At 41.3% G+C, this 247,500-nt stretch overlaps 2 protein-coding genes across 5 annotated transcripts; both read left to right on the top strand.

The window, feature by feature from the left end:
- Window positions 1-26,375: 26,375 nt before the first annotated feature.
- On the top strand, window positions 26,376-194,490 carry foxp4 (forkhead box P4). Its single transcript, XM_042405824.1, has 22 exons — window positions 26,376-26,572; window positions 45,172-47,121; window positions 47,487-47,578; window positions 48,121-48,239; window positions 63,183-63,243; window positions 133,276-133,455; window positions 151,277-151,366; window positions 162,449-162,571; window positions 164,785-164,916; window positions 168,526-168,661; window positions 171,494-171,695; window positions 172,383-172,481; window positions 173,937-174,035; window positions 177,193-177,280; window positions 178,521-178,604; window positions 181,190-181,415; window positions 182,120-182,196; window positions 182,289-182,390; window positions 185,778-185,899; window positions 186,518-186,584; window positions 187,779-187,948; window positions 188,728-194,490. The coding sequence occupies exons 6-22, from the start codon at window positions 133,285-133,287 to the stop codon at window positions 188,873-188,875; spliced, it is 2,136 nt and encodes a 711-aa protein (XP_042261758.1). The 5' UTR covers window positions 26,376-26,572; window positions 45,172-47,121; window positions 47,487-47,578; window positions 48,121-48,239; window positions 63,183-63,243; window positions 133,276-133,284; the 3' UTR covers window positions 188,876-194,490.
- A 4,799-nt stretch (window positions 194,491-199,289) lies between these two features.
- On the top strand, window positions 199,290-230,894 carry mdfi (MyoD family inhibitor). Of its 4 annotated transcripts, XM_042405827.1 has the most exons (6): window positions 199,290-199,567; window positions 200,657-200,738; window positions 205,905-206,106; window positions 216,917-217,054; window positions 227,313-227,684; window positions 228,769-230,894. In XM_042405827.1, the coding sequence occupies exons 3-6, from the start codon at window positions 205,956-205,958 to the stop codon at window positions 229,020-229,022; spliced, it is 915 nt and encodes a 304-aa protein (XP_042261761.1). In that variant the 5' UTR covers window positions 199,290-199,567; window positions 200,657-200,738; window positions 205,905-205,955; the 3' UTR covers window positions 229,023-230,894. The 4 variants fall into 4 exon arrangements, with proteins under 4 accessions (XP_042261761.1, XP_042261759.1, XP_042261760.1 ...); XM_042405825.1 differs by lacking the exons at window positions 199,290-199,567; window positions 200,657-200,738 and adding an exon at window positions 203,786-204,291; XM_042405826.1 differs by lacking the exons at window positions 199,290-199,567; window positions 200,657-200,738 and adding an exon at window positions 204,298-204,446.
- The last annotated feature ends 16,606 nt before the right edge of the window (window positions 230,895-247,500 follow it).

The raw sequence follows: 247,500 nt of genomic DNA, 5'->3' as shown, positions 1-247,500 counted from the left end.
CTTTCACAACCAGCATCTTAGATAAATATGACATAAAATGAACTCTCACACTCACATATTGCAAAGTTTGTTGTATACACTATAATATTCCTTTTGCTCCAACTCAGCCTCTGCCGCACACACACACACACACACACACACACACACACACACACAAATAGGTGTCCTAACCTACACTGTCTCTCTGCCTAAGTTCCTTATTTAATGTGCTTTGGATGGTTCCACTTGTGGCGCTGAATGAACCAGCTCACTCTTCTAGTTCTAATTGCCTGCTTTCGTCAGCCCTTCCCTGACACACACATCTACACACACACACACATGCACACACACACACACACACACATACACACACACACACACACACACACACACTTATGCACTTACACACCCCCTATGAGGTGCTAGCGCCCAGTGTGGCTAACGATGCACAGCTACAAAGGCAGTGCTGGGCCCCTGTTACTCCGTTAGCCAGTCTCTGTGCAAGTGCTCCCAGCAAGCGTGCTGGATTTTAGGGTTTAGTGTCCCACTGAGACAGAATAATGAGTGTATGTTTCTAATCTGCGTTCACGGCTGTGTATGTGTGTGCATGTGTGTTTGTGTGCAACAGCAATGCTGGAGAATAATGAGTGTGTGTTGCTAATCTGGGCCCTAGGAGACTACCTCTCCCTGCTCCTCTCACACTGTCTCAAATCAGCGGCCTCTCTCTCACTCTGTCTCTTCTCTCCTCTCACTCTCTGTATGTAGGCTAATTTAGCGTTGGCTTTGATGCGTTCTCCTGCGGGCCTGCGTTTCTCATATCCAAATGCAGGGATTAGCCGGCTTTTATTCTCCAAAGCCCATCTCATCCTGTTCTCCCTCTTTCTGTCTGCTTGCCGTCTCCCCGACCCTTGGAAACAGTGGCAGGGACTTAACAACCTGACAACAACTGCTTTGTTGTTGTGTTTTTGTGTATCGGTTGTTAGCTTAGGCGCTTAGCCCTTTGTGGGCCTTGTGTTTGCTTGTGCGTTCTGGGGATACGTGTCAATAGGGAGTGGGATGGAGGGGAGATTTTCCAGGGATGACAGGAAATAAAGATGAGGAGGGGTTAGGAGAGCAGAGAAGAGAAGATGGAAGAGGAGAGTAATTTAACAGCCTCTATCTTGTTTTAAGATTCATTAGGAGGAATAATGGGAAATTATGTGGAACTAAGTTACGTCTCTGGGTGACATCCTGAATCCCTTTGTAGCGAGTTTTGTGTGGGTATTTCTGCATGTTTGTGTGTGAATGTATGTGTGTGTGTGTGTATGTGTGTGTGTGAGAGAGAGAGATGGCAGGTCTCTTGGTGATATTCTAAATCCCTTTGTAGAGACAGGGACTGTCACTTCTGAGCGTGTGCGTGATGAAAGTGAGTGTTAAGCAGCAGACGCAGCCAGCATGCTCCCACAGAGACAACACACACACGCACGCACACACACACACACACACACACACACACACACACACACACACACACACACACATAGGCACACCCACACACCCATACATTGAGAAAAAAGTCTCTTGATGATCTTTCAAGAGATCTGCAGAAGTGGCTTAGGCAGCAGCTATGGCACCTCTGGGACTCTTCACAGACTTAGACACACATGTATATAGCACATATACACACACACACATACACACACACACATACACACACACCTTCTAAACTTGCAGCACTCTGTCATACAGATAGTGCTTAATTTGTAAATGAGGATCACAGAGTGAGTGTTGACCAGATGTGTCAGGCGAGAGAAAAAGCTCATGGGGTGCATCAAACACACAGACTGACACACACTGGACAACACTTACTGTAGCTCCTCCGATAAACAACCATCATAAACAATTCTATGCTGAGCACACCTTTTAATGGGTTTACGGTTTTATAAACTGTACTCATTTCACCATATAGCGCAAGTCTTAAAGTAATAAGCCATGAAATGAAGAAAAAAAGCCAGAAAAATTCTTGTGAATTTTGCGTGATGGAGGTTTGAGAACAGAAAAGTGTTGATGGGGGGGGGGGATCTTTAGGGGGAGATAGCAGGTGAGCAGTATGTGTCACATAGCAGTGGTATGTATCATCTGAAAGGTGGGAACTTGAAGATTGTCAAATTCTTCATAAATCTGTAATGAACATTGTGCTTTGGTTCAAATTTTGAGAGTTTAGAGTGTATAAGGGCTTAGAACATTATGATGGAAGTATATGGTGGCCATTCCCAAGCTCAACTTTGTCTCATAAGTTGTTTTTCTGAGTTGATACCATTTGTTACACAGATTTGGTGCCATACTGAACCATTTTTGACCACTTGAGAATTGATAAAAATGGTCAAAAATCCCTCCAAAATACCACATTAAGACACCAAGATCTTGAGGAACAACACTGAAAAATTCATGATGTGATTTGGTATCAAAAACTTTTGACATTTGGAGATGTCTGTAAGAATTGCATTTTTTGGTGATTGGATGGTGAACGCTTCTGCTCTGGAAATTGCTCAGAAACCCTCAATGTGTGTTGTCAATATACCTAGGAAAGGAGACTAACATCATCTCACATAAATACAATTGGGCTCATTGCATCCACAAGAGTTTCAGCTTTCCAGTCATACCAAATGTATGCAGTTCCAAGACTGTTTAGGGACTCCAGTATGCAGAAATACTCCATTTTTAGAATAGGTGAAAATAACTCATTTATACTGCATGCAAAAAACAGCATGGTTTTTGCCCAAAACTGCATGGGAGCATAAAGTGGGCATGTCTGTGAAGGGGAGACTTGTGGGTACCCATAGAAAACATTTTCATCCAGATATCCTGGGGTGAGAGGTCAAGGGACCCCTTTGAAAACGGCCATGCCAGTTTTTCCCTCGCCAAAATTTAGTCTAACTTTGGAGCGCTATTTAGCCAACTTCCCGAGCTATCATGACATGGTTGGTACCAATGGATGCCTTAGATCTTCTACTTTCATATGATACCAGAATCTTCACTGTATCTTTGAAACTGAGCCTGCTACAGCCTCTGAAAGACAGTAATCTAGGCCGAGGACGCCAGTGTTTTTGGGGAGTTTACGAGGTTAAACAGAAGCTTTGAAAGTCCGACTCTGGGTGAGTCCTGGAGCAAGAGAGAGCGGCAGGTGATAACTGTCAATCAACGCCCACACGGCAGACAACAAAGCTAATATAAGTCAAATCCTATTAATGGAGCAATAATTTCCAAAATGAACACCAACACACTAATTATATGGTCCGAATTTAAAGATTGAGACCATAATGACTGATTAAAAAAAAATATTGACTTAGTATTTCAAGAGAGAAGTTGACACTTTTTGAATGGGAGTCAATTGGAGGCAGGGATTTTTGGAGCCAGCATGTAGCTGCCGTCAGTGAATTTGCACTTTAATGTACTTCTGCAACAGCTTCAGCCTCAAGCCTTGTTTTAAAATTCTTTCAAACAGCCAGTCTACTAGGGCCTCAGCATATTCTCCCTCTTGATACCTGTATCTGCTAGCGGATACCACTGAGCTAGTATCAGTGCTAATGTTTTAAGCAGTGTTTTGGCTATAGGAGCAACTGAGTGTCACTTGTTTTTTTTCCCCTAGGATGGCAATGGAAGCACTGTATTATACTACACAAAGGTGAGCTTGTGTTCTGTCCAAGTGTGCAAACTAAAATGTGTGCTGGGAGCGATGTCTCAAAAAGTTTTATTGATTTCTTCACTCTAGTTTAATTCAAATTACACAAATACTTACCGTTCATCAGGGACACTAACCGAGAAAGACCTGAGAGGATATCACCTGTTCAGCTGGCTTATTGTCTAACTGATTGACCGACTACTTTGCCAACATTAGTGTTTTATGAGTAAAAGAATAAAAGATAATAAATAATAAAAGAAGGTCAGAACAAATACTGAAATATAACAGAAAATTTGAAAGATTTTGATCATGTTTTGTGCCAGATCCCACAAAATGGGCAGTGGTCCTATTCTGGGAGATTCCACATCCTATCAGACTAATGCAGACACTACACTCTAACAATGTATCAGTGCATCATCGGCTCTATCATCATCAGCTCTTTTAATCATTCACCCCGCCGTATCTTTTTCTCCCTGTCATTGTTGTGTTGTGGCTGGAGGAGGCTCCTGATTCTTTGCTCTGTGTTGACTGTGATTGAAAGTGACCTCTGACCTTTCTGGCTCTATGGAATTCCATACATAGTGCGTCTGTGACCCTCTGACCTCCAGCTGCGCTCTTATTCTATTGGCTGAAAGGCTCCCTGTGCCTTGTAGCAAAGTGCCACCAGTCAGAATCAAGGGGTCAAAGGTCAAGACTTGTGGAAATGAGGCAATCGAGTAGTGTTCTGCCTTTTACAGTGCAGCTAAAATACGATCTTTCTGTACACACAGTTGTGCACATGAGAAAGAGAGAGAAAGAAAGAGAAGAGACCACATCAAAGTATTTTATCTAAATGTATTTTTTTGCAGTGTGAAACTGCAGTGACATAACTGAGTTGTGACCAAGTCAGCTTTATAGGCGTTCCAAGTTAGTCTTGGGTCTAAAATGATCATTTTAGGTCTCATTTTTGGTCATTTGCTATCATCCATATCAGTTATGATAACATTGTACTCACCAAGTTAATTTCAGTCAATTATCTAAACTACTTCATATTACACACTGGTACTGTTGGTGCACCGGTAATGTTGGTAATAACCCCTCATTTTACAGGAAAACTGTCTTGTCAACTGTGATGAATATCTACAGCAGACAGTTGAGGTATTAATTTTACTGTTCTCCTTTGTCCCCTACTATCAAATTAATTAAAGGATAGGTTCACAATTTTGCAAGTCTGTCTTAAAACAATAGTCATGTGCCCAAATGAACACTGAAACAGGTTTTGCTTGCTGTAATCATTCCTCCTGTTCATACTGACCATTAAAAAACATCCCTTCATAATGCACTTTCAGTGTAAGTGATGGGGAAAAAATCCATAGTCCTCCTTCCATGCTGTCCAAATTAGTCAAATCTAGTGGATATTACTGTCTTTTTACTACTATTACTCAGTCTGCTGAAGCCTCATATTAGCTTCAGATAAACTTTTAAATGCATTTTGTGTGGAAGAAGGACTGTGGATTTTGGCACCCAATGCACATTGAAAGTGCATTTTGAGGGGATCTTTTAATGGTCAGTATGTACAGGAGGAATGATTACAGCGAGCAAAACCTGTCTCAGTGTTCATATGAGCACCTGAAGAATTCCAGACAGACTTTAAAAATCGGTCAACCTATCCCTTAACTTATTTGTCATAAATGTAATAAGTGAGTGTCTAAGGGATTTGATTGACACCCCTATAATCTTCTCATCGCTGATGTGTCTTGTCCCATTTGACTTCTTTTTAGCAATGTTGCTGCCTTTTGAGATTTCAGCAATTAACTTTAGCAATTAACAATTTTATCAAAACTGATGGAAATGGTGGCTCAACCTACAAGAATATTATCTTTTATGACACAAGTCTCACACAGCAAATCAAGGTCAAGTCAAATCCAGATCATTAGTGTTAAGTCAGAACGAGTACAAATTATATCTCACAGAAACATTTACACATTTCCTAGCAATGTAAAAATCTGGTTTGACTCGATAAATGTATTTTAAAAAGTCATTATCTTGCAAACATCTTCAAATCTGAGTCAATCTAAGTCATGTGACTTTATCTCACATTTACTCCAGGTTCAACAAAACTGTAACCTTAAAGCTCAGCTTTTGAAGTTAAGGGAACTTCAAAGATCGGATAACTTAGCGCACACTCAACAACGTCAATGTCCAAGCTGTCCAAAACTTCCTCTGATGCCTCTGTAGTTGAACTTTACTTCAAGTATTCTCCTACAACCCCATCTAGACCCCCAAACTTCTGTCTTTGTCAAAATGAAATGCCCTCCATCTTCCAGACAGAGGGGAGGTGGGGGTGGAGGTGAGGCTGTCAGCAGTGGCAGCACCTGGCTGTGGAGCAGCCTTGATCAAGGCCCTGAATTGGACATGAACATGGAACGCTCATCTCCCTGCACTGCTCAGCCCATGACACTGTTACAGGACAGGCTGACAGACAACGCCTTTACTGTCTCTGAGCTCTGGCTTTGAATGTCCTTTAAGACAGGCAGGTACAGGAGAGTGGAAGAGAAGGAGAGTGGTGTTCCTTCTTTTTGTCTCCATGCTGACAGGTCAAAGACAGGTTCATCTTTGCTTGGTCTTTACTCCATTTCAGTGATAACTTCCTTCACCTTTATCTGTCACCATACGTCTTTTAACCTGCTCAAGCAATCCATGCAAGTTTTCCACACAACTACCTATGCACTCCTTGCAAAAATGAATCTGCCTCCAACTCCCTCTGTCCCTCCATCCCTAAACCCGGCCATAGCATGCTGTTTTCTGTTGCTTCTCTTGTGGGATTATACTTTTCACAGAGGGAGGGAGAGAGGTGGAGAGCTGGAGAGAGCAGAGGAAGGTCCAGAAAAGAGCCCTAAAATAACTGTCATGCACGTGGACAGGCAGTGATTAAGGATTTAACTGATCATCCTGGGGCTGACAGTGAACCAGCTATTATCTAGCAGGAATCAAACGCTGCTCAAAGCCCTGGGAGGCTCTCTGCGCCTCTCAGCATCTCTCAGCTCCTCTCAGAGGCCTGGCCAACATGAAAGGAGACGTCAGGGTCTGGCAGCTGACAAGCCACGGAGAGAGAGAAGGGGGATAGAGAGAGAGAGAGAGAGAGAGAGAGAGAGAGAGAGAGAGTAAAGTAATGAGATCTTTATTTTGGCCGTTACCGCAGGGACTGTTGATCTGTGTTGTAGTGATGTGCAGCGGAATACAAAGACCCACTCTGTTTGTTTATGTGGGAACTCTGGCTATGTGTGCGTGTTCGTGCGTGTGCGTGCGCGTTGCATGTCACTCAAAATTAGAGGAGAAAAAGTTATTCATTAATCTTGCAACGCCTCACAAATGACAGGAAACTAGACACTACCAGATGAATAAAAGTAAATCTTATTGAGACTGCGGTGAGAGCATAATTACAGTTACTGTAGGAGGAAATTAGTGAATTGGTCTGTGTGTGTGTGTGTGTGTGTGTGTGTGTGTGTGTGTGTCTTATGTTGGTGTGGTTACACTGTTTGTGTTCTTCTTCATCAAAGGCCTTTCCATGACACAAGAGACTTTACACTTGATCCTCCTGCTGATCTCCCCACTGAAGTATGTGCTTCTGTGTGTATGTGTGTGTGTGTGTGTATGTTGTACGCCATGCTGCACCATGTTGTGGTGGACTAAAGTGGTTAAGCTTTACTTCCTGCATGTGTTGAACAATACCAGCGTAGAGTTTCCTTGCTTTTGAGATAATGCATTAGAAACCCACAGTTGGTGCTTTAATTACTATGGAAGTCTTGACAGTACATTTTTGATAAATTACTTTTGTCCAAATATGTCCGTACATGAAAAGAAAAAGAAAAATTATATTACATTTATTATCATTTGAATTATTACATTTTTACACAGCAGAAAAAATGTGTAGTTCAGTTGCAACTTACATTTTTTATGCCAGCTATCACTTTGTCAGTTAGATTTTTCCACTGGTCATTTGGTTTGGATGGTTTGTTTAGTTGCACATTGCTTATGGATCAATAAACATCATCATAGGGTTTGAAGAAAAATTTAAATGTGGTTGAGAAAAAGGATTTTAATGTTAGAAAGATGATTTCATATCTTAAATCTTAAAATATCTTCAGAATTGTTACAGGTTTTATATTCTGATTCAGTTAGTTAAATTCAAATCGGATTTACAACCGACTTCATCCTCAAATAATCTTGAATATTTTTTTCCTCAAAAACAACAACAAAGAGGTACTTAAGTAATGACATTTCTCAAAATAAAACTAGTTCAAAAGCTGGTCACAATACTTCAAAATACAAGAAGTTGCTTTAAATCTGCAATAATTGATTTTTTTGGCCATTTGTGGGCAAAGGAAACAAGCTGTAAACACAACACTGACATGTTATCATCTTATAAACTTGATATGGTGAACTCGCAGCAAACAGTTGACTATTTACAGTACACAGCCAGCAGATACAGAGCAACATTAGTGTTCGTTTGGAGTCGTGTGTGTGTCCACCTGACAAATGAAAGTCCAATATTCATTCCGTTTTTGGTTTTCACCAACTCCCAAGAGGAATATCTGATCTGACTCTTTATCTTCGACAGTAAATGCCCCAATATGTCACCTACCAGCTAGTCGCTTTGTGGTTAATAACAGAAAATAAAAATTAGTTCTGACATTGTATGTGATCACATTATTTGAAAAAAAAAGTAGGACAAATATTAGTTGTGTGGTAGCTGTGTATGAACTGAATGACATCATAATGGTCTTTTGTGTGCCACATTTTCTCAACATGCCTGGCCCCATGGTGGCCAAGGTGTGAGCATCCTTCACATAAGATTCCACTTTTCTTCTGTATCAGTTTATCCTGTGTTGTTCACACTACAGCAGGACTATGTTCCTGTGTAGCAGCCTTGAACTTGGTGCTTCTAATTTCTCATGGTCTTCAAGGACCACTGCATTTTCTGTGCTTTTGTTGCAAGAGTACACACACACACACACACAAGCATGCACATACCCATACACACAGGCTCACTCGCTCATGCAGAGATGAGTGCTGTGTTCCTTCCTGAGGTCCCTTCACACATTAGACCAGCTCTAATAATAAAAGGGAGAGGAGTCAGAGTGGATCCTTTGAGTGTTCAGTTGAGGGCGGGTGACCCACTTATCCATTCCTCAGGCTTTGTCTGGGCCTCTGGGTTAACCCACTTACCCACTCCCCAGGCTTCTGCAGGGCCCTGGAGTGAAGGCCGGCTCCTTTTCTCATCAAACAACTGCTCTTAATAAAGGCCAGGGGCTGGGGAGCCTGAAGCCCACAGAGTCGTGTGTGTGTATGTATGCACATACACACACATACAGACATACACAACAGTACACTCAGAGGATCAGAACAAAAACCCACTTACACGCTCCTCAATCGTTTTCTGCTCAAACAGCAAATTTGTTCTAAACCTTTATCATCGTTTGCTATATCGACACGCAGGGTTTCTGCTTGTGTGTGTTTTCTGTATGGTTTTATGTGTGTTTCTTCTTCTGCGCGCCTGTATCTGTGTGCATATCAGCTTAGAGATCTCTCTCCGTCTCCTCCACCACCAAACTGCATTTGCATTTTAATTATGTCAATGTTTGTTCAAAAGCATGACAGGCGCTCAGACATGACAAAATGGAAATAAGGGACTTAAACTGGGGAATTACAGCCCATTCGCTCATGTTTTGTGCGACGCTAACATAATGTACACCCCTGTGTCCCGCATGTAAAACCCTTCTTTTTCACGCCTCTTAATCCAGCTGTGGGGGTTACAGAGGAGGCTCACTCAGGGGAACCTGAGCGGTATCAGGAGCATAGGGAAGAATTCATTATATGTCAATAAATTTGCTATGTTCCATCATTTCATAGCTTTGTTTCATCTGTTTTTCCTTTTGTGTAACCATTTGTAAGTCCAGTAATGAATGTTTGTATCTCTATGAAGTTCAGTCTTGAGTCTCCCTTGTTAGACATTGTAACTTTTCTGAAAAGCATGGCAATCATAGGAAAATGGCATTTTCAATTTTCCTTCATTTTCCAAGATTTTCAGTCCTTTAACTGAATAATTCAACATTTTGGGAAATGTTCTTATTTACTTTCTTTCTGAGAGTGAGATGAAAAGAAAAGTTGGAGTCAGGACATGTTTAGCCAAGTTTAGCATAAAGACTGCAGTCATCCCTAAATCTTGACATCACAGGTTGGCAGGTTTTTTACTATAGTGCCTGGGGACCAAAATCCTAAATCGTGCTTACTGATTTTATCTGGCAACCTGTGCTATAGCTGGAGATGGAGCTCAGAAATACTGGGCATGGTGCATCAGCAAGAAACACATAAGTCCCCCCAAAAATGTTTTTTTTAAAAAAAAAATCCATTTATATTTTTGTTTTCTTTGTTGACAGGTCAGACAAATAAGATACATTGTGTATATGAAAAAAAAAACAAATTAGATTTATTGGCTCTGACCATTGGCTGGAGGCTAAACATGTTCTCCCCCTGCTTCGTACTTAACACACAGACAGGATCAATCCCTTGTTTTACTACATTTTCCAAAATGCTGAACTATTCCTTTTTTCATTATTAGATGACCTGAGTGAGAGAAAGTAGGATGGGAGCACAAGAAGGAAATAACAAATGTGTTTCCTGGTGAGGTATGTTGTGTTTACCTCAGTTTTTTTTGTTTTTTTGTGTTTTTTTGTTTTTACTTTTGTCATAAAGCCATTGAAATGTTTTCAACATGCTTAAAAGTGCAACAGTAGCATAAATAGAAGAGACTCAAAAAGTCAGCAAACAGACTTGGTAATGTCAGTTCGGCAGAAAGATCAATCTGATGTTTGCTAACATTAGCCACTGTAAGATACTGGTCATACCACAGCAAGTAAGGTGTACTGAATAAGCCTTTTTCACAGAAGACATTTCGACAAGACACAGCAGGAAAAACATAGGTGTAAATAATAAAATGAATGATGGCTGAATTCCATTTAGACACTTTGGTTTCAGGGTCCTATTGTGCATGCTGGCTCACTGTCACACTGTCATGGCTTACTAAAATACAGCTGAATAGAACAGAGCCATCGTTAACGTTATTAGTAACACCTGTGCTTTTACTACTGTGACAAGTCAAAAATGTGTGCTATTAAAAAGAAAGGCTCTTGAGCAAGAGAACATTTTATTGCTTAAGAATAAACTTTTTGTTGTTATTTCTTCTGTCAAAAGTTACATTGTCTTGCTTTAAACTCACAAGCAGCAGCCAGACACAGATAAATGGCTAAACAAGATGGCACACAAAGTTCCCCTGAACTCCTGACATGCTACCTATCCTCAGTCCTTCCTCACCTTTATCGCTGCCTGTTTTCCCTCCCTCCCTCCCTCCTCCTCCGTCTCTCCAGTGAGTGGCAGGGCCAGGATGGTGCTTCTGTTGTGTGTAATAAATGCTGTTGTATTGAGCCCACAGGGAAACCCTACTCTCCTCTCCCAGCCATTACTGTCTAATGGCCAGATGATGGGAGAGACACACACAGAGCCTGTCACGGAGACACTGATATACTGCCCTGCTATGTGTGTGCACATGCATGTGTATGTGTGTGCATGTGTGCATGTGTCATATAGAGGCTGATATACCACCCTGGCCCCTGGGCAGAGGGGGAGGAGGGTGGGGGTGTGGGGGGGTAACAGCAGTAACTCACTCGCAACCTGATCAAGCAGTGATAAATCTTCTGAAGCCATCCTGTTTCCTGACACTCACACACACACACGCATGCACACACACACATATAGCTCCACCCTCTCACTCCCTCTTACCCACTGAACCCTTTGGGCGACATTGAAAAGGATATGCGCATCACTTAAACTGTCCCCTATGTGCGTTATATTACAGGAGAGATGTTATGGTTCTGACTCACTGAGAGTAGTTCAGTTCAGTTTTTTTTTTTTTTTTTGCCATATTAAAAGTTCTTAGTAGAGATATAAACCTCACTCTCACCATTATCTTTCCCTCCTAATCAATAGGTTTTAATTGCATAATGACCGCTCTTGGTTAGGTAAAACATGTTGTCACTTTATGTAATTTAAAACTGTTAAAAAATAGCTTTGCTTCTGCTTCCAGAGCACCAGACACTCTGTCAGCATTGTGGTCATTGAAAGGAGGTTAGATGTATTATCAGTGACTTTTTCTTTGACATGCAATAATGATACAAATATTAATATTAGTTATAATGACAATAATGAGGATACTACTATGATAAAAATAGTCATCTTGATAATAATAACACCGGGGAGGTTTAACAAGTCAGATGTTAATAATTCTACCAAACAACAGGAATACTACCGCAATTCCCCCTATTCCCTGTCCTCAAGTTTCCTCTGCTTACCCTTAACTTTCCCAAAACTTTCCTTTTCCCTTACTCTCTCTCCTCCCCTTAAACCCCTCACCCTCCTCATGCACAGACTCATATATTGTATAATTTTATATTAAATTATATTGCATTATATTGTATTATTATATTATATTATTTTATATCATCATATTATAATAGATTACATATATTATATTATTTATAATCTCTTTCCCCCTCTTTATCCATCCAATGATCCCATTTCAGTGCCATCTTAGCTCATCTCCAACCTCATCCCCAGTACCTCTTTTTCCTTTTTCCTTTTGTTGTTGTTGTTGTTGTCATTGTTGTGCTTATTCAATAATTTTTTTTCTTTTGTTTCTTCTGCATTATTAGGTTAGCCCTGCCTTATCAAAGGACCTATGCATCACGGTTGATATACATATCTACATAAATTGTTAACTGTAACCAAATGTATGGTGTACTCCATGCCTCCCTCCCTTTCACCCACACTAACATGAACTTGCGGATCTCCCAACATCCTCCCTCTACCAACATTTACATTACAACTACCCATTACTGTACCTTTCACCACCCTCAACCATTACTCTACCCTCCGCCCCCAACAGCCAAATACAATCACTTAATGTATGTATATATATATATATGTCCTGATTTCTCCACACTACATTGCCCAGTCCCATCCACACCACCTTGGAACAAGCACATTGTGCAGCACAACCTTTTTCTCATTATCAATGTTATTATCAATGTTGTGTTGTTTTTTTGTTGTTTTTTTGGCTTTGATTTGATCAATAAAGTATAAAAAAAGGGGTAGGAGTTAAAAAAGTTCTTTACTTCATCCTACGCCCTTTTCGAACATTGAAAGGTTATTATTTGTGTTGCTTACTGAAAGTTTGCTGTTATTTTTGTTTTCTGTTTTGTTTTGTTTTGCTGCCTATATATTTTATTTTGTTATTTTAACATCTAATTCATTAATCAATCTAATCTAAAAAAAAATCTAATCTAATCAATACCAGTAGCATCATGACATTGCCACTGAATATAAGAGGAATCAGCTCCCCTGCAAAAAGGACCAAAGTATTGAACCATCTACACAAACTGAAATAAGACATCTGTCTAGTACAAGAAACCCATCTCACAGCCCAGATGGATTGGCCAGACCTACCACTCAACTAACAATTCCAAAAAACGTGGTGCTTCCATTCTGATTAGCAAAAATACACCATATTCCCATAAATCAACTGTAACTGAACCATCTCACAGCCCAGATGGATTGGCCAGACCTAACACTCAACTTACAATTCCAAAAAATGTGGTGCTTCCATTCTGATTATCAGAAACACACCATATTCCCATTAATCAACTGTAACTGATCTGGAAGCACGTTTAATTATCATCAATGGCAACATTGAGAAAGACAGTATAACAATAGCTAATATCTAAGGCTCCAAAACTGACTACCCCACTTTCTTTTGCTCCCTATTTTCAGAATTAGCCAACTTTTCCCGATTCCCATATTATTCTAGGAGATGATTTTGACTCTGTATTGAACCCACATCTTGATCGCTGCTCCCATAAGCCCTTTCACTCCTAATCTACAATTAAACAATATATGTCAGAATGTGGACTGATATCTGAAGACTACACAACCCAGACAATAGAGAATATTACTACTACTCTTCATACCACAAAACATACTCCCGCATTCACTATTTTCTGGTTACCAACTCACTCACACATAGAGCAATAGAATCCAACATCCACAGTATTATTATTTTGGACCATGCTCCTATCACCCTCTAATTACTAACAGAAATTCACCCATATCACCCACCTAGATAGCACTTCAATACCTCACTCCTGAAACACCTAGATTTTATCAAATACTTTGAACAAAAATGGGCATCCTTTCTAGAAACCAACAGCACCCCAAGAAGTCTCTGGGAAACAGCAAAAGCAGTTCTAAGAGGTAAAATAGTAGCATATCCCACAAAAAACCAAAGAAACTGCAAGATAATATTTTCTACAGAGGGAGGTGAAGAGACTGGTCACCGTGGCCTCTCAAATGCCTACAGACATAATCAGCAAATAATTATTTAAAACCAAACACAAACTTAATAGTCTTCTTAACAAAAAACAGAATATAATATAGAATATATATAGACTCTGTCAACAACATTTTAATTGAAACAACAAACAGAAAAACCTAACATTACATCAATAAAAGACATCTCTGGAAACACTACACAAGACCACATTGCAATAAATGAAACATTCAGACAGTACTACTCCAAACTATACAACCTTGATCATGACACCATGTCTATAGAAGCTGATGCTTTTTAAGGAATGTCTCCGTCCCAAAACTCTCCACAACCTGGACAGAGAATATGGATAAACCACTCTCCCTAGATGAACTGAGGAAAGCACTACTTCTCATGCCCAACAACAAGTCCTCATGTTTATGGATACCCAGTAGAATTTTGTTAACATTTCTGGTCCCTTCTTTCACCCTTATTTTTTTTTAAAAATGATCTCCAAAATCCTTCATAGTTTTTAAATTCCCTATCATATGAATGCTGCCCTGATTACACTTATCCACACTGCTCCAACAACAGCCCTATATCTTTAATAAACACTTATGTTAAAATTATAAGCAAAGCTTTGGCATTAAGACTGGAATCTGTAATTTCATCACTTGTGCACCTGGATGAGACTTTCAAAGATTATTAAACACAATTCATCTATATAAAACCAAAACCTTTTTTCTTCATCTCCTTGAACCATTTTGGCTTTGGTTCCCACTTCATCAATTCGATTAAGATTCTATATAACACACCTTCAGCATTTGTTATCACCGATGGACAAATATCTAGATCATTCAACCTAAACAGAGCTACTAGACAGGGATACCCATTATCACCATTACTTTTTGCACTTTTCATAGAACCACTCGCCTTAGCCATAAGACAGAATGACGGCATTTCAGGCATTAAAACCAATTTACAACATCATAAAATCAGTCTATGTGCTGATGACATCTTGTTATATCTAACAAATCCCTCAACTTTCCTCCTGTCAGTCCACAATCTGATTAACAGCTTTGGCAAGGTTTCTGGGTACTCCATTAACTGGTCTAAGTCTGAGATTCTGCTTCTAAGCCATTTTGACTGGGAGGTTGGGGACCTACCCTTTAACCACACAACTCAACCCATTAAATACCTTGGAATCCATGTCTCAACAAACCCAAATGATATATTCAAACTCACTTACCACAGTACTACATAGCATCAAAAAAGACCTGGATAGATGGAATAAACTCTCTCTCTCTTTAATTGGCTGCACTTCCACCATCATGAAAATTCTCCTGAAATTCTATTTGCCATGACCCCTGTTAATCCACCCCTGGACTGGTTCTCCTCCCTCAATTCAACAGTCAATACATGTTACTGGAAAGGCAAAAGGCCCAGGATCAAAGTAACTACTCTCCAAAAACCAAAACAATATGGTGGGCTTGATGCACCAAAGTTTAGCCACTACTTTTTCTCCCACCAGCTTTGCCACCAGTATATCTGACACTGGACAAACAACTCCAATTCTGCCTGGCTTAATATTGAAAAGACCATCTGTAAGGATCTCCCCATTCAGCATATTGCATTCATAGATAAATCAGTCAAAACCCACAGCTGCTTCAAATTTAACACCATAAATACCACTCTCACTGCCTGATGGAAAGCAAATGACATACTTAACCTCAAACTATCTCTTTTTACTCTCACCACTATCTGGCATAACTCTATGTTTAAAATCAATAAGGAACCCATCAACTTCCCTGCATGGAAACAGAGAGGAGTAAGCAGCCTGGGGCACCTTGTCAGTAGCAGCTCTCTTCTGACCTTTGACCTTCTTAAACAAACATACAACTTACCCCACCACTGTCACTACCAGTACATACAGTTGAAAGAGACCATAAAAAAGAAAATTGATATCTATAACTTCCACTACTCCCTTCACTCCTCCTGTACTACTAAAATTTTTCAACCCAAAATGTTTCTATCACAGATTTACAAACCCTTTCTCACCATGACAATACTGTTTCAATAGCAATAGACAAATGGACATCAGACTTGAATATACATCAATCAGACATCAACTGGCAAATCATATGAAACAACACGTTTTCCATCTCATACAACTCAGAAATTCAGCAAATTCAATAAAATTTGCTGAATTTCTACACAGAGCACACATCACCACTCACAAAATGTACCATATGGGCTTCACAGACAGTAACATCTGCACTCATGTCCCACTGCAATAGACAACCATGCATTCTGACTCTTCACACCAATTGGGCAGTTTTGGTTGGAGGTCATGGCAAAACTGTCCGAGATCCTCAACCTCAGCATCCCTCTCTCCCCTTCCATCTCTCTGTTAGACAATCTCTTCTCACTTACAATCTCAGAATATCTCCAAACATTTATCTTAATAGCATTAACTGTGGCCAAGAAAACCATATTACTCAACTGGAGAGACAGGATGAAATTATCAATCAACCATTGGCTCAATCTGTTAACAGAGCACTTAAACCTGGAAACGCTCACATCAACCCTAAAGGACAATCTGATCCCATTCCATAACACCTGGTCTCCTTTCCTGCAGTTCATCCAGAGCTGATTCCTCTCTACACCACCTCACTCACTCAGATCTTCCCAACCCCAGTATGACAACTCAAAATAACCCACAATATGCTTGCTCAACACTGCCCATCATGACTGGTGCCCCCCCCCCCCCCCCCCCCCCCCCTCACACTTCACCCCTTTTTTATGTTTTAACATCTTTGTGTTTGTGTTGTTGTTTTGTAAATACTTTTGTCTTGAACATCTGTTATCCACCCCTGTGGTAAAGACTCATGGCTGTATTTTTGAGGGAATGTATCATGGGAATGTTATTTTGTACTCCAATAATGCTCAAGGACAAACAATTTAAGATGTTTTACCAGTTGTATTCTTTGTCAACAGTTTTCTTTTGTGCTTGTGAAAAATGTTTTTGAATAATGTTGCAGAAATGTTCTCGGTATGCAGTGATAATTTGTGCTCATGACATTTGATGTGAGACAATGGCAGCCTCTTTTAATTAGGAGTTATTTGTGTTGGCTTGAACATTTTACTTTGTGCATAACCTGAGTTTACGTGAGTAAAACTGTAAAATTTTCAAGCCTGCAACCTGTATAAAGTATTTGATCTTGTTGTCTTGCTGAATGCTACAGTGTCCTTAATGAATTCCAGACTTGGAATTCAGACTTATTTTGTATTGGGAGCACAGTGACTGTCAATAAAAATATTTTTTTTATTAATGTGTACATGCATAAAAGTACTTGCATGGGCATGTACACACACACACACACACACACACACACACACACACACACACACACACACACACACACACACACACACACATCACACACCCCCACACACACATACAGCTTCACAAACACTAGAGAGAATACAAGGACTGGACAGTGCAAGGACACCAACCCACTTCAACTACAATCAGACTAACCTTGAGAGGCACTGGTCCTTTCTCCTCCCCGGAGCTTAAAAAATAATTTGAATACCTATATAACTCTGAAAATTTGCTTGCTTTGAATGGCAAAACTCATAAATACCCAAACATTTTTGATTGCGCTCCTTTAAAACCTTGTCTCTAAAGATAAACATTGAAAAGGCTTTTTTAAAATTCAGCTTTGACTTATTTTACAGCGCCAATTGAAGCTGTTTAAACCAACCCCTTGAAGAAACCAATTGTGCAACCTGACAAAGGACTCACTGCTTTTTATTACTCAAATTGTGGATGTGTGTGCATGTATACAGGCACATACACACACTAATAAACTGACAATAACCCAGCATCCTCTTTTATTGAACATTCAAAATGGACACAAAAAGTCAATATCTGACTTCTGTACACATACAGTAGATGTCTTTGTTGTTCTTTACCGGTATGTGTGCATTTTTGTGCACCTTTTATAATTCACGTATTGCGGTATTGCATGTAACATTTAGTTTGGCTGCTATGTGACAGAAACCTTGAATAGCTGCAAACCACTATACCTATCGTCACTGACACATGAAATCAATTCAGACTGTAAAAAAAGATGTGAGTCGCTGTGTAGGGTCAGATGCTCGTGTGTGTGTGTGTGTGAGTGTGTTTTACTCTGTCTGGCCTGCGACAGTCTTCCATTGTAAAGCTCTTGTCTTACCTGAGGATTAGGTGGATCAGACATTGATTGACAGATCCTCCTTTTTCCTCCTCCCCCTCCTGCCTCCTCCTCGAGCAACACCGTGTTTGGGGTTACGGGAGAACACAGGCGGGAAACCGTGACTACAACACACCCGAGAGGGACCGCTGAAAGATGAGGTCTCCTTGAATTTGTGTACTGCGTGTGTTTGCACGTGCACATACAAATGAGTAGACTGTGTGTATATGCTTGCGTGTGCCGATGTGTATTTATATGTGCTACAGTGTATGTATGTGGAAGCGTGTATGTGAGAGCCTGTGTGTTGGTAAAGGAAGATGAAAGGTGCGTGTGTTGAGCCCTGCTGTCATTCCCTGCCATGTTTTACAGCCCGTCCGCTCTGCACAGTGATTAGAGCTGTCGACTCTGATGTGATGACATGGGCTGAAACCACAGCAGGGGAGTGAGAGAGTGGGAGAGGGAGAGAAAGGCAGACAGCAAGAGGCAGTTTGAGGGTCAGGTAGAGATCAGAGAGAAAGTTTGAGAGAGAGGGTTTAAGAGAGAGACTTGACCTTGACAACAGCTGCAGCAGCAGCTCATAAAAGTGCGGGCCGGCACTGGACCGCAGCTACAGCCCTGATGGTTCAACATACAAGCCACTACCTGCCACTGTAAAGCTCTCAGCCCACCCATTGCTTACTGAAAGTGAGCATACAGAAAAACCTTGTATGGCAGGGGAGCAGACAAAACTGATGATATACAGGCTTTGTACTATGTAAGTGCATTAGCCTTTTAGAGAATACATTCCATGACAGCTATAAGAGAGAAGAAACACAGATTTTTTTTAGATTCACAAAGCTCTACTTTAGAGCCTCAAGGAAGGCCTATACATAGTTGCTGACACTTCTTCACATACGTACACTTCACAGGCGTTCGCAATCCCTCTCTTTCACCTTTAGTTTGCCCCATTTCCATATGTTCTTAATCGGGCCAGAGGGAGGGAAGAAAGAATTGACGGGGGGGAGGCACTACTCCGGGCCTGTTTGGGTTTAACGTCTGCTCCTGCTCTAATAGAGGATAAATAAACACTGCTCTGTTGTGGGGTGCACAGTTCCTATAGACACACACACACACACAACCTACCTTCTGGTTGCGTGGCCAGTCAAAGCTAATACAGCAGAAAATGGCTTGCTCCCCTGTCCTCCCTGTGTGCTGGCGCTGTTATTACTGGAGCCTAATAAAGCCCAGATGCCTAATATTAGACGTAATCTGTCAGAATAGTTTTGTTTATGTAATTTAATTTTTCCAGGCAGTTGTTTCCAATTAGGTTGTTTAAAAGTTTTAATTGAATTAAATGGGAGATATCTACATGAAGAGAAATGGCAAAAAAAAAAAAAAATCAGGGCCAGGGCCAGGGTAGACATGTGGGAACAATGCTGTTTTGGCCTGTGCATGTGTGTGTCTACGTGTGTGTGAGTGTACACACGCGCCATGATACACACCTATCATTACAGCTTTCCCATTATTGTCAAGCCTCTCAGAAGTGAGTGCTGTAGCGTCTATGGTAATTATGACGTTATGAGGTGGCAATTACATTGAAATGTGTTTGACTGTCAAACGCCCACTACAATGACATGTCAGCCTGCTGAGATGAGCATAGAATGGTTGAAATGGAGAGAATGAAAGAAATAATGTTGAGTGACTGCTTTGCTAAGAAAGTGACACAGAGAAAATTCTAGGCAAGGTACTTGACCATTTAATAACTTTTGGTTATGAAAACCTAAAATAAGGCTTACTTGTAAGTTGTAACTTTTTGTTGAAATTGCCAAAGTTGGAGTTGGTACTATTAATAGTATGATTATATTTTTGGGCTGAAAACTGGCCACCTCTTTAAAGACATTGAATTGTGAGAATTTGGAGAATATCTTGACCTGAACTTAATCTCATTTCCTCTCAGTACACATTATTTATAGCTGTTCTGCTTTGTAACCACAAGGGGCACAAATGAGCAGATAAGAACAAGTCTTCCTTCCCTGCAGTTCATGCCTTGGGCCTGAGGGCAGAGCCAGAACCAGTGCAGTGCATGAGTTATACTGGAGGATGTGTTAGTGAATGTGCCCATCTCTGTTTATTTGGCACCTACCCACTGAAAGTATGAAAGAGTTGCCAGGTTATAGCTCAAGGCCTTTGGAAGTGGGGGTGGGTAGGTATTGGTATGGTGTGGAGTGGGGTAGGGTGGTGTGCAGGGGCAACCTGTCAAATATCCCGAAGAAAGAATAGGCGAGTGCGTGTTAGAGAGCATTCCAGAGGAAAAAAAAAAACAGGGAAGAGAGAAAAAAGAGAGACAAGGATCCCTTCAGAAGGCAGGGAAGTGTTGCGTGACTGGCGTTTCATAAACACACACACACACACACACACACACACACACACACACACACACACACACACGCACTAAACACAGACATCGCCCAGCTATGAATTGTGCCCCAATGTGTTTTCTCTGCTGGTAACTTTAGTATGGATGATTTAACGCTTAACTGCAATCAGTGTTAAAGCGTTCCACAAGGCTCACTCAGACATAGCTGCTGTGTGTGTGTGTGTGTATGTGTGTGTGTGTGTGTGTGTGTGTGTGTGTGCCTCCCCCAGCCATAGCAGACTCCTGGGCTGTTTAGAGAGGCTGGCTACAATGCGGAGGACAGATGTGGAAAACCCCTGGCTCTCCAGACAAGGGCCTCCTTCATCCCTCCTTCTCCTGTCCTTTACTAAGACGGAGGGACGGAGGGATGGAGTTACTGAACTAACTTCCTGGATTACATCAAACACCCCTCTGCAAGCAGGGCTGCCGAACCTCCCACCTCCTCCTTCTCTCTCTATCGCTCTCTCTTTCTATCTCTTCCTCTGCAGGGAGTCTATCTCTCCATCTTTCCATCCAGACGCATGCACAAACACAGCAATGTCCGGCTCTGTCTACTCCACTAAAACACAGGCCTGTATGGCCTTTTTCTGCCCCCTTGGTGCTGAGTTCTGTGCATGTATACATCTTTATGTCAATGTATAAGAGTTTGTATATTCTGTATGTACATTCATGTACTTGTCAATGTGAATATGTATTAGGTTATGCTGCATGTCAGGAAAATGTCATCATGACATTATCACAAACTGGATAAATGACAATGACATTATACAACTGTAAAACATGGACACAAATTTTAAAAAACAACAACTACAAAATATAGAAAAAGCCACGATTGGAGAAAAGTTTCAGAAGACAGGAGAATGGAAACTTTGGTGTTTGACAAGGGATGCTATAGTTGAGTGAGTTGAAGCATTAAGCAGCAGGTGTTTGTGCTGTGTAGAAGGCATGGCCAAGGCAACAAGCTGCAGAGGGCAGTCAGTAGCCACTGAGCCACGGAACAAGTTGGGGATAGGGATTGGCTGTTATCTGCCCAGCCGTCTGCAGCTGTATTTACCGCCTTTGTTTGTTGTTCCCTAAGCAGTCGGAGATATGTGTATGTGTGTGTGTGTGTTTGCTGTTCCCTGTGCAGCCCGGGGAGGACTGGGAATTTTCTGTGTCAGTGCGTCGGAGGATTTTGGCTGGAGCTTTGTTGATCCTGTCTTTGTTGATCCCGTGTTGTTGTAGCGAGGGGGGCAAGAAGATTGAAGCATTAGCCATGGCAGCCAGGACTTAACCCTCTCCCTGCCCCCTCTCTGCCTTTACCCCACCCCTGAGCCTGGCCACTGGACAGGGCCAGACAGCCCCTCTGACCTATCCCAAGTACCAACTAACTCCCGCATACAAACAGTGCGAAAATGCTCTTGGTTCCCCTCTTGGTTTTGTGTCATGCTCTCTGAAGCGAGCCAACTTTCAATTATTGCCCCTCCGGTTCACCCAGGCACCAGTGACCAGAGGTGTGTAATGTTCAATGTGTGTGTTAACACTCAGTTTGTTTGTGGCTTTGAGCCAAGTGATCCAGACACCTTTTTGCTTGTCTGACCAGTTCAGAGATAGTGAGTCTTGTGGGTGTATGTTTGTATGATGTGAGATAAAGCCTCTGCTTTCATTAAACTGCGCTTCTTCACATCTGATGGGTGCTGAGGTCTTGGCACTGTGTTTTTGGCATCGTAAATAGACATACATACAGTGACTTGTTTCAAATTGACTAGTTCTCAGCCCTCTGTGAGCTGTGACCTATCCCTCTCTGAGCATCCTGAAGGTCAGGATAAAAAGTAGCCAATCTAAAGAGTAAAGTGGAGTGGAGGCAGGCTGGAGGCTTTAGCTTTCCAGTGTGACCCTGCAGTTCCAACCCAGCAGTGGAAGACACACTGCTCTGCTCTACAGGAAATCCTAATAACACTGGAGAAAGAGGAGAGGAGGAGGAGAAACTTCAGCACCTTGCAGTTCAGGTTGCATGATTTAGCATGTTACTGTGCGTGTGTGTGTGTAAGAGAGAGAGCGACATAACAGAAAGAAAGCCAGAGAATACATAAAGCCAGAGAAAAAAAGGAGTTAGTGAATGTAAAGAAGAAAAAGAGGAGTGAGAGCGATAAAGGCCTTTTTATAGAGAGAGAGGAGAGATAGACAAATAACTAGAGAGAAACACATTTTTTCTTTGCTGTATTGTACCATGCGTGCAACATAGTGATGTGCGCTTTAATTAAACTGTGACCAGAGGCCAAAGCACATCAATCCACTCGGGTTGTCCAGACAGGTGCAAGCATATGTGCATATTTGTGTTTTTCCTCCCCGTCTTTTAATGTTTCCAATGTTGCCCAGACTTGCCAAAAGTGTGTTAACATACAGTCTATACAGCCATGTATAAACAGTGTTGTAAAGAGTTACAGACCAACCAACACTGCATTTAGCTTTGCTTTGACTTCAATACAGCAGGGGAATACATATTTGTTGCCTCTTGTACACTTTTTTTCTCTTCATTTTTTGGTTATAGGTCTCTTCCTTCTGTTTTATAAATTTGATGCCTTTTGCCAGAACTGAAACTATTTAAAAAGAAGACCCAAGAACACAGACTAGGTGTTAGATATTCTTTACATTGAAAATAGCAATCATAAAGGTGTTGCACATTCCTCAGCCAAAACCAAATCAAAAGGAGTTGTCATTTTAATTGATAAATCTTTGATATTATAAATAAAGGTAATGAGGGCAGAATTGCATACTTACAAGGATCACATGCTATGCATCTAGTGTACAGTATGTGCTTTCTTTGCTATTTCTGTCAGATTTAATGGCTAAATTATTTGAATATCATGTAATTATTGGGGGTGATATGAATGCTCTAATTAATCCTCATACTGATAGATCTACTAATGCAGTGGCCTGCTCAGCACTCATCAATTTCTTAAGTAACTATGCACTTGTAGATATATGGAGATTTAAGAATTCTAAATAAAAAGAGTTTACTTTTTTGCTCTCTTTTCTAGACATCAAACTTATTCAAGAATAAATCATATATTAATATATTCACAATTTTCACATTTAGTACAAATTGTACTCAGATTGTATTCATGTTTTCTTGTCTTCATGTCTTTCTTTTTCCAACTCAACTGCTTCAAAACGGAGACTTAATTTGACATTATTACAGAACCCACAAATTTTGTAAGCTGTTCAAATCTTGTTTAAATGAGTTTCTCATCCTTAATAGAGTCAGTTAAAGATAATAGTCACTTAATAATACAATTGCTTTTTAAAAATTTGTTTTCCTGTATTCTTTTTTTCCTGCAAATATCCGTCAGTTAATTGTATTATGCTTCTGTCGCTCTGTGTGAATGGAATAAATGAATCAAAAAAATAATTACAAGTTGGTCACAAAAAAGAAAGACATTGGGCTACCGAGAAGATGAAGATGAGATCAAGAAAAAGCAAAGAGTAAAGATGTCTTCTGCTGTGAGATGTGAAGAGCTACAGTATCCATCAGACTGTACTGTACAGACTGCGGGGCAACTATACTAATACCTATTGTGTTTAGTGAAATTACACATTTTGTGAGTGTAAATTGGACAGAGAAACAAAACACTACATTTACAATGTAGTGTAAATGTAGTGATGCATACATATAATTTTTAAGCTAAACTAGAAACATTCTTGAAACAACAAAATCAGTCAGCTTCTGCATATTCTGTTTCCCCTTACAAAACTTTCTCACCCTCTCTTGTTTCAAACAAGCTTCCTTCCTAAGGCTCTTCCTCCCTACCCAGCAGACACAGCAGTCACCTGCAAAGGATTAAGGGGGTGTGGAGGTGGTGGGTAGTTGGTTATTGTGTGTGTTATGGTTGTTTGTGTGCTTGGCGGGTGGTTGGGTGGTTTCAGAGTCTGGTGGGTGTTCAGCATCCTACATAGTAAGTCCCTATTGAAACCTTGACCTGGCTAACTCCTGGCTGACATATTGGTTGATCTCTCTTGTGTGCTCAGACGAGTTGGTTATATGCTCATATTTTAAAAGACATCATCTTCAGCTGTCTTCAGCTGTGCCTCATTTTAGCATTAGACACATTGCATTGGGCACACTTAGGTCTACATGCACTTTGATATTGTAATTAGAATTAGATTAAAGTCAGACTTCATTTTTTGCAACTGTCACATAAGCTGTCTTGCTTGGGAACAGGTTTCTTCTTTCTTTGAAATTACTTTTGCCATGACATATACAGTATAATTTGACGTATACAATCAGCGTTGTACTGGCCATTGCACAAGTAAGGTACATACCTATGGCCAAGGTGAAAACACTGTTAAGGGCACAGCAGCCACCAACCATTATGTGTCCATATGAAGTTCAATTTTACAGTGGTACTGGTCATTGTATAAACAGTATTTAAATACTACCATAGCATTATGATACAGATTTGTTGTATTACATTGGACTATACATCCATGAATATAACTACTGTATGAGTACAAGTGTAAGTAGTCATGAGGACAATCTGGCAGCATGGGATCTTGTGGGGCAATAGGCCAACAGGTAGGTGTACCAGGCAAACAATGACTAATTCTCAATGAGTCATTCGTCTGTTCCATTTTACTTTGAGCTTTTGTGCAAATGGATTTGGGCCATTTTTTGGTATCAATGTTATTATTTTTTATTATCTCAAATGTACATATAAAAAAACAATTCAGACTGATAGATTTAGTCTAAGATACTATAGTGTGAATAAAATCAGTGACAGCAACAAACAAGGCAAATATACTCAACAATGGATAGTATGAGTACAGATCTAAGCTACACCTGAGTGCTGTAACAAGCTTGAAGGGGACAAAAACAATCATCAATAGGCCTATTTGTTTCGTAGTCATACTACAATACAGGTGACACTGAATTAGTACATTACAAAAAGATGCACGGAATATATGAAATCAAAAATGCAGTTCTACACAGTAGTGCATAATGCCTACTAATAGATATGAGGCGCATCATTAGGCTATTTGTGCTGTTTTAAAACAAAATAGCCCCTCTATGCCCCCTCCCAAATCATTGCTATTAATCAAATTCCTGTGTTTGTGTGCCTCCAGAGACGTTTGAAGTATGATAAATGACCTGCTTTCAGGCTGATCTGACATTCTGGCCAGCCAATCTACTACCGCCACTCTGCCAGCAGCTGCAGCAGGCAATAAAATAATGATTTAGCGAATGCTAGTCTAGAATGAGCGTGCATCCATACATATTTTGATGTTAGTCAGGAAACATCAATGTTGCTTAAAAGCAAGCCAACTACCAAAAAAAAAAAAAGCAGAACCAACTTTTATGTTTACAAAAACATAATATAATAAAAACACAATTAGCTAAGCTACTGCTAACGTTAAAACGTTAGCTTAATGTTAGCTATAAACTAATAAAGCTCACAAACATTAGGTTAATGTTGGTTAAAAGTTAGTTAGCTAGTTAACTGCTTGCTATAAGGTATTATCTAGGTTTTATATTTGTATCACTATAACTAACTTTAAGAGCAATATTAGCAAGTAAAACTTAATTTTGTTACTACCAGGATCTACCAAAGGTGCAATATTTTTATTTGTTATTTGTGTGAGGTTAAGGTTTTACACCACAGAAGTTAATACAAGCCTAAATTAATAACCTAGCCCACTCAGCCGCAACACACACAGAGACACACACACATACACACACACACACACACACACACACACACTGCTAAGTACCAGGAGCTCTGGAGGAGAGAGCTGGGAGCAGAGCCCAAGCTTAGGGACAAATAACACTGGCGAGTCACACCGGACTCTACTCTGATCCGGAGCCATTTACTGGCAGGAAGAGAGCTCAGAGTTTATTTTTGAAACTTTGAGCAGCAGCAACAGTGAGTGCTCCGTCTGTGTATGTGTGTCTGTTAGCATGTTAAGCAGAGCAGCAGCAACAGTGAGTGCTCCGTCTGTGTATGTGTGTCTGTTAGCATGTTTAGCGGAGCAGCACCAACAGTGAGTACTCCATCTGTGTGTGTGTGTGTTTGTGTGTCAGTTAGCACGTTTAGCAGAGAAGCAGCAACAGTGACTGCTCAGTCTGTCTCATTGGCTACTGGCTAGGCGAGCTAAGGGGTTTATATTGTTTTATACGTAGAAATGTCATCATGCAGAAACCTACATCAGGTCACATGGGGAAAAGTTTTTAGAAGGGCTTGGGAAAGTAGAATTTTGACGCTAAAACATACGAGTGGAATCAATTTTGCTGAATGTATGGCCAGGATGATGTTATCCAAATATCCTTAATATCATATAATCAAAATTTTACACTCAGTCACAAAACAAAAACTCAAAAAAACTTTACATTGCAATGAATAAAACTCTTTTGTAAGGCATGTTACAATTAATATTGCAAGGGGTTCTGTAAATGTATAACATTATTGGCCTGTAGGCCTCTACACATTCTTTTGGACATAAACTTTATCAAACAATTAACTGAAGTTTGCTGGAGAAATTGGTAACTATTTTGTTTTCTGCTCATTCACAGAAATTGAGTTATTTTTGTGACTTTAAATACTGACCTGTGTCACTGATTTCTGTCTCTATCTGTGATATTTATGTATGTAATTACTCAGTCAGTCAATTTATTCATTTAATTTTGTGAAATTCATGTTCAGCAGGGAACCAAACAAAAGACCCAGTTGTCATGGTCTTCTTCTTTTTCGTGCATCTTCGGTCTCAGCAGATATTATATGGCGGAACTGTTCAAGGTTCCTGTTTTGATCGACTCTGCTTTTGTTGCGAGGCACAGTAAAAATCACCTCAATAAAGTTTACTTAACAAACCTGTGGAGCACAGAGGGAGAGAGGTAGAGCAAGAGAAAGAGAGAGATCATGTAAAGTGAAAACTGAGATAGTGAGAGAAAACCAGATATTAAAACAGAGACTGAAAGATAAAGGAGGGCATGAATGAAAGAGAGGGAATGAGAGAGGTGTACACTTTGTCGGTGTGTGTGCTGAGGTCCAACATGTTGGTTAGGTGACAGTGGCGCATGTGCATTTACGTGCGTGTCACAGTATATGTGTGTGTGTATATGTGAACTGTGTGGACCAGCAATCACACAAACAAATTAATTAGTCTCCCCCAGCAAAGGGGGTTTGATAAATTGAGCTGCTCATCTCTTCCACCACCTCTCTCCTCCCTCCCTCTTTCTCTCTTTCCCCCTCTCATCGTTTATCCCACTCTCACGTTCCCTTTTTTTCATGCACTGGTCTTTTCCACGCAATAAACATCTCATTACATTGTCCCACTTTTAATTGTATTTGTTCTTTGTCGTTTTCCTGCTTTCCTGTTTTGCATCGTCTGTCTCACCGCTTGTTTTGTTTACATCAGCACATGTTCCCACACACACACACACACACACATATGCAGTCGAGTGTTTAAGCCTACAGGAAGCCCTGTAAAACTCCCAGAACGTGCTGGCTTTTTTTTTCACTCAGCCAGAGTGGCTTATTTAGGCCTTTATGCCACAGAGCTAAACTCCACCTGCATTTATATTAAGTAATATGTTTTAATTATTCATATTTCTCATTTTTATTAGACCACTTAACTGCAATATTATTCCCCCAGTTTGTCAATGGGCACTCTATATACCCATCGCCAGGAACAGAAGAGAGCAACTTGAACAACAGAAATGTGTGACGGATACACGAAATGTATTCATGAATTATTTTCCCTGTGCGGGCGCTGGGGGCTGGAATGAAGACTGTGTCTCTATTCAATTATCACACTCAGCCACATGCACGCACACATACATGCAGACACACACACACACACAAAAACGCTCACACATGGAGGCGTTAAGCAGTGTGCACTCATTAAACACTCTCATTATACACAGGAGGAGATCCCTGCAGGTGCAGTTTACCAGAGTTTAGTTCATTTCCTGCTCCTCCTCCTCCTCCTCCTCCTCCTCTCTCACATCTCTTTCTCTTTCCTCCTCTGTCTTCTTCAGGCATTATTTACCTCACAAACCAAAAACTTAACCCAGTGGGGGTGTGTCATTGTATGTCCAGTGAGAGGAGTGGGGCTTTCCGACCTCTGTACTTACGGAAAGAAACATGTTCCATATTCAAGACTATTTGTTAAATTTGTCTGAGATCAACGACTTCGCAGCAGCGAACTTGCTGCCTCAAAACTTCACCGGACATAATAAAAACCTTGCAAATACCTGAACACAGCAACATCAGATCTTTATCGTGACTCATTTATTCTGTTTTGCACCTAGCAATGCTGCTGCCATCTCATTTAAAGGCCTTTCCCCCGGTAGAGACTTGATTATTCACTATGATTCATATGCTAAAGTGAGAGAGTCTCTGAATGGCTGTTGAGCGGTATTATTTTAGGCGGCTGAATGTTTCTTTGTGGCAAACCTCTCATTTTCTCTGCATGCTCATAGGCTTTCATACTTCTCTGATTGACATGCACACAAAAAAGCCCTTTATACCTGACCTATTACAACTTCAGATGAGCCTGTTCAGAAAGCGTTAGGCTGTTCTCTGTGTGCGAACGCGTGTACGTGTGTGTCCGTTCGTGTGCGTACATTTGAGGATGTGATAATAAGGAAAGAGAGCACTCTCAGCTGGCGGTGCTGTTCAAATAGTTTCACTGGACTGTGGCTACCTGAGCACAGACAGTTCTATTGTCTGTGCCCTGGCAAAAACCCTGCAACCCCCAAATTTGCCCTTTATGGTTTATAATCTTTCTGACAACTTTGTCCCTCCTGAGGAGAGCATATTGTATGACCTTCAGAATTAGGAAATTAAATTTGCTAAAAGTTATAAATGTATAAAGCAGTGGGAGGCAAATAGCGGCCCATGAACTAAATCCAGCCTGATGAAAGTTTTGATTTTCATATTTTTACATCAAAACTTTTACATAATTTTTCACAAATCTACTATAGATAAGAAAATAAACACAAGGTTCCTATAAATCCAAATTATTGTAATATAACCTTAGTACATCTAATACTGCCCCCACACCAGGAGAGCCATTAAAACTAAACTATGGTTGAACAGCGCACGGTGCTGAAATTAAGTCTAATAAACCTACCAGAAATTACATTTTAATACATGAATTCCAACACTGTTTTTATTCCAAAACTTAAGCCTATGCGACCATGCGAACAGATTTGTTCTTCACAAACACAAGTGGTTGGCAGAAATGGTGTGTGGGGGCCATTTTTTTCTAAGGTAACAATACCAATACTTTCAATCAACCATAAATGAAGGAGGCCACTGTTGATCATGCGTGGATAACCAATAAAGCCTCTTGGCTCGAAGTGCAACACAGAAAATTCATACACCTATGGGTAATTTTAGCCAAATGAGTAAATGAGCTGTTAGCCCTCACTCACTAATTGGAAAAATACCGTATTTTCTCTAATAATGGCCAGGGCCTTTATTTACCTCAACTGCAGATGGTAGTAGGCCTTTATTGGAAGCATGCTTATACTAGAGAGAGGCCTTTATTTCTAATTTCCCCTTGTTTGATAAGAGTATTTGCTCATATTTAAGTATGAAGCCTCCTTGTTTTCTGATCTGCTTTTGTTTGCTCTAAATTTTTGTTATTGCATTACCGGTAATCTACTTACTCTGACTTACGGAACAATAATTCTGGTGCTTAAGTTCCACCCGAAACGTTTTGGCAATGCACCACTTAGCTGTAACATGCGGGTAGCATGCTCATGAATGTATGCTCATATTAAAATATGGGCGTTATCTCCATGATATCACGTCTCCTCCATCCCCCTCCCCTCTCTGTGATGGTCGGCTTTGAGTGAAAATAGTACAATGTACAATGTTGAATTTATTAAATTAAAACAGTGGAAATGTAGCCTACATTAGAGGGCTCTGCATGTACTCATAGAACTGGAGTTACATCCAGGTAACTACTGTTTAACTGGCATGCACATTATATAACAGGAGCCAGGAGTTGATCCCCCCTTGTTTTTTCCTCAGCCTGTTTTTGGGCAGGCCTTTATTTGTTTGTGTCGACCGTGCCATTATCGGAGACCTGATAGAAAAAGAAATAAACAAAACACATAGGCCTGGCATTTCTACTCCACCAGTTAACAGCCCCCTAGTGAACAATCTTGAAAAAACTGGCACATGGTTGAACCTAATTGCTGACCCATGATATAAAGTATATGTGAGGTCAACAGTGTTGGCTTTGTTTACCTACAGAAATTCAATAAAAGGAGCATTATGAGTGATCGACAATCTTAAGTGAGGTTTCTATTTTCAGGATCTAGCTCTACATTTATCCCATGTGTACTATGCAGCCCTCCATGAAGTTAAAAAAAGGAGTGAGTGTCTGAAACATCTTTGTACTCTACAGAGAAAAAAAGAAAACAGTCTCTGTCACATTTTAAAATTTAGAGGAGAGTCCATGCCAGATGTTTTAATTAATTTACTGTAATTCATTCATCACTGTCCTGGCTTTTTTCCTTTGCAAAGTGAAGAAATAATCCATTTGTCTCTGGTGTGCAGCACTGCAGTCCTTCTGACCTACTTTCCTTTTCTTTTTCCGCTCCCTGCTGCCATCTTCTTTCTTCAGCAATGATGGAATAAGTTTGGCATTGTTTTTGCCCGATGGCCTCACTTTCACCAGGTCGGTAAAACTGAACCAAACTTCCTGGGGGTGTTTGTTACATTGTGCAGGTGTATTTACTTTAGTTGTGGGTAGCCATAAATACATCTTCACTCCAAATAAATTGCCTGTTGGACTCAGATAAGCCAATGTGTTTAAAGTACTTGTAAGAGTAACATTTCTAAAGTTTAACTACATCTTTTCTCCTTAAAGTAGAATGTTTTGTCTCTTCTGCATGCCGCTGACATCTTATTTCCAAAGTTGACTGGATTTCAGAAAGAAAGAAAAGACAAGAAAGAATTATAGGTATTGTACAATCTGTCAGTCACTTGGTCTTGTGTGACCATAAGAGTTAGACATGTACAGTTAAGTGCACAAGTGCAGGTGCCTGTTTGCATCCTCAAGTATAACAGGAAATCAAACAGATAACACAGTAAGAAGTAGTCTAACAAAATAGCTTTTTTGGTGAGAAATTTTGCACCCCACTCTCTCTGTCTTAGTTTGTCAAATCCTCCCTCCCCCCCTGAGCTTGTTGTCACCTATAACTCATTCCTCACCTCACCTGTCTTCCTTGTCTTTGTATCATCTAATTCAGCAAAACTGGAACGAAACTTCTCCGCTGGAAGGCTCAGGATGTCAGATGGCATAAAACCCCCGTTCCACAAAAGCTAAACCCACCAACCCTTTCAGTTCAAAGCAACAGACGTGCTTCACATGACGCAATCATTTTACATTGATTGTTCCAATTCTCACTTGCATTCAGCTGTTTTTGTTCAGTGAGAGATAACATTCAGGGAGTGGGTGATTGTGTATGTGTGTGTAGGAGTGTTTGCAGAGAGATGGGAGTTGAGGAGGCAGCGTCCCACCAGGGTTTGGATTCTTAAATATGCCTCACTGTCTTTTGTTAAATGTGATGCAATAGTGATGCAGGGCTGTCAGTGTATGTATGTGTGTGTGTGTGTGTGTGTGTGTGTGTGTGTCAGACAATGAATGAGTGAGTAGTTGGGAGTCAGCGCTGATCTGAGTCTGTGTTTAAGGCTGTTTTTCAACCCAAAGGAAATTATAGGTTCTCTATTGATGAGAGAGGGAAACCCCTCCCCTCTCAACCTTGCCATCTCTCAGTGTGTGTGTGTGTGTGTGTGTGTGTGTGTGAATAAGAGTGTGTGTGTCTGTGTACATGCACATAGATGTGTTTGCACATGTGCGTGTGTGTATGAGTGGCAGGGCTGCTATCTGTGCCATCACACGTGGATGTGTGTGTTAATAGAGAATGCCCCACGCTGCCACTGCCTTTGTTTGCCAAGGACATACATATGCATGAGGCCCGTGTGCGTGTGTGTATGTGTGTGCATGGAAAGGGGGGGGGGGGGGGTTACTAATTACTAGATTTCTATCATGAATATGTATGGCCGCATCCTTTATTATGGGATTGGCTTAAACACATCACACAGACGGACGAGTGGCAGAGAGAGGAAAAGTGGGGGTAAGGGCTTGAGAGGGGAGACGCCTCTTCAGAAAAAAAAAAAAATAGGAGACAGAAAAAAGATTTTCTGCTGCCACTGGCTTGAACCTTCAACCTCCACTGTGCATGTTTTTATTTAGTAAAAATAATATTCATTGACAGAAATGTAACCCTACAATGTCCACTTATTAGTGTCAACATTTATTAGCAACCAAATGAAAAAACAAAATAGATTTGTGGTGGACAAATATTTTTATTTCCACTCATCCCACACAACTGTGCTATGATCTTGTCTGTCTTAATAAAGACAGGAATAAAGAGGAATACAAGCACTAAGTTTGTGTTGGAGAGTTGTGACATCTTGGGTTGCGGCCCTGTGTAGTGTGTCTGCGTAAGTGTTTCCTTGTTATTTATTTCAATTGCTGCTGCTATTAGAAGCATAAAACAAATGACTTCCTGCATGGCAAAGACCTGCTGTAAAAGCTAATACAAACTTAGAGTGAATCTTTTATTATCAACTGACAATAAATAAAGCAAAGTAAACAGATAAAACAGTCACAGATAGTCTTCGGTTTGGTGCTTATACATAGTCTCAAACACATTTTTCAACACTCACTGTTGATAAAACTGAAGAAGTTTTCCATTTCCATGTGTAGAGCATTTACTGTAAGCACCGTGCCTCTCCATTTCCTCTCCTTTCCTCTCTACCCTGCTCTTCTACCTCTTTTTTTTTTTTTTTTTTTTTTTTACACACAATGCACTAACGGTCCCAATTTAAACTTACACTCATGCGATCTGACATGTATACAAAATACCAGGCATTAAGTATTTTTCTGGCTTGTATTGTTTTTCCACATGGACAAACTCAATTACAAGAGCTGTGTCTTTTGTTGTGGAAATCTTTCCATGAGAGAGGTGGGAGACAGAAAGAAAAGAGCAGAGGAAGTCATGAGAGATGTAAACAATGTACACAGAAGCTAACAGCAGGTGGGGGAAAAGAACAATTTTGGGTTTTTTTTGCACTCTTACTGTCACTGATATTCAGCATCTGTATTTGTTAGTAAGATATGTGTCGTAAGAAGAAGTCTTGAATGAATGAATGAATGAAAGCAAGTGACACCGCCAGTATTGTATTATCTACCTCCTCTCTCACATACTTTTTGTCTCTTTTATTCTTTCCATACACTTTCTGCTTTCACTTTTGCTCTACCTTCTTTTCTGCTCACCCCAATCCCTGAAATCACACAATCAGAAGACTATGGAAGCTGCTATCTCTCCCTCCCTCCACTCCCTCCTCCCCCTCTTTCCCTTCCTGCCCCCCCCCCCCCCCCCCCCCCCCCCCCCACCCCAGTGCTATACCTTTGACAATAGTCTGGCAATCTGAGCAGAGCGAGGGAAATAAAGGAGCAGGACAGGTTTTTAAAGAAGAGAGAATGTCAACTGTCAGTCTGGCTGTGATGTTGGAATCAGTGCAAGCCATCAAACTTGTATCCAGGGAGAGAGGAGAAAGAGAAAAGGAAAGGGAAACAGAGGGTGGCATGTATTTAGCTAGCCTGTAAAAGGAATGAGGGTGTAGGAAAAAAGGAAAGGCCAGCTGGAGTGCATGGTAGGTACAGAGAGTGGTCATCCTTAGTTTTGGAGGGCTTGATTCGTCATTTTATTCCAAAGCTGCTCTCAGCATCTCTCCACCTCGTGCAGGGGCTGGTGCGAGGGGTTCGAGTGTGTGAGAGGGCAAGCTTTTTTTTTTTTTTTTTTTTTTTTTTTTTTTTTTAGCATGGGAACAGTACTGACGCGAGGTAGAGAGACAGAGAGAATAAGAGAACGAGGCCGCCAGTGTTTGTGAGCGTTAACACAGACATCACAAGTTCCCAAAGTGAGAGAGGGCAGCGGGGTGCAGCAGGGCACTGAGCTGGAGAGAAAGAGAGGTTGCAGAAGAGAGGAGAAGAGGAGGAGAGGAAGAGAGGCGGCCGTGTTTGAAGAGAGCTGTTGAGATAAATCAGTATGTTTACGTTCTGGAGGAACAAAGTGTTCCGTTGGCAGAAGAGCACTCGAATGTCCGTTTCCCCTTGGACTGTTTTTACCGGACCCTTTTGTGTGTGTGTGTGAGTGTGTGTGCGTGTATTTTGGGACAGCGTCAAGGCCAGTTCTTGTGCCATTAAAGTCTAAGCATCTCAATATTTAGGGGATCTTCCCCTGCCGACAGTGAGTTTATATTACTGTAATATTAAGACTTAGTGAGAGTGGAATGAAGGTAGACAGTAACATAAAGATTGCTGTGATTCCTGGCTTTGCAGACTGGACTGGAACCATCATAAATGATAAGGTCACTGACTGACAGTTCTTCTTTGACTACGTTGTAATTGTGGGCTCAGTATGTGTGTGTGTGTGTGTGTGTGTGTGTGTAGAGATAGGTACAGGTATGTGCCTACTAGGAAGAAGAAGTGAGAAATAAAAAACTATTGTTGGGACAGAAAGAGAATTACTGTATATTTTATGGTTTGTGAATAGTGAAATTCAAGAGGTCCTCATACTCAGAAGTCAGTTGTCTGTATTTGTTATATAAAACCCACTTTACAAAGTGTTCATTTTCATCTAATATGGTAAATACAGAGGCTTCTTTTAGCAGTGTTCACTGCAGCATAACACTAATACCAAGAACTGCTTGTCAAAACTTTTTTGTTTCCAATCAAAATGTGTCCGTTGCACAGAACTGAAGTCCTGAAAGCTTACTCAGATTTGTAGTCTTGTACACACTTCTTTGCTCATTCTTTGATCAGAGTTTCTGTTTTAAATTATATTTTTGCCAATTTTATTCAGGCAAAGTTCTTCAATAAAACAAAGAGAAACAAATAAAATACATCTGAGAACTCTGGCTTCTTTTAGTTAAATAAAAAGGTGTTCTGTAGAAAAACATATTCCTCAACTCAGGTTATGAAAGCAGGATGATGTGAGACAGAACGGAGCTTCATGTGTGAGAGTTGTTTCTGTAATTTCACATGCGACACTGTTACAAGTGTTATTGTCCTAATTGGCACCTTTTTTCACCCTTAAAAGCCTGTTTGAGTTCACAGTCAGCACAGTGTCAACAAGGCACTTATTTACACCCAAGGGGCTGGAATAAACGCTGCTGCTGTCAATAATGCACACAGTCATGTTAGCGGTGGCATCAATTTGAGAATTGAGAAATTCACATGGACAAAAAAAAATGCATTACACAGACAGCTTGTGGTGCAGAATAGGGACTAAAAGCAGAGAATAAAAAAGGCAGGAGGACAGACAGACGCTTTAGCTGATAGGAGGACTTGAGCGTATCTCCTGCTGACTCTAACATGTGTGACACCGCCAAGTGGAAACGTAATGCATGATATCAAGCAAAGAGAGGAGAAGGAACCCGTCTGTACATATCTAGGCGATTCCCTCTCATCTTTGCACTGTCTCCCATCCATTGTCCTTACATATGGTTCGTCTATCAGTGTCCAAACTGCCCACAGCAGAGAGAGAAGGGGGCGTGCGGGGTGGGGCGGAGGGGCTGAAGCTCTCTTGCGTACAAGAGAGAGAAGAGAATGATAGCCATTCTGCTTTTATTATCTAGAATGTATCAACTTAATCACAGCTCCATTCTCCCCCAGTCCTCCCCTGGGCTCAGTGGGAGACACTGAAGGAAAATTGGAAAAGTATCACTGGGCTGGAGGTAGAGACGGGTGGAGATGGACAGAACAGGGGGATGGGGGTGTACAAAGAGTAACTACCATAAAGAGAGGGGCAGAGAGACACAGAGTATAGAGAGACAGAGAGAGAGAGAGAGAGGGGAAAGAGATAAACCTGTTAATTTTTCATGGCCAACTGGTCGTAATCACAATGTTCGGTGCCTTTGGAGCCTCAAGAGTTAGCCAATTTGAGTGTGTGCATATGTGTGTGTGTGTGTGTGTGAGGGAAGAGAGATGGATTGAGCTTCATTACCAAGACTTAGGGGATCCCCCCCCCCCACCCCCCACCCCCCCATCCCCTCCCGCTCCCAACCCCTCACACTCCCCTGTGTCCCTGTCTGACTGCCCAAAGTTATAATAGTCACTATCATAAAGACACATTATCCTCTGATAGGAGACTGCACTGTCTTAAGGCTATAAAAACACTCAAACTTCATTTATTTGCCATATATGGCCACAGATAGAACTAATGAACTAACGGTGAAAGTGTCAGAGCAATCAAAAAGAATCCCGGATAAAGTTTTTTAAAGTCACCAATTTTGAAAATTATTTGACCACTGGCGCAGAGTGTATGAGAGAGCCAGAAGATATTGTCCCACAAAAATGACGAGCTCCCCGCAGCTCAGAAGTTGTTGCACTTAAACGTACCATTTACTCTTCGCTGCTTTTGCCAAATGGATTTTTTTTTGGGTGCGAATAAACCCGAACCGCAGAGCGCTTACAGCAGTGTGTGTGTGTGTGTGTGTGTGTGTGAGATGAGAGATACGCCCTGTAAAAGGGTACAGTGTCGATGACATAAAATACCTGGCACTGTATAAACAACATTGTTCTTGAACATGAGCTCCCTCCAGTACACACACACAAACACTGAGCAGGTTAATAATGACCATAATCACCCATCCTCAACACACACACACACACACACACACACACACACACACACACACACACACACAAACACAGTTTGGCAGCACATGGCCATGTAAGGGGAAAACCACTGTGTGTGTTTACACTAAAACACTGCTTGTCTGAGTGGCTTTAGAGCCCAGGCAGAGCGGGCAGCCGTTTTAACAAGCCTTTTAAAAAAAAACAGGCAAACACACACAGCCTTTCCTTTCCTCTTCTTCTATTTCTTCTGTGAAAAGAACCCTCTACACACTCTAATTTATCTGATCAGGTTAAAGTTAGACAAGTGGCTATTAATTAATGAAATTTGATCATACAACATACATCATCTGTATGTTTTTATGTAAAACTGTTTATTATGTCAGTGACACTAAGCTGTGGTCCCATCCTCTGTGCCTGCCTTCCTCTTTCATGGCGTGTGTCTTCATTACAAGCGCTTGCATCTGTTTCTTCCGCTGGGGGGAGTGTGTGTGTGTATATTTGCATGCTTGTGTGTAAGAGTGTGTGTGTGTGTGTGTGTATCTGCAGGTCAGAAAGGCAGCATTTGTTCTGTGAAGCCCTATAAACATCTGCAATCCCTTTTAAGGGATTGTTTAGATTGACGGAACGGGAAAATAAACGTTCTCAAGGAGGCCGGTGCTCTTTACTGACAGAGAGATCTCCGCTACCAGCATAAAATGTGTGCGTGTGCGTAGGTGTGTATTTGTGTGAGTTGAGCCTGAAATGACAGGTTCTTTTTTTGGTCACAGTTTTGCTGATCAGAGGGCGCTTTTTACGTGAACCTTCCGCGACCTTTCCTCATTTGCTTCTACGCCTTCCTCCTCTTTACACCCTCCACCCCCCCCCCCCACCCCCCCTCCTCATCTCAACACACTTAAAACCTACGCAGCTCACACTTTTTCCTCCTTTTTTCTCTCCTAAAAGCCTGGGTGTTGTTCCTTCCCCACCCCCACCGGCTCATACCCTCGATAACTCCCTCCACTCACCAGCAGAAACTTCTCCCAGCCTCCTCTCTTTTTCATAACACTCCTCCTAATGCCGAGGAGTTGTTGTGTCTGGGTTGTGAGCAACATGTGGAATATATCAACCCTCAACCCTCACTGCCTCTCTTTCTTGCTCGCCCTTTCCAGTTATTCACAGATACACATATACACACACACACACATACACACACAGAGCTCTGGTAGCGGAGCCCTGGTCTCCTTGAGAACGTCCAGCGTGAGGAAGTGGGGTGTCCGTCCAGCCGTGATTTAGGTCAGAGGGAAGCAGGGATGGGAGGCTTCTCTGCTCTCTGTTTATTTGAAGCAGGAGCCATTACTGCTGTCTCTTGGCTGTATTTATACACAGACACAGAACAGACGCATGCCGATACAACTGGACTGTGTGCACGTTTCTGTCTTTGTGTGTGAGAGTAAGAAAGAGAGGGCACACATATTATTTGACTGGGGGGGGGGGGGGGGGGGGTGTGTCTGTGTACAATGTACAGTAAAAATAAACTGCTGTGATTTGTGGTCTGGGCCTAATAGAGGAAGGGCCGGCACTTTTAGCGGGAACAGTGTAGAGCGGTGGGCCTCAATGCGGCAACATTAGGAGTCTACTGGGACTGCTGGCTTCACTCCAGTCCAGTCCCAACATACTTGATTCACCTAATGAAAGACATCTAATCACTGCACTGGTCTAAAATAAGCAAGCAAGTCCATCTGCTGTGTGGAGTATGAGTCAAGGGTTTGCAGCAGAGTAATTTAAAGTGTGTGTGTGTGTGTGTGTGTCTGTGTGTGTGTGTGTGTGCTTGTGTTCCAGGATGGTGTGCCAGCAGCCTGGTTGTGCAGAATATGTGTGGTGTAAACTAGTCCCATGGCATCTATTGCCTGTCTGCCATTACTGCAGGGTTGCCACAGCTTGTAAAAGCCTCGTTAACACAAAGACCTGCTCACATGTTAATTGGCTAATTGACTAATTAATTTTTGCATAAAGGCGTGCACGGGGAGAAAGGCTAGCTAATTGAAAGTGACTATAGGTTTAATTACGTGAAGAAGGAACGAGGAGGAGGAAGTTACGAAGGTGGGAGGCCCAGATTTGTGCTCTGTTGTTCTTTTTCACTGCATTTGTCTGATGTGTTTTTCTGTCTCCCCCTTAATGTCTCCTTACTTTGCATCTTCACATCTCACCTGTCACATCCATCTGTTTACCGCTCTTTCGCTGCCAAACAATTACCTCGCAGTGGAAAAAGTCAGCAACACAAAACTCTGATATGTGAGCGTCAGATAGAGAGACAGATAGTGATGTTTGAGTCACAGGGATGCCAAATAAAAGATCAAGGCATCAACCAAAGGTGCTCTTTGTTTTCATAAAAATTCCTTGCACATTTACAAGTGTCCTGTTTCTCTGCTTGTTGCTCAGTCATAATTTAGGTATGAATGCCAAGCTGTTAGAGAAATCACGTCAGGCAACTAACCATCTCCGGACGTCTGTTGCAGAGAGGCATCAGTGTGATCATGCATTCACATCAACTGTAATCTAAGTCCAATTATTGAAGAGTATGTAGACCTGACACACACACAACGGAACGGAGACAGAGGAATGCACGAGCAAACGAATGTCTGTTAATTCAATTCCTAACCACCGCTCACTAAAACACCACCACAAATTAAATCGACCAGGGGAGCAGACAGCTAACAAAGGAAATTAACAATGATGCTGCCTCTGTATTAGGGCATATGGATTCGCTGCATGTTTGCTGCATGTGTGTAGCCGCAGCCACACGCCTCTGTACGCAGAGAGAGGGGGAAAAAGGCCAGTTTTAATCAAGAAATCCATTCCACTTTTCTAACCCCTCTTCGCTTCTTCCTCCCCTCCCTCCATGGCAGGCTTGTGTGGAAACAGAAGTGCTAAATTACCCTGGAGCAGTCAGACAAAAACATCTTGTTGGGTTCTAAATTGCTTTGCATGCATGTTAATTGGACTGAAATCCCTGCAGTGTATTTGGGTTTGTGCGAGCGTTCGTGTGTGATTTCGCAAGTGTGTACATCTGTACTGTATCTGTATATGTACAGTATGTGTGTGCGTGTACGTACAGTGTTTGTGTGTGTGTGTGTGTGTGTGTGTGTGTGTGTTGGGCAAGACTGGTGAGCTATTATAGCTGCAACGGCTTGCAGAGATTTGGAGGTTATCTGTTTTTGTTGGTTAATTGTGAAGCTGATAGTATCGAGGGTCTGGGCCAATTCAAGTGGGCTTTCAGCCAAATTACCTCAGTAATCGTCCGTGTTCAAGTCCCTGGATACTCTCACCAAGACAGAGCCTGGGAAGCCCTGAAGTTCAATGGAGAGGAGCAGATCTGACCCCAGCTTTAGACAGCTTACACTGTAATTGAAATGATATTTTTTTCACACCATTATTGGATTGCTGACAAGATTTCACCCAAAATTCCATTTGTGGTCAATTTATCCTGTTTGTTTTTAATTAATGCAGGCAGCTAATGAACTCAGAGGGGATCTTAGCCAAATGATCAGAATTTCCTCCATGTTTCCTTGTTATCTTTGAAGCAGTAGGCTTTGGAATTGGAGCATGAAATTGTTTGAAAGTAGGAAAGGAATTCACTTGGATGGAGTGCATAAACACTGAAGCCAATACAAGCAGAGGGGACATTGGATTTGTAAATCTGCTATTCATTCCCAATGACTAGAAATTTCACTGACTATGATTAAAGATTATTTTCATCTATCACTAGTTTATTATGGCACAGACATGAAGGACTAATGAAATGCACATAGTGTTATCAGACTTTTTTATTATAGCATGTTGATTAAATTAATTCAAAAGTGGAGGACATTGCATACAAGCAGTTAGCATTTTGCGGGTGCAGATTCTCTGTGTCTTCCTCTCTCTTTCTCTAAGTTAAGTCATCCCACAGCTGTCCTTGTCAAACTAGAAAGTATTCCAGTCACTGAAAGGGGTTTGAAAATAAATTAATAGAGTGTGGTTGATGTCTTGAAGCAGTGTGTTTTTGAATATGAAATTCTGAGAACATGGCAGACAGAGTCCTCAAATGATTCTCATCTTGGCTTTTATTATTCATTACAGAATACACATTTATATATCTTAGATCTAATAGGAAAAAAAGATGAAGCATAACCTTGACAGATGATCCCTCGTTGTCCTTGTGACCCTTCTGAACACACAGTATTTAACTTTTTCTTTTCATCCTCCTTCACTATGTATGAAGGCTCACAATTATCGTACCAAGGGTGTAGGTTTGGTTTTAACTTTGGTAAGGACAGTTTTTGTTGCACGGCTAAAATAATTGCGTATGTATACTCGCTCTCTACCACTCTTTTCTCTTTCATAGGCACAGATGTGCGCACACGCATACACACATAAAGAGCCTGACTCTGCAAAATACTTTATATGCAAAATAACCTGAATATGCATTTGCTGACATGCCTGAAACTGGACTTGTGATTGATGATTTTTTTTCTCTGATTTTTATATTTTATTTTATTGATAAACTAATTAACTAAAAATCTGAGACCAAAAGTGATATTAAAAAATAACATATACTGTCATAATAAAATAAATGTATAGAAACCTGTAGGTAATGTGCTGCTCTGTAACTCGCTGCTGGAAGGTTTTCAAACCTCACCTGAGATTCTGTCCTTCTTTCAGTTTGTGTATTTAGGCGACACAACTCAAGAGTTTCATGACAGAGCCACAGTGATGCTCAAACTTACCTTTAAATCATCTTAAAAACCTCTATTTGTATTATATTTCTCCTGACCTCATGGCTAGATCTTTCACTATGACATCAGACTTCACCTGAGAGGCTGCAGCTCACCTGTCTGTGTGTCTGTGTGCTGCTCAGGCTGCTGCCGACAGGATTATCATAAAAAAAAAAAAAAAGCCCGACTGTCACAAACAAAACAGTTGACAAGCTGTGGCTAATTTAGCCTATAAATAATGTTCATATCTTAATGACTGATATGCAGTAATAACCCTGTTCCTGATCCACTCGTAGAAAAGCGGAGATATAGTATTAATAGTAAATATTTCTACCACTAATTTCAAAGATGAATATTTGGATTGATTACAGAGCATTCTTATTAACTAAGCTCAACTGTTACTGACACTTTGGTTCCTCTTTAAAACAGACCAGATGTCTTAACTTGCTTTGGGGAGGAATTTTCACCAACAGTAATAAAGTTGTTTAATTAAACTGCATGTCTGAGTGACAATCACAAATTAGCTAACAACACCTAATGCCTGAAATTAAATATAATATCAAATGATCTGAGTTTTGTCAGTGGAGTCGTTTTCAATTCTGTGACGTTTGGAACATTTAAACTATAAATAGTAACTGCTGCTAATAAATACCAACTACTACTTCTGCTGCTGCCGAGCTGCTGCTAGTCAGCTTGAAGTTGAGGGTTGCCAGATCATCAGGTTGAGTATCCCCCATATCCTGCTCTTTCACTCTTTATCATAATAGCATACTTTTTTTGCAGAAGACACACAGAGATCTTAGCATTAACATTACGTGGAGTTAAAGCAGCTAGATTGTTTGAGATCACCTGACAACACCTTTATATTGGTAGAGATATGTCCCTACCGTCCATACCCAAATCTACTGTATGCTCATGTGTTGTACATTCTGTGGTGATGCATAATGTCTGAATTTACTATTCAGTTCGACATCCTCATAACTTACTTACCCACGCAGAACTACTGCAGCAGCTTTTCTGTGTTCGTGATTATATTTGTGTCAGTGTGATAGAAAGAAGGAGAGGAACAGAGGCAGAGAATGTCAAAAAAGCTGCAAAGCGGATTGAGAGGGGCAGCACAGGACACGAGGTGTATCAGAAAGGTGACGTCTTAACCTCCACTTAAACCACCTCTAGAAAGGAATTAGAGTGTTAGAGCGGACAAGGTGGAATGAAAATCTGCTTGTTAAGACTTTGCTATATCGCCACCAGCGGGCTTCACAGGAAGTGGCATGATGCTTTACACGATCTTCTCAGGCAAAGAATGAGTTGTTGTCATCGTCTTCATTGTGTGTGCTATGCAAGACTGCGGGCCATGAATCCCCAGACAGTGACCTCATATCTACCCCCCCAACCCTCAAACACACACACACACACGCACACACACACAAATAGTGACACCACCCACACACATAAGCAATGCTTCATTTTAAGTCAGTTTTCTGCTGGTTAGTGAAACTTGTGTCTTTTCATTTCTTCTTCAAGCCCTCTGTTTCAACATCTCAGTCAGTAAACTGCTTAGTGTGCGATGGAAAGACACATTAAAATGCATGCACTCACACACACTTCAGGGCTCTGTAGAGACGAGAGACAAGACGTCACTGTTTTTTTAGCAGTCATTTAGTTTCTGCCATTTCACTTTGCTGTTGAAGGTTGAAGGAATATTCTGCTGAACACACAAACAAAATGCACAAAAGAGACACACATGCACACACGCAGAGCGTGGTGAGAAGCTGTGAACATAAACACTTAACCCTGGAAAGATTCAATGATGGCGGATAAAAGAGTGATTTGTGTTCTGCTAAGGGGAAAATGAGTAATCCTATCATTCGGCGTGACATGCAACACAACACGCCGCATCAGTCACAGACACACACACACACGACACTAAACACTGCCTATCAGGATGATAAAAGCATGCCTCACCCACACAATAAAGCGTTTGATTTTTCTATTTTCCGTGTCATTCATTTTCTCTTTATGCTGTCGTAAACTTCCTCCATTCTCTCTCTCTTTCCCCCACCGGCATTGCTCCTGACACAACAGCACATATTTGTGTATTCATGTAAATATCTCATCTAATCTCTATAAATATATTTATGAGATTTAATACCTTTGTACTGTAATATTATGCATGCTGAGCATCAGGTTTTACACTCTCATGAAGACAAGCACACACACATAACCTCATGCAGGCACACACATCTACACGTCTTGCATTGGGTGCATACCAATCCCTTGGTCTTTCTTTCTTCCTGCCGGGGCATTAATTCCTGCCCATATTTCCATCTGATTATGGTCCGGTTATACCCGCAACTAATTGAACATTAAATATAAAGAAAGTTAATGAAAATGTCCTTTATCCCCTCCAAACTAGGCCTGAGAACGCATCTATTAACGCAAATTAATCTGGCCCTGGTGCGTGTTGCAGGGGAGAAGATATATGCACAGTTTGCTGCTCTCCTCTCCGACCCGAATTATGGTCCTTCTCTCAGAGCAGGACAGTTAAATAACAAAAGAAGCGTTGTTCTCCTCTTTCTGAGTATTCTGGTAAGCCATTCCCAGAGCTTCATATCTGGCTGAAAACAACGTGACGCTGATGCCTTGGCTCTCAGCTTGGAGGTTTCTGCCCTGGGGTTCTCCTCTTACTCCTGCTGGCCCATACACGGACCACCAGCGCCTTCCTTTCACTGATTTGCACAGAAAACACTGTGCGGACCAGAGCCTCTTCTATTTTATCACCAGAGAATGGACAGGTGTCAGAACTGTAGTACCAATATACAAAACCTTAACCTAACAATGGGACTGCTAAATGTGTCGTTTAGACTTCACATGATGAGTTCGGGCAAAAAAAAAAAAAAAGAAATCACTATATATCACTGCATCTTACTGTGGTTGTGGAATAAAATCACATTTTGGCAAAATGTATTGGCAGCATGAAGTGTGAATCTGCTACGAATTGTCTTGTTTTCAAACAGGCTTGTTAGCTTTACTCCTTCTGTGCTTTTTCCCTTCACCAGAGCTTCCTGTGCAACTGGCTCCAACAGCGCTAAAGACACCCACTGAGAGCAGGGCCAACAGACAGACTGACGCACAAGGAAAAAGGAGGAAACAATGAATGGATGGATGCTTTCATTCTGATGAAAGGAATAAACGCTAAGGCATTTATTTTGTCTATTATCCCACTAAAAAGCCCTCTCCATTCCTGCCCTCCTCCCCTCTCGCTCCCCCAGGCCCCTTCATATTAGCATCTCTCCTGGACAGTGAGGGGTTAACTAACCCGTTTAAGGGGAACCACAGAAAACAATACTTGGACCCCAAAAAGACAATGGCAGTGCCTTTCTCCTCCGTATTTGTAATTTAACATCAAAAGGCTTCTCTCCCAGCGACCTCTGAGAGCCAGCGTCTCTTTAATGAAGCGCCCCACCCCCCTTAATCACATTCAAATTGGTTAGTGTTCAGAAAATAGAAATATGTATTAGATAGCAATAAATTTTCATCATTGGCTAAGCCTGCTTCTTAATTGTCCTGTCCCAAGGCTTGGGAATTTCATTGTTCGTTAGGTGCTTAAGTCCCCCATCTCATTCAGTCTCTCTGACATTACTGCTGAGGGCTCTAATGCCCAACTAATTTGAATGGGGATTTACATGATAGAGCAGGGAGCATTAAAATGTGGAGGGAAGGGAAAAAAGGAAAAAGGGGGAAACGGCTTCTTTCACTTCAAAAGTCACTTTGTTCAAAGTCAAATGACAGTGTTTAAAGATGCTCTATCTCTCTCTCCTCAGGATTTTGGACAGCGGTGCCAAGTTTAATGGTTCGTTATCTTAGCCCCTCTCTGTCTTCCTCTCTCTCTCTTTACCTCTTTTTCTCTTTCTGCCGCCAACCATACGCTTTTGTTTAGCGGCACCATACTGTTTCGGAATATACATTGTTTTTTTGAGTGACTTTGAATTGCAAAACACTTCTGTCACTCTCGATTATTTTTTTTCCCCTCATATTTCTGTTTCTCTGCATGTCACTCAATAGTATGCCATCAGGGGTTTAGGAAGCTTATTGAATAGGCATGAATGTCCATATTTGTGTGTGCACATGCAGTGTGTAAGTGGTGTACGTGTGCTTCTGTGTGTGTGTTCAGTGTGGTTGTAATAAATCGTTAGGCCTATTGCTGTTACTTTCTCTCCATGCTAGCATGTAAACCATTTCTCCACGCGCTTCTGGCTGGCGGCTGACAGAAAGAAATGCCTGGAATTGTTTTCTGTTTGTTCTAGAGGTATTTTGGATCAGAGGTAGATCGTGTGTGTGTGCCTGTGTGCGCCTGCAAGTATGTCTATTTTGGATCAGTGTGAAATAGAAGCAGCGGTGATAAAGAGAATCAGATGTTTTCTGATGTGCGCTGTTGGACTCTTTGTGTGAGTCTGGCCATATAAATGTCCATAAGGCTGACACAGGGCAAACAGTTTGCATGGGGAATTTGAATTTTGGCAGTGCATGCATGTGTGTGTATGTGTGTCTGTGTGTACAGATGTGTACAAGAGTGCCATGAATGTCCATTTGGTGTTCTTCATGTGAATAAAGACAATCAAAGTTTTGGCTACCTGTTGTCAGGTAGCCAAATAATCCAGAGTGTCTACTTCCTGATAGAGTCTCTCATAGCATCCAACATTATGGTAAAGAGTAGGTGAGAAAAACTGAATTATGAGACAGTGTCATAACCCACTGTTTACCCCAGCTTTAATTATTATTTGCCTCTTTTTAGCTTATAAACATTGACACTCTCCACCTCGAATTCCCATAATTAGTGTGTTTCGTTTGACCCACGTGTCACCGGAGATGAGAGGAGGTTGCAGAGGGTCAGAACTAATGAGAGAGAGGGGTTGACCTTAGACATAGAGTCAACCTGGGGCAAGAGGGGCATCATCATACAAAACACACAATACCACACTCAAATGTTGTGGAGGAGGGCCCAAAAGGTGAGGAATAACTCATTATTTCATTACTTTCTCTGCTGACAATGACATTATGCCAGATTCTTACCATAAAAGTGCAGCAGCACTGAACTGAAATCAATTTCAGAGAGGGTCATTGTGGGACTTTGTCTCAGTTGGAAAAGTATTTTCAATTTGTTTCCATCATTCCACTCCTCATGAGTACAGTATCAAACCAACATCTTTTAGCTGTAATGTCAATACTTTTTGCTAACCTGTATGTGTTTTAATCTTCAGCTTGTTATCTAAGGATATCGAGCTAAATGTCTTGCTGTCTGGAGAAAAAAGATCAGAGTCGGAGACTGAAGGGTTAACCCTGATAATCACCTGTATTGATCTGTGTGCGTTAGAGGAAAAACTGCTGGTTCCAGAGCAGCCAACCATGAATGGTTATTGATCCCTTCATAAAGGCCGGCTGTCTCCTGAGTCCATGGCTCTTTAGGTAATCACTGATGCCTTTTTTTTTTCCTTCTGGCACTCAGACAAGTTCATATCTTACACCTGTCCTCCTCATCCATCCCATGGCACTTTTCAAACTCAGCGCACTTGCTTACTTTTACTCAACACTGACACTCGGACTCATCTCCTCTTTACCTCATGTCTCATCTTCCTCACGCTCAATCCCTCATCCACTCTTGATTCTTGGCTTCTGCTGCTGATTTCTCACACTTTCCCCTTTACGCATCCCTCAGAAACCTTCCTTCCAAAAGCCTCATTGTGCACAGATAGACAGACAAGCAAACAGACAGAGAGGCGACAAACGAGGAAGTGCTCCATAATCAGGCTTATGATGCTAGTGGGCTAATAGAGCCGTGTGTCCGGGTTCGACCGCTACTGTAAATGATTAGACTGGCTCAGGCTGAGCTGTATTAGCTGGCCTGCCATCACTGATAGCTCCCGGCTCCCAACTTTATCGCAGTGATAAAGCCCTGCTAGAGCCTGCATGAGAAACAATCAACCAATCTCCTCTGGTCTTGTGTCTAGGTGGGAACGGCGGTAGACGGCTTCTCTACGCTGAGACAAGACTGAGAACTGAACGAGGATGCTCTCCCACGATGCCGGCTTTCGATAACCAGGACAAAATGATGGAGAAGAGAGAGAAGGTGAGAGATGCTGCCTGTCTGGTATGGTTAGATGGACAAAATTAAACACATTCTTCATCAGTAAGTGATCAAAATCCCTCTTGTACATTTTCTTCTCCCTCTTAGTCTGATTTATGAGTGATTTATAGCCCAATGGTTGAAATAAATGTCATCTAAGACTCACTCTAAGAATCACCATCACTGATAATTTACCCTTAAAAATATGTGTGTGTGTGTGTGTGTCCTTGTGTCAGTGTTTGTATTTGTGGACACATTTGTATCCTACAGCACCCCCAATGGCCTTTTGCTGAAGTGGAGAGCCCTCATTTTGAGCAGTTACACACCAATGTCGCACCGCCAGCGCCCACTCATCACCCATGGAAGCACATGCACAAACACACATATGCACACGCACACACATCCCAACCCTTGGACTGGCATGCAAGGTATATTTTTATTTTGCGCTGGTCACAGAGAGGTGGGTGTGATACACTGTGCGTGCCAACATAGAAACAAAAATTACACAAGGAACACACACAGGCTTAGACAAATAACATGCCCACACACACACACACACACACACACACATACACATCATGCCCTCACACACAAGATGCACGCACACAAAGACACAGACAAATGAGACCTTAGTGAAATATCTGGTGGGTTTTCTGCTATGGTCATGATTTCCTTCAGGGCTGTGAAAACACTCTGCATATGGAGTCCATCTCCTCTATGGCTTAGCGCTGAGACTAACATACACACACACACACACACACACACACACACACACACACAGCATCAACACGTGCACACTCACATAAGGAATAATATTTCCTTCCTAGCACTAGTAGGCGTGCTACTGTAAAAGTAAAGTTTCTTGCTTGGTACAGAAAAAAAGTTCCTGTTTCAAGAAAACAGTGCAATATATAGGTAGAAATACAAGAAATGTAAATGACAAACAGGGAACACTATAGGTATTTATTACAGGAATTCATCTCACAAGCAGGAATTGCCTTGATTGAGTAACCCTAGACGTAGGCTAATGCGTGTGTATGCGGTGTTGTTTGTAGTGTGAGTGAAAATAGTTTGTAAAAATATGTTAGCAGCAGAAGGTATTCTGGCAGGGCAGGAAAATCAATAGGAATGGTCATGTTTTTTTCATAAGAGCAGCTTTCTATTGAGTTACCACAGCTCTGCTAACAGGTTATCAACTCAGGGCAAAGTGTGTGTGTGTATGTGACTATGTATATATTCATTAACATCCTTATCGCAAAACAGGCACAGAGAAACTCCACCCGGCTCTGTCTCCCTCTCTCTCTGCTTTGACTGGGTTGGGGTGTGGAAGTATTGACCAGTTGCCAGGGGATAGGAGCTATTGATTGTGACTTATCCAGCTGTTTATATTTGAACCCTGGGTTTAACCTCCATCGATCGACACACACCTCGCAGTCTGCAAGGTGTTCAACTCTGCTTTCTACTAATGGGGCTAAATGGTTTTGAAGCAATGTGGGTGTATGTGTGTGTGTGTGTGTAGGTGTGTGTGTGTGTGTGTGTAGGTGTGTGTGTGTGTGTGATTTATTATTGTGTGTGTTATTATTTTATTATAAACATGAACATGAGAGCACATATATCAAGCAGCACTGAGCCTATACACAAACAGATGAAAGTACAAGTGCAAAATAAAAGAAATGAGTTCATATTTAAATAAGTAAAATACAGATAAAAGAAATGAGCTCATATAAAGCAAGTGAAATTGAAGTAAAAGAAATAACCACATACGATAAGATGTAAATAAAAGAGATGACCTCTTGTAAAGCAGATAGAATGCCAATAAAAGAACAAACTCTTGAATATGAAACAGATAAAAGTGCAAAATATATGGAAGTGCATATAAAAATACTAAAATGATGATAATGAAAACAAGCACAGTTAAAATAGTAATAACAATAAATTAAATAAAACACCATAAAATAGTAATATAGAGAGGAAATATGTGATATGCAATAATAGAAAAAGAAAACATTATTAAGTGTAGGCCATCTTGTAAAAGTGAGTTTTAAGGGGGCACTTAAAAGCTGCAGTGGAGTCCGAGATCGGCAGACTCTACTGACCAGACTGAAAACCAAGGGTGACAATGCGTTTTTGGTTATCGCCCCTAGGCTTTGGAACAGCTAAACATTTTTGATCGGCTGATCTTAGAGGCCTGGCTGGACTGTAAGGGGTTAAAATTTCTTTAATATAATCTGGAGCCATACCAAGCGACCACCTCCAGGGTTTAAAAATGAATCCAACGCAGAAGTGCCAAAGACTGCAGTTCCTCAAATAGCCACTTGAGGCTGGCTCCAAAAGCGGGTCAGTCCCATAGACTGTATAAAAATATGGACATAGTTACCGTGACGTCACCTGTTGGTTTCTGAAGAGTGGTATTGAAGCTCAAAGCGAGCTGCTCCGGCCGTCGAGATCTTGGCAGTGCGTGATGCTGCCTAACTCCCAGCCAGTGGAGGCTGGTCCATAGAGGCAGAGGAAGTTGCTCCTCCTCTATTTTTTGAGAGGCAAGAGGAAGATCGAAATATAAAAAATAATATTTGGTTGAAATAAACCATTACCAAATCTCAGTATTATTTATAAAAAAAATGTTTTCTCGTCTTTGGAAAAAATCCATTGTTGAAATTTTGGTTAAAATGCTTCAACAGCGACACCTGCAGGGTAGAAGGAGAAAGAGCAGTCTGTGTGGTGGTGGTGGTTGGCAGTGGGAGAGAGTGAGGGGGAGTGGGAGACAGAGGAGGATGGGTGCCTGCTGTCCTCTGCAGGGCGGGATCTCTAACCCCTGGGACACACTGGATGCCTGAGCAGCGCGTGTGCGTCGCGGAACCTCTTGCTTTTCATTTCGGCGCCCATGTTAACAAGTTAGAGTGGCCACACTGCCCGCGTGGCTGCTGCGTTGCTTCATCTAGAGATTCGAGGTCTCGCCTATTTTCTCTGCATGACGCGCGCGGTCCTCAGCAGAAATGGACAGGGAAAATGAGAAAGATAGGGCTACCAGTGGCAGAAGCGCCGCAGCAGACACGCTTTCAGTGTGGACGCTGCAAGCGTGAGAGACGCAGCAGTTCAGCGACACACACGCACACGCGCTGCTCGCACATCCAGTGTGTCCCAGGCGTTACATCGATTTAATGTACTTCATTTTTTTCATGCTAATCTATGATTGGCCAAGACAAGTAAAATGACGCTCCAAGGGAGGACGTCCTCCCTAACCAATCAACAACCAGAATGCAATATTGACATCGCGTTGGTCCAATTATTGTTTCCAGATTTCATCTTCAGTTCTCTCCACTGTAAGGCAGAGTAGCAGCAGTAGATAACGAGCAGTAGTTAGCTCCTTGCGTTAGCCAATGCAACAGTTAGCTTGTTGTAGCAGCTTGAAGGACTCTTTATACATCCATGGAAGGACTGTTAGGTACTGTTCTTAAACTAACCAGAGAATAGATTTGGACTGTTCAGCAGCAACAGCAGGACGTTGCCGGGGAGGCTGGAGAGAGAAGCAACCGGAGAATCAACCAGGAGAGTTAGCTTGTTTGTCACTGTTGCCAATGATATCAGACTGTTTAACCAGCAGCCACAAAGTTCTGTTAACTAACAAACAAGATGACCAACAGCCACAAATGGATGTTATGACATGAATACTTCATCTCTATGAAAGAAAGAAGAAGACATCAGATAACGCGAGTCAGATACAGCTTCTCTCTCTCTGTCTCTTTGGTCCCTAATTTTTTCTCTGATGGTTAAAATGTCTCTGTGGCTGTTGTGTGAATTTATCTCCTTAACAAGAATGCAGCAGAAATCATATAATGTGCTGTGGGTCGTTTGCTTGTTGAAGTTACAGTGAGGTTTCTGGACTCATTCATTCATTTGGAATTGATCCAGTTTTTAATTGAGTGGTTGTTTAGTCACCTTTAGATGTTGTGCGATTAGTGAATGAGTGCAGGAGGTCTGGCTGCTTGCTTGTGACAATTTCCTCAGTTGGTTTTTAAGCTGAGTCATATATTGAGTAATAGCTTAAAGTAACTAGAATAACAGGTATTAACATGTCAGCTTTGTGGATTATATTTTGTATGTGGTGCATATAGATAAGAGTGTGTAAGTCATGTATTTGATACATGCATTAATACTTTCTGATGTGAACCTACACTTTTAGATCTGTGAATGTTTTTAGTGTTCAGTCTCTCTAGTATTCAGCACTGATCTGAACCTGTATCAGATTATAAGCTTTGTGGTACTTTATATATTTCTGTATACTAAGAAAATACATAGGAAACACGTGTAATTCATGTGATATCTTGTTTGTTCTTGATGTGAACATAAATCTGTTGTCACAATAGAAAAATACTATAAATTTGAATTTCACTTTGTTGGTAAAATCACACATCCTGAACCACTCCACGGCTAAAATGAGCACTTTGTTTAGAAACAATATGTATATGCTGAATGTATTTAAAGAAGCAGCTGTCTCACCACTCAGGGGTTTTTGTTTTTAAAAGCAAATTGTTTTATTGGCATATAACATTACCCCCACCCCTCCGATTAGTTATGCGGTTTGTTGTAAGATTCCATGTTGGTTTTCCCCCTGTCCTCCCCAATTTTTTGAGTCACTAGCCACCACTGCTCCCAGCCAATCAAAAATGGGCAAAGAGGTGGGCCGAATGGCTGCCACAAGCCACCTAGCGGCTGGCGGACCTGTCACTCAAAGCAGCCATGTCCTTCATTATGCATAACTTTACGGCTTAATAAAATTTAAACGGGTGAAAATTCACCCCCCCCCCCACCCCATACAGCTGTCATGAAAGGAGAAATTAGTTTATTTCTGCTGTAAAGTTGGGCATTTTAACATGGGGGTCTATGGGGATTGACTCGCTTTTGGAGCCAGCCTCAAGTGGCCATTCAAGGAACTGCAGTTTTTGGCACTCCCGCATTGGCTTCATTTTACAGCCCCAGAGGTTGCCGCTTGGTCAGTCCCTATAGACCTCCATGTTAAAATGTCCAACTTTACAGCAGAAATAAACATGTTTACATCCTAGTACAAACAAAGGTTTTGGTCTCTATAGCTAATTTCCCTGTTAATGACAACTTTTTATATAACTCACTTGTTTAAATTCTATTAAGGCTTAAAGTTATGCATAGGGCATAGGTTGCTTTGAGTGACAGGCAGGTGCCGTCACAGGGAAGTCGCTATTTCACTATTTCAGTGTGTCTTCAGTTCATGAAAGTTAGCTGAGTTCTGGATAAATTGCAGTTGTGAGACTGAGTGGGAGTTTAAACAGGTAAAAAAAGAATTACAGTAGTCCAGGCATGATGATATAAAAGTATGTATGACTTTTTCTTTGGCATTAAAATTAAGCATGTGTATTATCTTGGAGATGTTTCTTAATTGATAAAAACCAGCTTGGATGACATATGCTGCTTAAAGGATAAATGGCTATCAAAAGTGACCCCAAGGTTCTTTGCCATGGGCTTAACATTGGTAGTAAGTGAACCAAGGGAGGACTGTATCTGTAGTTTGTGATGTTCTGGACCGAAGATCAAAACCTCTGTTTTATTGCTATGAAATTATAGGAAGTTAGCTGCCATCCAGTCCTTGACGTTGGATAAACAGGAATGCAGTATGGTTAGATTGTTCAGTTCATGCGGTTTAAATGAGAGGTATAATCATCAGCGTAATAGTGAAAAGAGATGTGTTGTTGAATGATATGTCCAAGGGGTAACATGTACAGTGCAAATAAAATTGGTCCCAAAATAGGTCCTTGGGGCAGTCCACAGGTGATGTTAGCTGTTGATGATTTAAAATTCTGGATGGAGACAAAAAACTTCCCGTTTTCCAGGTAAGAGGAGAACCACTCCAGTGATTCCTGCCCATTTCCTCAGTCTCTCAATAAGAATTATGTACTCTGTGGTGTCAAAGGCTACACTTAGGTCCATCGGCAGTAGGACAGAGCAGTGTCCAGAGTCTGCAGCCAGTCATTTGTCACACAAAGGAGAGCTGTTTCCGTACTGTGTAGCTTCTGAAAACCGCTCTGGAACTTTTCAAAGATGTTATATTTATTGTTCCTTAGTGCCTCCAGAAGTTGTGTCAAAGCTACTTTCTCCTATATTTTTGAAATAAATGGAAACTTAGAAATTGTCCGAAAGTTTTGCATGTCAGCCGGATCCAATATGGGCCCTTTCAGAAGCGGCTGAACACATGCCGTCTTAAAGAGGTCAGGCACACATCCAGGGGAAAGGGAACTGTTTATAATAGTGAGCAGATGAGGTGTGATGGCATCTATTATCTCTTTCAAAAGTTTAGTGGGGAGAGTGTACACGATAACATGCCCATATGTAACAAAAAAGCATGGCCTGCCCTGCATAGCTTTTCTTTTTAGGGAGCATGATCTAGTAAAATAACGTCTTTATTAAAGGAAAATAAAGGAATATTTTAGTTTTGTTCTTATTGTCATTGTCATTAGGTGATGTGCGTCAGTGTGGACAGGCACACATATACAACCAATACTCAATGAGTTTACCTTGACACTCTCAAGATGTCACCCTCATACATTACATGCGCACATACAAACCTGCTCTCACTGATACAATGAAGTCAGTTTCTTATTTTTTTGTTTTCACTCCAGAGGGGAAGGTTAAATTTTAAGCACTCTACTTCCACTTTTGTGAAAAGATTCCTTCAAAGGCATTTAATAATTCTGCTCCAGTCAATTTATAATTTCTCTCCATTTCACTGTGCCACAGCCCTCACACCAACACCCCAACCTTAACTAGTTCAAATAAGTAATTATTATGTGTGAATTTACACGTGTGTTCATGTTTGTCTGTGGCTCAATATCAAACTTTTAAATGGAAGTTAAAAAAAAGAAAACTTTTGTCTGGATAATACCTTCATGAATGTGTGTTTGTGTGTGTGTGTGTGTGTGTGTGTGTGTGTGTTTGAGTGTGTGTGTGCTTTCATATTGTCTTGTGTGTATGCCTATCTCCCTCTCCCTCCTTCTCCATTTGAAGGGTTGTAATGAGTCATCAGGGAGAGCTGATGTGAATTATTAATATTCAATCATGATGCTGTTCATGAATTAACTGAAGCCGGAGGAGGAGGGGTGAACAGGAGAGAGAGTGAAGGATCGAGAGACACACACAGAAAGAGATGGTGAAGATTCAGCTTAAAATAAATATGTAGGAAGAGGAAGAGGTAAAGCAGCAGGGTGTAAAACAGTAAGATAGGCAGTGTTTTAAAACAAGTGAAGGCCAAGCAGAGTGTTGGTTATAGTTAGCTATAACACATGGGAGATTATTTGTGAATAATGCAGTTATATCATTGTGTTTTTTCATTCAATTTGTTGTTATGGTTAAAGGGAAACAGACACTATCAGGAAAAGGAAACCTAAATAGGACAGATTTGTTCAAGTTAGGAGTTAGCAGGGCCAACAATTTCAAAGAGATAAAACAGATAGAGATGAAAAATATCAACAAGAAAAGATCAGTACACTGTTGCCAACAGCAGGACTCTCCTTTCTTCTTCCCCCATTGCATATGTTAGTCATGCTGCAAGTTAAATGTATGAACTAATGTGATGTATACCTAACCCTTGCATTAATGACAGTAACTGTTACTTGATTACATTAATTACAAAATTGTTTTTATTATCAGTGATATTGTTTTAGCCATACAAAATACATAGCAGCCTCATAAATGCTGATATTTACTTGCTTTTTGGTTTCATTTATTGATAAAACTGAATGACTCAGACTGATCAGACTGGCCATTGATTTCATTTGGTACCACAGTAAGGTGTAATGGATGTTTGTCATTTTATACATATGGCTAATAAATGGTTGACAGAATGAAAACAAAAATATTAATTGGTAATGCAAACATTTGCTTCTCCTCCATGATGGATTAAAAGCTTTCTTCTTCTCGCTGGCATTGTTGCTTAATTGCTTGTAGGTACTTTCATACAAATCATGTGAAAATGTGTTAAATGACAAAGGAATGGATACAGTGATACAGTACATGCTGTCCACTCACAGATGGTGCTCTGCTCACCTAGGATGGAAGTGGCGTAACTAAAATTGTGCACATAGAAACATTTACCACAAAGCCCCTCAAGGCCACTGAATGGAAAAGTAAAAGTCAGTAGATAGATTTATTTTTTCAGGTTTGTTAAACTATGCTTACAATTGAACAAAAAGTGATCTCAAATTCAAAACCTAAGCCCACAGTCTAACAATCTACTGTTATGCAAACTGTTTACAGTTTTGCAGTGTGTGCGTGTTCAAATACTTTTCTTGCATAAAGAGGCTGAATATACAAAGTTAAGCAATGACGCATTTATTAAATTGTGACACGATTTGTAGAACTTGTGACTCTATGGACAGTTACATTTATCAGTAAGTCTAAATAAATTCACACAGACTGGTTAAAGCTCCTTAATCTTATGATCCGAAAAACTTTTTTATATTCTTTTCCTAAACTCTTCTTTCTTTTTCCAGTTAGGCTTGTTTTAACGAGTGTTCCTATGTGGATTACTACAACTCTCTTATCTGCCCAGGAGAGTGCAGTGTAAATTGCTCGTTTTAGCCTGATGAACGCCACCTGTTAATAAGGAGGTGCAGGTTCATGAGATTTGATAATTAGCATAATTGATGACCGTAAAATCAAACCCTGCTTTCGGAAATCATCGTATTGAGACAGAAATAAAGAGGGAATGGGTTGATATGAAGTTAGGCAGCTGTCAGCAAATATAGCAATAAGAATAATAAAATCTAAAACACCTCTCAGTAAAATGGTAAACCATGATGATGACAATTTTGTCAACAGAATATATACATTTTGCATTAAGTTTGTATTGGTTATATATTTTATTTTAGTTGATTTAAGTATCACATTTAAACTCAAAATCTGGTCTGGACCATTTGTAAATTTCTTTCATAACTAAGAGAAAATTCTCAGTATGAAGAAAGAGAAGCGTGAGAAAATTGAAGAATGCCACAAATTTCCTTAAATCACTCGTACGTGCCACTTAAGAACGAATCTGTTCGTTGGCGTTTCATTTTCATTCTTGTCATTGATGTTGAGTTTTTTCTTGACATCTGCCACTATAGTGGCGAGCTTTAAACAGTCAGAAGGCACATTTGAATTGAAGACTATAATTTGATGTATGTCCCCAAGCATCACCTTCTATTGACATAAATGCAGTGGTTCAGTGTAAGTCATTGATACAAGATGTCATCTTTTAGTTCTTCATGGTGTGGCCTCTGGTTAGGGTTATTGATATTCTCTCTAATCCTGTGCGTGTGTGTGTGTGTGTGTGTGTGTGTGTGTGTGTGTGTGTGTGTCTGATTGGAGGCTTGTGGTGCATATAAACAGCTGTCAGTGAGCTTTGGTTTTGATGTGCTTCTGTGTTCTACTGTCACTACAAAGCTGGATTGAGTTTGCAGGTTATAGGTTATCAGATGCTCACAGAGACAAAACACACACACACACACACACACACACACACACACACACACACACACACACACACACACACACACACACATCTCTTTTGTGAGTGAAAACCTGACCAAGCTTGACAGTTCCTATCTGTGTAAGCAGACTCTCTGTTGTCTATCTCTCTCTCTCTCTCTCTTTCTCCCTGTGTACCTTAATATTTGTGTGTGCATTTGTGCAGCTTGAGATGATCACTTTTGCCTTTATTGATCATCATTTTATTTTATACTGCATACAGTCCTGTAGGTGGCAAAAAAGGAGGGAAAATGATTAGTGTGTAAGATAACAAAAGGATTAGAAACAAAACCACAACACACCTCCAGGTCTGTCATGGAATGTAAGTGTAGTTCAAGGTTCACAGGTTTCATTCATTATCACCTACAGGAGAGTGGAAATGTGAAATTTTTAATATGTGATTTTTCTGACAAAGAAACAATGACACTGAAAATTATGTTTAATGTTATTAGCTACATTTCTAAGCTATTCTAAACATAGAATTAGCAATAAATACAAGCACGATTTTTTGGGGAAATGTATGTTTCATTAATCTAACAACTGTCTTAAGACTGCACCCTGTTCACCTCAAACCCATTCCCTACTCCTCATTTTACTCTAATGGATGTCCCATTTGCTTATACTATAACCACTTTGTATCGAGTTGCAACCGTATGTACTGGTATATCACATTACAGATGCCTTCTTGATCGATTTATTTGCTAATTTTTCTCTCCTCCGCCTCCTGTGATCTGGAAAGGATGCATAACGTCTGACTGAAAGACAGATCAGAAGGTGTGACTGCACAGACCTCTGCTCATTTGAACATATCTGATTTCGTCTTTTACTGTAAACACATCACGCACTGATGTTACTCTTAATTGTCCTCTTATGTAGCACTAAACTGAGAAAATATACAGCTTCACTCTGTTCAATGCACATATATACTGTATATTATAATTGTTTCATTGAAATGATATATACATATATATATGTGTGTATATGTGTGTGTATATATATATATATATATATATATATATATATATATATATATATATATGCCAGATTTTATAGCTGCATGATAAACTTTTCTCTTCCTGTTGCATCATTTTATACCCCCGACAGTGTCTCTGTATCTTTAGAAACTTTTGGATCTTGACTAGATTTTATAATGAGGTTCTATAGTTTTACACAATGCTCGGCTGCACACCGTGCATTTGTAATGATGAACCCAGTGGAAGACATGTGGAGCTGAAGAGGTTAATGTGTTTTTATGAGAATGGTCCACAGTCTTGGCAGAAGTGCAGTACCCAGTGGTTTGCTGTGCCTGGCACCCTCTACCTGGCCTGGGTATGAATCAAACCCACAACTTACACAGCTCTTAGCCTGCTCTTCAGCTCAGACAGCTACTGCCAGCCTGGCCGACAGTAGCAGAGAATGATGACCCACACACAAACATGTAGAAACACACTTAAGAATGCCTTTAATGATTGCATTCACCTCATAAACCAAACCTAAACTAATCTTTATCTTAACTCTAAACCAAAGTCCTAACCCTACATTAATAAGATGTGGAAAAAAAAATCTCTGTAAGGACATTTGATACTTTCAAGTAAAGAAAAATAAGCACCATCGTGCACACATACACTCTGTTTCTCCTTTTTCTCTCTGGCCTCTCTCCTTTATAGGTATGTTCCCAACCAAATGTGCAAATTTTGAACGAATTTCCAAAAAGTCTATCAACTAGTGCCATTTGAATATTCTCAAGAGGGTATAACAAGGGCACATACTTAAAAGAGCACCAGAAGCTCTTCTGTACCTCTGGTATGTCAGGGCATTTCATTGCCGCTTTCCACCATTTATGTTATTTTCATGAATTAATTTGTCTGCTCTGCCACTATTTTTCATCTTTTGAGCTCTCTGTTAGAGCAGAGTAATATAAAGTTGGGTGGCAGCAATACACTGATGCTGCTGATGAAAGTAAAGAAGATATTGTTCATTTGAAAGATGTTCTTCTTCTCTTTGTGGATCCACCACTGTTTCACCTCAGCCAAGTGTAAAAACATTTTTGACATATTTGTCTGAACAGGTGGATATAAACTTTAACTTTTCTTTCCCTCTCTCTCCCTATATTGTTTCTAAATACCTCAGGTCTTTTACTCTAAATATTCAAGTGCATTATGATCAAAGAGGGTAAATGGTAAAATGGGTGCATTTAAATAGCGCCTTTCTTCCGACCACTCAAAGCGCTTTACAGTACATGCCAACATTCACCCATTCACACACACATTCACACACTGATGGCAGAGGCTGCCATGCCAACTTGCTCATCAGGAGTTCTAATGCTCATTCACACACACATTCACCGATGGCACAGCCTTTGGGAGCAATTTGGGGTTCAATATCTTGCCCAAGGACACTTTGACTTACAGACTGGAGGAGCCGAGGATCGGACCACCGACCTTCTGATTAGTCGACGATCTGCTCTGCCTCCTGAGCCACAGCTGCCCTTAGGGTGCTTTTATAAAACTGTGCAGACATGGAGGAGATCTAGTTTAAACTCCATATTCATGCATGTATTTGCAGTCTACCGCTCTGTATACAGTAGGTGTGCTTATATGACAAAGAATGTGTGTGAATGCGCTTGAATTTGAGTGAATGTGTGTGTCAGTGAGTGAGACAGGCCAGAGGTAGAATGGTAGAATGCAGTATTCAGGGCAGATTAAATGAGGGTTTTGTTCAGTTTGCTCCAGATGTTGAGTCTATGTGTTTTATTTTTACATTCTTGGCCTGCGGCCCGTATATATTTTGGATTGGGCAGGGAGTATATAATATCAGTGGAAAATGCTGCGGTCTGGTACCTTTTAAATAACATTTCCTCCTTTTTCTGCTGCTGTCCTGTTTTTCTTTCCATGTTGTCTTTTATTCGGGAATGAGCTTTGAGAGGTGATGTTTAGAAAAGCGCTGAAATGAGACTGGCTGTGGGGTTCAGGGAATCACTGGAGACCCCTACACACACACACACACACACACACACACACACACACACACACACAGAACACACAGAAACCATACACACCAACTGAAATGAGGAAGAAGTTAAGGTCTTAAATGAAGAAGGTCAGTCGGGCAGCCCTGCGTCTTGGGGTGGCCCTGCTTGGGCTGTGGATGCAGTCGTACTAATATTTAGCTCCCTCCCCTCGGCCAGTGGAAGGAATTATACCAAAGGTGCTCAGGGACCCACATTTTGGACTTTCCTTTCCTCCATTTCTGATTTATTTCAGAACAAATCCGGGCCGAAGCGGGCTAAAATCTGCACTAGAGCAGTTAATGGAGTTGTAAAGCTGGGGTAGGCTCCAGGGAAATATAACCACAGGGCTTAAAAAGTTCTCTCTCTCTCTGTCTGTCTGTATGTCTCTCTCTCTCTCTGTCCTGTGGTGGCCCCACTCCTGTTTGAAAAGCCACAGTTCTTGGTCCGAAAAGAAAGTTAGATCCCTCACATCTACCCTCATGGTGGGCCCTGTCATCACTAATCCTGCATGTGTGCATGCAGTATTTATGTGTGGCCTTTTCATACTAGAATATGTCTGTCTAGCATGATTTGTCGGTATGTGATCCAAAATTACTTAGGTCATATTTATGTGAGTCTTGTTATCAGTGTCTGACTCCTGAAGATATTTTAAAAACATACAAAGGCTTCTTTGCATTCTCAAGTGACATAAAGCATTTCATTGAAGTGATTAAAGGCAGAAGGATGGGAGAGGTGTGCCAGCCTGACAGGGTCCCTCTTAGCTTAAGTTACTCCCTAATTCATTGTCCTGCTTTCTTTCACAGAGGTTTTGTAAAAACAGAGTGACAACAGAGTTATCAAAATTGTGCAGTGGTTAAGCAATGACCAGCCCCTTAAAGAGAAGAGTGTATTGAACAGAGAAGAAGAGCAACTCTCAACTTCCATGGGGGGATGAATGAGTGCTGTTGAATGAGAGAGGGGAGAGGTGCTGCTACTCTCCTAGTCTGCCAGACACAGAGAGGGTGGGAGGGCGGCGGGGCAAAGGTCAGGAAAAGGAGGGAGGTAGAAGGGTGTGCGGGACGGGTAGTGAAGGATGAGGGAGTGAGAGAGAGACAGCATCTGGATCCAGAGCTGTTTCCCAGCCAAGTTACATTTGTTTAGTCTGAAAGACAAGAGTGTAGGGGAGCAGAGGGGGCAGAAAAAATGTAAGGCCAAGAGAATAAAAGCAGTTTAATAATAGATGAGAGGAAGGGGGAGAGCAGGTGTGAATGTATATGTGTGAGTGTGTTTGTGCCTGCATGACATACATTATCTGTGAAGGCTGTATGTTTAGAGAGTTGTTTTTGTCTTATTTGAGCAGTCTGGTCATCACACCTATCAGTTATGATAACTTCCCTTTTTCATCGCTAAGATCTGAAGATGCAGTGATAACTTTTACAAATGACTTCATTAGAGCAAGGGACAGGTCAGACAGTCAGCTATTTTAAACAATTTCCTATTTTGACTGAAAAACTCATTTGGAAATTAAAGGATAAGTCTGACAATTTTCTATATTTTCCTTATTTTCAACAAATCTCATGTGCAGAGCCAAACCAACATTAACATTAATCCTACTTACAAGTATTGTTTGTGTATCCAAAGCCTGATATACTGTAGTCCTCTGTGCTAAAGACCTCAGTTATTGTCCAAAAACAATTAAAAACACATCAGTGAGCCACGCCATTGCTTTGGGCGACATGTTCCTTGGCCCCAAAGAGTTTGGGCATGGTAGTTTGTTTAGAAACATCTCCAAAGACTAATAATGCAATCACATTTTCAGTCTCTGGAGAGTAGTTCTGTGTACGGCAAACACCACTGCTAATGCGTGGGAACACAGTTCCATTTACAGAGCTTCGCTAGCTTGTTGTGCTACATATCACAACCTCTTGACTTTGTACTATATTGTAAATTTCTCAATGAACTTACAATAACATACATCAGGCTCTGTATGCACATACAATACTTGTAAATAAAGAAGAATAAAGATGATCATGCACAAAATGTTTTTTATAATTGTCTGTTACATTGTAAAATTATGTGTACTGACACTGTAGGTCACAGTTGAAAACGGATGTAGTTCTGCAAAATGCAGTCAATGCACATATACAGTGGACAGTTTGGCTGATGATTTTATGAAGTGAAAATAAATGGATAGATAACTTGGTTAAACTTGAGCCTGTCAGCATCCAGAAGAGTTACTGTTCCCTGTAACTTCACTTATTATCTCAGTAAAATGTTGTCATAACCAGTAGTAATGATGGTCTAAACTACAAAAATAAGATCCAGGTTGTAGAAAACAAAACCCCTCTAATACTTGAATGTGTGTTTGCGTGTTTGTTTATATGTGTGTCTAAGAATCTCACCTCTCTTCTCCCCCTTCTCACCAGATTCAGACCTCAGGGGAGGTCAGCTCCTCTTGACCTCTGCGTTCCACAGCCCGGCACCACAGTAAGGCCACACACACATGGACCCAAACACTTCACACACACAGAAACACCCATACATACGAGTGCATGCAGAGGCAAAAATGTGTGTGCATTCAGATGCACGCATGCACATACACACACATACGCAAACAGCATCCCAGCTCATAAACACCCTCCCATAGGCAGGTACACAGACAGAGAACTGAAGTGGAAGGTTAAATCTCTCCAGTGAAAGAGGGGAGGAAAAAACTGTTTTTGGAACAACAGTATGCCAAGAAACATTTCTTACTGTAAAGGAAAAGAGCAGTCAAGAGAAAGAGAGAGAGGAACATGCATCCGACATGCAGTCACATAGACAGAGGCCAGTGTTTTCACCTTTCAGTGTGTCCCAAAGCCTTTGTATTGTAGAATGTACAGATGGCACTTTGTTTTGCTGGAATTTGGTTGTGTGCTCCGTGAACACTCCCCAGCCCCTCGCTCAGTGACCTCTGACCCCTAGATGCATGCACACAAACACATACACACAGACATTAATATGCGGGGATTTCTAAGATACAGTATACAACATTATGCACTGTCAGACAGGACATTGTGCTGTGAAACTAGGCTCAATGCCAGCATTTTTTTTCCTTATAGCTACTTCTGTGTGTGTACATGCTGGCAGTATGTGCTGTAAGTGTCTGCATGTCTCTGTATAGATGCCTGTATGTAAGTGTGTTCGACCACATATGTGAGTAAATTAGAGTTTATGTTAAGGTTGACATGGTTGGTGGCAACAATTTATAGGTAATTGCAGCTGAAGACCTATTGAACAAGGTAAAGTGAGTTTTTTGTGTTTTTCTGATGTCAATCTATACGGCTCCACGACCTGTGACCCAGTGTCTTGTCTGTGACCTCATCAAAGAGAGACGAGAAAACAAGCATCCCTCTTGAGGACAGCAGCCATTCATCACTCCATCTTTGTCCCCTTTTAGAACCTTCTGTCCGTCGTAAGGAGAAATCAATGTAAAAGGATAGAGGGAGACACGAATATAGAGACACAAAGAGCACAGTCTCACACACATGCTGCCATAACGAAGTACAAAGAGAGAGAATCTGTGCACAGCCCTACTTTATGAGTTTGCTGTGAGGCTGTAGCCATTGTTTGTATTTAAAGTTCTTGACCTTGTGATGAAAGAAATTGAACAATTTTGCAGTGCTGCATCTAGAAACTCAAAAATGGATAGGTTGCATTGTCCCCAATGGATGGCAGTGTCGGCTGGTTGGTCAGTCCAGTTGATTTCGATTTGGTAACTTGTTATACCTGAATATAATAACCCTTTGTCGCTTCTAACTTCTGCACTCATGTAATGTAAATATCAGTACAGCCAATCTCACAGCATAGCTGCTATCATTAATCCATATTTTTGTTTATTTTGTCAGCTGATGTGATTATAAAATGGGCCTAATAACTTGATCTTCAGCTCTGTTGGTACTCAGTTGGACTGCTGATCAACAGGTTATTTATGAGTTGCAATCAAATTTCATATTGTTTCCATTATCTAACAACAGAAACAGAAAAATATTGAAATAAAAAAAAACTACACAGTCTCTCTCTCACTAACTACCAACAGAAAAACAGTTTTTCTGGGTACTGTATGTGTGAAAACAAAGTCAAACAAATGTAATGTATAATTAAAAATCAATTTCTATTCAATTGCCAATAAATACAGATATACAATACAAGTGAATTTCACTCTTCAGAGATGCAAGCTACTATGGCAAAAATAGACCTGGCGCAAAAGATAACGAAGAAGTTTAAAGAGCCACAAGGGAGACGTTTTTTGCACTGACCCATTGGACACACACACACCTGTTAGAATGGCAGTGGATCATCTCAGGCAGCCTGCTGCATCCATTAATGCTGTTGTTTGAGGGGTTCAGGACGACTGAAAGTAACTGAGGCAATTAAATGGCATTAATTCACTGTGTGAGAAACATCTCTGTGATCAAGATCATCCACAAACAAGTTGAGTCTAAACTAATCTGCATCTTTAGAGAAAGAATAAATAAAGGTCCTCCTTCTTACTCTTAACAGCTCTTCAACTTACGAGCTCTCTGAAAGATAAGATGCTTTGTGGTCACCTTTGATGTAATTTTAGGGTCTCACTCTAAAAACATTCTTAGAAATTCACCTATAGGATAGATTCTTGGTGAGGGCAGCTGCTAATGTCACATGTGCACTGACAGCTTTAGAATAGGAGAGATGCATAAAGAGCTCTAATACTAAGCTCCAGTATAGTGGTACAGTACAGCAGCAAAATGTGAAAAAAGTGCTTCCTTAGTCTTTTACCTGTTGAGTCTACTGATGACTTTGGTGAACATTGGTGTAAAGTCACCAGAAGTTGCTATGCTAACCTGTGAGTTTTTCCTTTTTGTTGATTCAAGAATAAGAAGCAAACATAGTTCAGCAGTATTACGGAGAAGACACAGGCACATGTCTGGTATTCAGTGTGATGTGTGCAGACATTACGATGCCTCCTATTGGCCACAAGGGGCAGAGTGGCTGTTAGTGAAGGAGTGAATTTAAAAAAAAAAAAAGATTTTAAGCCTTTTACTCGCTTGACAGATAATGTGTTTTGCATCTAAAAATGGCAGATTTATGCTAATATTTTGTGTATGTGGCTTTCAATTCTCATTTTCAGTTATATATTTTTAAAATCTATTATACATTAATGTTTCAAATTGCTTTATGGTGTAGGTGTGGAATGGTGTAGAGTGACAGCTACGGCAGCATATGGCATTGTTTAAATTTGCCGCACATTAGACTAAGTTTTTGCCTTGGTATTGCTGTAAGAACATCATTTATGGATGGGTTTAATATTGTGTGTGTGTGTGTGTGTGTGTGTGTTTGTGTGTGTGTGTGTGCGTGTGGTACTCTGTAATGGATCAGTATGAATGCCTCGTTAGCAAACGCCACTAAAACCCTGTAGGCCCTTCAGAATATGAGTACCATTTTAGAGAGCAGCTTTTGCTGTCGCATTCTAACTACCACTTACACAATACGTTCTGCTCACACACACACACACACACACACACACAGTAGCCCACGCACATACACTCAACAAGCACTTGTGTGTGTGGGCAGCTGGCTGAATTGATGAAACAGGATTCTGCATCCTCTGGGGAGCAGAAACACACCACTCTATTTAGCATCAGAAAGGCTACATTCACTCTTTTCATCTGAGAGGTGAACTGAGGAATGCCCTCAAGGTGTGGACCGAGGGATGAAGATGGTTACAGGGGTGTGTGGTGTCGGGTTTAGGTGGCCAACATATTCTCACTTTGGTGCTGTCTTTCTTGCTCGCCCCATTTCTCTTTCCTCTTTTCTACAGTAAATGTTTCCATCCTCTGTCAGGCAGAGAACAGAGGTTACAACTGTAAACAGTAGGGGCTCTTTTCATATTCTCCATTTCCCCTCTCCTCGTGTCTGTCATGTCCCTGTTTTGTTTGGTCTCTCCTGTTTCTCCCCTCTACCCTCCTCCTCCCCCTCCCCATTTTCTTATCAAACAAAATTGCACTGAGGGGAGAACACACATACACGCACACACACACACACACGAGCACAGGTAGCAAAGTTTCTCCTGGAGTTTTCACAGCAAAACCAAACAAAACATAAAACGGCACTAACGTAAAAGAGTGAGGGTGGTAAGGAGGAGGAGGAGGAGGAGAGAAGAGAGGGAAGTTATTTTCTCTGGTTTTTGAGGCTGTGCCGCATGTACTTCTGACAGGTGGGAGGGGAGATGAAGCGTGCATTGTGTTCGCTTGCTAATTAGCATCGTTAGCGGGGCCCATCCGCTGTGAATGGCAGAGATAGTATTAGTGAGGTTTATGCACAGTGAGTGGTAGAGATAGGGAGAATAGAGTGTGGTACAGGCAAAAGCTGTATATGCTAAAGCTACATTAGGTCTGATAAACTTGCAGGTCTTTAATGGACTCAGCAGGGGAGGGAGGGAAGGAAGGGAGGGTAGAGAAGAAGTGTAAAGAACTGTACACCAGTCTGCTTCAGGCTTTCCTTTCAGTACTCTGAATACGACCTCTATGGAGCTCATAAAACCACAGTGACACACGTATAAGATAATGAGCCATTGTGTGTGTGTGTGTGTATACGCGTGTGTGTCTTTTACAAAAGTCTGGGTGTAGTGATTTTTAGATCAGACTTCTCCTCTTTCAACTTACTCCTTGAAGGTCAGGTTACACACAAGGTGTAGGTTACAAGCCACTGGCCATATGAATAGTCCTCTAAGCACAGGAATCATATTATACACACAAGCGCAGATACAAATACACACACTTTTTGACTTTTTTGGGGGAAAAAAACAAAAGATTTCCGAGCAGCAAGTGCTCTGGATCATATCTGATGCTTTTATGTGTATCATAGTAATAATATGTGTGTATGCGTGAGTGTGCGTGCATGCGTGTGTGTGCGCTACACAGACCCAGGAGGTCACATAAAACTGTCAGCATCATCCAATCACCCAGTTTTTTTCATACTGCCCTTTACCCCCTCCCTTCACTCCTTTCCACTCTCTTTCTTTCATTCTCTTCATTTCATCCCCTCCAGTGTCAAGAAAAGGCCCTTGAGACTGTATTGCACTCTCTCTCTAGGTAAAACACATGCACACACGCAGACACACACACACACACATCCTTTCTAAAGGACCCCTAAAGGCAGAAGACCATCAGAGCAGTTGGAAGGGATGGGAGGCATATTGTAAGGGGTGGAGTTTTCAAACAGAAACATCTCAATAGAACCTCTTTCCGTCTCCTGAATGGGCGGATGGGTGTGAGTGAAGGGGGTGATGAATTTTAAGTGAGGTCTAATGGCCGACACCCATCTTTCCTCTTCCCCAGGAGGCTTGAGGGATCACTATGACATGCAAGACAAGGGTCACATGATCACAGAGGGAGGCGAAGGCATTTGTAAGCTACTGCTTGTCAGGATACTGAGAGAAAGACAAGTAAATTATCCCTGTAAGATAAAAATGAGTAATATATAGTAGTATAATGTTTTTACTTTAATTTAGTTTTGAAAAACTACTAAATACTTTATTTATGAGATTTGAATGTAGTTATTTTTGATGTATTTTGATGTGTGAAGTGAATTATGACAGAAACTAACTGCAAACTTGTAGCAACAACCTCCGAAAATTTACGTTACACACATGAATATTGATCCAAATATTCCCTTCTCTTTAATCCTGTTTTGAAAGTAACTGCTGGGTGTTTGAGTATTCATTCAAGTTACTTCATGTCTATTAGGGGTGTGCCCGAATACAAATACGTTATTTGGCAAAGCACAAATAGTGGGGCTTTTACCAATATTTGTTTCATACAAATATTTTAAAAATGATTTGTTTTCGGGAAGAAAAAAAAAACATGTTAAATACCAGCGCACAGGTCGGTAACATCGCTATCTCAGTCTCTCTCCTCTGCTCCGCTGTTAGGTCTATCAGCAGGTCTCAACGAGGAGAGTTTCATCCACCTGCCACATGACGCACATTTCCTAATTTGGACATCACTCCCGGAGGTGGGGGTGTTCCCGAGAGATAAAGCTGAGCTACTGACACACACAAAGTGCTCCCAAGGGACTCTTCATAACCTGTTGTTTCCCTTCTCCTTTCCACAAAGTTAGGTTATAAAAAATAGGCAATAAATGACTCAAAGGTGACACTAATCACCTTTGAAGTTCTTCCCTACATGTTACACGGTGTACTGTCTCTTTGTTATGGGTGTACAAATAGGTAGAGGTCTGTCTACAGTGAGACAATGAGTAAAGTTTTAGCTCAGTAGTCAGCACAGTCGTCTATGATCTGAGAGACTCCAGTTCAAGACCTGGTGTGGGGACCTTCTTCATAAGGTTGTTTATTTATGAACACTTATTGTAACACTTTAATTTTCTAAAATTAAAAGCGTAATAAAAACAAAAACAGGATTTTTAAGCCTCTTTCCACTTTTATTCGAATGTAAATACAAATACAAATTGTTTTGCAAGTACAGATACAAATACAAATACTGGGCCCTCTGCACATCCCTAATGTCTATATTGCAATAGTATCACAGAATAACCTCTCAAATTGTATAATGGCTGTGGCAAAACAACAAACTTCATTTTTAATCATCATTTCATGCCAAAATGTGGCAATGACATATAAGTGTGTATTTGCATATGTGTGGCAAACACAGGGTTCATGGAGTTATATTGTTTTCAGAGGAGACATAAGTATATTTGGGACACTTTTATAAAGTAGATTGAACAGGTGAATCCAGATAAACATCAGTATGCCTTTGCCTCTCTTTGCCTCTCTCTTAATAAATCTATACTGCTCAAAATAATTGAGATGCAGATAAACTAAAGCAGAGAAAAGTTTCAGAAGGATTTCTTAACTGAGGAGAGAAGACTCAGATAATTTGTACATCAGATAACGGATAGAAAATGTGTGGTGTCTCTATAAAACACACCTTTTTGTCTCACATCTAGCTGATGTTCTCCTGCAGTGTATAGATTAGCTGTCGTCTCTGGCTCCCTGATCATTTATTTTGTGTTTCGATATAGCATATGACATGGCACAGGTGTTGCCATTGACATGTCCTTGTGTTTGGTTTTGTCAGACAACTGCACAACAATAGAACTGTTTTCTGAATTATTTTCTATTTCTGCTGGCTGGCTAAGGCTGTTTTCAGACAACAGCACTGTGTGAAATCCCCGTCATTCATTTCATTGCAGCCACTATGCTGGCCCAGTTGGGGGATTTTAGATGCAGAGGGTTTTGATAGAAAAACACAGGGTTAAAGATGTTGCAAAATGTGCACATTCCTGGTAGACTACTTTGTAATGTAAATGTTGTAATTTTACTGTTTTCCTGGCAATTGTCATACACAGTCAATGGGATTTTCTCCTTCAAGTCTTCTAAGTCATGAACTACAGTGATCTGGTGGTTAGAGAAACCTGACTGTTTACTGAAAATGTTATACAGTTGAATAAATACAACAAACATTTTCCACAACTCAAGCCCATATCAACAGTGACATTCTCAAACATCTCAGTATTGTGATAGAAATAGAATTCACTCCAGAGTAACTCTGAACAGTGATCATACGATCCATTACAATGTGCCTCCCACCAAGGCTCCAAAAAACCTTTTACTGTTCTGTTTATTCCATTAACAGATGTTAAAGTTGAAAAACATCAATAGTAGAATACAGAGCAACTTTGAACCAAACGCACTCACTCATACATTTTCTTTTGATAACCAAAATCCCAAATCAGTTTTTGTTTTGGTTTCTATCCAAATTGAATGTCAATTTTAACCGAATTTCCAGAATATTGGCAGAAGAAAATCCAAATTATGCATATTTCCATCCACTGTGAATATTTGGAGTTGGTTCATCAAGATAAAAAGCTAGTGATGCAATTTTTCCAGTCAGGGCCATTAAACTGTTTCAGAAGAAGCAGAAACAACAAGATGACGTAATTAAAAGAACACCAGTCAAACTTCAAACAGTGGAAAAACAACATAGAAAACATAATGGAAATATGACATTTCATGACATCATGTATCAATCTGAGAAGCGTTACAGTCTTATCACTCTGCACAGATCTGATGCATTTGCTCGTTGCTATTTGTCTGTCTCTATGGTGGAGCGGAAACATAAGTGGACATTTAAGTCACATGTTCATGTACATCATGATTTAATGTTGCACTTGTTGCATTTTGCTTTCATCGATGCGCCTAATTTTTCCACTTTGTAAAGTGTAAAAACTTTTTTGCAAAATTGAAAATGTGAATAAAAAAAGGTGGTTGCAAACACATCTGTTGTGGCACCAGTATGCTGCCATACATTGGTTCTGCTGTTCCTCAGAAAGCTAAAGCCATGCTTTATATACTTTACTTTTCATTCCCTCTAATTGACTATTGTGTCAAGCTGCCCATTTAACCATTAAACCGGTCTAAGATTATTCAGTGGTTCATTTATATTTTTATAGAAAAGAAATCTATTTATATGTCATTAGAAAAAATCAGGGTCCTTTGAAAAGCTGATCAGGCTTCACTGGGCTTTATGTCTGGCCAACTGGCTAAGTGAGCAATTTTATTGAGAAATCAAGAGGACTGCATCAAGAAATTGCTTTATAGGAATGGTGCATGTATGAGATTACAGTTTACAGTGGCTTTTTGGCTCTGATGAGCACTTCCCTCATTATCCCTAACTTCAGTGCATTACAAATCCCTTCAGATAACAACATGTTGCAGGCCTCTATCATCCTTATACAGTACGGCAGAAGAGCATTTCATCACACTGTCACCAGTCATAATCCTCCGACCAGCATGGCCCCCATGGAGCATCAAACAGATCACTCGGAAACAGAGGAGAAGAGGAAGATGAGGGAGCACGGGACGGGGAGGAGGGGGTGGCGTAATGGCGCGTGTTTGTAAATAATCTCTCTGTCACGGTGGTAAATAGCAGTTTATTTAACAAGCATCATCACAGGAGCGCTTTCACCCTCCGCCGCCCCGTCTCTTCTTCTTCCTTCCCTTCATCCCTCTCTCCTTCCCTCCTCTCTGCTGCTCTCGTCTTGGGCTCTGCGGTTACAGCAGAGCATTAATAATAATAACAATGATAAACAGAGAGGAGAGATAACCACAGTAGTGTGTGTATAAGAGGCCCTCGCGCTCAGCCAGCTTACAGCGCTTAGCCCCCATTAAAGATGGGATGCGGAGGGGTGGGTGGGTGGGTGTTAGCAGGAAAATAAGAAGCTGTTATTTTGCATGATATTAACCACATGAAAGCGTGTCGCTGCCGAGGACAGTAAAAGTCGCTGAAGAAGACAGAGGGAGGGTGCGAGAGAGGGAGGCTCGGTGGAGGAATAATGTAAATAGCGGCTGGCTGAGTTATCGGGCATAACACTGTCAGACGTGTGTGCATGCGTGTGTGTATGTGTGTGTGTGTGTGTGTGTGTGTGTTATCATACGCAACGCTGTCAGGCGGCCCATTGTTTGGGAAGCGATAAAAGGCAATTTCCCAGAGTCCCTTGTAGAACCATACGCTCGGCTTAATTTGAGGGCCATTTTCCATGACAGTGTTGACAGTTTATACATCTCTCTCCTTCTTTCCCTTTCCTTTTTTCTATGTCTCTCTCTCTCTCTCTCCCCTACGTTCCCTTGCTTCCTATGCTCATCCTTCCCGTGTGTGCCTTTTTCACTTTGTAGTAAAGAGGCTTGTATTCACGTCTGTGTTTATTAGTATCTCACCCCCGTGTTTGGCATGTTCCCTTTGAGGAGGCAACAATACCTGATACTCTAATGCCTGTCAGTACACACACACAGACACACACACACACACACACACACACACACACACACACACATACAGAACCCTCCACATCTGATGGGAATGTTTTTTCCCTCTGCCCTGTCTTAATCTTGCCCTGACACAGAGCATTGTGAGCTGTGCTGCGCTGCCATCAGAGGAGAGCATGTCCTCTCATCATCCTGAGAGAGGGCCTATTAGAGGAGCTGAGGATGATGGGAGGCAGGGAGGAGAGAGGGGGAAAAGAGAAGAGATCGCAGGTTCAGGGCAGGATAATTGACACGGAGGCTCCTATTGCCTGCGGAGGAGGTTTTTCTCTACAGTGCCTTTAGTGAGAGAGCAAACAAGACATTGTACACACACACACATACACACACGCACACACACACACACACACACACACACTCACAAACACATGTACAGTACATTCATGTGCGCGCACAGAGTATGTTTGCAAAGAGCTTACTGTTCTGTTTGTGTGTTGTATAGTGTGATTTACACTGGTTGCTTTACTTTAATGCTTTACGCCTTGAAAATGAAACTGATGCCAAACATCCAAGTTAGTGAGCTTTTTTTTTTTTTTTAAACATTTTGATCTTTCTTGCTTGATTATTTAGATAGATAATAGATTTTAAACATACACTTTTTCAGTTCTAATGGGAAATTGCAGTGTTGCAGCAGCGACATAGAAACAAAAGAGCGAGGTAAGAAACAAGATACGTTAAGAAAAGCCAAATAATATAAGATAACAAAACAAATGAAATAGAAGCTGAGAAGATTGCAAACACCTTTGTGTATGAGAAATTCACTTGGCACTAATTATGCCACTGTTGCACAAACAGTACATTCTTATGTATATCTAAACTGTATTCATAGCAAATGTGCACTAGGTCACCCTTGGTCACTGCTTCTTGACAGCAGAGCTGTAACGTTGCTTGGCCTGCATCTACACATAATAAGTATCTTTGCTTTTTTTTCCTTCTTTTTAGTATCCAGGCCTAGACAAAGGCAGGATGAGACTATACAGGAGCTGTTGCGTTTCTTCTTTTAAGCTCCCAACTCGAGTAGCAACAGAGTAGCTCAGACAAAGATAAAGCTGTGCGGCTATCTGCTTACCATAATCTATAACCTATAAAAAGAAGAGAAAAGACTCCTGGCCATTCTATGCCTTAACTCTGTTATCATTCTTCAAAGCTGAGCTCTCCTGCTTTCTCACCTGCTCCAAGTCTGTTTTATTGTATTGTCGACGAGGAAGTATTCTTATTGTATGTATTTTTTTTATTATTATATTTCATTGTCTGTGGAGAATTCTCCTGCACTGGTGGTCTGGTGAACAAAGCCAATGAGGTGTGTTTGATAAAGACACATTTTGAATTTTATGGGGCACTATCTGCCCTTTCTGTGTGATAAGTCAGTCTTCAGTCAAAAGTGGATTTAAAGAAACTGTATATGCCACAATCTATTCAGTCTCACGAAGTTGCAGACAGCAGAATAAAGGCCAAATACCATAAAGTCTTTAAAAAGTAACATAAAAGGTTTTCCTTATTATCTAAAGCCAACAAGTTCAAATGTAACAGACTTATGGTAAAACTCAATAGACACAATACGTTCTCTGTGTGTTGTTTTGAAGGGCAGGCCTGTGTACAGACTCCTCTCCTCTCCTCTCCTCTCCTCTCCTCTCCTCTCCTCTCCTCTCCTCTCCTCTCCTCTCCTCTCCTCTGCACTCTCTGTTACAAATGGCCCCACGTAGGAAATGAGAGGATTGTTATTTCAAACTTAATAATGTTACACGACTCCATCAAGACAACGCTGCTCTATCAAACTCCCACAATCTCCAGAGATAATTTAATCACCAAATGCCAAACTGCCACGCCACATTTAGGTGTAATTTTCATCCATGCAAAGGTAATTTGTTTCAGTATTATGAATTAATTAAAGCCTAACGAAGATGGAGAAGGCTATAGAATGTCTAATCAACAGGCCCTTGAAGACTGATTGATTCTCTCTCCTCCACACTCTGGCCTATCATGCTTTGTCCTCCTTGTTGTCACATCTTTTGTTGGCATTGCTCATCTTTTTTTCCTCTTCACGACTGTCTCTATTTTCTTCTTTATTGTATCGTCCTCTGTTTTTGTGAGCGTGATGATCTAGACGTTATGAAAGCAGAGGCGAGGTCTCATGCTTTCAGTAATCTGGCCTCTGTTTGAATGTCTCTGTATGCACCTGTCTGTCTAAAAGATTTTTCCATCAAAAAAGGTCTTTGCTTAAACAAGTAGTGCAGTCTGTCTGAACATTGTACACAGATAAAGACATAAAACATTATATGTACATGCTCCTCTGATGTAAGCTGTAACTGTCCAAGTTGAGTGTGTATTTATAAGGGTTTGTAATGAGTGAGTGAGCGAGTGAGAAAGTGACTGAGTGAATGACAGTCATTATGAGTGCATGACTGAGTGAGTTGGTTAGTGAATATCAGTGAGTGAGAATGACTCAGTAAGTAAATGAAAAGTGTGACTAAGAGACTGATTGTGTGGGTGGGTGAGTGGGTTCACTGACTTACACGAAGTCCCACTCAAAGGTTCATTAGTTTCTTTAGTAGACTCAATACACAAGGGTTGAATGATGTCATCTTTTTCTGGGTGACTTTCTCTGTCGTCTGTGACAGGACTTAGTCCTGTCCTGCCGGGATGCCCCTCTCAGAGTTTAATCCCGAACCGCCTGAAAAACAAAAAAGTGTGATCAGAGAGGGTGTAAAAAATGATCATAGTTGTTATTGTCCTTCAATGTAGTTCCAATCCAGGGATGCTGTATATTGCTGATGTGTTTCATATAGGCCTCTATAGTACTAAATCCACTAGTACTGAGGCATGAAAGAAAACAATTTCATCAGTTAAGTGGTACACACTACTAAACAGGCAGCAATGCATTATCTAAATAAAAGTATATATATTATAAAACAAAGTGAATTCAAACTCACTGTGTAATTTGGAGCATCAGAATCACAAGTCCAGCTCCACTCTCTGAAATGTTGACCTGCCACTTAAGCAAGAGATAATTTAGCAGCAGTACAGATGTAGCTCGTTAGCAAGACTCTGATTTCAAAAGTGAATTGAGTGCTGTACTGGAATAAAATTCGGAATAAAATTCACTTCAAGAAAACAATTTGAGCAAAAACTCCAAAATATCAAGGTCAGTTAATAAGTCAGAAAGAATCTCAAAGAATAGATCTCAGGCTTAACGAAAAAAACATATACTAGTAAAATAGTATTGACAAATATATAATATATACCAGTAAAATAGTATGGACAAATTGCATTTTTGATTCTTTGATAACATTATTCTCAAACATTGTTCTTTAATGCCAATAAAGCTCATTGAACTGGTAATTAGTAATTATTTTGTTGTATGTTGTAATCAGATGGCAAAGTACCAAATCATTATCATGACAGTAGTAAGGGTATATAGTACAATTCAAACTGATTGGACATGTAGCTAATGTATTTTGCCTGTGATACCAAGCAAAGCAAAAAGAGTGAACAATCATCCTCCACTGTCCATGCAGACATGTGCTAACTCTCTACTGTTGTTTGTGTTCCCAAAATGCAATTTCAAACTACTGTTTTCTTTCCTCCAAGCAATCAGTACTGTAAAATACACAGAGACAGGTGAGCTGCAGCCTCTCAGGTGAGCTCTGACGTCACAGTGAAAGATCCAGCCATAAGTTCAAGAGTTAAATGAAAAATAACACAAATAGAGGTTTTTGAGATGATTTAAAGATAAGTTTGAGCATCACTGTGACTCTGTCATGAAACTCTTGAGTTCTGTCGCCCAAACTGAAAGAAGGACAGAATCTCAGGTGAGGGTTGAAAACCTTCCAGCAGTGAGTTACAGAGCAGCACATTACCCACAGGTTTCTATACATTTATTTTATTCTAATATTTATTATGACAGTCTATGAGTTACTTTTAAATATTAATTTTGATCTCAGATTTATAGTTAAGTAGTCTATCAATAAAATAAAATGTAAAAATCTGAGAAAAGATGATACAAGTCCAGTTTCAGGCAAGTCAACAAATTCAGTAAACATTTTGCACTGTACGTGTGTATGTGTGAGCATGAATGTGTTTATGAAAGAAGAGGAAGAAGAAAAGTGTGATAGAGAGCAAGTACACATACACAACTATTTTGGCCGCCTGACAAAAAATGTCCCTACCAAAGTTAAAACCAAACTTACGCCCTTGCTCTACTGCACCACACCATGTGTTGTTGTTTTAATCATCATCCTAGCTTTTCTTGTTCAAAGGCTTTATGGCATTTGTTGACATTTAAACAGTCCTGGATACATTCCTTATTCCTATATGTGCCAGTGTGAAATGCAGCAGGGTGGAGCCATATGTCACTCAATCATTCTTGCAGCTGCTTGTCCCAGGGGCCCGGGACTTTGCTTTCACATACATGTACAAGCCGCAGGGTACCTGAGAGCGTCCTTTTCACCCCTAAACACCCGCTCACAGACGTACAGCAGTGCAAAAAACACACTACACCATAAATCAAGGTTAGAACACGCCAAAGTCATACGCAGGCAGGCCCTTCTCACGCACACGCCACACATGTCAGGTTTTATCTGCGTTTCAGATCTGCAGGACTGTACATTGTGTATAGTTTCTCTGAACTACACACACACATACACAGACATTCACAGAAAAACGCTCACACCCAGACACACACAGTAAATACAATAAATGCTTTCTCATCTACCAATAACAACAAACCTCACATCCAGTCCTTGCTAATGTAAATATTTATCCTGCATGCTTGAGATATGTAGGGCAAGCTACGTGGTTCAGACAAAAGCTTCCAGGTTTGACAGTGCATATTTAATCTAGGTTGAATGAATGAAACTTGTCCGTTGCAAAAAGCATGAACGCAATCTGGGATTACGAAAATGCTGAAAATGTGTCTTAACTTTCACCCTTTGTAAGTCATGTATCCAAGATGGAAAGGTTAATTTAGATGGAGATAGCTGTAGGTGCATTCCTTTACTGTATTGCAATGAGAGAGAGAGAGAGAGAGAGAGAGAGAGAGAGAGAGAGAGAACAAGGTAAGGAGAGGCTGGGGCCAGTGTGAAACTGCGCAGATAAATCAACTCTGTAAAACAAACATTGTTTAGTGACAGGCACCAAGGTGTGTGTGGGTCTGTTTGTGTGTCTGTTTATTTAGGTTCCATGAGGCACCATGGGAAATGCAACAGGGAGTCACCAGACAAAACACATAGTAACCAAGCTCTCATACAGCACTCTATTTAAAGGGTCAGTTTGCCCTAATTATAAGATAAAACAAAACATACTTTCCTGCTTTGCATTAATAGTGTTGATTCATGCAGGTAATCTTGCTTTTATTTGCTGTAGTTTTGAAATACCTGCTACCTGCTACCCCAATACAATGGAGATGACTGGGATTTCATTTGTGGTGCTCAATGCATTGTACGATTTGAAAATGTCAGCAGCACTGAGACTTTCCCAAAACAACTATTGTCCATTACTGGATAGATTACACAGACTCTGATGGGAACAGTTTTGTGTGTTTTTGGAAGAATTTGGTTCTCAATTGTTCCTACCTGTTTACAGTGAGGTTTGTGGGTTTTCCTCATTGCTGTTGAGTTTCCCTAATGTAATGTTTAAATACTTTGAGCAGCACAAACAAAATTTTATTCAGCATAATTGAACTGGGGTGGTGACAGAGGTCTCAGTGGTAGAGATCTTGGAATTTTAGGAAATGAACCAAAACTGTGTACATACACATATGGTGTGATTTGAATGTCTGTATGTTAATAGCGAGCATGGCTTAATACTACAGATCCCAGAATCCTGGGCAGCAAACATTTGGGGAGCAGCTACTTTGTCAGATGTACAGCAGAAGAAAGTGCCTCACAAGACAAGCCTCCTTGTATTTTGCCAGTAGAATGCGTTTAATGTGAAGCAGCGGCAGTAGGAAATGTTCGGTTTGCATTAGCAGTAACCCAGTACAGCTCTGATATGGCTATGGAAGAGTGAACAGTAAACACGCAGGCTGAAATGAGATAAAATTAAAAACAGTAATGCTGGATTACATGCATCGTTTCCTGTGAACCCCTTGTACATACATAGGTAAGCAATCTGAATCCAGCGCGGGAATGGCCAATAACAATGAAATCGACTATATAGAGAAGTAATTGCAGAGTGTGATTACGTTCAATGGCTATTGCTGAAAAATGCTGACTGTGAATTGTATCAAAAATTGGGTTTGATTTCCTGAACAATTCAAGGACTTTAACTTTAATATATATACAATTAGATTTGTTTTTCTACAATTTCTGAAAATTTCAGTTCTGCTTGGCTTCTGTTTTAGGTATGGACATGCATGTGTCTTTGTGCACAGAGTTAAAATGACCCCAAGATCTCCTGCTGTTAATCATACTGTGGTGACACGAAGCAGATGACCAATTAAAAATCCTGGGGCAAATACCCAATCACAGCTGTGCTCTGAGGGTCTTCCACTCTACAGTCCGCCACTGCTTTTTCACAGCCCCTTTCCTTTCTGTTCTCTCCATCACACTGAGCGACAGGGGTCTTTTCAGCACACGTGGACACACATACACATGAACACATGCGAAAAACACATGCGCACACGCACACATAAACGCAGTGCACCTTATTACTCTTTATTAATCTGCAGGGCGTTAATTGAAACCCCCCTGAGTCTGAGCCGTACCTGCATTCTCTCTCTCATTATCAGTCAAGGTGCCTTTGGGGGAAAACAGAGAGGGGGATGGTGACAGAAAGAGAGGACTTCAGAGTTTCCTGTGACAGGCCAGTTGTACATCCACAGATCTGACTGAATTAAACTTAGCAGCCAGTTGGTTTCTAATTCACCCCTTCCATCAGTGAAAAAACAATGCCTGGAGCAAAACATGGATCTATGAATCTGTGCATGTACAATGCTAATGTAGTGGCCATCCTCTCCTATCAGCCATTCGCCCCATCCTAAATGTGACCAGTTAGATCAAGTGCATTATAATCCCTTGAATTGTGCAATCATTAGAAAATTCATTAATCTCAGTTCCTCTTTGCCAATCCTGGACAACAGCTACTTCCCTTCAGCTTACGCTGCTCATATTGCAACAGCCTGATCATGAATGAAACCTCAGTATCCTGAGAAATCATTTTTCATGCCTGTTGTTGACATAGCGATAAACACAAATAATCTAAACTGCAAACGGCTACAGACCCATCTTTTCATTCTCTCTTTTAAAGCTTTATAAAGCTGTCAAAACACCAGTTATCAAACAAGGTCTGCTGACACAGTCACTGTTTCTCAAATTTCCCTTTGAATGTTTTTTTTTTTTTTGTCAGAATGAGCAGCTTTTTGATTCAGTGTTTTTGTTCTGCATGATTACATTACCAGATTTCAGCTTGTTCCAAATGTTGAAGTTTATAATAATTCAAATAAAAATCTGTTGTAAACCTCACAAGACACAAATTACAAGACAAGACTGTACTGTTGCAGTGACAGTGTTTGATGGTTGAAAAGAGACAGAGCAGGAAACAAGAGCTCTTAAAGCACAAGTCAAATTATCTTATGTTAAAGGAATGGTCTAGTAGGATATGTGTAATTATACATACAGTATGAAGCAGCTAATAGGTTTAGTTTAATAATTGATATTATTTAACAGTGGTGGAGTGGGACTAAAAATCAACCTGGGACTTTTGACTTGGACCGGCCCATTAAAACCCACCTGGAGACACATCATGTCACACTAGAAACCCCTGTGCAGTGTTATATAATTATAATTACAATATATTTTTTATGATTTTGTAATGTCAGACACAGCACTATATATATACAACAACAAAGTACGTACTCAAGAACTACCATATACTGTAAAGTATAACTGACACACGAAGTTCAAGGTTCATTTTAATTGTCATTATACAATGAAATTCAAATAGTACCAACAAAAAGTGAACTTTGATAAGTAAGATGACAGGTATTTATTACAGTTCTGTTTGCACTGTATTCCATTGTGCATGTTTTATTTTTCACGTTCCCCTCCCTCTAATGTATACCAAATACAAGTAAGTTGAAGATTAGAATTCAAACTGGACAGTGCAGCAGTAAATACACCATCATACCTGTACATGTTTTAATTTTAGTCGCTTTTCCTCCTTCGTTGAAACATTCTTCTGTGTTCTGTATGGTCTGAGCTCATCACACAGACACAACAAGTATTTATAACATATTCAAATTTTTAATAAAACCAAATCGGAAAACAAAGCTAAATAATGTTATCCTTCTTAACTAAACCCAGACTGATGTCTTCTGCCTGCAGTACCACTTATGCTGTAAAACCAATCACCACAGCACAACACAGCCCTCTCTCTCTCTCTCTGGTCATTTCTTTTTCCTTCACTGAGCTATTAGCCCAGTTTGTGTAGTGACCCACTGGGAAACATCTTCGGATGACCACTCTGCCATTCATAGTTAAGAAAGAGTGTAGTTGGTCAGCAGATGTGATGCATATCTGCTGGTTTTCATCTACAATGGTACATCAGTCTAATATGATTGATGTGTGTCTCTGTGTCTGCTCATCACAGGTGTAGAGGCATGCATCTCCTCTAGTTAGTTATGGTCCAGCTCTGGATTTTAAAACTAGGTCAGGGATCAGTTTACACAGGCATCGCCAGCTATGGAAGTGTATACAAAAGCCAAGAGAGGAAAGCGTGCATGAGTAAATAGTGTGCTCGCTTGTGTGTGTGCATGAGCGTGCACGTGCGCCAGGAGAGAAGAGGATCCGATTAGTACTACTCTGAAAGTAATTACCTTAATTAAAGCAGTAATGTGTGGAGACAGAGGGGAAGAGAGGGGGAGAGGAGCAGGGAGGCAGGGGAGAACCTGCCATCTTTTATGGGGCAGTTTAGGGACTGTGTGATTTAAGGGGCACACTCAGCAGTGGGCAGAGAAAGAGAGAGAGAGAGAGAGGGAAGACAGTTGGGGATGAAAGAAAAGTGGGGGCGAGTGAGGGTAAAAGCGAGGTTTTGTTATGGGACGACAGAAGGAGGTGAGGAGAGACGGTGAGAGAGGAAGTAGGAAAGTCAGAGCTTGAGAAAACAAGATGAATTCTTACTGGACCAATTAATTTCTTTCAACTTTTGTTTTCACCTTATCTTTAAATATACTTTCCTCACACAGAAACACATACGCAAGTACGCACACACACACACACACACAAACACACAGCCTCCATTACACAGGCTTTTACCCTATGTTACAAAGTGTCTATCGGGGGCCTTATCTGGCCCAGCATATGACTGATTACTCAACCTTGTTATGGCAGACACACTTCCTCTATACACACACGCACACGCACACGCACACACACACACACACACACACACACACACACACACACACACACACACACGCACACACACACACACACACACACACACAAACACAAACGCAGACTCACATATAAACCACTGCCAATGTGGCGGTCTATTCAGACACTCTACAATTTGTTTCATAAGCATGTGCTTGTGGTTTTGTGGGAGAACCAGGTAAACCCCGCAGGCCTTTATTCAGGTGCAGCAAGTTTCTGAAAGCAGGCTGCAATCTAGGCTAAACACATGTGAACGTCATTTATCTTTGTCTTGTAAATTCTGATTTTCATTTAGTCTCCACTGTGTTCACTTCTCTTTCCTATACTGTGTATATATTGTTCGTTGTTATTTTGTATGTTTTGTTCCCTCAAATATGTCCTTTTTTTTCACCTGTGCCACTAGCTACCTCTGCCTCTCTCACCTTATCGCCGATAAAATATCTTTCCATATTTTTTCAGGCTGAAGACTTATTGTTGTGCATGTTTTTCTCTGTGCTTGCCAAGGCCCCATTCTGTGTGAAGTCCGCGGTCTGCACTGGCCTTGCATGTGTGTGCATATGTGTATGTGCGTGTTTGTGTGCGAACTTGTCGCCATCTGTAAATGTGTTTACTATTGGTTCTGCAGAACCAGACAAAGAGATGAAGAGCAGCTCACACATTTGCATGAGTTGGAGGTCTCATCATAACTGTTGGATAATGGAAATCAAATAACAACCTACGTAATACAGTCAGTGCCGTGTCCTCGCACCGCATACGGCTTACAGGTGTGTGTGTGTGTGTGTGTGTGTGTGTGTGTGTGTGTGTGTGTGTGTGTGTGTGTGTGTGTGCATCTGTGGGCGTGTGTGTCTGCATGTCAGCGTTTGAATCGCAAGTGAAATAACATCTTTGTGATAGAGTGATAATGAAAATAATAACATCCCTGACAAAATATTCATAAAGGTAATGATGAATGCCATATTTTTCAGAGAGATACATCAGAGGCGTCTTGGTTAAAAGAAAACAGTGGCCGGCGTCTCCCACACCCTCAAATTATCTGCCGCTTTCACATTTCACTGATAGCATAGATGAGAGCTGAGGAAAATGGACACACAATTATGCTCACTTGTCGTATATTAATACTGCTTCTTGACATCTTCCATGGACCCTGAGCTGTCATCTCTTTGTCTGCTTTAATTGAAAATTAATGGTTAGTGCGTTGCCAAGGCAACCGCGGCAGTGGTGGTAGGTAGCGAGTCACATTCAGACAGACACCAGTGGCATTGTTTGTCCTGTCTGACCTTGGAAGTCAGAAAAAAAAGAAAGAAGAAAGGCAGAGGAGGACAAAAAAGACATTAAAAAGAAAATAGAGAGGTAAGGGTTGAATGTTGTGCATTGGAGCGAGGGAGAAAAATAAAATAAAGTTATTGTGGCCATGTTTTGGCCAGGTAGAGAGAAAGAAAACTGTGGTAAGGGTGACTGAGGAGGAGACTGAAGATATGATGTCAAAATGCCAAATGGGGAGAATTATGTTTGAGTAAGAAAGCAGAAAAAGGCCTGGTGATTCTTCTCTGGAGCGACAGGATTACCTTTGTGCTGATGGAGTCAGAGGGCACCTTATGGCCCCATAATCATCTGGACACAGGTGTGGGAGCGAGCGAGTGCGAAAGACAGAAATTCTGTGTGTGTGTGTGTGTGTAGAGATGTACGGGGACATGTTGGTCCTAATGTTTACAAATCCATCAGTGTGGACACTGTGCCAAATGGACACTGACTTCAAGGCCAAGCATCTATAGATTGACAGAGAGATGCGTGGACATCAAACAATCTACTCCAGTGGCAAGTTCTCTGGGCCAAGATGAGGAGAGGCACAAGAGGTTACTGTAGACATGATGAAAATCATTTATAAAAATATAAAAATAATTTACAACTCTGATGTACTCTCAAGACATGTCAGCAGGTGTGATATTTCATTAATGGACCTAAATGGGGAGTTTTGGAGAGAATAGATGGCACAATTAAATACCTGCAAGTGTCTTTTTATAATTCCATGCAAGAAATAGAAAAAGAAACTTAAACAATTAAGTAGTTTATATCTTATGATGTATATTATAATGTGCAGCACTTTCATATTTACAATTCAAAAAATATTTGTTGAGGAAATGTTTTACTGCAAGGTTGGTTGCAGTAATTGTTTCATCATTTTAATTTCCCTGCAGTACCCAATTGGTGCCATCAGGAATGTCCAATAAAGAGTGAGTAGGTCAGTCTTTGTGACTAGGACATCACAATTATTTTTGAGCACATTTATAGGTACTGCTTAGTGAATCTTTAAAGACTGATTTAATATTAGTATCAGAGTTCAAAATATTCTCATGTTCTTGGACATTTTTTTTTTTTCAAATTCTTTTCCTAAGAAAAGGAGAGTATTGTATGATGCAGAGGAGAATTCGTCCTTCTCTTGTTGAGACATTCACTTTGACTGACATTCTTAAATCTTTCTATCAGACTTTGGATTGAGCCTTCCTCATACTGCCTATTCCTAAATCTTTTGATCATGTCAACACTATGTTTATTATATCTCATCTGAGGTACAAACGTAGCGCATGGACAATCTTGCCATGTAATAATGTGTTATCATCTGTCAGTTTCCTATAGAGATCTGTTACCAATTTGTCTTGATCTTTGATGAACAAAATGTCCAGAAAATTTATTTGTGAGTGTGATGGTCGCACCTGACATGTCTGTAACAGAGGGAAAGAAAGGACTGAATGGTGTAGAAGTTTTTAGATAGCAGAGATTATATCTGAAGAGCTGGAAAATTGACTTTAGATGAGAGTGTTTTTGAATACGACAGATATGGACAAAACCAAGTTACAATGACGTACAGTTTACATGCACGCTCCAGTTGTATTTATATTTTAGTCATTAGTGTTTGTCTTTGTGTTACTCCTTTTGTTTCTACAATGGTCTCATAAGCTATTACGTATGTTGCACCCAGTTTGTTAGGACAGTTCGGTCTCTTCAGTTTTATACAATGTTATGATAGCCTTTGTTTAGTTCTGTTTAGTTGACCTCTTCTATGGAACCAGAACTTTTTGTTCCAAGTATTTGTAAATTGATTCATATTTTTAGGTAAATGAAACTCTCTTTCTTGAAAATCCACCTGTGACTCCTCATGCTGGCCAGCTCAGTCCCTCACAGTAAGTAATCGTAAGTAGCTGTAAATATGAGATGCTTGCACTTAGAAAGCGTTTGAGATCCAATAATTGTTTCATAATACCAACCAAAGGAGGAATATGTAATCAATGTACCATTGCCAAAGACCTATACGATGAAAGAAAGAATTATGAAAAAGTGTAAAATATTCAACATATAAGGAAGCACAATTTGGGGCCATGTTGCTGCCCATGGCTGAACCTTTTAACTGAAAATAAAAGGAATCTTTGTACATGAAGAAATGCTTTGTGAAAACCAGTTTGATTAAAAGAGTAATCCCCGAACTTAACATTGCATGTCTATAAAATTATTGGCGCCTGCATTACCCACAATGCAGCTCAGCCACTGACAGTTTAGTTTGAAGATTCAGGTGTCATATGCATGTAGCCTTGAACCTCTATCCTCAAGCAGAGATACAGAGCAGGCTACAGAAGTCTGGTAACCTCACTTCTTTCTAACTCCACATCCCTGATTTTCCTGGATTTTCAAACTTGTAGTTTTCAGCCCCAACCAGCGCTGCCTCAAATGACATCACTTGAGGCAGCTTATCAGACTTTGCACAGCTCTTTCTGGAGGCACAAAAGGCATATATGCAGTAGTACTCCCAAAGACCTGTAAACAGACTTTGCTGAAGATCCCTTTTATTTCTTCAATACAGCCAATACTGGGATTCATGTCTGAAAAATGTGTTGTGTTTTTTTTGTTATGTTGCCACACACATAAAGTTCTCTCAGCCAGTCAGGGAGTCCGTTCAAGCTCATTTGTAAGAGAAAGTTCATTTGTAAAGAAAAGTTCAATGTCATTTTTTCAAACTTTCCACAGCTCAATCTCAAGCCATACAATGCTTCTGTAATAACTTCTTCTTTCATATTGGTGTACATCAAAAGAAACAGATTTCAATGTCAAAAACTGTCACAGTTCCTTCCTTAACTTGCTCCCCCTTAACTTTAATTTTTGAGGCTGACTTCAGAGTGGTGGTCAATGACCAGCTGATAGTCAGAAGAGACTGCAACCGTTTTTGGTATGATTACATTTTAAAAACTTATTGTGGAGTAGGTCAATACATCATTAAAAAATCATGCTCACAATTATTGAAAATCAGTTTCATATCAACTGATTACCTGACTTGGGCCTGGTAGGTGGGCTGGCATACTTGAACTCTGTACCTTTCTTAAGTAATTACCTCCTGAAGTAATATTACTTTTGATTGTGTCTGTATAATTGAACTTAGTCACCATGACTTGGGGAAAAAAAATCTTTCAAATTAATATTATTTTAATGAACAAATTTCATTTTCCATGTTAAATTACATTTCCTCCAAATGTCTTATTCAGGACATATAGTTCAGAAATATGCTAAACACCTTTTCACGCTGTACATCAAAAGGCGATCGTTGTCAAAACTTGCTGAAGCTATGCTTCATTATGTGGTGTCCTAAGTGGATCCTTGGTAATTGGTTTCTTGGCTCAGTTGAACATAACAAAGTCACAATTTAAGACCTCTTCAGGCTTTAGTGGGACAACATCCCCTTCAATTTTCCATCACTTGCGGCTGTACCTGTGTACCTGTATGTGAACAAAGTGTGTGTATATTTGGAAGAGTTTGCTTGATCGCTCAAGTACGCACACCAGCCTGACTGCACTTGTGAAGAGGTGCGTTTGAATGAATCATGGTGCATGTACAATGCATTTTTAAAAATATTTAGCTTCCAAGAACATCCCCTACCCTGCATGCTCAATAACAGGCTTCTTATGGTTTGTAAGCTCCTAAAATTTGGACTGATAATAAACCTAACATACTCCAAAGTGAACCTCAGGGTTGGAGGCCAATTGTGTGTTTGTGTGTGTGTGTGTGTGTGTGTGTGTGTGTGTGTGTGTTTGTGTGTGTGTGTGTGTTTGAACATAGATGTACAAGTAGCTCTGTGTGCATATTTGTGTGTTGCCCATCATTGTGGCCAAGATTGAAAAACTCTCTAAGGGCTGGAAGGTCATGGCACATTTATTGATTGGAACTTTCTTATGCACACATTTTGTGAAGGTTGAACGCCTTTCCATTCCATTGTGTATTCTGCTTTTGACGGGTCAAATAACAGTTTTTTCTTTAGCAAAATTCTCCAGAAATATTTCTCACCACTTTCACACCATGTTTCTCACCCTGAGTAAACCAGTCAATAGTAGAATAAGTTGGCCAGTAACACATAGAAATGAGTCACAGTTGATGGCGACCCACATTCAAATGTTCAAACTACTTTGAAGAAGCGTTGCATCTTCTGCTTTTGTAATCACTCTGATGTATACGCATCAGAAGACATTTGGTATATACCCTGATGATGCTTTGCCAGGCCTGTTCCACAGCCATCTTTACTTCTTCCATCAGTCTGGTTTTAGGATTATTGGCCTGCCGCATTGGCCTAAATTTGTGGGATCTTGTACAGTATAAGGGTTACAAGCTCTACTGTTCTACTAGGGTTGTAAAAATGAATCGACTCATATCACAAAATCAATGCAAGAGTCAAAGATATGACTACATTCATACATAACCACACAATTTGTCAAAAAAGACACTCTGAGTCATATACTTCATGAGTAAATTCCCACGCCGAAAGAAATATCAGACTCTACCTTGTACAGTGCTGCCTGCCTGAAATCTTCACATTGCATTTGCAGTCTGTAAAACAAACAACAGCATCAAGGGCAATGGGCAGAGTTTGTTGACTCAAATCAAAGATTCATTTAAAAAATACATTTTATTTAATATCTTTTAAACATTGTACACTCACAAGTAGATCAAGACTGAAAATCTTTTATACATTTAGAATATAGTCTTTTACTTATCATTGTGTAGATTCCCTGTGATGACATGTGTCATACTCACTGCGGCGTTCAGGCTGGCAGACACAACAAGAGAGTCTGAAGCAATCAGGTCTGAAAGGAGGGAAACTGACAAAAGAAAAAAAAACTTGTTGAAAAGCAGCATTTCAAGATCGAAAACTAGTGTTTTTTTGGGGGGTTTTTTCTCTCTCACGGTTATTCATCAGAATCTGAAAGGAAATTCACCTTATCTATGGTGAGTAAAAACATATCAATAAATCACCTCATACAATGTGTAAAAACTAAGATGAACACTTGTTTGGTTACTAATGAAAAGTTCTGATGACAAATGGCCTTTCAGTGTCTGTGAGGGAGCTCGTCTTCTTTTGGTCAGCAACAAACATGTCATTTTAAACTAATACACTGAATCATTTTCTGAATCAAGTGTGATAACAAATGATGTTGGGTGTTTTACAGGGTTAGGAAGAACATTAAGTGTAAATACTGTATATGGGGGAACTCGCTAAGTGCTCCTTTAAATCCTCATTTATATTTGCTGAAAGCACAGCAGCTGTTAACACTGGATTGTCTCTTCTACATGTCCAAATGAAATAAATCACAGAGCTGAGAAAATTACATCACATGTGAGATGTGAAACATATATGTATATTTTTCCAATTGCAATACCTGAAATATTACAACAGCACAGTTACAAAGTCAAAATAATAAGTTGAAAAATGAGATGTTGTCTCAGATGATGAAGAACAAGCTCCCACGGATATTACAGAACTGACAGGGTATAAGGTTGCTCAAGAATCGGTGCGCACGCAGGCTGAATGTACATCCAGACATGTGTAATCATGTTTGCTCCTCTCCCTCATCACATGTACGTGAGTTTGCTTTGATTAGCTGATAACAATAGCTATTATAAAATAAATTGCCATGCATAACAATAACCAGCTCACAGACTGACATCAACATGTTTATAAAGTGAAATTACATCGCAAATGGCATAGAGGAAATGCTTTTGTAGAAGAGTTTAAATCTCCCTTAGGAGAGATTTGTGATTCTGTCATGACTGTAACTGTCAACTACTGACTCAGTTTGCAACATTACCGATGCTGCACCTGTAGGATTTGAATCCTTAATATGCACAAGCATGCACAGGCTTCTACAAACTACGACTCTTCATCCTGTTTCACACACCTGCACACACACACACACACACACACACACACACACACAGGCACACACCGAAACAATGAACCCATCACACTAAGACACCTGCGCCCACCTGGTACTGCGTCAACTACAGTGCAGTGAAGAACAATAATGGCCGCTACATCCAGAGACCTTGCATACAATAAATGTATTCATCAGAAATTCAAAAGCTACGATCTTCCTCATTTCAACATAGATATGAGCAAATTCCTCTATACATAGCAATAGTTTTACAGCAGAGCAATAAAAAAAGTACTTCAAGAAATTGCAAAAAATAACTATCATTAAATAAACTGAAATCATGATACTTCCTTCTTCTGTGTCTCTAACATCATGGTCAAGAAGAAGTTTAGGTGCTGTACACAAAGTGACAGTTCTAATTGGACCCAAGCGGACCCAAACAGTTTGGAATGACACATCCAAAGACCGCCACACATACTACCCCGATGTTACCTAAGATATAAAAATAACAGAAAATGAAAAAAATATTAACTGTTTTAACTGACACGCAGGCACAGCTGCAGGGACTGCTGTTTCCTGAGAGTTTCCTCTTTCCAAGAAAACTTCAATACTTGTGAAATGTCAATCACCAAATCTTATTAGAGTCCGGAGTGAGGGTGAAAGTGTGTTGAGTGTATCGAGTGTGCAGGGCAGAGCTGCGATTCTCTCTCGTGCGACAAAGCGGTGTGACTTACCGAGAGGTTGTGCTGCAGCTCAAACTAACAGAGGGATTTGGGGGAAGCAGGAAGGAGGAAGTGATGTGAGAGAGAGAGAGAGAGCGGTGAGGGGAAAAAAAAAAAAAAAGTAGTTGCGTGTTGATGATACTGTATGGAAGGCTGAGGTAAGACATTTGGGGGATGCAGGAGGAGGAGGAGGAAGATAGAGAAAGAAAAAGAAGGATGGATCACTTTTCCATATTGCATGTGTAGCAGAATCCATCATCTTGGCGAGCCAGATGTGCGTCATTCACATCAAACTTTCCAAATTAAAGGGCCACCTCACCCCTCTACTCTCCCCTCTCTAATCCGCTCTCCATCTCCCTCTCTCTTACCATTAAGTCTGTGTGTGCTTTTATACACACACACACACACACACACACACGCAAGTGCACACTCACATACTGTACCGTACATACATGCACACACACTAACTTCTCTTCCTCTTCTTTTTTCCAAGGGAAGTTGCTGAGAGGGCCCATTTATGAGCAACAGCGACGTAGCCTTAGGATGCAAAACACATCTCTGTGCTGCCAGACGAGGCATTGTGGGTTATCTTATCTGATGTGAAAAGGGGTGGTGAATGTTATTTGCATGCTGCATTGATGTTCAAATAGCAGTTTGAATGCTTCCTCAGCAGGGATGGTTTGTGATTGTATGGTTGGCGAGCAAACAAGTGTATCAGATGATATCAGCCTTGGCCTACTTAACTATCCTGGGTGAGACGGGTGAGTCTGTACCATAAAAACTTCACTCAGCCTATACATACATCCGTCTCCAACTCCACCACCAGCTCTCCTCAGTAACATACATATGCGTGCGTGTCCCGTGCGCGCGAGTTCCGCGACCCTGCGTCTGTTGCGCTTTATGGCAGTGATATGTTAAGTACCTCATATTCCAGTCATAAAAAAAGGTCTGTAAGTTGCTTGATGCAGTTTAAAGCTGTAGAGGTAATGCCGCAAATCACCCCCTGCTCTTTAGCCTGACACGCACCAACACAGACACACACTTGATCCCGTTTGAGTGGCTGCCAAAGGCCCTGTCTGCCTTTCAAATGTACACAAAATGACAAGGGGGAAGAGGGAAGAGAGGACAGGACAGGAGAGGATATGAGAAGAGAGGAACAGAAACAAGAAGACAGATGAAAGGAAAGGTGGAAGAAATCAAGAAGGAAACTTCAAGCAGACAGTAATAAGGAGTAGGAAGTGTCTGAATTGTAAATGAGTAGACGTCACTCTGACAAGCAACCGGACAGACACATGATGGAGCTTTCATCCCTCACCGTACTGTGTCATTGCCCGGTTAAACAAGAGAGTGAGAGATATATATTTTCATTTTAGGTCCAATTTGCCTGGGATTGGAGGGCACAAGATAAGTGAAAAAGCAGAGGGAAACACTGCTAGCCCCCGAATCTTTCTTTCACTTTTCTGTCTTTTCCATCTCACGCACTTACAGCGAGAAGACTAACTTTTCCTTTCTTTGAGGGAGTTCTCTTTAGCTGCGCCGCCAGATGAGGTTTGATACCTGCGATTCCACAGTTAATCCTGGTTAGAATTTAAATAGAGGGGAAATTATTGTCTTTCTCTTACTTCCTTCCCTCACTTCCATTTTCACTGGAAGGCGGTCTCCCTCTCCCAATCTCGCTCTCTCTCCTTTCTCCGGCGCCGGGCGCAGGAAAAAGCCTGACCTCTGCGTTTTCTCCCGTCCTTAAGATTGGTTTTAAATACTCAGCAGATTAAAGCACAGGCATGAAAGCTCACATTAGCCATATATTTAAAAATCCCCCTGGCCGATAATCCATGTATTTGTCAGAATCAAACACAGGGGAATAGAAAAGGGACCAATGACATGATGAGTAGCCTGAGCCAGACGTATTGTGAAGGGGAATTAGAAGGAGAGAGATACATTTAGCAGAATGTGGCCCAAGAAGAAAAGTCCTTCAGGATGATTATTGAAATTCACTCAAGACTGGCTCACGTGAGCGTTTGACAGGACAAAAAGCACTGTGGCAATTTGACGACCTCTGATGCCCTTCACTGTTTCTCTCTCTTCCTCTCTCTCTCTCTCTCTCTCTCTCTCTCTCTCTCTCTGCACTGCACATATACAATATATATATATATATATATATATATATATATATATATATATATATATAAATATATGTACAGAGTGACCTGTAATGATGAAAGACAGATAGAATATAATGTGCATTCCTCACATACTGTAGGATGTGTCATGGTAATTGTTACTATGTTGCCAAGAAAAAAATGTTAACCTTCACAAACTGAAAATCTAAGTTTCAACCAAAATGTCTTCAACTTCATATTTTCTAAAACATTGCAACTCAGCAGCATGAAACAATGACATGAATCTATAAATGAGCTTTTTCAATTATTCATTTATTCCTTGGACTCATTTTTTTTCTCTCATCCTCATTTGATGCAGCCAAACATCCCTATTTTTTGTTGCTACAATCCAGTTTTTATGCCCAGTTGCAGATGTTAATTTTGATGTTGTTTTGGCCTTACATTTTAAATACAAGCAGGAAGAAAAACAGAATAAATGCATGCATATTTGAAAGACTGAGGAATTTTTTTTTGTCTCTGACCATCTGTGGCACGTGTTGTGTTCTATGGCAAATTTACAGCAAATTACAAGGTCATTCTTACAAAAAAAGAAAAAAAAAAATCCCTGCTGTATCCTTGTTAGTGAAACCACTGACATTACTTCTTGTTTCTTTAAGCAGGCGAGAGGAGCTAAAGAAGACAGATGAATAGTCCGGGAAACTGAGATGTGCAGGTCAAAGGAAATCATTGAGCCTTTCACAACCACAGTTCACATACACAAACTGATCCTGTAAATGTCAATAACCAGTTATAGTGAATTCCACATCAAAACTTATATGAAAAACATATGCATTCAATGGTGTGAAGCCTCCAAGGTTGTGAAAACTACAGTACATTAATGTTTTTTTTTATTTTTTATTTTTTTTATTCAGCTCAAATGAGAGAACTTGTCATTTACTGAAGAGAGCTTTTGATAACACAAGAGGACAAAAAAAACACTGTGGTGCGATCTTGAATGATTGTGGCAAGAAAGATGGCTTGTTTGAAAAAAAAAATGTAAAGAATCGATGTATTTTCAGTGTCGAAATCATTATGGCGCTTTCATTAAAAATGTTTTTGTGTTTCAATTGTCGCTCCTTTGAAGTGAAGCGTGTCAAAGGGCAAGTTCTACAGCCAGAGTTGAGATTTATGTGGCTGTTGTAACTTCAATGACCTAGTGGTAATTATTATTATTGAATTTTTTAATTTATTTTTTGCACCTTGACATTTGTAAATTTCTAGTACCTTTGGTAATTCATCTCCCTTACATGTTGATGAATTAGATTACATTGTGTTTAGCATAAAAAAAGTTATAGCCCCAATCACATAAATTTAATTTCTTTTTTTTTTCAATTTTTTTCTCGAAAAACAAAGACTCCTTCCTGCTATCCATCAGCCTATTGCCACATGCATGATAGAGTCTTAAGCTGGTTATTGTATCAGAGCTGTTATATATGTCAGGTTAACACTGATAGCCACACTAATGTGACAGAGCTCTCTGGGTTACATCTTTCTCTGCTGCATTAAAAATCTTCAACACAGCAGAGAAATGCCATATATTACATCTTCCGAAACACACACACACACACACACACACACACACACACACACACACCAAAAAGGTTTGCTATTTTGGAGACAAAGACCCCTGCTGTAGGGAGTCCTGTGGGAAAGGCGTGCGGCCGGAAGATGTGAGCGCGCCGGCGAGTGATAATGTCAGCTGGAGAGATACAGCGTGTCATTTTACACAACCACACATCAAAAAAGACAGTGGGGGGAGAGAGAGGAGAAGACAGCATGTCATTTGTTTGCTTTGATACAAGATCGCACCAAGGGAGGGACTGGAAGGCTCTGCAAATGTGTGTGTGTGTGTGTGTGTGTATGTGTGTGTGTGTGTGTTTGTCTTTTTGACAGCATGTTTGTAAGTCCTGCATGTGAGCAGATTAAGGGATAGGATTTCAGGGATATTTCCTAAATGCTGTGTATTAAGTTACATCTAAACAGACACATATGTCATGCACAGAGCTCCTGAACCTGCATGTGGCATCACGGAGGCCGTGTCACAAAAACTGCCACACACACCTGGCTGCTCTTTAATCCGCACGATTTACAGCTCTCTCATTCCTCCTCTCCATTTTCCCTCCTCGCTTCTAATCTCAAATTTGTTCAATAACACTTAATTACAAATAATTGCCATTTAAACATTAGTCAATGGTTTCCTCCCTCCGTGTTTCAGTGTGTAATGTACTGCGTGATGAAAGGTGCGCGGGAACGCATGCATGTTTATATACTTATATTTGTGTGTCTCACTGCATCTGATTTGGTGAAATCAAATTACTTTACTGCCAAAACATGAGAAAAGACATAAATGTACATGTGTCTCTGGTGTATCACTGCACATGAGAAGGGTGTGTGTGTTTACATGCATCTTCAACTGCAAAAAAGCATTTTTTTCACAGTATAAATTAAAATCAAATTTTTTTTTAGTGCACAAAATTGCAAGATAGAAATATTGACTTTCCTATAAAGTTCAAATATGGACTATGTGATTTAACAGCTACTTGGGCTAAAGATATTTCTTTCTTTTCTTAGGTGAAGAAGGTCAGGCTTTTTGTGGCAACAATTTTCTTTCAAAGAAAAGAATGTTTTCACTGTGGAGGATGTAAAGTTTCTCTTGCTTATTTCTTTAACTCTACACGAACAGCCTTGATTAGTTTTGGTGTAAACGTGAGGTGTGAGCCGCGCCTCAGTTCTGGGGGCTCGTTCTTGGACTTGACCGTTTGGCTGTGAGTAGGGCTGGGTTTTAAAAAAAAAAAATTTTCCGATTCAAATCAATCTTTATTTGAATGATCCAATATCAATTCATAAAATCCAGAGATTGATCTTATGGCTCAGCAAGTACTCATAGTACTAGAGTTACAGCCAGATAACTACTATTTCCTGTGGATGCGTGAAATTCTAACCCCGTTAGTCTTGTGTGGCCAGCCTTTGGTATAACTGACTCATTTATCTTTAACAGTAATTTGCCATGTTTCTGGTCCCACTGCTGTCAAACTATTTGTTGGGTGGTTTGAGCTGCTGACAGCTGCTGTGTGGGTACCACAACATGGCTAACGGAACTAATGGCTAACAGCGCTAACGGGTAATGGAACTAACGACTAACCGATCTAACTGCTAACTGAGCTAACGAATAAAAAGTACATTAATGTAACTGATTTGGGATCAATTCTTATTGTAAACAATAATATTTTTAATAATGCACCAGGTTAGAGGGTTCCTTGTACAATTTACAGCATTAGTTCTTTGAAAATTGGTATTGTAAGTGAAATATCCCTAACCAAACTGATATTGAATTGAACCGAATTGAATCGGAAATCAAATCCAATTGGGACCTTGTTTCGGAATTGAATCAATTTGGGAGATCAGTGGCGATACCCAGTCCTGGTCGCCAGTTCTTTAAAACGAAGTGAGTCCTTGAGGCATTGAATGAGATCCTCTCTCGCTCTCTCTCGCTGTCCCTGCATATGGGAAGAAGTGTGTGAGTGTGTGTTAAAACAGCTTGTTAACACGTATGCCACTGCCTCGGCCCGGGACTACTGATTATTCTCTTCCAACTAAAGGCCAAGACAGGGAGAGAGTAGTGATAAACACATTTTCGTAGCACGTCTCTCTCTGTCTGTGCGTACGCGTGAGTGTGTGGTTGTGTGATGCGGAGCAGCTGTGACAGTAAACACGTTTATGAGTGGCTAATAGAAAGCAGGTGGCGATTGGCTGTGATCCTCCCAGCAATCAGTGTTATTCAGAGACTCGTGCAGATGACACAATCTGCACTGAGGCCGTGCGCACAAACACACATTGTTCACAGGTACTGTAGGAGATGAGGAGTAGCTCAGTCATTTATTATTGTAATAAACCCAGCTCTGAGATGGCAGCGGTGTTTTCTGAGCCACAGTCTGCTGTTGTCTTTGCATAACCACAGAGGCGGCAGTGGTATGTTTGTGTGTACGTGTGCGTGTTTGTTTATGTGTGTGTGCAGCATAAGTGTGTGTGTACGCCTTCTTCCCACTTTGTCTTTATTTGTAAACATGCACACTCATATGTGTACCAAAATGGGTGTGGGAACATATGAGCATGTTTGTGAATGTTTGGATAATTTGGTCTGCATGCATTCCCGCTCCGGGTCTGTTTATTTGTATATGTGTGCGAGTGTGTATTTGCGGCCTCTCTTTGGGTTTGACTCTCAAGGCATTGTGGGGATTTTGTAGGGGGGTTGTTTGTAAACATCAACAGCAGTAAGTTTTATTTTATTGTAGCTGTATTTTACGACATTATTCCCAGATGGTCGCTAAAGCTCACAGTTTGTTAATGCGTCTACCACACATTCTGCACCCCCTCGCTCGCCCTCGCCACACATATGCTTTTGCTCTCATACGCAAACAAACAACGCAGTCTGTGGAACTGATTCGGTCAGGAATGAGCAGTGAAGAAGCCCCCCCCACCCCACCCACCCCACCCCCACCACCACCACCACCACCACCAAAATCATCTTTTTTCTTATCAGTCCTAAATCCTGCTTTGAACAGATCAGATTGAGTTATTCAAGTTGGTGGCAGGAGCTTTTTTCTCATTTTTACCAGCTCTGTGACACTGTGGGTGAGCGCTCCCATATTTCTCTTTAATTAAGCCAGGGAAAACCTTGTAGTACAGCCAACCCAGCTCATGTAGCCACTTATGTTTTAATTTAATTACCTGTCCACTTTGATAATTATTCCCCCTGATTAACAGGGAGAGAAGGGTTCCTAAATGGGAATGGGAGACGGGTGAGAGGGCCAAACAGCATTTTTCCTCTTCTCACCAAGAACAAGAACGAAGGTGTTGACTTAAGATGTCCAGAGCTGTTTCTCTGGCTCTGTTTTGATCCAGTTTCATACTTGGCCTGCTTCGGGGCTCGGCTTTGTTCAGGCTGTGCAGAACACAGAGTCCCACCGAGGTCCCTGCGATCTGTTTGATCGTGTGATTTTCTGCAGCCATGAGCCAAAACAGACAAACAACAACAAACAAATCATGATTCTCCAAACAGGCGGGGGTGATTGATATCTTTAGTGGAAATGTCAACAGTTACACAACAACAAGCACAAGGATGATTCAGACTCTCTATTACGCTTCTCGCTTATATTCGGTTGATACAGGTTGTTTGTTGTTACATTGCTTAATGCGTTTCAGATATAAACTTTCTTTTAATGTCTGATTTTGTAGATCAAACTCCAAAGTGCACCTTCGTGATAACAGCCACTTAGAAAAGCATCACTCATCACCCTCCTCTCGCTCACATTAGCACCCGTCAGTCCTTAGGAGATTTATTGGAGACATATTACACAGTGTTCCCGGCAAAATTTGTCAGCCTCAGAGGAGACGTGAGTGAGTAAAAAAATATACGGGTGCTCATATACAGTCACACACAAACACACACACACACACACACGCAAACATTTGCACACAGGCACACATATTTTTAGTGGTATTGATCGCACTAATGAATGTGTTGTGATTTACTGCAGTCGTAGCCCATTGTTGGGTGCTGCTGTGATGGACTGCCATCATTTTCAAATGGTAAAAGCTTAGATAGAGAAAAGGCAGGAAGGCAGAATCCCTTTTAATGACTAACGCCAAATTATTCCAAGATCTTCCTTTGAGTTATGGTATTCTTTTTTTTCCTGACTTTTTTCATTTTTTTTCTTCTTTTTTTTTTTTTTTTTTTGCAGCGACAGGTATGATGTAATTTCCAAATTTCATCAGAGACGGTAATCTCAACACTGATTATGCTGTCAATTAGTAAATGAATGTGGCGGTTAGGGAGGAAAAAAGGTGGTAATAACTCTCCAAAAGGAGTTGTCAAGCTTCCAAAATACATAAAGGACATAGTGAGGTAGGCAGACAGTAAAAATTGTCCAATCACAATATAACTGTCTGTTAGCAAGGAAAGTGAAGCCACTTAAACTGTTTTTATAGTTATTTTTATTTGTGGAACAGAGCATTGCCTGGATTGGAATACATTTTTGGCATAAACTGATATAGGCTATGAAATGTGTAAAAAAGATTAAAGTTGACAGTAAGGTCTGTCAAGAGTAAAAATGTGTTATCTAAAATTTGATCTTTTTCACATTCTGTACTCTTTTGAACTTTTGTATTGTGCTGTATTGAGGAAACTATGTTTTTTTTATTTATCAATAAAGCAAATCTAAAACTTTTTTATGAGAATCAGAAGTGTAGAAAAGGTAAGTGTTTAATAGTAGACTAGTTCTGTTTGGGTGATCTGCTTTGTTTCTGACGGTTTCTGAGCTCAAACTCCATGCAGGCTAACATCTGTTCCTCTCTGCCTCCACAATAGCACAACTCAGCCGGGATGCAAAGAGAGGTCAAAAGATCAGTGCCTTCCCCTCATCCAAACACACACACACACACACACACACACACACACACACACACACACACACACACACACACACACACACACTGGGAGAGAGAGAGAGAGAGAGAGAGAGAGAGAGAGAGAAAGAGAGAGAGAGAGAGGGAGGGAGAGAGCTAGAGGGAGAGAGAGAGAGATACCTCTCACCGGCTGCTGTTTTCCTATTGTGCGCCAGGGCTTTGCGAGGATAGGGCAGCGATGAAAACGCGCACCTGCTTTAGAGGCATTACGGTAGCGCAGCAAACTGTCCCCCCGCAACACACACTCCACACTCGCGCACACACACAGCCCCAGTGATTCAACCCTGATTTCCAGCGAACGAGCAAGCAACAGACGGGATGCCAAAAAGTGCGGACCGGTGGAGAGGTTATACGTGCTGAATAAGCCTCTTGAAGAGATAGCAGGGGGGGAAGCGGACGCATCAAAACAAGACGAGAAGCTGCGCTCGTTTCTTCGCGGCAACTTGCGCACAGTGCCAGAGTTTTAGCGGCAGTATTGTTCTGACTTCACTCCAGAGGGGCCACTCCGAGGAGAGAGGACGCACACAAAAGGGAAAAGGAAAGGACTAACGAGCACGCTTTGTCGTTTAAAGTAATGGCCGTGCGGTCTTAGATCCTAGATTTCTCTGTCTCTCTCTCTCTCTCCTCTCTGTTTCTTTACATTTTTTTTTTTATTTTTTTTTTTCGTCCCGTCGGTTTGTGTCCCCCTTTGTCGCCGCGAGAGAGAGTGGACGCGCCGGGGGTTTGAGGAGCAGAAGCGGGGCTGTCCACATGGTCCAACCACTGGCGTGAAAGTTGACTTCTTCAGAAAACAAGAGAACAGGTTGATGCATTATCTACACTTTCTATCCCCCCCTTTTTTTATCTTCCTCACTCTTTCCTCACTCTGTGCTTCCATTGAAACTTTCTGATACACACATTAGTCTTACCAAACGGCAAAAAAACACACACTGAACTTCAACTTTTCATCGCACATTGTTTGTGAGACTCAGCTTAATAATATAATAGCGTATTAAAGGGTATAGTGTTATACAGCGGGCACACTCGGGAGTTGTCTTCTCTCAGACTTCCCTCCGTCCATGTTTCATTCTAACTTTTCCAGTCTTTTCATTGGAGTATTTGAACACCAAAACTTGTCAGCCACGTTTTAAAAAATCCTCTTTGAAGTAGTTGTTTTCATCTTTTCGGTTGCTTCAATAGAAAGAAAATCGACGGTGGGCGGTGGAATAAGTTTCTCCCCTTCGACACTTTCACACGTGTTATACACACACAGTCGAAATGTAGTTTTTTTTTTTCAATCGACATTTATTTTAATCATTTTTTTATTTCATCTCTTATAATTTATCGAAGCGTGTAGTTTCGTGGACTCAGAGGTGTCTGCGCTCCGGAGACAACAGAAACTTTTCCTCGCAGGTTTAGGACGAAGATGTCGGGAGTGGATCTGAATGGAAACAACAAAACTTTGGCGTCCCGTGTTAATAACTCTTGTTAAGGGATTTGATAATAAACACCGACACGGGTTATGTGGTGATAATTTTACACACCCGTCTGAGAATCGATTATTTGTCATCGACCCAGTTAGCCGTTAAATATTGCCTTTTCTCTTTTTTTGTGTGTCTGATCATTAAACAATAACGTTTAAAATTACAAAAAGGGGCATTACACCCCTCGCTGCTGATAATAGAGGCCTTGTCTTAAGAAAAGAAAAAAAAGCTTTCTTGTGGACATTGTCAATAGGTCAGGGGAACAATACTTTCTTTTCAAACGATTTTGACTTTTGAAATTTGAACCGCGTTGTGTGACCTCACTGAGTTTTGATGTTTTCTATGCAGTGTTACCGGATTAAATAATAATACAAATAACGATAAACATTAATATTACCTACAACTGAATGTCTTGATAGCAGGTTGGTTTAAAGGTTAAAAGTTTTAGTGGTTAAAGCGGTTAAAAGTTTGATTCCAGTTTTAACGGTGAATATTCAAACGGATCTAACCTGCAGCTTGTGAACAGTGATCATTAGTGATGCGTCTTAATCTGTTTTCCACAATTCATAAATTAGAGGGATTTCATGAAACGTTGGTTATCCTTTTGATGGAAATTATAAAATGTATTTCTACATATTTAGGCCTAGCTTTGACAATATCATAAATTTAGAAATTGAGGGGGTTGAAGTCTGTACCAAAACCTCTGCATGACCCATGTTTTCCCCTTATTTTTTGCAGTCAAAACCGCCTGAAAGGAGGCCTATACCACAAAGGATTTATTTTTTCCTTGAGTAAAAGAAAAAAGCTTGTTACCGGGACTGTGTTTTTATAAAATAACATATTGTAATGAAATGAAAACAGTTTAAATTTGCCTTTTATTTGCGTATCTGGATATAACACACAGTAGGCTGTAAAACACAGTAACGACAACTTTATTGTTGTAAATACATTAAGTTGCTGTTGTTCTTTTCTTTTTTCTCCACTGTAAGAAAACTTCTATAATCAAATATCAAACATCAGTCAGAACATTCCCGCATGTCGCAGAGACTTCAGCTCCCGCATGATGGAAAGCTGCAGACAAAAAAAAAAAAAAAAAAAAAAAAAAAGAGGGAGAGATGAAATGACAATTAATTGCTGTTAGTTGTCTGTCAATGAGAGAAAAGCATACAGGCCGTGTGGGTGCACACCCTGACACGGGCATTATTGCCCCTTGATTGATGGGCGCCGGGGCATTTGGCATAATGAATTTTATTTACTGTGTCCTCTCTCCTGTTGTGTCTCCCTCCTGTCCCCTCTGTGCTGGCATTTCCGCGACGCGATGACACACTTTTAATTGCACTTTAATAGAAGATCCAGCGGGAATGAAAAAGCTCTTCATCACGTTTTATGACCTTGTCACGTTTGTGGTGTCAAGACAGGAAAGCAGGTATTTTGTGGTGGCTGGAAGCCTCGTGATGTAAAGTGTGCGCAGCATTAAAATATGAAAAAGTTCATTTTGCTCAGGAAATGGATATTAAGTGATAAAAAAAAAGCTGTACTTTATTGTTTTAATGTGCAGTGTTGCGTTCAGTCAGTCTCATGTTGCGTTTTATTTGAATAATCAAAATTAAATCAGAATTTTAAAATTTTGTTAATTTGTTAATTTTAGCTAAGACATAATAGGATGTATGTATTTATATGTATACCAGCACACCATCACCATTTTTAAATAGTTTGAAAATAATTTACACAAAGCTGACAGTAACTCTCAATGCATCTCAGATACATATTTTCTATAGACTTGTATAATATGTTAAAATGCTAAAACGGTTTCCCAGAAATATTTTCAAAATAATTCAATCAATTATGACGTCTTTTTACAATTATGATTCTTATTACTGCATGTTCTTTCAGCTGTTTAATTTCCCTTTTGGTACAGTGAAGGCTCAGCAGCTGGGATGTCTCAGTTTAAAGAATGATGTTTAGATTTGCTGGTATGATTTAACAATTTATATAAAAATTACTCATTTGTAATTTTTTTTTTTCTTCCTGAAATGGCCTCACTGATATTCACTTGTAAACCTCATAAAGAAACAGTGCAGCTCAGGGAGAACAGCGAGACACTGCTGAAGAATAGAGGAATGGATCTTTTTGATTTCGTCTTCTATTCTGACATTGCAGCATTTACTAAACAGTGTTAAGTTATCATTTATATGTAGGGCTTTGCTCCTTGATAGGCTATCACATTAATGACAGGCTTTTCATGAAAATATAATGGGAGACCATGAAACAAAAGAGTGTTTGAGAGGCAGAAGTAGTTATTTGGGGAGGAAAAAAAAAAAAGAGTGTATGTGTGCAGGAAGCCAGAGGTGTCAGAGACAGATTGACTCTCTCTGCTCTCTGTCGGCTATTGTGTGTCCGTGTCTGTGTGTGTTTGCCTCAGCATTGCCACCTTTTTTCATCTGAGTTGCTTCAACACTTTTCCTTTTTGCTTTTTTCTCCTCTCGACAGCTGTGTCTTTTCCATGTCCTGTTTTGTTTCATTGTTTGAGTTGCTCATGTGCTGCTGAGAACGATTTTTATCAGTTTCAGACTCTCTCACTTCTCCACCAGACGATTGTTTTTTGTTATGCTTACTGACACATACTGATGTGATGATTTTCAGCTTGGTCTTGTGTATGTGACTACATGCCGCAGTGTGACTGTGTGGCCATGTATGAGACCGTCTAGAGACATAATGGCTATGAATCTCATGCGCTTTAAAACCCCTTCAGCAGGATTAAAAGCCACCAACATGATTGTGTTAGTCCATAAACTCACTCAGAGAGTCCTTACCTCCAGCATGAGCGCGTGTGAACGTATGTGTGGAAGAGTGTATATATCAAAGTGCGGGAGTGTGTGTGTACCAGAGTGCTTTTTTCTCAATTCACCTGTCCTGCTTGAGTGAAAATGGACAGTATTTGAAGTTTTAAATGTCCTGTGCGTCGGTAGTGTTGATGGCTCGCCTGTCCGTCTCTCCATCTCTTGCGCTCTTTTCATTAAAACCCTCCTGTTATCCCAAACCCACAAGTCTGAGTGGGCTTTTGGCTCCAAAGTGATGTTGAAGAGCACCCGTATACGACACTGCTATACATGTAGGGTTTGACCTGGGATAGATACTCACAGATTTACTTCTATCGCAACCACTTAGTGCATTACCTGCTTAAAAGCTGAAATGGTTAAATTTTCAATATCCTTTAGATGGGGTTTGAGGAAAGCAAAAAAAAAAAAAAAGTTTCTGTTCAGGGAGTGAAAGCATGTTTTTAAATGAAATTATTTCAAGTGTTGCTCCTGAAACTGCCGCTATTCCAGTGTGTGCGTATTGGAAGTGAACATGTGTGTTGGAAACAGTGTTGGAAAAGAAAATAAGATCTTCTACAGGTTGTAACAATTGTGCAATTATGTGGTAAAATAAAACACATTTTAATTAAGTGTATCATTGATTTTCACAGAATAAAATTGTTCCTTTTTCAGTGATACGAAAAGATGGAAAAAGAAAATCTACAAGACTACATATGCAATCACTGAATATCCCATTACAATGGCAATTACTGCTTGTTACCTCCTTAAAAAATGTTAATGAAATATAATTGACAAATTAATGGATTAAATGAAGGTGTTATTGCACATGGGCAGCCAGCAAGTGGGGGAATGTTCTGTTTGTGTATTGAAGTGATTGACTGCACAGTGAAACTGCCGCCACATTGCTTTAGACTGAGGTCTGATTATACATGTGGTTCTAATTGAACCTGTTATTTAGGAGAAGTTGAGGGCTGAATACTTGTGTGTCAGTGTGTGTGTGTGTGTGTGTGTGTGTGTGTGTGTGTGTTTGTCTGTGCGCGTGTGTAATGAATCCCACACATTTTTCAAAGATGAGATGTGTTTTTATGACAGGTCAGAAGGCAGTGTTGTACCGTGAAGTTGCAAGACAGCAGGGGAGGAAAGAGAAGGGAAGCGGGAAGATGCCTTTAGAGGTCTTTAATAAGTTGACCAGCTGAGAGAAAGAGAGAGCAGCCCGTTCTGTTGTCTTTTGTTGCCTTTTGTGTCTCTTGAAAGAGCTGTCTTTGCATATGTGGTGACAGCAGCCCCACTCGCAGTCGCAACTTAATTCTCCAAAATTGTATTCCCTCTGATTGATAAGGTAATCGTTTTTGCTGACACGGTGGTTCAGCTTGTGGTCCCTGTGTTTCAGATGAGATATTTCCCTAAGTTTTTATATATATATATGTATGTGTGTGTAGGTGGGGGGGGGGGGTTGGCTGTGAGGCAGGTCGGCTCAGAGATGTTTCTCCAGCTCTAGAGAGCACCGGCCCATTAACAGCTGATGGATGTGGGAAGGAGTGACCCAACAGCTCCAAGCGGAAGGGACTGTTTCCTATGGGCAGGGGCGGAGTGGCGGTGGTGGTGGTGGTGGTGGTGGTTGAGGGGGGTGGGGGTGGGGGGCAAGAGAGGGACAGAGAGAGACAGATAGAACATATGAGTGAATGGCTGGTAGAAGCGAGGGGAAACGACAGTCTAAGGGTTTTAGGCGTGGGTCATTATAGCTGGGGAAGCATTAGATCAGCCTCTTCGGAGTGCGCTTGGCACCTGAGGCCATGGCTGGAGCGGAGAGAGAGCTTGAGCTGAAGGGGAGGGCTGTGGCTGTGGAGTCTGGCGGAATGAGAGCACATTGTGAAGTAAGGCAGTCGGGGCTTTCAAGTTTGATTTCACAGACAGGGAGAAAGAGTCACGGAGGATCATGAGGTCAGTGGCACAGCCAGGTAGCGCACACAAGACGCTTTAGCTGTAGTAGAAAAAACACACGAGCGGTGTTGTGTGTAAACTGAGAGAACGCCTGTTGTGTTCAAACAGAGCATCTTCATGAAAAAGCTCTCATCGGTCGTTGTGTCCCCTGCTAACTCTGCATTGCTTCTGACAGCTGTATTTGTGTTATGGATTTTCCTTCACTCTGTCCCGTCTCCCTTTCCTTTCCCCTGCCTCCCTCTCTCAGTAGTCGGCTCCCCTCCTTCTCTATCGCCTCCACCCTATGACCTTTTGTAAGCACTTCATCAGAGAGCCGTTGGTGTTTTCTAAAGTGCTGCGACAAACTGACAGGGCAGCTGTCAATCGAGCGGAGAACCGAGGGAGCAGATCAGTGGAAAGCTTCGCTCAGAACAACAATGTGACTAAACTTTCTGCAGCACTGCTTTAATGTGTATTGAAAGGATGACTGTGAAGGGTAGGTGACAGCTGTGAAGCGCAAGACTCAGAGCGTTATGGATACACACAGAAGTACATACACATTTTGTACATTTCATCTGACTGTAGAGAGGCGTTACACGGCTCTTGAGCGCTCGTTTGCCCGTAGTGCTGTGGCGGTGAAATCTACTGAGCGGACGAGTATATGCTCTGATAAAATGCTGAGATTCACACAAGAGGAGGAGCGCACAGGGATTTACATCCAGGTCCATAAACTCAACCACAAACCTGACTGAGCTCAAATCACTTAAGCACAAAGCTTCGCCAGCAACCACTTTTACATCTTACACTCTTATGAGTTCCTGATGTAAACTGTGACGAATAATAACACCTCACAGTTTGATTTCTTCTCCTATTTTCTTTTCTCATCAGTTTGATCCTTTCATTTTTCGTTGATTCCCAAGTGCGGTTACCAGATCTATCATTAATCTGATTTATTGCAGCATTTTTTTTTTTTTTTTTTTAGTTTGTGATTTGCATCAGAATATTTTGCTTCAACCAGGATGACTGTATATTAACATATGATGATAGGAAATTAGCAATGCAGTTTTTCCCCCTTGTCCGTGTTCCTTACCATCCTGGACTGGGGGAGGTAATAACCATTTAAATGCATCTCATTATGTTTTCTAATCCGTAAAGTATCGGGATGTTGGCTAACGCAGGCGAAAGTGAGGCTGGAGCGTTGGCGTGCACTGCTCTTTTATGGTATTAGTATTTGTGGCATTAGTTCCGGGGGACATGGGATGCCTACTTAAGCTATTAGCATGTGAGGCGCCGTGGGATGATCCATCCCCTGACAGGACGAGCTGTTAACCAGTGCTAAACCAAATCACAATAGGCTGCCTGGGTTGACGGATTGACAGAGCTCTCAACACTTGCCTGGACCGCCCTTCCTTCCTCCTCTGCCTGCACATAAACTCATATGAAGATTTGTTCATGTTTGAAGGGAATAGAGCTTGAGAAGTTAGTTTTCCTAAACTCCTGGTAGAAAGAAATATTGAAGAGAAGAAATATTTAGAGAATCTTTTCAGAGGTTAATATAATAAATAAGACGGCAAAAGACAACATGCTGTCAGTGTCTCTGTCTGTCTTTTTCCTTCTGCTCTTCTGCTTTCTTCTCTGCCGTAACTCTCAAGGTGAGGAGACTGTACAGTTTTTGCCCAGTGTGGTGCGGACTCTATGGCTTCTATAGTGGCCCTTCAGAGAGGGGAGGGGATGGGGGAGGCAGGAGGGGAGGACGGCGACTGCCGGAGTCACTATCAGGAATCTTGGAGATCGCTCACAGACGAGATGGATGCTGTTGCGCTCTGCATGTGTGTGCACTTATTGTGTGTTCGTGTGTGTGTGTGTGTGTGTGTGTGCGCACATCCAACTACAATTAACTGTCAATCACCGGGTGACCCTCCACCCCTCTCCGCCTCGGACAGAATTCCTCAGGTTTTAAGTTCTGTTTTGCAGACGGCTGTCGGAAAAGAAAAGCAAACAGGTCGTCACTTTCCCAACTTGTGTATATTTTTTAGACATTTCATTTTTGAGAAGAAAACAGGCCCTCTGTCATAGATATAGATGGTATCATCCGCATTAGAGACGTGGGTTAAAACAAAATTTAAAAAATCATTTAGAGAGTGGTAGAGAGAGAGTGTTGAGTAGCTTGCGTTGGTACATCAGTGGCTGTTTTTTCACTCTCTGGCTGTTTTCTGGGCATTGAAACTCTGATAGTGTGTATGCGCATACACATACGCGCCTGTGTGTGGTGGGCATTGTTGACCGAGAGACATCTGCCACTAGATTATTCCCAGCTGTTATCTGAATAATTGTGTAATCCCCCCCCTCCCCATCACTCCCTCCCTCTTTTTACTCCCTCCTTCCTTCCCTCACTCCCTCCTCCTCCTCTGCTCCCTTCTTGCCCCCACAGCCCTTCTTCCTCCGAGTGATGAGACGGAGAGTGATGAGTCTCTTTTCTGGGTGGCACTTTTTGTTGTTTTTTTTTTTTTTTTTTGCAGGAGGTGTTTATGAGTGTGTGTATGTATGAGTGTGTATCTCTGCAGCCCCTGGTCACCGGTCGTTGTCTGACATTTGTAGAAGGATTTGAGTCCCCCCACCACCACCACCACCACCACCACCACCACCACCCACCCCTCTCGTACACACACCCACCTCCCTCCACCTCTCCTCCCCTCCTCCCCTCCTCCCTGTGGCTCTCAGGGAAATAAAAGTAGCCTAATCCTGCCAGATCAAGATTGCTGTCCACCACAGCTTTACCAGCCTGTGAATTAGAGCCAGCTCTCATGTTCCTGAGGAGAGCGAAGGCAGAGTGTGTGTGTGTGTGTGTGTGTGTGTGTGTGTGTGTGTGTGTGTGTTTGCGTTGTGGGCCGTTGGCCTTTGAAGCAGCGTTAGCTGTTTGCCGGCAGAATGCTGGTCAGGGGGTGAGAGGAGAGGAAAGCACAGAGAGCTGAAAAACAAAAAGAGAAGACCAGTTGAAAAGTAGAGAAAGTGTCTCACCGTTAAAGCACTGTTAATTTTCAGATTATTCTAACAGGCTTCATGTGATACTGTTCAAATATATTAACCAATTTTATGTTAAGTAAAGAAGTTTTTAAATTGTTTTTCTTATTTACATGTACCTTAGTTTTTTTTTTATTTTCAACTTCAATACATTAATTCAAGTTTTAAAATGACACAATTTTTTAAACAATTAATTAGAATTCATTTTTCCTGGATTAAAAGGGAAAAACATCATTCAAATATACTCCTGTCGCATTCTTACAGTCCCACTGTATCTACAAAGGCACAACACAATGTTTAAACGCAGACGTTTTTCCTCCTTCCTCAGAGAATTTTTTGTAGACTTGCAGTATAACAAGCAATATGTGAACTAAAAAAGAATAGTTTATCAGTCCTTTTTCATTTAGTTTGCAACAAACTGTCAATTCCCTCTACGGAGCTTTTGTATTTTCTAACACCACTCCTTGAATCAGTTCTCAAATATATCAGAAAAGATGTTTGTGTGTCACTCATAAGGCTGTACTGACACACACACACACACACACACACACAGCATGCGTGCCTGCAGTTGCAAGGGCTGCCTTCAATTCTGGTCTGTGGTTGGTCGGAAAGTGTTCTTTTCCCTGTCGGAACTCCGATAGTCGCTCACTGTGAAGGACTCAAGACTCACTCGTCTCCCTTTTCTCCTCCTCCGTTGCACTTTCTCTTGTCCATCTACTCTTTCCCCCGTCTGTGCTCTCCCTCTCTCCTCCTCTCCCTGTCATGCCTGTTGTCTCTAATTATCACAGCTCTCTGTTCCCTCAGCCTCTTCATTACATCCAAGCTGTCATCACAGTTTACCTCCAACATTCGCAATCTCTCCTCAGGCCCCCTGTTTCAATAGAAATAATTTATTCTACATGACGGAAATGGCAAGACTCAATGCAAGGTCAATCAATAGCCCTCTCAAAAGTAGAAGTAGTTGTTTTTTTATGCATGTGACTGTGTTAAAATGACTAAAAATTCTTTAGTTTAACAACAAATTTAAAAAAAAACATCATTGAAAGATTTTCAATGATGAAAGAAAATTTTCAATTTTTTTTCTCCTTTTAAATCTATTTGTTAAGTAGAATTTTTTTTTTCCTCTCCTTGAATGCCAACGAATTTCATGTATGAGAGGCAGGAAATGTGAAAGACAGGCCTGTTGTCTGTTTAAAAAGACCACATTGAACTAATAGTACAATCACACATACTCCACATAATTCTGACTTAAAAACATATTGAATTATGTTCTTTTACTCTCTCAAAGAATCGTTTTAAATGCGGGAAAGCTGTGTTGGATTACAATGATAAGTTGTGTACAATTCATCTTGTGACTGTTAAGAAATGTGAATGCAATTTTTTTGTCCACACACCTAGTTGTCCCTGGACTAAATTAGATTGAGACACAAGGTGCAAAAAAAAAAAGACTAACCACAATCAAACAACAAACAAATGACAAGGAACAAAATATAACTGTTAATTTCTGCTTTGCCTCCCCTCTTTGTATTTTTTTCCTTCTTATTTCCAGTATGAGACTTTCTTTTGAAGTATTTACAATCAGCAAGTAATGGAGAAAACACAGCCTTATGTTCAACAAAGACTAGGGGGCATTTATTACCAGGTTGAAAAGCAGCCATTGGCTGTTGGCTTAGCAGACAGCACAATGCCCATTTGCCCAGTGAAGGTCAGCTCTGCCGTATGCAACCTGTAGCCCTAATCGGCAACTTCTGCTGCTTCAGGTACTCATTGTCTAAAGGTCAGTCAGGAACAGTGCATTAGCCTCGAAAAGTAGTCAGCATAAACGAGGGAGGAGACTAAGGGAGGAACGAAGGACTAAAGTACAAAAAAAAGAGGACAGGAGGGAGGGTGAGTGGCAATGAAACCCTGGCATGTTTCGTGGTGTCAGGCAGGCGTACGGCTTCTGGGGGCTTTGTGAAAAAAGTTTGCCTGTGAAACTTTGCTGAGGGCTGGGTTTGGTTTGAGCAGCTCCCCCAGGGGTTCTCTCGGAGAGTGGGTGGAGGGAATAGGAGGAGGAGGAGGAGGAGGAGGAGGAGGTGGGAAGAGAAGTGAGAAGGCAAAGAAGAGGAGGAGAGGGAAGCAGAGAAAAGAGAGCAGGCATGCCGTCACATTCGTCCGTTGTTACGGGGCGCAGGCCTTTAGTCGCTGATCTAAGAAACACAACTCCTGGCTCACGCCCCCTCCTTATCCCTCCCCCTCTCCTCTCCGTCCTTTTTCTCTCTCCTCTCTTTTCTTCCATCCTCCGCCGTGCCTCTCCGTCTATCTCTCCCTTACAGCGGGCTTTCGACAGCTCCGCGCTGTGGTTTGAGCACTGGTTATTAACATACAGTCTGCATTAGTGGAACAGTGGCTAGGCCTATTTGCTGGTAATGAGGATAGGGGGCCTGTGCTGTATAGTAACTTGTTTGACCTCCAGTGGTGGGGTCAAGTTCATCCCTAGGAGGTGTAATTCTCTCCCTCCTCAGCCCAAACACATGACTGCACCCTGGACCAAATTTGAATCTCTCATCCCCTTCTTTGCTCTCTCCTTCCTCTCCCTCGTCCCCCTCTCTTCCCACAGGGTTAATTGAAGGGGAAATTGATAGTTCTGTGCGGTAATTGTGGCTTTGAGAATTCTCTGTCTCCCACAGAGAAAGATGAGGGCAGCTGTACCAAAGACAGAATGATGTGCTGTAAGAGAAAAATAGAGAGAGAGAAATATATAGGCAAGGGGGGGGGGGGCTGATGGAAGTGCAAATAGTATAGCCCCCACACCTCCACCACGGGGGTGTGTGGGGTTTGATTGGTTGATGAGGGAGCGTGTTGATTGGCTGATGACGAGCTCAAACATCTGCGTAACTTTACTAGCCGGGCTCTAGTAATCATTCAATTCATTATCCAATCACAGAGATTCACCATACTGCTCTGTATCCTCACTGATTCTCCTTTTAATTCCCTTTTTGAACCCCACTCCCTCCCTCCCTCCCTCCCTCCAATCCTCCCTTACCTCCCCGAGGAGTCGGGGATGGACAGATGAGTGGAGCGCACTGTATCTGTTCGGTTCTGCTCTGCTGCTCGCTGAAGTAGAGAGAGACAAACTTATATTCCAGCGCTGAATGGACTCTCTGCCTCTCTCTCTCTCTCTCCTTCAAGAGGGGCTTTTCTTTCCCAGGGGCAGAGCTTTATAATTAGTATTCTTCCAGAAATAGAAAACTAGTTTTCTGAGGTGAAGTCACCCTCTGATGTGTCGTTTTTAAGGCAGCAAATTTGAATTGATATGGAGTGAAGTGAAATCTATTATATATATCAGGAAAATCAATTTTCACCGCCACCTGCCACATGCTAGTTTCATGTTTATTTTTGCAAAAATAAAAATCTTCACATAACAAAAAAGTATTAGCAAAATGAAATGACTGAGAGTGAACTGTTTTTGGCCAGACTGGCATTTCATTCCTGTAGTAACAGCAGGTCTTGTTTTAGCTCCTGGCTTAGTTGTTTAGTCTCAGCTCAGGCCACCCCAAGGCTGTCACCCAGGCAACGTTGTATGAGTGAGCGTCTGCGCTGTCTTTATATTATTTAATTTTCTCTATTGTGTGCCAAAATTTGTCAGTGTATTCATTTCTCCCTTTGACTTTATCACTGCCATTGGTTCCGTTTTTTTTCCCCTGCCCTGTTTTTCCCACCTCTTGTTTCCCCCTTCAGCTTCCCTCCCCCCCCCCCACCCCCCCCCCCCTCACTCCCCTCTGTCTCTCCCTGCCGCTCTCCTTTCTCTTCCCCTCTTCCCCCTCCCCTCTCCTTTCGCTTTCTCTGTCCGTTAATGAGAATGTGTTAACGAGAAAGAAAGATCTATTGGGTATAGCACAATTTATCAGAAAGGCAGAGGTTTGGAAGAAAAAAAAAAAGGCGGCGGGCCCTTCAAAGAAGTCCTATTCTTGTGGTTGTGAATGTTTGATGAGACAGTGAAAAGTTCCCCCTCTAACGTCATGGTGTCTGAACAGAAGAGAACAGAACCGTTCTAATCATGCCGCACAGAAAAAAATGACTTCCAACCCGATTTAATTAACTGATAAGAAACGGCTTCAAATTAATTTTTCAAGGATGTTAGATTTTGATTAAGAAACTCCTAAAAGAAATAGACGAATAATCAATTTTTTAATCAACTTACTCAAATGGTAACTGGTTAATATGATAATTCTAGCAATTAGGGCAAATATTGTCGAGCAGCAGTTTCTATGCATCCTGTTAAAGGAATTATAATATCTTTACATCTAATTATCATGGTTATTTAATTTTTTTGTATGGCTACCTCTCAATTTTACCGTTCGTTTTTTCATCTGCCATTATAGGGATAATGAAATGAGAAGTTGGAAAGTGTAATAAGATGAAACTTTTATAAGGGCCAACCTGAATGGGGTTTTTCACGCGCCCTGATTGGATAGATATTTAGGAAAGGGAAAGGGGAGTTGTTCAGAATGACATTATTTCTGCTGGTTTTACATGCAAAGCTGAGATGGATCTTTAGATGTGTGATTCTTGTATTTCATCAGCAGATTAAAGTAGCTAATAGCTCCTGGCTTCTCTGTGTGTCCACTGGCTTATTCATAAGCAGGTATAGGTACAGCCATGAATATCCTCACCGTTTCTAATCCACAAAGTTTCAAATTATCTATTCAGTTAGAGGAGAGAGAGAAAAAAAAATCAGATTCAGCTTTGATTGAAGGAAAGACTGGGCTGTTCACCTGCTAGTGGCCATAAAATGTGTAGGTATGTGTGTGTGTGTGTGTTTCCCTAATTGGACAGGTATTGTAGTGGAGGTGAAGAGGGGACAGTTGAAGAGAGAGTGGGGGGATGCAAAGAAAGAGCTGGCAGGGGGTCGGGGGCTTTAGGAGAGCAGCAGAGAAACAGTTCTTTACTTCAAAGAGGGCTTATAGCCTGGACAAACGCTAACCCTGCTCACATACCACCGCAACACACACACACACACACACACACACACACACACACACACTCCACACATTCACATACAGTGGCCAGCCTCTCTCTTTTGCCTCTCATGAGATGAATATCCATCCCCTCTCACACTTCCCTCTCTGCTGTATCCCTGAACATCAGTGGAGTCGAGCGTTCAGAGGGAAATATTGACAAAGCGTTTGTAGAGATGGAATGGTTCCTTTAATTATATGCTGCTCTTATGATGCATGGTGTTACTGTCTGGCTGCTTACTCTCACACACACACACACACACATACATACGTGCGCATGTATGCTGATCAGCTGAATAGGTATTCCTGGCACAAACCCCTGTATTGAGCGTACATATTCAATTAGCAAAACTCATTAGCAAAACTTGGCATTTGTTGTTGTTTTTTTTCCCTCCTTGCTCAGAATTAATGGTTTTGATATGCTAATTAGCGGGTAATTTAATTTCAAAAGGCCTCAATTAACAGCAGCGTTGTGGACACGAGGAAGTTAAGCAGCGTAATCTAATTTGCATTAGTAACGAGCAGGGAGTAATTAGTCTCTAATTAGCCACTTCAGACAGCACTTGTGTTTACTTTCCTAATGAAGTGGAGGGGCTTTTTTTTTCAGGGAAGCCTGTGTGTGTGTGTGTGTGTGTGTGTACATGTAAGTGTGCTTATGAGAATATGTGTGTGTGTGCTTTTTTGGGTGGGGGGGGGGGGGGGTGGTCTGGCACCAGAGGGCGAGTGGCATATGGCTTACAGTTTGGCTCCAGTTACACACATGGGCACCCCCTATAACACACAAACAAACAACGCCACGCATATGAACACACGCGGAGGTCAGACCCTGCTGTCTTATGTGTTTGGGCGCGCGTTCACAGTAGTTTTCAATCCACTGAAACTTCCTTATGAGCTCACTTACAAACGCCACAAGGGATTGATCGTGTGTGTTTGAGGGTTTCTTTTTTTTATCTTGATAGTGTTTTATTTTTTTGTGTTGCAATAGCTTGCAATATTTCCACATTTCCTTTTCTGTATATCGAGGCACTTGTTCATTTTCTGCTGTAGTCTTTACAAATGATGTTTTTTTGCATTGTGGAGAGTATAAACTGCTGTGTGTGATCGATGACGTTACAAACCATGGTTGCTGGCCAGCCTAATGCAGGGTTTATTTCTGGGATACGGGTGCCTGTGTTGACAACGTAGCAAAACAGAAAAGGAAAGACAGACAGCTTGATAGATGGATAGATGGATAAATAGACAGCCTCGTGGCACACTGGATTTTATTCCTTTCATTACAATCTTTTAAATGATCTGGGAAAAAATCACAAGTATATCCTAAGCACACTCAAGGAAAATAGTAGACAAATTAAATGCAACTTTTTTTTTTAAAGGATGAGCGTTCCAACAGTTTGAACTTTTCCATTCACAGCCGTGTCAAAAACAAGTTGAAAACAACAGGCTTCCTCCTGGGCTTTTTTTGGGAAGGGAGACGGGGTGGAAGGGTTACCGGGGGAAAAGCATAGCGGGGTTTAAGGGGAGGGGGGACAAGCAGCTGCCCTATTAGCCCAAATCTGTTGTTCAGAGGAGGTGGGAGGAGGTGGAGCAACACCACTGAATTTTCACAAAGAAAAGCACACACTTTTTTTTTTCACTTTGTGTGCAAAGGAGGCCATGTTCTCAGATTATGCCACAAATTAACGTACGTTTAACCCCTAACACCTCTTCGGGTGTAGATTTTGTCATATTTTTACCCATAATCCAATGCATAGGACAGAGGAGACCACGGGGACCCCATTAACTGACAGCCTTAGTGATGGAAAGGCGTTTTTCCAAAGGCTTTTCCCCAACCTTCCCTGGGAATAATAAGAGAGGTCAGAAAGCTGGGTGACTTCCTGCTGCAAAGAGCGGGGTCAGAGCGCCGGTTGGCAGAAGTAGTCAGCGCTCAGCGGACATGACTTGGAACACACTCTCACACACACATACACACACACACACACACACACACTGAACAAACGGCAGCCCATAGTTTAGAACTTGTGTGATTTACATTCACCAAGAGCAGAAAGCTGGAAAGAATTCAATAAATATAATGAATGAAGGCGCTACAGTGATTATGAGCCTGTTTCTAACACTGACCTCTACCCATACGCACATACACACAGATTTATAGGCACAAACATCGACAGATATGCACATACACACACAAACACTCACACGTACACATCCATAAATAGGCAACTGATTTACAAATGAGCTGACCTGTGTGTTGGCCTTGCTCTCAGATAGGCTCACACCCCCGCCAGGATGCATAAATCACAATGGACATGCATATGCATGAGCATCTGAGGAGGTGGGATAAGTGCGTGTCTGCATGTGTGTATGTGCGTTTGAGCACCAAGCAGCAGCAGTGTTTGTATCGATCATTGAGGCTTAGTTAAGTGCCTTTTATTTCATTGAGTTAAAGTTAAGGACCGCGGACAGGCCTCTCTCCAGCGTGTGTTGCCTTTGAATGGAGAGAAAGCAAGAAAGAAAGAAAAAGGAGAAAGAAAGAACTCTTAACTGTTCTTTTTTCCACTTTTTAGTAGCATCTAGGGATAGCACATCACATTAATGGAACCGAGATGACGTTTCACGTCTCTTCTGTCTCTGGAAGAAGTGGTTTTGACGTTGGACCTTTGCCTGATGTGTGTGTATGATGTGAGCTGCTTTAACCTCCTCTTGTTTTATGGACTTATACATGGCTCTGGATCTCACTGCTGCTAGATTAATTTACACACCACTCACACATGCTTGCCAAATCTCCCTCTGTCTCTCTCTTTTCCTCCCTCTCTCCCTCTCTCTGAAGACAGAGCAGAAATTGCCTGGTGAGGTAAATAAATTACTTCCATCGATTGCTGTAGTTGTAGAGTGACTTTATCACAGTTTGACTTGTCCAGATACACATCAGCGCGTGACAGCGTGTGTTTTTTATAACGTGCCACTGTGTCCGTGTGTGTGACTCACTTTACACGTGTTTGTGTGTGTGTATGTGTGTGTGTGTGTGTGTGTGTGTGTGTGGGCTGTTCAAATCAGAGTAACATCTTCCTGATGGGTATCTCTTCATATTAAAATCTATTGCTGGAGCTACAGCATTGTCCATAAGCTGTGTGTGACTGTGTGTGTATTCGAGGTCTAATTGAAACAGGCCGCCACGTCATATTGAAAAGCAGATGAATTAGGCTGGAATTATTAGAGTAGGAACTTACAGCCCACCTTTTGGCCAGATGGGTTGTTGGCTGATTGAGTTTATCTCTGCCTTGTTACCCATCAGCACTGGTCACTGACATCTTAATACAGCGTTCACAGATACCTCCCTCTGATTGTATATGTTTTATCTACATATCTGCCGTATGTGTGGACACGCCAATGTGTGTAGAAACTTTAGCCGCACCTTAACCCCTCATGCCCCAGATGTCACTTCATGGAAAGAGGTTAAAAGTTCACAAAAAAAAAACAACACACATCCAAGTGCAGAGGGTATGTGTGTTGCTGTGTGTCTGTGTGTGTGTGTGTGTGTGTGTGTGTGTGTGTGTGTGTGTGTGTGTGTGTGTGTGTGTGTGTGTGTGTGTGTGTGTGTGTGTTTCAGTCTGGGACACATGCGGTTTTAATAGACGCTGTGCTGACGTTACTGCAGAGGCCAAGAAGCCACCGTTAAAAAGAAAGGATTTGGAAAAAGAGTGAGAAAAGGCCTCATCTGTTTGCATTAAACAGTGGAAGAACTGACCAGTGAAGGAGCAAATGAGCGGCAGACGGCTAAAAGATATCTGCTTCTTGGGCTTTGTCTTTGCCCCTGCTTTCCCTTCCTCATTCTCTTCATTTTCTTCAGCCTAGATCGCTCAATATCTTTGATTTATCTTATTTTATCTCACATCTTTTAGAAGTTGAGATTTTTTGTGTGTATGTTTGTAGCATTTGCCCGTGAGTGAAGTGCATTTATTAATCAGCTCTATTCCTGCCCAGTGAGTCTACTACATTTTTTTTTTCTCTTTTAAAATATAGATACACAAGTCCAACATAAAAATGACAAGAATGTGATGAGACACTAAATGGTAATGATGAGCAACAAAAATGCAGACAGGCAGATTTTTTTTCTTTTTTTTTTTTTTTTAGTTTACTTTTTTTTTTTTTTTTACACTATTCCTCGTGGTTTATTCTGACCAGTCTGTCTGTCATGTACACTATCAGGTTCTTTCGGCATCAGATGCTCCTGATTTGAGAATTAATTAGGCAGCGCAGTGGTGTCAGGGTTGGGATTTTGGGTTTGTTCGCTAGCTATTTTAGTAGCTAATTACTGAGGGGGAGAGTGTTAATTGGAATTCTCTTAGATAATGTGAACTCCTCTTCCCCTTTTCTCCCCCGCCTCCACTAGAGTTTAATAGAAAACCACAGCACTTAATAGACTCTCCCTCTCAATCGCTCCATATTTAATTTTTTTTTTATTATTATTTTGATGATGCTGACAGTAGCTCAGCTGATGTCACTGGAGACAGCTGATGTTTGTGGTCATGTTTGCGCTCTGAATGTGTGAAGTGTACTCTGTGGTGTGTCCTCTATTGAGAGGAAGTGACACATAGTAATCCTCTCAGACTTCATCGGGATATTGATTCCTTTTCTCTCACTAGCAACTAGCGACCTGTTAGCTTTAACAGGATGCGAAGTGACGGAGGTACAGAACCCAGCGACGTATCACTCAGGGAGAAATAGGGGCAGACAGGTATATTTTGAAAGAAAAAAAAAAAAAAAGAGATATAGTTCACATAAAAATCTTCAAGAATGGATGATTAAATTAACTGCATTTAAAGTCTTTGAAAAATAAGTGATGAAAAACATAATTTTGATTAAAAACCTGTCTTAAGGCCTTGTTCAATCTTTTTATTTATTTATTTTATGCTTAACTTTTGTTGCACTGATAATGAACAATACTGGCCTAACCTGCGTTTTGACTTCACACTTTCTCCATAGCCGGGGGCCACTGAAATGCAAATTTAGTGGCGCATAAGTGGGGGAGAAAAAAAAACACCAAAAAAAAAAAGATTTTAATTTTAAAAAATGTTTGAAATGAAACAATAGTTGCATTTGGATGTTGTTATAATTGGAGCGAATGGCTGACTAGATAAACAGACTTCTGTTGCTGGCGTAGGAGCACACACTTGGGGGTCTTTTCATATCTGCGCTCTGTTTAAAAATTAAACTCCTAACCAGCATAAAGCAGAGAGGGAACAAAATTAATATACAGTGAGGGAAGACTAATCAGAGATCTGTGGTTTCATTGTAATTCCTCCATCGTCCTAAACTGTGACAAAAACATTATTTATCATCTTTACCTTTGCTTCAGCCACTCAGAAAGGCTTGGCGCACACACAGAGAACCTTACAGTGTTTTAATATCACTGCTTGTATATTCTAATCCTGACACCACTTGAAATATAATTCCTTCCCCTATTTTAAATCACGGATGTGAAATTGCATTAAGGGAAGAGTGTGTGGGCATGAAAGCGGGGATGTTAAATGGACATATGAATGCAGGGGTGAATCCTAACCTATTAAGTACTTTCCTTATTATTTCTGAAAGTGGAGCGTGATAATTAGTTTGGTAGAAATCCTATAGCAGGGTGGAGGTATGGGTCTCAATAGTTGAGCCAAATTAATTTCTTCTGTCACCTTGAGCATACGTTCCTCTTAATAGGTTTAATTTATTTCACGGTGATTATCTTTTTTTTTTTTTTCTTCTAACCACTCAACTGTGATGCACATATTCACCTCAAAATCCACTTCAGCCTCCTGCACATGTAAATGGTATATTCATACCTAAATATGATATAGCTGCACGGCATCATTACCGCTTGGCTCCTGAGTTTTGTGTGATCTGAGAGATGGCACTGTGCCGTTTCCCAGGGGTCCCCGCTGCTGCGGCCCAGTTGTCATGTGATCCATGTGTCTGGCTAGAGCTCCGTTTTTTCTCAGGAGTCACTCCAAGTCTTTTTAGTCCTAAAAGTTAACAGTCATTCCTGATGTTAAATCCATCAGAAACCTCCATGTGCCACGAGGTCACTTTAATAATCTCCCCTGTGTGTGTGTGTGTGTGTGTGTGTGTGTGTGTGTGTGTGTGTGTGTGTGGAGGTTAGGGTGGGCCATGGGAAAGTGGCATACCTGATCGGATTAGAGTGATCCCAAGGACACTTTGCGTGGGACAACGTTTAAATACTCATTTCTTTTACATTCAAGCACATTTCATAACGCCTCAGACACATGCTGCCTTTTTCTATTTCAAACAACATATGTCACTGTTAAAATATTCATTTTTAGCATACTTTGAGTGTATGCCTGTGCGTGTATGTGGGTATACACACACACATGGGCACCCCCAACCCAATATGTATGGTTTGTTTTTGATGTAGCAGGGATCACTCTAGTTACCCTGTCTGGTTTCAACTTACACTGGTAAATTACACCCAATCACTAAAATTACATCCTATAGACTGTGTGTCTATGTGTGTGTGTGTGTGTTTCTCTTCATTGTTGACGTCATCTCGCAGAGCCGTACTCGATGTCAGCTTTGATTAGGCTGAATGAAGTCCAACTGTTTTTGTGTTTTCGTCATTTAGGGGAAGGAAAATGGAAATGCAGCTGTTTTGTGTGTGTGTGTGTGTGTGTATCTGTGTGTGTGTGGAAATTGCTGTGTTGTGTGTGGCGGTGAGTGCGTAAGAGTGGTTGTCAGCTGGTAAGCGGTAAGGACACGGCGCGTAGTGAAGCTGATGCACAAAGTTTCAGTTTTCAGTGGAGCAGCTACAGTAAGGGAAGCTTGATGGGACAAAACTCAGACGGAGAAGCTGTAGTCTGCCAATTAGTGCACCAGATGTCAGTTATTGTTGGACTAGGATTATGGCAATAACTGCAATTGGCCAACGGTTGCGAGCATGTGTGTGTGTGTGTGTAAGAGAACTAACTCTACTGTGATAGATTTTAAACAATCTTCTTTTGGGACTTGCTCCTTTCTTTATTACTCTTCTGGCACCTGCAGTGTTTTTCAGAATTCTGTCTCTCCTTCTTTCTCTCTTTCTGTGTAGTTTTTCAGCATTTTGGAAATGTAAACACTTCTAAAATACATCCAGATGTTACCAGCTGTACTCCGCCACCACAAACACTGGGCAGGGAGTGTGTGTGTGTGTGTGCGCCTCAAAGACTCCTTTCCCAACTATTCACTCTCAGACAGACAGAATGATTGCCTGATTTTGTCGTATATCTCTGCTTCTTTGTCTGAGTGTGAGCAGGTTTTCAAATACAGTGTGTGTGTGTGTGTGTGTGTGTGTGTGTGTGTGTGTGTGTGTGTGTAAGTGTGTGAATAAGACTATTGTAGTTCTTAAAAGCTGCTGCAGGCTAACGTTGGCTGAATTAAAGGTGCTATTAAATGTAGAATAGTCAGAGCTGATGCAGTGTGACAAAGACAGCGATTTCATAAAAACATTGACCTTATGTATGCCCCATTATCTCTCAGTCTACTCCTCTCTCAGTGACACACACACACACACACACACACACACACACACACACACACAAACTCACATATGCAAGGCTAGCATTTTTATGGCAAAGCTCCATTTAGATTTGTCATTACAAGAGATTGGACTGAGTTCAACCACTCTGTGTAGGCGAAGTTGAGAAGGGTCTAATTGTGAGGTGAATGGTGTTAATGTTTGTTTATGAAATGCCCTTTACTACACGTGTATGCACACACATGCACACACACACACACACAATTACCTATTCGGTAGACTTCTAATTAGCAAATTCCATAATGACATGATATTATTACTGGAATTATTCTCTCTTTCACTCTCACATGTGGCCACTTTCCAACAGGTGAACACGTTTAAATGTCAGCCTGATGATGTTTCAGATGTATCAGCATACTCTGTGTGTGTGTGTGTGTGTGTGTGTGTGTGTGTTTGTATGTGTGTGTGTGAGAGCATGTATTTGTTTATGCACCATGGCCATGCTGAAACCTTGCTCCTTGGGGAGTTATTACAGAAGAGGTTTTCTGGCCGTTTTCTCTCATTAGTGTGAATATGGAGAGAAATGGCGGAAACCTCGGTTAGCATGAGCACACACACGCAGACACACATGCACGCATACAAAACACACACAAAGGCTGCATGTAAGGCAGAAGTCCAGACATGTGCGCAGTGCTTAGGCTGATGCCATGACTAGTCTAGATGTACATGGTGCACTTCTTTTGCCACAAGTCTATTTCAGCTTTTGCTTCTCTGTATACATACACGCTATGTGTTTGTGTGTGTTTCTCCCCGTTGATACAGCATCTGGTCCGAACCTCCCTCAGTCCTTCAATTCAAACTGCAGGTTGTTTGTTTGGGTTCGCCCTTACAAACACACCATTACGCTTGCCCTCTGCACTGAGGACTATTCCTGGCGCTGGCCTTAGTTTAGCTCAGGCCTGCTGCCTGGCTCACTGGAGGTCCCTGCAGGCAAACCTCAGTCCTACCAGAACCCAGGAAGATCCGAACCACAGCGCACCGCCCAACCACCACAGTGAAACTCTACCCTGCTTCAACCGGGCTCGCCTCACAGCAACTTAAATGTCAGCTGGAAGGTTTTAGTGTATGAGTCCTACAGCGCGTCTTTTCTTGATAGTTGCCCTGTCATGATGCAACAAGTCCACCTTTTCTGCAAACAAACAGGTACGGGCAAGAAAAAAAACGTCCTGAGCTTTTGCGACTCGCACTCAGCCAATGAAAAAAGGATTTGGGAGTGAGAGATAAAAAGAGAATAAAAGAAAGAGAAAGTGAGAGGCGGCAGAGAGAGAAAGAAAACAACAAAGGTGGTTAGGACAAAAGCAGTATTGTATCACTGAAATGACTTGTGAGTTGAAAGCCTTAAAAGTCCTCCCCAGAGCCAGGTCATAAAGCCCAGAGACGGGTTTGGCAGCTGAGGCCAGAGCCAGACAGGCCTGGCAGTCGAGCCCAGAGAGCTTCCAGTAACAGGAGATGTAAAAATCAATTTGCCGTGAAAAAGGTAAACAATCGGAAATGACAAATATGCAGGTTCTTTCCATCGCTTTTTTCATGTCTTGCTATTTTCACTGTTATTAAAGAAGACAAATGCAGGGGCGAGGAGAATGACTAGTCAGTAGTCATGCGGTGAGGGATCCCAGTAACGTTCAAAGGGGGAGGGAGGGAGGGGGTGGCGGTGAGAGAGAGGGGATTTTTTTTCTTTCTTTTTCACTACCTGAAACAGTCAAGCTGGACTTTTACAATCACAATTTGAAACATATACACTCCATATTAGTACGGATATTGTGTGCACACGCACATGCACACATGACGACAAGTCAGCCATCCTGATTCAAGAGGTGGAGGCCAATACATCCATGTGGATGGAGAAACGATTGAGGGACTGGGGGATGAGAGAAAGAGAGATTGAGGAGAGAAGGGGGGAGAGTCCTCAGGGGCTTGTTTGGTGGTTAGGGGCCCTCGGGGGCCCCAGCGGAGACCTCCATTAGTGGAACGATCCAAGCCTAGGGGAGCCGGTGCAGTGGCGGGCCTTCGAAGCAGGGGCCAGTCTGTTTAGCAGCAGTTTGTCTGCATTGCTCATAACATTGATCCAGTGTTGAGCTGCAGCCGTAGGAAAGCTCTTTGCCGCTGAATAGTCAGAGCAGCAGCGTATTGATAAGGCAGAGTGGACCAGTGGAGAGCCCTGCACCCTGTTGGTCATTTGGTGAAGCCAGATAGATCTTGTTCAATACACACACCCCACGGTTGCCTTATGGCATGTTAAATCTGTCCGTGTATGTGCCTCCGTGTGTGTACACCCGTAACGATTTGTGTCTTACAGAATCTAATCCTCTTTGCTTTCTCCTCTCGTCCTGCTTAGATGAACAGATCTGCTGTGACTGGCTGGGAAAAAAAGAATGAAAGGGGGAAAAAGAAAAAGCGAGAAAACAAACATGTTTCCCAGGCCCCAATTAGCCCACTTTTATTGCCCTAAGATATGCTCTCCCACCTTCCTCGTTCCTCCCCCTTCACTCTCTGAAGTCTGCTTACACAAAATGCTTCACATCATTGAGAGTACTTAAAACATCATCAACAAAAAAGGTGGCCAGGGGACACATACAGGAGAGGGAGGCAGGGATGAAGAAAGTACCACTTTTGCCCATCAATGTATTTTCTTAAATCTGTGTTCTTTTATTAACACACAGTCAGTTAAATAAGTGTGTGTGTATGTGTGTGTGTGTGTTGAAGCAACAAGAGTTTTCCAACCTTGTACCCGTGTATGTCATCTGCATCGTAGGATATGTGTGTGTGTTTTGCGGTTGTTGTGTTTGTACAACATCAGTCGTTGAACGCTCACAAACAAAACAGTTTGAACCCTCTGTGCCGAAGCCATCAATTCTTAAAGAGATAATGACATGCTAACATACTCGCAGCAGCAGCTCTGTTTACAGATGAAGACAAACCACAAACAAGACACAGACATGCAGAGCGCTTTAGCTTTCCTTCCCTATACACTTTTTTCTCACTATTTTTCCCCCTCTCTTGCTATGACTTTGTGCATTTGCCAAAACTTAGCGAGAATAACAGGTGGGGAACATCTTGATGGTGTATGTGTGTGTGTGTGTGTGTGCAACGTGTGTCTGCCTGATAGACGCACACATACGCAGTAATGAGTCAGGCGCTAAAATGTGGCTGCAGACCAGATTCCCTAATAAGAGAAGAATGTTGTCCATGGCATCCAGAGTTTTCCACTGGAATCACACATTCATCCAGCCTGTTTCCTGCCCCGGGGTCTTCCTCTCGGCGTGAACAGACGAGGAGAGGGAACCCTCTGTCTCCCTCTCCCTCTCCCCACTCTTCCCATTGTCCCCGTCCCCTCCCTCACCACATCCTTTTTCTCATCCTTTTCATCACTTTTCCTTTCCCCTCTATCATTTAGGGTCAGTTAATGTGGCCGATCGGAGCTCTGTCTTCTCTTTCTCTGTCGGATTGTGCTAGTCTGGTTCTGGAGTGACACAAGCACATGACTCACAAAGTGAGTCAGACCAATTCAGGCTTATTGCTGAGGAAATGGTGGTGGATTAGGAGGAGAGGTGTCTTTCTCGGACTGGTACAGGAAAACACACGCGCACGCACACACACACACACACACACATTATGCACACATATAGCTGAGTAAGAAAAAAAATATCTGTGGTTCACTGAATCTCCAAATTAATGTAACTCTTAGTCTAGCTGTGGAGCAACTTTAAACAAACCAAGACAGAAGTTTAAAAATTCACATTCAAATACTTTAACCTTGAAATCTCCCCTTGCCAAGGCACTAGCTCCCTCTTTTTTTCATCTGTTAAATGTTTGAGTGTTTGATAGTTTGAGGTCTATAGCAGAACCCGCCCGGGAATTAATGTCATTCATATGCCCTGCGGAAATTACTTTTGAAATGCATATAATCTAAAACATGCAAATGAGGCTGACTTTGTGCACCCTGTTTAATATGAATTATCATTTTCTGAATACCTATTATTACTGCGTACATTTCTCCAATTATATTGTTCTTTTTTTGTCACTTTTGCATACGGACGCACATGTGCACATCAGGAACACCAGAAACGCGCACATGCACATGCTCATGCTCGGTCACGGGCATGTGCGTGCAGGCGCACACATACACTTTCGCACACACACACACACACACACACACACACAGCAGAATGTCTTTGTGATGGGTGTATTTTAATGAGGAGTAATAAGGATGGTAATGACCCAGTCCACTTCTCTTTCTCTCTCACTCTCGGTCTTTGTTACTCTCTCCCTCTCTCCATCTATTTCTCTGCCTCTCTCACCCACTGCCTGGCACACAGCTGTTAGTTTACATGAAGCCAATGAGAAGAGTAAGAGGCATCTCATTTAAAGAAAAAAAAAAGAAACAAAGAAAAAAAAAAAACTAAATGTAGTTGCCTTTTGCAGATTCTGCACAAATTTACTAGTCAAAAAGTCCTTAAACAGCAAATGAAAATAACAAGGCAGGAAATACAAGTGTTGCTCATCCAATTTTCATTAGCAAACTGAAATATTGATGCGTTTTAAAAGTGAACAGTGCATGTTTAGTTTGTCTCTTCCTTTTCTGTACTGGTGATAGAGCACTGTTATTAATGTCCTTGTCCAAGAGGCAGACTTTTTTTTTTTTTTTTTTGCTCTTTTCTCCTAAATTGAATTGAAGGCATCTCTTTTTCAAACGAATTACTCTATTAATTTATTTATACTGTGCCATAAATTATTCTATTAATATTAGCATGTTCCAAATTAGTATGACTTCTCTCAATGTTCCTTCTACTTCTATTAATTAGCATGCTTGTCACTATAACAAAGATTTTTCTTTCTCTGATAAATTATAAAGGAGACATTTTTTAATACAATGAGAACCGCCTGAGAAATTATTAATATTTTAGTTGTGGCCTGTAAGACAAAAGTAAGGAGAAAAGAGCAAAAAGAACAGAAAACTAACAATTACATGGAATACATTATAGACTGTCACTGGTGTGCAACAGTGTTGATTTTTATTTTTGCTTTTTTGAAAGAAAAAAACTGTTTGAGTGTGCGTGTATGTGTGCACATCCGTATTGAATGCTCAGGGATATCATCTTGTTTTAGCACTTTTGGATAGGATGTGAATTAATTACCTCTGTAACAGCTTGGACCAAGTTCAAAAGTACTAAAATTCAATTAATTTGAAAAGTGGACATGCTATCATTTTCTCCGCATGTCTCCTTTAAAGTCTGGCCTGTTTTTACTGTGGACTTATTCAATTATATTTGATTAAACTCGCTCTGATCCAATCTATTAATTAACTAGGAAATGCAAAGTGCCCGACTTGAAAGCCGATGTATAAAATTATATCATGTCCACTTTGATATTTATTTATTTATATTTTTTACACCACTATTTTTTAAATCCATTGTAACCCTTTATTATTTTAAGTCGCTGTTGCCCATTCTCAGGTAATATTAAATCTATTCACTTCATCTTCCTTGTAATGCAAATTCTGATCATAAATTATGCCTCACCTAAAGGCAAGTACAACAAATTTACATCTTTGGGAAATATACTTCCTCTTTCTATTTCTTCCACAATTTAATCTTTTCACGCAATAAAATATAAATTGTCCCATGTAATTAAAGTTAAGAAGTTGGCCCTTTATTTGGTGAAGGTGGAGGATATCAGTGTCAGGAAGGGAGCACTTTCTTGTTAGAATAACAAGTTTCTCCAAATATAAATTAAAGGCTAGTCCACTCATATAATAGTTAATAGGACTACCATTATACCATATATATATATATATATATATATATATATATATATATATATATATATATAAGATTACCATTTGTGTATTCTTGACAGGTCACATGCACCTGCAGGGACACACACATTTGATCTATCAGGCTTGAGAACACTGCAATTGTGTGTTTGCATTTATTAATTCTTGTCACCCATGTCAACCTGTTTTTTCGTACTTGGCAGACTGTGGGCCAGACAGATCAGAGTCACCACACACCCTCAGTACCTCACATCTGTTGCACAAATACAAAAATTAAATCTCAATATACTTATGTCTCAGTTTACTCATCTCTTTCAACTTCATGTCATTTGTCCATTTCCCCACTGACACCTTTTCATCTCCCTCTCAAAATTTCTCTTCTTCCTCTCCCTCTGTGTCTCCCTCTCTGTCCCCCCCCCCAACCCCCCTCCCTCCCCTCACAGTGAAGGTCATTCTAATAAAGAGCTCTCGTAGGACAGAGCTGCTAATTGCTCCGCGGCGCTCTAGCTGGTTTCAGATCCAAATAAAGGCACGTTGCCTTTTTCCAAGCTCCTCTCCCTCTTGCCCTCCATTCCTCCACCTCCCCGCTTCACCTCTGTTCCACCATGTTAAATACAATCTGAGTATTAGCCGTGTGGACTGTCATAGCCTGACCTCAGCCTCCATTACCTCTCAGGACAGAGGGGAGAGATGAAGGGGAAAGCGGGGATTTTTCATCCTCATGATCACAGGATGATTTCCAACTGGCACACGTGAACGCGCGCACGCACACGCGCGAGCTTTACCTCTTTAGGAATGTACAACCCGTGATTTTAGGCTCAGATAAATGAGGTGTGCATGAAGTCCGCTCCTTTTACAAATATTTGTGTGTGTGGTGCATGTGTGTATGTGTGCGTATCTTTGTGTCTGACTCCAGTATTTCGAACAGACAGCAGTCTGCAGGCTGGTAAATCACTTACTGCACTCTAAAGGAAGGGTCGAGGTGAAGGCAGGAGTGTATGTTTGCCCCGGTCATACACACATACGGAGCGATCTCATCGGTGCGGAATGTGCTGTGTGTTTACCTATGGCTCCAGAACCCACCTGACCGAGGGAGGCTAATCTTTATGGGCTCTGTAAACAGGGACTTTGTCTTCAGAGAACTGCAGGCGGGCAAAAAGACACACAACTCACACACGCACGCGTACACATGCAAGAGAGTTGGGGGCATATATGGCAGGTTACATACTGTACAGCCGATACACAGAAAAGTACACATGCACGTGCAGAGGCTACACGCACACATATTCACTTAAATGCTCAGACAAACTGAACGCCATATGGCAGATAGTCCTACAGAAGTATAGAAGAACTCCCTGTGTTTATATAGCAGGGGATTTTCTTATCATCTGCTCTCGAGCCCCTCTCTTGTTCTCTTCACTCCCCGACAACAGCACTGGCTTCTTCATTAGCCAGCTGCAACGCACACTGGAGGTCAGACTATAGGCCAGCGCTGCTAGCTTCTCTCTCTGGGTTGATGATGCTCTTTGAAGCCAACCAGTCAGCCAGTCAGTCAGTCAGCCAGCCAGCCAGCCAGCCAGCCAGCCAGCCGTTAGTAGATATTGGCCCACATCTGACTGACTATCTGTCTGTGGGATAATGGAGTTCACCTGTTAGCACTGGAGCAGGGCCAGGGCAGCCGCAGACATCTAGCATTAGCCCTTTGCTGTTAGCCAACCTGTTAGCGCTGGCAGGCAGCCAGAGTAGCCTGGAGCAGTGCTGTTAGCTGCTACGTATCTTTAGCTCTGTGCTGAAGAGTAGGCTACCTGGCTGCGCTGGTTCTGGTCTCCTGCTGCAGATCTGGCTGTAGCATGTAGCCACGGCCAGCTGCTGAGGAAACAACCAAACTTGGACAGGGAAGTGATGGAAAAAGAATTTGTGCAGTATGTTTGTGTGTGAGTGTGTATGTGTGTGTGTGTGCTTGTGCGAGAATGTGTGTGTATTATTGCTTTCCTCTGACCTCATTCTCTTTTATTGAAGCTAATACACGTCAGCTCAGAAATGCCACGCAGATATCCCTCCTATCCCTCTTCCTCTCCTTCTCCCCTATGTCATTCTTTTAGAGGCAGGAAAGTAGAGAAGATTGGCAGCTAGTAGAAAGCAAATTTATAGACATACTGAGTCAGACTTGTGAGCCATACTGTATGGGTATTTTTTGTGCTTTAAGCACAGTTTGTTTTTATATTTTTATGTTTAACAAGACCCAAAAAGATCCAGACTGCATGCAGGAACTGATTACATAATCATTTTTGTCACTTCACTGACAAAATGTTGATATCTTTAGTCTTCAGAGGAAGTGAGTAAAATGTATGTATCAATAAGCATACATTTGAAACGACTGAATAAGCAGCAGTATGAAACGACTGAATTACAGTGACACAGCAGTGCATATTTGCTTTAAAATGTACAAACTTTCTGACTGTAATTCATTTAATGATGCAGTTCTAAGAATCAACAGGACTTGACACGCACATTTTAGCCCCATTAGTTAAATAGTTAAATATCTGCTTTCATGGAAAGATAAAGAGAAAGGTACTTTAGTAGCAGGATATATAAGAGGTTCAGGGCTGTGGTGGAAACTCTGCCATGAAACTATGATTATACAAGCGCACCTTGTCTCTCCAATAGTTTCAGTAGCCTATCATTATTGAAACATTAATAATACAACCCATGTTTATTTCTGTTTTACTTATTTCATGTTTTCAATGCTACTAAGTTGAAAAAGCCATGTAGAATTTTTTTTTTTGTTTGAGTCTTATTGTTTCTGGTTGCAACTTTCACATGTGAACCCAACAAGTGATTAATGGAGACATAAGAGCCCAGACCTGATTGTTGGGTTTGTTCTGGGGTTTGGGGTTAAAGCAGATTCCCTCGGGGCCAGTGTCATGGTTTATTTAGTCGAGGAGTCTTTGCCAGCAAGCAGGGTGAGAGTGTGAGAATAAGGGTGTGTAAGTGTTTACTAAATTAGGATCTGTCTTTGAATGTCAGTGTTCACATCCCTGTCAAAGCATTGAAATAAAGAGCTAAGGCTTCAGGTTTTAAAGTGACAAATCCTGAATATGCTCCACTGACAGTAAATAGGACATTTTGCGGACACAATGACAGCGAACGACAGCAAAAGTGATTTATCTCATATGTGCTCTTTAGTATGTAACTGTCAATTATAATGAAATAAAGCCCCTTTGGGTGTAACAACTAAACCAAAAATTTTATGAATCCACACAGCCACACATGTCAACAGAGGCTCCTCCAAATTCTGTTCCCTGATTACAAAACAGGTTAGAGCTCGGATTCCTCAGATTTCTGTCTCTGGAAGAGTGTGTCTCTTGCTCACAAATATTGATTGAACTATCAAAGATCATAGAAATAACCTATGTGGATTCTATTTCAGGGTGAGAAACTTTAATGTTTTCCAGGGTTGAACCTGCCACTAGTTACCAGGCATAACCAGAGGGAGAAAGACAGCATGCAGAGAGTAGGAGAAAGACAGATAATTCAAGAGTCAGATGAAAGTAGATAGATGATGGAGTGTAGATACTGGTACAGACATTTTTTCCCCCTTACCTCCTCCCTCCTCCCCCTACTTTCCCTCCCACCCTTATTCCCTCAGTTCTTTGCCTAATAAGCAGCGTTCCTGCGAGCTGATGCAAGGCGGAGGAAACAGAACAGGCGTTCTGGGACTGCTGGAAATATTCCCACATGAGGCATAACATGATAAAGACTTATTATCTCACTAAGCTGCTGTAAACACAGATGCACACATAAATACACACTGTACACAACTCTCTCTCCCTCTCTCTCTCTCTCTTTTTCTCTCTCTCTCGCAAACACACACACACACACACACACTCACAAAAAGTGAACCTGGTCCGGCATTACAGTTCTGATGAGCAATGACCAGGAGGAATCTGACAGAGCCAATCCCTCCAACAAAGCCTGAGAGTCAGCCGTGGTGAGCCAGCTCACTGGGCATTTAGCTCGGCTTGTTTGAACTCCACACACCCAGAGCAGTGGGAAGGAAAAGAAGGAGAGCCGATTATTATTAGTGCAATATTTTCGGGAACATCTGAACAGGCTGCGTGTCGAAACAGGACTCATCCCAGCTCCTCTCTACTCATCAATCACACACACACATAAACACATGCACCTAGCGTTCGCTGTGAGCTAATCCATTACAGTACAAAGGTAGGTGTCAGCCTCTTAGACAAACACACACACATACACTGGAGTCATCAGAAACATGTTGAGTCCCATTTTTCCTTCTTCTCTTCTCCATCCCAATTAAAAGGCAAAGGAGGCCTTTTATTTCCTTCTCCTCCAAACACATTCTTTATCTCTCTGATCTGCGCTCCTCCCTCCCTCGCTCAGTCCCCTCGGGGTAGTGGGAATGTCTCTCCCCACACACTCTCAGGTCAGGGGTTCAGCTGGAGGGGGTCTAAGCATGTAGAGGGATCGCGAGAGAGGGAGAAAAAGAGACACAGAAAGAGTGAGTAGCGGGTTGAGGCAGGCCTTTGCACGGGCAGCTCCTCTTCGCTGCCAGAAACACTTAAACTTAAAGCAGTGTGTGTGTGTGTGTATCATAGTGTGTGTATCATAGCCCTAATCAGAGACTTCAGGGTAGATTTATGCCCCTGCCTTTTTTCCGACCTCCATTACACCAGCTTATATACACCCATTACAGGATATGACAGAGTACACACCCTTTAGACGAGCATACCACACCGCCTGTATGTGTGTGTGTGTGAAAGAGAGGGCATGCGCTCACGCCTTTACACACTCCCCACACTTTCCCATTAGGTCCTTGTCCACCTGCGAGCTCTATCTCCCTGTCTGTCTATATCTCTCTTCCCCTCATTGCTAATAAGGTCAATGAGGAAGAGTAAGAAGCAGATGGGTGTACAGTACATTACAGCACAGCGCAGTATAGTGCGGGCTAGATAGCAGGCCGGTGATTCATGCTTAGTGAGACGTGTGATGATGTGAGGAGTTTCTACTGCAGCGCAAAGTCAGTGGACTGTGCGGTGGGATCTGTTGATCACTCAGCACTATGCCTTGCTTCATAATATTGCCTCAGGGAGCAGTTTGACCTAGCAGGGGTCTGGACGAAGGCGGGAGGAGCGGAAGAATGAAGGGAGAGAGTGTTGGGAAGAGGAGTGAGGTTGGAGATTAAGTGACTAGCTTTAAATGTCACAATAACGGTCTACTTCTCAGTCTTAACTTCACAGGCGGATGGGTGCCAGGAGGGAGACAAGGGAGAGTCAATGAGGAGGAAAAATACTGCAGTGTGATTTGTGGTTTTTCAAATGGCGAGGCTTGTTAGAGAGAAGTTTTCAACTGGTGAAATCTGTCCGTGAGCAACCTGTACTTTTAAACGTTCGATTCATCCAAATAAAAAAAATGAAAAAATATATACATGCTGTTCTGGAGCTTTTGATCATAACGTAAGATCTTCCTCAGCAGATGGAGTTGTGGATGTTGAAATTTCTACGTTTTCTGACAAATCGAAGGTTTATTCTCGACCCTGGAAACAGCAGTAACAGCAGCGACAATGTTACCACACAGTACTGCATTTTTGTCAACCGCTGTTCGCAAGGTCAAAAATGAACTATGAGTGAATTCTATGAATCTAGAAAAATTACATTTACTCTGTCATTAAGCGATACAGATGTGCCCAGGCTTTGAGCAATTCAACAGCAATCATTTTTGAGAAATTTTCAGTGAATTCCCAGAAAAAAGATTTCAGAGTAAACAGCACACAGCAACAGAGTGCTGTTTTTGTGGGGGGGGAAAAAATGCTGTAAAATGTTTTAAATGTTTTAAATTCAGTGCAGTGAATGGCTCAAATGAAATTAAGTTCTTCTCCGTTGTAGCAGGCATCTCAAAAACCATAACTATCTGCATTGCTAGATACCAAAAGAGTTAAGTGAGAAAATATAGTTTTTGTACACTCGCTAACTCATCCACCTGCACACACTTGTATCCCACGTGCACACAAACATGCTGAGGTCCCTGTCCCTCAGCAAGCATTTGGTACCATTAACAGAGCCACCAGTGCTCTCTCACACACTCACATGCTGTCAGAGTCTCAGAGAAAAAAAATATGCACACACACACACACACAGGTTCACCTGCTCTTGCCTCGGAGGAAAAGAAAAGTTAGATTCTCTCATGAAATGGCTTTTATTGTTTCCCCAGAAGGCATGGGTTGTGCGCCTCTGAAAAACTCACGCATTCACACACACACACACACACACAGTTGCACACAGACGAGGTAGAATGCCTCGATGGCGTTTTGTGTACCGACTCCGGGTTGCTGAAATAAAAGCAAAAGAACTTTCCCTCTAAAACTATGCGCTTGTGTGTGTTAATTTCTAAAACTGGATGAGGCAGCAAGACGAGATTGAGCTTGTCATTAGGAGTTCACAGCCTGCGTGCTTGTATGAAGGTTTGTTTTGTTTTGTATTAGCTGCCTAGTTGTGTGTGCTCTGCGCACGTACGTGTGTGTCTCTGTGTCTCCTCTCTCCCACGCTCCAGCTCCTAACGATGGCAAATGTGCCTGTGTGTTTGCGAGGCGTTGTTTCTCAAAAACAACAACACATCCAGGAACGGCGCGTTTTGTCTGGTTTTGTGGAAGGAACACGCTCTAATTAGAGAGGCCCTATGAAGGTGCATCAAACAGATCTCTCTCAAAGACCAACCTGCTCATGTCTCACACACAGCGCGCACATGCCACCTCTGATTATTGGAGAAATGTGTGTGTTATTTAACTATATAGCCGAGTATTAACAGCCTTGTCAGTTTAAATTTGCTGCACGTCTGATCCTAATCCACGCGTACGCACATTTACATGCAGACAAAAAGTGTCTGCTTCAGGTGTTGTTTTGTGGCCGCTTGGGCATGTTTGTGTGTGGGTGGCTCATGACCAAAAGCCCTTTTCAGAAAGTACATGTGCACACAAACACACACACACACGCACATAAACACACACAATTCACTTCTCTATCTCAGCGTGTGCTTGCTTTAGTTTCGTGCCTTGTTTGTTCACTCAGATGGGAGCAGGCTTTCTGCTCAAACTACCCAGGTCACTTTTGTTCAACTTGTGTGTTGTCTTGTCCCATCCACCCCCCTCCCGCTTCTCTGCTCTCAGGTGCCAGTGATGATGGTGGAATCAGCCTCTGAGACCATTCGAACGACGCCGTCCAGCCAGAACGGAGTCAGCAGCCTAAGCAGCCAATCAGATGGAGGGGGAGGTAGAGAGGGCGGGTCTAACGGAGACACAAATGGAGAGATCAGTCCAGTCGACTTGCTGCACCTGCAACAGCAACAGGTGTGTGTGTATGTGTGTGTGCGGCAAATACGTGCATGCGTTGGGGCGTTTGTGTGTTTCTGCGTGCATGTTATGAATGCACTTGACATTATGTTTACATATGTACCTGTAGGTACATGCTTGTGAGACTTGTTTTGCAACACCTCCCACTTGTGCAACTCATAAGCATATGTACAGTACATTGTCTAGAACAGCGTGTACACACCAAGCCGTTACATAATGTACAGATGTGACAACACGTAGTCAGCCAGACTCTGGTAATTGTCAGCCTTGCATGTGCAAAAGGTGAAAAGCTCTGACAGGTTGGCTCGTTGTTGCTTTAATTATCCACCGTTTATAATGTGCCAACTAATGACACTAGGATAAAGTTCACCAGAATTATTCATACACGTGAGGTTCCCACTGATATGTTATTACATTGTACTGGCTGAGAAAAATGAGACATACCTGACTTTTAAGCTCTGCCTAGGTGAGAGAAGGCATTTTGTCCTGCTGCGGGGGGTCAGACATTCGCATTCTCGCTATGACGTGCAAACACACTCTCGATGCAGGACTCAGATGTACAAGGAGTCTCTGTGTGTGTGTGTCATAGTTCTGTGTCTTTCTGTTTTATTATTTAACTGATCCATGAAGCAGTGTTTGTGTGTGTTTGACACGTCAGCGTGTAGTGTCTGCAGTTGTGCTATTTATCTTGCCTCCTGTGCGTCAGTCCCCCCTCCACACACAATCCCATCCCTCCACACACACACACACACAGGCACACACACACACACACTGGCCACTGCGTCAAATGGAATTTCCAAACTTCCCGGAACTTCTTGGATGAAATTCTACATTTTATTTTTCATTCCCCCAAAAATCCACATAGCTCTTTTCTGATTGCTCTCTGAAGGACCTCAGCCTTCGCACATAATACACGCACACACACACACACACACACAGACACACACAGACATTCATACAGTGCAGAGCATTTTAAAATGTGTTTTTGTCCAGAGGTCTCTACATTAGTCATTTGCCCATAACCACACAAGAATGTCCGCTGAGTGTTGTCATCTAATGATGGAAACTCACTGATTCATGATTTTCGGTCACTGATGTGGCATTTGCTGCAGTTGACGAAGAGATTAAGAGAGATGAAATACTTATTTTTTTTATTTTCCCTTTCTGATGTACTGGCTGTTTGGAGGGGGGGGGGGGGGGGACTCCATCCGCTCATCACAGAGGGTCAGTGTGAGTTCTGGGCTCTCCGACACCAGCTGAGTTTCTAGTTGAGGAAACCCAGGGGGAAAAAATCAGGGTTTCCTCCCTGCTGCTAAAATTATTCCCCCTAATTATAATGATGGAGCCGTAGGTGAATGAAGAACACTCAAGGCCCTTTACTCCTGTCCTGCTCTCCCTCCCTCCTTCCCCTGACTGCATCCTCACCCTGCTTCCTCAGCAACCTTCAGCCGAGGACACACACACACACACACACACACACACACACACAGCTATGCACAAATGCACACACATAAACACCAAACCTGTAGCTCACACAAAGCAGGTCTTTATTCTCTCGGACGGGTCTCTGCTCTCTATGTTTTTGCACCTGTGTGTGTGTATATATGTGTGTGTGTGTGTGCGCACGCTGGTATTTCCTCTCTTGAGCGGGTTACCAACCACAAACATACCTCCCTCTCTCTTTCCATCTTTTTCTCTTCCTCTCTCTCACTGTACTTCTTTTTCCTTCTATCCGCTGTGGACCATGAAAGACAAGCACAACCTTTCCTCCAGATCCCAACCCCACCTCGCAAAAAATGTTACATCCACATATGTACTGTAGCAGTAAATTCACAGTAATTTATTGTAGTAATTCTCTATTTAGAGCTTACTGTTAAACTCAATTTGCACAGATTGAAAATATCAACGTTGCCATGAGGCAGAGGTGTGTCCTTCCTGTTCTACGGATATTTTTCTGCGACTCTGGAACTATTCAGCTTTTTCAAGTTCAACTGTTTTATTGTACATTTAAGCAGTGACACACATGTAATTTTTGCTGTATGTGTTAACATTTTTGCACCATGTTCTTTTTTAAAAATATTTGCGTTTTGGTTATTTTACGGATATATTTCCTCTGCAGTTTCACATATATCATGGTGTATTGTAGATGACTCTCTATATAGTGTATAAGAATCATGATATAATCTCATTCCCACAACTAGCACACAAAGACACATGCAGGAATAGAGGCAGGTGAATTTATGAGTGTAATCTTCAGAAACCTGAAATTTGTCGCATCAAGTTTGTCCAACTTTGAATGACTACGATTATATTTTCTCCTTTCTGAAATATAAATGTTGGAAGGAGGGTAGTTACTTATGTTTGTGTGTGTGTGCGTGTCCCTGCCAGCTCTCTCTCAGTATTACCAGCTTTTGGTTTCCCTCGTACACCTCTCCTCTCCCCCTCTCACACTCCCTCACCCCCTGGATAAGATGGGAGTTCTGTGCCAGTGAGCACTGTTGAGTGGCTGCTCTGATATCACAACCAGCTGATTTTTTTTTTTTTTTTTTTTTGGTCTCACTCTTGCTCATTTCTTCTCAATTTATACCCCTCAAAAGTCCAAAAATCTATCTACTTTTATTTTAAATTTAGGACCTTGATAATATGTTACATTTGTAGGTTTGTAGATTTTTTTTTACTTTTAAATTAATACAGAACAAGTTTTGTAGTAAAATATGCTAAACATATTACTCAGCTTTATTTTTTATTTTTTTGTTTTAAATTAGTTTTGACTTACACGTCAGGCAAAATTTACTGTAAAATTGCAGTGACGGTCCTAAATCTCTTGAAACCTGTAGATACATTTATCTGTCTGTTTGGTGAGGTATTGCTTTGTGGCCACAAAGCCATATACTCATAAAATCAATATTGTCTGGTACAGACAGCCCTTATACTGACACTGGTTCCCTGACAACATTGTAAAAGGACCTGCTCTCATGCTTTAACCTGAAAGTCCTGGATATACCTCCTCCTCCTCTTGTTCCTTTCTCCTCCACGCTTGAGTCTCTCACCTGAAGGTGTAGTGTAGACTAGTGTTGGTGCTTAAACACCATGCCAGTGCGCACTGGAGCAGAAAAGACACACAGACAAACTCACACACACACACACACACACACACACACAGAACTCCTGACAGAGCGGTGTTGTCAGAACACAAAGCCGTCTTTTCCTTGGGCCCCTTGGGAACCTGAGAGAAATCACAGCCATCTCCAGCCGTCAAACCCCTCCTCTGGCCTCCCTCTGTCTTCTGTCTCAGTGTCTCCATCTTTCTCTGCTTCTTTTCCTCTTTTCCTGCCTCTGTCCTTGTCTATCTCTTTATTTTTTTATGATAGATAGATAGATTGATAGATTGATAGATTGATATATTGATTGATCACAGGTAGATGGTGTAGCTATGATGGTCAGCTGCCAAATGGGGAAGTGGGTGAGATAAGAGGAGGGATTGAAGAGATGGGACATACAGCCAGAGGGAATGAAGGTAAAAGGAGGGGCAAAGAGGGAGTGGGGGGCATTGGTGGGCCGGAGAGCAGGAATAGAGGGATGAGGGAGGGGTGTAACGCTGAGACGTGTCAGAAAAGGGCGCCTGGGCCTCCCTGTGGAATGTGGCCTGTCTGCCTCCCCAGAAAGAACAGAGCAGGAGAGAGGGAAGAGAGAGGGAAGAAAGGGAAGAGGGGGCGAAGACCAGTTCTGCCCCATCATTGAGGGGAGTAGAGGAGGGGAGGTAGGGAGGGAAAACAAAGAACGGAGTTATAGGACGAGAGGAGGGAGAGGTGGAAAAGTGAGAGTGCAGTGGAGAGTGTATGGCACTTTGTTGAGGTGCCGGGCACGGGTGTAGACATGAAATGATGCATAGCAGAGGAGAAATGTAAGCAGGATAAATCCTAACAAACCTCAAAGTGTTGTGAGTGTGTGTGTCTGGGTGGAGGGTGCTCTGACGAGAACCAGGTGTCTTCAATTCTTTCCTTTTCTTTACGTCTCTCACCCCCCCCCCCCCCCCCCCCCCCATCCCCTTTTTTTTTTTTTTTTTTTTTTTTTTTGCAGATGTGAGTCCGCACTTTGAACGCCGTCACTCCCCCTCTCCGCTATTCTCACCCTTTTCTGTCTCCTCCTTTTCCCTCGCCATCAATTAATCGCTCCTGGTGTTCCAACAGCTACAGTAGTAGCGGGCTGGTGATGACGGGAAGAGAGAGGGGGGAAAGTAGGAGGGAGAGGAAGGAGAGAGGGATGGTGACAAAAAGGTGCCGTTTCCTCTTACGAGTGCCACTCATCGGTCGGCTAAACGAGCCAGCGAGGGTTTTTCCCTATTTCTCACTGTCTTTTTCTCTCTCTTGCCCTCAGCTTGCTCTTACGCGCAAATAGAAAGTGAGAGGCAGATTGTAGTGGTGGTCTCCCTTCCCCAAGGGTTTTAAAGGAACATTGGTTGAGAAAAAGGCAGCTTTAGAAATTGGTTTGGAGCTTCGATCCCAACTCCCATTTGTCATGTTCTATTTTTTCCTTAGGCCTTTCCTTTTTTTTGCTCTCTTGCTTGCACACACACACACACACAAATATACCAACAATCTTTGTTTTTTTTTTCTCTCTCTCTCTCTCTCTCTCTTTCTCTCTCTCTCTCACATACACACAGGCGCTTACACACATGCACAGGGCTGATGTGAGTTAATGAAGGGTGTAATTAAGGAGCCAAAGTGATGACTGGAGATCAGGGGGAACCGATACAGATCTCAGATATACACAAACACTGATGAAAGATAGCTGTTTTGTGTGTATGTGCGAGAGCTCGCATTTGGGTTTGATGCCGGGAATGCTTTTGCGGACAGATGTATGAGACTGATGTGTGTGTGCGTGTGTTAACAGATGATGAGAGACCCAGGATGATTCAGATAACGTATGGCTTCCTGTTAGATTGGCTAGACTCAGTAATTATGGTCTGTATGGATGGAAGTGGGGAGGTTTTGTGACATATGTGATTCTATGGCTTCAGCTGCTTTGCCTTGTTAAATTATGGGAGGTGAATGCTGGTCACTGGGACAGTTATGTCCTGTTTGACCTCCAGCTCTCCGCTAGAGTTCACCTTCAGGTCAGGAGTGCAGAGGAGGTGGAGGTGAAGAGGTGGCTAGTGAGGAGCAGGAGGAGACGAAGAAAAAAAGACATTTTCAGACACATTTTCTTTAATTACACTATGTGCATCTACATGACAGGTTGTACCCCATGTGTGTCTTCCTTTCTATGTGTCTGTCTAGATGTGTAACCTGTTTGTGTGTGTGTGTGTGTGTGTCCGTCTGTCGTGTGTGCGGGCCAGTAAATCAGTCCCAGGCCTCTCTCTGAGTGCTGTCACCTCCTAAAAGCTTTCCCTCGGTCTGGGCCAGGCCTTCCTCTTTATGTCTGAGGTCAGTGTAGTTCACAGGTCACCAGAGGTCATGCTGAGACAGAGGAGGGGCCAGTTGGGTTGCCTAGCATCACAGAACACCCACCGCTGTTGCCGTGGCGATACAAAGAGACCTATAGAACACCAACTTCCTCTAGGAGTCCAAGGAAACTATAAAAGAAGGAAGGGTCACTACGTCATAATACCAACGCTCTAATGCTGTGCTTGGTGCCAGACTCTGATGCCTGTTCTATTGAAGCCTATGGGAGACGCATGGAAACAACATATTTACGTCGTATGACCTTTGATGAAGAAATGCCTCTACTAAATGAAAGAATACACTTCATGTTTCAAAATGTGCGCATTTGTTTGTTTGCTGTTTGTCTCCAAATAGCATCCAGAGATGACTAAAGGCATACTGAACAGGGCTCATGGCGAGTCAAATTAAAATGCTCACCATAGCAAATAACAAATAGTTGCGAGTTAAGTGTCCCTTGAAAACATTGATGTTTAGGATAAACAAATCTGTATTCTTCATTCCTTCTCTCTTCCTTTTATTTCAATCAGAGGCTGCTTTAGGATGATTGACAGGGCTAATAATAGCTAATGTTATGGGAATATCACGTATTCAAATGAAATGTTTACAAACCTCCTCTGGTTATTAATTGTGCATTGTTAGGCTATAGACAAACACTTAGCTATAAAACAACAAAGATAAACATTTCATTGCTATCAGGAACTTTAAGAAAAACTTTAAACAATGAACTTGTTTATCAGAAAATAATGCATCGTAATTATGAATGAAGTAATCTCTGCCATGATAAAATCAACACCTGGGCTGTAATCCCATTAATCTGGTGCCTTGCTGTCAACCCGGTCATGATATAAACTGTAGATTACGTTACATAACGCTGGCTAACAGGCTCAGAGGTCATTTAGTTAGGGTGTTATCACAGTTTAGCTAATTTATTAACGTTAATCTGTTACTAATTTCAATCACACATGCATAAGAAGCTCCAGTCTGTTATAAATCTAGCATAACATTAACGTAACTTGCATGCAAATAAATGATTGAATAGACATACAAATCAAATGAAATGTACCTTAAAAGCACATGAAACATTAGCTAAATAACAACACACCAACACACTGGTGTCTCCATCACCCAGATTGATAACCTGTGAAGCTGAGAGGGGAGAGATGAAGGAGTGGTCTGGCCATCACGCACCACTACGCTAACTGCGCAGAGAGCTTTCAAATGTGGCACCAATGTGTGTTCGCGTGCTACACAGTGACGTAATGACAATTCCTTCTTTTATAGTTTCCTTGTAGGAGTCTTAAAAGCACCAGCAGATCTATTTATCTGTCTCCTGACTTTTACGTCCCTTTTTGTTGCCATGTCAATCTCTTTATATATGAATCTTCTGATTGATGAATGCTATTACATGCTGAATATTCAGATTTTAGACATCCGTCCTTTCTCTAAACTGTTTTTACAGTCATTGGTTGTGGAGGATTTGAGACATGTACACACTTTATCACATACAGTTTTCCAGTTGCGTGTTCCAGCCATGTAAACACACACACACACACACACACACAATGTGACAAACACACCTGCACATAGGTACAAATCACATGGTCAGTAATGTGTTTCACATGACTCCCCTTCCTCATTTCTTTCACACATCGAGATCTAATTCTGAGATGCTGAGATGTTGTATTTATGAGCGTCCATAAATTTTGTTTTACTGCTTTTTCCAGCCAGGCCATTGAGTGTTGGAGAATCCACTGAGTGAGAGTTGGAGAAGAGAATTTAGTTTTCACTATCGATGTCCATTCAATTCCTCTTCTTTGACCTCCACGAACACTTTCATTCTCTAATTACAGCACAGTGTTCTTGGCTCACAAAGTTTCTGAAACCATAGTTAATAGACATGTCATAGTTTACACATTGACTTGACCAAACTGTAAAATATATTTAATAATACAGTTTATTGTCTGCGGTGATTCACAGAATCATACTACAAGACTACAAGCCTCATGGATAAATATTAGACGGATAGTAGACATGGTCCACCAGGCCAGATCAGCCAGCGTGGACACAGTCACGGTTGGTCGACCGAACCAGCCAAGAGGCTCAGAAACAAGAATAGACAGATACCAACAGAAGAAGAAGTGTGTGTGTGTGTGTGTTTGTCCTATCTCTGTTGTGGAGACTGAGTTATATACACATCCCCGGGCACCTAAAGGGGTTAGGTTGGGTTTGGTTGCCATGGGAGTGTTTGGAAGCACTTACACTTGGTAGGCCTGGCTGTGCTGTCAGGTAAATAACACACACGTACATACACACACACTCACACATGTGCAGGGACAGACACGGGAGAAGTTTCTGTTTTCTGAGGGTGAAAAAGTTGATTGTTGACTCTGACTCTTTAGAGGGTATTGCCATGGTGACTGAGGCCTTTTTAAGAGGTCATAGGTCAGTGGGCAAAGCTGCATGACCTCATTACTAGTACTGGTTAGTGACACTGTGTGTGTATGAGTGTGTGTGCGGGTGGGTGGCTGCTTTTTCCTGTTGGTCACTGTCTATTGCTTTCTATACCAAAAAGCAGAAGTTTTACTTGACGTGTGCTTAGATGCACTGTTTCAGACTTCATTAGAGGCAAGGCACTCAAACAAGAGAGCATTAGTTAACGCTAGTTAACCCCCCCCCCCAACACACACACACACACACACACACACAAGTCACACAAGGTCCTCGTTTCTGGGTCTTAGTCTCCTCTCTTTTCTTAAAGTCCGTACTCCTTCATTCCCCTACTCCGGACTCACAGAAAGAGATGGACACCAAGAGGGGAACAAGAGAACGTGAAGAATAAAGACAAAATGTGCAACGCTTACAAGACTGCTAGGCAAGTAGTTACCCTGGAAACAGTTGAGAGCCCGGGATGCACACAATGAACTCACGCATATACACATCACGCACACAATAGCTGCACAGGCCTAAAGTGTTGCTAATTAGCTAGTCTGTGCTGGTTCTTTGTGTGAGCAATTTTAAAGGAGAGATTAGAGTCAACAGGGAGAAGGAGAGGAATGTAGCTCTTCTCTCTCTCGTTCTCTCTCTTTTGCTTTCTTCTCGAGCTCTGGGACGGTGCATGACGGCCTTTTTTCCCCTGACAGACAGAACGCATTTGTCGTTGAGTCAATTAAGTTTTCCATAAGAACTCATAAGAACATATGAAAAAGATATTTGAGTGAAACTTAATTTGAGATAAGATAAGGTAGCGGTTTGAATTATTGAATCAATATTTTTGTAATAACAATGTATCAAATGACAATTTGTAATGCGAGAGGCATCACTCATAGTGATGAACCAGAGAATTGTGTATGCTTTTGTTTGTTCTACAGATAAACTTTTAACTTGTAAATAAAACCTGCCTGATTGCTTTTGTTGCTTGTACAAAATAAGACTTTGTTAAAAAAAAAAAAAAAGTAGCAGAAATAAATTAATTTATTATTTATGAATTAATTTGATTTGAAAAATGTGCCCATTCACATATGGTTGGGTTGACCCTCTTACTAAATCACATAGTCCAGTACACTCACACGCACGCAAGCACACACTTCTCCATTTCCCTTTTTTTGGAACACACCCTACCCCTGCTTCTCATTTGGGGAAGTTAAAGATTTTGTGCTTGTTTAGAAGTAAAACTTCTTGTACAGCAGCCAGCCTGGTTTGAGTCTGCCCACTTCCGGTGTTTGTGTGTGCCTGGTTTTTGTGTGTGTGTGTGTGTGTGTGTTTGTGTGGTATGGGTGGGTGTGAGGGTGTGTCCATCGCCATCTCCACAGCCACAACCAGGTGTAAAAACCCTCTGAACCAAAAACATGAAAGACTTTTATTTCCATCGAAGCAGGCAGGCGGGCTAATACTTTTACAGGCCACTGACTAGGAACGTGTTTTTCTGTTTAACCAATAGGCGTCTGTGTGTGTACATTTGTCTTCATGTGTGTATGTGCCTGTGTATGTATGCGCATGGCAGACAGTCTCTGTTTGTGTATGTATGTGTTTTCCCTCTGTCTCCTAAGCTGAGTCTTGGCAGTGTCTTGCATGTGTTATTAGTTTGATATATATATATATATATTTTTTGGTTATTAATAATAACAGTTAAACGGTTTCCATATGTGAGGCCTGGTTGCCAGGCTAGTGCTATCCTCATCATGGGCTGGCCTTGCACAGACTCCCCTCTTAGGAGTTTCTCTTGTTGGGCAGGAGAAGCAGCTTAAACTCTGGAGGTCACCCAACTAAGACCTAACACCTAAGTGGCCTTGTCTTCCCAGGAGCATGACCAAACTACTTAACTGTTCTAACTTATACAAGATGAGGGCTAAATATTACAAGGTACACTGTCTGTGTATGTGTGTATGTGTGTGTGTGTGTGTGTGTGTGTGTGTGTGTGTGTGTGTTTTCCGCTGTGGGCTGGGTCTGTCTGGAGTGAGACCTTCCTCTCTTGCCAAACGAGCTGTATTGAAAACCACAGGGAAACTGCATATGTGTATATAATGTATGACGTGTATTTGTGTGTGTGTGTGTGTGTGTGTGTGTGTGTGTGTAAGGAAATGCTGTAGAGCTATTTGCCATCAATTAGCTGCCTGGACTGAGATGAGGCCTACAGTACAGAGGGGGCTGCTTTTATATTTTCAGGAAGGGAGTTCCTCTCACTTTCTGTCCCTGCTCACCTCATCATTATCCTTAATTGTCTATCTCTCGATGCCCTTTTCCCTTCACTTAACAGAGAAAAGCTGACAACATCTCCTTAGAAAGATTTTTCCTGTGTGTGTCCAAGACGTGTGTGTATGATGATGAATTGTGTCATGATATAAAGCAGTCCTGGGTATTCAGTCAGCTCCTTTTTATGACCGTACGTATACCCCTGTGAATCAATAGAAACATTAGATGAGTGTAGGGACGTAGTTGAAGGGGAGAGGTTTTCTCGTTTCACAAAACAGTTTTGAACTGAAGAGAACCATCTGGAAAACGGCAGGGTCCCCAGAGTTTAGAACAGGTCCCTTTTGTGAAAAATAGGATGTGAAAAAAAATCTAAAATCGGCCAGGGTTTTCAAACATTACGGCATATTTTGAAGTTCTTTTGGAGTTTGTGAGTTTTTATTGCGTTGGCTCTTGAACGCGGTCTTTCCTCTCTTTAATGGTCAGTCTGGGCCCAGAGAAGCTTGCTTCAGCCGTTTTAAAACCTCAGCTCTCGAACGGTGCCTTTATATTGCGGAAACATTACATTAAATAGCTGAACGGGATCGCGGCTGGCTGGTGTTTCTGAAGGTGTCCCAGATAGTTCCAGCTCGGCGGCGGGAGGCCTAAACACATTGAGGTACTCAGTGCCATTTATATTGGTGGACAACTGGTTTGAAGTCCACGTTGCTATGAGCGAAAACAAATGGCAGGAAAGCTGGTGAGGGAGGCCGGAAAGACCTGATTAATACCAGAAAAAGAGAAGGCATACGTGAGGAAGAGTAAGAGGAAAGGGGCGAAGTCTTGGCAGAGCATAGTTTATTTGTAACCCACCGTGAAATTGAGCGGCTTTAGCAGGCTTTGGTTCAGACTGCCCCTTACCCTTATATGTTTACCCCCTGGAAACCCCTGATCTGCCCTAAACATATACCACTACCCATTTCCTTACCTCTCTGCTCCATAGCAACATTTAAAACATAGTATCTAACTTTAAAGAGGTTACACTGCGCAGTGAAATTAACAACTTTATGACAAATTAGTTCTTACATTGTTGTAATTACCTCAAACAAATTTGGCCACAATTGGCCCAATGAGTTTTTCAGTTTCTCACAACGGTACTGTAAATACTATTTTTTCTGTACTTACTTTAAAACATTTGCTTCCTGCAACAAAGAAGCTACCTGCTGAGCAGAATTCCTCATTTTCCACGCTGTACTTACTTTTTTACATAATCCAGCAAATTTCCTATTAAATTTAATGTCTGGTGGAAAATATGAGCATCAGTGAAATCAGCTGCTATAATGTTTGGTTGGAATAAAAACTTCCAGACTTGGGCCACAGTTAATAAGTACAACAATATGAGACTGCCAATCTTCTCAGGAATTTACAGTAACTATAGAAAACAGTATATGGTCATTATCTTCATTGCTAAAATGATACTTTCAACAAATCTTTTCTAACCATCCCTTACATATTTTTGTACTAATCCTAAATGCAGCTTTCCTTTTAGCTACCTATCTCAGTCACACAGCTGCCGTGACGGTAGTGGCTCTTTTGTCTGACAGTCAAGGGAAGGCAAGGGTCCCTTCATAAGGCCAACAGCTGCATTTACAAAGCTTGGTTTCCATTGGTAGGCCTGGACAGTCTATTTTAGGCCTCCGTCTAACCCATATCTGCTCTCAGAATTTACTGTGGCAAATAAGGGTATGGGTAACAGATTTCTGGAGAGGAGAGGGGAGGGGGGCAGGGCAAAAGAAAGACCAAATACTTGGAAAAATGCCAGGCAAACTTTTGTGAGCTATACATTATATGGAAAGGCGGAGTGAGAGCAAGAGACAGATCGGGTGATGTAGACGGAGAGAAAGAAAGTAGGAGTGATCTGGGAAAGCAATCTGGTTTTTGTGGTGAATGACAGTGATGTATTTGATATGTGAGATTCCACCACTGCTGTAACCAAGCCTTCACTCACATATGCCCCGCAGTCACATAGCAATCCCGCTAACTGTCACCTCTTCAGTGATATGACTTTGTGTACAGTGTGTGTGGGTGTAAATACCGGGCCAGCCTCTGAAGGCATGTGAACAGGTATTGTAGCTTCACCTTCCTTTTAACAAATTTACATGCTTTGTAAATTGTGTTACATCTGTTCCGTCTCGTTTCATCTCCTTTCTGATCATGATTCCCTTTGAGTATCCAAAGAAAGAGACGGAATCAAAGATAAGAGAGATTTAGAGCAAGAAAAACTAGTAGAGAGTAGCAAAGACCAAGCTAGAGGGAGGGAGTAAATTAAAGTAAGAGCGGGAGTTTATTGGAGTTTGGGGGTGTTTTTGGTGCCAAAGTGAAGAGGCGCAGTGCACACGGATACAAGGGATCACCGGGGTGACCCAGGAGGACGGCAGCATCGAGGCAGCTTTAGCTTGGCTTTCAGCTTCAATGACAGCGCTCCAGAAAGGAGATAGAGAGAAATAAGTATGAAAAAAAAAAAGAAGATCCACTACTCCTTTCTGAACCCAGTCTCTCCCACTGATCCAAAATCAGAGAGCGTGCAGGCCTGTAGAGAAGCAGCTGGGTGTGACGGGCTCTTTTCTACGTCTTCACCCTGTATATATCCACCAGGGATAGAGGAATGGAGGAGAGGTGCATTAGAAGCGTCTCTTTCCAGGGGTGCTGAGCTAGTAAGGCGGACAGGGGATACTTGTTTGGCGTTTGGCGCTGGAGAGATCTGTTGCGTCCAACACTGCTGAAACATCTGAATCACTCGCTTAGTCTAGGCTAGTTTAGCTCTGTCGTGGACAGACTCACCCTCACTTGTGCTCCTTTCTTCTTTTTTTTTTTTTTTTTTTGTACTCTCTTCTTCTTGGTCTAAGAGCGAAGAAATCTGATACCACCTGCCTCCCCCTTGCCCTTCCTCCCTCTTCCCCCCAAGGACAGCCCACTGTCTGCCCCGGGGGCTGTTTATCTAGGGGGGGTGGGGGGATGAGGAGGAGAGGGTAGAAGGGGGACGGGTTTGTTTCGTTTCGGCCGTCAACAATGGACCTCAGTCAGTGCTGACGGATTACTCCAACATATGGTACCCACCTGTCTCTCTCTCTCTCTCCCTCTCTCTCTCTCTCTGTCACTCTCTCTCCCTCTCTCTCTCTCTCTCTCTCTCTCTCTCTCTGTCTCCCCCCTTCTCCTCCTCCTCCTCCCTCCCTATGTCTCTCTGTTTAGATTACTTTGCTTATTCCTGCGTTCTCTCTCCCTGTCTCACCCAAACACACTGGGTGGATTAGAGGCCAGATTCATCACACACACAGACTTATTTGCTTTAGCAACCTGAGCCAGGCACGCACACACACACACACACACACACACACACACACACACACACCTACGTCTATCTAAGAAGGCCTGGCCTTGCTACATGTTAGTTGTCACGTTTTTTGTTCTTATCTGAGATTCAACTTGACGTCTCAGCCACGATAGGTGGAGTTGCACACACTTTCACACGCAGAAAAGGACACAAATGCATTTCCACATTGCAAGATTATTATACACACTCAGCTAAATGAAATTTTCCTCCTTCTCTCCTAATGGATCCTCAAACTGCCCCTCCTTTAAAAGAAACAAAGTTGTCAGCCATTTTTCGGAATCCTGTTAAGGAGAGAGACTAGCCTTTGCTGTATGTGTGTGTCTATTTGAGTGTGTGACCCTGCTGAATTAAAAAATGCACTGTTATTAAAGGCTGTGTCAGAGGCGATGATTTACAGAGGGGAGCGATGACAAGTCAGAAGAACTCACACACTGAACTGACACACACACACACACACACACACACACACTCTCACACTGTGCTCTCAGGCCTCCAAGCTGAGCAGTGACCTCCTCACCCCTCCTTCCCCTTCCTCCTCCTCCCTCCCTCCCTCTCTCACTCTAATAAAACCTGTCTGACACCACCGATGTGTGTGTGTGTGTGTGTGTGTGTGTGTGTGTGTGTGTGTGTGTGTGCTCCGCGGCAGCACAAAGACTCTGTTGTTATGCCTCCCTCTTAGGCCTCCCTCATATTTTCTTTAAAGGTGCAGTGCACCCCCAAGAATGCCACAGGGGGAGCAGGGAGTTGGGGTTGGGGGAGTCTAGGAGGAGCTGGTGTGTGTGTGTGTGGGTGAGCGTGTGTGTGGGTGGGTGGAGGTGGGGGCGTGCTTTACAATGCTACAGCTCACCCAGGTCACAGAGAGAAAAAGGCAAGGAGTGAGTGTGAAGAGGAGAAATGAAAGAGAAGGGTCAAAGAAGAGGAGTGCTTCTTGAAACAGTAGATATGAGAGTTTGGCTCTTGTTGCTCATGACTTTTATGTGTGCGCTTGTGTGTGTGTGTTTGTGTGTGTGTGTGTGTGTGTGTGTGTGTATGTGTGTACCAACCTGTGACAACAAACGTATGCATTTTGGGCAATGAGCTAACATCACTCCCAATAACCTGTACAAAATGTTAATGGCATTACTAGTAGAACACAGTTATAAAACTAAATAATAGATCATTTGCTTTTAAATATTTACATTTACATTCATTTACAATGAATTTTAAGATTTACAAGGAATGATACACAATAGCTTATCCTGATAAAAAATAATGGAGGACATGCTAAGGATGAAGAAATTTGCCTAGTTGAGTTCATTATCTTCTATAGTGGAATGCCTCAGAGTGTATTATTGCTCTTATACCATGGTTTCTTACCACAAGTCTGTGTTTAAATAGTCATCCACTTTTTAAGGTTTGTTTTTAGTCACTTAACCTTAATTTACAGTATGGCTAGTTTCACTTCTGAGTAGCATACTGTGAAATAGGAGCACTGTTTCTATGGTTACCTGCAGTTTAGTAAGACTTAAGCTTTGCTCTAAAATCTAAAATTGGTATTAGTGGCACTACTTTCTGTCAATAATTCTACAATGCATTACTTTCCATTTTATAGATGAAAAACTGTAGTTGTGCAGCCTTTCAGTGATGACGTTAAGTGTCCCAACTCACTGTTTATATAGGGAGTAATGAATGAGTGAAAGAGGGAATGATTTTGGATGCAACCATTGGGAATAGAGGAAAAGTAGAAAAGTGATTTAACTGTTGAGTTGGACCATGTTTGAGCCGCTGGGCAATAATTCCATATCAACACATATTAACTTGCCGTGGAATCGTGTAAGGATGATGTGATTATATCATGTTATAGTTGTACAAAATTCTATAGTTCAAATTGACTCCAAGAAAATTGTAAGCAAAGACTAACACAATTACTTATTGAGGGTTTTGTTTTACACAAGAGTGCAAGAGTGAAGAGTTTTGTCTCATGAAAAACATATATAAGTTACAATATGTTATAAGTAATAAATATATTTCAATACAGAAAAAAAAGATTTCCCAGCTCTAAGACTCCTGTTGGCCAATTAGAAACTGTTGTTTTCTTTGATCATGGTATCAAACTTTAAAATGTCACCTTTACAATAATTAATTTCCACAGGTTTCCCTCTTAACTGGCGCGTGTTAATAAACCAGTATCTAAATCCACAATACAAACTTTGTTTAAATAAATAGAAAATCACATGTTTTTTCATAGTTCTTGTCTCATACACACACACACACATGTCTATGAATACAGGCATAGGAGAGGAGACAGGCATCACCTCTGCTTGGTTGTAGCGTTTATGAAAGCCATAAATGGCTCTTTAATATAGTGGTAATCAGGGTGGTAATTTGGGTGGAATTGTCCCTTATTGTTGCCAGACATGCCTCCCTTACTCCTGCCAACACACACGCATACACACGAACACAGACGAACCCACACACTCACGCTTAGGCAGACAGGGTGTTCAAGGAGTAATTCACACCACATGCCAACAAACTGGGCGGTTGTGTTTTTTTTTGTTGGTGTTTCTATGTGTGTGTGTATATGTCTGTGCCGGCTTTAATGCTGAGGTCAAACCAGTAAATGGGAGGGGGTTCCCAAGATTTTTGTTAAAAGTGTTAAAATTCATGTGTGTGTGTGTGTGTGTGTATATAGGCACGTCCAGAGCCACGTCCATGTGTGTGTGTGTGTGTGTGTGTGTGTTTTAATTGTGGTCTCAGCAAAAGTAGCAAGTGTGCTCAATACAGATGGTTTTCATCACTCTGGCTGCACAGAGAACTTCTCTCTCCCGTTCTGTCTCCCTCTAATCTCCCTCTCTGTTTTTGTAATTAAACATTACTTAATGTACCCGAGCTTCTAATTTGACAATTCATTAAATATGTGACAATATGCAGTAACTGTGTGCTGCACTGTTTCGCAGCGTTACGGGTTTTTTTTGTAGTTGTGAAATGATGCAGATATCTGGTTCTGCATGGTTGAGTAAGAGCTTCCATGGTAAAGAAAATCCCTCATTCTGGCCGTTAATTTGTGGTGTCCACACACACGCACACACACACACACACACTACAGACACACACCCACACACACACCCACACACACACACACACACACGGACTTTCATAAATCAATATTTACTGAGGAACCTTTCCCCTTTGAGTCAGAGGAAGCAAATGTGCATCCTGCTGTCTCCCCTCTCTAACCCTCTGTCATGAGGTTGTGCTTGTGTGTGTGAGTGTGAGTGTGCGCTTACAGTAAGTTCAAGGCGGCTCTTGTGTTTTGAGATGGGTGTTTTCTTGTTTTGTTTTCAGCGCAGTTCAGACATTCCGACAAAAATGCCCGTGCCTCAGGGACTGATTTGTCTTGATGATAGCGAGCTTTAACACAGCAACAAACAACGCAGTAAAGAAAAGTTGGAAATGTAATGACAGAAAGAAAGACATTTACACTATTTTTAATGTAATTATGGGAGAAATGGAAGGTGGCAAAAGGAGAGACAGCGGGAGGGATGGCTTTAGATAGCGGTGCCGGAAGGATGAATCAGTAAGACTCAAGTGCAGAGTGAAGGGAGGAGATGGATGGAAGGAGATGGTGTTACTGGTTTGAATGGAGAGCTCTGGAGGGCAGAAAGAGGAGAAACGGGAAGACGTGGGTGGTGGTTAGTCACAGCTCTTCAGGGCACATCAGGGCAAATAGCTCCTTACATCACTCTGGCACATATAAACACAGTGCAACCAACACAAATGAAGATATGCTGACACACTTCTGCCTCAGAGGATGTGGAAAACCCACTTTGCACCTTCCTTGGAAAAGAGCAAGATAGAGAGAGGGGAGGAGTAAAGGGGGTGTGGTAGAGAGAGTGAAGCAGCAGGGAGGGCAGAGAAACAAAGAATGGAAAGAAGAGATGGTCCGAATTTTGGAGTTAAGGCAGGTTTTGAATGAGTCGGGATGAATTCAGTCACGTAGGCGCACACACACACACACACCTAAGATACACACACTCAAGCACGCTGTACATGTGCCAGGTGGACGTCTCAGGTTGAGGAAATCAGACCTGACAGCTTGGCAAAGTGAGAGGGCACTGAGAGTGGCCAGTATGAAAAAGTGTTTTTGCGTTTCTTTTTTCTAAATTGAAAAAGAAAAAAGTTTGATCGTATGGGTGTACGTTGTCGTGAAATTGAAAATACACTTGACTTAGGTGGTTTTAAGACTCTAATGTTGAAAATATTCCCCCGTACGAGTCCTGTTTACGTGTCTGTATGTGCGCACGATGAACATCTGATCATCTCTATTTCTCTCTCGTAGGCGCTCCAGGCAGCCAGACAGTTCCTCCTCCAGCAGGCCTCTGGACTCAACTCCCCTGGCAGCAATGAGGTCAAACAGAGCCCTGTGCAGGTCAGAGCACGCACACACACACACACACAGACACACACACACACACACACACACAAACAGATGCACAACCCAAGTGTTGCTTTGTCAGAATCTGTATATTATTAAGCCCCTGGCTGCTGCAGCTTTGCCTTCACCAACCTGCCACGTCAACTACGCAGTGTGATATAGGCGCATACTTTTCTCTCTCTTTCTGTCTGTGTGTGTGTGTCTCTCTCTCTTTCTCTCTCTCTCTCTCTCTTTTTCTGTGAAAGCATGTGTGTGTGATTGTTAGTGTGTGTGTGAATGAGGTCTTTGTAGTGATTGGGTAGCAAGCTGCTTTCAGAGTTGAATTCCACAGTAAGCAGAGAGAGTGGGGTTAGCTGGAGTGCAGGATCCCCAGTGAAAGACACTTGAGGAGGACACACACACACTGACAGCACACATACATTATTACTCTCAGTGTGTGTTGATAAATATCACATATGGCATCATGTTTGGCAGTTTATTACTATAATGTGATATGCAGAGCGCATGCAGAAGTGTGATTTGTAGTTGCGTCTCATATCAATAAAGAGGGGCCATGGGTCCACTAGAGCAGCAAGCAGTCTGGCTATTGCACTGCTCTTCCCATTAACATGCCACATGATAAACTGACAGCCAGCCCATCAAAGTATGGGAAACGGTGAAAGGAAAAGAGAGAGAGACGTGTGTGAGTCAGAGGGAAGGATAAGCTCAAATTTATTTGAAACACTATAAGGTGTTTGTGGGAAAAATGAAAAACTTATCGTTTGTTAAATAAATCTTATTCAAAGGTGAAAATACTGTTCTGGATATAGAGATAAAAGGCAACTTTTTGCAATTTTGTGATATGCCTCAATATTTAAAATGCATATTTAAACTGCTAACAATAAAACATCAAATTCATCCATGGAAGCATTTGCATTTGTTATCATAAATATTTGGTGTTGCGTGTGTTTCTCCAGGAAAACCGCTTTGGTGCGCAGAAACTGCCTTTTATGTTTCCAACAACAGCAAGAGGGGTTTGTTTGCAATAAACAAATGGATAGCTGGGTATTTAGCATGAACAGCAGTGGCCTCCTTGACAGAGTAGAGAAAAAGAAAAAAAAATCATATTAAACTCAAACGTCATCAATGGAAACTCCAAAGAAAAAGATTTTGCAGTGTTGGCCATGCAGTTTAATTGCCAAGTGACCTCTGGGAAGTGTAAAAATGCCACAGTGTTAATGACTGCTTATTACAGAAGATGTCAAAAATGAAATAAAATGTAAAAACTGTGGATCTTGAGGATTACACTTTAATCAAAACCTGAATTGGAATCAGAATCGCTTTATTTACTTTGGATAGAAACTGGCAGTTGGAGAAATTACATGGTGACTTCTAAGGGGTACGAGAATAATAGAACAAATACTGTTTTTATCATAATACATAATACATCTGTACTGTAAAATAATGTAAAGATTAAAATTGTATTTATACTGTAAATCAACACTAAGTGGTGGATTGATATTCATACATGTGCCGCAGTCGTTCAGCCATTCACGCAAAACCTTAGACCTGCAGAAGTGTCTTTTCTGTCTCTGGTTTTAAATCTGCACTGGTGGTCAATTCAAATGTTTCAACTCAGACTTCCCTATTCTGTTCTTGTGAACAAGTATTTCTATAAGTAATGGAAATCTTAAGACATACTGATGTTTAAACAACTGTTCACTTCCTGATACATTTTTGAAAGAGCATAAGAGAGAGTAGGGAAGTAAACATGTAGAGGGAAGTGAAATTGAAAGTTGCAATATAATGTAAATCTTTTGTTTAGCGGTGAAGTGTAAGGAACAACAGTTGAGTTGCTATGAATGTTTACGAGGGATCAACCTGTGACAGCAGTCTTGCATGAACAGGGTCAAACGCAGGTCATTTGCATGTTCAGTTGACCCGCCTCATACGTTCATCTCTAACGAGTATTAACCTCTACTGATTTCCCTTTTTTTTCTCTTTCTCTCTCAAAGGTACACACACACACAAACACACACACACCCCACTCTACCCCTCCTCTACTCCCTCCATCTCTGTCTTGTTTGTCTTGTTTGTTGGTGCCTGGCCTAGCTAGCCTCTCTGTCCTCTCCAGGGCATCCACGCTACATCTCTGTTGTCTGAGCTGTCAGTTCACATGGCCCCACACACCCTTCCAACATACACACTTGGATTTACTTGTGTGTATGCGTGTGTGTTTGTGTGTCTGCCTTTGTTTCTGACTCTGCAGGCACAAACACCAAAGCACAAAGTGTAGGTCAACTGTTGTTTGTGTATGTGTGTTTACAGCAGCAGTACTGAAGTTGTTTACTAGACCTCACAACAAACCTGGCTACTAAGGGGTAGAAATCTCTTAATTACTGTAATTTCCTGCCTTATGAACATTTTAAAATGATGTAATTAAAGCCGTCATCTGTCGGAGGGAGTGAGGCCAGACATTTCATCTGGTCATTTCTTAAGGTGGCGGTAAGCGACTGTACAGTGACACAGTGGCTCACATCAGGCACAAAATGGCCGTCCTCAGGTTGGTTCCTGCTGGGCTGCTCTCACACATGCAAATGAGCCTCAGCCAATAATGAGATCTTTAAGAGCTCGATAATTAGATTTTTCCCTTCTCTCTGAGGGAGAACGACAGAGGCAGACAGGGAGAGCGGGAAGACTTCTTTTCGTGTCTTGACTTCTCTGGAGAAGCCTTGGTCTGTGCTGACAAGCCCCCCTCATGCCCCCCTCCCCCACCCCCCCACCTCCACCCCTTCCCCATCATATTTCTCTTCTTTTCTTTATTTATAATAGAGGGGAGGATCTGAGCTGAGAGCAAAAGAAACTCTGAGATTATATCTGCTTTTTGATTGGTTGCTCAAAGATAGTCTCTGTGTTTGGCTGGCTGTGTGAGATGGTATCAATCCACTGTGTGTGCATGTGTCTGTGTGTGTATACGTGTCACGCTGTCATGTGTCACATTCAGGAGAAACCCGACAATAGCGCAAGTCTCTAGACAGGCAATTGCAAGAAAAAATTGATTGTCTGCAACCAAATTGTAGCTACAGTTGCTGAAAAGCACAATAATCAGAATAGTTTCAAGTGATTATTTAGGAGTTTGATGATTCAAGATCATAGAGATGTTTTGATTTGACATTAGAAACAAATGTATTATTTTACACCAATATCAATAATACTTAATCATGTTTGCAGATAATGACACTCTAAGTGTCTGAAAATTGGGGGGAAAAAGCCATGTTGAATCAGTATCTTACATAAATTGTTATGCTTATGGTCTCGTTCTGTCACATACTTTAGTAGTAATGAGTCTAATGCATAAAGTAGGTTTTTTTTATAATATTGGTCAGCCATATCTTGCCTTTTGCACAAAGTGGCATTGTCATCCAAACTTCTGATTGACTCAGTTGACTCAAGACATGGAATATTACAAAATTAGATTAATTGGGGATTGGTAGTAAAGAGGTTAGAGATGCAAAATCTTGTAAACCATGTTCTTATTTGGCAACTGTTATGGTGCCCTTAAGCAAAGCATGCAGAAACCTGTGGCTAAACCAAGCATCTCTCAGGTGTGAATTTGTTATGAAGTAGGGTATTGTGGGAAAAGAGCAAGCTCAGGCAGTCTTTCTTGAATAAATATAGGTTAAATAGGCCCTTCTTCTATAAGAGATTACACTTTAAAGATGCCCTTTAGATAATCTCACTGTGTAGGTGTGTGTTTGTGTTAGCTATTGGACATAAGTGCCACAGTCACCTTAATTGGTGGTGGCACAAGTGCGACCAAGTGAATGGGTGGGCACACAGTTGGCAGACAGAGTGGCAATTGGCGGATTACCCAGCATGATACATAGCATGCCAGGTCCATGACCTGCCACACGTTCTCTACAATGGACACACTTGGCACGCGCTCATACACTGGGTGGGCACAAGCAGACACATATACACCCACTTGGCAGACACACGCCTGGCACACTTAACACACTGCCACTTGGCATGCACACATACAGATTAACGCACGTGCTTGGCTGTGGCCCATACGTATGTAATTGAATAGCGCGGTGTCCTGTTTTCATGTATTATTTAGGAGCTCATTTAATTAGGAAAAAAATGAAAAGACTCATTAGAGATATGTTAATTAGCTCGGCTCTCTGCTCTCTGGAGAGGGCTGGCACCAGCACAGTGGGATGGAGGCTGGAGAGGGAGCCACGCAGAAAAGACGGTAGGAGGAAACTGAGTCATGTCAGTCTTTCAGAGATTTTATTTCAATGAAACCACTTTTAATCAATCCTATTTCACCCGTTTGCTATATGTTGCACAATTGTTTTCTGCCTTTCCCAGCTACATCATCTGAACCACTATAGGTTTGTGAAAAACTCCAAAACATAGAGATTCTGAGGCAGGGTTCAAAGTCTTTTAACTAATCAACAAAAGTATGTGGAAAGATGAGTGTTTAGCCCCCCAGAGTCTGCGGTACTGAAGCGGTTCCTTCTCTCGTTCTCTTTTATTTCCTTTCAAAGTGTTTTTCCCAAAGCACTCCTTTTGTCCACTCAATGAAAGTGCTTAGTTGGCAGTTTCTCTTATTTGATGTGGAGGGAATTGGGACTGTGTGTGTAGGTTAGTGTGTATGTGTGTGTGTTGGGGTGGGGGGGGTTGGAAAAGGGCTGGGGGTGCATGGGGTCCTGACAGTTTGTGAAGGGTGTATGGGAAGAGGTTGAGCAGCCAGTGGAATGGGTTTGGCTCTGGGCAGAGGGGTGGACAAACGGAGGGAAGGATGGAGAGGAGGGTTTGGGTCTGGTCACTGAAGTGTGAAACTCTTATTTTGTGATTTGAAACATGAGTGAAATCAGTAATGAAATATGGTCGATAACGGCCTCTCTCACTTCCCAATGAAGTGCCCTCAGTGTGTGTGTGTCTGCGTGTGTGTTGCTGGAAATGTGTTGTCATTTTTATTCTGAAGCACTGGGGCGTTAGATAGAGGGAGGCGGCGGACAGGGGGAGAAGAAGGGAGGAGAAGGGGGAGGAGGGGGAGGATTTTCCACTTGAACTTGCTGGTCTTTCACTGTCCTCTCTGAAGTTTCTCTCTTTTTTTTTTCATTTTGTCTGGCCCCTGTCAGGGAGAGCTGTGTGTTATGCGCGTCCACATGCGTACTGTATGTGTATGAGTGTGTGTTTATGTGTGCATGGTCAGTAGAGACCCCAACTCACGGTTCTCAGCAGCCCGTGGTCCCTCCGTGGGCTCCACTTTCCTCACTCCTCTATCATTCCATCTATTCACCCATTCTTGCATGCATGTTTCCACACAACCAGTCAACCGTCCTCCAACCTTCATCTCAGCCCCTTTGTGCTCAGCTTGGCCCTTATCTCCAATTCAGTTTGCTCCTAGAAACCTGCCAAAAGACAAACTTTTACACCTGACCGTGTTGAATAAAGCCAGATGTATCATATTTGATATGAATATGTGAAAACTACCTTATCGCTTATATTATACGCCTGCCAGCTTTGAGCAACTTCGCAAACAATGTAATAAAGTCACCAGAAGCAATATTATTTATAGGATTAAATACACTTAAGCCTTAATCCAAATAAAAAAAACAACTGTGTATTAGTTATTTTATCAGATAATATTATAGGAATTTGGTTTGTGAATTTTCTCTCACACGGAAATGGCATTGCAAAAAAGGGAAAGAATAAATCCAATTCAGCTGTAATAGAAATATCATATCGTCTGTCATACACTGTCCTGTGAAAACCGTGGATCTCAAAAATATAAACCCATAAAGAAACATTTAATCCTTTAGTTTATCTGAAAAATTTGAATCACAAAATTTGGCAATACAGAATTATTGTTAGCTATATTGGCATGCAACACATACTGTAGTTGCTTGAAGGCAATAAGTGATAGACAGAGACATACACACAAAGTTTCAATGAACTTCTTCTTTCACATGCACCTATTTTTGGTGCATACCAACACATATTGTTCATAGATATAGACATTACTCATATTACTCAGGAAAAAGTCACCTCCCTGACTAAAACTTCAGGGAATGGGGGGGAATTTGACGTCTGAGGCGGTAAGATGCTCAGAATATCCCTAGCCCCACCTGGCTTCGCTCATCAGTTCCCCCTAGAGTAATGTGGCCCCTGGCCCTGCGGCAGATTAGCTGGAGGAGGGGTACTCACCACACACAATGGAGCCCTTTTACCTCCAGTGGAGGCCTGGCCCTGAGCTCCAAACAACGCTCTCAGCACAGTAGGCACTCCTTCAATTTCTCTTTTTCACTCAAATGCTTTTCTCCTTCATTCCTCTGTCTCTTGCTGTTGCCCTCTTGCTCTCTCCCCGCCACCACCACCCCCACCTCCATTATGCCCTCCTCTCATTTCTTGGCATGATGAGCATAGACAGGCTGTTTACCTGGAGGGATTGAAAGAGGGAAGGAGCGATAGTGATGATAGCTGGCGAATAAACAAATCCTGAACCAGCAAGAAGCAGGAGAGTTCACCACACACCGTTAAAGCCTTTACACACTAAGAAGCAGCACAGTGAGGATTGTATTTCAATGGGAGGCTCTCAATTACCCCCCTGCCTGCTGGCAGCTACAGCCGCAAAGGAAAGCCATGCAGTTTCTACGTTTTAACCATGCCAAACTTTTGCCACTGTCCAATTAGAGGAGAGATCAGTGGTCTGTGGCAATAGTAACACCCTTGAAGGATCTAAGTCTTTGCAATAAGCTGTAATATTCTTGATACTTTTTAATAAAGATGCCAACAAAACCATTATGGCAAGATATTATATGGAATGAACAAAAGATTCAAAGGTTCAAAGGTTTGTAAGCACATCTAGGTGTGTGTGTGCATGTGTGTAAGACAAGAAGAAAGACAGAGAGGCAGGCGTCCTGTCCAGGGTGAGGTGGTAATGCTCAGTGACAAGGATAAACAGCGCTGGGGTTTGCTCCTACCAGGAGAGGGGGGTGAGGAGGAGGAGGAAGAGGAGGAGGGGAGGAGGTCTGTGTCAGCCTCTCTCTTCCTCCTGCTTTCTCCTTGTCATTTTTTCAATTATCCCTCTCTCCCGTGTGTCCCCATAGACCCAGAGGCAGGGCCCGCATCATTTAGACTGAGAGCCTGTTTAGATTCTGATTATAGCCTCCTTTCTTCTCACCACTCACTGACATCACACACACATACACACACACACACATATACACACTTACATGTACTGGTCGCACATTTTGGAGCCAGCATGGAGTGAATAACTCAGTAGCAGTACATTTATCAGCTTGTGAAGCTCAAGGGAGTGTTGAGATTTGTTGGTTTCTCTGATTTTTTATTTTTATTTTAAATTTGCATTAAAAATTACCACCAAACAGGAGAGGACAAAACATTCTTTAGAGCATCTTTATTTATTTTAAATGTGATCATTTGGCATGTACCAGCATATATTAAAAAAGCATCTGATGTGATGGTTGAGGATGGTGTACTTTTATAATAAGAGACCTCAATTACAAGGAAGGTGAAGGTGTGAAATACAAAGTTCATTCCTAAATTAAAGATGATGCAGTCATTTAAACCAGCCTGTCTCTATAGAAACACGGTGCCGAGCTGCACCGGGCTTATTCCCTCGGCTACACGCTGGTTTAATATCAGATAGCCCTCCTTCCTCGCTTCCTGAGGTTTCATCTGAAATGGAAAGTGGGGCTTTCCTCCTCGTTAGAATGAAAAGTCATCAAGGGAGGAGAGGAGAGAGGGATGGAGCCTCATTGAGATGCAAGTTACATCCCCCCTCTTTCTCTCTCTTTACTCCTCTGGGACCCCATGCCTTTCTCCTCCTTCTCCTTCCCATCTTTCTGGCGCTCCCTCGCTCCCTCTCTTCCTTTGTTAATCAGTTAAACTCCCTCTTCAAACAACCCCTCTAATTACTCCTCCACTCTCTGTAAACGACAGGGCTGTCTCTCGCTTCTCCTCTCCTCCCTCCATCCCTTCCTCCCCCAGCTCCCTCACTCCATGGCAGGGTTTGACCTCTGTCAGCCACCGACCCCACAGCAGTGTATGTGTGTGTGTGTGTGTGTGTGCGTGTGTGCACGTATGACTGATTCTTGAATCTTAATGATTGGAGCAACATCTTAGATTTTGAAATGTTACTATTATTAGTGGTTCAACTTTCACACTTTAAAACCTACTGTACTGTATAGCATTGCATGATTGTTCACCCACATTCATGTTTGTGTTTTGCTGTTGCAACCATCGCCTCAAGCTGTAGGCCACACTTTCTCCATCCAAAAACCTGCTGGACAGGGTTCCTTTCTCTCTCTGTGAGACTCTTCACACATTTCTTTTTTTTACCCGTGATTTCCTTCCTTCTTCTCTCATTTCCTTCCATCCTTCTTTCCTTTCTTCTACTGTGTGGATGGTATCCTTCCTTCTCCCCTCTCTCTGCTCGCCCCTCCGCTCACTCCCCCAGCCTCACCTCTCTCACACTAATCTACCACGCATCTCTCTCTTTTAAATTAACATGCAACATGAAAAAAAAGGGACGACAGCGGAAAAAATTAAATGCATTTAATAAATGCCTGACTTCAAATCGCCCGGCTTTTCAGACTCTCCCTATTCACAGTCCAATGAAAGGGGAGAAATCATTCACCGGGAGAGACAAAGCCGAATGAAAATATAATTCCGCATTGTGAGGCGCTTTTGTCCTGGCCCGTCAAATCGCTAATGGCGAGGCTTTTGTTTTGTGGCGGGCGCTCTCAGGCTGGCGGTGTCGTATGGCGGTGGCAACGCATGCCCCATAATCACCACGCTTTGTGATATTAGATTATAGGGGCAATTAATGGCGTCAAACCTTAACTACTCAGCATTCAGTCTGCCACACACACGCATTCAGCCTTAAACACATGCGTGCAGGCACGTTCACGCACGCACACTTCCGTGTATATTCACATGCACACACACATACAGTACAGTATATCAGCACTTACACACACGCACGTGCATTTAGTTCTGGCGTCAGCCAACACACAGAAAGGTGCTATAACTCCAATAATTATTACAGCCGTGACTTGAAAATGTCAATGGTGGTGTGTATAAAATAGAATGTATGAGTTGTCAGGGAGGAAGAATGGGATGCACAAGAGCAATTAATTACAGCTTTTCATTTGGCAGCTTAGACTGACAAGGCCCGGCGGCGGGGGCAAGCTGGCATGACGCCAAGCGCACCCATCACCACCCCCACCTTACTCACAACCCTTTCCACCTCCCTCCCATCCCCTCTGCCTGTTCCTTTACCAAGTGCCACAACATCACCCTTCCCCTATCTCACCCCACTCTGACTGTCTTTTCTTCTTCTTCTCCTCCCTCTCCCTCAGCTAAAACACACACTCATGTGCTACAGCTCATTCATCTACATCCCCTAACGCACTCCTCTTCTACTTCCTAGCCCACATCTGCCCTGCGCTCTCAAACCTCCTCCTTTCCACCCCTTCACTGTTATGTGTGGCTGGGAGTGCGTTTAGTTAGGGAAGTCTGGATTGATAAAGACATAGACAGAGTCTGGGACCAATGACAGACACATAGAGAGGAAAAGAGACAGAAGGATGGAGGGAAGGATAGAGGGAGGGAGGGAGGGAGGGGGAGAGAGAGGCCAGGTGGGAAAGAGGGTGTTAGTATTTATGGCCGAGCTTGTTTACAAAGTCAAATCAGCTCTTTAGAGATTTAATTTACCAGTGACAGCTCGTCCCCTCTCTTGCTCTCTACCGCACAATTCCCTCTCCCATCACCCTCCCTACCTGCCATCCCCTCAGGTGGTGAGTAGATAGACTGCTCTGAAGAGAGCTACACACACGCTGGCACTTTTGCACACCCACACACACAAGCCCACACACAGACGCACGCAGTCTGACCATGGGAAAGATTGATATTTCACCACCGAGTGAATATAGATAAATGGCCAATTTTAGAGGCGGTAACTCACTATTTCTCTGTAAATCAGCCACCACTTCTTAACAGACAGGATTATTTGTGTTGAAAAAGCAGTATTGTTTATTAATGTGTGGCAGTGAAGGAAGAGCTAGTCATCCCTCAGCCTGTAAACAGAGAGAAAATATCAGCTCTCGGATTCAATCTCACTCCCCGTCTCTCTGTAAATATCTCTCAGTGCCTCAACTGCTCTGTGTCTTTATCCCTTTCATTGTTGTCTCAAATCTTAATTTAGTTAATAAATACAAAAGAACTCCGTCAGCAGACTTTGTGTGGTTTTTCATATATTGTGTCTGCTTTTATGTGCGCACATTGTGTCTCAGTTTCTGTTTTTTTGTGGTTAGTTTGTCTTCAGCTTTACAGTGTTTGTAATCAGATTAGCATATCTGCCCATCATTGTGTACAATGCATGTGCATTGAGTGCTTGCACAACACATCTGTAAGAATTACCACGTTCCTCTCTTAGTCCTCTCACTCCCTCTCTCTCTTTCTCTCTATCTCTGCCTTTGCCTGCCTACGGTCCTATCTGATGAGATAGACATCTCATCAGATAGCCACTTTGTTGTTCCTTTCTTCTTAGCTAGGCTTGACTGTGTGGAAAAAAAATCGGAGGCTGTCCTAATCATGTGTTTATGGAAGTAGATAAGATTTTATGTTTTATAGGGCGATTGCATATCTGTCCTTGTATCTCTGCCTGTTGTCACATAAATTGCCTTTTTTTTTTGACAACACCAGGAAAGTGTCAACAATACGTATGTATCAGTATCATGGTGTATCTGACTATTTATCTTTGTCTGATGTTGCCAGCTTTTCTCAGCGCTGACTGACAACAGAGAATGAAAGACAACACACCTCTCTAACTTTACCTGTCCATACCAGCATACTGCACAACCTCCATTGAGATTGTTTGTTTTGAGTTGAGCATTCAGTTGCAGGCACAGTCATGCTTAAAGGTCGCTGTGCTGGCTGGGCTTTTTCACACAAAGCTTAACCCATTGAATGAGTTGTCCTACTTTTGCAAGCTAGTATATAAGTGCTTTTTTTTTAAAAAAAAAAATAAATGTATGTGTGTCCCTGTGCTTTCTCCAGGTGCCAGTGTCCATGGCTATGATGAGTCCACAGATGATCACTCCTCAGCAGATGCAACAGATCCTGTCTCCCCCTCAGCTCCAGGCCCTACTGCAGCAACAGCAGGCTCTTATGCTACAGCAGGTGAAACACACACACATTCACACACACTCACACTCTAGTTGGACTCAGTCCCAGGCCGGCATGTTTGGATGTGTCTGTTTTAGTAGGCGCTGACACACACTGGGCATGATTGTATCTTATTCAATGCTCGGTGATCTTTGAAGATAAACACACATCCACATATCCACTTACACACAGATTGTCATTTCGAATACCTCCTCTTTAGCATTGTTGCTGGGAGAATGTGCATGCTCCCACCTGCAGGCACACACCTGCACACCTAATGATACACACACGCACACACACACACACACACACACACGCATTTGTAATCTTTTTAGCATCAGCCAGTGAATCATAGTGATTCAGGAGTGTGCGTTGATGCCCGGCAGGTGATAGAGGGGTTGCTATGTCGACATAAACCAATAAACACACCTCATCTGCAACAGATCTGTCAAATACTCAGCCACACCAACCTGCGACCTCCTACCTACACACACGAAACACACATGGAGCCTTGTAAAGGATGTGAAGTGGACTACTAACAACGTGGAGATAGAGAAGTAATTGCGGCATAGGGGATGTCTAGAAAACACATTCATACACACATATGCAAGGCTAGAGCAGACAGTAGATTTAATAAGGAGCGGTAGCTTTAGGCGAGTATAAATTGCAGTGGGAAGATCTGACAACATGTATCATAATGGAAATGTGAAATGTGCTGGCTTCCTGGAAACAGACATGCAGACGGTTAAGAACCTCTTCACCAGCTCTTTTTTTCTCTAACTAGGAAAAAGGAGACGGAGGGGAGAGGGGGTTGATAATGCACACTCACACACACGCACACGCACACACACACACACACACACACGCATTACACTCCCACTATTAAAACCACTGAGTTTAACATTGCTCACCCACTTAATTAACCACAGTATGGACTTGCTCTTAGTGTATATCTGCAAATCAGGCACTTTTACACACACACACACACACACACACACACACACACACACACACACACACACACACACACACACACACACACAGACGCAGAATAATCAACCAACATATCACTCACTGGAGCATTAAATTTCATATCCCCATGGCAATACAGCACTGTGTAAGAGTGTGTAAGTAAGGTTTACGGCCTACTGCTGCACAGCATTTGTGTGTTTGGACAGGCACACATTTGTGGATTTGCATGTGAGTGTGTGTGCGTGTGAGTGTATGTGTTTTAACCTTTAAGGTTCCTCTAACCTTTTCTTATGCTACAGCTGCTCTGCCTTTCTTTCTTGGTGTGTTCACTAAAGTCAAGGTCATGGTAATAGGCTGGAGAGGTGAGTGCCTCACTTACACATACTCTTAATGCACAAAGCCACTGAATCAAATCATTAAAAAGACCTTAATTATCACTTAATTATTCCCTCAACTCACCACTCTCCAGCCAAGTGTGTATGTACGCGTGTGCACGTGTGTGCTTGCATATGCATTTGTCTGTGTGATGAGGAGGCGATCAGGGCTAGTGACGCGGAAAAGAGAGATTAACTCCGCCTAAGGAGCGATAAAAGAGAGGGAAGACAGATGGAAAAGAAAGAGAAGCAAAGAAGGAATTAGTCTTGCATTTAAAATAAATTAAGGATAAGAAGGAACATAATAATACAAAAGCACAGTAAATTATGCAAAACTGAAGCTATGGCTGGGATAAGATTGAAACTGGAAATGTAAAACAGCATTGTACAGAAATGGTGGGACCATTATATTACACTGGGTGTGTGGTAAGGATGGGTAGTGGTGTGTAGTCGGCTCACTGTAGGGTCAGACGGATGAGAGACCGAAGCAACTGCTGCGCTGTGAAGTCATTCTCTGCTGAAAAGCCTCTTTGAACATTTGATGCACCATGAAACAAAGACAAACTGCAGACGGACACATGTACAAGCCGTTCTCAAGAGGATAACCCCCCTCCTCGCATACACACACACACACACAGATACACACACTGTGGTCAGTGTGAGTTTTCCTGTTCGCCTTGCTCTCCTCTTAGCAAGATTATAATCTTAATGGAGCTTCCTGAGTAAATTAATGATTAGCAACTCAAACAAACAGACAAGCTGTGGCCAGTCAAAGGAAGGTTGATACAAAGTGTGTTGTGACTCACTCGCCTCGTATTTCTCCCCCTTTCCACCCACCTCCTCCCCCTCCCTGTGCCTTCCCATTTCTGTGTCTGCCTCTAGTTACAGGAGTACTACAAGAAGCAGCAGGAGCAGTTGCATCTCCAGCTTCTGACTCAGCAGCAGCAGCAGCAGCAGCAGCAGCAACAGCAGCAGCAGCAGCAGCAGCAGGCTGGGAAGCAAGCAGCAAAAGAGGTGAACTTAACCAAGTACACACTCACTCAGCTCAAGCACACTCTGAAGTACACAAGTACTCTTAAACGCAGTAAAAGTGGTTGACATGGGAGCCTGCAGAAGGAAAAAAAATCACATCAAGGGTCTAATGTAAAGAATGAAGGATACGTACAGTATGTTAGCTCTCTTTTCCTTTCTCCCTTTCTCTGCTCTCATCCTCCTTTTCTCTGTAGTTTACTGTTGTGTGTACAAGCTTTCTCAAAACAAGGATTAGTGAATATGGACTGTCATTTTTTCTTCCAGCCTTGCATGTCGAGGCAGTGAGGGAGTGCTGTGCTAAGCCATTCGCTTCCCTGCCAAAGCATTCATTTGCATGCCTTCAGCTGTAAGCCCGAGGTGAAATCTCTCTGTAGGAGGGGTCTGCCACTCTTTTAATTGTCAATTAACCCCGCCAGCACTAGGAGCCTCCCTTGCTCCCGCTTTCTCTCTCACACACACACACACACAAATATGAACCCACGCACACACTGTACCAGGTTTTAACCACAGCTGCGGTACAGTAGGATAACAGAGGATCAACTAGGATCACATCGTGGCACAACAAAGAGGATCTCAATCGATCAGACAAGATTACTGTCACAACCTGTGTGCGCGAGAGGGTGTGTGTGTGTGTGTGTGTGTATGTGGTAGCCAGTTTCTGTGTGTGTTGTATGAAAGAGACATTTTTACATGAATGCTCATTCACCAAATGACTGCTCATTCACCAAAAATCAGACACACAGAGGACCATGCAGGAGACAAACTTGAAGAGAAGGGCCTCATGAGACTTTCTGATAAACGCATGAGGAGACACATCCTAGATTTCTCCTCCTCTTCCCCCCTTCTTCTCCCACTGGGCAGAACCAACCCCCCCCCCCCCCCCCCCTCCCAACAAAGTCCTCGCCGACAGCGGTCAACCAAGTCGACCGTGACCAAAGCAAACCAGTTGTGGTCGTCTCGCATGTTGAGAGGGTGTCTGAACGGCTCTCCCTTTCTTCCTTCTCTCTGCCGCTGTCCCAGTTTTTAGGTTTGTTGTCCTGTAACAACTAGACAAGTGCAAACACTGGTCACACAGCTATACATACATGCAGAGAGGGAGAGGGTTGATGTGCGACGGTTCAATGCACAAACACATATACTTGGGGGAATATGCCTCCCTACAGAGCTACATACAGCTGATATGACTAAGGCCATTTTCAGCAGTCAGTGTTTTACAGTCGCTGCGAGCCATCACAACCGAAAACACCTTTTCAGTCATTTCTCTCATCTCGTCTGGTCAAGCAGCTGCTGTCAGACACTGAGACAAACAGAGGGTGTTTTCCATTGTAAGGCTGGCACATAAGCCTCCAACTCATACTGTTCAGAGTAGTGATAAGTAGATCAGGTAGCATACATATGGAAGAAGATTTGAACCAAGTCTAGTCTTTTGAGTGGCTTCTTTTCTGAAGAAGCCACTCAGAAAACACGAGGACAGAGAAGGCAGCAGTAGAAGGAGGGAGGATAAAACTGAAAATTGCTGCTTTGCCTTTTGGAGTGGTTGTGCTCGAGTGGCTGTGACTTTTTGCCCTTTTCCCTCTTTTCTGCAATTCCTCTTCACTATCTTGTGCGTGGAAGTGATGCATCGAGAGAGAGAGAGAGTATGTATGTGTGTGTAGAGTCAGTGTTTGCGTGTGTCGCCGGAGCATTTGGGACTGGTCAGGAGTCAGCTTAATGAAGTGACTCTGACCGTCACAAGAGCTGCGTGTATGTGTGTGTCTGTTTGCGAGTGGCCATCTACAGTACGTGTGTGTTTGTGTGTGTGCGTGTGCGTATGTGCTTCTGTGTGACTGGCAGGCTCAGACAGTGTGTGATGTGCTCATAAATCACATTGACAGCCTGTTACTGCGCTAGCTTTGGCCACTCAGCCACAGCTAATGTAAACAGAACACAGACACACACACACACATACATACACGTTCACACACACACACAATGTGTTTTAAAGAACCATAGACATATCTCAGGAGGGAATGAGCGACAGAGGGGGGAGAGGAAGAAATGAAATGGACGGACACGTAGGAAAAAAGGAGGGGCTGGAGGGCTGGACAGAGGGAGACAGTTCAGGCAGGACACTCTGATTATGATAAACCATTTATTGCAACAAATGACAATTGGGCCACGTGACTCTGTTCAAAGAACTGCACTATGTAAGCATAGTGCAGTTCTATGCTTATCACGAAGCTTAAAGGATGTTTGTTTCTCCGTTAAACATTAATTACAATACTCTACAAGTCTACTTAACCAACATAGAATAACAACTAAAATTAGGACACTGTTTTAAGCCATTTTAAGTCAGATCACAAATATTAAGTACAAATATTAAAAAGTTTTCAATTATCTTGAAAACCGAATTTCGTCGGCCCATTGCATGAAAAAAAAAACTAAGCCTTTCCCCGTTTTCATCCTTCTCTGGTTTTCTTTTGTGAAGAATAGTTGTGCTTACTCCTCTACACCTCCCCCACACTGCCACCACACTCCTTCTCCCCAGGCACCAGTCTGAAAGGAAGTGACCTATCTGCCCTTCCTGTGAGTTCCTCTCTGTTCAAAGAGTTCCCGGCTGCCACTCTCTCTCACACACACATGCACACACAATGAGCAGTTCCTGAAGTTGTATTTATTTATTTTTCCTCTCCACAAGTTATCTGTGAGAGATAAAGTCCAACTCTCTCGGGGGTTAGTTGAGGGGAGGGGGGACTTCAAACAGTGCAGCACAGGCCAGGTCTACCCTAGACTTGGAGAGCAGGAAAGGGGACATTTATCACCGTAACACACACCAATATTATCGCCACGCGCCATGTAGTCTCTCCCACTCTCCCTTCTTCTGTTCATCCTCAGGGTCCTAACCGATTGGCCTCAGGCTCTTCTTCCTTTTAGTAAGGGACTAATTTTCTCCATTCTGGCCTCGTAGCTCTCACTTTGTTTTTCAGCAGCAGACAATTAACCTTTACATCATCCTTTAATTCATTTCTTAGTTGACTGTATACTTGGGTTTGTTCACACTGAATGAAGTCATGGTTTGAGTATACCAATTGACATCATAATAAAAACAGGGAAGAGCTTTTTTCAAAGTAAAATTTTGAAAACCACTTAATCAGAGGCAAATTCTTACGAAATTTTGAATTTTAGCTTAAAATGTCAATTAAAAAAAGAATATAAATAAATATTTCTTAGGTGCAAGCAGATTTCTACAGGACTGCACAGGTTCAGTGTACTTTCATTGTGTGAAAAAAAAAATCAGACCATATTTTATTCAAACTTCTGCTATTCTGTCCTAATTTTGGTCACAAATTGCCAAAACAAAGCTCTCACAATCTGAACAAGAACCAGTGGGTCCTATATTGAATATAAAAGATTTTGGTGGTAATGAATTACTTCCAGAAGGGATAGAAATCATTTTCAATTGTATTCTTCAAATTGAGTTGAGATAAGATAAAACAAAATGAGATGGACCTTATCCCTGAGGGGCAGTTGGTTATCACTGCAGCAAAGAAGTAATACCCAACTTACTAACTTTTTCTACCCACTGTCTCTCCGTCTCCTTGCATACAGCAGCTAGGCAGTAAGCAGTTGGCCTTCCAGCAGCAGCTGATCCAGATGCAGCAGCTTCAGCAGCAGCACATCCTCAACCTCCAGAGACAAGGCCTGGTCCCACTGCAGCCAACCGCCGCCATGCAGTCTCTGCAGCAAGGTACGTGCACACACATACACGCACTATCATATACACAACCCTCAGCGTACAGCACTCAGTCACACACATGCACACATGGTCATAACTGCGTGTGCGCACACACAGGCATGTGCCCAATGCCGCATGTGAAGCCTGTTAAGTTAATCAGCCTATAAAACATAAAAGGAAACCTGATTGGTGGGTTTGTGGAAGGTACTCATTTGGATAATAGGTAAAATATGCCACTAAGCCCCCTGCTTGGAGGTGTGTGCATGTGCCTGTGTGAGTGTATGTGTGCGTGTGTGTACTTGAGATTAGCCAGACACAAGAACATCATCGTTTTGCTATTGCTGTGTGCCCACTGGATTTTTTTGGGTTCTTATGTGTAACTTCTCCTGCAGCCCCTTCATTTTGTCAGCAGGGTTTTAGTGCAATAAATGTTGACTGTTGACTGGTCCGCCCTTACTAAACATGTGTGTCTGTATCCACTTTTGTCTGTGCGCTGTGTACACACACACACACACACACACTATCTCACACACGGAGAATGCTTTAGGGGCTCTTAAGTGGCCGTAACATTGCTAAAGCGCTGACTGAGTTGACCAAACAGACCAGTTTCCCTCCCTCTGTCTGATCTCTCTCTTTTGCTTTCTTTTGCTCCTGCACAGTCACAAGCAGTCACACACAAGCTCACACACTCTCCTACTCGCTTTGTAATGTCAATCAAAAGAACACAGAAATAAAATCAGTTACATTTCCCAAAAGTTCATTGCAGATAAGCTTCATACAACACCCGAAAATCGCTCAGAAACGTTAGTGTGATTTGTGTATTATATGTGTGTGTTTATATGCTAGGGGGCAGGGTGTGCGTGTGTGTGTGTGTGTGTGTGTGTGAAGGGGATCCACCAGAGGGCAAGTGGAATTACCAGTTTACAGAGAGAGAGTAAAAAAAAAGGAGTGGATGCAAATGGAATACAAATGAAAAGACAGAGGCTACAGTTTTGGATAGAAGAGTGTAATTTTTCAGACAGTTGCAAACATTTGGCTTCGGCATCTCCTTCTCTTTTTCTTTCCCTCTGTATCAGAGTGGAATTTCCCTGCAGTGTGAAAGAGCTGGTCCATTGTGACGGCTCAGCCAGGCGTGAGCCGGAGCATTCCTCTGGCCAGCCATGCCACACAAACACACACACAAACACTCGCACACAAATGCACATGCTTAAACACTCGCACCTACACACACAAATGCACACACTGTTGCCCCGCCTCAAAGGGCCGTTGTGTCCGGTGGGTAGGTGGTGGGGTGGGTGACACGAGGGGTCCTGCTATAGTTTTTGTTTCTCTCACTGCAGTGAGATGGGAGCGCTTCTTAGACATCTCATAGCTGCACGCTAAACACAAAACCTACTATTTTAGTAAATTTCAATGTGTAAGCACACAAATTGGAGTTTATTAATTGTTCTGATGGATTGTGTTAATACTATAGATCTGAGCAAGCAGTGAGATTTCTTTTCAAACTTGCATGCCCTAATTCTTAGCAGCTTCTTTCACTCTTATACGCAAAAAAAAACATTGGACTTGACTTCATCCTGTTAGACCCCACCTTCTAAGTAACTTCAGGCTACTTTCTAGCATGTCTCATTTGTCCAGGGACATCAGTGTGAAATAAATATGACCCTAGCAGCCAGATATGGTGTGTACGTCTGAAATGTGTGAGCCAGTAATGGTAAGCAAGAGCACTCTCATCTTCTCAAATGCTTTGTATTTATCAAGACTAGCTGGAAGATGTTGTGCAAGTACATTTTCACCTGAGTGCACACAAAACCAGGATGTTTGTTTGCATATTTGTTCTGCTCTCAGCTGCTTACAGCTTGTGTTTGCTTGCTTTGTACATTGCTGATTTTCTCCAGAGTCTCTTCTTTTCTCTTAAGTAATTTTTTCTCAATTTTTTTGATTGAATGGATGGATGTGGTTTTAGCCAGTCTGATAAGTGAAAAGAGGAAACACTCTAACAATCCGATAACTACTTTACACTTTCACTCTCTGGGCGTGTCTACAGATTGGTCGGGTTTCTTGGATAATACACACACACACACACACACACACACAGACATCCATGCACACACACACACACCACCTCATTCCTCCATAGTGAGAACTTTTGTTTTGGCGGGACCACAGAAGAATGCAGACAAAGCAGACATAATATTTGGATTGCTGCGAGGTCTCTGAATGTGTGTGTATGCGCAGATGTGTGTGTGGCTGCGTGCGTGCATGCACGGTAAGATCCATTGGAGTTGGCTGTGGCATTTTAGGCGTCTCTCTCACTGTGAAATTGGAGCAGAAATAACAAAGCTGCGACTAGAGAGAGCTCAAAGTGTGCACCCACCCTGTTCAGACAAATAGTGGTAGTGACAGGAGCAGTGGTGCCGGTGGACAGTAGGAGTTACCAGCAGAATTAGAAAATAGTTGAGGAATAGTGGAGATGTGGAAAAAATAACAGAGACATGCAAAAATTAACCTATTGTTTGTATTAGTGGGTCCGATTTTCCTCTCTTAACCACTCCAAGCGGTCCTAATTGTTGCATTGTGTGTTTTTATGGGGATTAGAATGGTTGTCAGTCACAGCTCTCTGTGGCCTCAGTTTATTTACAGCATGTCTGTGTGTATCTATGTGGGTTATATTTTACATATTCTCTCATCTAAATAATTATTAACTATTTTTCTTCTTTGCTTAGTTTTTATTCGTTTAACTGAAACACCTCCATCACCATCATCTTTGCACTGACCATGTGAAATTCCTCGACTGAATCAAGTGACACACATCACTGAGTTAACGGTGTTCCTTCTCTGCAGCAATGTGTCCGTCAGACCTCCAACAGCTGTGGAAGGATGTGTCGGGGGTTCCAAGCAGCGAGGAGGCCCTGAAACAGGCCGAGGGCCTGGACTTGAGCACCAACAGCTCTAATTCTACCTCAGCCTTCCCCAAAGCTGCCAGCGCTCACATCCCACTGCACAGCCTGCCCAATGGACAGAGCCACACCCCAAAGAGAGACAGGTACAGTTATGTGCTACACTTCGAAATGCTTAAAATATCCACAGTGTGAGGGTGTGTCTGTCCTCTGTGTGACCCGTAGTCTCTCTAATTCACACGTTCTTGCTATGTCGTTTTCGGGCCTTTAACTTTTTAGCTTTTAGCTGTTCTTCCATACCTACGCATGCGAAGTTACAAAGTTACAAAACATGCACATGCAGCATACCACACATCACCAGGGTGTAAAAGTCTCTCAACTCATTTGATAGGAGGTGTGTTGGGTGCAATATGTTCTGCCAATATGCTGTCAACCACATGCTACTATGGTATGGTGGAGAGGAGAGGAGAGGAGAGGAGAGGAGAGGAGAGGAGAGGAGATGAGATGAGAGGAGAGTAGAGGAGAGGAGAGGAGAGGAGAGGAGAGGAGAGGAGAGGAGAGGAGAAGAGAGGAGAGGAGAGGATAGGATGGTGGACGCAGGGGAGGAGAAGTAGAGGGAGATAGTGACTACAGGCCACCTGGTAAAAAAATGGGATTTATTTGGAATCATCCATATTTCAGGATCTGAATTTGCTGTAGAGAAAATTTCCTTGGTTCCATGTGGACATACTAGGGATGCATGTGCTAGGAGTATTAGCAGTCTACACACTGTATTAGAGTTATGTTGTCCCATGGCTGTGTCGGTTGCTTATGGGCTTGTTTCCGTTTTTAAGAGCCAGACTGTTTGAGTGGATATCCTCCTTCACCAAGACAGACAGCGCAGATGACCATATCCCCCTTTACTCCAAAGGCAGCCAACCCCCCAGCAGCCAGTGAGTAGCACATACACACTCACACATACACACACACACACACACACGGTCGACTCAGCGTAAGATAGAGAGACACACTCTGGAGGGTGGTCTGAAATGTCCTATGGCACTGATTCACTGCTTGCTCCAGGGGCATTGCTCTAGAGCTGACCCTGACCTCTGACCTCATCTTTGAGGGGGTCAAGGTGGGTGGGCATGTATTAATTAAAAGAACGCCCATTAGGTTATGAAATTGTGTCACACTGTCGTACTACCGCTACAGTGTGCAGAGTTGGCTACAGTAGATCAGGGAGTGGGTAGCATTAGTGTGTTAGCCTGCTAAGCTAATGCATGGCTGATGTGGAGGAGAATGTGGTTGCCAGCAGTTTGTCATGTCTTCTGTCTGAGCTGCTTCTGAGTTGCCTCAACCACAACCAGCACACACACACACACACACACACACACGTGCAGACACACACGCACACATATAGCTCCAACCTCAGCCTGCACATATGATCAGGAAGAGGCAAAAAAGCAAAGGGAGAGGGAGTGAGACATGTTTCCATCTGCTAGACAAATGGTTTTTGTTAGACAACCTTCTGATGTTGATTTGGGAGAATCCCCATTCCAGTCCACACACACACACACACGCACACACATCCACCCTCATGCACACACACACACACACATATAAATACACACATACACAGTCATGTAAATATACAGTATGTGGAGACAGCAGTCGCCGGCGAAGGTCCACGTCTGAACCACATCTGCTACTGGACCTGCCACACACACACACACACAGACACACACGCACCGTTACAGTTATTTTACCATGGGCCCAAACCAAACCTGGCCCAGTCCTTCTCCGTCACACACACACACACACACACACACTCATAAATATGCACAGATACACACACAAAAACACACACATGCAAGCACACATAAGCATACTCTCACCACAAAAGAACAACCAGCACATGACGGCAGCCGCCGCCAATCAGTCATGGCTGGTTGGTCCTGTGCCGACTCTGTGTCAACTCCTGAAACATAAGAACACACAGCAACATTAACACACACACAAGGCACAACACACACACCACCAAGGACAAAAAGACAGGTCACGGACTTAAGAATGTGCTTCTGAGGTTGCTGGACCAATTCCCCTATTTGCCTGGCTTCTGTAACTGACCCCACTCTGCTCTATCCTCCTCTCTCTGCACTTGGCTTCGTGAACTGTACAAACTAATGACTGCTAACCAAACTCAGATGGCTGTATTGGTGCTACTGCTGCTGCTACAGTTAGCTTTACATGTCTGTGTTTGTGTGTGAGTTTGTGGCATATTAACACTTCTTATTCTATGTATCTGACTTTAATTGCTGTGTTCATAACAAAACATTATGAACAATGTAACAGCTGTTTTACTGTCTCACTGTTGTCTCTTTTTGTGTGTCTCTCCTTCATCGCAGTCATGAGGAGCATGCCGGCTCCCATCCCCTCTACGGGCATGGAGAGTGTAAGTGGCCTGGCTGTGAAGCACTGTGTGAGGACATGGGACAGTTCATCAAGTAAGTTATCCAGAAATGTGATACATGATGCGTAGTTTGGGGGTACAGACCACACTTACACTGATAATGCTCCACATAATGAAAACCTTTTATTATTGCTTCAAAGTTGAAGCACTGAATGCTCATGACATGTCATATTTTTAATATTGCTGTTGGAAAAAGACGACAGTGGCATTCTTAAAAGTTCTGTGTTGACCAATCATCCTGTGAAGGTGGCCATTTTTCAATTACGCACCCTTCAACAGCTCTTGGATGTATCTATAGTTTCCTTGGAGGAGTCATAAGGGCAACGTTTTCAGATTTCATCTCATAATCTTTTATCCAAAATCTTTATTTTGAAGACATTGCATAAAGATGAATTAAGATCACTCAAATCTTCTTGTCCACTCATTCTTGCATTACATTGATAACCATCAGTATTGTTTTCAAATGTGCAGTCTTCTTGGCTACAATCCCCAAATCCTGCAGTTACCACAAACTTGGTTTAAAACCACATTAAAACTACCCTCAATTTCATCACTAATTGGTAACAAACACATAACAAGCCTCTAGTTGCATTGTAGGAAAAAGAAACCTCTGATTGAATTTACTTGTAGGAACAAAAGATAAAGTAAAGTGAAACTACACTATATGCTAAATGCAGAGTGTCAGTCACGTACATCACTGGTGTTGTGTATTACCACACTAATACATCAGTTGCCATCTGTTACATCACATTCGCTCTGAGGCACATGCATGCATACACACATGCACATACACAGAAGTACACATACTATCAACACACACCATGTGTGTAAATTCTCCTTTATTTTGAGGGATTACCCTCTGTCTATTTTTACATTATTGGCGTGTGTGTGCTTTAACATTGAAATATTTGGATAAATATATCCACATGTTTTTGTATTAGTGGTGTCAGCTCTCTTCCTCCTGATTGGTGTTTTTGTGCGTTTGTGTTTTGTGTGTTTTTTTTCTCTGAATGGTCAGACAGCTTCTTTGCTAAAATAGAAAAGTATTTTTAATCAACTCATCTACAAGTACATCTTTTTAGTCCACCTCAGTGGTAAAGACATCAAACATCCTCCTCCTCACTCTCCCACTCTGCGTCCTTCTTCCTCAGACTTTCATCCTCTCCTCCGTCTGTGTGTCTGTCTTTGTTGTTATTTGCCTGTTTGGAGTCTTTAGGGATGCCGATGCAGAACAGTATCTGGCCTTGACATCCTGCTAACTCCTCCTCTGTCACACACGCAGTTCAGTGGACTTCCCATGGCACTATGCCTACTAACGACGGCTTCACAAGCTTCTAACGACGCCCTAAACAAACTCACACTCTTATTATCTATGTGGAACTCATAGCTATTTGAACAATGGAGATATTAATAAGCCGAGGTGATGAAATACGTACTCACACACACACACATAATCACAGAAGTGTGCGTAATGATTGTGATGGCATCGGACAGTCAGATCAAAGCTTGCAGGCAGGCTGGGAAAGTTTGGAGAGGAAAGCTGTTGTTTGGTGTCTCGTTTCACGTAGCCCCAGGGCAGATGGAAGGAGAGAGAGAGAGAGAGCGAAAGAGTGTGTGTGTGTGTGTGTGTGTGTGTGTGTGAGTGTATGTAAGAGGGAGGGAGATGAAAAAAAGAGCCAGTGACAGATAATGCCGTCAGTCCAACAGTGCGCTCCCTTCCAGCCAGCCTTAGTCATCGCCCCAGGAGGGAAAAGGGTAGAGCAGAAGAACAGAGGAGGGAGACACTCCACTATTTCAGGCTTTCTTCTCTTCTCTCTGCCCACCTCCCCCTCCCTCCCCCTCCCTGTCCTCTGGTATAATACTCTGGCTGTGGTCGGTGGAGCTGGGTGTAATGTGGGTTAAAGCCTTGTCTGCCAGCACTCAGAGGAGTAAACAGAGCCTCATTGTCGGGACACATCGAAAAAAAACCCTGCTACTGTTTATGGCCCAGCTATAGAGAGAGGGGAGGGTTTCGGGGCAGATTTGGTTGGAATGAGTGTGAATCATAGGCATTTGGGGAGTTGCGGGGGAAGAGGAGTGGGAAGGGGAGAGTGGACAGAAGTGCAAGTGAGGAAGAGGGAGAGAGAGCTTGACAGAGAGCGAAATAGAGAGAGAGAGAGAGAGAGAGAGAGAGAGAGAGAGAGAGAGAGAGAGAGAGAGAGAGAGAGGGGGGTGAGATCATGTTTTTGTTATTATTATCGTGCACTTGTGTTGAGCCGTCTATCTGCCTGGATTAGCCATGCCATGACATCATTGTTTTTGTTTCATTTCTAGTCTTCGCCTGATATTGCCTAACTTTCTACTTTCTTAAAGACACACACACGGTCATATATTACATGCACACACACGTTTTCTTGTGTTGCATACATTTTCACAATAAACAAGTCAGAGAAGAGGCTTTATGAAAGTTACTCAGATTATACCACAGGATATCCTAAAACTCACCCTGTAATACTGGCACACGCAATTGCACACACACACACACACACTTGTGATATGCATGAGCACACACATACACACACTGAGCAACCTGTGAATAACCTTGGCGATGACAGAGGGGAGAGAAAGGGATGGAGGAAGGGAGACAGGGAGGGGTGCACTGGGAAAGATCAGAAGGTCCCGGGTCCTCCCACATTCGAGGAAACAAACAGCGCCACCATTCACACATACACACACGTCTGTTCACGCGTGCACACACACTCGCATGCGCACCAGTGTTAATAAGTGGAGTTTAGCTTACAGAATGTCTTAAGATAAGGTTTTGTGCGATAACACATGAGCTCATATCCAGGTGGTTGTCTTGGATCATGGCTCACTGAGCACCAATGAAGTATACACACACAAAACACAGCTGCTGTGTCCTTCACTAGACAAAATAAACTTCCAAGATTATGATTTATTTTTATAGCGCTGAAACAGTTCGTAACTCAATAAACTCGTAGATAAATAAAAGTGAAAGAGCTGAGTTTGTTACTTCATCATTCAGGACCTGTGAATTGATTCTACAGACTCAGTTTGACTCAGAAATCATCAGTGAATCAGGACTGGCAGTACTTTGATCATGATGCTTGTTATTTGTCTTTATAATCTATAATCTTATGTCCGAAAAATGATTGAACGCTGACCTTCTTGCATTTCCCTTTTTCCTCTAGGCACTTGAACAATGAGCACGCCCTAGATGACCGCAGCACTGCTCAGTGCCGAGTTCAGATGCAGGTGGTTCAGCAACTGGAGATTCAGGTGGGTCACACACACACACACACACACACACACACACACACACACACACACACACACACACACACACACATACACACACACACTTAATTGTCATCTGCGCACAAACAAAGTCCTGAAGACTGTTTCAGCCAGTCAATGGCAGTAACTTGTCTGAGGCAGGGCAGAGTTTATGGAGAGCAGTGGAGCTTGTAATTTAAAAGGAGCAGTCGGCAGGGAAGCTGCCATCGCTGCTCCAATTATAAAGCTGCTCTGGTCACCAGCAAGAGGGAGAGAGGCTGAGAGGGGAGGAGGGAGAGAGAGAGAGAGAGAGAGAAGAGAAAAGAGAGAGACGCGAGCTAGAAAGCAGAGGACCAGGCTGTGTGGCCTCTCTTCTTCTCAAAGTGGTTCATGCACACAACACTCTTGAAACATCTGAATGCTCCAGCAAAGGCAAAACACCAACACTCAGTAGGAAGTGAAGTACTCAAGCAGTACATGAGAAAAGTTTTTTAACGCAGTGAAAGCACAAAGCCTGTCTCTTCACGCACATCTTGTCATAGTTTCCAAAACAGTCCTGAATACCCTGTTCACATCATGGTGTATGTGTGTGTGGGCTGTCCAGCATTAGGGTTAGCGTTGTGTTTGGTGGTGGTGGTGGTAAACAGCGTTTAGCTGAGTCCCTGAAGCCACCACCAGGGAACACAAAGTGACAGAGAGGCAGCTGGTGTCACATCACATCAGGATGGCCGTCTCTCTCTCCCTGACATGTCACTTCATCCCTCAGCAGTCCACAGGCAGCCCACCACTCTACCCTCTAACAGCACACACACACACATACAGCAAGCACCGGCGCTGTGTTTAAATTTCTCGTATTTGCACACATCCACACTTCTTAGCAGTGTGTAAGTATGTTAATGGTGCTATCGGTCTTAGTGTAGATCCGTTGTTTCTGGAGGCAACACATGTGTACGCTTGTACTCATGCACAAACACACACAGAGGATGCAGCGTTTCCACAGGCTGTAGCAGTACCCATTAAACGGCAGTTAACAATGTCAAACGGGGACGAGTGTGTCTGCAGGCTAGTGTGAGTGTTTGAGAGAGCTCCGTGTGCTGAGGCAGCTCACTCTCATATCCATCTCTCTGCCTGAGGTGTAATTGTAATTGTAATTCTGTGTCAATACCACATTATATCAATCTAAGGGTAATGAAATGAGATGAAGTGTATTTCATGGTGATAACCGCCGTTGTGTGTCTCCCAGCTGGCGAAAGAGAGCGAACGACTCCAAGCCATGATGACCCACCTGCACATGCGCCCCTCAGAGCCAAAGCCTTTTAACCAACCTGTAAGTACACACTGGAACCCCAAATCGCAAAATACATCACCTTTTCCTTTACCCTCTGACACCAAATTTTTGCTATTATTTCATATTCAGCTACAAACTCTTCTTTTTTATTTTATATATTTATCAGTTTCTTTATTCCTAAACCTTCTTGGCATTTCATGCTCCCCTGTTACTCTCTAGCTTGGTATCTGCGCCCTCTATTGACCAGTGAGGGTTATGTGTTATTTATAAATTCATTTAACTATTCACACATTCAAACTGTGTCTGAGTCGAAGTTCAGCTTTGTTTTGTATTTGATGCAACTGCAATTTCTCAGCTGGTCAGGGAGACAAGAGCCAAAGCACTTCTCACAGTATTTTCAGTGTGTGGTGACAGAAAGGGTAGAAATGTGATGTGATGTGTGTGTACATTTCTGTGTGAGTGTCTCCACACTGGTTGGTGAGGTTGTTATTAGGTATCTAATGAATATTTCATTATTCAGATTGACGAGGAGTCTTATTAAAATATGAAGATGTTGAAATTAATTGTCAATTAGAGGTTAGAGTGTCTTAATTTGAGGGGATATAAATGGGTGTAGCCGAGTGGCAACGTGTGTGTGTGATGTGCGTGTCTGTGTGTTTTTGTGCACTTGTGTATCTGGATGATGTGTTGATCGCAAGGGGATCAGCTGCCATTAACATCTAATGGGAAATCAGGAAGAGGCGTGTTCTGTCACCACTGGAGACGAGCCTCAGGGTCAGGGATTGGAGGAGGAGGGGCAGGGGAGGAGCGTCAGGAATGGAAACAAAGCTTGGCCTCAATTAACAGGGTTCGACTGTTGCCGTGGTGATTTGGCAGGGTTGCAGCGTTAATGAAGTACCTGTTAAACAGCCCCGCCCCCTCCAGTCAGTTTAAATGGTACAGAGAGGGGGCAGAGTAAAGAGGAGGCAATTCACACATTTTACATATATCTAGACAACACACACACACACACACACACACAGTAGTTTTAATTAGTCCTAAACTAGCAGCCCTGCAACGGCTGTCCCAGAGAGACTGGGAGTACTGGTTCTGTGTGTACGTATGTGTGTGTGCAAGGCTCTGCCTAATTGGGCCGTATTGGTCCGTGAAGACTTCGCCACCACAGAGTGCATGTGTGTGTTCCCTCCTTACAAACATGCTGTCGTGTGGTTTTGTTTTTCTAAGCTCAGGGTTAATTGCAGCCAGCGCTGCGTGTATGTATTCAGTGTGTGCGGTTCTGTGCAAGTCTCTAGGTTGCATTTTGAAAATGTTAGGGAGACAAGGATCGTAGTGAGTGTTGGGATACTCCCCCAGAAAAATATACGCTTTATAAATTTTTACGTTCCTTCGGGAGATTATGATTGCGTTGCACTTTTGAACACAATTGGGAATTTTAATTAGAAACACAGTTTTAAACTTATTCATTTTTAAAAACTGCCATTTCTCTATTATATATAGTCTACAGTATATACACAGTTTCATTTGGCATAGATTGAAATAATTGAAAACAGTACTTCAATATTTAAGATATGCCGCTTTTTGATGGTATTATAAACTGATATACAGTTTCATTCTTGCTCTTTATAATTACAAGAGATGTACTGTGTAGTGCACTCAAATCACAGGGACACACTGCATGGCTGATAACAGGCTTTACCTATTTCTCTGAACATCATTGATATATATTGTGCTAACTGGCAAAACTTTACTTAACTCTTTTTTATATGATGGGCATTAACATTAGTAGTCACTCTTGGGTATAGCGCCCTACTGCTTGGTTGAATAATGTAGAATTTTCAGTCATCATAAAAGTGGTAGACCACTCTTGCTCTCTCTGTGTATGGCACAGCAGGAGAAGGTACCAGCCATGAGTGGATAATATAACAGGACTGTTGACTTCTGAGTCATGACACTCAAACGTATTCCTCTTCTTACACAAGTAACTCGTAGTTTGGAAAGAGTTTTGTCATGTATATAATACAAAAAGCATTGTCTGATACTTTGCTATCACCTGACCCTGATCTTATCTTGTGTAGATGATGCTTCTCTGTAAACAGCAGCAGTGCTCAGCAGATGGTGAAGCGTTTTAAGTAAACATGAGGGAAGCATTAGTCATGTATAAAATCCATTTGATGTCCCCGCACTAAAAAGTATCTCCACTCCTTAGTACAGAAACTATTGTTCTTATATATGTATATATATATATAAATGATGGATAATCCCTCCTAAAGTCAGTTTACTTTACCTTTTATTCACTAAATAAGATTTTTCACCTTTTCAAGCTGACATCAACCTTCATGATGTAAATTGATACACTGACTCACTGTAATTATTATTAAAGTGATGTACAATATATTTTATTAGGGATAGGATATTTTAATGAATGAAACATAAATTGTGTTTCTGAAAATATTTTTTTCATGTGTTTGGGTGAAAAAAGCTATTCAAAACGCAGACTCCAAATGTTTTGATTAAACAGGTAGATCTGTTGACCAATCAGAAGTGGAAAAGTATTAAACATCCTTGCCTTGTCATAAAACTGAAATAATTTATTCCTGTCTATGTGTGCGTCTGTCTCTCTCTAGTTGAACCTGGCTTCCAGTGGCGCTCTGTTAAAGCGGGACAGCGATGTCTACCCAGAGGGTCTTCCCCACCCCCCCACCTCAGCTGCCACCCCCATCACCCCACTGCGCCAGGGACCCTCGGTCATCAGCTCATCCAGCCTGCACACACACTCCCACTCCCATACGCACGGTGTTGGGCCCATACGTAGACGCAACTCCGACAAGTACTGCACCCCCATCGCCTCAGGTAGACTCTAACATACATCTTCCTCTCTCTTGGGTTTCTAAACTCACTCAAGTAATTTCCTATTTGTGTTATTACCATGTATTATCTAATATATTATCTTATCTATCTATTGATTTATTAATTTATAATGAACTCAAATAGTGCTCTTTTTAATCCAGTGTTGATGAGTGATCTAAGTTTCTCTCACAGTACTTGTTACTGTTTTCATGTGTTTTTTTCTATAAATATCCTCGCCAAAGTAATCCGTCTTAATTCAGCCATCACTTTCATTCATGACTCAAAGAAAGATGTAATTGCTGCCATCTCTTGGTATTCTAAAGTATGTGGCTTTGAATGAAGTCACATTCATTCAAATTACTCCTTAAAAGTTATAAATTATGTTTGGCTTCTAAAGAAATATATTAAGAAATATGTAGTATCTTTACAAGAGTGGGTATTGCAACGCACTGTTTATCAAATACCTGGTATAAAGAGTAATATCCTGCACCCACATAAACACTACTGAGATATTAATTAGATATTTCAATAAACAAACTGAAGATGAATTTTAAACTTTTTTATTAATTTCTATATAGATTTTTATTTTTTAAAATACCATTGAGACAATTTCCTAATTTGTTTTAAATATTCATTACATTAAAGTTACACTGCACACTATGAAGAGTCACATTAGCTAATTCAACACTGTCATTTCCTTATTTCAGAGCTGGCTCAGAACTGTGAGTTCTACAAGAACGCTGATGTCAGGCCTCCCTTTACCTACGCCTCTCTTATACGTCATGTAAGTCTCTCCACTGATCACCTCTCCACCTCCTCTTCTTCTCTTCGTCTGTGTTCTCCTCTAAATATTGTTCTGTCTCTCCCTGTCCTCAGGCCATTCTGGAGTCCCCAGACAGACAGTTGACTCTCAATGAGATCTACAACTGGTTTACACGAAAGTTTGCCTATTTCAGGAGAAACACAGCCACATGGAAGGTAAAGACAAAGCATATACACACTCTACCTGTTTCTTCTTATCCTTCTTAGGGTATTCTATTACTTGTATCTAACTAACACAAGTTCTGAATGTAAACTCAGTTCCTTACCTTAACTTTAATCCTCCTAACCCTTTCATCACAAAATTTGCAGTTATTTAACCCTTAGAGTACAACTACAGCCTTTGATAACCCAGCTTACTGTAAATATCCCGAGCTTAGTTTTTGCTGAAAGATAGACAATGGAAACCAAACCAATTAGCAAACTAGTTTGGAGCTGTTTAGATGATGGCGAAAACACCACCATATTTAGAAAATGGAAGTTTGGACTCTGGTCTATGACTGAATCAATTAGAACAAAATGATTTGACAACTAAAATATGGTGTATAACTCTTGACTGGATAAAAGCTGGTATAACTGACTGCAAAGTAATTGTGGTCTGTGCCCATTGATGAAGCCCCTAACCCAAGCAGATGCCAGCTGAGTCTTGTCAGACCACAATGAGTGAGGTATGTTTTGCAGTGCTATTTGAAGCATCGAGGATTGGCCAAAATGACCTTACTTCGCAGAAAATGGGGTCACTTTGAAGGCCTAAATTTAACACTTGTACTCAGAATGATACAAGTACAATAGCACACACCCTTGCACCCAAATTTTAAGACTTTGCTAAGCTCCTTAAGATATGACTGATTTGACAGTCAATGGCTGTTTCAGTCCTTTGTGAGACACTTTCCTACTGCTCTTTCCCTCATCTTTTTCTTTTTTTTTTGTCATGCTCCAGCTCTCTCACTCTCAGCCCTAAACAATTCTCAGCTCCAGCATGGCATATGGAGAGTCAGCCCCACTTAGCCTAGTCTAGCCACATCTAGCCGTTATACAGCCTCATTACAGAGACACACATACAAAGCTGACGCACACTGCCCATGATCACACACATTGAATTCTCTCTCTCCATCCTCATCTCTAACACACACACACACACACATACCTGGCCTGATCCCACCATTGTAGGTGCTGACCCATTTCTGCAGAAACCTCACACTAATTTGAGTGTCAGCTCCTCCAGAGAGAGGGAAAGTGAGAGAATGAGCAAAGGAGTGAGAGAGACATGGGGGACGAGAGGGGTGTAGAGAGACCCTGGCCTTCCTCTAATAGCCCTGAACTGAGGAGAGAGGGAGGGGAGGGGATGATGGAGGGATGGAGGGAGGGGTGCGGAGAGGGTAAAGAGACTTGGCAGCCAGGAATATCTTTACCTCCTCATCTGACTTTTATGAATTTTAACTATTAATGTCTGGTGTCTGCTTCCTGTGCCGTTGGCCTCGCAGACCTTTAAATATAGCGCAGCACAGCCTTATGTATTTATATACCAGCTCGGTGAGTCAAATAGGGCCGTAGAGATGTATGTCCTTTAATAAGCCGTTATATTTCATGAGGAGAGCAGCGGTGTCAGTGAGTGGAAGTCATTGATCAGAGAAACGGAGGGACAGAGAATGAAGAGGAGACAAGACAGAGGGCAGAAGAAAGGGATGATGGAGTGAGGAGAAGGAATGAGTGTTGAGTGTTATTTCAAGGTGCTGCATGATGAGTTGGAGGTTTTATTTTATGTTTAACTTACCTGAAAAACAGTATCCCATAGTTCGTTTTTTTTTTTTTCAGTTGCACTGAGTAAAAATCACTCCCTTTAGGTAATAAGTCCCAAAAGTAAAGAAAATTAGAACAGAATAAAAAGAATAAGAATAGAAAATGCTATTAAAACTCTATAAGATGCTCCACTTTGTCTTTATCTAAGGTTTTCCTGTCCAGAAATTTCAGCTTTTAACACAAATTATGTTCATTTATTCATCTTACTTGCTTACATGAATTCCTAGTCAGGGTGGGAGAGTAGCCTATCCTAGTCTGCTTTTGTCACAAGACAGGAACACAACTGGATAAATCACAAAAGTCAAGCAGTTACAGTAAAAATATTTCCAGTCACACCTGTGAACCTGAAAGACATTTTTTGTCAATCTGACTTCATTTATTTATTTATTTTTCATTGTTACACAATTCAATATTTCTCCCGAAAATTCCTGCCTCCGGCTCTCCGCCTCTCTCAGCCGGAGGGAGGGGGAGATGAGTGGCATGTGTGCTGTGACCCACTGTAAATGACTGCTAATGTTTTAACTGGGAGAATTAGGCTTTCATCACGGAGACAAATGCAAATAGCACTGCAATAGCACTGGTGTCTGGTGTGTGTGTGTGTGTGTGTGTGTACGTGTGTGTGTGTTTGCACTGTCAGGGTGGCGGGCGGAGATTGGGGTCAGACTCATTTACAAAACTTAGCATCACGGCTCGGGGGTTGAGGGGATGTGGGGGAGAAAGGGTTCCTCCGCTGATTATGGCTTGTGTAATTACGTGTGTGTTTGTGTGTGCGTGCGCGTGTGTGTATCTGCGTGTGTAATTACGACGAGGAGTGATGCATGCCTGGCCTGTCCCTCCCTCTCGGCTTAGAACAGCGTGTCAGAGAGAATATGCAGGATTTAATTATAGACGAATTAAAATTGGTAATGAAATTGGGCATGAACAAACTACAAATAGCAGATGAAAAGGGAGGCCTGTCCCTGGGGGGGGTGAGACGAAGATAGCGGCGTGCCTGCCTGCTTGCCTGTCTGAGTGCCTGTGGATGTGTGTGTGTGTGTGTGTGTGTGTGTGTGTGCTGATGATGACTGATTAGAAAAATTCTGAGATAAAATAACGCTACTAGAGAACGGCTGCCTCGTATTAGCCCTGCACTGTTCATGCAGCTACAGTATGTATGTGTATAAAAATTGATGGGTAAAAAAAAGATGATTATCCTCCAGGTCACACTACTTAAAAAGTAACTTAAAACCAAGCTAGAAAGCATTTTTTTGTATTGAACGCACCCTGAGTGAGAGTTTTTAACTCTAGGTAGGTAAGAACTTCAGGTAAAGGATCAAAAATAACAATGTCAGCTGGTGTTACATTACCTTCGATTTCATGGAATAGCATGACAATTTAAGAGGTGTGTTTCAGACAAACCAAGTAATCGAATCAGGTGACACCAGGCAGTGGTGACTTCATTAAATGTGTCACTTTACAGGGAAAAATCCAGAATGTCTTTAACAATTGTTTCATACATTCCTTGCTTTAGATGGTAGTTTTCACCGGCCGTACTTAAATTCTTTTGAACTTTGAACTTTTGTGATGCAAATTGACAAAATTCACAAAAAACATTAAAACTTTCACAAAAAAAGAAACGAATGAAAAAATATGAAATGATAAATGAAATGAAATAAAATAATCATGCAGAGGAAATTATTGATTGGTCTTCAGTCATGTTAAACCCGTCTCTCTTTTCTTTTTCTCTCTCCCTCTCTCTCTTCCCAGAATGCCGTGCGCCACAACCTGAGTCTGCACAAGTGTTTTGTTCGTGTTGAGAACGTGAAGGGGGCCGTGTGGACTGTGGATGAAGTTGAATACCAAAAGAGGAGACCACCAAAGATGACCGGGTAAGAGCAAACACACACATGCATATCAGTACATGCAGTCATATGCATTTATACACACACACGCATTTGTTTTCTTGGTTCACACTTGAAGTTGATGTGCGTGCTAGCTTATGGGTGCTGGCACTATGATTGCCTAAATAGACCCTCTATTATTACTAAGGGGCCAACTCAGCAATCCAAAAAAAAGGGGGGGACGGACTGCTGGCTTATGTGTGCGCACTGTATGTGTGTGTGTTTTTCCTTGTTTGTCGACACCATTAGTAAGCAGCTGTGTGAGATGCAGGAGAGGAAAAAACCTTGTTAGCGTATGTAAACAGATGTTCTCTCCAACTGCCAGGGAAAGCGGGGATAATTACACGCACACACACACCTGCACGCCAGATACCAGAAACGCTTTTATATGTGTGTATTTAAGCATCTGTTTACAGTCTGCGTGTGTTTCTACTTGTAACAAACACATTTGTGAGATTTGTCAGAGCGCTTTGGCTGAGGTGACATCTTTTCACATGTGCGCTCAATCTGTGATTCTCACCCCTCTCTCTCTCTCTCTCCCTCTATTTGTGTGTGTGTGTGTGTGTGTTGGTGTGTGTGTGTGTGTGTGTGTGTGTGTGTGTGTAGAAGTCCCACTCTGGTGAAAAACATGATTTCAGGCCTGGGCTTTGGATCCCTAAACGCCAGCTACCAGGTAAGGAATGCCCTCTACTCCCCCATCTCTCTCTATCTCCCTCTCTTTCTCTCCCTCAAACACACGCACACACACACACACACACACACACACGGCAGCCAATCGCAATCAAGGGCACTAATATCAATTCCCTCTTATAATTAGCAGATTCCCTAACGACGTTCACACAACCTCCCTCCTCCTCCCACACCAACACATACTCTCACCTCCCACCTCACTTTCACATGTGCCACCCCCACCTCTTCACACACACACACACACACACAGACACACAGACACACAAACACACACTAGACCCATCTCTTCACTCCTACACACATACATACACACCAAACCCACACACACATGCAATTTTGTGACTGAGATGATTTATAGCGTCAAGTAGTTGTCAATTAAGGTTACCGCATAAAATTATCGCCTGTCCCAGAAAATCCATCTCTGAGCCAGTGAGAATTCCCCCATCTTTTGTCTCTTTTTTTTTCCTGTTTGAGAGGGGAGGCAGGGTTAGTCTCTGTTGGCTCAGCCAGCGTCCAATCTGTCTCATCTACAAACAGCTGGATGTGAGTGTTTGGAGCAGTGACAGACGCTGCCCCTGTTGGTTCACTTGTTTTCCCTCCTGCAGACATTGATGTTTCATGTGTTTGTGTGTGTGTGTGTGTGTGTGTGTGTGTGTGTGTGTGTGTGTTTAAGATGAGGTTGTCGCTCAGTCTCACTTAACATCCCTCTTGCGACTCTCATGTGAACACACACAGACTTTCAAAACGGACTTAAATGTATAAACCATGATGAGGGAAGTACTGTACTGTATATAAGTGCCCCCTAGTGGTTTTTTAAGTTCACTAGCAAGTTAGTGGATCAGAATGTGCTCCATATGGAAGAGCTCTCATCAGAACATAAAGAAAAAACTCTCCGTCATCCTTTGTTGCTGTGAACACACTACTTACAGTATACATCAGTTCACCTCACAAACACATTTTGAACATTACGTTTTGAATATATTAAAGTTAAGTAGAGTTAAATGTTTCAACATATCTGGTTGTTGTGGACATTGTGTGGATCATTTCCAAACAGTATTTTTTTATTACGTCACACATCATTTTGTCATTATCATATAGCTTCTCTAATTTAATATTATCATATTGTTTGATAAAGAACTATTATATAAAGTGACCGTACAACTCTGTGTGTGTGTAGGCGGCTCTGGCCGAGAGCAGTCTGTCCCTGCTGAACAGCCCTGCCCTGGTGACCCCATCTGCGGCCAGCCTCAACATGCTGCACGTGGGCCACGATGATGTCAGCTCTACTGTGGAGCAGGTCAACAGCAACGGCAGCTGCAGCCCAACGCTCAGCCCTCAACAGTACAGGTACATGAAGACACACAAACACACACATGCATACACATATACATGAAGGTACAAGCAGACAAACACAAAACTGCTTCAACATATGCCAATTTACTGAGAGTATTTACATTTACTGTGTTCACATACGCCAGTGTATCAGACTAAAAGTGTGATTTTTTATTATTGTTATTATCTTTATAAAATGATTACTTATTGTTTTAAACTGAACAATCTACAACATCATATTCCTTGGAGAGTCTAAGCTCTATGGTGGTCTAAGTCTTGTTTCTGAGGCTTTTCCACTCAAAATACAGACATTCAACCCCAAGGGAAACAATTTTTACAACTAATGGTTATATTTCATGAGTATAAAACTGTCAGTTGAGCCAAAATAAGAAAAGTAATGCTTTCCCATAATCCAGATTGTTAGTTTTCCATTTATTTTTGAAAAAGAAAACGTAACAGTACGTTTTTCCAGAAATAATGACACAGATATACAGAAAGAATACTATAATACAATAATTATAATAATGTCTAGTTAATGTTGTGTTTATAGTATCGTTTTTGTGCTTTGATTGACAGGTCTGCACTAATCTTTAACTGCACTCATAGACACATATTTCCAAAACAACAAAAGAAAAATAGATAGTGCTCCACATAAGAGAAAAAATACATTTTAGTGTGTTTTGGTGAATTAACTCTTTTAAATGTTTCCAGGAGATATTTGGCATAAGTGTCATGAATAAAAAAAAATGTTATTGTCATCTGCCTCACTAACAGCTGTCTGCTCTCTCCTGCAGCCACCCGGTGCATGTGAAGGAGGAGCCCACTGAGGTGGAGGAGGACGGTCGGCCAATATCCCTCCTGGCTGGCGTCACACACAGCCTGCCATTGCCGAGCGACGATCGCGACCTGGAGGAGGATCTTCCCACCGAGGAGCTGGAGTAGGATGGATCCAAGACGGACCTGAGGGGCGGGACATAGCAAGCTCAATCCCAAGCCCTCTCGTCAGTGTGAAGAGGAAAAGATAGCTACACTTAAGCGAAAAGAGAGAAGAGAAAAAAGAGAATGTTTTTTTTTTTTTTTTTTTTTTTTTTGTTTGTTTGTTTGTTTTGTTTTTATGAAAATGCAAGCAACCAAGGACAACATTGAGAAACTCCAAACAGGGTTAGATGACCTCCGTTACTTTCAGACGCAAAAACAAGACTGTGGAGCACTGCTTTACCTCCATGTGTTTCTTTTCCGACACTTGGCTCAGAGGTGTAACACCACTCGATGCATACACACTCACACAAACACGCACACACACACACACACTGGCACACGCTCATTCACTTGTCAAACCATGCCTCATCATCCTCTTAAACCCTGGTCACATCAGACTCTATGTAGAGACCCCCCCCCCCCCAGAGGTTTGGACACACACTCTCTCCTCCTCGCTCCGCCACTCTGCATACACCCTCCTCACTGTTGTCTCGGGCTGCCTGGCTAGCCGTCTATCTCTACGTCAGTTGAGAAGACACACGGGTGTGTGTGTCAGAAAGAAAAAGACACACACACACATACACACACACACACAGGATCATGTGTATATAGATTTGGAGCAGTCACCTGGGGCTGTGCAGTATACCTCTCCTTCTTCTCCCCCCTTTGAGTCAATCACTTGCTTTTTCATTTTCTTTGATTTGATTGAAATGAAACTGTCGGGCTTTAAGATGGGGAAGGAAGGAAGGGAGGAAGAGTGCTTTCAAAGATTACCTCCAACAGTGCTCCAACACTTCAGCAGAGCAGGCTCTTGTCTCCATGTCTGTGTGCGAGCCCACAGCGAGGCCGACCAGATGAAGGCGTGACCCTGGTCCCTGCCCAAACTTCTGCCCCCAGCAAGACACTTAGTGACGGACATCTTTTAAACTCTTTGCTTCTAAGTGAGATAAAAAGAAGACATTTTCCTACCCGCCTCCATCCCTTCCCATCCCCCCTCCCCGAAAAGACTGCAGGAATAGGACCATTTGGTGCTGTCCTTCTCCTCTCCTCTGTCTATGGATGGAGGGATGAGCTTGGAACACTTTGAGAAAGAGAAGAAAAGAGGGGAAGCAGAGAGAAATGAGGGAGGAATTGTCTACAGAAATATTGTGACTTAAAAAGAAAACTGTTGATTATGGAATATAACAAGAAAAAAAAAACGTGTGGTAGCTTTTTCATTTCCTTTTTTTATTTGATGTTGTTATCATTGTTTATTTTTGAGGATCAATATTTCCACGGTGGCGTTCTGTTTCGACGTACCTTTTCTAAGGATGCTGTTTTTATTTTTGTATTGTAATTTGTTTGATTTACTCTGGTTGTTCACACCATTCCAAATGAGTATTGGCAAAAAAAAAAAAAAAAAAGAAAGCGCAGTATTGTCCCAACTTGTAATACCCGACCCCGACTCCTGCCCCTCTCCCTTTCAGTCCCAAGTGTAGCAGGCAAGAAATTTGGAAATAGCACTTAAAGTTGCCATTATCCAGACATATTATTTAACAGCTGAATTCTTTTTTGTTTAATTCTCTTTCATTCACTTGTTTTTGGTTGTTTATTTAGTTGAGAAATATCAGTAATGCTTTAAAAAATATATATATTATTACTGCAGTCAGAGAATACCTCATCCCACAAAGGTTCTGCCTGGAACTGTGTCCAAATTGATAAAGAAATGAGGGGGAATTCTTTCTGTGGGACACCAAATGTGGCAACTCTGCTCGGCTTCGATTCAAAGCTCTATGGTTGTAATAGTTACTGTGTAGAAGCTATCTGCAATTCACTGTGTGAGTTTGTGTTAAAAGGAATAGCACGTGAGATTTATTTTTTGTTTGTTTTTCCGTGAGCATAAAAAGCATTACTTTTCTCTACAGTGCCATACCAAATTTAACATTTACTTTAATCTATTATCTGCTTATTCCCGTTTTATTTTTGTTACAGGTAACCAAAGAAATATGTAGAAAACCAAAAACCCTGTAGATTATTTTGCCCTTTTTTGAGTTCCCTTTTTTCTTCTTAAAGAACTGGCCAAAAGACAACAAACCAGGAGTTTGAATTCTTACTATTGTATTCATATAAGTATTGTTTCGAAATTATACATGAACTTACAGTGCTGACCATTCCGAAAACCAAAGTGTGTAAAGCAAACTAGAATTTGGAGACATCAAAGCTTTTACATGAGAAGCGATTATTAATTACTCACATTAGATATGAGGCCAAAAACTAGTAATAACAAACCTCGCACAGTTCCTCCGAAAAAACAAAATGAAAGAGAAAAGAAAAAAGCACTTAGAGGTGAAACCCTGTCTCTCCCACGCTCAGGCTAAACTGTGTTCCAAACACAATCCCAGGACTGGCCCTACTACTGTATGAGCGGGCCTAAAATAAGGCACTCGTGAGGCATTTTGAACACAATCTGAGATGCCAACAAAAAGTGATTTTAAATGCAGAAAGAAAATATTTGGCTCTGTCGAAACACCTGGCTTTACAGGATACTTTTCTAGGAAAAATGCTCTTTGCTTTAAACACAAACATGCCCTCTTGATCTGTATCTAGTATTAGCAGGAAGAGGAAACGTACTGTAATGTGGTTACAAAAGTCACATCTTCAGACATGGAGGAGTTATTCCAAATATATGTATCTTATGAATATTACAATAAAGAGGGAACAAGTAAAACTAATGAAAATATACCAATGTAAGAGGAAAACAACCAAGGGACATCATGTAATTAAAAGTTGGGTTCATATTTTCATACTTTTTTGTCAAACTATCTCTTGCACTTCAGACAATTTTCTTGTTTAATGAAAGAACCTTTCTGATGACTTTGTGTTCAAACAGGACTGTTTCCTGTCACATTAGAGACTGATTTCTAACCAAGTACAAAGTGGCAGACAGACATCTTGAAACAAGATAAAAACCAAAAATAACACTACCTCCTTTTCAAAACGGTTCAATACATAGCCAATGGGAGACTGAACTCTCTTAAATATGTTTTTTTTTCTCCATTCTTCCTCGATAATAATAATGAATGCCAAAATTGTTGTTTCACTTACTGTATGACTGACAAAAAAACAAAAAAAAAACTATTTGGTGATCCGGACTCCCTAACGCATCTGCTTGAGCCCAAAAACATAGAGACGTTTCACTTTCCATGGAATTTAAAAAGACTACCTCTCCTTAAACCACATCTAAAGCACTCTCTATGTCTCAAAGTGTGTTGTGAAGTGCTCGCTATATATAAAAAAAAAAAGTTTTCTATCAGCTGTGTAAAACTGACCATATTCCTGCACCTGATCAACACTGAGCTATGTGAAGAGCCTCTCGACTGTGTGCTTTTGATTGTATGTGTGCATATTCATGATCGGGCTCTGCTCTCAGCCAATGAGAAACTGGTCCTTGATGGCTATGTGATGTTGCAGGGAGCTGGTTGTCAGGGGTAATGATGGGCAGAATATATCAGTGCCACCAGGACACACACACACACACTCACACACACTCACACACACACACACACACACACACACACACACACACACACACACAGGGGTATTACAGAAGCATAGAAGCAGGGCTATGGGTTAGTGCAAACAAAGGCTGTGACCATTCAAATATCCAAAGACCCACACAGAGCAGCACCCCCTTCACCAAAACACTCAAAGAGACGCTGAGAGGACTAACATACACTTAATGAAACTCATCACTACTACTATCCAAACCAAGAGGAACTGCTGCATACAGTACATAGATGATCTCTGACTTGTGCTTTAAGGTACACCTGTAAACAAAGCTGTTTTATAAAGATGTAGATTGTTCACAGGTCGCCATGTAACACTTCTGTTCTTTCTCCAGCTTGGCATAACATGATGTATTCTTGTATATTAATGCTTGACTTATCTCTCCAGGGCATTCTTTCCCATTTTTGTCCTTTGATTTCCTCTTCTTTTTTGGATTTTTTTTTCTGCACCTGTTTAGCTATTGTAAAGCTTTCAGCTCTGATTCCTATACTGTACTGCTAATGCTGAAGTATATGTATTTATCATATTAAGTGCTGCAGGTATCTTGGTTTAATAGTTTTGTTTTTGTTTGTTTCCATTTTTTCAGTTCTTCATAAAACGTCTGGGACGCTGATTTTTTAAGTGTATTATCTCGAAAAAAAATGAAAAGAATAAAAGTTAGATCAGTGGTTTAGGTAACACCTGTTTGTATATTTATCTTAGCTAGGTCTATTTTGATACTTTTTTGTCTCTGTACTGCATTTATGCATTTTTAAGGAAAGAAAAAAAACAAATGGAAAACAAACTAAAAAGTTACTTCATTATGTATTGATACCTCAGAAGGACTTTTTTCTCAAAGACAGGACCAAAACCTCCGAAAAGAAAAAGAGAAAAAAATGTAAGAATATGTAGCCCCTCTCTTGCTTTAAAAAATGCAGAGCTCTAGAAAGGTATTACTGTTGGTCCTTTCAGGTGCCAATATTGTGTCCCAGCTCCCTGTGACCCCCCCTCGCTCTGACCCCTGACCCCCGTCATTCCTGTGCTGAACTCCGACCCGCAGAGCTGTCAATCATCTGCAGGCGCCATGGGGGTGTCACTGAGTTACACACCTGGCTGGTGGTGACCAGTCACAAACCCCATCTCCCAGTCCCACAGAGGCAGATCAAAGACTGACTCTGTTGCATTTTTGATACTCCTCCTCTCACGTAGTCTCAATACCAAAATGTGGAATGGCTCTCAGAGATGCAGCTCATCCTCTGACTACCAAAGGCATTGCAAGCAAACATTGCTTAGTCCAAACTCCTGAACTGTAACCAAACTGTAACTAAACCAATGCCACAACCTTAACCAAACAAAAACCAAGCTACTTCCAAAAGTCTCCATCGACTTCACTGATCACCTTTACTGATAGCTGTTATCTCTCATTCGTACATTCACGTAATGGTGTTGTAAGACCAGCCTGCATCCTATTGGCTGGTGACTGACTCAATGGACAAAGGGAGCCCAAATCCTGGTGTGTGATTGGACAGTTCTGAGGTGTCACATGAGGGGGAAGGGACTCTCAAAGTGGAGCATTGCCTGACGGTATTATCGAGTAGACAGCCAGAATCCGATGGAACTACCACTTCAGCTCTCCTCTGGTTAAACCTTAGGAATGTGTGTACATTTTCAGCAGTGACTCTCTGTATTGTTTCTTAGTTTCAGTTTACCTGTTTACCTCTCTTTATCCTTTGGTTTTTTTGTTCTGTTTCTTGATATTTGAAAGTGTGACCCGAGTAAGAGGCGGGGACAGGGACTGGGTGGTGGCTTTAGACAGACAGTGGAGCCCAGCCCTCTGACCCTCCACCCCCGGGTAGCCATGTAATGCCAGTCACTGCCCTTTCCTTCATGCTGTATAAAAACACACACATATATCTGTGTATTTGTAACCTGAATCTTCTTGTGTCTGTCCATGCAGACAATAAAAAACTGTACAGTAGGTCTAGTTGCATGTAATCTGTACTAATTATTGACAATGGCATTATAAAATGCAATAAAATACTTATTACACTGTCCCACGCTGTGTCCTTGTTTCTTCTGCAGTAGTTTCTAAAAGGCATACATACACAAAAACCCACCTGAAACTAGTAACCACTTCACAAATTGTCATTTTTCAGAGTGTAGTGCCTGAGAAAGAATTAGTTTGAACTTCTATAATTATCTTGAAATATGAAGTCAAGTACAAGTATACACGTTTAACTTCCTCCAACTCTGTAAATGAAGCTATAATTGTGAAATATATGTATTATATTTACATAATATAAAAACATTAACTCATATAACATAATGCAGTTCAATTTAATAGCCCTGCAGCAAAACCCAGGTTAAAGTTTATAATTTGTTGAGACCATGTCAGAGGTGTCAATTGAAATCTCCAGAAATTTTTGAGTTTGTAGTTTGTAGAGCTGTTGCTTTGGATTACTTTACATTGTACATGTTTCCATCTTCCTGTGTCCACAGGCTGTTAATATATTATAAAGAAATAAGACAACATATCAGACTCAAACTGTGCTGCACTTGCAGAAAATATACAGTAATAAAGGCAGGTACTGTGACATTTTCTGTCTGTCAGATTACTCATCATATAAATGCTCTACTTTTGCAGTCTCTAACTGCTATGTATAATTATTAAAAAAACAATCAAGGCAACTACTGTTAATAATGGAAGTAGGCTGAATGTTTTTGGAGCATTGAACAAATTTCCTCTTTGTATTCTCTTGAGTCATACTGTACAAAAACTACAATAAAATGACTCAGTTTCACCTAAAAGAGACTAAATGTGCTGTACTAAATGTCCATGTTAAAATAATGTTCACCTGAAACATATTAAAGCCATTCAGCTGAGACAAAAAATAACATATTAGACATCAAAATCAATTTAAAAAAAAATCTGGAGATTCATCATGTATGGGAAATTCTCTTGTATGATTTTTTTTTTCTCTGTATAAAAATTTCATCCAAAAATGTGATAACTACTGTCCTATATTGTCTGCTGGCATAGGGCTCATTATTATTATCATTATTAAAGACAGTGTTTTACCAATACTACCTGATCATTTGCAACTAGCAGTTTTAATAGCTATGGTCCTAAGCTCTTTATACCAAAAACATGACTTCTTTTAGATTACAACATTGATACAGAAAAATACACTCTACAGTAACCTTTAAACAATGTATTTAATCATTCTTTTAGTGCCATCACTGTATATTAGTGTAGTCAATCCAACCTGACATGAAAACCTCATTAGATGACAACTACTGCTGCTCAGCTTTTAATTTTTACTGTAGAAGTTCAGTCTGTGTCACTCCTGCAGACCCACAGAGGTCAGCATCTGTTGTGATACAGAGAGTGGCCACCAGGAGGAGTAAACAAACCGGACAACACAAGCAGCATCTCACAAACACAAACCCAGCAACAAACCTCACTGTGGTCCACTAACATGGTCCCGCCAACAGGGTGGGCCAGAGAGTGCAGAACTGATAAAAGGCACAGAATGAACTACCTGTATTGTATGTGATGGATTGAATATAATATGGATACAAGTGGCTGAAGTCTAATTAGGTTGATGTATATTAGCTGTTTATGGTAAAAGAAAAACAACTAGTTTTTGTGACCTTTGTAGGCCTACTCTTTTTTCACCCATCTCTTCCATTTCTCCTTCTTCTTCTTTATCTGTCTCTCACTCTCTTTGCAGGTTTGGCACATGCCCTACAGCTTATCTTTAAACCTCAGCGCTGCAGTGCATCGTGGATGTGTTGCCACAGGGAGAAAAAAATGGAAAATGGCTGGATGTCTTTTGGAAAGTTGAAACTTTGTTTAATCTTGTGCTTTTAGCAAACTTCTCTGTTAGTCAGCTGGGAGGAAATTCACTCTTGACGCTTAAATCCCAATGACATTTGGTTTTTGGGAGAGACCCCATCCTGAGCCTAGTACAGACTTACGGGCACACACGCACACGCACACACACACACACACGCGCGCACACACACACACACACACACACACACACACACACACACGCTGGCATGCACACATCTTGAATACTAAGCAGAAACCTAGTAGCATATACTTGTACAAGGTGAGCCAGGGTGCAGAGCAACACACAAAGAGGTTATTCTTGGCATGGCGCAGTAGTGTTTGGCATAAACTTGATTCTGAAGCCCTGAATATATTTCTTAATGCTCATCTGGACAGAGTAAGCGTTAGGTGTGTGCGTATGAGTGTGTGTCATACATTTGTAGTCCTGTTTGTGTGTGTGGAGAAGGATTTGTCCACATCCTTATATCTGCTTGCCGGTGCATGTATGTGAACTTGCAATGCCAAATCAATCTGCATGTGTGTGTCTGTATGTGATTGAGTGTGTGGATGGGTGTGGAGGGCCGCTAGTCCCAGCAGCAATGGAGAGCACTGAGGTCCAGGCAGACCCTATGAGTCACAAAATAAATTTACTGAGAGCCATGCTGACATCTCTCTCCGGCTCTCCCCCCGTTCATTCACTCTGTCATCCTCCCTCTCTCCTCTTCCCCTCTGTGTCTGTGGCTGAAGGAGTGGGCTGTCCTCCAAACAGTATATTGACTCACTAAAAACAACACAACATACTGTGTATCTGCTGCTGCATGCATCCACATGGATCTGCTTACTCAGTTTAATGAGCTGAGACTCTCTCTCTTTCATTTTCTCTTCTGTCTGGAGGAGAATTAAAGCTGGCAATTTTCTGTTCTATGCTATATCCGACATGTAAACACCAAAGCTATGCACTCAGTTTGGCCTAATTAACTGTAGGTCCATTGTACATACCACATATTAAACAAATGATAACAACAATATGAACAATGCTAAGAAGTGTGATGAAAAAAACATTTTAAAATATTTTAAAGACGCTGTTGAGGAAGAAAAAAGTAAACAAGTAAAATAACATAGTATTACATTGTCTTAAAATTTTGTACATTTATTCATTACTATATCAATAATTAACACACACTTCATGGATCCAGTGAAGGAAATGGATCAGAATTTCTTAACTGTTTATCAAAGATGAGAATCGATGATATGCACCATCTGACTGTCAGTATTGTAGGTGCAGTATGCCCCCACTGATGCATAATTATGGGAAAGATAGCAATTAATGAAGTTGATTCTACATGGACTGATAACAGTCCATTTGTCTATTGTCTTACAGAGACTAACATTATCATCTGAAAATTGCTTGTTTTCACTGACCAACTGTCTAGAGAGAGAAAAATGGCAAATCCTCACATTTGAGAAACTAGAAAGAGTGAATTTTTTGCATTTAAACTTGATAAACGACTTAAATGATTCATTAATAATCAATGATTAAGTTTCTGCCGATTGACCAACTGATTCATGGCCTAATTGTTTCAACACTAATAGCATCAATGCACTGCAAATAAATAGTATTTTATTCTGACCCGCCAAAATAAATAATTGGGTTCAATCACTTTGTCTTCAGTCATTTTTGATACCATGAACTGCAACACTGGTGGAAATCTGTTTGGGCATTTTCTCCTTCAAAACATTTCTTGAAGTTAGCTATGAAATCTTACATTCTTGCCCTTTTGCAGGAGGAATAGTGGTGAGTGCAAGGCCTTGAAATAATGTCCTGAGATTCAGCTAAGTATAGTCATCAGGTTTATTTTTTCTGTGGGTTAATTTGCAGGCATTTCACAAACCAACAGCAGACACATACAGTAGCACAAGAAAGCTTTACAACAGTTCCCCAAACCTAAAGTCTAATAATGGTGGAAAGTAACTGAGTTAATTTACTTAAGTTCAATTAAAAATTTGAGGTACCTTCTTTAGTATTTCCATTTAATGCTACTTTATACTTAAAGTTCAGAGGATAGACTTTTATTCCACTATATTTATCTGACAGCTATAGCTACTAGTTACTTTCAAGATAAAGACTTTACATACAAAACATATGATCTACTCTCAAAATATAATGCATTATTATACATTAATAATAATAATAATAATAATAATATACTGCTCCCATGTAATATAGCCTACCAGTAATCATAACACAATAAATAATGTACAGTAACAGTAAGCCGGCCCTTCTGCATACTTTTCCTTTCAATACTTAAAGTACATTTTGCTGCTAATACTATTGTATTTGCAGGGTTTTACTCGTAACAGGGTATTGCTACATAGTACTGTAGTATTGTTTCTTTTACTAAAAAAAAAGATATGAGTACTTCTTCCACCACTGAAGTAAAAAAGGTACACAACAGCATATTGAGTCCATGGGATATTACAGCATTTAAGAAACATCAGAAACGCACAGCTTGCACAAATACTGGATTGTTGTCTTGGCTTTTAAATAAGAGGCCTCCAATTGTTAGTTTCTCAAAGGTATACTTTTCTTCTCAAGAACCCTCCCCTGAGAAGCCATGAATCTGATGAGAAAGTGGATGAAACTCCACCACTCCATGTGTGGCAGAGGGAGAGAGAGGAAGAGGGGGAGAGAGAGAGAGAGAGAGACAGAAAGAGAGAGAGAGAGAGAGAGAGAGAGAGAGAGAGCGGGCCCCAGCTACAGAACAAAAGCATCTTTGTGAGTGATTGGAACCACATTTTCAACCTCCTCTCTCTCTCTCTCTCTCTCTCTCTCTCTCTCTTTCTCCCTCTCCCTCGATCTCACTCCCAGTCACACCAGGCTGTTCAAAACCACTGAAACAATCCACGTCAAAAGTTTAGAATAATACTGAGACGGTCTCAGCAGATACTCTTTGTGTGTGCGTGTGTCTCCAGTTTCACTCCTCTGTGAACACACAAACGCGCACTGTACTCACATACACTCTGTCTGGACTCTCTCCCTCTTTCAATCTCTACATTTCCTCACGTCTGCCCCTCCCAGCCTGCTGTCTGCTGATCTGATGCCGGCCTGGGTCTGGATGTGGCATCTCGTGCCATCTGGTCAGAAGTGCTGGAACAGTGGAGCAGCTCTCATCTCAGTCCTCCAGCGCTGGCTAGCACTAGCTAGCGGAGGCAACCTGCTCTTTCTCTGCTGTCTCTCAGTGAAGTGGAAAGCCTCAGAGGCCTAAAGAGCAGGTCTACATGCTGTGAGAAAGGTAGAATTGCTTTAAACATACTGAGGCCTGGCATGACTGCCTTTGTGAGGACAACTTGCCCTTGGTAGTGTATGTAGCAGAACTTCTCTTTATGCTTGGCACTTCAGTACAGCCTCTAGGCTACAGTTGTGACTGTAAAAGAAAAAAAAGAGTTAAACTAAGTGATACAATGTGATACAGTGTGGTGGCATTTGTGCGATATTTGCGACCCTTTCATTTTAGTGTCACACCTAAAAACAACAATGAAACACATGTAATGTTGGTCTTCCCTTCCTAAATAGACATCCTTGTTTCATTATTTCATTCCATTGTATGAATGCTGGGTGATATTGACTAGCAAGGTACAAGGTAGTATATTGCAAGAACTCAAAGTCACAATGTGAGGTGAGAGACTAAAAATTGTATAATTTTTCACATTTATTACGCTTATCTGCTTTTTTGCCGAGAGTTGGATGAGAAAATTGATACCACTCTCATGTCTGTATGATAAATATAACACCAGCAGTTGGTTAGCTTAATGTGGCATAAAGACTGGCAACAGCTAGACTAGCTTTGTCCAAACCTAACAAAATCTGCCTTCTAGCCAAAAATAATACATCACATAACCTCCTGTAAAAACGGCGAATTGTCTTTTTTTACACCACAGTTTGTTCAGGTTAAACAAACAAGATGTAATGTGTTAATTAGTGAGCTTTAGGCAGATTTTGATGCCTTTTGACAGAGCCAGGCTACCTGTTTCCAAGACCCCTGTCCCGTTTCCAAGATTTATGCTAAGCTAAGCTAACCGACTACGGGCTGCAGCTTCATATTTACTGTCCACATGTTAGAGTGGTTTCAAGCTACTCATCTATCTCTTGGCAAGAATAAGAATAAGCATATTTCACAAAAAAATGTCTAATTAATTAATTCATTCCTTTAAAAGACAGTTATTGTTGAGGAGTGTGTGTGTGTGTGTGTGTGTGTGTGTGTGTGTGTGTGTGTGTGTGTCAACAGCAGCTCCTCTTTCATAATTGGAAGCTGATTTGATAGCACTGTTGGAGGTGAGGAATGTGGAAGGACACTGCCATATTTGTCTGCTTGGTGCACTAGACCTTGGACGGTCCAAATGTCCCTGTTCACCTCTATGTTAAGCAGCCAGAACCAGAACAAAGGCGACCGGCAAATCTACAAGGTGTGTATAACACTCACCACCTACTCTGTGACAAATGTGTTTAAATACCATTAAATAACCATAAAATAAGGTTGGATTAAATTACCATAGAGTACTGAATCACTAGAATTAAAATAATTATGTAAATAGTAAGCAATAGAAATTAAAGCTATCACACCGAACTGTAGAGAGCCTGGTGGGTGTGGCTGTGACTGGTGCTGTGGGGTGTGAGTCATGAACGGAAGTAAGAGGATGAAGAGCATAAGCTTTTCAGGAAACCGATGACAAGAAAATTTCTCCACTCACATTGTTCATGCTGGAATTGGGGGGAGGGGGGGGGGGGGTCTTGTACAAACATTGAAGACTTTAATGGAGCCACAATGTAATGTCAACAATCTTCAGATGTCTTTTGAAGCTTGTATTTGGTTTATTTATGTGACTCCTCTATTTTTATTACACCATAATTGCACAGTATCATTTCTGGCTGATGAGATGATATCAGGAGAAAGACGAGAATTTCCTCATTAACACCTTTAACGTATCCTGTGAATGAGCTGAAATGAACCCTGAATTTTAATTTGATATAAATTGAGAGTTGCTTTGTCCCATCCTGTTAAAAAAATCCCCTGCAGTGGATGACAAACTGGTAAGTTATGCATGTAAAACAGCAAGGGGAGCAACTGTTTGCAATGTGTTGAAATGAATTAGCTCAAAGAGACTTGAAATGCCGCTCGTCGTTGTTAATGTATTTGGTAAGTTTGCTTAAAATCCTCCATTGTTGGCATTTATTTTCTGAGCAGTGTCTCCACAGTAAATGATCTTTCTTAATTTCAATACATGTGTAACTAAATATTCAGTTCATAAAGTGAGTCTGGTCAGCTAAACTGTACTAAGTTAAACACAGCATGCCTGGATTCCTTACACAAACTGAAAAACAAACAAAAGATTCCTGCTGGAGCAAGACCTAATGCTACCGTTGCCCACACAAACTCTGACCCTCGTGCCCAGACAGATTCTGAGCCCCCACAGAGCACGAATCCTACAAACGCTTCACTGTCAAAGCCTCAGTGGTTCAGATGAGTGATTGTACGCACAAATTGAAAAGGAGGTTATCAAGTTGTTAGTAAAAATGAAGCCTGTCTCAAAAGCCTCAGAAGATTTGCTGCTGTGAATTATCCCCGTGCCCCTGTCACGCCTTCGAACATCAATCACAGAAAACACTCTCATCAGCTGCAACCTCCAGATGTCAACATGGCATGAGCAGACAAAGGCCTGCAGTATTTTTCTGTATTATGTGTGACCCAAGAAACAAATTTTTATATTTTGGTCATTTATTTTAGTTCTTGTGCAAGCCTAAGATAAACACAATGAACGTTTTACAACATTTTTCAACAAACCCTGCGGTTTGGAATATTATAAAGTCAAACTACTCTCAGTGTTACCCTCAACAACCCTGGAGCTCAGCTATGGTTTCATCTGTTTATCGGCAAGTTATTGCAAAAGATTTTGTTGAAATTTACTGGCCAGATTGCCTCAAGGATCATTTTGTTGGATTATCCTCATTAAAAACTTATTTCTTTCTAAGTAAAATAAACTACATAACATGGAGTGTTTTTCCATTTGATATTTAGACTATCCTTTTGTCTTCTTATCTATTTCAAAACATTTATTATCACTGGGTTACTAGTGATATCAAAACTCATAATAATGTGAATATCGGGTCCTCTGATGGCCACACCTGCATCACCAACTGTTGAAAAGAGACATGTAGAAAAGAGGAAAAACTGGTTGAGAATATTAGTGACTTAAGAAGACTGTCAAAGGTCATTATATTTACAATGTAAGTAGCACTAAAACACTGGTTTGACAGCTACTAAAAGATTTACAGAGACAGAGGTTTTCCTCTATGAATCACTCTTCAGTTGTCTCTTGTAAGTCCTTATTTGAATGACTGTAAATGCAAAGACATACAGTACATGTTATCTAGCCTCCGCAGTCAGTTTGTATTTGAACTATTTTACCTTTTTTTATCCACTACAGATGCCAAGTGTGATACATTCAACATGTATTGAAGAAATCCAAGAGAAAGAAAAAGAAATAATCTTTTTTTGTCTCAATTTTCATTCCAGTTACAAGAGTACAAAATTGTTTTTTCAGTGTTATTTGTTTATCAGTAAAAACCCTCACTTACTGATGATATGTTGTTATCAGTTAATTATATGTGCCAAGTTTATTTTCAGTATCTCTGTTTTTTGCATGGAACTAATGCTGGAATTTAAAAAAAAAACAACAGCTCAGGTCAACGACATACCGTTATAAGGGGGAGTGCACTTACAGTAGAAGTGTTTCTTCTGTTGTTTCACTTCTATTACTGCGATGAATCATGAGTCATCACTGACAAATTAACCTAATTCAGTTCTCACACAAGGCATTTTAGTTGGCCTCATGCAGGAAATAATGAGTGAAGAAAATTCCCACAGTGAATCACAACAACATAAAACTAACAACACTGACCCTGCACCAGAAAAACTAAAGTTTGGATCTCTTGTCACGTCAGAGCACAATACATATAGCATCCTAAACAAAAGCCACTGATTTGAAGATGTAAACATGTTACTAAATGCTATACACTATAACCACAAATTGTTCTTGAAAAATATGTTCTAATTAATTAAATGATTTAAAAAAAAACATCATCTGGCTGATTAAAGGCACCTGGAGATATTTTCCTGTGTATAATACACCTATTGTTTTTAACAACTGAAAAGATACAAATACTGTATAGCAACAATGACCCCATATGGAGGGGAATATGGTTAATTTGCTATAAGAGATTAAAATGCAGATACCATATCTTAAATAGTGATCATGCTTTTAAGTAATTATGTAGTTACCTGCATTATTGCCATCTTCACAAAGTCTATTATTAATGAGAAAACATATGGTTCCTGGTCTCATAACTCCTCATGAAAGCTAGCCTAGTGCTGCTGTGTCTGGTTCGGGTTAAGGGGTAATTATATGACAGTATAGTTCAGCCCAACTAGTTTCTTGCCTGGAGGAAGCACAATCACTGCTGACTGTAGTTTCCTGTCCAATAGTTGCAGCACATAACCCTGAGGCACGTATAGTGGGAGTGCAGAGAGTAGAGAGACCGAGTGCACAGGACGGATACTGCTCATTTTAAGAGTTTGAACAAGTTTGGGAAGGCGGTGTAGTTAGATTTTTGTGTGCATAAACGTGTGAGGTGAGAAACCTGCAGTCCAGACAGAGTGCTCAGCGAGCTGCCTGCAGAAACACACAAGCTTCCCAACATCTGGTCTGCTGGAGGACGGGGCGAGCCGGAGAGAGAAAGTTGGGAGGCGGAGAGAAAACTATCTCCGCTGGAGGAAAATGCATTGAATTGGGAGTTTAGGTCACCTACATGAACCGGGGAGAAAATTCGTGGTCGTGTTAAAGTGACAAGACCGGAGGGAAAGAGGAGGGGAAAGGTCTCGGAGGGTGAGAAGTCCATCTGGAGCGGTCAGAGAATGAATTAGCCCAGGCTCGGTTGCACCGTGCCCCAGCCAGAGAGAAGGTAAGAAGTTGTTTTCTTGTGCTGTTGTTGAAGTTCAACGTCAGTTATCGTGAAGTATAAATGCAGGCAGATAAAGGATCCCCACACTGAGCTGAGCTCGGTCTGAGCATGCAGGGACTCGTTTTGGGAAAGCAGAGCGCAGACATGCAATAAAGGTAAACACAATACGTCCGTTATTAGCTAACAGTAACATTTAGTATGATTATAATCTAAAATTCAGCCTGAAAATCTTTTGGGAAGTAAGACGTTGGTGTATATATTTAAGTTAGAAGTTTGGCACTGTTTTTGAGTGTGTGGTGGGATGTCATTCCCTTTTTCTCGAAACTTCTCACAACTTTTTTTTACTGTTTAAAAACATAAATTAGGCCCTTTGCTGCTTTTTTTTAATCTTTTTTTTTTTTTAGAGTGATGTAGTTTTTATCTTTCAAATACGCACACGGTAAACTTCGCTTCATCAAGCGTTTTTCACAAAAACCTGGGTAGGTATAGTCGAAAGTTTTAGGGCAGTGAGTGCGGAGCTCCATCGCGGGGGCGCGCAAACAGCTGTCCAGTTGCTTTGGTAGGGTAGGCGCGCGCCAAACACACGTTGGCACGTGACACATACTCAACTTGTCCCGTCTTATTAATTAGTTAGACTGTAGATCGCTTCTGACCTCTTTAAGATATCAGATAAAAGACATGTAAGAAGTATAAAGAATGGAATAACTGAAAGTCAAACTTTGTAACAATTTGGTAAGAACTAAGGCTGTAGTTTTGGGCCAAAAATAACTTTCAGCCTATTATTATTTAAGTATTATACATTCTTTCTGTTATACTCTCCTCTAACTACTTGAATAATGTTCTCCAGCAGCCTTAAATTTATTATGAAGTAGATTCAAAATTTGATAAAACAGTTTTACACCCATCACATGCGTGTGGACATAATTTATCTGCTTGTTTGGGAGCTTTAATGAATCAGTTTCATTACTAAAATGATTGAAATATTCGAATCCAAGATTTCAGTTTTTATGCACTTTATGCACATTTCCTTGTGAGTCTGTATGATATATTGTACTTTGCCATCATTGGACATTTTGGGATCTACTGATTGGGATTATGAATTAAACTTCTGTGAATGTGAACAATGTTTAGTTAGCTTTTGTTTGTTTTGTTTTACTGCTCCGGTTTTTGTGTGTTTTTTAATACTTTTTTTTGTTATTTTAGATGAATTACTTTGTTCCCCATCTTCTTGTGCTGCAGTCTTTTCCCATGTTTTAATGTTGAAATGTTTAATCTTGATGTGACCCTACATAAGCATCTTAGAATGTTTTAAAATGTTATAGATACATAAAACTACCATTATTATTGTGTATTTGCTCAACATAAGTCTAAAGATATTAAAAACAATTAAAATTAAGCAATGATTAGTCATATCCACTGTGTTACCACTGTTTCAAGCAGCAAACCGGTCTGTTTCTTCAGTTGTTTTCGAAAGACTCAAAGGGATTCATGCTGCTTCAAGTTTTGCCTGACAACACCTCTCACTATGAAGCACAGCTAAGACAATGAAAAATCTTTCATGTGACTCATGCAGCGATTTCTGTAATAATATTTAGGGCTATTTCCTCTCTCAGGCTCACTCCTTGCCCCCCCACCTCCTCCAATAAGAGCCAGGCCTACGCCCAATGGATGAGGAGAGGAGTGCCCCTGCCATCTCCCCAGAGCCACCTGATGATGGGGACCCCAGTCCAAAAGCTCCACAACCCAGTTCACATTCAAACTTCACCACAGAGAGTGCAAACAGCTGCCTGAACCCAAAGCCATGTCCCAGTACAGGTAAGAAGGAGGCTGCAGAGAAAAAAAGTGACAAAAAAATGCTCTCCATCTGTTTGTGTATATTATTAGAGAGAGAACACTTGATGGGTTATGAGTTATGCGATGGGTCCAAACATGCCTTGAATAGGCTAATTTTTATAATTACTAACACCAAGCTGTATTATAACTCCTTCGTTGTTTTGTGGTTTGTGTGTGTCTGTATACACACAAGTGTGGCTGGCTCAAAGAAAAGTGAGACAGAGAGTAGTTATAGAGTGATGAAGCCATTTATTATGAGAAAGAGGAGCTAGTGGACTACTGCTGAGAGAAAAGACTTCTCTATGCTCTCTCATGCATGTGAACCTCATTATGGTAGAAAGTTGGCCACTATGTGTGTGAGTCTATAGCTGTATGTAGCACATTTTCCTTTCTTTATAAGCTGTAGGAGACCCTCTCACCCTAAAACAAGAACAGACTGATGTACTCACCAATGAGAAACTGGTTGATGTGGAATAGTCTTGTGTCACTGTTGTGTGTAAAACTTTAAGACTGATAATTAGTAATTGCAAATGGTAAGTGGAGAAGCTGACTTCTATTGATTCGCACTAAATACCAGCAAAGCCATTGTGTGTTTTGGTCATAATGATTCATTAGGTCAGAGGCCTCACCACTGACAGACACAACAGTTGTGTAGTGAGTTGATAGGGGGTTGGTCTGTGAGGAGGGTGGGGGGGGGTGTGACGCCTTGGATGATCTGAGGGGTCAGGACCAATTCAGTGCTCTGGAACGTTCAGAATCACCAATGGGACTCTTGGGAATTTGGGAATGAACCCATGACCTTTTCCCTTTGTGTGATTGGTCATGGTAAGGGTTGACTGGCAGTAGGGAGTGGACAGGAGGACCAACTCATAGCAATAGTATGCCTGAATGACTCATCGGGGATTGGCTGAAAACGCATCAGTTTCCCTCAAGCTTCAGTGAGAAAACGACAGCTCTGACTTTGCAGGACAGAGTGCAGGTTCTGTGCGGTAATTAGGGTAGGTGTGGTTAACAGTTAGGGAAGCGTGCAGAGATTTAAGTGGCTTGTTGCCATGGGAACCTGCCACAAAATCTTCATTGGTTGATTAAGTTGTTTTAGTTTGTATTCTTTTTTCTTTTTTTTTTTGCTTTTTAAAGGCAAGTCTCAACCCAATCTTTTATGATTGCTGTGTTGAATTTGCAAAACACAGAATCCAACACGCACATCTCTTCTCTCTGCTACATTGTGGTGTACCATGATGAGTGTGAGTACAGCATCCGATTTAATCATAATAACCCACTAAAGAGTTTTAGAGTTATTAAACAGCAAGTTTGTGCCCAAACATGTTCTTGTGGCTGTGCTGACTTTACCTGCGCTCGCTCCTCAGGAACACCATCACAAAGTACACTGTGGCCTCTCCCACTAAAGTTAGACAGCTTGTCTGGCCGACTGGTCTAATGTGCGTGTGTGTGTGTGTGTGTGTGTGTGTGTGTGTGTGTGTGTGTGTGTGTGTGTGTGTGTGTATAGACTGAGGGTAGGTTGGTGAGCCAGGGTGGGGAGGAGAAGATTGGTCAAGCTACCACTGAGGGCAACAAGGCCCTGCTTTCAGCGCTCATGATTCACCCCTCACCACCCATTCCTCTGCCTGCAGAGCAAGAGGGCAACACAACAGACACAACTACAGTGAGAACACACAGCTGAGAACACACACACAACACACAGGCACATATAAAGATCTAACTGAACACCATGAATGTATAATCAGAAATGGATAACTTTTTTCAAGATGGCTCCCCTTTATTCTAATGAAAGTTTCTTACCCAAAAAAGGTTTTTCTCTTCCTGGTTTGCCTCTACATTGTGCAGCTCATGACACATGAATTAGTGTCTAATTTTCAATTCCTTAATGATGTAATGCTCAAAAACACAGGGTTTTACCAATATTAAATCTTTGTGGTTTAAAAATGCAAATACAGAACAAAGAACTGACCTTGTGAGTAGTTGGAAGTGTGCTATACAGTTTCACTGACGTGACTTTTATAATGATATTCTGTGGGGAAAATGTTTTCAGAGACGCGGTAGATTTTTTAAATTGCAGTACCACAGTGGGCCACTGGGTCAAAGTAGCAGCACCTCTGACACGTCACATCCGGCTCTCGTAATTCATGGTTTTGCCACAATGCTTTATGTATATGGTTATGGTATAAGGTGGGTGCTTGTCTGTGTGCAGATCAGCACATATAGCGTAGACACCAATATCACTGACACCTGCAATTGAGCGTAATCTGATGCAACAAGCCCTGCAAAAAATAATGGCTTTTTCTCTTCAGTTTGGTTCAGACCATGTTAAAGGGTTATAGATTCATTTCTGTTGCACATTCTTAGGCCATGGTTTAATAAGAATTTTTGACCCTGTTCTGTAGTAGCCAATCACAATGCACAAGATTAGTCCAGAGAGAGCTTTTAGCCTTCTTGTCACCCCACAGTGGGATAACAGTCTTCTCTGCTGTTAGTGTGTAAAGCCCTGCTCAGTCATTACAAGGCCATTGAATGGTGGTGTGTGCTGACAGATGTGTGCCTCTCACTGTTGTGAGTGTTGCTCTCGCTCAGGCATGAAGATGCAATGAGGCCATCTGTTTGTATAGGAACCTCTTACCTACATATGTTAACCTTTATTCTTCATCCCCACTAGTGTCTTTTTCACTCTATTTTTTTCTCTTTCTCTATCTTTTTTTACCCGCTTCTCTGTGATCGTCTTTCTTTATCTCGCTTTCTGTCACTCTCATTTGTTTTTATATCATAATTGAAATTTGATAGTACAGTTTTCAAATTGCAAGAGCAGCGTTTTTTAACAATAACTGCAGGAGGGGAACATTTTAGTTTGCAACTATTGCTTTTGACACCTACTGTTGCTGGAAATTTTATTCAGCTGTAGCTAATTAAAGTTTAATCCCACAAGTTGGCAAGTCTATGAAAATCTTGGCTGGTGTCTGGTCAATATGCTCTCTGTGTGCCTGTGATTTTACTATTTACCCTTGCTCAATGATCTTTTTTGGTCAAGAGAGAAACACCAATGTCATTTTCAGACAGGTAGCTTGCAGTTATCATGTTATTAATCAAATGTAAATGACAAACATCTGAACATAAGTTGAAATTTCCTAGTTAAAACTTCCTAGCACATCATACTGCATCATCGTCCTGTCTCTAAAAATACAGTTCAAACTGGTCACCAGTATCATTTGTCTGACATCAAAACTTTTAGTGAGCTACCTTGACATACGTGACTTACCAAATGTTTGTCCTTATCAGGTTTCGTTTCTGTTATAAATGCATATAACTTCAATTTTGACTTACATCATTTTACTTAAAATGATTCTATCTGTGTTTACATATTTCTCTACATTGACTGTTTTGAAAAGAAGAGGGTGGAAGGACCTCAACAACAGGCAACTGCTCCATTTTATCTGAGTGTTTTTCTAAAGAAACAAACTATTTGTGATAATGCTCGGTACCTATCTTTGTAGTCCACAAAAACAGGCCTGGAGTAAACTTTCTAGAAAAGAATAACAGTTCAAATAGCAATTGTAATATTGGTCAAATTACAATTAGATATTTTCCTTAAATTGCTCAGCCCTACTCTATATATTTGCATCTGTAGGCTGTGTAACATTTGTGTGTCCATCCTGTTCATGCTCTCGTATATGTGAAATGACTCCTCTGTCTATGTCACACTCCAAACTACATTTATTTTATTTTATCTCTCTCTCTTCATTCCAGTGTTTAGACGCTATTTGCCTCCTCGTTCCTTTCAGTAACTGAGGTTTGTTGAGGCTTGTGTCTAATTCGGTTTCACAGTGATTGAAATAAACCAGGAGTCATTTCAGGCATTTTTACAGCATATTTGAGCTACGAAAATGAGCATGCTTTTTTTTACTTCACCATCTCGCAAACATTTGAGAAACTGTTGCTGCTTCTGCTCTGGTGGCCTGCTCTCTCTCTCTCTGTCTCTCTCTCTCTCTCTTTCTCTCTCTCTATCTCTCGCTAACTTGCTCTCTCTCACCAACTCTTTACTTGAGTCAGTCTCTTGAATCCTCACAACCTCTGTCATAAACTCTTGACAGATCGTGTCAACATGATGTGATAGTCAATCAGCAAGTAAGCTGTCGTGTTAAGACACTTGAGCCAGAGGCCAGTTACTGCACATTTACTGCCACAGTGACAAAGATGGCAGTAACCCCTTCATGTGTGCACTTGTTGTCTCCTACAGGTTCAAAAGTGGTGGAAGTATTATCCTATGTAGAATCTGACTGATACTTATTTTGGGTACTGATGCCCTAGAAGAATACAAATCAGATAACAATTTATACATATTACACAAAGACAAAACAACATTTTGTGATAATGATGTCTCAGTGAAGTCTGAGTATTTTACAGTTGAATGATAAAATGTATTATCAAAAATGGCTGTAACAATATAGTTTAATGGTAAATGTAATTGACATTTAACTATGAACAAAACACATAAAACAAACAATGTGCCAGTCAAACATTTGTTGCTTCAGTATTCGTTTTGGATATCTGCCAACATACATGCTGATACCAATATAATAGTCATGATAATAATAACAGCTGTATTTGTAAAGCATTTTTTTAAATCAGGACTGCTTTTAAAACTGTAAAGGGATGAATAATAATACATCAAATAAAATACATGGAACTTAATTAAAAGCCATACTCAGCCAGGATCACTGATAATTAAAAAACCCTCTAGGTTAATTTTATATCCACCTGTTTTAATTATTACTTTCAAGAAATCCTGTTTTTTTCCCATCTGTTCAACATGCTAGATAGCTCTAAATACTACAATACCCAAGATCCTCAGCTGTCATTGTTATAGAGAGGAATCCAGACAGAGGCACAAATTACAGCTGTAGTTCAATTACAGTGAAAAATGGTTTGTCATTGCAGTTGGGAATGAAATATTGTCTCTCATGAGAAAGAATTTGAAGCTGTGTTTGGATGTTTCTTCATGAAATGTGCTGTAGGAGTCAATGCTAAATGCTCACCTTATATTTTTACTGTGAGTCACGTAACATTGTCTATGGAGAAAATGAATAGGACTTCTGGAACCAGGGGCACCTGAAATACCTCTTCTCACTTTGTAACTATTCCAGAGGTTAGGAAATCTCAAGGCTAATATATTTGTGATAACCCAATATCAGGCTGCAGATGCATGCGTTAGAGCAGTGTATACATTTCCCATTGCTTCTCAAGATGTTTATTTCGATCTGTTTGTTAATTCACATGGTCTCTTCCTGACTAGTGATTTCCGTTTACCCTTGACTGTTTATGACTGTGAGACTGTTTGTCATTATTTTCATATGTTGTACAGTACAGCATGTGCGTGTGTGCATCTGGTGATGGTGTCCATGTTAAGCAACCTTGACTTCTCAGGCTCCTTGAGTAAGATGCAGCAGTGTTACAGTCAGTTAGCAAAGCAGCTGTATTTTCCCAGGAACCAGAGGAATCTCAGAGACAAAGTAACACAATTAAATACCCCTTAAGCCTGTTCAACAGCAGACAGTTTTTGTCTTTAATGAGCTTACACTGCTTCATTCTCTCAGCAGCTATAATCTCTGATTTTGGACATATTCCAGTGCTGCACTCTTACAGCCCCTCTACACAATGTGTGAATCTGTGTGTGTGTGTGTGTGTATTTGCTTTCAGCTTTGGGCTGGATGGCAGCGAAAACAATTGCTTATTCTTTCCTTTTCACTGTGTGTGTGTATGCATGTATAAGTGTGTGTGTGTTTGTTAAAGGAAACAAATAAAAATCGCACCGTTGCTGTAGTTGTGTGCTCTTTTCTTTGTATTATCCTTCATCCCGGTCAGAACTCCAGCGTTGCTGTGTGGTTTCAATCAGTTCCAGTCATTACTGTTGGCCAGAGAGCTACTACTGCGTCGTCTCCACTAACTGCACTCTGCTGAACATTATTCTGCTTGGTTGCTCTCCACCTCATTTCATTGTGTCTTCTTTCCAGTTCTCTCAACTGTTATCTCTATCCTTATGTTTTTAAGAGATGAGTCAGCAGGGTGTGAGTGTGGACACCCATTTGTTAGTGCACTTTCAAGTATGACTGCAACAGGGATTATTATCGATAAATCGATGAATCATTTATTCTTTAAAATGTCAGAAAATGGTGGAAAATGCTCATCAAAATTTCCCATAGGCCCAGGGATGTTTTCAAATTATTTGTTTGTCAATCCAAAACCTAAAATTAGTCCATTTACAATCATGGAACAGAGAAATACTCAAAATGTTTTTTTCAAAATGCTGCTAATTATGAAAAAAATCTGAAGCTAGAACTAGTAAATGACTTATTGATTACCAAATTGTTGTCAATTGAGGTTTAGTTAATTGACCGTCCCTTATTTCAGCACCACTGGTGTAATTGAACACTAGACAGTATTAAAGAGAGGTGTAGTTAAACATTATGTTTGTGAATGAGTTTCACTTCAGCCTGTTTGCTCTTGTCTGTGGGTGGTGGGTGAGGGCACAAATGTACTGTATGTCTTTGCCAAAGGGATGTACACACCTTAGAGACGTCCTTTTGTATGCGCATTAGAAGTCTGTGCTGCTAAAGAAGTATTAGAGAAGCTGTAGGGACATGGTAGAGGTGGTTTGAAAGGCAGCAGGTAAAACTCTGTTCTCCCCCTCAGAGATCATACCAAGAGGAACAGCAGGCTGGTGATTTAGGATATGTCACATCAGTTGCCTGCTCATATAAACTGTACGTGTGTGTTTGTGTGTTGTGTTCATAATAACCATTACCCTATGTGATGCATATGTTTTTGCTTTAATAGTGAAGGTTGTGTTTACTAGAAGACTTGAAATTCCTCTGGATCGCCCCTTCAGGGCCACTGACACGTGTACATAGACCAAACTACAAGCACACATGCACACACACACACACACACACACACACACATACACAGTCAAGGATGCACAAACAAATACACATACTCACCGACACGTGTAAACACACAGCCAGATCTCTTCGGCGGCTCTTGATTGCTCTGGTCTGATTTGAATTAGAGGCTCATCTTTCTCAGATCTCAGAAATGGCTCTGAGGTCGGGCGGTTTGGTGGTTTGATGCTGATGCCAACACACAATTGGTTGAAGGCCTGCTTGGATGGCACTAGGGGTTTGGTGGGGATGTGTTTAGCTCCAACAATCGTGGTTAAGAACGTTTACAGAAGGAAAGCTTTGACTGAGTCACAAGACCTACAGAATTTTAACCCATAGTGCTCCATTGGCATCAGTCTGAATGAGACTATTGTGTTGATGCATGGAGGGGTTAAGCTGATCACATGATTAAACTCTTAGTAGGCATGTACACGTGTTATACAGATATTCAGCTACCTGGTGTACGTATGTAAGGCTCATTCACTCTCCCAAGAAGGGCAGAGATGCTCCCTTTGACTTTTGTCACACTTCCAAGGAGTTTGCACAACTCTTGTCTAGCTAAATCTGTGTTTCACAGATGTAGAAATTCTTCCTGATTCTTCTTAAAATGATTGAGAAACTGCCCTTTTCCCTTCCCGAAGTTTGCTTACACAGGGCTTTCGTGTGGCTTTGGTAATGACATAATCGCCCCCTGAAAGCAGCTTCCAAAGAATGAGAACAAAACAAGAAAGATGCTGAGTATAACCCACAAATGCCACCTAAAGCGCTTTTTGTTGAAATTATATTTCTGATCTCAGTATTCTAAAAAAACCTGCCAAATGCCTAAAGTCATTAAAGTAAATTGTTGCCTGCCAGCACATATATGAGGTATATTTTTTAATGATCTTTCATCAGTATTTTGATGAAATGGATAACAGCTGCATGGACAATGGATTATAGGAACAGATTGATGTTGATGAGTTAGCTGATAACTGATTAACTAATGGTAGGAATATTATACATTAAATTTAAATGAATTATTACAAATACATGAATACATGTATGGTTGGATTTATTTTCTTTTTGCTGAAACCTTATGCAGAGTGTTAGGTGTATAATACGGTAAATGCAAAAAAATAAAATACAAGACAGTAAAATAAGGATAGATGGATGGGTTTATGTAATGATAGACATGTACAGTGCATGTCACTGACATACATAGCCTTTTATACACATATGTATCTTCGAAATAGACATTTGCCAGTGTCGAGGGCAACAGTTCTCACTAGTGGCTTTCATATCTGAAGGAGGCTGATTGAGACTAATGGATACAACATGGAAGACAAGGCCATAGAAATGGCTTCCACATGCAGAAGACAAAAACACAGTGTATGGATAGAGCTGGTAGCTGATGTAGGAGAGTAGCACTGGAGTATGAATTACATGTGTTTTATATATATGTGTGTGTGTGTGTGTGTGTGTGTGTGTGTGTGTGTGTGTGTGTGTGTGTGCCACTGTCTAATAGAACGGAAGAGCAGGAAGCACTTCCCATCCCCTCAGGTCCTGTTTACGTCTCCTCTAACTTCACACGCACAGAGATCTCACTACACACAAAAATGCCTGCAAATACATAGACACATGGGAGCATAGGTAAACACTAATCCTCTGCTTAAGACACTGTTCCTCTTCATCAAGGTTAGAACACCTTACATAACCAAGTGATTCAGGCCAGTAGCTTTGATATACTTTATTTTCTAAGAAAATAAAGAGAGTATTCCTTCGGGCAGGGTAAAGGTGCCCAGAAATCTGGGCAATCTGGGTTCATTGTTTAACAATACAGAACATTACAAACATTTCAAAAAGCATCAAAAATTGAACAGTATTGAATTGATTCATTGAATGAATTAAATAACAGATTCACTGTGTCAACATTTTGAGCTTTAATTTTGACAAACATGACTCAGACTCATTGTTACAATAGTTGTCATCAGTAAATGTAACACTCAGTATCATCATGGTTATTTTTTGTGAAGTTATTAGGTTTTGGTAATATGGAAAAAAGATATTACTATAATTATTATAGAGTTCCATCTATCAGTATGTTATAAATAAAACCTATGCTCATCTCATGGAGTCAGATGCCTTTTGTGTGAGTGAAAAAGTAAAAAATACGTGTTAGAAGTATTAAATGTTTTTTCTCAGTCTTTAACAGATTAATTTTTGCCATCTTTAAATGAGAATTTTGTCATGATTTGATTATAGGGAGACTGTAAGAATAATACTGAAATCATAGTGCAGTAAATGCAAATTAAATTGACCCTCTCTATCGTAGATAATCTAAGATTATATAAAGTTTACTTATCCTGTAAGTAAAATGCAAACAGACAAAAAACAGACAACACGTCATGTTAATAGATTTGTGTTTGCATTTTTATTTGGTGATCAGCTGATCATCATCAGCTGATCATCATTGGTGCTAATGACTTCATGTTCCTGCATGGACCTCTGATATGTACCATGTTTGCTTCTTGTAATGCTTTAATGAACTATGTAAAATTTTTCTCCCTCTACTGTGCAGATGTTGGCCTGTACTATCAGTACAGTAGTTGTATTTGGAAAAACACAATATCAGAACCAGATATTTAGACTCTATCAACTATTCAGCTCATTCTTACAATCACATTTTTGTTTTTATTGTGTCATTGAAAGAAAACACCTGTGTTATTTTGCATCTTTCTTTTGCTTTTGAGTAAAATAAAGTTTGCTTTTGCAGCTCTACTCTACAGCTGAATAGAGCAGACTATACAGCAGAATATATCTATAGAGTTATGCCAAATATGTGAAGAAATTTATTTGTAAGAGTGAAGAGGGAATGTGAATTTGGAGACGAAGAGTGTGAGAGGCAGGGGACAGGAACGAGAGAACAGATAGAGAAGTGAGCTGGAGTGGATAGAGTAAATAAACATAGCCGGGAAGTGTTGAGTCCATGCACAGGACGTGTGTGTGTGTGTTGTGTGTGTGGTGTGTGTGTGTGTGGGTGTGTGTGTGTGTGTATGTGTGTGTGTGCGTGCGTGTGTGTGTGTGTGTGTGTGCACGTGTGTGTGTGTGTGTGTGCACGTGTGTGTGTGTGTGTTTATCAAACCCAGCTGGCTCCCATTTGCCCAGGAATGAGTCTGCACCTCTCAGAGGCCCAAGCCTGCCCTGCTTTGAAGGCCTCTGTGTAGTGTATGTGTTTGTGTGTGTGTGTGTGTGTGTGTGTGTGTGTGTGTGTGTGTGTGTGTGTGTGTGTGTATGTATGACTGCATAGTACCAGTGAACACATAAAACACCCAGACACTGTATGTATATGATGTGTACATCCACTTATATGTCCATTTCAAACACACACACATACACGCACATATAAGTCCACTCTCAAACACAAACGGACACCTACGCACACACATACACCCACACAGATTTCAGGTTTCACAAGCGTGCACATAGACCCCTAAACAGTCCCAAGGGGTGTGATTTAACTGCTTCCAGATGCAAGTTCAGTACAGAGCACACACCAACACATAGACACATACACACACACACGGACAAAATCTTCTGCTTTGTTGAAGTCAGCAGAACTACTCTGTTTAAATTAATTAAGTGCTGGTGGATGGGAAATGACATGGGAGGAGACATGTTTACTACAAGTGGGAAAACGGCTTGCTGCTGATACCTGATAATATCCACATGAAAAGCTGCTACTCATGCAGGAAATGTGAATCACCTTCAAAATAACCTTAACATAAACATAAGACTGTGTGGTCTCACAGACAACGAATGTCTTTTTTAAAACTTTGGGTTTGTATTTGTGTATGTTTGCTTTTCAGACGTGGCCAACACCTACACTGAGCCCCTCATATTGAGGTCAAATGTCACCCCAGAAAGGTTGCTAGGCAATGATGGAGACAATGGCAAAAGCAGCCTCCCGCACTCTGCGCTTACGACACCCAGCAAGAGTATCACATGTGAGTAAATAGCACACTCTCACACAAAAAGTTCACACTTAAACACACAAATGGAGAGAGACTGGTGAGTGTTTTATTTCCATTACCGATCATTGGTCTGATGAGTCACATAGTCCTGACCTTTAACAAATACATTTACACACACTGAAGAAATAGGTCAGGTAATCAAACACACAGACAGAAATATCTACATTGTCAGCTAAGTAGGTTAAGTTTGTGATTTCTGAACACAAGCAGGTCTGCACCTAAATCTCCACACTTAAAATGAAACACCTCTTCTCTTCCACTTCCTTCTGCTTCTCTACATTTTTATTCACATCACTCTGATTTGTTGAACCTGGGATTGTTGGGGTATTACCATGACAACACAAGGTGAGTTTGACTGGCAGTGTGGTTTTTGCCTCCATTTGTAAGTTTCCTGTAATTATCCAGGATTCATGGGACGTCATGGCAAAATGAATCCTAATTAAGTCTTAGATTTGATCAATAGGGAGCCAAAGCCCTGATGTCACATCCACCAGCCTCTGAAACTCAATGCAATCTCTCATTGATCAGTCTGCCTGAAAAAGTAAAATGTGTTTCTGGGGTGTCTACTACTGCATTTGCAAATATAATTTGAACCATTTGTGTTTTTAACAAAGTTAAATAACTGAATTTGTTTGCATTCATAAAACCTCCATCTTCCATCATTTTTTTTCCAGTGCAACGAGGCGCTTCTTATATGTCATCATAACTGTTTGTTTGTTTGCTATTCACCCACGCTCATGTCACTAATATCATCATTCCAACATTTTAGATGAAATCTCCCTGCTGTTTTAAAAAATATCGATGCGACCATGTAATCACAACATTCCTGCTTCAAGTCCAACCTTGGTTGCATGTCATCTTTATTCTTTCACCTCTCATATCCTTTCTACTGTGGACTATGAATAAATATAAAGGCAAAAATGTCTGAAAATAAATACAAAAACACCTAAAACATTTATCGTTAAATCTTTTGATCTGAGATGGTCTTGGGCTTGTGGGAAATGTTGTTTGTTAAAGGCCACTTATTCGTTTATTTTTCCTTATTTGGATCCCTCTTAGCTCAAGAATCACCCAAGAGTCCAACTTAAAACAGAAACATTAAATAAACAACTTCATTACATAATTTTGTGAAAAATACCACCCATATCTCGAAAAATGGAGTGAAACACAGAACATACAGTTGAGCATGGTTATGTTCCAGGGCTGGACTTTTAGTAATGTGCGTTATTACAAATACAGATGTGATTTTGAAAGTGGTTTTCTTTCTTCTGTAACAAAACCTAGAGGTTCCGGGTTTGGCTCTCTGTTTGATGTCACTGTTTATTCCATCTGTGAAACCAGTTTTTGACTGATCCAACACAATATTGGTCCTCATTGCTGTAACATAAAATAGCTAGTTGGCAGTAGCACAAAAGCATGAAAATTGCCTAAAAGTGTCTCATATTGTGTGCGCTTTATTTACACTCAGCTCTCCAAGTCTAAACTACTTCCCAAAATCTCCAGCTGTCCAATTACTGCACTCCTCACTGGGTGTATCAGCGCTTCTCCACCTCAATTTGCTGGTGTAGACGGCCACAACACCTGGAGGTCCTCCTTCCAGAGTCAGATCATCAACCGCCACGACCCATTTCCCTCCCTAATATTACGAGTCCAATGATTATGTCTCAGCCAGAGTGAGACTCTCTTTCACTCTCCTTGATGTGCAGTCAAGGGATCAGTCACTCCAACCCTCTGTTTCAAAGCCAAAGGTTACAAAAGTATGCTATGTCATTACCCCACCACATATATTTTTCTTGCTTTCACTCCAGTTTGAAATAAGTAGAATCTCAACCTAATTCTCAAACTAGTCCTACTATATCATTTATTCACTTAGAAGACCAAGATCCACAATAATAACACCCACAAATCTCTAGTTGTCTCGATGCTTTGCCACTTACCTAAAAACACTATAAAAATTTAAAACATTGGTCTAAATCTGTCCTTCCTGTCAATTTAAGAAAAGGAGGGATGTCTGTGAAGATTCTCGGTCATCCAGGTCATGGTGTTCCAAAGAGGGTTGAATCGAGGACAACTGGACTCTGTTTGTAGATACCTGAAGACATTTCGCCCCTCATCCAAAGCCTCTTTCACACATGCAGTCTATCCTTGAAATGTTCAGGGACATATCCTGCATGGGGATATGTGTGAATGGGAGCAGGGATCGATATTCAAGGAAATCTGTACTGACAGTTTCCCACTTCAAGATCTAGTAACACCCCAGGGAAAATGCTGGTACGGCTGTGTTGTGAATGAAAGCAGTAACATTTCAGGGACAAGCACGTAAAGGGTTACATCCATCTGACAAAAGACGTTTTCACGTGGAGTGAGCAAACCAATCACAAGACTCCGCTGATGTTGTATTTGAATCTGCGACTTGTTTACTGTTGCCTCGCCAATGCTTTTTCAAGAAGGACGGGTAACAGCATAAACATGCTGAGTGCCTCATACCACACCTCCAATCTGCTGGTGAAAACGACTTCTAGCGATAAGGATCTTGGGTATAAACAATCTCACAGCAGAGAAAACTATCTGCATGGTTCATGTCAGGAGCCTTAACTGTTTGTTTTTAATGGTAAATGATGTCAGCTCTGTTGTACTGTGTTGGTGCCTTTTTTATAACAGTGCACATCCTGCTAGTTATCCAAAATGACACACTTTTACACAACATGGACTGTTTGATTTTCAGTTGTTGAATTAAGTTTGTTTGTACTGTTAGTTTGGTTTCCACCTGCAATATGCATTTTAAACAAGGCCAAATAGACTGTCACTACTTTTTAAAGCAGCTTTGCTCACCTGCTCTTATTTATTTATGTAATTGTTTGTGTTCTAATGTAATTTTATGTGAGTCTTTCATGGATGTATGTTTTTATGTTGTTTGTGAGCCCTTAGACTAAGACAAATTTCTATTATGTGAAACATTAAGTTTTTTTAATCTTGAGCACCGTTCAGTAACTTGCAAAATAGTCTTAAAAATGTACATGAAAAAGAATCATGATAAGATCTTGGATTGTGATCCTGCCTGAAAAAAATTCATGATATTTTTGCCATATCGCCCCCCCTGATGAAGCCACTTATCCCCCACCTACAATGCTGTCCTTTCATCCCTTCCCAGGAGACTTAACAACCATTCGCATTTGGCTTCATGTGACAACTCCACCCACTGTCATTTACACTTGGCTTCAGGTGACTCCAACGACTCTAACAACTGTCCTTACACCAGCAAGGAACACTAAAGAACAAAGTGGTATCAATGACCTTGATAATGACCCCACAGAGGTTAAATACCTGGGACTCCCCGCCAATCAGATTGAACTGAAGAAGCCCCTTGGATGAGAGGCGAAACTCCTTCAAGTATCTACAAAAAAAGTCCAGTTGCCCTCAATTCAACCCTCCTTGGATAAAAGGAGGGATGGTGTTAAGTGAAGGAGTGATGAATGAAAGGAGGGATAGAGGGGTGAGAAGAAGGTTGAGTAAGCTGACATATGAGCATGTGTCAGAAAACTATGAGCGTTTTTCCCGGAATCCAGGGCTAGCCATGGGTGACATGCACAAACACACAAACCTGCCCTACCATAATAGCTAGTTTGTGGTAACTGAATAACCAGTATTTCTGTCAGGAAATGGATAAGTAGGTGAATGGAGTGTGTTTGTGCCTCGACCTGTCCTGTCTGCTGTGTGTCTATTTTCAGGTCCATGCTGGAAGACGGAGTATTTTGAGTCTGATTTTCTTTCTGCCTCTCTCTCTCTCGCGCTCTCTCCCTCTCTGCTTTATTTTACATCCCAATAAAATCTATGAAACCCACCAGCTCCATATGTTTTGCAGGGAGGGTTATGCAACTACAGTAGGCTTGGACAAAATGTACCGCCATGCACACCAGTCCTCACTGCCTTCCCATTTGCATTCATGTGCATCCTCCCTTCGTCCATAGCTTCCTCCCTCTACAACTTGCACAATCACACGTGTTTAAGGGATTTAAACCACAAACTAAACAGTGCTAAGCTCTAAACATTATCCCTTTCTCAGGTGAACACAGATAGCTTATGCCTGCTTGTCTTCATAATTATATGTCTGTCACTTTGATTGTCCTGTCTATTATGTGTTTTGTCTGTGTGAGTTGGTTTGTGTGTCTTCTGAGATCCACCTAAGCCACTCTCAGCAGGAATGCAGTTTATGTCATCTGCAGCTGAATGAATCAGTCATCATGAGTTTTTCTGGCTTGATAATGAATGTGAAGACATTATAAAATGTGAGTGGGAGTGACTCAGGCCTGCGGTGAGGTCATGGTTGTGTGACATCTGTGAGCAAGTGCGTGTTTGTGAGTGAAGAGGATGAAGAAACAGAAGCAAAAACAGAAAATTCCTCAGCCCGTGTGTTCTGTCTCGCAGTTATGACATCATAGCAGTAGTATGCGTCTGGCCCTAGGCCTATGAAAAGCTGTCTGAGAACAATGTGCAGAGAGAGCTGTTAACATATGTGAGTGTGTGTTACAGCCAGAGTCAAACACACACAGAGACACACTCCTTGTCAGTGATGTCATGAATACTCTGCTGGCTTTGACGTCACAGTCACAGCAGGATACACATGTTCACAGATGTTAAACTGCTTGCAGTCTTTCGGACTCACCAGGAAACAATGAAACATGTAATTCATCACTGACAAGATCACAGCAGCTTTTATGTCACCACCACTTTGTTAATTTTTCTCAATTTGAAATACTAAAAATGACAAATTGAATAAATATAAGAGAGGAGAAGTCCGTTTTATAAGCATGTGTGTATGAGTGCAGGAAAGTGTGTGTAAAGGAAATGCTGAGTGGAGCTGTTTGTTATTATCTTGTCATCAAAGGGGAGGAGTGTGCAATGTGTTGTTGGTGGGAAATCGAGCAGGACTGTGACATTGCCTTTAATTAGAGACCAGTCATTGTGCTGGAACTGTTTTCCATCTGTGATCCTCTGCCTTAATTCTCTCTTTCCTTCTCTCTCAGTCTTTCTTGTTTTTCTTAATTAGCTATCTCTTTGTTGTTCACATAAAAAACAGATATACACACCCTTCATATTTACTGTCAATTAGATAACAGTGACACAGAGTTGAGTGTTGAAAAGTCCAGCTGTGTTGGTAATGATCTCACGGGTGGGGGTCACGTCCCGTTGGTTGATGTCTCAGGGATAAAGTTGTGTGTCGTGTTGTTATTGCATGTACAATGTCTTTTCCTCTTTTCTTCAAAATATAGGCCTAACCCTCTTCTTCAAATATTTGCACACTCTTTCCATTGATTTGTCAGATGAAATTCACACAAATGAGTCAAATGTTGTAAAAAAAAAAAAAAAGGAGTGAATTGAGTGTTTTTCCAACAGCTGGGTTGAAATGAATAAATAGGGTTTTGAATGTCAAAAAACCCCCAGAAAGTCTTTCCAGACCTTATGGGTATTGGGCAAGCTGTTGTTGTCCATATTTCATGTTTTCATGGGAACACAAAAAAAATGTACTTGCCAATTTTCAAAATACAGTGCAAAATACAACAGAGTAACGCCTATGTACATCTCTGTTTTTCCTGGTTTAGAAAAGGCTCTGCCACATACAAGTGCAGGTACGAACACATCAGTCAACTTGCAATCAAGTTGGAGTGCTCCAACAATAGTTTGATCATATTTAGGCTCTTGTATGTAAATACTATGGTTGAAAATACCTTAATAATTTGCATTTTATACTCTTGATTTGATTTATTAAATAAATGTATGCTTGTTGAATTGTAAACACTGTCTTTATTCTGAATGGGTTGAAACAGGAACTGTTTTTAGTTATGACATTGAAGCAGAAACAAATGAAGCACATGCTAAAACATATTAGTAAGATAAATCCATTCTATTATGATATCAAGTAGCAGACTTGTGGTGGGTCTATCCATCTTGAAGCACCTCATAAATAGTATAGACTAATACTGTAATTCAGAGCTGTTTCACTACTATTTCCTTTAAGAATGCTACTTGGTTAAGTTCCCCATTTAAAGGATACTCTTCTTATTTTCATCATCAATCATCATAATTGTTTGCAATTATGATGACTGTTTAGGTTCAGAATTTCTTCAAGTACTCAGCTGAGCTTTTGCCACTCCACTTTGCTAGAAGTGCAGCTCTCTAGTGCACCCTCAGGGGCCAAAACATGCTCCAGCAACTGAACCTAAAGAGCGTCTGAAACATGTGCTTTAAATACAATTACACACACAATGAAATGGGACCTGCCTACTGTATCTACCACCTTTACATTTGTCTGTTAGATAAATATGGTTATTGTGACACTGTGTGCACATCATGTTGTATTTTCTATAAGTATGAACTTTATAAATGAAAAAGGTGTGATAAAAGGTTTAATAGATAAGATTTAAACTCTTCATCTGAATGATACCAAGAATATTATAAGCTGCTATTTGTGTGTGTAAAGTGCTCCAAACAAATGTTTTTTGAAATGTAAGTAACCAGAATTAACCTTTAATTTCATCCAAAGTTGAATCACAGTTTGTGACTCACTCCTAATTTTAGGAGTGAGTCACGCCTAATTTTAAAGCAGCAGTTTTTTGTATATGACAGATCTCCTCTTTCACGTGACTATTTCAATGTAGTGAGTGGGAGCAACTAAACAAGCCTCATTAACATTGTAGTGTTGGCTGGAGGGCTGTATAACAGCCAAAAATGTGGGGAAATCTAATTGAAAACTGTTTCAATAACATTTCACAGCAACAACATATCATTTTCCCATTTGCACAGTTTAAGTGCTTGACACAGTTAAAAACGATTCAACTATGCAAGAGAAACTCAGGCAGGATTCAGTGAGTAAGATACAAAACAGTCAGAGAGGATTTTGAAAAAGTTGTGCAATGAAACTGTAATGTTTTTGTGCCAGCCAAGCCAAGCCCATGTCATTATTGTTTGTTAACAAAAAAAAATACACTTCAAGCTATACAAATCTGCATTTAGCATTTCTTATTCAGTATTCATAGTTAGCAGAATATACTGTTATGAAAAACAATCTGATGAAAAACCCAATTTCTCTGCAACTTTTTCATCTTTTCGCTCCTTTCTATAGTTCAGTGCATTAAATACATAAACCTACATAGACAGACAAACTGCACCAGGGGAGACGGTAGGATAAAGCAGCTGGAACAGAGACAGACAGAGTTCAGTCATCCTGGTGACTCATTCCAGCAGAGGATAAGTAGAGAGAGATGAACAACAGTGCTCTGGTCTGGGAGGGAGGTGGGTAAGTACAGGGTAGCTGGGAGACGCCAGGAGAGGAGGAAGAGGTGGAGGGTGTATGAATGGGGGGTGTGCTGTTGCATTTGTGACTCATTTATGCTCGGTTTACTCTGGCCAGAAACATCTGCACAGATATACATGTCCATTGTATTAGAGGTCACAGGACCCTCAGTGGACAATATTGCCGTGTTAGCAACACGCACACACACTCTGTGGTTTCCCAGTCTCATCATGTTAATCCCACAGTCATTTGGCTCTTTATTTGCTGTTATTTTTAACTAGCTCCCACTGCTGAATCATTGTGTTTATGAGTCACACCCATGCATCCTCCTGGTCCAAATATGCACAAGCAGCAACCCATTTCTTCGACTTTATTCTCTCTCTTTCTCACTTACTTTCTTGATCTCAGACAAAGGGACCTTGTGTTTTTTTTGTGTGTGTGTGCATGTGAATGAGTGTGTGTCCACACGTGTTCTTGCATGCATACTGTATATTTGTGTGTGTGCGAGTGGGTCTAACCTCAAGCTCTGTTTGGAGACAGTTCTGACTCCCGTTCTCTTTCTGTCTGTCTGCCTGCCTGCCTGCCTGCCTGCCAGATCCGCCTATATTCATGCACTCACACACACACACACACACACACACACACACACACACACACACATACACACACACCGCAAACTCACAAGAAGTATGAATTTCTCAACAACTCACAATCCCCTGGAGGACAATACAAACCTAGAGAGGGTACTGAAAAATTGCACACACCATCCCTTCTTTCTCTATGATCTCCTTCTTCTCTTACTGAGCTACATCCTGGCCAGATCAGGGTGTTAAAATACAGTATTGTGCAAAACGGTAAAAGGGAGCAACAAGAAAGACAGACAGAAAGGGAGGAGATGAAGTGAGGGAGAAAAAGAGGAAGAGAGAGAGACATAACATAAGAGAGCAGCAGGTATTGACTTTTGACATACTTTGGAAGAGAAAGTATGGTTCCTTCTCACTACCTCTGCACATGCATGCACGCCTACACACTTATGCACACACACTGGCCCCGCAGCCTGCCAAACATCTGGAGCAAAGTTAGAAAACGCTGAATGAAAGAATCTTTAATAACACTGGATTGGTTATGTGACCAGGGCCATCAGCCAATCAAAACAGGCCCAGTTGGGTTATCTGTCTCAGAGCGGTTATCGAACGGACGCTTTTATTGCCAGTCATGTTTCATAGCTGGAGCTTAGGACCACACTGTGTTTGCCTCTCAGTGCAACCGTGTGTGTGTGTGTGTGTGTGTGTGTATCTGAGAGGTGCAGTTTGTGCTTTGATTTTCTGTGGGTCTGTTGTACTCTACCCTGCCCTGTCAAGCCTCACCACACCTCTCGACACCATATGCTTTCAGGTCAAGAAAATATTTAGGGCCTCAATAGGATGGTATCAAATACTACCATAATATATAAAAACCAGGCTTCCATTTTATTCTTCTTTTCAGGGTGTGTGTTTGGCTTGGCAACAAAGGTGTGCTTTTCTGCCTCCTTCTCTCTACTTAGTGCTCGGTAGCACTCAGAGGTAAAATAGAGGCCTACCAAGTTGTATATTGAGCCAAGATTAACATATGTGCATGTGCTCAAATGTTTGCGATGGTAGATACTGTATATGTTGTATCAAAACTGGATTCTTATAAAATCTCGGGTAACAAAGAGATGAGTTTAAGTCCTTTTTTCTTCTCTCTGACACTGTTTTCATTTATCCTATCATTTTTTTCCCCTGCAGTCTCTTTCTTGTTGTGTAAGAGTCTAGACAAGTAGGATCAGGGGTCAGTTCAGTAAATACATAGCTCTTCCTTTGAGCTCTTGCCTTTGAGGGGGGGCTGTGTAATTGGACTCAGTTTCCCAGAGCCTCCCTCTCCATGATGCTGCATCAGCACAAATCTGCACACACACTGAGAGGGGCCTCAGCCCTGCTTCAGGGCTAAACACTGATCAGGTGTAATTTATATAAATATATATAATATTTTATATTAATGCTTGATAAATTAATTTCTCTATCTCTTGAAATGTTATTGCTTGAAAGCTGTGTCAGTGACTCATGATATAAACGTAATCTCTCACGACTAATGATTATTTTCATTATCAATTATTCTGTCAATTATTTGCTCATTTAATCGATTAGTCATTTGGTCTATAAAATGTCAGAAAATGGTGAAAAATGTTGACCACTGTTTTCCAAAGCCCAAGATGACATCCTCAAATGTCTTGTTTTGTCCTGACCAACAGATCACAACCCAAAGATATTCAGTTTATTATCAAAGATGACTAAAGAAACCAAAAATAAGAATTTTGTAAAAGAAATTTGGCATTTTTTCTTAAAAAATCCATCAAAACGATTAATTTAATACTGAAATAGTTGGCAATTAATTTTTTTGTCAATCAATTAATCAGTTAATTACATAATCATTGCAGCTCTACAATTAATCTTTTATAATAAATCATTTTTTATTCATCAAAAAAAATGTCAAAGATTCACTGTTCTAGCTACTCAAATGTGATGATCTGTTGCTTTTCTCTGTTTTGTATTGTACATCGAATATCTTTGAGTTGTGGACTGTTTGCCGGATAAAATGATTAGTTGCATCAAATAATCAATGGATTCACTGATAATGAGAAGTCTCAGTCAGAATGTTAATGCTGGAATGCGGTTAGTCACTTCTAATATTCATGTGATCCTCATAATCAAGAACAGCTGTACAAAATAGTGCAATTCAATATAATGAATACTACCTTAATGATCTTGTCTTTTTCTTGTATTTATATGATGTGAACACAATAACAGGAACATCTGACAGCAATACTGCTGATCTGAACTGAATTAATTTGAATTTGAATAAATAACAAATGCTCATTGTCTTCGGCCTACTGTAAATAAATGTACTTTTGTCCCTACGCAGCTCAGCCATCAGCCAGATCTACGCCCATCCACCACACCCAGCCGTGTCGGACACAGCCCAGTAGCCAACTACGCAATGGAGCCAAACACCATGCACACACGCACTCCCCTCACACGCACTGTCCACATCATACCCACACACCTCACACACATACACTCCACTCCAACGGGGTCAGGAACGGCGGCCCTCATGAGCATCCTAAGCTTGGCTCTCTCCCTAGAGGCGGTTCATCAACCTCCTCGTCCTCTTCAGCAGGACCCAAACACACCAAGAAGTTGCAGTCTAACCCCTCCATCACCTCCCAGAGCAGCAAAAGGAGCAAGAGCAGCTCCAAGAGCAACAGCTCCCAGATTCCCACAGAGGCACAGGATGGTGAGATACAGAAACTTATGGAGGAACTTGGGCTAGAGGGTGGATATCTGGTCGGGCCTGGTTTGGACAAAAATTTAGAAATGATATTTAGCTTTTAATATGAAGCAGCAAAAGCAGGAAATGTTGGGTTTGTATCAGCAGCAAAAAGGGGGGCTTTAAAGAGACAGGAGCTAAGACTGCCTGTTAAGAGACAGAAGCTGAACTGAGGCGGTGCATAAAGGGCCAGTATAAGATGAATAAGGAGTTTTTTGAACTGTGAATCATGCAAAACTACTTAAGTGGAGTCCAAGAATAAAAATATAGAGCTGGAAATGAGCATAATAGGTAAGTTTTTGCCATGAATTAGCTTCAACAGTTTTTATTATACAGCAGCAAAATTAATTTTAAAAAGTCATCAAAAATGTCATTGACTGACTCAAGTTCAGTTGAAGTATGCAGCTTTGTTGTGTTTACCCACTCTAAATTTGTAACATAAACTGCATTTGTAAATCTTTACCAACTGCAAATTTATTAACCAATGAGAAGCAAAAGATCGATTTTTTACTCTGGAAAATATCTCAATTTATTAACCTTGTCATTCCATTAACTACTCCGGATGTGCAGTCTTCTGTTGCATGCTTTGAAATGTTGGTTTGTTTTAGCACCTCTTGTCATGGATTGAGTGGTAGTGTCAACTTTTATGTCTTTGAAAGTAAGCAGGCTGGATCCGCCACGCTTGAAATATAATGACAAACTGTAAAAAGTATGGTATTTATCATTTTCACCTCGAGGTAACTGTAATATAGGGAACAAGGCGTCTTTCTTTTCACTAACTTGGAGTAAAACACTTAAAAGTACACATTGACATGTCTTCTACATGACTTATTCTGATACAGAGCACAGCTGTTTCTGGTGGATCTATTTTTTAATTTGCTTTATTGGCATGACACTTACTTTGCATATAGAGAAAGAAAATAGTGGACAAAGGAGAAAAAGAAAAAAAACAAAGGATATTAAAACACAAGCTGGTTATTTAAGCAAAGAATTGGACATTGAACATGAAAGAAACCTACTCACCTCACTAACTGTCTGTCTTCCTCTCCAGACTGCTGTGTTCACTGTATTCTAGCCTGCCTCTTTTGTGAGTTCCTGACTCTGTGTAACATCGTGCTGGACTGTGCCACCTGCGGCTCCTGCGCGGGTGATGACTCATGTTTCTGCTGCTGCTGTGTGTCGGAGGAGTGCGGTGACTGTGACCTGCCGTGTGACATGGACTGTGGCATCATCGACGCCTGCTGTGAGTCTGCGGACTGCCTGGAGATCTGCATGGAGTGCTGCAGCCTTTGCTTCTCCTCCTGAAGCCACAGCCGCCACACAGGGGGCAACGCAAATGTCCGATTTCGTATTCCCACAAGCCCCGCAACAACTTCGACCAGCGTCTTATCAAAGCTACAAAGTGCTACTCCCAGTCTTTGTTGTCTTAGCTTTGCCTGGGCTCTGTGGGTCACACTATATTGGCTGGCCTAGTTGGCTCCACAATATGTCCAATATTTCTTACAGGGTTTGCCAAGTAAAAGATGTGACCTAATGCTGAGAGCAGTCAGTGGTGAATTCTTCATTCCTTTATTGATCAAACCATGGGAAAGTAGCCTCTCCTGCCTCGTCTTTGCTGTTGGTCCATTGCTACACAGCTGGGTGTATGGTGCAGAGTGACTTTCAGCTGTGGTCCACAAGTGCCTGCCAGGCTGCGCAGACCGGGCCTCTGGATTATTACAATGAAGCCCCTTGTGCCGTCTGAATGACTGGAGTTCACCAAGCATGAAAAATGACCTCTAAAGGCAAATGAGAAAATGGCTCCATTTAACCGGATTTTAGCGTTTCTGTTGATAAGAGCAGCAGCATAATGGAAAAATGGACGCTCAGATCTCAGTAGAAATGCTTCTGTCTGTCCTCCTGTCCTTGGCAAGGTTAAATTCTTCCAGTTTGATTGCATGCAGCGGCATTTGTGACACACACAGCCCAAGTGTGTGTGTGTGTGTGTGTGTATGTTGAATCCGCTGCTGTCGTTGTTGCAATGTACAAAATAGAGAAAACATTAATGGTGGCTTGTGGCAATATTTTAGACAAATTTCTTTTGTTAATAAGCATCTCACTTAACAGACTTATTCAGAGAAGAAAGATGGGAGCGTCATGCATCAGCCTGAAGATGGGTCCCATTAAATGAGCACTGTAAGTGGTGGACATCACACACACAGAGCAATGGTTTGACAGCATCTGCAGTGGACACGTTCTTTACTTAACATGTGAAGAGAGCGAGTTCTTAATCAAAAGTCTCTTTTTGTTTGAGGGGCTTTGGCTGCATTCAATGAATTCTTCCTCATCTGAACAGTCAGACCTGGTAAAGGACTGGTAGAGGATTGGAAGGCATCATCTCTTTTTTTTTTTTAATACATTTCATTTTTCTTTGTCGTTCTTGCTATGTGAACAAATGGCCTTGGCTTAGCTTAAGGCCTGAATTTTCAAGTCGCCTTTACCAAATCTCTATTAATCCTTGTTTTGTAGATTTTAGTTAAGATATTTGCATTTCTCCTCTAATGTGAAAATCACATTTCTGTGTTATCAGGTTTTGCTGGGCTCTCTGTAAAGCAGACATTGCTCAACATCTAATTTAATTCCTTGAGTGAAAATCTCAACGCCATTATGCTAAGTTAGATCCATATGCTTGTCGTATGAATGGTACGCTTTTGATAACAGGCCCGCACTCTCATATGATCAGACGCATACCTTCTCCAACCCAATACCTCTCGAGATGTCACCTAGATCTGTTGTGCATTTTAAAATGACTTGATAGAAATCTCTCTCCTCTTTGATCAAATACTGTTTGTGCAATCCTTTTTTTTTTCTTGGAAATACCAAAGAGTTTACTCGTACTGGACCTTAGTTTCTAGACCTATAGTTGCTTGTACATAGAAGGGTTTTTGCTATGCTAATGTGGCTGTGGTTGATTAAACCCTATTTTAAGGGCTGAAATCTAACACTGTTGACTATGAATATACACTAAGACTGTAATCAACCTGATAACACGGAAGCAGAATATGCAATTTTTGGGGGAATGCGACTTGAGAAGATATTATAACTCTGTCTCGTCATTTCAGATTGAGCATGTTTCATATTTTAGGACATGTTCAAACTCAACTGGGACCAAATCCTGGAAAGTTCTGGAAAACAATTCTTCACAATACAGAGAAATTTATGAAGGGAGAACTGGATTATAAAATGTTATGTACAGAAGTGATTACAATGTCTTTTGGGGGGGCTGGCGGGTTACAAGAACTTTCAAGTCAAGAGTCCATCAATGGTGCTTCACCTGAGAACATGTTCTCTATCACCAGACCTACCATGTCACAAAAAGAAGTAGTAATAGCAATAAATATCTGGTTTGCATGACAAACCCAGTATGAGTATGAAACAGAAAAAAAAATCTCCTTCCTTAACAACACTGGTTTCAACAGATGTCAAACATTGAGAACAGCTTTGTACCACTGGAATACAGTTTTTACACCATGAACATAAAAATGTTAGCTCGTTACAGAGCTACAAAGTTAATGTTTGCATAACTCGTCTCCACTGTTGACAATGGCAAGGCTACTATGCCTGTTAGCCGGCAGTGTTAAAACAAAGACAATTCAAATTGTTATCATGCAAGCTATTTGGTTAAGGCAAGCAATAATATTGATACATTTTTATCCTACCATTCCTGCAGGCTCATTTTGCACCTAAAACAACAGGTTCACTGTTTTCCAACCCAGCTCAATTGACATGTTGTTTCCTATCATTCATGACACATGGCACAACCACAAACTCAGCTCAACTTTCAAGACTCTCACCAAGATGCTGAGGTTCTCACTGGACTCCAAAAAGAGTCAGTCTTTTAGGCCTTCCAGACCAGGATAAATGGGAAGCTCATAGACAGGGCTTTATTGTTCTGTCAGGAGAAATGGCCCCAATCTTTCTTTCAACCATGTTTATTTTATTTTGCTTAATTTCCTGCTTAGTCGCTGAAGAAATGAAGTCAACAAAACCTGCTGTACCTGTGATAGAAAGCATACAGCTTTGCAACCCTCTTTTTAGCAGTAGAGTAGCAGTAGTAATGAAGTCTAACCATTCTGTAAGGTTCCTGTTTTCCAAAAGTTGCTTCCCCTGGGTTTTTGCAGATGTACTGTAAAAAAAAAAAGTCCCTGTTGCAGTGAGAAAGTGCAACAGAGTGGCAAGTCTAAAGCTACCAGTTGGGTTGTGCTATGCAACATAAATTATGTGAAACATTTTAATAAGATCTGGGTGATACAGTGAACATATCGTTTAAGTTTAATTTAATGCTGTTGGTATAATTTTCATTAAATAGTACTTTACATCTATACTGAGAAGTGCTTCAATGCGTGGAGAATGGAGGCAGTGGGCCAATCTGGAGGCAAAGACTGATTGGTTGGTCTGGAGATGGAAAACACTGTCTGTAAGTGGAAATGAATGCCAGTCTTGCATTTGGATCATTCTCTGGATCTTAGAGATAATTTGGAGATGTGGATTTGATGTCTCATTTCCAAATATTTCCCTGGTATTCAGTGATGTTATTAGTACTGGAAGAAAACACAAGTTTACTCTCAGTATTTTCCACACTCAGTATCTGCAGTTGTTCGTTATGATTACCATGACCACAGAAATTTCTAACTGTTGACATTTGTGGATTTGTAATCTTATTTTGAGATGGAATTTAGATATTGATTTATAAGGGCTCGCCACCTGTTAGTCTTAAATTTATCCTAGCCCAGCTGAATTGTTACTTGACTGTAGTCCACTATAATGTCATTTTGTTTACACTACCCCCATTTAATGTCAATTTCAATTGCTGTCCTGGAAGTCACATTAAAATCTCTTTGTTTAATACTGAATAAACAATGTGAACTCCAGGCTACATGTATCACTGACTTCTTTATTTTCACAAAGGCTCCTACTTTTACACTATGGTCTTATTACATTATGCTTACATAAATACTCCTGTTGTACCATAGTCTATTTATATATAAAACAAAAAGTGTCCATGCAGCATTCCTATGTAATGAATCTAATGGCAATGAAGAATTGCTTATTCATCACCCGGACAGTGTAGAATTACAGAAATTCAAAACTACATTTGAACATTTGGCATCCCCACCAGCACTGTTCAGCACACTTAAGCCTCTTTCACACATAGTTCCCGTTAAATTACTGGGATAACCTTTCAGGCATTTCTTGTGATTTTCACACATGCAGCTACATTCAGGAACAGTTTGGTCTTGCGCCTTTTCACATATGCCATAGTACCATACCATAATAGATGGGGGGGGGGACATTAGGCTGTGTGTATAAGGAGTGTGGTCAAGAGAGAGAGAGAGCGGATGTGTGATGGTGGCTGCCATTTATACATTATATACCAGGAACTATTAAGACTTTCTGTATGGTTAAAGATCTATCCACAACATACAAAAATCATGAAGAATAATGAGCAATGAAGGATCAGTTTTCATGGCTGCTCTTGTCCTTTCTTTAGCCCCATACATGACAACTGTTTTGCAGTTGATTTAAGGTTGGATAATACTTTAACTATAGAAGTGTCTCACTCCTCTCCTTGACGTACATTAATTCATTTTTCAATTCTTAGCAAGCAAACTCTATCCAGCAGTAGCCGTTCTTGAGGTTTCAGCAGCAGTCAAAAGGCAAACATATCAAATGCAAAGGCAGACCTTCATACAAACAGTGTCATTTTCTGTTATTGGTAGTCTTGTACTGCCGTATAAAACTCAACAACACATAATTCAATATAGAATGAGGATAACATGTTTAAAGTTTGTAAAGTTTGTTTAATAAAGCATGTAATGGTGGATCTACAGTATATTAAGGTCATTTTCTCCAATTTTTAACAGTGTTGTTGTTCATCTGTTTCGTTGCTGTGTTTTATTATTTCTCCATTAATATACAATCATCTTTTAGCATCTGGAGATTTTCCCATAACCCCAACAGATTAGCTGTCTCTGGGCTGAGAGGAGCAGAGAGAGAAAAAAAAGGGAGAAAACAGAGCAACAACTGGGCTCATGCAGAACAGAGCCCTTTAATGTGTTTTTTTAAAGGTTTGCCAAAGTCGTTCAGTAGGAATGTGTGTTCAGGCCAATACATCAATGTGTGGAGAAATGCTGGGGACTTTTACTGTTGAAGATTTTCTTCTTCTTCTGCCTTAATCTTTCCTCCCTTTTCATTCTCTCCCTGTATTGCGTCTTGAAAGTGGCCTGCAGTCATGTCTCATGAAATGATTCCCGTCAGTATTCGTGCGCATGCATATTTGTGTGTGTGAGCTGTCCACTGGGTGTGATATGTTGGCCACCTTCTGCTTCTAGTAAACTCTAAAGTTCACTGATAAGAGGCCAATAACTTGGCCCTGAGGCAAGTGCCTGTAAAGAGGTCAGCTACTGTATGTTTGTGTATGTGTGCATGCATGCGTCAAGATATGTGTGTGCGTGTGTGTAGAGAGAGAGTAGAGAAATGTGCGTGTATGAGGGAGGCAATTCAAATGACTCAGGTCAGACAGAGAGGCAATTCAAGTTCCTCAGTGGGAGTAGAGACACAGAGGACATCGCTGGACATCTGCAACTGTTTTGCAGGAAGCCATGCAGCAGTCAACCCTCATTTCCTTTCCCATGCACACACACACACACACACACACACACACACACACACACATACATACACAAACCTAACAAATCAAAAATGATACACACCCCCTCTAGAAATTTCACATGCACAAAGCGGGCGCAGGGGACAAGTGGCTATTGAATATTAACCATGAAATTACAAAGGCTGCATTCTAATGGAGGTGATGAGGTCAGAAGCTGGGATGGAAATCATAAATTAATACCCCTGACATGACAAGCCACTCGCCCTTGGCTCCTACCAAACACAGCTCACCCCTCCTCCACTGAAGTCAGAAAGACACCTAGAGAAGGAAATACTCGATTTATTATTAATATTGGGTCAAAGGAATACCACAACAGACACAGCACTCATACAATATGCCTGATACTTTTCTGATGTGACTATTGTATGCAACGACAACCACGTAACCTTCATCTGTGGATACATCTATAGGGGTTATTGTTGTAAGTGTTCTTAAGGGACCTCTATTACAATGTCAGCTATTTTGTATCCTTTGTAATTCATTCAAATCTGCTCCTTTCATCAGTACTTTGGCAACATCTTTTGTGATGACTCTGTCTGGCAATTGCTGTACATATGCACTGTTTGGGAACTGATAGTGTATAGAAGTTTGACATTGCCAGGCACAGAGAAAAGAACATTACATGCTACTGCAAACTTGAATATGATTCCACCTACAGTAGAATAAAACTTGTTGGACTCATGCAACTCAAAGTCATTTTGACATATTAGTACTCACTCATCATACTTATACTCATAATTACAATATACATTGATTATTTAATGAATTACACATATGCCCATAGGCATATATGCTTATAAGATACAACAAAACATTGCAATGTTGAAAGAAAGCAAAAAAGTCACAAAATATTAAGCAAAATTCCATATTGTGAATCAAATCCCCTCTCGGGTTACACAAATAAATCCCGTCACAAAAATCTTCCCGTCCTAAAACACGGCTCAGTTCATTTTTGCCCAACCAGGAGCAATCTGCAGAGATGGACAACATCTTTTAAAGTGTACAATTCTTAAATCACCATGAGGACTATAAAGCATGAAATGGATTTTGTACTCAATCCCACGTAAATCACATAACAAAATTTATCCTCTTTAAGAGACCATTGACTTTACCTGTTTCTGTGGTTCATGTGTCTGCACAAAATTGTGCACATATTTCGGTTAAATTAGTCATTTTTTAAAAACTCACAAGAGACACATAATGCAACACATTCCAGCTCATATTCTGGAAATCACACTTGTAGTCATGTGACGCCTCAGCACCTTCATTATCACATTCACCATCAACTTTTAGGCTCACAAGTTTATGTGTTGGACTTCACCGCAGGTATTTTAATATGACTTTGGTTAGAAAGTGGGCCATAACTTAATTGGCCATTAAAACATACAAAACTTGCCTGAGCTGTGGTCCAGAACTCCTGTTAGGTATTGAATATCTGCTATAATAGAAGCGTTTTTCAATTCAAGTCAAACAACATGGCTGTAAAATCAACTTAAGGGTTGGAAAAAGTCATTCACTTTGCAGTTGCACACCTTGTCACATTCTGTAGATCATGTTTTTAAGGTCAGAATCAAAACAGCGAAAAACATCTCTGCACAAATTGCAGAAACACAGACAGATGGATTAAAAGTGCCAGTAAATAACTCTGGATAATGACTAGAAATCTATAATAACACTACTGGCTGTAAATCAGAGGGAGGAGAGCTCTTTTGGGGCAGCTGTGTGAGTCACTGGAACTTGTGCCAGTGAGTCCCTACAAAGAAACATCTTTTCTTCCTGCATGAGTACATGAGAGTGAGAAGCAATGTGGGGGGTGGATGGGGTTAAAAAGAGAAGGTAAAATTTAGGATTTATCATTACTTTGGCATCACAATGTATTGTCTTTGGAATTGGGTTTAACTGCTGTTCAGATAAAATTTTCAGCTATACTTTTCTGAAACATTGACAAAACACGCTGCATTAAAATATGATTTAATGCTGCTAAAAATGTTAAATCAAATACGACTCCACAAAAACAAATCAACTTTATTAAAGGGCAAACACCCATATTTCACAACATGGCACACTGTGTTCATTAGACACTGATTGCATGTTCTCCTCTTTAACGGTGCACGGCAGTGTTTTACAACAAGTTGAACTGAACCAAAATCATGGCAAGCAGACAAGCTTGGATCAGCAACAAAAATGTGAGTGTACTGTATCAAGTTACTGCCGCTGCAGGACTACTGAGGGAACCACAGCCCAGTGGGCTCCCATGGAATACACATTTATGAACAAGCACACAAACACACACAAAACTGGCAGGATTCAGACATTTGTTTCTGCTTCAGTCTCACGGAAGCAGCAGCAGAAGCAAAGCAGTAGGCCTGAGCAGTGAGAGTGGGTGGAACACAGCCTGGGCGGAGGATAGATGACCATTTGCATGTGTGAACCTTAAAAAGTATCCCATACCATCTGATATGTGTTTTGACGTCAGTCGGTGTGAGAGAGTTGAGACAAGGGAAAGCTTTCTACAGCTGCTGTTGTAAAGCTGCTCTAAAAAGGAGGATTTGTGCTTAATATCTCCTCATAGGACAGAAGCACAATAGCTCCTCACTCCCAATATGTGATGTTCTCATTACAAATGTCTATGTCCAGTGCTCATACAAACCCGCCCCCTTACTTCATCCCTGCTCTGTTGAACAATGACCATACATCTTCCTTATAAGACAATGACAGATAGATTAATCTAGTGAGTAGATGCCTATGCTGTCAGAGCATCCGTTAGATAATGAATCACTGATGAATCACCTGAACGATCTCACTCTAAGACAGAGTAAAGTCATTTGGTTTTAATGGCTATGCATACCTGTGACACTCTGCACTGCAGCATTGTGTGGCCAATCTGAGATGCTGATCTTCGGTCAGTTTGGTCATTTCCCTGCAGAAGTTGGGCTATGACTGCCCAAGGTTCATTTGCTCCTTTGTCTCACATACAGCGATATAAAAGCCAATAAAGGGGAGATTATTCTGCATCTTTAACTGTAGCAGGTAACAGTTATCTAAATCAGCGGATCAAAAAAAGTATTTATCACTGCAGAGTTTAGGGACACAAGGCCATGGTGTATTGAATGAAAGAGACTCCAAAGTCCAGGGCAGGGACGATGTACATAACTGAGATGGAGGATTTGGGGGTAAAAACCTATTCCAACTCCTCTGGCCACAACCACTCGTGCAAATTTCAACCACAACCGTAACATTACCCTTGCCTCAACTTGAAGGCAAGTTTAAAGCAAATGCAGAAATCAGTTAGGGATCATTAAAATGCTTTATCCATCCCAGCTGCTTGTGAATTCAGCATAAAGGGGGAGAGAGGCGAACAGTAAAAAGGCAGAAATTGAAAGATGGGGGGAGATATAACTCCTAACTGAATACATAATGAATGCCATGTTAGCAAACACACACACACACACACACACACACACACACACACACATATACACACACACACATCAGCTCCATCACAGTTTTGGCTCTTCTCTCTCTCTCAGAGCTCCTGTGTCAGACAGGGGAGGTGCATACAGAGCAGACACTGCCACTTAAGAGTTGGCTTTCATCTGTGTGGGTGGGAGATGCCAGATACCCAGTGCTGGCACTACGACAATAAAGCACTGCCTGAATGTTGGCTCTCTGTTAGCAAGCAGTATTCCTCCTGTTTGGCTGCTCCTGTAAGTCCTGTATTTTTGGCCAGATGACTCACCCAAAGCCTTGTAAAAACAGGAGGACTCATGCAACTGACATTATAATTTATTCTAATAATGGATAATTAATCAGTGCTAATTTGCTCAACTTGTTTTCACAATCAAGGGAATAGCCTGTTGATAGCCCACAGCCAAATGTCAGAGTGACATACTGCAGCAAGAGGAAGTCATTCATCTGAGGACTGGCATACGCTTATATCCTGGAGGGAGTAAAATAGTGTGGTAAAAATAATGCTATACAAACCTGAGAGGAAACTAAATAATACAGGTTGAAAGTTCAAAAAACATTGTGTTGTCTGTTCCCATACATAATGATCTTGGACAAACAGATTTTGAAAAAGTTGTGTCTCATGATCATTTCTGATCATTATGACTCAACGGCAGTTATCCATTATTTTTCTTGTAGTCAACACATACCAATGAAAGACCATAAACCAACTATTTGTTAGTCCATTTCTCAATATTTTCTGACTTGCCTGTGGCACTCAGCCTCAAACCCATTCATTCCCACATATACACATACATTTTTAAAAATTGGTCACAAATGTATAGCTTCATTTAAAAAAAGGGCTAAGTAACAGCAGGGCACTGTAGGTTTTAATAAATTATACTAAAATAGGAGTAAATAGGGGGGACTATTTTCAGCTGTGGATTAATGCATATTTGGTGAGAGTATTTATGGAAGAATGCAGGAAGGTGTATGTGAAACTGACTGATAAACCACAGTGATGTATTTGTAATAGTTTTTAACAGTGGGAGTCTGTGGCTTTGGCTATGCAGAGAATACTTGTAAGAAGGATCACTGCTTTGTTGGTTTTGGTCTATTGATAATATTTGTTGACAATAAGAATTAAAATAGAGAACAGCTTTATCCTTTAAAAAACAACATGTACTCAGCACCAGCAAGGAACAGGGATGCTCCATCATGATAGAGGGATGAATGGGATATATGTATGATTGTCATGGACAAATTAAAAGATAAAAAGGAATGTTTGGTACAACAAATTTACCAACAGGAAGAGATTAAGAGCTGAGGTGATAAAACTAAAGAGAAGAGAGAGACAGAGAGGGGAGGCGAGGCATGGCACCCCGCTGGTTTAAGGGCACGATTATGCAACTTCTGGCTTTCAGCCAAACCCTTTTGGCTGTTCATAATCGCAGCAACGTGGCTCAGAGGGGCACAGGGGAGGAGGAGACAGGGAGCCTTGCCCCCCTAACCTCTTTATATCCTCCCATCCCTGATCCTAGACCACCATATCAGCCAAAACTGTCAGCTCACTCCCATCCTGCCTGAGCCACCAAATGTGCCCTCAACACGTTAGTCAGGTTAAGTTTTAACCATCGCAACTGTTCCCCATGTCCAACATTCAACCACCTATTTTTACATCGCGCACCTACAGCGAGTCTCATTTCAACCATACTCTTTACTTTGGTACTTGAAATCCTGGTTCCATATGAAAAATGTGAATATAAACAGAATCTATTTACTTGTTATTAATTTTGGTAGAAACATGAGCTCAGAAAATGACAGAGCTGAAAAGCGAACATTTGGTCGATGGAGAGCCAAGGGGCAGTTCAGCTCCACAGAGTGATGTTGACTTGCGGCTAAGTGTGTGTGTGTGTGTGTGTGTGTGTGTGTGTGTGTGAGAGAGAGAGAGAGAGAGAGAGAGAGAGACTGTGTGTGTGTGTGTGACTGTGTGAGAGAGAAAGCTAGCTAAATGTCAGACAGGCAGTTGGCAGGCCACACGAAAACAGGCTCCTGTTTTTGAGTCAAGCTGACTCATGCCACCTTAAGCAAACAGGGAGCACAGACCAGAGCCTTGTCCTTACAGTACACACACACACACACACCTACACATACACATACACATGCACACACACACACACACACACACACACACACACACACAGAATGCAACGGCAACAAGTCAACATCCCACAGGTCTAAACAGCCTCTCCGGTTTCTGCTCCATCTCTGTTTGGCATTGATACACACAGTTCTGTCTACTTCACCAATGACCTACTGCAGAACTGGAGCCCCTGCGCTGCCAGTTAAAAAACCCAATATGTACACATTTATTGGGTCATCTGGAGAAAAAACAAATGTGAAAATACCCATAAAGGTAAAATCCACTAACAAAACTCCATTGTTTTCCACAGCCAGTAAAAGCAGAGAAGCAGGGAGTGACAGTAAGGATTAAAAAAGACAGAGAATGAGGAAAATCAAGTGTGAGAGGAGACTGAATAGAAAGAGAGTTTTCAGAAAGAATTATATCCAGAGTTAGTGTTTTTGAGGGAAGGTGAAATCCTGAAAACACACACAGAGCCTGGATTAGAGGGGGTTGGTGACCCTCTGGGAACGCACAGGAAGGGGCTCCTCGTCCACATAAACACTTATATCCTGCCCTGTGTCAGATAGAGCACCTTGGACTATTGTCTGTGTGTGTGTGTGTGTGTGTGTGTGTCTGTATGCGAAAAAGAAAAAGAAAAAAGGATACAGTAACAGCATGGTGGGTGGGTGCGATGGCAGAAATTCAAAAAGTCTGGTCCAGTTGACCTCAACGCAAGACCCACACCTCAGCAAGGGTGAAGGGAGGAGGGGTCAGGAGACGGGCAGCAGCGTGGGTTGGGGTAATAGCCCAGAGACTATTTGGGTCATAACGTTCTCATTACCATGACAACCTCAAAGCCCATTTCCTTTTAGTGCCTGTTACCCTTGTGTAGCTGCCCACCTGCTGTAACATGTCCACCTCGGAGAAAAGACGGCTTTCAAACACAGTCAAACTGCAGCACATCACAGCTCTCCATCAAAAAACACCACAATCACTGTTTTCAAAGTCGAAATCACAAACCTCTCATATGTTTTTTCATTCATATGTGAAAAAGAAACGTGATATCTAACCCTTAATGTATTTTACTGCTGCATTTTCCTACATGCCCCACCTCGCAACTTTACAGGACTTAAAGGATCTGCTGCTAATGTCTTGGTGCCAGATACCAGAGGACACCTTCAGAGGTCTTTTGGAGTCCATGCATCGACGGGTCAGAGCTGTTTTGATGGCGTGAGGGGGACCGACACAATATTAGGCAGGTGGTTTTAATGTTATGGCTGATCAGTGTACACAATAGCCTCCATAACACACAGTTCACTGATATTTACGGAACTGGGGCTGGTTATACAAAATGCCTTCAGTTAAGATTCTTCTTAAAGTCCAAGTTAAGATTTTCTTTAAAAAAAAATCAGTTGCACAAAACACCCTTAAGCCTTCTCCTTAAGGTTCCCTTTAAATGTTCACTTTCGAAATTAAGGGTTTCTCCTTATCTTGGTCTTATACTTATGGGATAAGAAATCCCATAAAGTTTGTTAAACCATTGCACAGAAGACCTTAGCAACCAAGGTAAGGAAAACAACTTAAGGTAACTCTGACTCTATCTTAACCGCAACATGGCCAAGTTTATGGTGAAAAATTAAGTAAATGAATACATCCCAAGAGTGTTGCGTGACCTGGAGAACCTAATGGATACACTTAATGATGAGCAATTGATTTTACATTGTAGATTTGACCGGCAATCAATTCATGATTTGTCTGACCGTCTAGAGTTGGATCATTCTGCTTTCCACAGCTGTGCTCTAAGAGTTGTATTGCAATTAATGATTGCTCTATGGTTTTATGCTATGGGATCTTTCCAGTCAGTAATAGACAACATATTTCATTTCCACAAGTCAGAGTTTCAAACACAAGAGGTTCCCGTCAAAACAAGACGCCACAATGTTTAACAGCAGAGAAAACTCCCTAAATGATCTTTCTTAAACTTGAAATTTGAGTGATCCCAATATTAGAAAAAGTGAAAAATTACCCTTGTTGAAAGATTTTCTTAGGTTTATTTTTGATTGGCAATTACAAAGTCATGTACACACAACAAAAAGCACAAAGCAACACACAGACAATGAGAAATTGAGATTGTGTGCTACTAATTGAATTCAGACAAAACTAAAACTTTCTTGTGCATTTGCAGCATCTCCCCTCCATGACCCCACACATGACACATGACAAAATAAACATTTCTTGTAAGCATTGTGTACTAATGGGGAATGCAGACAGAGGCCATAAAGGTGCCGTAAAATTAAGACAACTGGAAAAGGATGAATGAGATTGACCCATGTGCACACATAGGGCTGCTAATATTAGCAGGTGTGTATAGGTCCTAAGGCGAGACTACATCGAGTCTCTGGGATGCAGAGAGTGGAAAGATGATTTTCTGTGCCATGTTGCCACTGAAAGTCTTTCACACTTTCTAAGGAATGCTATGATTCGATAACCGTGAGTCAAGATCTGCAAGACATGTGAGAGACAAACTGGCGGCCATAAGAAAGGTCTTGGAGAAGTGGCTGGAGTGTCTGCCATACTTCTACAACCCTTGGCCTGAAGTAACAGTGAATGAGCAACTGGTTCCATTCAGTGGTAAATTTTTATTTTCATATCTATAATGTAAGTGATTCAAGTTGATTTTATTATACATTGCTGCTATAACATTGAGTTATGTGATTTTTTTTGTGACACTGATACTAATTACTGATAGTAATCTCTTTTGTCAAAATGTCACGTCCTTTCCGGCAGTACATGCCCAGCAAGCCAGCAAAGTATGGCATCAAGATGTGGGTGGCCTGTGATGCACAATCCAGCTACGCTTGGGAGTTGCAATAGAGCCCAGAGAAGAACCAAGGGATGTGGGTTGTGCTTGATGTGACAGATGGACTGAGGGGACACAATGTCATGTGTGACAATTCCTTCACCTCTTATGAACTCAGCCAGCAGCTCCTGAAGAGGAAGATCACCATTGTTGGCACAGTTAGAGAGAACAAGAGAGGGCTTGCCATCAAACTTCAAAACCTTAAAAAAAAATTCAGTCAATGTCCAATTAGTTTGCAGCATGAAAATAAAATAACCAACATTGTAGCACAGTGGCCTGGCTGTACCCATGATGCTCAGATACTGGATGAGAGCATCCTTTCAAGGGAGTTTGAGGAGGGGAGGCATAAAGGCGTCCTTCTTGGGGACAGTGGTTATCCATGTCATTCATGGCTAATGACACCATTCAGAAATCCTGTCAGATCTCAGGCAAGAGGTATCCAAATTGTGACATAGGCCTATCTTGTTCAGCTGCATGCATGACCGTAACTTATAATTGATTAAATGTAATTGATAATAATTGATAGTACCATGTGCTCCCCAACCCTCCTCTCTCCGTCTCCCCTCACAACAGGAGAACTACAACTTCAGTTTATGCAAGACATGGACAATTATCAAGCGGGTCAACAGGCAGTTGAAACACTGCTTCCACTGTCTGCATGCTGAGCTTCGTGTGGATCCAGGCAGAGAATGAAAGATCATTCTTGCATGTGTAGTGCTGTTCAACTTATTAAAGGACTTTGCAGTAGATGAGGATGAGCAGCATGAGACCATTGAAGAGTTTGAGGAGGATGTGGAGAAAGGAGTTGAAAACAGTGGCTACACTGTAAGAGACCATAGTTAACAATTTCTTCAGCTAAAAGAAATAATAGACTATAAATAAAGAATGATTCCAAAAATGATCGTAATTAAGTAATTTTATTTGTTATTGAAACGTATATGCCCAGGAATGATTATAAATATTTAATGATTAATACTTAATTTGTTAATTATTTGTTATGTAGTGGATATATTGCCTATCTACTCTTCAAGAGCAGCCACAGTAAATGTGATTGATTCCTCAGAGAGCTTGTTTTTTTTATGTTGCAGTAAAATATTCTGCATGTGCAAATTGCTTTTCTCTACGGCCAAGTTCTCAATTTGAAGCTTCTTTTTTGGAGAAGCCAAACTTCCCTTCGGAGTGCCAGAACAGATGGATCATCTCCGCTGTTTCTGTAATGAAAAAAAGAGGGGACAGGCAATGATGCAACTTTAGCAGCACGCAAAAAGGTCACACAATACGGTAAATGTATGTGAACATTAACTGCACTGCAATAAGAAATATAAATGAAAACTTTGTTAGAGTAAAAGATAATCTTTATTTTACAGTGTGTTTAGACTGAGATTTGGGTAAATTTTAATTGATAAGAAAAAAGAAAGTAGCGTAGGTTAACAATAACTTTTTACTTCAAAGACAGTCTTGATGTCTTTGAAGGGTTCGCTGGGCTGCCAGGTCTGACAGTTGATACTTGCAACATCACTTTCCTCCCTCTTTTCCTCACCTGGTTCACTGGGGAAGGTTTTAGTGGTTAACTATACAGTCATGCCATTAACACTATTGTCATTAATTAGACTTAAACTGAAGACTGTTACTTTTCCAAATGACCACCGCTCTCCCCTCCACCACTAATTCCAACCATGGTAGGTGAGTCATGACCAATAATGTCCGCTAACATCACTGCCTCATTTGGAAGAGGTTTTGGAGGTGGACCCCGACCTAGAACATTACATTTTGTATGGGAAAAAATCTGTTAATAAATTATTTATTTTATAGTACGTTAGGTTACTGTCTAAACAAGAAGGCTAGTTATGTCATAGAACATTATATGGGCCTTTTGTCTGCTTCATGCTAGCTAGTAAGCTAACGGTAGACTATTACATTACCTACCATTACAGTCTAGTTTATATCTATAGCTTAATACTTTAATGTGTAATGAAATCAACAATAAAAAATAATTCATTAGAAGATGTCATCTTTATTATGAACAACTTCTGTAAAGAGATTTCTTTTGTCGTCAGTGATATAGTCTAACGTTAACAGTTAGAAGAAGTCACATCATATTGTAAGTAAGCTGCTGGATTTCCTCCTGTAATTAGTTCTCTCTTTTATGGCCAGAACAGAAAAGTTGTCATATTTTTTGGACCTCTTGGATGGACCTCTTCACCAGACTTCTTGAATTAATTTTCACTGCAAGTTCCTCCACATTCACTGTTTTCTGTTTGCAGTTATTTATACATCAAATTTAATTTTTAGTATGCGCTTTCTTTTATTGTATTACTCCAGAAGTATAGTCTTTTCCTTCTCTGACCAATGTGGTTTTCTTGACTTCTTTTCTTCCATCTTTTTACTATAGGCCAACTTTTTGAGCTAATAACAGGTATCACAAGCACGAGTGCAAACAAACAGTCTCTGTGGAAACTGTAGAATTTTACGGCTGTAAAATTTCTGTCAATGCAGTAAATCCCATAACGTTTTTCCTTAACTAAGGAAACCTTTTAAGGGATTCCGTGCAACACAATAAAGTCCCTCAGCTAAGGAGAAATTAAGCCACACAACACACAATTTCTACCACTAAGGGTCTCTCAATCAAAACAATAACAAAATACTGAGTTTGATGGCGTTGTGAAGTAGCACGGGATCATGGGAGTTATTGTCTTCATTGTTTAACAACCAGCTTCTCCTGGTTAGGATTACTACAATGTTCTTTGTTCAGGGTATTTTTAACAGGAGCCGAATTATCCACAGAGGTCTCCTCTCCACAACAAACAGACGCGGTGATTAAAACAGGTCAAAACACTGAATAAAGCAATTTCATGTAAAAAGTCAATGTTTCTCCAACACTGTTCAGTGGACACAGAACATAAGGAGGGGCTGCAAGCCAAGTTGTGGCTAACGTTTGCTTAGCTTGTTTCTCTGACAATTTAAAATACAGACATTCAGTAGGATTTTACTGTGAGCCAAATTATCAGCAGAGGTCTCCTCCTCTCAATAACAAACATGCAGGGGGGTTAAAACTGGTAAAAACACTAGATAAAGCCGTTTCACGTAATATTATCTTGTATGTGTGTACACCATTGTGGCGGACAACCACAATACTGATGCATGCATCTTATGCAAGTATACAGATAATAAATAAATTACGGATTTCTCTGTGTTTGAAAATTGTTGGAAACATTTGGGATAATATGAGTACACAACTCAACAAAATATATAACATAGGTCTATTCATTTTTAGACATCTTAATGCGGAATAGTTACATATTATAGCTTAAGTGGACTACTTCTTTATTTTTAAAAAAGGACTTCCAAAGAAAACTGTGGACATCACGCTCATGGCATGACAATGTTGGTAAGTCTGTCCATCTCTTTGGTCCACACTGAAATACCTCAACAACGATTGGCTTTATCTTATGACTTCTCCTCTAGCCCCACCATGAGGTTCACATTTGTGGTTTTGAGTGAGATGTCTCAACAATTATTGAATGGATTCAGTTGTGTAGTCTACGTGATACGCAGGCATATGCCGTATGCCCACTAAAAAAACTTGAGGATTTCCGTATACCCACTTAAAAATGTGCAAGGATAGGTAACAATATATCTTTGTGACAGAACTGTAGTGAGCCCACCCCTTCCCTTCTTACCTCACTCACCCCAAGGACACTGCCAGCAAACAGAAGAAACTGGACAAGGTGGAACAGGAGCTGGGCCGTCTCTAAGTGTTCCATCCTTTCTCCGGGGCTTGTGGGCTGCCACACAGTGAACCCAGTATGCATAATTTGACGATTTTGAAAAGTGCCTTTTCAGCCTTTATCTATTAAGGAGTTCGATCTCCGAAGCTTATTTGTCTTGCAGCAGTTCTTGGATGCTTTCCCCTGCATTTAATCTGATGCATAGATGAAGTTTGACAATGGTCTGGAAGATAACTGAACATACTGTTTTAATTCCTCTCCTTAAGGTCCTCTTCCTCTCCTCTTTATTTTTTTTTTGAGAAGCTCAAAGATCTATCATTGTGATGAACCCCCATGTGAAGCGCCCCATTGACTGTCAAAGCAGTGAATGACTGTCTCCTCCAGCCATGCGAAATCACCAGGAATGGTGATTAACACTAAAACAGTAGAAAATCAGTCCAAAGTGTTTCAATCTCCCCAGCTGTAAATGTCATTGGCTGTTACAGTCTTGTGTTCTTATAATAAATTGTTGATAACACATACCCAGTCTTTCAGAATAGTCTCAATTATGTATGGATGCATGTACTATATGCGTTAGTGAGTGTGGTGGTGCTTATGGGGTGTCGCTCCGGGACAGGTGTGTATGATGCTGGAAGGAAATCATCAAAGTATACCCACTATAAAAACTAGATTACACCACTCGATGGATTGCCATTTAATTTGGTACAGACATCCATGTTATCCAGCTTCAATTGTAATCACTGTAGCAATCACTTCTTTTCATCTATCGCCATCATTGGGTCTAAATTGAAATGTGTCAATTATGACTCCTCAGCTGCAATTTGTTTTTCATGCTGATTAGCAATTGTTAGCATGCTAACACATCAAGCTAAGATAGCAAACATGGGAAACATTATGCCTTCTTAACATCAGCA

The sequence above is a fragment of the Thunnus maccoyii genome, chromosome 3 (genome assembly GCF_910596095.1).
Source record: "Thunnus maccoyii chromosome 3, fThuMac1.1, whole genome shotgun sequence".
Lineage (NCBI taxonomy): Eukaryota > Metazoa > Chordata > Actinopteri > Scombriformes > Scombridae > Thunnus > Thunnus maccoyii.
Note: the sequence above shows the minus strand (reverse complement) of the source record. Positions and strands in the feature narration are given on the sequence as shown.

Coding starts and splice junctions, on each gene's coding strand:
- foxp4 (XM_042405824.1), top strand. CDS start 133,285: ATGATGGTGGAATCAGCCTCTGAGACCATTCGAACGACGCCGTCCAGC. Junction 178,605..181,189: donor CAAAGCCTTTTAACCAACCT/GTAAGTACACAC, acceptor GTCTCTCTCTAG/TTGAACCTGGCTTCCAGTGG. Junction 181,416..182,119: donor CTGCACCCCCATCGCCTCAG/GTAGACTCTAAC, acceptor TCCTTATTTCAG/AGCTGGCTCAGAACTGTGAG.
- mdfi (XM_042405827.1), top strand. CDS start 205,956: ATGGATGAGGAGAGGAGTGCCCCTGCCATCTCCCCAGAGCCACCTGAT. Junction 206,107..216,916: donor AAAGCCATGTCCCAGTACAG/GTAAGAAGGAGG, acceptor TTTGCTTTTCAG/ACGTGGCCAACACCTACACT. Junction 227,685..228,768: donor TCCCACAGAGGCACAGGATG/GTGAGATACAGA, acceptor CTTCCTCTCCAG/ACTGCTGTGTTCACTGTATT.